Genomic DNA, 237,890 nt, shown 5'->3' on the forward strand with positions numbered 1-237,890 from the left:
GTATATACAGTACCTGCAGTGTCAGATAACGAGAGAAATTTTTTTGTTGCAAAAATGTTGATTTCCAACCTCGTGTCTTTTTTTAAACACAAGCAGACAACCATTCTAACTACGTTGATTACTCTGGCAACGGTCTTGGGGCAGCAGGCCTTTTCATTCTTCGCTTTCAAGTGTCCATGCAAGCCAAGGATAAATCTATACTACGGCCTGTCTTTTTCAATAGTTCCTGCCCTGGTGTTGCTGATTATTGGATTTGCCATTAATAATCTGACCTGGAAACTAATAATGAGTTTAAGAATTGGCTCAAAATTGATGCGTAAAAGATTCAAATTGATCTGCTATGTCCTTGTCAACATAATGTTAACATCTTTAGTTGCTCCAGTAACTTGGGTAGCAGTAACTCTGCTAAATGGCTTGTATTACAAGTGCGCCTTGAGTGAGTTTTTATCAGTTGATGGCTGGAAAGTTTTTGAGAATATAAGTCTTCATGAAAAGAGGGATATTCTCGCTCGCTTTCCCTGTCCAAATGTGAAAATTACAGACATACAAAACATCAGTGAAATAAGGAATGAAGGCAATCGTATTCTTCTGTTCCAGTCACAGGTATGTAAGGCTGAACAACTGTTTTCTTTACCGTTTCCATTGTATATGCGGATTCCTAGGGATTAAAATTTCATTATGTCATTCCATTTCCGAAATTTGTTTTAAAAACATCTATATTTATGATTCTTTATTGGAGTTGCAATTGCCAAGTTTAGCAAACTTACTAAATAAAATAAGTTGTACTGTATAACCCTACACAATGGATTAGTGATAATTTGCTTTCGAAAAGCAGTTCAGTGTTCACTAAACTTGCTAAAAAGTGATTTTCATTCTTGCCAAGAGTGTTATACAGTACTAACTGTAGTATTTCTTGAGAAAATTTAGCTAAATGATAGACATAATGATCTCTAGTAATAGCAGTAAGCTCTCTCCACTATTCCTGTAACACTCTTAATAAATATTAATTCAAATAAATTGTGAAACGAATTTCTTCAAATGTTATTTTGGTCTGATTCTATGTGTTCTATTATATCAGAATGTCAAACAAAATCTAGGTAAAAAAGTAATTTCTGTGCATTTGTACAGGGTAGAACAGTTCAATACACAGTGGGCCACTGTGTGGCTGCCAGCAGAATACTGTATATCTAAAGAAATTAATAAGGGTTTCATCTCCTTTTCCAGCTGATGGTGCTGAATAAACCTTCCTCAGGAGTTCAATAGCCAAACACAAGTACTTTCAGAGCTTTTACAATATGCCATTGGCGAAATGTGGGTAGAATAACACACTATTAAATTATAATGTAAAATAAAAAGATTAATCAGCGTGGTCTATGGGAGCATGAAAGTAAATTTAGTCAAGCCCACTAGAGTGGTACAGATATACAGCAGTAGAGTTGATGCCTTAGAGTGCCAAAGACCTGGGTTCGATCCTGACTACGGGTGCTGTCTGTACAGAGTTAGTATGTTCTCCCCGTGATCGCTTGGGTTTTCTCCGGGTACCCCAGTTTCCTCTCACACTCCAAATATGTACAGGTTTGTAGGTTAATGGCTTTGGTAAGAATTGTAAATTGTTCTTAGTGTGCAGTGTGTGTTGGTGTTACAGGGATATCTGGTGGGTGTGGACTCAGTGGGCCGAAGGAAGGGCCTGTTTCAGTCTGCAGAAGGGTCTCGACCCGAAACTTCACCCATTCCTTCTCTCCAGAGATGCTGCCTGTTCCGCTGAGTTATTCCAACTTTTTGTGTCTATCATCGGCCTGTTTCAGTGCTGTATCTCTGAAACTTTAAAAAAAAACACTATTTCTGATCTACAGGAAACATTGTCAGCCTGAAGAAGGGTCCCAACTCAAAACCTCACAGATCCATGTTCTCCAGGGATACTGTCTGGCCCATTGAGTTACTCCAGCAATTTGTGTCTTTTTTTTTGTATGTCGCGATCTGCAGTTCCTTGTTTCTATTAAGTAAAATTGTTTATCTTATTCAGTTTAAATTTACTTTCAATCTGCCTACGAGCTCCACTCAAGAACATTTTCATTATTCCTTTTGAGAAAGGCAGATCTGACTTTTCAGCGATCTTATTTATATTGTTATTGAAAACTGTTAAATTAGGTGCTTCTGTTTCAATACATATAAATATATTTTTTGTACTCAGTTTCTGGAAGTATAATAGATTCAGGAACTTCATTGCATCAGTTGGCTGAAAGACAAGCAACTTCTGAATTCCACACACATCTTAGACTTCAAATTTAACGGAAAGTTGGGGTTTGGTTTCTTGCCCAATGCAAACGAAGAATTTCACATATCTGGCAACTTCCATATGAGATTCAAATTGCTTTGCAAGAAATTAAGTGGAGCTGAAATGTAAATATTGCAGGTGGCATCAGGTTTACTTGTTCCAAAAGGAATAATAAAGATTTTCATGAGTAGACCTTGAGTTGAGTTGGTGGCGCAGCGGTAGAGTTGCTGCTGTACGGCACCAGAAACCCGGTTTCGATCCTGACTATGGGTGCTATCTCTGGGATCTCCAGTTTCCTCCCACACTCCAAAGATGTCCAGGTTCGTAGGTTAATTGTAAATTGTCTCAAGTCTGTGTAGGATAGTGTTAGTGTACGGGGATCACTGGCCAGTGCGGACCCGGTGGGCCGAAGGGCCTGCTTCTGCGCTGTATCTCTAAACTAAACTAAACCAGCATCTGCAGTTCCTCCATAAATTAAAGAGCACACAGTTGGATTGAAAGGATCAACATGAGCAGACGAAGATTAAACGCTGAAAGTTCAAGCTGGAAATAAAAAATATGTTGCACATAATTTGTACTCTAATACATCCATGAACAGAAATAAGTGAACAACCAAGTGATACGTGTTTTAGCAATGTCACTAGAGGACTAAATTTATTGATTGATTGAAATACACTGAACAGAAACAGGCCCTTCCTCACCAAGTCCATGGCGGCCAGCAATCACCCATTCACACATTCTATCTTATCCCACTTTCATGTCTACTTCTTACACACTAGAGGCAATTTACAAAGCCAACTATCCCTCAAACCTTTGGGAGGTGGGAGGAAACTGGAATACCCGGAGGAACCCACACAGTCATAGGCAGAATGTGCAAACTCCACACAAACAACAACTGAAGTAAGATTGAACCCAGGTCTCTGGCACTGTAAGGCAGCAATTCCACCAGCTGTGCCACAGTACCGCCCTAATATTGGATCAATCACCAGAGAGAATTTTAAATACTGCATGGGATCGTTAAACTCCACGCAAGAGGAATAGTGGGCATCACAATTTAAAGTCTAGTCTGAAATGTACTGCAGCAGTCCTTCAGGACTGGACTAACTATCAGCCTAAAGTTTCCACTCAATTCTGGAGAGGAACTTTAACTCAGAGACTCAAATTCTACCAATGACAATTGCTGACGAATCATAGACTTTTTGTGCACATTTGTTTCTGAAACTAAACAGCTTTGCACCCAACTGCAAAATCCTTGAGATATTGTTTCAGAAAAACTTGGATCATTTAACGATTGATCTTAAGTTGGATCACTCTACCAATCATACCAAAGTGAAATAGCTCCCATTGCAAAAATTGGAACGACTATTTCCAAATGCTTTTTATGCCAGCGTGTCGACATCTGTCTACCATCAGATGTGCACCTAATAAGACATTTTCACCCAAATTAACTCAGTTCCTTGCTTCACAAACGCTGCATGATCTGCTGCGTGTTTCTCTGTTATCCCTTTCTTTTTTAAGTCTGTGTGATTACTTCTGGTTACATAACTTCTTCATATCATATCATATATCATATATATACAGCCGGAAACAGGCCTTTTCGGCCCTCCAAGTCCGTGCCGCCCAGCGATCCCCGTACATTAACACTATCCTACACCCACTAGGGACAATTTTTACATTTACCCAGCCAATTAACCTACGTACCTGTACGTCTTTGGAGTGTGGGAGGAAACCAAAGATCTCGGAGAAAACCCACGCAGGTCATGGGGAGAACGTACAAACTCCTTACAGTACAGCACCCGTAGTCAGGATCGAACCTGAGTCTCCGGCGCTGCATTCGCTGTAAAGCAGCAACTCTACCGCTGCGCTACCGTGCCGCCCTATGTTATGTTTGCTTCTTCAATTTGGATCAATATCTCTGAATACCAACATTATCAATATCAGAGTGAATATCTTCACATTACTCCTCATCACCCATTTATTTGCTCTATTTGCAGGTATCTTATACATGCACAATTGGATTATTCTCTCCAAGGTTTAGTAACTCACTAATTGTGTTCTGAATTTTCTTTTTTGTTCATCATGTGGCAAATCATTGTAGCAATAAATACTCTGTTTAAACATTTTCTGTTCCTTTAGTTCTACATAAGTGTGAAAAAGTATTGCAGAATTATTTACTGATTGTTAATAAAAGTTAAATCTCAAGAATTATTTAAAATTAGAATTTGTAGCTGGGCAATATTTTTGAGACAGCTTATTTTTAGTCTACTAACAATGGAGCCTTTCCATATAACAGTATATCCTAAACAAAATATAAAATGATGTAAAATGGACAACTGTCCTGTTATCTCTCATTTTGCACTACTGTGCAATGTCAAATTACTCTCCAAAATGCATTCATCATATTTGGCATCTATTTTAGCATCTATAAATCACCTTCTAAAGGGATCTAATTGCATTCTAATTGATTCTAACCCTAATGAAATACAAGCAACCCCACAATTTGAATGTGACTGCCTTCATATTAATTAGATTTTCCTCGATTTTTGTTTATTTTTTTCCATAGGTTGCGGGTTGGATTTTGATAGCGTGTATCACCATCGCTGGTTTTCTAATTGTTTGTATTCCAAGATACTGCTCTCCACTCAGCTTTCTGCACCTCAACTACTGGGTTCAGTACTTAGAAAATGAAGGTGAATTCTTTCAAGAAACATCAAAAAAACATTCTCAACTGTATGCTTTGAAGCACATCAAGAAGTTCTTTGGCTTTACATCAGAAGAGAAACAAGTCAACAAAATATGCTTGCCTGCCAGGAAGGATTGGAGAATGATCTCAGGCATAGATATGTTTACTAAATTGGACCAAGACTCCTGTCAATACAGCCTCCTGCATACGTGGGCTGATGAATCAACTCCAAGTGGTCATTACATTTCAGTTGATGATGTGGTGGTTGATGCATAATGAATTTATCATGTTCATAAGTGATGGGAGCAGAATTAGGCCACTCGGCCCATAAAGTCTACCCCGCCATTCAATCATGGTTGATCCAACTCTCCCCCTCAACCCCATTCTCCTGCCTTCTCCCCATAACCCCCGACACCTGTACTAATCAAGAATCTATCTATCTCTGCCCTAAAGATATCCACTGACAGCCTCCATAGCCTTCTGTGGCAATTAATTCCACAGATTCACCACCATCTGATTAAACATATTCCTCCTCATCTCCTTCCTAAAGGAACTTTCTTTCATTCTGAGGCTATGACCTCTGGTCCTAGACTCTCCCACTAGTGGAAACATCCTCTCCACATCCACTCTATCCAAGCCTTTCACTATTCGGTAAATTTCAATTAGGTCTCCCCTCGTCTGGACCCACTCAAACGGCAGCTTATCCTTCCTCAGATATGGGGCCCAAAACTACTCACAATAGTTTAAATGCAGAACAGTTAAACGAATACTTTAGTTCTGTCTTCGCTAAGGAAGACACAATCTCCTGGAAATATTAGGGGATCGAGGATCTATTTGGAGGGAGGAACTGAAGGGAATCCACATTAGTCAGAAATGGTGTAAGGTAAACTGTTGGGATTGAAGGCAGATAAACCCCCAGGGCCAGATGGTCTGCATTCCAGAGTACTAAAGGAGGTGGCCCCAGAAATCATGGATGCATTGGTGATCATTTTCCAATGTTCTCTCGACTCTAGATCAGTTCCTGTGGACTGGAAGGTAGCCAATTTGAGTAAAGGGGCAAGGATGTCCTACTGCAGTTGTACAGGGCCCTGGTGAGACCACACCTGGAGTATTATGTGCAGTTTTGGTCTCCTAATTTGAGGAAGGACATTATTGCTATTGAGGGAGTGCAGGTAGGTTCACCCGGTTAATCCCCGGGATGGCGGGACTGAGGTATGATGAAAGAATGGGTCTACTGGGCTTGTATTTGCTGGAATTTAGAAGGATGAGAGGAGATCTTAAAGAAACATATAAAATTCTTAGAGGATTGGATGGGGTAAATGCAGGACAAATGTTCCCGATGTTGGGGTAGTCCAGAACCAGGGGTCACATTTTAAAAATAAAGGGTTAGGCATTTACGACTGAGATGAGGAAAAACTTTTTCACCCAGAGTTGTGAATCTGTGGAATTCTCTGCCACAGAAGGCTGTGGAGGCCAATTCACTGGATGTGTTCAAAAGAGAGTTAGATTGAGCTCTTTGGGCTAAGGGAATCAAGGCATATGGAGAAAAGGCCAGAACGGGATACTGATTTTGGATGATCACCCATGATCATATTGAATGGCGGTGCTAGCTCGAAGGGCCGAATGGCCTACTTCTGCACCTAGTTTCTATGTCCATGTTTCTATGGTCCAACCAGTGCCTTATAAAACCTCACCGTTATATCCTGTCTTTAAATTCTAGTCCTCTCAAAATAAAGGCTAACATTGCATTTGCCTTTTTTACTGCTGATTCAACTTGCAAATTAACTTTTTGGGAATCCTGTACCAGCACCCCCAAGTCCCTTTGCACCTCCGATTTCTGAATTATCTCGACATTTAGAAAGTAATCTATGCCTTTATTCCTACTACCAAACTGCATGACTGCATACTTTTGGCTCCTAATGACCAATTTTGAAGTTTTTACATAAGCATTTCAATGTAGAACATAAGAGATGGGAGTAGATTATACGGCCCTTATGCCCGCCACACCGTATAATCAAATCATGATCTATTACCTCACTTTCCAGCATTAACCACTTATCCTGATTCCCTTAATATCCAAAAACCTATTGATCTCTGCTATGAATGTACTTAACCATCTAAGCTTTCACACCCCTCTTGGATAAAGAGTTCCATAGTGTGGCACAGTGGTAGAGCTGCTGCCTCATAGTGCTAGAGTCCTGGGTTGAATCCTGACTACAGGTGCAATCTGGATGGCGTTTGTATGTTCTCCCTGTGACTGCGTGGGTTTTCTCCCACCTTTCCTCCCACCTTTCAAAGACGTTCAGGTTTATAGGTTAATTGGCTTTGGTACATTATCCCTGGTTTGTAGGATAGAACTAATGTGCATGCATTGGTCAGTGTGGACTCGATGGGCAGAAGGGTCTGTTTCCATGCTGTATCTCTAAATTAAAGATTCATTAACCTGTGGATGTATAATGTTCTCCTCGTCTCTGTTCCAAATGGCCAACTCCCTATCGTGAGATGGTGAACCCTGGTTCTTGGTACCTCAGCCAGTAAAAACATCCACTTACCCTGTCAAGCCCATTGAGAATATTGTACTTTTTCTTGAGATCATTTAAAAAAAATGTTTTTGCTTTCTAACCTACAGAAAGTTAAGGTCTAGACTGCTTAACCTTTATCCTACAATAAACCCATCACCTGGAAACCATTTAGTGATCTAATGTTGTATTCCTCCATCACAAGTATATCCATCCTTTGGCAGGGAGGCTATACCTATAGACACTAATCTGTAAGCAACCTCACTAGGATTCTATATAAATGGAGCAATATGCCTCTACTCTTGTACACAAATTCAATTGATATCAAGGCTAATGCATCATTTGCTTTCCCAACTATTTTCCACATCTGCTTATTAAATTTCCAATGATTTGTTTACAAGGACACCCACGTCCTTTTGAACACCAACGCCTTTCAATCTCTCACAATTTAAAAAATACTCCGCATTTCCATTTGCTTTAACGAAAGTGGACCATTTCAGAATTTTTCCACAATATATTTCATCTGCTATGTCCCCGCCCATTCACCCAGCCAGTCAAAATCCCATGGAAGTTGATCTGTGTCCTCTTTGTAGCCCACACTGTCCCCTAGCTTTGAATCTTCAACAAACTGGAATAAATGGCACCTGGTACCCTCATGCTAATCTATATACTAAAACTCTCGTTTATTTGTTCCTGAACTACAGCAAAAATGGTACATGATAGCGCGACAATTTTAGGCCCACCTTGCTCACCGTCGTCCCTTTGGTGCTAATGGAAGAAGTTTCATTGAAATTGGTGTTATATTTTTAAAGTTATTCACATTTTAATGTTTAAATCTATCTCCTAGGGAGGGAGGGGAGAGGATAAGGCGGGTTGAGGGGATAGAGTGGGGGGAAGGGGGAGGGGAGGAGGAGGGGAAGGGGGAGGGGGAGGGGGAAAGGGGAGGAGGGAGGGGGAAAGGGGAGGAGGGAGGGGGAATGGGGAGGAGGGAGGGGGGAAAGGGGAGGGAGAGGGGAGGAGGGAGGGGGGTGTTGTACTTCGTGGTCCGGTATCTGTTATGCCTTTGTTATGACTCTGGACGGACCACAAGTACACGTGTTTAAAAGGTTTTAAATGCTGGAGCTTAAATCCAGGCTGTTTATTCCATGGCCACCTGGAACCAGAGTGACCACCAAATCACCTAATTCTCTTATATACACGTTACTACACAGGCAAACAAAGTAGTCCTTGTGATACAACAAAGTAGTCCTTGCAATATCACAACATCCCCCTTGTCTTATAAAATAAAATATATTTAACAACAAACTCTAAACACAAATGTTTTTTTATAAACACCATAAAACAGTAATGAATATCAACGGTAATGTGCAGGTTTTTTACTAACGCGTCCTGAACGTGTCACATAATCTCCATCAGCATTATGTGCCGGTTGTTCCTCCTCTTCACATTTGGTCTCAGTCCTGTTGCTATCTGGAGTGATGCAGTGGGGACCAAAACCTGGCTTCTCCAGTGGAGGAATATCTCTCAACTGCACTCGATTCCGCCTTAATCTATTTCCATTCGGCGTCTCAATGATGTAAGATCTTGACTGGGGTTCGTCACAGATCGATTTCACTTCTGCTGGAATCCAGACATGATTTGCTTGATTCAGAACCCGGACCTTCTGTCCAATGTGTAATGGTGTCAAGTCTTGTCTCTTGACCGAATTGTCAAAATGCGCCTTCATACTCTGCTTGCGCTCTTCAAGTCACCCAAAGTTCCTCTAAATTTGCAATGCACTGTCTGCCTGCTGCAATGGCCTCATACTACCTCCCTAATGTTAGCACCTCTGGAATGGTGTGTCCTGCAGGCTTCTGTAGAAGCACTCGCTGTAGACCTTCATAGGGCGTTGACGCCATTATCAACTCAATGACTCTTTCATTGAGCTCAGGATCAGTGAAGTTACACTGGAGACTCTTTTCTCGACACCGGGTCACAAATTGATCGAGCAATTCTTCCGGTTTCTGGCGATACCGCATCAACTCCAACCAGTGGACTCTGAAATTTACCTTTGTCCTCAGCTGGCACTCAAAAAATGTCCATATCTCCTCTGGCTTGTTCTGATCCTCTTCACAGACCTGACGCATTCAAATGACAAAGTCAATAGACAATAGGTGCAGGAGTAGGCCATTCAGCCCTTCGAGCCAGCACCGCCATTCAATGCGATCATGGCTGATCACTCTCAATCAGTACCCCGTTCCTGCCTTCTCCCCATACCCCCTCACTCCGCTATCCTTAAGAGCTCTATCCAGCTCTCTCTTGAAAGCATCCAACGAACTGGCCTCCACTGCCTTCTGAGGCAGAGAATTCCACACCTTCACCACTCTCTGACTGAAAAAGTTCTTCCTCATCTCCGTTCTAAATGGCCTACCCCTTATTCTTAAACTGTGGCCTCTTGTTCTGGACTCCCCCAACATTGGGAACATGTTTCCTGCCTCTAATGTGTCCAATCCCCTAATTATCTTATATGTTTCAATAAGATCCCCCCTCATCCTTCTAAATTCCAGTGTATACAAGCCTAATTGCTCCAGCCTTTCAACATACGACAGTCCCGCCATTCCGGGAATTAACCTAGTGAACCTACGCTGCACGCCCTCAATAGCAAGAATATCCTTCCTCAAATTTGGAGACCAAAACTGCACACAGTACTCCAGGTGCGGTCTCACCAGGGCCCGGTACAACTGTAGAAGGACCTCCTTGCTCCTATACTCAACTCCTCTTGTTATGAAGGCCAACATTCCATTTGCTTTCTTCACTGCCTGCTGTACCTGCATGCTTCCTTTCAGTGACTGATGCACTAGGACACCCAGATCTCGTTGAACATCCCCTCTTCCTAACTTGACACCATTCAAATAATAATCTGCCTTTCTATTCTTACTTCCAAAGTGAATAACCTCACACTTATCTACATTAAACTGCATCTGCCATGTATCCGCCCACTCACACAACCTGTCCAAGTCACCCTGCAGCCTTATTGCATCTTCCTCACAATTCACACTACCCCCCAGCTTAGAATCATCTGCAAATTTGCTAATGGTACTTTTAATCCCTTCATCTAAGTCATTAATGTATATCGTAAATAGCTGGGGTCCCAGCACCGAACCTTGCGGTACCCCACTGGTCACTGCCTGCCATTCCGAAAGGGACCCATTTATCCCCACTCTTTGCTTTCTGTCTGTCAACCAATTTTCTATCCATGTCAGTACCCTACCCCCAATACCATGTGCTCTAATTTTGCCCACTAATCTCCTATGTGGGACCTTGTCGAAGGCTTTCTGAAAGTCGAGGTACACCACATCCACTGACTCTCCCCTGTCAATTTTCCTAGTTACATCCTCAAAAAATTCCAGTAGATTTGTCAAGCATGATTTCCCCATCGTAAATCCATGCTGACTCGGAATGTACCTGTTACTGCTATCTAAATGCTCAGCAATTTCGTCTTTTATAATTGACTCCAGCATCTTCCCCACCACTGATGTCAGACTAACTGGTCTATAATTACCCGTTTTCTCTCTCCCTCCTTTCTTAAAAAGTGGGATAACATTTGCTATCCTCCAATCCACAGGAACTGATCCTGAATCTATAGAACATTGAAAACTGATCTCCAATGCTTCCACTATTTCTAGAGCCACCTCCTTAAGTACCCTGGGATGCAGACCATCAGGCCCTGGGGATTTATCAGCCTTCAGTCCCATCAGTCTACCCAAAACCATTTCCTGCCTAATGTGGATTTCCTTCAGTTCCTCCATCACCCTAGGTTCTCCGGCCCCTAGAACATTTGGGAGATTGTGTGTATCTTCCTCAGTAAAGACAGATCCAAAGTAACGGTTTAACTCGTCTGCCATTTCTTTGTTCCCCATAAAACTCCTAAAGCGAGTTTTATCTTTGTTGCCTGCTTAGACTCCGATGCGATTTCTAAGTCTTGCAGGCACAGTTGCATCCCCTGCTTGAACAGGGAGAACTCATTGGCAATGTCCAGCACTTGCCAGTTCATTTCAGGTAACCGAGTCATGTTACTTGCTCTATACAGCGTATACACGGTAACTTGATAAATTAAATATAGAACCAAAACAACCGTATCACAGGATTACACACCCCTTGCTATCAGTATTACTGTATAAACTATATGCAATCTACACATATATATATATATATATGAGCTACAAATGCAATACATTAAGCTTTTAGTATTACACACAGATTATTACACAGATAATTACACAGATTATTCAATTTTAGTCCATATCTTCCCTTCAAGGAGCAGACTTGCTGTGTAGATCAGCGTAGTGTAGACTCTAGATGAGTGAAGGCTGTTGCTCCACCATGATGATTGGGCTCGCACTGCTGGGCTCGCACTGCTGGGCTCGCACTGCTGGGCTCGCACTGCTGGGCTCGCACTGCTGGGCTCGCACTGCTGGGCTCGCACTGCTGGGCTCGCACTGCTGGGCTCGCACTGCTGGGCTCGCACTGCTGGGCTCTCAGCTGCTGAAACCGCGGTGCGCGCTGGCACCGCCCACTGGTGCTCCCGGCCGCTACCGCTCACTGTCGGTACGCGCTGCTGCTGCCTCGGGCCCAGGGCCGTCCCGACTCTCCGGTCGCCGCACCTGGGTGAGTGCGCAGTCTCTCGGCCTTACCGGTCGTCGTGCCTCCCTGGGTGGTCGGTTCCTCCAGTCGCCGAACTCCTCCGTGGTGTCGGTTTCTCCGGTCGCCGAACTCCTCCATGGGTGGTCAGTCTCTCCGGTCGCCGCGCCTCCGTGGGTGGTCAGTCTCTCCGGTCGCCGCACCTCCGTGGGTGGTCAGTCTATCCGGTCGCCGGACCTCCGTGGGTGTCTGGCTCACCGAGAAGCAGTCTCTGGTTTCCGAACGTGGGCCTGCACAGGTGCTGGGGAGCGATGTGGGCCTTCACACACCTCCCTCAGCAGCTTGCAGCGTCCCGTCGGCAGCTCGGCGCTGACATCTGATCAGGTAATTATACATGCATATCGTGGCCCTGTCGAGATGCAATCCTAGCATCCCTTACCGAGCTGGAAAGCATTCAACTTCTTTTTAGGGCTCTTTAGGGCTCTATTTTTTTTTTAACTTGTTAACCTTTTTGCTTGGGTTTTTTCTTTACCTTTCTAGGCTAATCACCAAACCGCTGCCACCATGTTGTACTTCGTGGTCCGCTATCTGTTATACCTTTGTTATGACTGGACGGACCACAAGTGCACGTGTTTAAAAAGTTTAAAAAGCTGGAGCTTAAATCCAGGCCACCTGGAACCAGAGTGACCACCAAATCACTTCATTTTCTTATATACAGGCAAACAAAGTAGTCCTTGTGATACAACAAAGTAGTTCTTGCAATATCACAACGGGGGGGGGGGGGGGGGGGGGGGGGGGGGGGGGGGAGGGGAGAAAGGGGAGGGGAGAAAGGGGAGGGGAGAAAGGGGAGGGGAGAAAGAGGAGGGGGAGGGGAGAAAGGGGAGGGGGGAGGGGAGAAAGGGAAGGGGGAGGGGAGAAAGGGGAGGGGGAGGGGAGAAAGGGGAGGGGGAGAGAGAGGGGAGGGGTAGGGGAGAAAGGGGAGGGGGAGGGGAGAAAGGGGGGGAGGGGAGAAAGGGGGGAGGGGAGAAAGGAGGGAGGGGAGAAAGGAGGGAGGGGAGAAAGGGGAGGGGGGAGGGGAGAAAGGGGAAGGGGAGGGGAGAGAGAGGGGAGGGGTAGGGGAGAAAGGGGAGAAAGGGGAGGGGGAGGGGAGAAAGGGGAGGGGGAGGGGAGAAAGGGGGGGAGGGGAGAAAGGGGGGGAGGGGAGAAAGGAGGGAGGGGAGAAAGGGGAGGGAAGAAAGGGGGGAGGGGAGAAAGGGGGGGAGGGGAGAAAGGGGGGGAGGGGAGAAAGGGGGGGAGGGGAGAAAGGGGGAGAGGGGGGGAAGGGGAGGGGAGGAGGGGAGAAAGGGGAGGGGGAGGGGAGGAAGGGGAGGGGAGGAAGGGGAGGGGAGAAAGGGGAGGGGAGAAAGGGGAGGGGAGAAAGGAGAAAGGGAGGAGAGGGTGCTGCACCAATGCAGGAGAGGTTTGAGCCTAACGGGTCCACTTGATCTAGTTATTCATTAAAGATTGTTGACAGCGGGGACTCCTGCAACGATTTGGCGCTCAACTAAAATAATTTATCTATTTAGCTTAAAGCCTATTCTTCTAAGTTTACACATCCCCTCCACTCTTTCAGTCTAGATGAAAAATCTCAAGCCGAAACGTCGACTGCCTCTTCTCTCTCTACAGAGGCTGCCTGACCCACTGAGTTCGTCCGGCAAGTCTCCATTTATCTTTACTAGAGAGGTTTAAGTTGGCTACCATTACTGCCTTCAAAGGGATAGTTAGGGATGTGCAAGAAACGCGACCTTTGCCAGTGACACCTAGGTTCTGAAAAACCAATAAACAAAATTATTTGAAAGGGTAATTTTGAATTTTTAACTGCTGTTTTAAAACCTTGCCACTTTTTTCCATATCTGTTCAATCTTTTGTTAGCCTCGCCATCGAGTACTGTTGAGCCTTTAACGAAATATGCTGATCCACTGTCTTAAATTGCTGCTAGTCTTTTGAATGCGACTGCCTTGGAAGCTGCAATAGACTGTGTCAAACACTGTCTACGACACAAAGTTCTGGTGTAACTCCCGCGCGTCAGGAAGCCACTTTGGAAGATGTGGACAAGCGACATTTCGGGACCCTTCTTCCGACTGGTTGTAATAAGGGGGAGAAAGCAGCATAACTGGACACTGCAAAAATTATCTGAAGAAATATCTTGACACGAAATGTCACAACCAGAGATGCAGCGTGACCTTCTGAGTTACTCCGGCACTTCGTGTCGTTTTGAACGGACTCTTTTTTTTGGGGGGGATGGGGGGCGGAAGTCCGAAGAGGGGTCTCGATCCGAAACGTCACCTATTCTTATTTCTCTTGGGCAGCTTACAATCCAATTGCAATGAATGACTATTGATTTCTCTAACTTCAAGTAACCCTTGCATCCCCTCTCTCTCCATCCCTCCCCCACCCAAGTCGCACCAGGGTCTCATTCTCACCTCGCAAACAGCTAACCATGGCTTGTTTCCTTTACCATCGTTACCTTTTTGGATATATTTCATTTGTTTGTTCTATATATCTCTACATCACTGTTTGTATCTCTCGTTTCCCTTTCCCCTGACTCGTCTAAAAAGGTCTCGACCCGAAAAAACGTCAACCATCCTTTCCTTGTCTCCGGAGATGCTGTTGACCCGCTGAGTTCCTCCAGCCATTTTGTGTCTATCTTTGGTGTAAACGAGCATCTACGGTTCCTGCCTGTCCAGACTGTCGGGGTCTGCAGGTGACTGTATGGGTCTGCAGGTGACTGTATGGGTCTGCGGGTGACTGTATGGGTCTGCGGGTGACTGTATGGGGCTGCGGGTGACTGTATGGGACTGCGGGTGACTGTATGGGTCTGCAGGTGACTGTAGGGGTCTGTAGGTGACTGTAGGGGTCTGCAGGTGACTGTAGGGGTCTGTAGGTGACTGTAGGGGTCTGTAGGTGACTGTAGGGGTCTGTGGGTGACTGTAGGAGTCTGTGGGTGACTGTAGGGGTCTGTGGGTGACTGTAGGGGTCTGCGGGTGACTGTAGGGGTCTGCGGGTGACTGTAGGGGTCTGCGGGTGACTGTAGGGGTCTGCGGGTGACTGTATGGGTCTGTGGGTGACTGTATGGGTCTGCGGGTGACTGTATGGGTCTGTCGGTGACTAGGGGTCTGTAGGTGACTGTAGGGGTCTGTGGGTGACTGTATGGGTCTGTAGGTGACTGTCGGGGTCTGTAGGTGACTAGGGGTCTGCGGGTGACTGTAGGGGTCTGCGGGTGACTGTAGGGGTCTGCGGGTGACTGTATGGGTCTGTAGGTGACTAGGGATCTGTGGGTGACTGTCGGGGTCTGTAGATGACTGTATGGGTCTGTAGGTGACTGTATGGGTCTGTAGGTGACTGTATGGGTCTGCGGGTGACTGTAGGGGTCTGCGGGTGACTGTAGGGGTCTGCGGGTGACTGTAGGGGTCTGCGGGTGACTGTAGGGGTCTGCGGGTGACTGTAGGGGTCTGCGGGTGACTGTAGGGGTCTGCGGGTGACTGTAGGGGCCTGCGGGTGACTGTCGGGGTCTGCAGGTGACACTGTTGGGGAACCCCTCGCGCGCGCGTGCCCGCCTATCCTTTCCGGGGATTCCCTCGCCGGCGCCGCATTCTGTAAACCAGTGACGACAGAGCCTGGTGAGGCTGGTGAGTCGATGGCGAGCGGATCGTTCGGGGCGGGGAGATACGACTCGATCAATCGAGCGCCGGTGGGTAGATTGGTGTGATCGGCGGCGGGTCGGCGGTGGCGGCGGCGCGTGTCCCGTGTCCATGGCCCTCTTGCTCGAGCGCGCAGCATGACGGATCACGGCGAGGAGCAGCGCAACGAGCTGGAGGCGCTGGAGTCCATCTACCCCGACTCGTTCACAGGTGGGCGGACTCACACACACACACACACACACTCACACACGTACCCCCCCCCCCCCCCCCCCTCCTACTGCTCCGCCGCAAGGCCGCCATGCCATGGGCCCGGCTGGGTGGTGGGTTGTCTGGGGAGGGAGACACAGGGAGGGAGAGGGAGACACAGGGAGGAGGTGGAGGGAGGAGATTGGAGGAGGGAGAGGCCCCCGGTGGTGGTAGGGGAAGGGGGAGTTGTTGAAGGCCCCGGTGGCAGAGGAGGTATAGGCCCTCGGCGGAGGTGGAGAGGAGGAGGAAGAGTAGGAGGACCCCCTGATGGAGGAGGTCCCTCGGCGGAGGTGGGTAGGGAAGGAAGAGGAGTTGGAGATGCAGACCCCCGGTGGAGGTGGGCAGGAGAGGAGAGGGGGAAGAGCCACTTCCATCAGTATTGGAAAATTGCAATGGTCACTCTTATTAAAAAAATATCCGAGCCGAGCACCCGGGATCGAGGAAAACCGCCCCTCACTCGCGATCAGGAGTTGTGAAGTGACAGGTGATGCCAGTGTGGGACCCACCGACTCTCCCACAAGTGAGACGGGCGAGGCGTTGGAGAGGAGGCTTGCACTTTCTGCTGACTCCAGCCTCTATGTACACGTGGTCTCCAGCCTCTCAGTGCCTTCCTGAAAGCTGCTTCTCCTCTTTAAGTTGTCATCGGTCAGTGGGTTCCAAAGGGTCTGTGGGGGCATGGCTATTTTCTTCTGATGGGGGCTTTCAAAACATACTAGATTTTTGGTTTATGCTGACCACAATAGAAGTTGGAATAGAGTGTCTGTGTTTGTCATGTGCGTGATGTGGTCTTGCCAACAAAACTGACTGGAATTTGTCTCAATCTTCAAACACTCATTTTCTTTATTGCCCTATTTTAGAGGGTATTCGCACTGGAGGGGGTGCTGACATTAATTTTCAAAGTTTGTATTACACCAGAACGCAACAGGAGAGCCTTCTTCCCTGTGGTTATCAAACTGTACAACTCCTCCCCATTCTGTTGTGGGGTAGACTGACTCCCCACCTCCCCCCTCCCAAATCCTTTCCACTCATCACTTTGATTTCATGTTTCATGTATCTTGTGTTTTATGACTGTTGGCAGATCAATTTCCCTCCTGGGATCAGTAAAGTTCTATCATATTGTATCGTAACGTATACTTGTGCAATACAAACAGACATTCTCTTGAGACCTTCTGAGTAAAAACTCTACAAGCTCAAAGTTCAGTAGTGTTTTATACTTTTCACCACATAAACATCAATTAAAAAATAACTACAGCTATTTTGGGCTATAATTACTTATTTCAACATTTTGAATCAGATGGCTAACTTTGCAGAATTACGTATTTACAATGGGAGCACATCGCCACTGGCAGAATCCCTCCGAATATTCAAATGCCAGTTGCTGGTCCCAGAGGTTCCGAGCACAAAGCACCCGACACCCAAAATATATTAACCTTTGTTACAGTATTAAGAGATGGCTCCCTGAATATACAACGTCCAGAATATTCATTGACAGGACAAACTTGTTGTGAAATCTGTACTAAGTTTAATGTCTTCCCTGATCTCATAAGAGTTTAAGTGAGGGCAGATTAACATGAACATTCATTTATGGTCTTTCCCAGTTACAGTGGCACATAATCAGAATATTCCACACTTGATTACTGGTTTCCATGGTCATAAGTATCCGTTTAGTTTAATTTAGAAACAGGCCCTTTGGCCTGACAAGTCCACGCCGACCAGCGATCACCCCATACACTTAACAATATCGTACTACCAGGGACAATTTACAATTCTTACCAACCGAAGCCAATTAACCTATAAGCCTGTGTGTCTTTTGAGTGTGGGAGGAAACTGGAGCACCCGGAGAAAACCCACGCAGTAATTGAGAGACCGTACAAACTTCATGCAGACAACACTCTTAGTCAGGTTTGAACCCAGGTCTCTGACACTAAGGCAGCTACTCTACTGCTGTGCCACTGTGCCACCCCAGTGGAAGTTACATTGTGAACAGTTTTATTTTGAAGGCTGGTTCTTGATTGACTTAATTCATGCTATCCACATAATTTCATGATTCCTGAATATTCTTCAACAAAGGCCCTGCTAACTAAATTAGTCGTTTCTGGAATTGAAAGTAAATTATTTAGTTGGCAGATAAATTGCAGTGGAATTAGGAAAGGTAGGAATCTGCTTAACTGGTGACTGTCACGTTGACCTCATGTTTGCTAGAAAACACTATTCCATTATAAATGCTGACTTGTCGTTACAAACAATTTTGCTCTAATTTTGCACACTAATCGTTTGTATGGGAGACAAGCCAATCTCTTATCTGAAAACTAACTTTCCAGAAATGTTAAGGAGCCAAGAGTCTATTGAAGATGAGGACTTTTCTTTGAGATAGTTCATTGTTGTATTGCTGAAATGTGGGCAAGACAAAATGAGGACCTGGTGTCTTTCCATAAATGACAACGTTGAACCAGTGAGAATTATGATGAATCTTATGCTGATCTAGTGGAAACTTCCAAAACTCTGTCAGGACGAAACAGACTGGATGCAAGGAGGATGTTTTATCTAAAAGGGGTGAATAAAATGAGGGATCATTGTTTCAAAATGCAGGGTAAGACATTTAGGAACGATGTGTGGAGGAATTTGTTATTTCAGTGAGCGAATAATCTGCCAAAGAAGGTTGGGAAGGCCAAATTTCTGAAAATACTGAAAAAAAGAGACTTACATTTCTAGATACAAAAGCATCAAGTGGTGTGGGTAAATAGTGAGAATATGGTATGGAGACAGAAAAGCCATGAGTGTAGAATGTTAAAGCTTGCCCAAATGGGTGATTGGACTATTCCTTTTCTGTTTTTCTACTGCTCTGCAATGCTGAGGAAGATTGAATTGATTGATGTGTGATGCTCCAGTCATGCTAGATATTTTGCTTTTGCTTTGTTTTATGCTAAGCTCTCAGAGGGCAATAAGGATTGAATTTGTTTATACTGGATTAAGAAATAAAAGGAATGTGTTTTAAACTGTAAGTTTATAATTAATATTTTCATGAAGTATTTTAAAAACATAAGAGTAGGAGTTGATCACTCAAACCGTTTAGTAAGCTCCGGCTTAAATACTTTTGGCCTCGGCAGTATTTCCCTGCTCTCAACCAATACTCCTTGTAGCTTATTTCACCTTGAAAATATTCAATTACTGCACTTCCACAGTTCCCTGGGATAGACAATTCGAAAGAGTAGAAATCCCTCCTCATCATCATCTTAAGTAGGTGACCCATGTCCTGAAACATGCTCCTTAGCACTGGATGAAACTGCTTTGAGGGAATCATCCTCTCAAAACCCCATTTTTTTCAACTCCCCCCTCTGGATCTTTATTTATTTCAGTAAGATCACCTTTCATTTTTTCTAAACTTTAGTCTGTCCAGACTCGGCTCCACTATCTTTGCGCACACATCATCTTCTTCATGCTAGGAATTAACCTAGTGCACCTGCTTTGACCTGCTTTCAATACAATTATATTCTTTCTCGGAAAAGTGGAACTACACAGGACTACTGGCGCAGTCTCACCAGAGCCCTGTACAGTTGCATCAAAACTTCACTTGTTATATGCTTTGCTTTGTGGTAGCCCTTACAATAAAGGCCAACTTTTTATCAGCTTTCCTAACTACCTGTTATACATACATGCTGATTTTTTACCTGCTGTACCAATATGCTAATTTTCCATTAATCTAGGATATTCTCCAGAGGGTATTGACACTTATTTTTTCTTCTAGTGGTGTTGGAAAAACCTGCAAGTTTTACCATAAGGGTAACGTCTGAAACAGGTGAAAATGAAGAAAGTAAGTGTCCTAAGTTTGGTTCAATAATATCTCCAAGTAACTTATTCAGTTATTCTGTTTAATGTCATGTCATGTAAGTTTCATGTCAATGTCCACCTAGGCTACTTGCATTATATATGTAATTTGCATGTCTGTATAACCTATCCCTCAGAATATTCTCCAGTAACTTACCAACTACAGATGTTAAGCTCATCGGCCCATTGTTCCTAGCATTTCCCCTGCAGTCCTTCTTGAAAAGGGACACAACATTTGCCACCCTCCATTCTTCCGGCACCTCTCCTGTATTTAAGGACGACTCGAAAAAATTCAACCAGGGCTCCCGCAATTTCCTCTCTAGTTTCCCGCAATGTCCTCGAATATATCTGATCAGATCCTGGAGATTTGTCTACCTTCAAACACGACAGTACCTTCAGTACTTCTTCGACGGTAACCCTGACTACTCACAAAACACTACCAGTGACTGCGCCAATTTCCTCCATCCTACTGTCCTCAGTAAATACAGTGGAGGAACCAGAGCTATCTCCTGGCCCCTTTTTGCCCTTCTGATTTCCTTTTTTAGTCTACTCCTTAGTTCCCGAAACTCTTCCAGGGATGCACTTGATCCCAGCTGTCTATACCTGTTCCATGGATCCTTTTGTTTTTGACTAATGTCTCCATTTTCCTCGTCAGCTAAGCTTCCTTACGTTTGCCTGCTTTGCCCTTCACTCTAACGGGGATGTACACATCCTGAGCTTTCTTCAGTACACTTTTTAAAACATCGGAAAAAAACATTGGAAATTGCAATACTTTTGAATACAGGAGCAAAAATATCTTAATGTGGGGCTTGTAGGGATCACATTTTAAGTATTACATATGGCCTTGGTCCCCTTACCTAGAAAGTGAACAAAAAATGTCATAGGGTGCAAAAAAAGATTCACTAGACTAATTCCTGTGATAGTGAGTTTAGTCAATGAGGAGAGATTGAGTCAACTGGGACTGTGTACTCTTGATTTTGGAAGAATGAGAGTAATGAAGTTTTACAATTCTTACGAAAGACCAGATATAGGTAGGAAGATTACCCTGACTAGGGAGTTTAGAACCAGTGGTCACATTTGTGGAATAGATTGTTTGGGACTGAAGTGAAGAGAGATTTTCCACAGTAAAAGGGTGAAGAATCTGGGAAATTCCCTAGCCCGAAGGGCTGTGGAGGCCTAGTCATTGAGTTCATTCAAAACAGATTGATAGATTTCTTGATATTCATGGAATTTCTAGATATTCATGGAAATTAGGTGGATCAGTCATAATCTTGAGGAATGGCAGAGTAAATTTGAAAGGCCCTGTGGCCTAATCCTGGTTCCTAATCCTGTTCTTTTGATATATAGGAAGGAACTGCAGATGCTGGTTTAAACTGAAGATAGACACAAAAAGCAGGAGTAACTCAGCGGGCCAGGCAGCATCTCTGGAGAAAAGGAGTACGTGACGTTTCGGGTCAAGACCCAGAAAGTACCCTGACTCTCAGTCTGAAGAAGGGTCTCAGTTCGAAATGTTACTCCAGCTCTTTGTGTCTATTTCCTGAAGGGTCTCGACCCGAAACGTCACCCATTCCTTCTCTCCCGAGATGCTGCCTGACCTGCTGAGTTACTCCAGCACTTTGTGAATAAATACCTTCGATTTGTTATTTTCTGCAGTTATTTTCTTATACTTCCTGTTCCTTTGATGTTCCTTTTCAGTGCTCCTTTTGTCAAACCACGAGATGGCAATTTATTAGGATTTCTCAGAGGTTTTGTTTGCCTCTGGTAATAAGGCTAATTTGTATTTTCCATTTACAAGTCAAACCATATGATTTTTTTATTTGTTTTTGTGAACTGTGATTTTCCTGGTATGTAATGTTTTGATGGTGTATTCAAAGATGGCTCAATTTGTTTGAATTTTTGGAATGCAAGAAAAAGTGGAATGCACTCCCCTATGAAACAATACAAGGAGAATCAAATGCAATATGAAAAACGTGTTTTGAATCCTGCACCTAACTACATTTTGCTTCCTTGCACTGCTAAGTCCTTTGCAGCACTTTTAAGCATCAGTAATTTTAAAAGACATCAATAATTAACCTTCAAGAAAGGTCTCGACCCGAAACGTCACCCATTCCTGCTCTGCAGAGATGCTGCCTGGCCCGCTGAGTTACTCCAGCTCTTTTTTTTACTATCTTCGGTTTAAACCAGCATTTGCAGTTCCTTCCTACACAACAATTAACCTTGTATCTCTTCCTCTCCCTCCATAGATACCCACACCAAACTGCTGTATATTAATTTCTTCTAAATGGCCCCAATTTTCTTTTAAAGGATTAAATAAATGGTAAATCTTCAAGGACACATATATCAGGGAAAAGGCCAAGATATTTAAACTCGCAAAATAAGAATGGGATTTAATTTTTTTTTTCAGTAAGTCTGGTGCTGTGATAGTACATTGCACATTTATGACTTTCGCATTTTTGTAAAATGTTACATTCCGAGACTCTTGTGTAATATAGAGATCTACCAGTTCAAAAACCTGTTGCACTAGCAACACCATCTGCAGTATTGATCTCTGGTGCATTCTTGCCTTCTCTTTGAGTATAGAAGTTGGGAGGTCATTTTGTAGTTTTATAAGACATTGATGAGGCTGCATTTAGGATATTGTGTTCAGTTCTGGGCATCATGTTATAGGAAATATGTTGTCAAGCTGGAAAGGGTACAGAGAAGATTTGCGAAAATGTTGCCAGGACTAGAGGGTCTGGGCTACAGGGAGAGGTTGAGTAAGCTGGGACTCAAATCCTTGGAGCGCATGAGGATGAGGGGTGATTTTATAGAGGTGCATAAAATCATGAGAGGAATAGATCGGGTGGATGCACAGTCTCTTGCCCAGAGTAGAAGAATCGAGGACCAGGGGACATAGGTTTAAGGTGAAGGGGGAAAGATTTAATAGGAATCTGAGGGGTAGCTTTTTCACACAAAGGGTGGTGGCTGTATGGAACTAGCAGTCTGAGGAGGTAGTTGAGGCAGGGACTATCCCATCGTTTAAGAAACAGTTAGACAAGTACATGGATAGGACAGGTTTGGAGGGACTTGGTCCAAACGTGGGCAGGTGGGATTAGAGTAGCTGGGACATGTCTACCGGTGTGGGCAAGTTGGGCCGAAGGGCCTGTTTCCACGCTGTATCACTCTATGACTCTATGACTCTGTAAATGTTGCATCAACCATATGTATGAGATATGGCTTCCTTATGCTTACACTAATACTGTACGTTATCTAAAGTCCAAGCCTTAGACTGACTAATGTTACATGACTCGTTCAAAGTTATTTTCTATGTTGAAGATAGACACAAAAAGCTGGAGTGACTCAGCGGGACATGCAGCATCTCTGGAGAAAATGAATAAGTGAAGTTTCGGGTTGAAATCCTTCTTTCAACCCGAAACGTCACCCATTCCTTCTCTCCAGAGATGCTGTCTGTCCCGCTGAGTTACTCCAGCTTTCTGTATCTATCTTCAGTTTAAACTAGCATCTGCAGTTCCTTCCTACACATATTATTTTCTATGTTGCTTATCTTGTGGAGTAACAAGTTAACTTTGTAGGGATTGGGAACATGTGTATATTTGTTGTCAAGTCGAATTACTAAGCTTTTTCCTTGACCTCTGGGAGTTTTATTTTGATGTATCATTGTATAAATGTTGCTCTTTAAAATGAAGCCTCAATAATTACAGCAATCTCAATTTTTTTAATTGTCCATCTTAACACTAAAGCCATTGCAAGGCAGTTTTATGTTCATTTATTTTTCTGAATGATCTTGACGCTAACAAAAGTGGGGGAGGGGAACAGGGTGAAATCAACAGTTAAAAAGCTTAATTTAAAAAAATTTAAAACATAAGTCATATGAAATAACAATAGAGAACAATAGCTTTTACATGACATGCTGCTAAGTTTTATTGATTCTGTTGAGCTTTGATACAGTGAACCAAATTTTCCTAACTGACAACGGTTTTAAATCGGATAGCTTTATTGCTTTTGGTTAACTTTGAGTCTAAAGCTGCATTACCATGATGTTGTATCCTTTGAGTTATGTTTGTGTTAGTCCAATAATTTGTGCAGTAATTACAATTTGTACATACCTAATTCCCGAATTAAAATTAAATGTTTTCTGAAGATACTGTAATCTGTCAAGTATTATTATTCTCATTATCTCTTATCAGCTGTCGAATCAACCCTCCAATTTACGTACGTGGAAAAATATCCAGATGATCCTCCAAAGTTTGAAATTGCGGCACATGAGAATCTTCAGACGTCTGATATTGCAGATATAATGTCACTGTTAAATGAACAGGTAAGTAAATTAAAGACACAAAAGAAAAGTTTACGTTTCAACATTGTTAAGTGGAAGGAAATTAGACAACATGAATTACATTCCTGTAGAAGTCCACCTTCTTTTACCTTATAAATATTCTTCTTGTCCAAAGTAGGAGACTTAAAAAACACGATTCAGGAAATGCTTTATCTCAAACAAAGCCAAAAGTATTCAACTCTATTATATCTCTTGCATAAAGCATCGTAAATATTATATTGTGATCACATGAAGTCATATCTTAGGGAACTCAACTGACGGGAATAAAATGTGTAGGAAAAAAACTGCAGATGCTGGTTTAAATCAAAGGTAGACACAAAATGCTGGAGTAACTCAGCCGGTCAGGTAGCATCTCGGGAGAGAAGGAATGGGTGACGTTTCGGGTCGAGACCCTTCTTCAGACTGATGTCAGGGGAGGGGGCGGGACAAAGATAGGATGTAGTAGGAGACAGGAAGACTAGTGGGAGAACTGGGAAGGGGGAGGGGAAAGAGGAACTATCTGAAGTTAGAGAAGTCAATGTTCATACCCCTGGGGTGTAAACTGCCCAAGCGAAATATAATTTGCTGTTCCTCCAATTTGCGCTGGGCTTCACGATGACAATGGAGGAGGCCCATGACATCTCCCGAGATGCTGCCTGACCCGCTGAATTACTCCAGCATTTTGTGTCTACCTTCGACTGGAATAAAATAACGATTCTGGTACATGATATTCACTTCATAAATATAAATATTATTTTCTGTCTCCTATTTGTATCATGTACACTATTCAAAGGCTAACCAGCAGATGGCATCTGTCATTTAAATTCTATTTTGTGTTTAACTCTGTTATGGGGAGAGGAAAAATCAACTATTTTTACTAAAACATTTTTATTGTTGCATTTCACCTAGATAATTTCCTAATTTTATTTAAGAATATTGTTTAGAATTTATTACTGTGGATAATAATATTTAAAATGGATAGTTCCCTTGAGCCCTGCTGCCTTATTGTTATGACATTTAAGCATTGGGTTGGAGACTTGAGTGAAAGGAAAAATATTCTCCCGAACTGTATTTGAGTTCAAGCCTGGTGAAATTCATTTCTATAAACAGACTACAATGTCATCAGTTACATTTTTATCCCATCCTGAGATTTGCAGCTAGCTGCTATTGGAGATCACTGATCAATCTTGATTGATGAGAATTGTCATATCTTTTTTCATCTTGTGCTTTTGTTGTTGTACAACATGTCTTTCTTTCAGGCACAAGAAAACATTGGGATGGTGATGATATTTACTTTAGTGACAGCTGTTCAAGAAAAATTAAATGAAATTGTTGATCAAATGAAATCTCACAAAGAAATGGAGAAGTTAATAAAAGAAAAAGAAGCTGAAGAAATTGAAAAGGTTTGCAGACCGGTATTTTATCTGTATGCAGATTGTGGTTATATATCAGCCTGAACAAGTTTAACATATCAGATGCTACTATACAATATTCCTATCAGTAAGATATTTGACCTATGTTTGGTTTCATAAAGCTAGAGAGCAGTCCTGACCTACCATCTACCTTATTGGAGACCCCTGGACTATCTTTAATCAGAATTTACTGGACTTTATCTTCCATTTTAAAAAAATCACTTTATCCTGTATCTGTACACTAATTGTAAACATGTATAGTCCTTCCAATGACTGGATAGCATGCAGCAAAACACCTTTTCTCTGTGCCTCCGTACACGTGACACTAAACTAGACTATTTCCACATTTATTCACTCATTTCTATCGGTGCTGATTTTAACATTATAGGCACCTTGTGTTTTACACTTGTGTGATATAATTTAAAACAAATTTAAATAACGGGATTTTTCCTTTTTATACCAAAGCTTGATTTACATGCCGGTATGTTTGGAATAACACACTCAAATTTACTGTTGGCAGCGTAATCAATTACGTTTAATTTACGCATTTTTGTATTACAGGCTGTTGCTCGAACATGTAATCCCCTCTCCATTCTCAGTCATGGTGTAGGTCTTAACCCGAAACATTCACACTTCCTTTCCCCAAATAGACCTGCTGAGTTCTCCCGGCATTTTGTTAATTGCTTTGATTCTTTCGGAACAGATGTCGTGATTAGCACTTTCCAATTGAATTGTTATATGCTTTAAGTGTTATCAGATTTTGGAAAAGTGAATTTCCTACTGGTGTCTGTTGTATGTGATGTATATGTTCTTCCTGAGTTCTAGTAGACTATGCTATCAGAACCTCTCCTACCATTTTGGGCCAAATTATAATCATCTGAATTAGAACATTTTAAATGTTCTCAATTCATCATATAATTGATTTAAATCATGGCAATTTATCTGTTTGCTGACATGCTTTACTATGACTGAGGCCACACTTGGAGTATTCTGTTCAGTTTTGGTCACCCTGTGAGAGGAAAGGTGCCAGTAAACTGGAAAAAAAAATGCAGAGAAGATTTATGAGAATTTTCCCAGGACTCGAGGTCCTGAGCTTAAGGGAGAGGTTAAGACCAGACAAGAACTTTATTCCGTGGAACGCAGAAGGCTGAGGTGTGACATAGAGGTTTATAAGACCATGAGGGGAATAGATAGGGTGAATGAACATTCTTTTTCCCAATGTTGGGGAATCAAGAACTAGGGGACATAGCTTTAAGATGAGAGGGAAAGATTTAATAGGAACCTCAGGAACAACTTTTCCACACAGAGCGTGGTTGATGAAGCAATATGGACCTTGAGCAGGCAAAACTAGTTTAGATTGTCATCATGGTCGGCACAGGTCGGCGGGCTGTTCCTGTGCTACACCTCTATGTAGAAGGTACTGTATACGGAATGAGCTGCCAAAGAAAGTAGTTGAGGCAAGGACTATAACAACATTTAAAAGACATATGGATAGGTATCTGGATAGTAATGTTTTAGAGGGATAGGGGTGCAGCTTAGATGGGGCATCTTGGTCGGCATGGATGAGTTGGACCTAAGGGCCTGTTTCGTGCTGTATGACTCTGAGAGGTTGGAGAAGCTTGGATTGTTTTCGCTGGAGAGTAAAGGCTTAGGGGGGATCTGATAGAAATGTATAAAAGTTTGAGGGACATTAATGGGGTTGATTGTCAGAGTCTTCATCCCAGGAATGCATTATCTGGGGAAGTGATAGGAGCAGATCGGATAGTAGTGTTTCAGAAGCGCATGAACAGGTGGGGAATAAAGCGATATGGACTTGGAGCCGATAGATGGGACTAGTTTCGATTGTCATCATGGTCAGCACAGGTTGGTGGGCTATTCCTGTGCCATACTTCTCTATGTTCCAAAACATTTGGACAATCTACTTGAAGCTGCATTAAGAAACAGATTTTGACAAAATGTGGTTCAAAATATCAATTAAATCTAACCTAATCTTGACTGGGGACAGTAACTCATCTGCATCTTATACAATGCAATACCTATGTGGAATAATGACCCTCATAATATGACTGGTTTACTGAAATAAAGGCTGTACAATCTATTGCTAAATGCATGAGTGTATTTTGCAGGCCAATGATAAAAACCAAAATGGAAAAGCAACACTTGAAATAATTTTACAAGTTATCTGTATCCATAGGATAACAGGGAAACCTTGATTTGACCTTGCATTCAAAAACTGCAGAAAAGTTGTAATTCTAACTTGTCATTAGTAAAGATCGTTTTTTAGATATTTTAAATTGAGTCTTTGGTCTTCTGAGTTTACATGTAAGAGTCAAATGTTTTCTGCAAACTCTTTCTAGGCTGTTTTCCATGGTACGCCTCTAACAATTGAAAATTTCTTGTCATGGAAAGCAAGATTTGATGCAGATTTAACTGAAATAAGAAAAAACCAAAAGGAAGAGGAGCAGGCTGGAAAAGTTAAACTGACAGGTTTGTGAACTGAAAATGTGAAGGTACTTTGATTTTGTTTGGGATATTTTTCCGTACTAAAGTTTGCTTCTTCAAAGGTTTCAATGGTCTTTCATTGTCATGTGTACCAATTAAGGTACAGTTATATTCGTATTACCATACAGCCATACTAAAAGAAAGCATTAAGACACACAGCTACATAAAAGTTAACATAAACATCCACCACAGCGGATTCCCCACATTCCTCACGGTGTTGGAAGGCCATAAAGTCTAATCTGCTTCCCTCGTTTTTCTCCCACGGTCGGGGCATTCAAACCATCCGTCGGGGCGATCGATGCTCCCGCAGCCGGCGGTCAAAGCTCCTGCGTCGGGGCGGTTGAAGTTCCTGCGGTTTAGAGCTCCCGAAGTCGGTCTCTAACCAGAGACCGTGAGTTCCACTGTTAAAGTCCGCAAGCTCCCGCGGTTGGAGCTCAGTTGAACCCTGGCAAAGGGATCGCCAGCTCCGCGATGTTAAAGTCCCGCAGGCTCCCGCGATTGGAGCTCCTGAAGACGGTCTCCAGCAGAGGCCTCCAGCTCCTCGATGTTAGGCCGCAGTGTGGACGGAGATACGATACGGAAAAAAATCGCATCTCCATCGAGGGAAGAGATTTTTTTAAAGTTTCCTCCACTCCCCACATAACACAATCTAAGGAACACTAAAAACATACATTTAACACATACTAAAGAAACAACAGAGAAGGAAGGGACAGACAGACTGTTGGCGAGGCAGCCGTTGCTTTGATTAAGATTTTTACATCATTTACTTTCATGTATACTTTAACTGTTTACTTCAACTATAATTTTGACCATTGTCATCTGCAAACTGGGTTGCTCCAATTACCATTTGAACCTCTCCCACTAAATGATAGATTAAATTAGTTGCCTTGTGTTCCACTTACCGTAGCCAAAGTTTTCTTTAATTACAAATTACAAAAAGAAAAAAAAAAGGGGTGGGACAATGGCACCTGGCAGAGTTGCTGCCTTGCAGCACCAGAGGCCCAGGTTCAATCCTGACTATGGGTGCTGTCTGAATGGAGTTTGTACATTCGCCCTGTCACTGTGAGGATTTTCTCCAGGAATTTAGAAGGATGAGGGGGGATCTTATTGAAACATATAAGATAATTAGGGGATTGGACACATTAGAGGCAGATAACATGTTCCCAATGTTGGGGGAGTCCAGAACAAGGGGCCACAGTTTGAGAATAAGGGGTAGGCCATTTAGAACGGAGATGAGGAAGAACTTTTTCAGTCAGAGGGTGGTGAAGGTGTGGAATTCTCTGCCTCAGAAGGCAGTGGAGGCCAGTTCGTTGGATGCTTTCAAGAGAGAGCTGGATAGAGCTCTTAAGGATAGCGGAGTGAGGGGGTATGGGGAGAAGGCAGGAACGGGGTACTGATTGATAGTGATCAGCCATGATCGCATTGAATGGCGGTGCTGGCTCGAAGGGCTGAATGGCCTACTCCTGCACCTATTGTCTATTGTCTATTGTCTATTGCTCCAGTTTCCTCCCACACTCTAACAACATACAGTTTGTAGGTCAACTGTCTTCTGTAAATTGTAAATTTTCCCCCATGTGTAGTGTTGATCTAGTATATGTGGTGATTACAGGTCGGCGTGGATTCGGTGGGCTGAATGGCCTGTTTCCATGCTGCATCTCTATAGTAAAATAAAGACTAAAGTCTAATTTATCCCCACCATTTTGGAATTATCCTTTCTGCTAACCATGCTTCGTGTCTTCAATGATCTTGTCAAACTTTTTCTTTGAGATAAATTTTGCTTTAAGACATTACTTACATTGTGCCTCTACAGCAAAATCTTTGGTGATTCTTCCTCATTTTTGTCTCTTGATCTCTTTTTCCTAATGTACACTACTCTGATCCTGAGACTAAATGGATAACTTTTTTTCATGCATTTGGCAGACATATATTTTTGCCAAAATGAGCTGTAAAAATCTGACTAAATTGAATCCTGCACTTTTCAAGTTGTATTTATTTTTCAGGAAAGCAGCTGTTTGAAACTGACCATAACCTTGATACATCTGACATTCAGTTCTTGGAAGAAGGTAAAGTACAATGTTATTTCCATTTCTATATGGTCTTTACTGAGACTGATACTGTGTCTAATATTTATAATTGATTTGAGAATCCTAGATATACAGTGTGTCCAATTGTAGATAAGAATATGGCAGAGGAAGGACTGTAAACTTTCAGTTTTCTGTTTCTCTGGTATAATGTTTGCCTTTTAATCAATTTGTATAATTGCAACAATGCATTTTGACTTTTTATGATTATGGTGATGTTTTACTTTAAAATGACACTTTTTTAACTGCATCCCAAACCAATGTTAGCATCATACAGCACAGAAGCAGGTCCTTTAGTCCTGTATCTACACAGTCCATCAACACAATTACACAATTTTCACTCGTATCCTTACCATTTCGCCTGGTATCCTTACCATAATGCCCCTGCAGTTTCCAATAGCTGATTAACCTACCCCCCAGCAGGTCTTTGGCATGTTGAATTGATTGAAAGATATAGCACAGATACAGGCTCTTTGGCCCACAGAATCCATGCTGATCATCCATTCATACTGGTTCTATGTTATGCAACTTTCTCCTCCATTCCCTACACAAGAGGGGCATTTTACAAAGGACAATCAACCTACACATTCATATGGGTCTGGGATGTGGGAGGAAGCTGGACCACCCAAAGGAAACCCATACAGTCACAGGGCAAATATGCAGTCTCCACACAGATAGCACCCAAAGTCAGGATAGAACTGGTGCTGTGAAGCAGCTGCTCTACCAGCTGCACCACTGAAGAAAACCAGAGCATTTGTGGAAAGCCATATAATCGCAGGAAGAACACGTAAACTTCACTCAGACTCCACTCGAGGTTTAAGTTTATTATTGTCACATTTACCGAGGTGTAGTGAAAAGCTTTGTTTTGCATGCTATCCAATCAAATCAGATGTATACATACAATCAAGTCAAACTCAAATACAATCAAGTCAAACTCAATTACAACAGATATCGTAAAGGTGAAGGTACAGAGTTAAGAATGAAGTTCTCTACGTCATCCAGCATCAGTTTTGTAGACTTCCGTAGTTATTCTGGAGCACAGGAGGATGAAGGGTGATCTTAAGGAAGATGTGGCGGCACGGTAGCGCAGCGGTAGAGTTGCTGCTTTACAGCGAATGCAGCGCCGGAGACTCAGGTTCGATCCTGACTACGGGTGCTGCACTGTAAGGAGTTTGTACGTTCTCCCCGTGACCTGCGTGGGTTTTCTCCGAGATCTTCGGTTTCCTCCCACACTCCAAAGACGTACAGGTATGTAGGTTAATTGGCTGGGTAAATGTAAAAATTGTCCCTAGTGGGTGTAGGATAGTGTTAATGTACGGGGATCACTGGGCGGCACGGACTTGGAGGGCCGAAAAGGCCTGTTTCCGGCTGTATATATATGATATGATGATATGATATGTACAAAATCATGAGAAGAATAGATCAGGTAGAAGCACAGAGTCTCTTGCCCAGAGTAGGGGAATCGAGAACCAGAAGACAGGTTTAAGGTGTGGGGGGAGCGATTTAATAGGAACCTGAGGAACTTTTAGGAACTAATAGGAACTTTTTCACACAATGAGTTGTGGGTGTATGGAACGAGCTGCCGAAGGAGGTAGTTGAGGCAGGCACTATCGCAACGTTTAAGAAACATTTGGACAGGTATATGGATAGGATAGATTTAGAGGGATATGGGCCGAATGCAGGCAGGTGGGACTAGTGTTGATGAGACATATTGGGTTGGTGTAGGCGAGTTGGGCCGAAGGGCCTGTTTCCACACTGCATGACTCTATGCCCAAATCCTTATGGAAGGATCGTTCAGAAGCCTGATAACCGAGGGGAAAGAAGCTGTCCTGTGTCTGGTGGTGTATGTTTTCAAGCTTATCTACAAGCTTATGTTCTGCCATACAGGAGCAGGGCGAAGGAGGAATGGCCGGGGTGGGGCAAGTCTTTGATTATGTTGGCTGCTTTTTTGAGATATTGTTAAGTGTAGATGGAGTCAATGCAGGGAAGTCTGGTTTGTTTTTTGGGCATCGACAACTCTCTTTAATTTCCTGCAGTCTTGCTGAGAGCTGTTCTCATACCAAGCTGTGATGCAACCCGACAGTATGCTTTCTGTGATGCATCTGCAGAAGTTTGTAAGAGTTATTGGAGACACACCAAATCTCCTCATTCACCTCGGGAAGTAGCAGTGTTGGGTGTGCCTTTTTGCAGTTATATTAATGTGGTTGTTCCATGACAGATTATTGATAATATTAATTTCAAGGAACTTGAAGCTCTCAACCATTTCCACATTGGCATTATTGATGCTGATTGGGGCATGTATTCCACCATGCTTCCTGAAACCTTTTAACTAGCTCCTTCATCTCGCAGACATTGAGAGAGAAGATCTTTTTCTGACACAATGTTACCAAGTTATCACCATCTCCTGCATTCCGTCCCATCATTGTTCGTGATCCAGCCCACAACAGTGCCGAATTTGGCTGCACTGTCGTGAATATAGGGTGTATAGTAGGGGATTAAAATCACGTCCTTGCATGGCACTGATGGTGAGCCAGTGGCAGAGAGAGGTGCTGATTCGTAGGTCTAGGAGTTTGGAGATGACTTTCGATAGGATTAAGGTGTTGAAGGTGGAACAGTATTCTTTGGAGTCCATTGTAGGCGGATCAAGCAGACGTGTATCTGGAGCTGTGAAGCCACCCCAGAAGAAATCACAACTGTTTCAGGGACCATGACTAAAGTATTGATGTTTCCATTGTTTAAACCGTATAACTGTATTGTAATTGAATGTTCTGTGTGCATTTACAACAGGTAACAACGTGGAAGTTGATGAATCCCTTTTCCAAGATATGGATGATCTAGAATTAGATGACGATGATGACCCAGATTATAAACCTGATTTAGAAAGCGATGAAGACTGAATTTAAAGAAATTATTTTGAGAAAAGTCACCATTTACAAATGGCAGGATTTAAAGACATCAGTGAATGAGAATTAAGTCACAGTATCTGTGACTACTTGTATTGCAATTAGCAAGCAGAGAAAAAAAAACGTTTTTTTTAATGTAATGCCCATTTCTGTATGGTTTCATCACTGTATTCAATAAATTTACTCCAAAAGTAAATATTTTGAATTTGGCAAGAAATATTTATTTTCCTTTGAAATGTTAGCCTTACTCATAACTTGTTAGTCTTTTCCTCCTAAATGTACAATCAATGGTTAATTTATTAAAGTTCATTAATTTTTTTTTGTAATTCAAGGTTATTGGAATATTTTAGTAATTAACAATTTGAAGTGCCAATAATAATACAAGAAGAACATATATTCAATCTTTCATGCATGCAGATGAAGTTTCTCCTAGTTCATAAAAATTTGTATCATGGGAAAAAGCTATTTAGACTGTCATGCCCATGTTGCCCAAAAAGCATATTTCAGACTTCCTAGCTCATGTTGTTGACTTGTGGGCAATGCCTTGTCAATTTACTTTCAAATACTATACACTCAGGACTTTTGCCTTGACACCCTTTCAAACATTGATTTCCAGAAATCTATCAGTGTTATTGCATTTTTTCCCTCATCATGTGTCTGTCCCTCCATCAGTTCTTCTACTAAATTCCTTAAATGTATTGACCTCTCTGTTAAGGGAAATACGTTTTACAGTTTGTCTTATCTTGCCCCCTCATAAATGTATGTATCTTGATGAAAACTTTCTCCCACCATCTCCATTGCAAATTTAAACAAATAAATAGCTATAGGCACTCAGTAGGTTAGGCTGCATCTGTGGAGGGAAATGAACAGACGATGTTTCAGGTTGGGACCCTTCTTCAGAAGTATTCAGTCTATTAGTATTCACTAACAGAGAAAGGATTGGTTTTTTTTCAGAAAACCTAACTTATTGAAACTAATTTCAATTACTGTGCAGCGTATGTTAAGGTTAAACTTATATTTAAGTGATATTTGGAGACTGAATGTTCGGGATAATGTTTAACACAATTAGCATGTAATTTTTGTTGTTCCTGAGCATTAAATTTCATAAAGATATATGTGATTTTAAGTCCACTTGTTGAACAACATTAATAAATTAGGAGCACGGGTGGACCATTAAGCCCCTCAAGTCTGACCATCATTCTATATGATCATTGACTAATCTTCCCCGGACTGTATCTCTTCTGTGCCAGTTTGCCATGGCTCAATTTCCTGATCTTTCAAAAAATGGTCTACTTCTTGACATGCTCCTAACAGTCTCGCTTCTAGAACACATCTTGGCAGAGAATTCCAGAGATTCACTCGTCTTTATGCTAAATTATTCCTGCACTTCTGTTTTTAAACCATTGCCCCTAATGTAACTTTGTTTCCTTGTTTACGATTCTCCTCCTGGTGCAAAAACTTTAACATGCCCCCTCAGAATCTTGTACGTCTATTTGATCGTCCCTCATTGTTCTAAGAATTTAGATTTAATGCATTGGTGGATGGAATTTAATGCTGGCAAGTTCGAGGTAATTATTTTGGGAAGTCAAATTGGGGTAGGACATACACAGTTAATGGCAGGGTACTATAAATGGTTGATGAACAGATGGGCCCTGGGGTTCAAGTCCAAAGTTTTCCAACTGTGGCAACATGAGGGTAGTGAAGAAGGCATCTGACATGCTTGCCTTCATTGATCAATGCATAGTACATAAAAGTTGCGACATTATGTTGCAACTTTACATACGCTGGTTAGGCTGCACTTTTGGATCACTATACATGAAGAAAGGATGTAGTTGCAAAGTGATATAACTGAAAAAAGTGCAAAGGATGTTTACATGGATGTGGACTGGATTGAAGTAAATGACTGGAGTAAAAGGTCAGAATCTTTTCTCTCCATAGTAATTGTATTACAACAAGGATTGAGGTTTAAGGTGAAAGGAGTTTCCAAGGGGATTTGAGGGCCCTTGAAGTTTTTTTTAAACACAGAGAGAGCTTGACATCTGGAACTTGCTTTAAGAGGAGGTGGAGTCAGATACAATCACTAAGCAATATTTAGAGAGGCACTTAAATGGGAAAGGCATAATAGGATATAGACCTAATGTGGAGAAATGGGATTACTGTGGAGAGGTAAAAAGATCAGTATGCTTCTGGTGAGCCGAAAGGCCTGTTTCAGTGCTGCACATGTCTATGACTAATTTCTTTAGCTGCCAAGGAAAAGGCATTTACCCCAGGAATTGGACCTGTGAATCTCGGACTATCATCAATGCTTTCTGATTCCTCCCTTAAATAAGGGGGTGGAATCAGTACTGCAACTGTGGCTTCGCCTGTAAGCTGTCCAGTTGTAACAATACAGTAAACCCTTGTGTTAACAAACCTTATCATAACGGATTTCAGTTATAGCGTACCGAATCTGTTGTAGACAGAGTTTGGTGTATCATGGAATATCCACTAGATGGATTGAATAAATGGTGTTTTAAAATCATTTTAGCTTTGTTTAATTTGGTGATTTAGCATGGAAACACTGACTCCACGCCGACCAGCGATCACCCATACACTAGTCCAAAGACCTGGACTCGACACAGGGTGTCCCCCGCAAGCCTCCCCCCCCCCCCCACTCCTTCTCACAGGTCATTGGTATAAATAAGTAGTTGTGGGGCAAGAACAGATTCCTGAGGCACCCCTCCACTTAAATTCTTTCAGACTGAAAATGACCTGTTTATTCTGACTCTGTCTATCGTTGCTGAAACTTGCATTTGCTTGCACATTTTCTCGAATTTCATGATATGCACATATACCTCTGTATCTGGATACAAATGAGCTTTTGCTCATTGAGAGCTGAGACTATGATATTAAAGTCAGGAATTTAATTCCATTGGCAATATTTGTGGGACAGATCAATTGTAATATGAGCTTGAATAGTCTACTCATGTTATTGTGCTGTTGAGTTTAATCAGTTAAGGAACTGGAGATGTAAAAATGTTTAAAATACGCAACCAAAACTGCTATTATAAAATTTCTGAATTTAAAAAAAAAAACGTCATTCTTTTTACATTTCTTCAACATCAAACATTGCTCAAATTAATCAGGACAGAAATATACAGATCGTGTTTATTTTTAAGTTTTTGACTAAGTCAACACTATTTTTAAAGGTTTGGTAGGTAAATGAAATAATGTGTCACATTATACAATACAATACAATATATCTTTATTGTCATTGTACCCAGGGGTACAACGAGATTGGGAATGCGCCTCCCATACGATGCAAGAGCAGGAAAACTAGGCACGAGCAGGAAAGGATTACGTATGTATTGATAACATTTCTCTGGGTAAATTAAGGACGAACCTTAATGAAATAGGAATACAACTTAACAGTTAAAATGTTTGCAGAGTTGCTATGCAATTTTTTTCAGTAGCTTGGAAACATCTTGACCAACAGCCAGCATTCAGTGTTGTTAAAATAAACCATTATTCCAAATTTTCCCAGATGAACTTTAGAGGAATGTTTTTCATTTTCTCCTGCAACATGTTATGGAACATATCATTTTGGGCCACAGTGAAATAATTTTTCCAGTCCCCTATTATCCCTGAGTAATAAAAAAGGAGAGATTGAAAAGCAAAAAAATATAAATGTTAATAATCATAAATAAAAAAATAGAAAATGATCAGCAAATACTCAGCTTAAATGATAGCAGATTTAGGCCATTCGGCCCATCAAGTATACTCCACCATTCAATCATGGCTGATCTAACTCTCCCTCCTAACCCCATTCTCTAGCCTTCTCCCCACAGCTGACACCTGTATCAGGTTGCATCTGTGGTCGTGAGGGCGTGCAGCGTAGGTTCACTAGGTTAATTCCCGGAATGGCGGGACTGTCGTATGTTGAAAGGCTGGAGCAATTAGGCTTGTATACACTGGAATTTAGAAGGATGAGGGGGATCTTATTGAAACATATAAGATAATTAGGGGATTGGACACATTAGAGGCAGGAAACATGTTCCCAATGTTGGGGGAGTCCAGAACAAGGGGCCACAGTTTAAGAATAAGGGGTAGGCCATTTAGAACAGAGATGAGGAAGAACTTTTTCAGTCAGAGAGTGGTGAAGATGTGGAATTCTCTGCCTCAGAAGGCAGTGGAGGCCAGTTCGTTGGATGCTTTCAAGAGAGAGCTGGATAGAGCTCTTAAGGATAGCGGAGTGAGGGGGTATGGGGAGAAGGCAGGAACGGGGTACTGATTGAGAGTGATCAGCCATGATCGCATTGAATGGCGGTGCTGGCTCGACGGGCTGAATGGCCTACTCCTGCACCTATTGTCTATTGTCTAAACAAAAAACGATTTAACGTTTCAGGTCATTAACTTTTCATCTGAGAAAAGATGGTAATTTCTTACCCATGATAATGTGTAATGTAGTTTTTGAATTAAATATGGGTCAGACGCAAGCAGGTGAGACTAGTGGGATTTATTCTGTAGGATTGGCATTGGTAAAAGTCAAAAGTCTTACTGCCAATGAAATATGATTAATTTATTTGCAAATTTATTTTATGGCGTCAAGGTGGCGCAGCGGTAGAGTTGCTGCCTTACAGCGAATGCAGCGCCGGAGACTCAGGTTCGATCCTGACTACGGGCGCCGTCTGTATGGAGTTTGTACGTTCTCCCCGTGACCTGCGTGGGTTTTCTCCGAGATCTTCGGTTTCCTCCCACACTCCAAAGACGTGCAGGTTTGTAGGTTAATTGACTGGGTAAATGTAAAAATTGTCCCTGGTGTGTGTAGGATAGTGTTAATGTGCGGGCATCACTGGGCGGCGCGGACTTGGTGGGCCGAAAGGGCCTGTTTCCGCGCTGTAGAATCTAAATCTAAATCTAAATCTAATTTACTGTAGTCATTCAGTTACAACTTTAAAGTACCTTGCCTCATGAAACCTGGAAATGATGGGTTGAACATAGGAAATCCTGCAGTTTCATAATTTGTTTTTGGATTTAATTTCATGTTCTTAAAGGTGGCGTGTTCTACGATTGCATCAACACTTTTGTCATCCAACGATTTTCCAAGAAATGTGCAGAATTTCAGTACTGCCTTTTTCAGGTCCTAGAGTACAAGAACAGTTATAGTTACTATTCCATTGTGTACGAGGGAGAATTTAATAGAGAATTGGTGACCTTAAACCTGAAAGTATAGCTATTACATTGATCGCTATTAAACATTCTTGCGGTGCAAGTGGGCGGATACATGGCAGATGCAGTTTAATGTAGATAAGTGTGAGGTTATTCACTTTGGAAGTAAGAATAGAAAGGCAGATTATTATCTGAATGGTGTCAAGTTAGGAGGAGGGGGAGTTCAACGAGATCTGGGTGTCCTAGTGCATCAGTCAATGAAAGGAAGCATGCAGGTTCAGCAGGCAGTGAAGAAAGCCAATGGAATGTTGGCCTTCGTAACAAGAGGAGTTGAGTATAGGAGCAAAGAGGTCCTTCTACAGTTGTACCGGGCCCTGGTGAGACCGCACCTGGAGTACTGTGTGCAGTTTTGGTCTCCAAATTTGAGGAAGGATGTTCTTGCTATGGAGGGCGTGCAGCGTAGGTTCACTAGGTTAATTCCCGGAATGGCGGGACTGTCGTATGTTGAAAGGCTGGAGCGATTGGGCTTGTATACACTGGAATTTAGAAGGATGAGGGGGGATCTTATTGAAACATATAAGATAATTAGGGGATTGGACACATTAGAGGCAGATAACATGTTCCCAATGTTGGGGGAGTCCAGAACAAGGGGCCACAGTTTGAGAATAAGGGGTAGGCCATTTAGAACGGAGATGAGGAAGAACGTTTTCAGTCAGAGGGTGGTGAAGGTGTGGAATTCTCTGCCTCAGAAGGCAGTGGAGGCCAGTTCGTTGGATGCTTTCAAGAGAGAGCTGGATAGAGCTCTTAAGGATAGCGGAGTGAGGGGGTATGGGGAGAAGGCAGGAACGGGGTACTGATTGAGAGTGATCAGCCATGATCGCATTGAATGGCGGTGCTGGCTCGAAGGGCTGAATGGCCTACTCCTGCACCTATTGTCTATTGTCTATTGTCTATTGTCTAATATCAAAGCTGCTGAAGATTTCTTATGAATATGGCCAGGAATTAACGATAGGAGAAGTAAATTGCTTATCTTGTAATGTGCAATGCAGAAAATTGCTATTTCTGCTGGGTGCAAGGTAACAACATGTAGTTGGTGTACATGGGATCCAGAGAAGGAAATTAGATTGTTTTTAAATGTAACTAGACCAAGTGGACCCGTTGGGTCCAAACCTCTCCTGCATTGGTGCACCACCCCCTCCTCCCCTCTCCCCCTCCTCTCACCCCTCTCCCTCCCTTCACTCCTCCCTATCCCCTTCACCATTAGCTCCTCTCCCTCCCCGCTCCCCTCTCCCCCCCCACTACCTCCTCCCCACCTCCCTCCCCCTGCCCCCTCCACTTCACCCCTCCCCATCCCCTTCAGCCCCCCCTCCCCTGCCTCCCCACTCTCGCCCCTCCCCATCCACTGCTCCCCTCCCTTCCCTCCCCCCTTGGCCCAACCGTGGAGCCGTTGCCAGGCGGGGAGTGCACCCGTGGCCATGGGCGGGCAAAGGGGGACAGGGAAGAGGCACTGACCTCGGTCCGGTTTCTCCTGTGGGTCGGCGTGAAGCCGAAGCGTCTTCTGCAGCTCGGCTGCAATCAATGGCGGTGACGGCATGGACCCGTTGACGGACGGGGAGTGTCTCACTGGGCCGTGGGAGGGCGAGAGTAGACAGGGAGAAGGCACTGACCTCGGCCCCATTTGTCCTGCGAGCCGGGTGTGGAGCCGAAGCCTCTCCTTGCAGCTCGGTTGCGATCGGTGAGGAGCGGCAGGGATGGCCATCTTGTGGATCCTGTGCCGCAGCCTCTGCCGCGCGCTGCACCACGGGAGGAAGGTTAGGCACGGGGCACGCCAGGACGGGCGCCGGTCCTCCCGCTGGTCCTCCGGGGGGGGGGGGGGGAGCGCATTTATTAAAGTTTATTAGGTAAATTGTTTTTAAAAAGTAACAAAAGTGGGTTTATTCAGACCACGGGGGAATGGTGAGTAGGGTGGACCTAAAATTGTCACGGTGTCGTGTACCGTTTTGGCTGTGTAGAGGGCATGGTACACACATAAGCACATAAACATATAAACATATACACACACAAACAAACCGAGAGTTTTAGTAATATATACTAGACCGAGTTGGGTCCAAACTTCTTCTGCATTGGGGCAGCAACCCCTCCTCCCCTTCCCCTCCCCCATCCCTCCCCACCCCCGACCCCCGACCCCATCCCCTCCCCGCAAGGGAAAAAGCAGTGACGTCGGCCCCCTTTCTCCTGTGGCGACAGCATGGACCCGTTGCTGGGCGGGGAGCATCTCCCGGGGCCGTGGGTGGGCGAGAGTGGACAGGGAGAAGGCACTGACCTCGGCCCCATTTCTCCTGCGGCGAGCGACGGCCATCTTGTTGGACCCTCTGCCATGACCTTCACCCCTCCCCCTCTCTCTCCCTACCCTCTCCCTACCCCCTCCCCATCCGCTTCACCCTCCACTCCTCCTCCCCCTCCCCCTTCCTCCCTCCCCACTATCGTGTACCGTTTTGGCTGTGTAGAAGGCATGGTACACACATACACACAGATGGATTGACGGACGGATGGATGGCTGGCTTTTATTCCAAAAAAGCAAGTGGGATGCTTAGCAGTTTTTAGGGAAAGGTACAGTGTCAGTTTGAGTGCCTTGTGTACTGATAAAATAGCTGTTTTCATACACAATTTTAAATAGACTTTACCTTGATCATTTCTTCATATGACTGGAATATAATGTTAAATTCCTCTCTGTGATTGTACCAGTTTTTGACATGGTCAAACCAGCTGTCGTAATCCACTATAATAAAATTGATGATATTGTTGAAACAGATAAAATGATCAAGCACATAACATTTGTAATTTTAAAGCAATTGGCTAATATTGGTATTCATTTTGATTTATTGGGATTGCCTTGCTAAAGAAATACAGCAAAACTGTACTTATGGAGTCATAGCGTGATAGAGCGTGGAAAAAGGCCCTTCGGCCCAACTTGCCCACACCGACCAACGTCCTATCTACACGAGTCCCACCTGCCTGTATTTGGCCCACATCCTTCCAAATCTGTCCTAATTAAGTAAGTCCAGTTGATCAGATTTTAGACTCTGCAGTGCTACAGCTATTATATTAACCTGTTAAATGTAAGACTTATGAAATTGACACAATAAAATTAATTTCTTATAAATAAATAAATGATACTTCCATAATGAATTTAGCATTTAAAGAAATGCTCTGTAGATCTATAAGCATGCATAAATATGTACTAAAATTAACAAATATTTCAACATTTGTCATTATATAAACTCAAATGTTTCTTCTACTCAAAATTTGAATAGGATATACTAATTTCATTGCTACCTGGCTTAATATCAAGTTCCAGTCTATGTTCTAAGCAATTACATTTATTTAAACATGAGTAATTTTGTGGTTTCGTACCTTGGCCTTTGAGAAATGCCTGAAGAAATGCACCAAAGTTTTCTGGGGTTTCTAGATAATTAGCAAACTTGTGAAAATGATAATAAGAAACAGCAACATCCTTGGGATTTCTGTATACATAGATAACCTGTTAAGTAAAACAACATTGCAATGAATGGTAATGCCCATTTTGCACAACTGATCTACATAGGGTCAATTAATGAATCTGAATCTGATGTAATTAGATGAGTTTAGAACATGAGTGTTACTGCTCAGAGCAATTCTTGGCTACTTTTCTGCGATAACTTTGCATTTCTAGGCCTTCTGTCCAATTTACTTTAGATTTGGATAAATGAGAAATGATTTTAGTGAAACCAAATCCATATCAGGCAACCTGAAATATCACCTGTATGGATTGCTCTGTGACAGTTTGAAAGTATTTAAAATTACACATAATATGTGTTTTCCTAGTAATGGCACAAATTAAGCATTGACTGTATGAAAGTAACCAAGAATTGTAGAAATCACTGCCTATTCGGAAAGTTCAAAAGACTGTTTCATCTGCGGGTTTAATCTGAGAAAAGGTGACGAATAAATTCTTGGGATGAGTAACAACTTTAAATAAGCAGACAGACGTATGACAACATTTTAATGTTAAATTGCTAAGCATTTTTTTTTCACATATCTTCACAAAAGTAAAATGTAGTGGTTTTTTTCAAGGAGACCAATTTTCCAAATGCACAGATGTTAATTTTCCCCGTCAACATGTTGATTGAGCTACCATTAATGATGAGAAGTGCCAAGCATGGTACAAGTGCTAAGTTCATTAACTCCGGGTATGGATATCGATATCCATTGGCCATTGACCCAAGCAGTTGCAACATTTTGCACTTCCACAGAAGTTCTCTTGTACCTGATTTCAGGGAAAGATTAAAAGAAGGAAGCACCCACAACCAATTAATGAGACATTTGAAGACAAAAGACATTGTTTGGGGAAGGCAGGTAAAAACATGTGTAGGAAGGAACTGCAGATGCTGGTTTAAACTGAAGATAGACATAAAATGCTGGAGTAACTTAGCGGGACAGGCAGCATCTATGGAAAGAAGGAATGGGTGACGTTTTAGGTGGAGACCCTTCTTCAGACTGAAGTAGAGTCTCGACCCGAAATGTCACCCATTCCTTCTCTCCGGAGATGCTGCCTGTCCCGCTGAGTTACTCTAACATTTTGTGTCTATCTTCAGGTGAAAACATGTTTGTTTGCTTTTTGCTGCTAGGTGCTTCGGGGACCATAATACGATATATGACCATACGACCTTAATACGATAATACGACCATAATAATGCCAAAGGAGTGGCATTGAACCTCATTCTCAAATCACTTGCTTTATGAACCAGGAAGACTGACTTGAACATGTGTGGTTTGATTAATATTTTTGGTTGTAGACTACATCCCAATGCTACCTATTCCAAAGATGGCTGTTATTACTTATCAATCTTGGGTTAAAAAAATCATGGCCTTAATTCAATGTAGTAATGCAATGGGATCAAACTAGTGCAAAATTGAATTCTGAATGCAATTGGAAGCTAACGCACCAAACATGCACAGAAGCATTTGATTGCATTTTTAAGTGCATTTTGGTTTCACACACCCAAAGCATGCAGTTGCTTTCCACATTCAATCAGCACATGTACTCCCTTATACACAACTGTAGCAGTTAAAATTGTTGTCAGCCTGAATAACAGTCTGCAGTTTATTCCAGGCAGTGGCTGATATCTGCTCCTTGTTGTAATCTGCAGCAGAAGCACCCTGTGAAGGGAGTTTATCTCTGAGTTGTAGTAATAATACAGTGGAAGATAGGGAGAAGGCAGGCACGGGGTATTGATTGGGGACGATCAGCCATGATCACAATGAATGGCGGTGCTGGCTCGAAGGGCCGAATGGCCTCCTCCTGCACCTATTTTCTATGTTTCTATGTTTCGATCTTCCCAGAGTGCAGGGTTTTGGTAGGTTTGAGAAGATAAAAAAACCTAGCCAAAAATATTATCGCTTACTAAACATGAGGGCTTGAAGAAAAAGGAAGCTTGTGCCTTAATGCAACAAGGCGGTACCAATATTTGAACTTTGCATGATGCAGGATCTTCAATGTTGTAATACATAAGTTATTGGGCCCATGCAGATATATGTTTTAAACTATGCTTTCATTTATTCTTTGAGATTCAATGCTCTTGACTGGGATTTGGAAAAATAATTCTTACCTTGGCTTTTTTGTTCTTCAAAGCTTTTGGGATGAGTTGATAAGGCAAATGAGTAACAAACAAACGAGGTGATGGACGGTCATCAGTATTAATTTCTTTTATTGCTAACTCAAGCCATGGTGCTTTGAAATAAGTTGCTTTGGTTTCTCCTGTTTGTAAATCGTCATCCGTAAAAATATACATCAAAATTGACTGCATCCATATTGTTCCTTAGTGTTCAATAAACAAAAACATTGTTTAACAAACCAATTTCAATTCTTAAATTATTAAAGCAAACATTGAATGTACAATGAAATTAATCAAATATCACTTTCTGCATACATGTGTTGCTATATTAATATAAAATATATGAATTGTGTTTTCATAAACTAAGATTTGATTATCTTTTTGTGGCTCTGGGTAGAATATATGAATTCTCTATCCTTTCAGATAGGTATTAAAACAATTTTTCATTTGCGCAATTTTCATTCATTGGTTGAGCTACACTAAGGAGAACCTTAACAAGAAATATCGCACAAAATTCTTTTTAGTTTAAGTAATTCCAGTAATAATCTGATAATCCAGCATATTGGGGACATGCAACGCAGAGACAGACATTGCGGGAGGATACCAGCGAACCCAGAGGAAAACAAAGTTGTCACAGGGAGAATGAGCAAACTCAACAAAAACAGTACCCGAGGTCAGGATTGAACCACAACCGTAAGGCAGCCGCTCCATGAGCTGTGCCACTATGCCGTTATTCCAATTAATTCTCCAAAACAAATTTCATTTATTTTTTGAGATATTTCACATTATTATAATAACTTTTCCAGTGAATCCGGTAAGTTGAAATGGAGCGTGGCAAATATCACCTCATGATCCAAATCCATAAGGATTTCTGCACTCTTCATGACCTTACCCACATAAACATGTAATATATTGCTCTTGTTAATTACTGCTAGTTATTTACTGCTTCTGTTTTCTCTTTGATTAGATTGCAGGAATCTTTCCTTCAAGTCATAAGAAACAAAAGCATCACGAGCATGCCAGTGAACTTGCATATTGCACTGGAGAAGCTTATCTTTTGAGTGTTCATTTATCTTAGCTTAGCAAAGCTTAGAGATATAACATGGAAACAGGCCAAGTCGATGCCAACAAGTGATCACCGGTTCATACTAGTTCTACGTTGCCCCATTTCAGCATTCACTCCCTACACAATAGGGGCAATTTGACACAGACCAATTAATCTACAAACCACCGTGTCTTTGGGATATAGACAATAGACAATAGACAATAGGTGCAGGAGTAGGCCATTCAGCCCTTCGAGCCAGCACCGCCATTCAATGCGATCATGGCTGATCACTCTCAATCAGTACCCCGTTCCTGCCTTCTCCCCATACCCCCTCACTCCGCTATCCTTAAGAGCTCTATCCAGCTCTCTCTTGAAAGCATCCAACGAACTGGCCTCCACTGCCTTCTGAGGCAGAGAATTCCACACCTTCACCACCCTCTGACTGAAAAAGTTCTTCCTCATCTCCGTTCTAAATGGCCTACCCCTTATTCTCAAACTGTGGCCCCTCGTTCTGGACTCCCCCAACATTGGGAACATGTTATCTGCCTCTAATGTGTCCAATCCCCTAATTATCTTATATGTTTCAATAAGATCCCCCCTCATCCTTCTAAATGATAGGAGACTGGAGAATCTGAAGAAAACCTGTACAGTCACAGGGAGAATATGCAACTCCACACATACAGTACCCGAGGTCAGGATAATATATTCCTTTATTCGTCCCACACCGGGGAAATTTACAGTGTTACAGCAGCAAAGTGGACAGCAAGAGAGCAAGAGATCATTCATTACAAATAAAAGATACATAAATTGTCATCAGTTTTCTGTGTGTTCTTAGCTGTTATTGTTGACTCGTCTGCTGGGAGCAGTGCTGGTTGTGCTGTCTCACAGCAACGGGAAGGAAGGACCTCCTATATCTCTCCTTCACACATTTGGGGTGAAGGATTCTGTCACTGAAGGAGCTACTCAGTGCAGTGACAGTGTCCTGCATGGGGTGGGAGTCATTGTTCAGCAGCGATGTTAGCTTTGCCATCATCCTCCTCTCTCCCACCACCTGCACTGAGTCGAGGGGGCAACCCAGGACACATGTGATTTTTTTTCTAGTACAAATATCAAATTGTGGAGTCCAGAGACAAATAAATAAATGATGGGTCTTTGTCCTAAACATTATGAAGGGCACTGTATAGTTGAGCTCTTCGGGTATAAACCAGAAATTAGTTAATTATTAATCGTCCTTGAGATTTATAGACCTTTGGTGCTTCTAACGTATGACCAAACGACATGGTCCTTTCGGTAATGCCTGCAAATTGCAGCAAATTAGGCATTTTCAGGGCCTATAACTTTATCAGATTTTACCCGTGGAAATTTTTGTGCTGTTTTATGCTACTAAAATAAATATATGGTGCACTACCATAAAGAGGTTTTTGACTCCACGTCCACAATAAAAGCAAGTCTTCAGATTTCTGATTTCAGATTTCAGATTTCAGTAAAATGACAAATTAGCTCAGAATTATCTGCACTTGTTAAATATAATGGAATTAAGATAATAATACTTCAATTCCATCAATTCCATCTGACTTCTCCACTGACCCACCAACACTTTGAACAATTTACAACAGTTAACCTACCAACCAGCATATCTTTGGCATGTGAGAGGGAAAGAGGGAAAGAGGGAAAATCACACAGTCAAATTAAGAAAGTGCAAATTTCACACACAAATCACCAGAGGTCTGGATTGAACCTGGATTGCTGGAACTGTGAGTCAGCAGCACTACCTATTGCATTATGTTGTTTATAAAATTATATATTTGATAGTTATTCTGATGTTGACAGAACAATGTCTCTAAGTGCAAAATTACTAACATCTTCATTGCATTTTTAATTTGTTTGAAGTCATTTAACTGCAGAATCTATGAAACATTTTACATTTCAACACATGTTAAAGACTGATTCATTTGCTTAATAGGAACGTTGTTATTATGTGATAATTTTCCTTGCATTACTATTCATTATTTTCTAAACTTACGTCAACTTTCTAAAATGAAAGGGAAAAAAAATCTTTGTAATCATATCTTAAAATTAATTAAGAGGAAATGCAACAGTAAACAAGAAATAGATACGTTTATAAGAAAATAACTGCAGATGCTGGTACAAATCAATTTATTCACAAAATGCTGGAGTAACTCAGCAGGTCAGGCAGCATCTCGGGAGAGAAGGAATGGGTGACATTTCTGGTCGAGACCCTTCATCAGACTTCTGAAGGGTCTCGACCCGAAACGTCATCCATTCCTTCTCTCCCGAGATGCTGCCTGACCTGCTGAGTTACTCCAGCATTTTGTGAATAAATAGATACGTTTATCTGTGGGGTAATACACTGTTGAAAAGTCAAAAAGGACAAAACTGAACGTGTTACAGGAAATAATAATTGATTGAAGTTTGTTGAATAAAATTAAGATGAGGGAGGAAATCTGTTTTCCAGCTTTTGTGCTTTGTGAAAGGTTTAGGAAGTTGCGCACTATTAATTCCAGTCTATTGAGGACAAATAGCGAAGGCAGTACATGTAGAATGGTTGATGGGAGCTGAAAAGGGAAATTTAAAGAAGCACTGATGCATAATTGCAGCGAGAAACAAGAGTACAATAGAGTTAGAGAGGCATGTTAAAACGACAGTCAACCTCTTTTACTCACAGATTTTTCTTGCAAGCAGAGAGATTAATTTATCACAACAATGCTTTTTGAAATCCACAGTTATTTGATTGCAGGTGAAGCATGGGGTACACAGCATTCCATAGATGTGAACAACAAGGATCATCTGTTGAACTACTCACCAGATTTAGGATATGTTACCACAAATACGTCAGAATCTCGCACCTCGTAATTTTCCATCTGATCCAAACGTTCAATGGTATGAATGCCGGACATGTTGCATCCTTTGTAGTTGAATTGCCTAACTGTTTGGAAATCATTCTCACTGTCTGCCATTTTTCCACTCCAAAATGTTAGAAGCACCAAAGATCTGTAAATCTTAAGGGAAATTAATAATTAACTACTCGTTGCTGGTTAATATATGATGAGTTCAGACATACAAATATTTGTATTTGTGCTCTGTGTACGCGTCAAGGAGTTATACGAATAATATAGAGAAGCTTGGGGATGTTCTTTGCTGATCAGTGGGGACTAAGAGATTTAATGGAGCTTTTTTTATATCATGAAAGTTTAGATAGAATGACTGAACAAAGAGAAAGATAAGGAAAATATTTTTTTAATTTAACGTTGCTAGAGTTACGAATGGGCTGCTATTGGTGCCGAGGATACATTTTCAATGGAAGGAAAAGAGCAAGGGTGCGAAACTAATTTGATTTCTCTTTGAAAGAGTCAATACAGAACAGTCTGAAGAAGGGTCTCGACCCGAAACATCACCCATTCCTTCTCTCCAGAGATGCTGCCTGTCCCGCTGAGTTACTCCAATATTTTGTGTCTATCAAAGAGTCAGTTGGTCTTTTCAGATGTACTTTTCTATGATTCTTTACTTGCAAGATTAACAAGGCAATAGAAATAATAAAATGCAGAATTGATTTTTGTGAGTTGTCATATTGTGTTAAGGATGACAATTTTTTTCCCCTCATATTTCTTTCTGTTTCATAAGACACATTCAATCCATATATCTATCTTGGCTCTCAAAGCAAAATCATCAACTCTACCCCCCTATTTATTTTCTTGAAACCCATTTCCTCTCACATTAACCTCAATTCCATCTGACCTCTCCACTGACCCACCAACACTTTGAACAATTTACAACAGTTAACCTACCAACCAGCATATCTTTGACATGTGAGAGGGAAAATTACAGTCAAATTAAGAAAGTGCAAATTTCACACACAAATCACCAGAGGTCTGGATTGAACCTGGATTGCTGGAACTGTGAGTCAGCAGCACTACTTACTGCATCATGTTGTTTATAAAATTATATATTTGATAGTTATTCTGATGTTGACAGAACATTGTCTCTAAGTGCAAAATTACTAACATCTTCATTGCATTCTTAATTTGTTTGAAGTCATTTAACTGCAGAATCTATGGAACATTTTACATTTCAACACATGTTAAAGACTGATTCATTTGCCTAATGTGAACGTTGTTATTATGTGATAATTTTCCACGCGTTACTATTCATTATTTTCTAAACTTATGTCAACTTTCTAAAATGAATAAGGTAAGCCAGCAGGGGGAAAAAAATCTTTGTAATAGTATCTTAAAATTAAATAAGAGGAAATGTAACAGTAAACAAGAAATAGATAATACACTGTTGCAAAGTCAAAAAGGATAAAACTGAACATGTTACAGGAAATAATAATTGGATTGAAGTTTGTTGAATAAAATAAAGATGAGGGAGGAAATCTGTTTTCCAGCTTTTGTGCTTTGTGAAAGGTTTAGGAAGTTGTGCACTATTAATTCCAGTCTATTGAGGATAAAGAGAGAAGGCAGTACATGTAGAATGTTTGTTGGGAGTTGAAAAGGGAAATTTAAAGAAGCACTGATGCATAATTGCAGTGAGACACAAGAGTACAATAGTGTTAGAGATGCATGTTAAAACAACAGTCAACCTCTTTTACTCACAGATTTTTCTTGCAAGCAGAATCACAGAAAATGTATGTCCCCGAGGGAGATTGTTTTGGTTATCACGTCGATACCAATCGAAAAGGGTTATTGGGCTCCACCTTCCAGCATTCGAAGTGTAGCCCTGCCGTTACAGTTTAAAAAAATATAACGCAATTCCATCTTAGCCACTCCCTCAGGAAGTAAGTTCTCAACTTCTGCCTTCCTCTGGGTTCAAAATCTATTTACCATTTCTCTCTATAATATCCAGAAATGTTTAAGAATCTCTCACATATCATAGGAAAATTTGAGTTTAGGATGAACATACAGTGGTATGGCTGTTTGTCAGAAAACAGAAATCTGAATTGCCTGGAGACAGCTTTAAAGCATTCCAGCTGCTAACATTGTGAACAAACATTCAGTGATGTTAAAATGCTGGTCAGACTTCAAACTGCTCACAGTGCCTTGCTTCTTTAGTAATTCCAGCAGCCTTGGCTAACCTTCCTGGATCTAATGGCAATCTCCCAACACTGCAGACAGCGAAGAAATAACAATCAGACTACAACTATAAATTTGCCTGTATTCAGGCAATATTTTCAGGCACATCTAAACTAATAGCTTTTAAAAAGTTCTACAAAAAGGATGCTATGAAATGAACCGTAACATGCTTATGCCAATTGAAGTAATCTTAATTCTTTTTGGATTGGCTCAATATCTGTGCTGCATGAATTAAAGGTTTAAAACCAGAATAATCTACAAAATGCACACCTGCTCACCTAGGGAATTCTGACAACATCTCATAAACTTATGACCGTTTCCGCAAAAGAACATGCAACCACATTTTTCAGTCCAATTGTTGTTTAAGGATAAAGGGTCGCCTGTTTAAAACAGACATCCTCTCCCCTCAGAGGGCTATAATGCTTTGGAATTTTCTTCCTCAAAGGGTAGTCTTTGAGTATTTGTCAGGTAGAAGTAGATACTTTCTTAATAACCAAGGAACTCAAAAGCTCAAGGAGCATGGCCAGTTTGATGTACAAATGTTAGAGAAGTCAGAGGCTAGCACGGAGCTACAACCTTTTTTAGTTCCAACAGTTGAGTGGTGCTTGAGGAGCCTGTGTTGCCATGAGGCCAACAAAATAAAGCTGCATAAAAAAATATAAGTAGGTTAGTGCAAGAAGGTTCCTGGGCAGTTTGTGGGCAATTTAAGAATCTCACTGAAGCTACAGTGGCAGAAAGAGTTTCGAACAAAGAACATGAAAATGTACAGCACAGGAAAAGGCCCTTTGGCCCACAATGTCCATTGTGAACATGCTGCCAAATTAAACTACTCTCATTTGCTTGGACATGATCTATATTCCTCCTTTCCCTGCATAGCCATATGCCTATCCAAAAACATCTTAAATACCACTATCACATCTGCCCATCCATCACCGCCCCTTCAGTACGTTCTAGGCACCCACCACCCTCTGTATGAAAAAACTTGCCTTTTAAACTTAGCCCCTCTCATCTTAAAATTATGCCCTCTAGCCTTTGACATTTCCACCCTGGGAGAAAGGATCTGACAGTCAACCCTATCTCTGATTCTCATAATGTCATAAACTTCTGGCCACCCATCAGTCTTTGATTCTCCAGAGAAAAAAATCCAAGTTTGTCCAACTGCTAATACCACCTAATTCAGACATAATTCTGGTAAATCTCTTCAGCAATCTTTCCAAAGCCTTCACATCCTTCCTGTAATGAAGCCACAAGAACTGCAAGAAGTCTGATAGAGCCAAACTCCAAATGAAGTCTTCTAGAGCCACATAATGACTTCCTGACATACTCAATGCCTTAACAATGAAGACGAGTATACCATGTGCCTTCTCCACTACTCTACCCACCTGTGTTGGCAACTTCAGGGAGCCATGGATCTGGATCCCAATATCCCTCTGGACATCAGTGCTGTAAACATTTAGACTTAACAATTAGGCAATGCTCAATACAACTTGATCGCACAAACATCGTACCATAACTTGCCAGGACCTTCCTCTTATACATTCTTACACTGGCTGAATTATCATTGCAATTGACATAGACTTTGAGTATGAATCAGGCTAGGTTAATTTACCACCTGCAGTAAAGATTCTAAATAAATCGAGTCAGCAGAAAATTGTTTGGATTTTCACAACTAACATCGGTATTAACTGTATATATTTAACGGATGAAAGTGAAGGAACACAATGCCTAGATGGATAGGAGGCACCAGATTACTTCACCCACAGCCATATTTGCCCTCAACTCAAGGTAATTTTGAGGAGGTGATGATTGATGCAGGGCAGTGAATGGTGTCTACATGAACTTTAGCAAGACATTTGATAGGTCCTTCATGACCGGCTGATGCAAATCAGGATGCATGAGAATCCATAGTGACGGTAGATTGAATTGAAAATTGGCTTGGTCATAGAAGACCGGGGGTAGTTGCGGAGGGGTGCTTCTTTGACTGGACTTCCATGACCAATGGAGTTCTGCAGGGATCCGTGGTAGGACCCCTATTGTTTGTGATATACACTAAACCCTCACAAAAACAGACCTCTGTACAACGAATTTCAGTTTAGTTTAGTTTTGTTTAGTTTTGTTTATTGTGACATGTACCGAGGTACAGTGAAATGCTTTTGTTGCATGCTAACCAGTCAGCTAACAGACAATACATGATTACAATCCGGCCATCCACAGTGTACCACATGATAAAGGGAATACGGTTTTAGTGGACCGAGGCTTCCGTTACACCGACCCCTACTTCTGCCAGTTATCCAACGTGACGTGTTTCCGGTTGCAGGAGCGGAGAGCAGCATGAAGGTGGCGTGGGTACCGTACCAGTCCCTGTCACACCACATGTGTGGCCTGGCTCCCCGGCCTCTGAATTCCTGCTTGTTTAGCCCACCACCCCTCCAAATGGCGCATTTCTTCCCTCCTGGCCTTGGGTTAAACTTTAACACCCCCCCCCTCTCACTTGGTTATAGTGGACAATTGGCAATAACAGACACCATCAACTGCCCGTGGTCAATCATAGCGAATTATATAGCCATGTATATAATTGACTTGGACTTAAACATGAATGGGCTAATTAATAAGTTTGCAAAAAAAAAAACACTAAAATTGGTGGAGTTGTAGATAGTGAAGATGTCTGTTGTCAAAAGATACAACAGTATCAGTTGCAGATGTGGGCGGAGAAATGGCAGATGGTGTTTGATCTGGTCCAGTGTGAGATGCTTCACTCTGAATGTCAAAGATAAGGGCATAGAATAGTCAAAGTCAATTTTATTGTCAATCCTCAGCCAGTTCACACAGACAGAAAATCGAAATACCGTTTCCCACAATCCCGAGGAACAAAGTGCATAAAACAAAAGGCACAGCAAACAACAATCAACATAAAACATAAAATATAAAATATAGTCACTTCAAATTTTTTTTAAAAAAAGTGTCTGGTGCTGGATGTGCGTGTGTGTGGGGTGTTAAAGTCCAGGTCCCATAGGGGCAGGGGAGAGAGGAGGAAGGGAGGGGAGAGAGTTCAGCATCCTGACAGCCTGGTGGAAAAAACTGTTCTTTAGTCGGGTGGTGCTTGACCTCAGGCTGCGAAACCTTCTCCCTGAAGGCAGGAGGGTGAAGAGGCTGTTGGAGGGGTGGGAGGGGTCACCCACAATGCTCAATGCTTTGCGGGTGAGGCGGGTGGTGTAAAGGACCAGGAGTGTTGGGAGTGAGGCGCCAGTGATCCTCTCAGCAGTGTTCACTATGCGCTGCAGGGTCTTACGGCTGGAGGCTGTGCAGCTTCCGAACCACACAGTGATGCAGCTGCTGAGGATGCTCTCGATGGCACCTCGGTAAAAAGTGTACATGATGGGTGTGGGGGCTCCCGCTCTCTTCAGTTTGCGGAGGAAGTAGAGGCGCTGCTGGGCTTTCTTGGCGATGGACGTGATGTTGTTGCTCCAGGAGAGATCCTCGGTGATGTTCACCCCCAGAAATTTGGTGCTGCTCACCTGCTCCACAGCAGCACCATTGATGGTCAGTGGGTGGGGGTGTTGGGTGTGCGTTCTCCTGAAGTCGACAACAATCTCCTTTGTTTTCTCCACATTCAGGAAGAGATTGTTGTCTGTGCACCACGCGGCCAGCTGGTCCACCTCCTTCCTGTAGTGGGTCTCGTCGTTGTTGCTGATGAGACCCACCACTGTTGTGTCATCCGCAAACTTGACGAAGTGGTTGGAGCTGTAGGTGGGTGTGCAGTCGTGGGTCAGCAAGGTGAAGAGCAGGGGGCTTAGCACACATCCTTGTGGGGCACCCGTACTCAGCGTGATGGTGTCCGATGTGTTGCTGCCGACCCGTACGGACTGGGGTCTGGCAGTGAGGAAGTCCAGCAGCCAGTTGCAGAGAAGGGGGCTGAGGCCCAGATTTGTTAGTTTACAAACCAGCTGCTGGGGGATGATGGTGTTAAATGCTGAGCTAAAGTCTATGAACAGCATCCTAACATACAATAAAAGGCAGGATCCATGGTATCAATGATGCATAACGGGACCTTGGACTGCGGCATAGATGGAGGAATTGGGAGTAGGGGATAGAGTCTATACAGGAAGCAGGGTGGAAAGACATGCAAACATAGGTCATCAGAGATGTCCTCATTCTTTAGGGAATGTGGGTTCCCCTTTTCCATTATCGATGAAGCTCTCACTAGGGTCTCCTTGGTAATTCTTCCTTCTGCGCCGCATCTGCGCCCAAGATGAGGTGTTCCATACCAGGTCATCGGAGACGTCTTCATTCTTTAGGGAATAGGGGTTCCCCTCTCCCATCGTAGATGAGGCTCTCACTAGGGTCTCCTCGAAAACTCGTCCCTTCCCACACAAACCACCCTCTCCCCAGGTACTTTCCCCTCCAACCACAGGAGATGCAACACATCTCCCTATACCTCCCCCCTCGACTTCGTCCAAGGACCCCGACATTCTTTTCAGGTGAGGCAGAGGTTCACTTGCACCTCTTCCAACCTCATCTACTGTATCCGCTGTTCCAGGTGTACATTGGTGAGACCAAGCACAGGCTCGGCGATCGTTTCTGAACATCTCTGCTCAGTCTGCCTAAACCTACCTGATCTCCCAGTTGCTCAACACTTTAACTCCCCCTCCCATTCCCAATCTGACCTTTCTTTCCTGGGCCTTCTCCATTGTCAGAGTGAGGCCCAGTGCAAATTGGAAGAACAGCACCTCATATTTTGCTTGGGTAATTTACACCCCAACGGTGTGAACATTGACTTCTCTAACTTCAAGTAGCCCTTGCTTTCCCTTTCTCTCCATCCCTTCCATACCCTCTTCCAGTTCTCCGACCAATCTTATTGTCTCAGACTACATTTTATCTGTCTACCGCCCACTCCCCTGACATCAGTCTGAAGAAGGATCTTGACCCGAAACATCACCCATTCCTTATCTCCAGAGATGCTGCCTGTTCCGCTGAGTTACTCCAGCATTTTGTGTCTATTTTCATTAGAACATATTTGGAGTATTGTGTACAGTACTGGTTGCTGCATTAAAGGATGGATGTGGTGACTTTGGAGAGGGTGCTAAAGGGGTTTGCCAGGATGTTGCCTGCATTAGCGAGCATTTGCTACAAGGAGACATTGAATAAACTTGGATTGGTTTATTTGGAGCTTTGGAGACCAAGGTGAACTTCCTAACTCCTTTTCCTGCACCATTAATCCATGAACATTCGTGCTTCTGTCTCCAGTATTGTTCTTCTCTGCTGCTCATAAGGTCATAAGGTCGTAAGCGATACGAGTAGAATTAGGCTATTCGGCCCAGCAAGTCTATTCCGCCATTCACTCATGGCTGATCTATCTCTCACCCCTAACACCATTCTCCTACCTTCTCCCCATAACCTCACACCTGTACTAATTAAAAATCTATCTATCTCTGCCTTTAAAAGTATCCACTGATGGCCTCTACAGCCTTTTGTGGCAAAGATTTCCCCAGGTTCACCACCCTCTGACGAGAGAAATTTCTCCTCATCTCCTTCCTTTAATTCAAAAGCTATGACCTCTAGTTCTAGACTCTCCCACTAGTGGAAACATCCTCTGCTCATCCACTCTATCCAAGCCTTTCACTATTCTGTACTTTTCAATGAGGTTTCCCCTCATTCTTCTAAACTCCAGCGAGTACAGGCCCAATGCCGTCAAACGCTTATCATAGGTTAACCTAATCATTCTTGTAAACCTCCTCTGGGCCCTCTCCAGAACCAGCACATCCTTCCTCAAATATGGTGCCCAAAATTGCTCACAATTTTCCAATTGCGGCCATAAATGTGCCTTATAAACCCTCAGCATTACATCCCTGTTTTTGTATACAAGCCCTCTTGAAATAGATGCTAGCATTGAGTTTGCTTTCTTTACTGCTGATTGAACGGACAGATTAACCTTTTGGGAATCCTGCACCAGCACTCTTAAGTCCCTTTGCACCTCTGATTTCTGGATTCTCTCCCGACTTAGAAAATAGTCTATGCCTTTATTCCCACTACCAAAATGCATGACTCTACACTTTGCTACATTATATTCCATCTGCCACTTCTCTGCCCAATCTCCAAACCTGTCCAAGTGCTTCTGCATAGTCCCTGGTTTCTCTACACTGCCTGCCCTTCCACCTATTTTCGTATCATCCGCAAACCTGGCCACAAAGCCTTCAATCCACTCGTCCAAATGATTAATATACAAAGTGAAGAGTAGCGGCCCCTGCGGAACTCCACTCGTCACTGGCAGCCAACCAGAAAAAGCCCCTTTTATTGCCACTCTTTGTCTTCTGCCATCCAGCCAACCTGATATCCATGCTCATCCATAAAGCATACTGTTCTCAGTATCTTTCACTTCACAACTATTCTTTAATCTTTCCCTTTCTCTGATTTAAGTCTAACAAACGAAGAAATGTCATCATAATAATAATAATAGTAATAATAATAATAATAATAATAATAATAATAATAATAATAATAATAATAATAATAATAATAATAATAATAATAATAATAATAATAATAATAATAATAATAATAATAATTTCCTTTATTCATCCGACATCGGGGAAATTTACAGTGTTACAGCAGCAAAGTGGATAGCAAGACATTATAAATAAAATTAAAGACAAGGATAAATTGTCATCAGTTTTCTGTGTGTTCTTAACTGGTCATGATATCAAAAATACCTTAACACGAGCAGGATCTGAATTGTGCCCCTCAAAACCTGCATCTGGAATGTGATGCTATATTCGATTCTTCCTTGAATGGGTGCAGCTGCAAGAGCACACAAGAGGTTTGAACCATCGAGATAAGAGCAGAATGTAGGGTCACTGCCCTGTGATCACGTGGATGTAGTACATAATATCTATTGATGTTACTCTACACATTGCAAGCATTCCAGCCTTAAGCACAGATTACAGCTACAAGTACAAACTCAGCAAAATAATGGAAATATGAACTTTTTACCACGAGTTGCTAACTTGGATAGATACCAGCAACAATGTGAATTTTAGAGTACCTGTGACAGTAAAGCACCTGGGAGTTCAAATCAAACTAAAGCACCTGGGCGTTCAAATCAAACTAGAAGCAGTCTTTCCTAGTTTCTTTCTGGAACACACTTGATTTGAATCATACAGTTATATATTCCTCACAGAAGAGGGCATTTAGCCTACAATTCCTATGTTTTTAAATACTTTATCGTTTGGTTCCTTTACATTCCTTGCTCACTGCAATTCTGTACAATTTTGCCCTTGAAGTATTTATCCAATTCAATTGTGCAAATTATTTCTGTCAACCTTTCAGGCCATATAATCCACCTCATAACCCATTGTGTGCAATTCCATCTTATCTCTGGCTCTTTAAACCTGCTGCCTTAGTTCATCAGTCCCTCTGATAATGTAAGCAATTTCTTCTAAATTATTAAAAAATCTCTCTTCTAAGAAAAACTCAATCTCTCCAGACTTTCGAGGTTATTGTTGTAGTGTAGTCACATCTAATTTTTTATTTGAATTTATTTTTAAGATACAATCTACAAAACATGGCAAACTACTCCAGCTGAAGCATCACCAGTGAGCAGTTTACTTGTCCATGTCTTCCTGAAGTCTAAGTCCAAAACCTCGACATCCTTCCAGTAATGGAGCCATAAGAACTGCGTACAATACTCCAATTATGGCCTAACCAAAGTTTTATAGAGTTGCATTGTGACTTCTTGACTCTTATACTCAATGCCCCAACCAATGAAGGTGAGTATAACATGCTCCTTCTTTACCATTATGCCCACCTTCAGGGAGCCATGGATCTGAACTCCCATATCCCTCTGGACATCAGTGAGGTAAACAATTAGACATAACAATTAAGGTGCAGTGTAGAAAAAATAGGACTATACTCCAGAAGGAGCTTCACCAGTGACGAATTTATTTGTCCATGCCTTCCTGATGCCTATTCCTAATGTTCAATGTTTTCTGAAGTCATTTTGTTGTGACTAACATTTATTATTCATCCCTAAATGCCTGTTGAGCTGAATAGCTTACTTATTCCATCCTGGAGACCAGCAAAACATTGACCACAATGTCTGGATGTGTTGCATATCAACCAAAAAAAGGAAATTTTCTTCTTTGAAGGATATTAGTGAACCAGTCAAATTTTTGCAACAATCTGATGATTTTGTTTTCCCAATTACCGGCAGCACCTTCACATTCTCTGGACACCAGTCCCTTTTGTTACTGTTCCTGTAAAAACCTCAGTTAATAATGTACATCAAAAGAGTCCAGTGGTCCTGAAAGGCACAGCAATATGTTTGGAAAACAACTATTCTTTATGACATTCTGTTTCTTTTGTTTCCTACAATTTTATATCCGTGCTGTCGGAGTCCTTATAATCTCATGGACTTCAATTTTAGTTTGTAGTATTAGTCAAACCTTACTCAACACTTCTGCATATAAACACTTTCTGTGCAAGAAGGAACTGCAGATGCTGGTTTAAACTGAAGATGGACACAAAAAGCTGGAGTAACTCAGCGGAACAGGCAGCATCTCTGGAGAGAAGGAATGGGTGACGTGAAGGGTCGAGACTGATCTGTCTGAAGAAGGGTCTTGAGCCGAAACGACACCCATTCCTTCTCTCCAGAGATGCTGCCTGTCCCGCTGAGTTATTCCAGCTTTTTGTGTCTATAAACACTTTCTGTCACTGTTTCAAAGAAATCCGTTAAATTGGTCAAGGATAATTTCACAAATCCTTGCTAATTTTCCAATATTGTTCTTTTAGATGTTTGCTCTAAAAAAAATTGCTCCATCGTTGACATTTGGCTGACTGGCCTGGCATTCCAGAGCTTCTTCCTCTTGTTTTTTCACTAGGATTGTAACATCTGAAGATCACCAGTCCCACGAGTATTTACATATACAAAAAGGAATGGAATATTGTGCCAGAGCTTTCAATATCTCCACCCTTTCTTCATTGGTCCCGGAAACATCATTCACATCAGCTATCTTTTCTACTTTGAGTGCTGCCAACATTTTAATTACCTCCATTTTATCTTTTTTTAATCACAAACAATGTTCCTTCTGCATTCTCGGTTACCGCTTTTATGAAAACATTCCTTCATTGGCAAAGCAGATTGAAACTGCTCATTTAGTACCTCAGTCAAATTCTGGCATAACAAAATGATCTTTTTGGAGCTTAGTTGTCCTCATCAAATCTTTGATTTTTCTTTTACTGTTTAAGTCTTTATACTACTTTTATATGGCTAATGGGACTAGCTTGGATGGGGCACCTTGGTTGGCATGGGCAATATGGGCCAAAGGGTCTGTTTTCATGCAATAAGACTATAACTAATCTCATGAATTCCTCTCACCTCTCTTCCCTTTTCAAGTTCATTGAGTACTTTTTAGCTTAGGTTTGATTCTCTACTGAAATATGAACCACATGTTTTTCATAAACTTGCTTTTTGTGTCCATATAACATATAACATATAACAACTACAGCATGGAAACAGGCCTGTCCGGCCCTACCAGTCCACGCCGACCATTCTCCCTGACCTAGTCTCATCTACCTGCACTCAGACCATAACCCTCCAATCCCCTCCTATCCATATACCTATCCAATTTACTCTTAAATAATAAAATCGAGCCAGCCTCCACCACTTCCACCGGAAGCCCATTCCATACAGCCACAACCCTCTGAGTAAAGAAGTTCCCCCTCATGTTACCCCTAAACCTTTGTCCCTCAATTCTGAAGCTATGTCCCCTTGTTGGAATCTTCCCCACTCTCAAAGGGAAAAGCCTACCCACGTCAACTCTGTCCGTCCCTCTCAAAATTTTAAAAACCTCTATCAAGTCCCCCCTCAACCTTCTACGCTCCAAAGAATAAAGACCCAACCTGTTCAACCTCTCTCTGTAGCCTAAGTGCTGAAACCCAGGCAACATTCTAGTAAATCTCCTCTGTACCCTCTCCATTTTGTCGACATCCTTCCTATAATTTGGCGACCAGAACTGCACACCATACTCCAGATTTGGCCTCACCAATGCCCTGTACAATTTCAACATTACATCCCAACTTCTATACTCGATGCTCTGATTTATAAAGGCAAGCATACCAAACGCCTTCTTCACCACCCTATCCACATGAGATTCCACCTTCAGGGAACAATGCACAGTTATTCCCAGATCCCTCTGTTCCACTGCATTCCTCAATTCCCTACCATTTACCCTGTACGTCCTATTTTGATTTGTCCTACCAAAATGCAGCACCTCACACTTATCAGCATTAAACTCCATCTGCCATCTTTCAGCCCACCCTTCCAAAAGGCCCAAGTCTCTCTGTAGACTTTGAAAATCTACCTCACTATCAACTACTCCACCTATCTTAGTATCATCTGCATATTTACTAATCCAATTTGCCACACCATCATCCAGATCATTAATGTAAATGACAAACAACAGTGGACCCAACACAGATCCTTGGGGCACTCCACTAGACACTGGCCTCCAACCTGACATACAATTGTCAACCGTTACCCTCTGGTATCTCCCATTCAGCCATTGTTGAATCCATCTTGCAACCTCACTATTAATACCCAACGATTTAACCTTCTGAAGTCCATATAGACAACATCCACAGCCTTGCCCTTATCAATTTCCCTGGTAACCTCTTCAAAAAATTCAAGAAGATTAGTCAAACATGACCTTCCAGGCACAAATCCATGTTGACTGTTTCTAATCAGGCCTTGATTATCCAAATAATTATATATATTGTCCCTAAGTATCTTTTCCAATCAACTCTATCACTTTTCTCTTTTTAAATATTTTTGTAACTTAATGTTAGAATGGGAAAATAAGACAAATACAAGGAGATGTGTTCGGAAGAGCGTTGTATATGATTTTAAATTCATCTATTTGAGGTTCGGGAACAGGGTCAGGTTCTGTGTGTTGTACCTTCTGATCGGTTATAGACCACCTTAGAAACAATATGCAAGACATTAATATGACAAGTGGGGGTCAGGGAATAACATTTTGTAGTTGGAATGTCAAGGGAATCAATGAACCAATTAAGAGAGGTAAAGTTTTGGCACATCTAAATTTAATCAAAACTGATATAATATTTCTTCAAGAAACACATCTCAAGAAGGAATCTCAACATAGACTTAAAGCTAAGTGGATTGCTGAATCATATCACTCCTCCTTTTCCCACAAGTCTAGAGGAGTTGCAATACTAATTCGTAAAGGAATACCTTTTAAGAACTCCTCAACAATAGTGGATATTGATGGCAGATATATTATATTAGTTGGAGAATTAAATGGAGAAAAAGTGATTCTTCTTAATGTTTACGGGCCTAATTTTGATAACCCTATGTTCTTTAATAAAACATTTAATAAAATTCCTGAATTCACACAATATAAATTAATAATTGGAGGAGACTTCAATTGTACATTAGATCCATACTTAGATAGATCATCAATGCAAAAAAAAATAAAATCTCAATCAAGTGTATTTTTAAATTCATTTATTAATACCACTAATATTAAGGATGTCTGGAGAATAGAAAACCCAACTGGACGGGAATATTCATTTTACTCACCAGTACACAAAACATACTCAAGAATAGATTATTTTTTAGTTGACTCTACGTTTATTCCATTTATTTATAATTCAAAATACCATAACATTATAATTTCGGATCATGCACCTGTAACATTCATGATTAAATTAAATGGAATGTCCGAGAAACAAGCATATTGGAGATTTAACCCACAAATTTTGAACGAAAAGTCATCCCAGGAATATATTATTAAACAGATTCAAATATTTTTGGAGGTAAATGACAACCCTGACACACCTATTTCTCTTATGTGGGAAACGTTTAAAGCGTATGTTCGAGGTACATTAATTTCTGCTCAAGCATTTTATAATAAAGAGAACAGGATTAAGCAACATACATTGGAAAGTGAAATTAAACAACTAGATATAGAAAATGCGAGAATGCCATCTACTTTAAAACATAATAAAATTGCTGTATTGAAATATAAATTAAATAAAATGTATTCAGAACAAGTAATAAAACTTTATCAAAAAACAAAACAATTACATTTTGAATTTGGAGACAAACCACAAAAACTATTAGCACGTCAATTACGAAAAATGGAAGGGGAAAAAATAATTCATAAAATTAGAACAGAGACAGGAGAATTATTAAAAATGCCCAAGGACATAAATGATAGATTTCTTCAATATTATCAGAACCTTTATTCAACTAAAACCGTAGCACAATCAGAAGGAATAGCAGACTTTTAAAAAAAATGTAATTTAAAAGGTTTAGATTCAAACGATAGAGAATTATTAGAAAGGGAGATTACGATAAAGGATATTGAGGAGTCTATTGGTTCTTTAAAAAACGGTAAAGCAGTAGGACCAGATGGTTTAGGCTCCGAATTTTATAAAAAATTCTATGATTTGCTTAGCCCACGTTTACATAGACTGTATGAGTATATATATACTCAACAGAAACTTCCAGATACTTTAAATGAATCTATAATAATACTGATTCCTAAAGCTGATAAAGATCCGGAAGACCCGGGATCATACAGAGCAATTGCACTTTTAAATACAGATCAAAAAATTTTAACTAAAATACTAGCGAATAGATTAAGTACGGTGATGAATAAATTAATACACCCTGACCAAACAGGCTTCATTCAGAAACGATACTCATACTATAATCTAAGAAGATTATTTAATATTATATATTCCAAGAGAATTATTAATGAAGATCTAGCAATAATCTCACTAGATGCTGAAAAAGCATTTGATCAGGTTGAATGGTCTTATTTATTTTTGGTGATGGAAAATATGCAGCTAGGGGAGAAATTCTGTACATGGATAAAACTGTTATATACAAATCCCACGGCTAGAATATTTACAAACCAAAGGTTGTCATCGAAATTTAGACTAGCTAGAGGTTGTAGACAAGGATGCCCGTTATCCCCATTATTATTTGCGCTTGCTATTGAGCCACTGGCAGAAAGAGTTAGGGGGCATCCGGAAATACATGGATATAACACAAAGGACACAGAGAACAAAATTTCTCTATATGCAGATGACGTATTAATTTACATCACAAAACCAGAAATTAGTATTCCAAACTTATTAAAGCTAATAACCCAATTTGGATCACTTTCAGGATACAGAATAAATTGGAATAAAAGCGAAATTATGCCAATAAGGGAACATAACAAACAGATAATACAACAATTTCCATTTAAAATAGTAAATGAAAAATTTAAATATCTAGGTATCTATGTAACTAAGATATATACATCATTATTTAAAGCAAACTTCCCCCCGTTACTGAACAAACTACATAAGAATATTCAATACTGGAAAACACTCCCCATCTCAATGGTAGGCAAAATTAATGCCATAAAAATGATTTTTTTACCGCAAATATTATACCTTTTTCAGACAATTCCGATATATTTGACAAAAAACTTTTTTAAAAAATTGGACTCTATTGTTAATGATTTCATCTGGGATTATAAGAATCATAGGATAAATAAAAGACACTTGTGTAAATCAAAAATAAATGGAGGCCTGGCTTTACCCAATTTTTTGTTTTATTTCTGGGCAGTTAATATTAAAAATATGAATTTCTGGTTGGAAGAAATAGATCTTCAACCAGACTGGTTAAAAATGGAAAAGGAAGATTGTTTGCCTTTTGATATTGGTTCGATATTATTTGCCACGTCTAAATTAAACAAAAAAATTTATAGGGAAAACCCTATAATATTTAGTGCTATACGAATTTGGAAACAATTAAAAAAGACATTAAAACTAGATAATTTATCGCTTTTTCTTCCAATTGTGAATAATCCTTTGTTTAAGCCTTCATGGTTAGACCGGGGTTTTACACAGTGGAAGAATTATGGAATTAAAAATATGGGACAACTTTATAAGGAAGGCACCTTTCTGACATTTCAGGAGTTGCAACAGATTTATGGTCTTCGTGGAAATGATTATTTCAGATATCTTCAACTTAGAGATTACGTAAAGTCGAACTCCCAAAATTTTCAAATTAGAAATTCAGAAATTCTTGACGAATGTTGGAACAAACATCCTAATACAGAAAAATTAATATCTTATATATATAATATTTTATTAGACAGTGACATGCCTTCTACGGATTTATATAGACAAAAATGGGAAAAAGAATTAAATCAAGTAATAACGAAAGATACTTGGGAAGAAAGTTTGCAACATATAGATCAGTGTTCACTAAACGCCAGACATTCTCTAATACAATTTAAAGTATTACATAGGTTACATTATTCCAAAACAAAACTACATAAAATTTTCCAACATATTTCACCTAAATGTGATAAATGTCAACATTTAGAAGCTACATTATCTCATATGTTTGCAAACTGTATAAAAATTAAAAAATTTTGGGTAAATATTTTTAGTATAATATCTAAAATAACCAGCACACAATTGGACCCAGATCCAAAATTAATTATACTCGGAATATTAGAATTAGAATTAAATAAAACATTCAGAACAACACAAAAAAACTTTATTGATTATAGTTTAATAACAGGAAAAAAATTAATTCTAAAATTTTGGAAAGGCCCTACGGCCCCCACAATTAAAATGTGGATTATAGAAATGACGGAGACCTTAAACGTGGAAAGAATCAGATTTTCCCTGTTGGACAAACAGGAATTATTCATTGAAACATGGTCTCCTTTTATTGATTACTTAAAGGGTCAGAATAGTTCAGCACAGGAACCTGACTAGCACTCGGACTAAAGAATGAATGAAATGCTATACTTTGGAATGTACGAATATATCTCGAATGAAGTTTTTGTTATTTTAATAAATTTTTCCATTCTTCTTTAACTAATTTTTTCCTTATTTTTATTTTTTTTTTTGTTTTTAGTTATTTTTTCTTTTAAATTGGTTTTTGTTTTTAGTTTTCTTCTCTCTCTTTTCTTTCTTCACTTCATCTACTTCGTTAGCTTTATTTAGTTTATATAAAATAAATTAAAAAAAAGGGGTAAAAGGTATATAATAATAATTGACAATATTATCAATTCAAAAATGTATGACTGTAAAGATGTAAACAGGTTATGTACCTATCCCCAATAAAATTTTATTTAAAAAAAAAAAAATAAGTATCTTTTCCATTAATTTTCCCACCACAGACGTCAAACTAATAGGTCTATAATTGCTAGGTTTACTTTTAGAACCTTTTTTAAACAAAGGCACAACATGCGCAATGCGCCAATCTTCCGGCACCATCCCTGTTTCTAATGACGTTTGAAATATTTCCGTCATAGCCCCTGCTATTTCTGCACTAACTTCCCTCAATGTCCTAGGGAATATCCTATCAGGACCTGGAGACTTATCCACTTTTATATTCTTCAAAAGTGTCCGTACCTCCTCTTCTTTAATCCTCCTAATTTCCATCACTACTCTACTTGTTTCGCTTACCTCACATAATTCAATATCCTTCTCCTCGGTAAATACCGAAGAAAAGAAATTGTTTAATATCTCCCCCATTTCTTCCGGCTCAGCACATAGCTGTCCACTCTGACTCTCTAATGGACCAATTTTATCCCTCACTATCCTTTTGCTATTGACATATCTGTAGAACCCCTTGGGGTTTACTTTTACATTACTTGCCAAAGCAGCCTCATATCTTTTTTTCGCTTTTCTAATTTCCTTTTTAAGATTCCTTTTACATTCTTTATATTCCTCAAGAACCTCATTTACTCCCTGCCGCTTATATTTATTGTATAATCTCCCTCTTTTTCCGAACCAAGTGTCCAATTTCCCTGGAAAACCATGGCTCTTTCAAATTATTATTCTTTCCTTTCCACCGAACAGGGACATAAAGACTCTGTACTCTCAAAATTTCACCTTTAAATATCCTCCATTTCTCTATTATATCCTTTTCATAAAACAACAATTTCCATTTCACTCCTTTTAAATCCTTTCTCATCTCCTCAAAATTAGCCTTTCTCCAATCCAAAATCTCAACCCTTGGTCCAGATTTGACCTTCTCCATAATGATATTGAAACTAATGGCATTATGATCACTAGACCCAAAGTGCTCCTCAACACATACCTCCGTCACCTGACCCATCTCATTTCCTAACAGGAGGTCCAACACTGCCCCTTCTCTGGTAGGCACCTCTACGTATTGCTGCAAAAAACTATCCTGCACACATTTTACAAACTCCAAACCATCCAGCCCTTTAACAGAATGTGATTCCCAGTCTATATACGGAAAATTGAAATCACCCACAATCACCACTCTGTGCTTACTACTAATATCTGCTATCTCCTTACATATTTGCTCTTCCAATTCTCGTTCCCTATTTGGCGGTCTATAATACACCCCTATAAGTGTTGCTAAACCTTTCTCATTTCTGAGTTCCACCCAAACAGCCTCCTTAATCGAGCCTTCTAGTCTGTCCTGCCAAAGCACTGCTGTGATATCCTCCCTGACAAGCAATGCAACACCCCCACCTCTTGCCCCTCCGATTCTATCACATCTGAAACAATGAAATCCTGGAATATTTAATTGCCAATCGCAACCCTCCTGCAACCATGTTTCACTGATCGCCACAACATCATACTTCCAGATGTCAATCCAGGCTCTAAGCTCATCCACCTTTCTTACAATGCTCCTAGCATTAAAATATACACATTTAAGGGACCCATCATTTCTTATTCTCAGTTTATTTCTTTTCCCTTCTTTCTCTCCTACATATTGGGTCTGAGTGTTTCCCTTTTCTGCCTCCTGCCTCACACACTGCCTATTAGCTATCTGTGTTTGAGTCCCTCCCCCCAACCGTACTAGTTTAAAGTCTCCGCAGTTATTTTAGCAAATCTCCCCGCCAGGATATTGGTTCCCCTCGGGTTCAGATGCAACCCATCCTTTTTGTACAGGTCATACTTCCCCCAGAAGAGGTCCCAATGATCCAGAAACTTGAAACCCTGCTCCCTGCACCAGTTCCTCAGCCACGTATTTATCCTCCACCTCACTCCATTCCTATTCTCACTATCGCGTGGCACAGGCAGTAAGCCTGAGATTATTACTTTGGAAGTCCTTTTTTTTAACTCTCTTCCTAGCCCCCTGAATTCTCCTTTCAGGACCTCTTCCCTTATCCTACCTATATTGTTGGTACCTATATGTACCACGACCTCTGGCTCCTCTCCCTCCCCTTTCAGGATATCCTGGACACGCTCAGACACATCCCGGACACCGGCACCAGGGAGGCAAACCACCATCCGGGTCTCCCGACTGCGTCCACAGAAACGCCTATCTGACCCCCTCACTATAGAGTCCCCTATTACTACTGCTCTCCTCTTCCTTTCCCTACCCTTCTGAGCAACAGGGCCGGACTCCTTGCCAGAGGCCCAGGCACCGTCGTTGCCCCCAGGTAGGCTGTCCCCCCCAACAGTACTTAAACAGGAGTACTTATTTTCAAGGGGTACAGCCACCGGGGTACTCCCTAGTCCCTGCCTCTGTTCCTTGCCCCCCCTAACAGTGACCCACTTGTCTACCTCCCGTGGTCTAGGAGTGACCACCTCCCTGTAACTCCTATCTATAACCTCCTCACTCTCCCTGATCAGACGGAGGTCATCAATCTGCCGCTCCAGGTTCCTAATACGGTCCCTTAGGAGCCCCATCTCGTCACACCTGGCGCAGATGTGGATGTCTGGAAGACTATCAGACTCCCAGATTCCCCACATCTGACACCCAGAACAAAAAACTGCCCTGGCAGTCATACTCTCCAAACAAAGCCCCGCGCTCGGTTACTAAACCTACCGCCCGGCCGCTACTCCAACCGCTCCAACCGCCCACCCAAAAGAACTGAGTGATCTCCTGGGAGAGGCGAAAAACCGGATAAAAAACCCAGGCCAATTTGGGAAAAAATCCGGGAAATTCCTCTCCGACCCCAAGCTAGGCGATCGAAACTAGTCCGGGAGATCACACAGGTCTTACTCCTTACTATCCCCACACAATCCCCACACACTACTTCCCAAGCAACACAGCTAGGTGCTGCTTGCTACTGCTGCTCTAATTACTATAGGTTCAACATAAAAACATAGGAAATAGGAGTAAATCCAAGAAGCCATCTATATCTTGAAGCCGACTCTTACATTTATCTCCTAGAGTCGATTCTTGCAGCATGGAAACAGGCCCTTCAAACCAACTTGTCCATGTCGACGAGAATGCCCCTCTAAGCTTGTTCCATTAACTTGTCCATATCCTCCAAAACTTTCCAATCTATATACTTGTCCAGATGTTTTGTAAATGTTGTTATTTTACCTGCTAAAACTACCACTTCTGGTTTCTTGTACCCACCACCAACTGTGTGGAAAAAGTTGCCCCTCAGATTTCTAATAAATCTTTCTCCTCTCACCTTAAACCTTTAGTTTTTGATTCCACTCCTCTGGGGGAAAGGCTCTGCGCATTAACCTTACCTATTCCCCTCATGATTTTATACGCCTCAATAAGATTAGGTTTAGATTTAGGTTTAGGTTTATTACTGTCACGTATCCCATGTACAATGAAAACCTTTGTGTTGCATGTTATCCAAACGGATCAGATAATGCAAAACACTGGAGTAACTCAACGAGACAGGCAGCATCTCTGGACTGATCAGTCTGAAGAAGGGTCTCGGCCCGAAACGTCACCCATTCCTTCTCTCCAGAGATGCTGCCTGGCCCGGTGAGTTACTCCAGCGTTTTGTGTCTACCTTCGATTTAAACCAGCATCTGCAGTTCTTTCCTACACAGATCAGTTAATACTATGCATAAATACAATCAAGTCAAACTCAAATACAATAGATAGAGCACAGGGGAAGATACAGAGTGCAGAATATAGTTCTCAGTATTGTAGTACATCATTTCCTTAGATAAAGTCGCAAGTCGGCAATAGGATAGAGGTGCATTGAACAGTACTTAGGTTATGGAAGGACCGTTCATAAGCCTGATAACAGAGGGGTAAGTAGTTGTATCTGAGTATGGTTGTGCACACTTTCAAGCTTCTGTACCTTCTGCCGGAAGGGAGCAGGGACAAGAAGAAATTACCTGTTCCCAAACCAAGCTGTGATACAACCCAACAGCATGCTTTCTCTAGTGCATCTGTAGAAGTGTGTAAGTCATTGGACGCATGCCATATTTCCTCAGTCTCCTCAGGAAGTAGAGGCATTGTGTGTCTTCTTGGCTGTCACATCAATGTGGTTGGTCCATGAGAGATTGTTGATACCAAGGAGCTTGAAGCTCTCAACTATTTCCACTTTGGCGCCATTAATGTTGATTGGGGCATGTACTCCACCACGCTTCCTGAAGTCGAAAACGAGTTCATTCATCTTGCTGCCATTGAAGGATAGGTTGTAGTTCGGATACCATGTTATTAAGTTCCTAATCTACTCTCTAAACAGACGCTCCCCGCCTTATGATGCTTTGACTTACGATATTTCGACTTTACGATGGTGCAAATGGCAGCGACCCTTCGCGAGGTGCAGCTCGCTTCCGGCCATGTGTTCACATGTATTCAATGCATTTCGACTTAAGATATTTTCAGTTTCCGATGGGTTTCTCGGAACGTAACCCCATCGTAAGTTGAGGAGCATCTGTACTCTGTCTCTCCATTGAGGTGTCGTCTTCAAACTTGAAGATGGAGTTGGAGCTCAATTTGGTAATACAACCATGAGTGTAAAGGAAGTATCGTAGGGGGTTGAGAATGCATCCTTGTGGTGCATGGGTGTTGAGAATTATTGTGGAGGAGGTGTTGTCATCTGTCCTCACCGATTGTGATCTGTGTGTTGGAAAGTTGAGGATCCAGTGGCAGAGGCCGTTGCTGATTCCTAGGATTTTGGGGATGAGTTTGGATGAGTTTATGCAGTTGAAGGTGGAGTATTGTCGATAAATAGGAATCTAATGTAGGAGTCCTTGTTTAGGTGTTTCAGAGACGAGTCTAGGGCCAGGGAGATAGTGTCTGCTGAGGACCTTGGACTTGGACTTTGCCTGGGAGTTAACTTTCACCTGGGAGAGGTTCATCCGTGGTTACCAATTAAGAAACACATGTATCATCTTGGTACACAGTCCTCTACACACTTGCTGATTGAATCTGTGACAGCAGTAGCATTTCAGCCAGGTTACCCGCAGAGTTCTTGAATATGAGCCAGTCCACTGACTCAAAGCAGTTGCAGTTATCTGTTTCCTTGGACCAACACCGCGTGACTCTGTACCAGGAGGCTTCAGTTTCTGCTTGGAAGCAAGGAAGCTGAAGCATACCCAGGGGATCAGATTTACGAAAGCTGTTGAAGAAACAGCACCTCATATTTTGTGTGGGCAGCTTACAACCCAATGGTATGAATACTGATCTATCTAATTTCAAGTAACCTTTGCATTCCACCCTCTCCATTCCTCCCTCATGCAAGTCATCCTGCTAGTTTCACTGTTTATATCCCCTCGTTATCACCTCCTCCACAGCCAACCATGGACCATTGTGGGCTCTTTGGCCATCTGTGGCAGCTCTGATTTGTTGTGTTTCCCTCTCTCCTGACTCTCAGTCTGCAGAAGGGTCTCGACCCAAAACATCACCGATTCCTTCTCTCCAGAGATGCTGCTGTCCCGCTGAGTTACTCCGGCATTTTGTGTCTATCTTCCTCATTCCTCTGTATCGTTTCTCTCACATATTGTTTGACTTGAATCACTTGCTTCATCTGCAGTTTTGTTTTGTGACTGAGACCCTTTGATCATTATCACTGCTCCATTTCTCAGCATTTAAAAATATACTTTAAAAAAATTTAATACACCAAAGTTGATGAGTTTGCATTTCCAACCTTATATTCTACCTGTCACTTGGCTTGATCATATCTCCTTAATGCCTCTTAACGTTCTCCTTCACACTCACAATCCTAGCATGATCCTGTCTGCGTGCCGTCATCCTGCCTGTGTTCTGGTGATCCTCTCAGTTCACTGCCCTCTTTTTCTTTTTGTATACCCCTGCCTGTGCACTGTCCTCTACGCACTGTCCACTGCCTGCATGCTATTCCTTGGCTATGTGCTGCTCTCATATGTGCATACCTAACTACACGCCGCCTCCAGCTTGCATGATGTCTTCTGCCTGCAAACTGTGCACTGTGGCCCTGCCTGTTTGTTTCCACCCCAAGAGACGGCAAGTGAAGTTTGGGGTGATGGTAACCTCAACCCATTTGAGGTAATTTAGGCCAGATCAGGTATTCCTATTACAAATCCGGACAAACAGAACAAATGCCTGAAACCAATATATATATATATTGATGTGCCTGTCAAACTAGGTTGAGTGAAGCCGAACGTGCTATCTCTCTAGTGGGACCAAACGTGACCAGCCTTCGTGATCATTCACAATTGTCTGAGAACTCTCATTTCTGATGCTTACCTTTTCCCCTTTAAAGCTCTACATTCTTTGTGTACTATTTTCCCTTCAAAGCTTCAAATTCTTCATGTACCGAAGATTCTTCAGTTTTGTTTTGTTTTGTTTAATTTGTTATTGTCAAATGTAATGAGATATAGTGGAGAGCTTTTGTTTGTGTGTCATCCAGTCAAAGAAAGACAATGCATGACTATGATCAAGCCTTCCACAGTGCAAAGATAAAGGATAAAGGTGCAACATTTAGTGCAAAGATATAACTTTGAAGTCTGTTTCCATTCACAATAATCAGATACCATCTCAACTCCATGAAGTCATCCTTCCACCAAATCAATATTTGCAGAGTTTGATTTTTTTTGTCCCTTTCCATACTTTGAATCATGAATCACCCATTTCATTTTCACTCAAATATGTTCAATTGATGAGTTATCAGTCTCTTTAACCATTTCTACCTTCTTTGGACCTTGTTTGAATGTCCCTTTGGTAAAATGATCCTCTTAAATAATTAATCTGGTAGCAGTAGAGTTTGAGTTCCTCATAATCTGAAAACTACAATTATGCAGGAAATACTTTTTTAAAACTTTCCCAAACGGCTATATTAAAAACATAATGTCATAAGATCATAAGTGATTGGAGCAGAATTAGGCCAGTGGCCCATCAAGTCTACTCCACCATTCAATCATGACTGATTTATCTCTCCCTCCTAACCCCATTCTCCTGCCTTCTCCCCATAACCTCTAACACCCGTACTAAGCAAGAATCTTTTTATCTCTGCCTTAAAAATATTCTTATAATAACTGTCCTCTAGTTTTTGATGCTTACTAAATGTTTTAGAACAAGCTGTTCTTGGGAGATGTTTGTACTCTGATGATAAAAATGTCTCTGGGCACATAGATTAGGCATGATTTAGTGTTCCTGGATAAACATTAGAAAAACTCAATATGTGATCTGCATCAGTTGAGGAGAAACATTCAGAGGACAGCTAATGAGCAGCTGTTCGCAAGATGAGATGAGTGATTCATGTATCCACACAGACTGCTGCACTTAAAGACCACACACAGCACCCTGCACTTCTGAACAATTAGTGATGGATAATAAATGCTGGCCTGGCCAGTCACCAAGTTTGAAAGAATAAATAAACCCCAAGTGATAGTTTTAATATAAAACAGAACAATGTTGGATATTTCAAGGAGATCAGGCAAGAAGAGGAGAAATTTCAGGTCAACGACCTATTGTTAAAATACTAACAAACGATATACAAAATAATGAGTAAAGTTAATTTCAATTCTGCTTATTTCATTTATTCAAATGATCCTGTACATTAGTACAATTAAGTCATACACAAGTACAACTGGTCGTGCAAAGAGAAAAATACCAGTGTGCAGTGTTATGGTGTTATAATGTTATAGTTAGAGAGAAAATGCAGATAGAAAAAGTGCAAGGTCTGCAATGAGATAGATTGGGAGATTGGTAGTAGACCCTTAACTTAGGGGATATCTGTTTAGTAGTCTGGAGTGGGAAAGAATCTGTTCCTGAATTCAGTTATTTGTGCTATCGAACTTTTGTATGGCCAGCCTGAAGGAAAAGAGAAGAATGACTGGGGTGTAAATGGTCATTGATTATGTTGGCTGCTTTCCAGAGGCAGCATGAAGTCTTGTGTAGGAAAGAAAACTGCACATGCTGGTTTAAATCGAAGGTAGACACAAAATGCTGGAGTAACTCAGCGGGTCAGGCAGCATCTCTGGAGGGAAGGAATGGATGACCTTTCGGGTCGAGACAGAGAAGGAAGTCTGAAGAAGAGTCTCGAACCGAATAGGTTTCACCCATTCCTTCTCTCCAGATATGCTGCCTGACCTGCTGAGTTACTCCAACATTTTGTGTCTATCAGCATAAAGTCTTGATGGAGTTGTTGAAGTGGAGGCTTATTTGTGCGATGAAGTGGGCTATATCTGCAATTCAATGCAACTTATTGTTTCTTGAGCAATGCTTTTCCCAAACCAAGTTGTGATGCATCCCAATGGAATACTTTCTATGTTGCGACTGATTGAGAAAAACAATCCACGTCTGCTGTTAAGACTGCTGCTCCAGAAGACTTTTAAGTGCACAAATTTTCTGATTTATTGGTTTAAGGCACAAGTTCTTTCACTATTGCTCATGAGTGACGAGTGTTAGTCCTGTTTGTCACAGGAATGGTCTCTAGGTCTGAACGCTAAAATCTACCAGGGACAAGATGCATGAAATTCAGCTCCAGGAGAAGAAACATCAGATGGAGAATCCTGCTGGCTTTAGTCAAACCAAGCAGCCAAGTTGATGTGAGAAGTCAGGTGCATGATTTTGGTTGTAGTCCAGAACCAGGGGTCACAGTTTAAGAATAAGGGGTAGACCATTTAGGACTGAGATGAGGAAAAACTTCACCCAGAGAATTGTGGATCTGTGGAATTCTCTGCCACAGAATTCACTGGATGTTTTCAAGAGAGAGTTAGATTTAGCTCTTAGGGCTAAAGGAATCAAGGGATATGGGGAAATAGCAGGAACGGGGTACTGATTTTAGATGATCACCATGATCATATTGAATAGAAGTACTGGCTTGAAGGGCCGAATGGCCTACTCCTGCATCTATTTCTCTGTGTTTCTATTCTCTATACATTCTTGTTCTGTCTAAATTCTTTGCTTTGGGCCTAAATGAGTGTGTGCAGGCTGTGAATGATCACTCATTTTGTTCACCGGACAAACTCTGCCCACCAATGTTGTCAATGACTTCTCTGGTAGCTGTTAGTTTCCAGTTGATGAGCAAAATGTTTATTTGTTATATTTTTACTCCATCTGTATGTCCTCCTTTGGAGTGTTAGGCCAATAAATATTTTGGAGCTGCTGCCATTACCCTCTGGCAGTGTGAGAGAAGCTCATTGATTATATCAATGTGTCTTCTGTGGCATTGCCAATGGAATGGGGACAACTTTAAATTTCCTGGCATATTTTTTGGAAACTTTTTGGAAATAGATGGATTATTTTTCCTAAATCAAATATTAAAGGGTTGTTCTTAATATGTCTTTAAAATTCTCTCACATATCTCTAATTGAATCACCGGTGTGACTCTAAATTTAGATTTAAATTTATTATTGTCACATATACCGAGGTATAGTGCACGCTAACCAATCAGATCAGTTAATAATATACTTAAATATACATAAACGCAATCAAGTCAAACTCGTCCAATATATAGACCAAAGGGGAAGGTACTGAGTGTAGAATATAGCTCTCAGCATTGTGGCGCGACAGTTCCTTAGACAAAGTGCAAAGTTTTCTTGTCTCCTATGCACCTAACCAGGAGTAGGGTTATTTCATCAATGGGAATAACGGATAATCCTCCATTTGCTTTTAGCACAATATAAAGTGCAGGAGGAACTCAGCAGGTCAGGCAGCATCTGTGGAGGGAATGGACGTATGACATATCATAACCGCACGAGATGCAACACCTGTCCCTTTACCTCCCCCCTCAACTCCATCAAAGGACCCAAACATTCTTTCCAGGTGAGACAGAGGTTCACCTGCACCTCCTCCAACCTCATCTATTGCATCCGCTGCTCTAGATGTCAACTTATCTATATCGGCGAAACCAAGCGCAGGCTCGGCGATCGCTTCGCTGAACACCTGCGCTCGGTCCGCATTAACGCAACTGATCTCCCGGTGGCCCAGCACTTTAACTCCCCCTCCCATTCCCAGTCTGACCTCTCTGTCATGGGCCTCCTCCAGTGCCATAGTGAGGCCCGCCGGAAATTGGAGGAGCAGCACCTCATATTTCGCCTGGGCAGTTTGCGGCCCGGTGGTATGAACGTCAACTTCTCCAACTTCAGATAGCTCCTCTGTCCCTCCCTTCCCCTCCTCCTTCCCAGATCTCCCTCTATCTTCCTGTCTCCACCTATATCCTTCCTTGGTCCCACCCCCGACATCAGTCTGAAGAAGGGTCTCGACCCGAAACGTCACCCATTCCTTCTCTCCCGAGATGCTGCCTGACCTGCTGAGTTACTCCAGCATTTTGTGAATAAATGGTCGGTACCCTTCATCAGTCCAAAGAAGGGTCGCAACCTGATATGTCATCTGTCCATTCACTCTACAAATGCTGCCTGACCCACTGAGTTCCTGCAATATTGTTTTTTGCTCAAGATTCCAGCATAGAAACATAGAAACAGAAAATAGGTGCACACGGCCATTTAGCCCTTTGAGCCAGCACCGCCATTCATTGTGATCATGGCTGATCATCTACAATCAGTAACCTGTGCCTGCCTTCTCCCCATATCCCTTGATTCCACTAGCCCCTAGAGCTCTATCTAACTCTCTTTTAAATTCATCCAATGAATTGGCTTCCACTGCCTTTTGTGGCAGAGAATTCCACAAATTCACAACGCTTTGGGTGAGGTTTCTTCTCACCACAGTTTTAAATGGCCTCTCCTTTATTCTTAGACTGTGTACCCTGGTTCTGGACTCCCCCAACATTGGGAATTTCTTTCCTGCATCTAGCTTGTCTAGTCCTTTTATAATTTTATACGTCTCTATAAGATCCCCTCTCATCCTTCTAAACGCCAGTGAATACAAGCCTAGTCTTTCCAATCTTTCCTCATATGACAGTCCCTCCATCCCAGGGATTAAGCTCATGAACCTATGCTGCACTGCCTCAATAGCAAGGATGTCCTTCCTCAAATTAGGAGACCAAAATTGCACACAATACTCCAGATGTGGCCTCACCAGGGCCCTATACATCTGCAGAAGGACTTCTTTGCTCCTTTACTCAAATCCTCTCGTTATGAAGGCAATTCTCTCGTTATGGAGGGTCTAGTCTCCAGTCTCTTGTGTCTCCATCTGCTTCTATTAGGTAAAGCAAAATGTATTTCCACAGAGCCATTTAATTGATGTAATCTAGATTAAATGTATCACTTAATTATAATTTGATTAAGACCATCCATACTTCAGTGATAACCTTGTGTAAGAAAATAACTGCAGATGCTGGTACAAATCGAAGGTATTTATTCACAAAATGCTGGAGTAACTCAGCAGGTCAGGCAGCATCTCAGGAGAGAAGGAATGGCCCTTCTTCAGACTGATAACCTTGTGTTATTTTGGTCCATTTTGCTGCAGTTACATTGCCATAACAGGAATCAATGGTTTCTCAAAAACAAAGATCAAATTTCAACTACACTGCTTTAGAAACATAGAAACATAGATATCAGACATCAGAAAAATATTGCCCTTCCCTGTATGTTGTTGAGAAGATGGTTGTGAGCAATGTCTTGACCACAGTGATCCTTCCCATAAAGATACTCTCACAGAGCTGTTGGGTTGTGATTAACTGCAGCATATTTCATAAATAGTACACATTGCAGGAAAAGCTGCGGCTTACCTGCAGTCCGTCTGTCTTTGTGTTTTTATGTTGTTTTTTTGTCTTGATTGTAGTGTAAATGTGATGTAGTTTTTTGGGGTTGTGTACTATGGGGGGGGGGGGGGAAGGGGTGGTGGGAACTGTAAATGTAAAACTGTCTCCTCCGAATGGAGACGCGACCTTTTGTTCTGGGTCGTGTCTCCGTTCCCGCTGCGGCCTACCACCGGCCATGCACCTGGAGCTGGCGGCCTCCACCTGGGACTCGCCAGTGGAGGCTCCGGCCGCGGGGGCGTCGGAAGCTCGCAGCCCCCTGGGTGGGGGCCGACATCGGGAGCTCCGGCAGCGGTAGCGTCTTCGCCCGCCCCGAATCGCGAGGCTTGGGTCAGCCCGCAGCGGACCGTCCGGTGCAGCCTGAAATAGGCTGCGGGATTTTCGCTGCCCGGCAGGGGCTTCAATGTCGGGAGCCCCGACCGCCCCGACGTGCAGCGGCAGCGGCGGCATCTTCGCCCGCCCCGGATCGCGGGGCTTGGGTCGGCCCACTGCGGACCTTTCACCGTCCGGCGCGGCCTGGAACGTGGCAACTCCAACAGCCTGAGAAGATGGCAGGGAAGAGAAAAGACATTCTGGCCTTCCATCACAGTGAGGAGGTGACTGGAGGAGACTCACTGTGATGGATGTTTCTTTTTGTTTGATTGTGTGTGTTATTGCTTATTTTTATTGCACTTGTTGTTGGACTGTGGGTAATCTTTCATTTCACTGCACATTTATGTGTATGTGACAAATAAACTTGACTTGACTTAACTTGAAAATGATAGGTTGGTTTTGGATGGGATGCCAATTAAACATGTTGGTTTGTCCTGGATAGACACAAAGTGCTGGAGTAACTCAACGGGTCAGGCTGCATCTCTGAAGAAAATGGATAAGTGATTTTTGGGCCGAGACCCTTCTTCAGACCTGACCCAAAATGTAACTCATCCATTTAATCCAGAGATGCTGTCTGATCCGTTGGGTTACTCCAGCATTTTGTGGCTATCATTGATATAAACCAGCATCTGCAGTTCCTTTTTATTATATGTTTACTTTGTCATGTATTGTGTTAAACCTCTTGAAATTTGTTAGAGTTGTATTTATCCAAGCAAATAGAGAGTATTACATTATATTCATAATTCAGGCTTTGTAGGTGGTGGAAAAAACTGGGGTGTGGGGAGGTGACCTTTATAAAACAGGATACCCAGTTTGCTTGGGTAACCAAGTATTTACATGAGTGCTCCTCTTGAGCTTCTGGTCAAATGTCATCACCATGATATTGACGGTAATGCCATGAGACCCTCTCTAATTAGAAATGATCATTGCCAGGTCTTTTATGGTATACATCTTACTTGTCTGATGTTTCTCTGAGAAAAATATTGTTCTTAATCTATCGTTCTTACAAGTGGGCACAATAATGCAGCTGTGTCCTCCCTGTTAGGGATTGTGAGACAAGAATTATTGGAATGTGCGTAGCAGACAGTTAATGCGAACAAGATCCAGTCTTCAATCAAAGACAAAGAAAGCTTCATGACGCAGCGAAGAAAGCCAATGGAATGTTGGCCTTCATAACAAGGGGAGTTGAGTATAGGTGCAAAGAGGTCCTTCTGCAGTTGTACAGGGCCCTAGTGAGACCGCACCTGGAGTACTGTGTGCAGTTTTGGTCTCCAAATTTGAGGAAGGATATTCTTGCTATTGAGGGAGTGCATTGTAGGTTTACTTGGTTAATTCCCGGAATGGCGGGACTGTCATATGTTGAAAGACTGGAGCGACTAGGCTTGTATACACTGGAATTTAGAAGGATGAGAGGGGATCTTATTGAAACGTATAAGATTATTAAGGGGTTGGACACGTTAGAGGCAGGAAACATGTTCCCAATGTTGGGGGAGTCCAGAACAAGGGGCCACAGTTTAAGAATAAGGGGTAGGCCATTTAGAACGGAGATGAGGAAAAACCTTTTTCAGTCAGAGAGTTGTGAATCTGTGGAATTCTCTGCCTCAGAAGGCAGTGGAGGCCAATTCTCTGAATGCATTCAAGAGAGAGCTAGATAGAGCTCTTAAGGATAGCAGAGTCAAGGGGTATGGGGAGAATGCAGGAACGGGGTACTGATTGAGAATGATCAGCCATGATCACATTGAATGGCGGTGCTGGCTCGAAGGGCCGAATGGCCCTCCTGCACCTATTGTCTATTGTCTATTAAGTGCACCAACTTATCTCCAGAGACCTTTCTCTCAAAGCAGCAGTCCTGGGGAGAGGGTAGAGAGGTAGTTGAGGGAGGTACAACATTTGAAAAAGATATTTGGGCAGGTACATGTATAGAATAGATTTAGGACAATATGGGCCAAATGGTAGTGTAGATGGGGCATGTTGTGCAACATGGGCAAGTTGTGCCGAAGATCCTGTTTCCACATTTTATGACTATGAAAATAAAATAAAAGACAATATTGGAGATAAAGACAGTTCAAACTGCGCAAAACAGTGATGTGCAAAAAGAGAGGGCTGGGAATTAGTAATAGTAATAAAGAGCTGTAATTTACAGGATTCTTAACTCAGAGAGGGTACTCTGGAGCCAGATAACATTCTAGACTTAAAGACCCATGCAACCAAAAGAGCTATTTCTTGCTTCAGTGCTTTTTAAATCATGTATCTGCCATTTATTCTTCCCTCCAAGAATGATAAGAATAATGAAACAATTCTTCCATGAAATTTAATTAACAGGATCTTAATCAGGAATTGGGCAAGAGAAACAGAAATATAGGAATGGAATTCCCACAAGGTGATACAACTCTTACCTTAAAAAAATGTTTCCTCATAAAGTTATAGAGTTATATAGAACAGAAACAGACCCTACTGTCCAACTTGTCCATGCTGACTAAGTTGTTCAACTGAACTCATTCTACTTGCCTGTACTTGGCTTAAATCCGTTCAGACCTTTCCGATCCATGTACTTGTCCTAATGTCTTTTCAATTATATAATTGGACTCACCCCTACCATTTCCTTTGGCAGCTGCTTTTCTATATGCACCATCCTTTGTGTGAAAATGTTGCCCCTCAGTTCCCTTTTGATTCTTTCCCCTCCAGCCTTAAACCTATGCTCCCCTAACCTGCGATTACCTCTTCAAAAAATGAAATCAAATTTGTGAGTCATGATTGCTGACTATCTCTAATTAGTCAAGACACAAATTGCCGGAGAAAGTCAGTGGGTTACACAGGACCTATGGACAGGCAATGTGTTGGGTCAGAACCCTTCTTCAGACCGGAACAAAAACATAGTCTATTTATTCCTACTGCAGATGTTGCCTAGTCCACTGAGTTCCTTCAGCACTTTGTGTTTTCTTCAAGATTCCAGCATATGCAGTTCCTTGTGCATTCCTATCAGTCCTTGCCTTCCTAGATGCATGCAGATCTTGTCTGGCCGAATTCCCTCCAATCATAAGTTCACTTGATAAGAACAGAATTGGGCCATTCTGCCCATCGTGTCTGCTCTGCCATTCAATCATGGCTGATTATTTCTTTCCCTCTCAACTCCATTTCTCCTGCCTTCTCCCCATAATCCCTGACAACCATACTAATCAAGAATCTGTCAATCTCTGCCTTACAAATATCCGTTGACTTGGCCTTCACAGCCTTCTGTGGCAACAAATTCCACAGATTCACCACCCTCAGACTAAATAAATTCTTCCTTACCACCTTATTTATCTTCCAATTGATGTTAGGCTCCCCATTCCGCAGTTCCCAAGCTTTTCCTTGTGGTCTCTCTTCAATGGAAGCACAACATTTGCCAGTTTTCTGGCACCTCACCCATGGCAACAATTATACAAATTGTTAGGGGCCCTGCAATTTATTCTCTTGATTTATTCGAGGATCAGGTCTTGGGGATTTATCTACCTTTTATGCATTTTAAGGCCTCTGACACCTCCTCTTCTGTGATGTGGACTCACCTCAAGACATCATTATTTACTACCCCTGCCAATAAGGTGAGAAGCATTGATACATCTGGTTTTGGGAGACAGAATAGATCACGGTGTTTGAATTAAATGTGGGAATCAGCTTCTGGAAATAGTGAATATATGGTAAAGTTTTAAAGGTCTAAATAAAGAAGAGATAAACTAACGCCATCATTATTCAATGTTTTTCTCTTGTGACCTCCCAGGGCCAAGATAGCACAAATTACTCATTCCTGGACAAAAATTATTAGACAAAGAAAATAACAGTGATATTTTGTGAAGTCGACAGGTCAGAATGACTTAAAAATCTGTTGGAATCGCAGGTGCTCTTTCATTTCATTTAGATTTTTCAAGTTCCTGCCAAGTGATAATTGCATAACACTGAAACATTTCAGAACATTTTTGACAGTTAAAATGTTATTTATTCATGATAATTAGTGATTATAATGATTGATTGATACCAGGCTAAATAAAGCTTTGCCAATCATATCATCTGAAAAGTATAAATGGTGTTTATTGGATATATTGAAGAACATAATATGTGTTAGAGATATTCTTGTGCCTAAGAAGTGGACATTCAAAATACAAATCAAAGATACATTGGTTTCGTCTCATTCTTCCGACGATGGCCCTTTGAAGAGACTATCCAATTAGTCCCATTCCATTCTTTATCACTACATGCCTGTAAACTTATCTCCACTCATCTTACTCACTTTTAAAGTTTGATATTGAATGTTATGCGGCACGGTGGCGCAGCGGTAGAGTTGCTGCCTTACAGCGAATGCAGCGCCGGAGACTCAGGTTCGATCCTGACTACGGGCGCCGTCTGTACGGAGTTTGTATGTTCTCCCCGTGACCTGCGTGGGTTTTCTCCGAGATCTTCGGTTTCCTCCCACACTCCAAAGATGTACAGGTATGTAGGTTAATTGGCTGGGCAAATGTAAAAATTGTCCCTAGTGGGTGTAGGATAGTGTTAATGTGCGGGGATCGCTGGGCGGCGCTGACTCGGTGGGCCGAAGGGCCTGTTTCTGCGCTGTATCTCTAAATCTAAATCTAAAAAAAAGTCATTGTATCAGAACGCACAACTCCAGATTCAGGGACAGTTTCTTCCCAGCGGTTATCAGGCAACCTAACCATCAAACCACAACCAGGAAGCAGTGCTGAACTACGATCTACCTCTTTGGTGCTCCTTGGACAATCCTTGATTGGACTTTGCTGGCTTTACCTTGCACTAAACATTATTCCCTTATCATGTATCTATACACTGTAAATGGCTCGATAGTAATCACGTATTGTCTTTCTGCTGACTGGATAGCATGCAATAAAAGCTTTTCACGTGACAATAAACTAAACTAAAAAAAATGAATTATTGATTGAAAGATATAGCATGAAAGCTGGCTATGTGGCCCACTGAATCCACACTGATCATGATTACCCGTTCACACTAGTGCTGTTATCCCACTTTCCCATCCACTCACTGCACACTAGGGACAATTTACAGAGGCCAATTAACCCACAAACTCGCACGTCTTTGCGATGTGGGAGGAAACCAGAGCGCACGGAGGATATTCATGCAAAACTCACCAGGGACAACCAGTAAATTCCGCACAGACAGCACCCGAGGTCAGGATTGAACCTGGATCTCTGGCGCTGTGAGACGGCAGCTCTACATCGTCAGGTGCTCTCAATGCGGCCCCCTCTTCATTGGTGCAATCGAGTGTAGACAAGTCGGCCGGTTTGCTGAGGCCATGGAGCTCCCTGTTGCCAGCCATTTCTATTTCCCTCCCCATTCCCACATCGACTTGTCTGTCCTTGGTCTACTCCACTGCCAAGGTGAAGCCAAGTGCAAACTGGAGCAACAGCACCTTATATTTCATTTTGGCATTCTACCACTAGATGGCATGCACATTGAATTTCTAATTTCAGATAACCTGCTCCCCTCAGTCTCTCTATATCAGTCAGAGTGCTCAATGCTCTCTCACACCCTTCTTTCGCGTAACAGTACCCCCTCCCCATCAGTCCACTGTTCCTCTCTGCCCACACTATTATTTGGTCGCACACTCCATCTTCCTTTCTCATTGGATTCCATTATCATCAGGCCCCCTCCCACTACCCCACACCCAGTTGCCTCCACTAAGCATGCCCCACCCTCTATTAGTTTTGCTTAGTTGAGTTTAGAGATACAGCATGTAAACAGGCCCTTCAGCCCACCGAGTCCATGCTGACCAACGATCACCTGTACACTAGTTCTATCCTACACCTACACACTAAGGACAATTTACAGAAGCCAATTCCCCAACAAACTCTCACATCTTTGGGATGTGGGAGGAAACCAGAGCACCCTGAGAAAGCCCACGAGAAACCCATCACCAAATGGAACTCCACCCAGACAGCACCCGAGATCAGGATCGAACCCGTGTCCCTAGAGCAGCAAGGCAGTAACTCTACTGCTATGCCACTGTGCCTTTTGTTTTGGTTTATTTCATTGTTGGGAAGTGATCATCGCTAGCAAGAGCACCATTTATTACCCTTCATTAACTGCCCTTGAAAAGGTGGAGGAGGGCCACGTTGAACGACTGCAGTGCTCCTGAAGGTACACCCGTGGTGCTAATGGGGAGAGAGGTCCAGGACTTTGAACCAGCCCGATGATGAAGGAGCAACAATATATCTCCAAATGATGGTGTGTGACTTGGTGGGGAAACTGCAGGAGAGGCTGTTTCCATGTGTCTGCTGCCGATGTCCATCTTCGTGATAGAGATTATGTGTTTTGGTCGGTGCTGTCAGAGTAACATAGAGGCTTAGATAGAGTGGATGTCGAGAGGATGTTCTCAGTAGTGGGAGAAACTAGGACGAGAGGGCACAGCCTCAGAATAAAAGGGCATACCTTTAGAATGGAGATGGGAAGGAATTTTATTAGCCAGAGAGTGGTGAATCTGTGGAATTCATTGCCGTGCACATCTATGGAGGCCAACTTGCTGGGTATTTTTAAAGTGGAGATTAATAGGTTGTTGATGAATAAGGGCATCAAAAATTACGGGGGGAAGGCAGGAACATTGGATTGAGAGGGAAAAATAGATCACCCACGATCAAATGGTGGAGCAGATACAATGGGCCAAATGGGCTAATTCTGCTCCTATATCATATGATCCTATGACAATATGGGCAAGTAAATGCAATGGATTTTGTTCCTGGATGATTGGAATGGATGTTGGCATACCAGTCAGATTTGTTGCTTGGCCTTTGGTGAGGTTGAGCTTAATGAGATAATGTTTGGTGTAATAATCTATGTGGCAGCACATTCGGCCAGTTACCAAAGCTGCAGCCTCACAGCTTCAACAACCCTGGTTCAATCTTGACCTCCAGGGTTGTCTGTGTGGACTGCACTTGTTCTCGCTGTGACCATGTGTGTTTCTTCTGGGTGCTGCATTTACCTCCAACTGTTGTACAGGTAGCTTAATTGGCTCCTGCAAATTTCCCCCAGTAAAGTTTGGTGGGTAGGCAGTCGGAAGAATTGAAAGGAATATGTAGAGAAAAGGTTACAGGGAAAATTAGTCGGGGAATGGATTGCTTTATAACTAACATAGACTCGAAGGGTTGAATGCACTGCCTCTATGTAATAAGAAAAGTTGTAACATAATGTTTACTTGTTTATAAACTAACATGTGCTCATTCACACAACATTGGCCTGTATTGTAATACATCATTCCACTTATTTCTGTAACTTAGGTCTGTTGTGTGGATAATCTGTTTCATTATTTGCTATCCCAGGTGAACTTAAAAGGAAATCCTTTCATTCTTTCTTGGAATATTTTGTCAAACGTCTCTGACTGAGCCACAGTGAAAAGAGTTTTCCAATCTCCAATTATTCCTGAAAGGAAATAGAAAAAATAAATAAACGTTTGAGATTATAAAATTAAATTGCATGAGAGATAAGTAATAAAATGGATAAATCTTGGAGAAAAACTACAGGCCACAGGCTGTCTTTGCAGAGGCAAATAGAAGGGCATAGTCATCAAAATAATATACTTTCTTGAAAACAGCAATGTTTGCTGAAAAAGTATATCTCCTGTAATTTTTCTGATCAGGGCCCAACAAAATATGTGTTTGATCACACACACACTCTCTCCATAAAAATGAAGGAAGGCAAAGATATTGACCCAGAAACGGCCTAAATTGCTGAGCTGCAGAAGGTTAAAGATCTACTTTATCTGACATTGATCTTCGGTTTCTTCCCACACTCCAAAGACATATAGGTTCATAGGTTAATTGGCTTGGTACAAGTGTACATTGTCCCTAGTGGGTGTAGGATAGTGTTAATGTGCGGGGATCGCTGGTCGGTGCAGACTCGGTGGGCCGAAGGGCCTGTTTCCGCGCTGTATCTCTAAACTAAACTAAAATCTCTGTAATGGCTTTCAAAATGCTATCAAAAACTTTTAAACCATTATATATTGGTAAATGATCTACCTTCAAAAACCACTACATTTTAATCAATGTTTTGGGAAATTAAAAAAAAACAATAATTAATAAATTATTGTAGTGCTAATAATTGTGCAAAACCTCAGGAACTGCTGGTTTCATTCTAATTGCGGGGAATACATTTTGAAAAATCATATATTTGTTCTGATATTTTTTCTTAGCCAAATTTCTTTCATTTAGAGTCATAGTTTCTTGAACTTCCAAGAAACTACTGATGCTGAAATTCTGAAATAAAAGCAGAAATTGCTGGAAACACTCAGCAAGTCAGGCGGCATCTGTGGAAAGAGACGCAGATCTGCAATATTGACTTTTCCACAGAAGTTGCCTGACCCGCTGAGTGTTTTCAGCATCTTTCATTTTCCTTTGTTTTCTGATTTACTACTCTTGGTCTTTGAGTCCTGCTAATTCATTTGGTGAGGCTGTCCAAGTGAATTAGTGCAATCCAGTCCTGTCAGTTTCAGTGAATTGCATTAATATCAATGTACCCGAGCCACTCTTCTCTCCGGTCTTGCACGGTGCATGGAATGGAATGGGATCTGTAAGGATGTCCCCTAGTATAACTATGCTCTGGAGCCTAAACAGACAGATTTGGCATCCTGACCCTTCTAGTAAATTTGAGATCTCCACATGCGAATGTGATTGTAGTGAATCCTGAGCTCTCTGACTTTTACCAGTTTGATTTGTCCATGATGTCACCACTGCGCACGATCAGTTGTCACTTTTGTTGTGCTCAAAGTTTGTGACACATTGGAGGAGGCCAATGCAAACCACAAACAGATGCCTCTATCCACCTTAGGCCATAACTTCCATTAGTTTGAAGTTAGAAACAAAATGCTGGAGTAACTCAGCTGGATAGGCAGCATCTGATTGAGAATGGTCAGCCATGATCACATTGAATGGTGGTGCTGGCTCGAGGGGCCGAATGGCCTACTCCTGCACCTATTGCCTATTGTCTATTGTCTATCTCTGGATAGAAGGAATGGGTGACGTTTATTTTTTTTTCTGAAAATCACAGAGGGAGAGGAGTGTTCAGTTCTCCTGAAAATGCAACATCTTTCTCTTTTACAGACCGTGGACTACAGCCACAAATAATGGCCATTGATGTGGTTAGTTTACTGTGACCCAATAAGAATTATGTCGTGGGTGTTGAACACTACACCACCCTTCAACCTTGTGTTCAACTTTTGTCTTACTTTGATCATGGATGAAACAGCCTTAAATGGTCCTGTTTTCATCCAGTGCTCCACAGTGCGTGATAATATTGGGGAAAAAAACAGGCTGAATTTTCACAGCTCAACATCCAACACCTAAAATATTCAAATGCTGAGGACAAGGAGGAGCCCAGCTTCCCAGCCAGTTTCTTTTCTTGATTCCACAGCCTTTAATGTGGGGAGAATAGTGGTGATAGTTCTGGGCCATGGGAATATATGAGGAGTGAAAATGGGGTTGAGTAGTCCAATCAAGACCTCCTATCCCTCGAAAATAGCCCAGAACTGTTGCTGGCACATGTTTTACAGTCTTAAATCTTCAGTCCAAATGTTTCCATCATCAGAACTCTTTTGCTTCTTTTCACAGTTTCCTTATCTCTTCTTATATTATGGTTGGTCTCTCACAAGAAGCACTGTCACATTTCCTACTCTGGAGAAGCAAGCTGTCAATTTGTCATATTGACTGGCCAAGTATTATTATAAGATTCTACAAAAAAAAAAACATTCACAAGAGTCCTAAATATTAGTACAGCCTGCAACGAGTTCTTAAAAAAATAAGATTTCACTGAAAAAGTACATTAGGTTCCACAGTTCCTTTGGGATCAGGCCAGCGGAATGTATTGAAGGCCATAAAAGGGAAAAATAATGTAATATTTCCTCCTACAAGTACAGCAGTACAGCACCACATACTCTGTGTTTCATTACCCTGGTACTATGAGCCTTTGACGATCTGTTTTCCAGGCAAGATATTGAAATTTAGAAACTTTACCTTTTCGGAGAAATGACCCATTTGGGTTTTTATTTTGAATATCTTTGTAGTTCGCCATTGGATTTATGCTCATAGCTTTGAAGTCACACTCCTCCACCACTATGTCAAGCTTATCTTCACCCAACTTTCTCCCAAGGAAGTCACATATTTTTATAATTGAGGTTCTTATATCCTGTGGGATGCAAACAGGGCGATTTGTTTACCAAGCATTAATCTTTGAGATGTAAGAAAAACAAATTCCACCAGACTCCCACAGCTGTCACAGCTACATCTCCCACCCATCATGTCTCATGTCTTCTTGCAGTTTCTCCATCTCCACCAGATCTGTGTTATAGTATCTCTAAAACTAAAACTAAAAACTAAATCTGTCATCAAGGTGAGGGCTTCTGAAATGTACTCCTTCTTTTCCCCTCATCACAGTTGATGGAGTCCGCACACGTACTTCCTCCATTGTCCACATGTCTGTTCTTACCTCACTCCGCACCAGACAGAACGAAGTTCTGTCACAAAAAGACACAAAAAACTGGAGTAACTCAATGGGACAGGCAGCATCTCTGGAGAGAAGGAATAGTTGACGTTTTGGATCAAGACCCTTCTTCAGACTCTCTAGTCTACTCATCCCTTCCCACCCACTCTCCTTTGTTCCATGGCATTTGTCCTGCAACTCTAGGAGAGTCAGCACTTGTCTGCACTCCCCCTCCCTCATCACCATAGAGCCCCTCCAAGGTGAGACAGATGTACACATGCATCTCCCCCAACCATGTATATTGCAATTGACGTCTATGATGTGGCCTCCTCTACTCTGATGAGACCACGGGTATATTAGTAACCATATTGCACAGCAGCTGTTCTCTGTCTGCAGTGGCCATCCTGAGATTCTGTCACATGATATTTCAGCGCCCCCTTCCATTCTCACATTGATCGATCATTCCTCAGCCTTAATTGCCATAGTTAAGCCAAACACAAGCTAGAAAAAGCAGACCTCGTGCTTCATTTGGATAGCCCATAGCCCAATGATATAAGTGAATTTTCCAATTTCAGACAATCCACTCCCACCAGTCCACCTAGCGTCTCTCTCCATGTCCACATTTCAATTTTCCCCCTTCCCCTATTCCCTAGACTCATCACATCCCCACCTCCACCCCCGCACACCCCACCTCCCCCCCCCCCCCAACTCCTGGTTCCATCGTCCCTCCCTTATCTGGTTCCTCCTCACCTTCCAGTCTTTGTTTCACTTGCCTACATTTTACTTCTACTTGACTTTCCACCATTCACCTACCAACCTCTATCTCAACACTCCCCCTCCCCAACCTGGCTCCATCTGACCATTAATCCGCACCCGTCTGGTTCCACTAATCACTTACCAGCCTCTGACTCACCCTCCCTCTCACTTCTACGTACTGGCTCAATTTCCTCTCTGTCCTCAGCCCTGATGCAGGATTTCGACCCAAAACATAGACCATCACATAGCCTCCACAGATGTGTCACGACCCACTGATTTCCTCCAGCAGGCTTTTTTTGTGCTCTAGATTCCAACATCTGCAATCACTTGTGGGGAGCTTGTGGGGAGTGGTATCCACAATGTACAAGACAGAAAGCAAAGAATGTTTTGTACAACCAGAAAGGTAACCAATGTAATGTTGATTTTTCTTTGGTATTTTTCTTTCTGTTTAGACCTTGCGTTTGTTTTCTGTCTAGTATATTAATGTCACTTCTGCCAACAAACTCAAATAAGCTCACCACTTTTAACTTGTCCTGGATAGTGTTCAACATCATTAGTGTTGGTTGAACTGCATTAACCCAAGGCAGGTATAAATGATTCCATCATGTCCTAACTTGTGCCTTGCATAATGTCACTCTTACCTACGCTAGCAGCCAAGGTGTACTTTGGTTACCCAATTGACTTTGTGGCAGAGGTGACCCCTGAGATATTAACGTTAAGAGACTTAGTGATATCACGGGGAGGAGGTTAGGTTCTTTCTTGACAAAGATGGTCTCTGCCTAGCAATTTTTTTGGTGCTAACATTACTTGCTGCAACTTCCTCCTTTACCTGAAATTTCTACTAATTGTGGTTTTTCTAATTACCTTCTTGATTTCCTCGTAGGACAGAAATAGGAAGTCAAATTCATCTTTGTGGTTATACCAGTCACGAATATGATCAAACCAAGAGTTGTATATCACTGTTGGAAGAAATATGTGCATGATTTCAAAAGGCAAATGTAAATGTCCTTGAAAGAGTGCAACATACTCAAGGTTTACTAAAGTTCTACATACTTGGCAATTGGATGATGGCCATTGGAGTCACAGAGTCATAGAGCACAGAAACAGACACTTTGACACAACTTGCCCGCACCGACCAAGATGCTCCATCCATGCTAGTACCAGCTGACCGCTATTGGCCCATACCCCTCGAAACTTTACCTAAACATGTACCTGTCCAAATGACTTATAAATATTGCTATAGTATGCCTAAACAGCCTGCTCTCGTATGCCCTTTAGTATATTGCGCCTAAGAAGTCTGCCTTAGACAATAGACAATAGACAATAGGTGCAGGAGGAGGCCATTCGGCCCTTCGAGCCAGCACCGCCATTCAATGTGATCATGGCTGATCATTCTCAATCAGTACCCCGTTCCTGCCTTCTCCCCATACCCCCTGACTCCTCTATCCTTAAGAGCTCTATCCAGCTCTCTCTTGAATGCATTCAGACAATTGGCCTCCACTGCCTTCTGAGGCAGAGAATTCCACAGATTCACAACTCTCTGAATGAAAAAGGTTTTTCCTCATCTCAGTTCTAAATGGCCTACCCCTTATTCTTAAACTGTGGCCCCTTGTTCTGGACTCCCCCAACATTGGGAACATGTTTCCTGCCTCTAACGTGTCCAACCCCTTAATAATCTTATACGTTTCGATAAGATCTCCTCTCATCCTTCTAAATTCCAGTGTATACAAGCCTAGTCGCTCCAGTCTTTCAACATATGACAGTCCCGCCATTCCGGGAATTAACCTAGTAAACCTAAGCTGCACGCCCTCAATAGCAAGAATATCCTTCCTCAAATTTGGAGACCAAAACTGCACACAGTACTCTAGGTGCGGTCTCACTAGGGCCCTGTACAACTGCAGAAGGACCTCTTTGCTCCTATACTCAACTCCTCTTGTTATGAAGGCCAACATTCCATTGGCTTTCTTCACTGCCTGCTGTACCTGCATGCTTCCTTTCAGTGACTGATGCACTAGGACACCCAGATCTCCTTGTATGTCCCCTGTTCCTAACTTGACATCATTCAGATAATACTCTGCCTTCCTATTCTTACCACCAAAGTGGATAACCTCACACTTATCCACATTAAACTGCATCTGCCATGCATCCGCCCACTCACACAACATGTCCAAGTCACCCTGCAACCTCATAGCATCTTCCTCACAGTTCACACTACCACCCAGCTTTGTATCCCCGCTAATGTAACCCCACTTTTTAAAAAGGGAGGGAGAGAGAAAACGGGGAATTATAGACCAGTTAGCCTAACATCGGTAGTGGGGAAAATGCTAGAGTCAGTTATTAAAGATGTGATAGCATCACATTTGGAAAGTGGTGAAATCATCGGACAAAGTCAGCATGGATTTACGAAAGGCAAATCATGTCTGACGAATCTTATAGAATTTTTCGAGGATGTAACTAGTAGAGTGGATAAGGGAGAACCATTCGATGTGTTATATCTGGACTTTCAGAAGGCCTTTGACAAGGTCCCACATAGGAGATTGGTGTACAAACTTAAAGCACACGGTATTGAGGGTTCAGTGTTGAGGTGGATAGAAAATTGGTTGGCGAACAGGAAGCAAAGAGTAGGAATAAATGGGTCCTTTTTGGAATGGCAGGCAGTGACTAGTGGGGTACCGCAAGGCTCAGTGCTGGGACCCCAGTTATTTACAGTGTATATTAATGATTTGGACGAGGGAATTGAATGCAACATCTCTAAGTTTGCGGATGACACAAAGCTGGGTGGCAGCGTTAGCTGCGAGGAGGATGCTAGGAGGCTGCAGAGTGACTCGGATAGATTAGGCGAGTGGGCAAATGCATGGCAGATGCAATATAATGTGGATAAATGTGAGGTTATCCACTTTGGCGGCAAGAACAGGAAAGCAGAGTATTACCTGAATGGTGAACGATTAGGAGAAGGGGAGATGCAACGTGACCTGGGTGTCATGGTGCACCAGTCATTGAAAGCAAGCGTGCAGCAGGCAGTGAAGAAAGCGAATGGTATGTTGGCATTCATAGCAAGAGGATTTGAGTTTAGGAGCAGGGAGGTTCTACTGCAGTTGTACAGGGCCTTGATGAGACCGCACCTGGAGTATTGTGTGCAGTTTTGGTCTCCTAATCTGAGGAAAGACGTTCTTGCCTTAGAGGGAGTACAGAGAAGGTTCACTAGATTGATCCCTGGGATGGCGGGACTTTCATATGAAGAAAGACTGGATAGAGTAGGCTTGTACTCGCTGGAATTTAGAAGACTGAGGGGGGATCTTATAGAAACATATAAAATTCTTAAGGGGTTGGAGTGGCTAGATGCGGGAAGATTGTTCCCGATGTTGGGGAAGTCCAGAACCAGGGGTCGCAGCTTAAGGATAAGGGGGAAGTTTTTTAGGACCGAGATGAGAAAACATTTCTTCACACAGAGAGTGGTGAGTCTGTGGAATTCTCTGCCACAGAAGGTAGTTGAGGCCAGTTCATTGGCTATATTTAAGAGGGAGTTAGATGTGGCCCTTTTTGCTAAAGGGATCAGGGGGTATGGAGAGAAGGCAGGTACAGGTTACTGAGCTGGATGATCAGCCATGATCATATTGAATAGCGGTGCAGGCTCGAAGGGCCGAATGGCCTACTCCTGCACCTATTTTCTATGTTTCTATGTTTCTATGTATCATCTGCAAATTTGCTAATGGTACTTTTAATCCCTTCATCCAAGTCATTAATGTATATTGTAAATAGCTGTGGACCCAGCACCAAGCCTTGCGGTACCCCACTAGTTACTGCCTGCCATTCTGAAAGGGACCCATTTATCCCCACTCTTTGCTTACGGTCTGTCAACCAATTTTCTATCCATGTCAGTACCCTACCTCCAATACCATGTGCTCTAATTTTTCCCACTAATCTCCTATGTGGAACCTTGTCAAAGGCTTTCTGAAAGTCAAGGTACACCACATCCACCGGCTCTCCCCTGTCAATTTTCCTGGTTACATCCTCAAAGAATTCCAGAAGATTAGTCACGCATGATTTCCCCTTCGTAAATCCATGCTGACGCGGAACAATCCTGTTTCCACTATCCAAATGCTCCGCAATTTCGTCTTTTATAATTGACTCCAGCATCTTCCCCACCACTGATGTCAGACTAACTGGTCTATAACTTCCCGTTTTCTCTCTCCCTCGTTTCTTAAAAAGTGGGACAACATTAGCTACCCTCCAATCCACAGGAACTGATCCTGAATCTATAGAACATTGGAAAATGATCACCAATGCATCCACAATTTCTAGCGCCACTTCCTTAAGTACTCTGGGATGCAGACCATCGGGCCCTGGGGATTTATCAGCCTTCAGTCCCATCAGTCTACCTAACATCATTTCCTACCTAATGTGGATTTCCTTCAGTTCCTCCGTCACCCTAGGATCTCTGGCCACTAGAACATCTGGGAGATTGCTTGTATCTTCCTTAGTGAAGACAGATCCAAAGTACCGGTTCAACTCATCTGCCATTTCCTTGTTTCCCATAATAAATTCCCACTCTTCTGTCTTCAAGGTACCCACATTTGCCTTGACTATTTTTTTCCTCTTTACATACCTAAAAAAGCTTTTACTATCCTCCTTTATATTATTGGCTAGTTTACCCTCGTACCTCATCTTTTCTCCCCGTATTGCCATCTTAGTCATCTTCTGTTGCTCTTTAAAAGAGTCCCAATCCTTTGGCTTCCCACTCTTCTTTGCTTTGTTGTACTTCTGCTTTTTTATTTTTATGCTGTCCTTGACTTCCCTTGTCAGCCACGGGTGTCTCTTACTCCCCTTGGAATCTTTCCTCCTCTTTGGGATAAATTGACCCTGCAACTTCTGCATTATTCCCAGGAATACCTTCCATTGCTGTTCCACCGTCTTCCCTGCGAGGGCCTCCTTCCAGTCAATTCTGGCCAGCTCCTGCCTCATGCCTCTGTAATCCCCTTTGCTATACTGTAAAACTGACACTTCCGATTTTCCCTTCTCCCTCTCAATTTGTAGAGTAAAACTTATCATATTGTGATCACTGCATCCTAATGGCTCTTTTACCTCGAGTCCCGTTATCAGATCAGGTTCATTACACAACACTAAATCCAGAATTGCCTTCTCTCTAGTAGGCTCCAGTACAAGCTGTTCTAAGAATCCATCTCGGAGACACTCCACAAACTCTCTTTCCTGGGGTCCATTACCAACCTGATTTTCCCAGTCTACCTGCATGTTGAAATCTCCCATAACCACCGTAGCATTACATTTGCGACATGCTAATTTTAGCTCCTCATTCAACTTGCACCCTATGTCGAGGCTACTGTTTGGGAGCCTGTAGATAACTCCCATTAGGGTCTTTTTACCCTTACAATTCCTCATTTCTACCCATACTGATTCTACATCTCCTGATTCTATGTCACCCCTTACAAGGGAGTGAATATCATTCCTCACCAACAGAGCGCCCCCACCCCCTCTGCCCACCTGTCTGTCTTTTCTATATGTTGTGTACCCCTGAATATTCAGTTCCCAGCCCTGGTCCTCTTGTCGCCATGTGTCAGTGATTCCCACAACATCATACTTGCCAATGTCTAACTGAGCCTCAAGCTCATCCACTTTATTTCTTATACTTTGCGCATTTAAATACAACACTTTAATTTCTGTATTCACCTCCCCTCTCACACCGGTCACAATTGACCCTGACCTTACTCTCTTATCCCTTCTAGAACTTCCCTCCCCATTCATCCGAGAGTCCTTTGCAATTTCTCCTGTATTTGCTTCCCCTTTAACTCCATCTCAATATTCCCAGTTTGTCAACCCTTCCCCCCCACTACTTAGTTTAAAGCCACACTTGTAGCACTTGCAAACCTACCTGCCAGAATGTTGGTCCCCCTGCTGTTAAGGTGTAACCCGTCCCTTTTGTACAGGTCACCCCTACCTTGTAACGGACACGGAGCTGTCCGTCGAAGAATGAGGCAGCACACGAAGTTCGTTCAACACCACTTTAATTCCCTACACCACTCCTCTCTCCCCTCTCTCCCCTATCTCCCCTCTCTCCCCTCTCTCCCCTCTCTGCCGCGCGCCAGCTTCCCATACTCCCCTGGGGCATCTCGTGACCTCTCCCGAACCAAGGTTTATGTACTGTACGTGGTTCACCACCAGGGGGCGCTACAGCCTAAAACTACCTCCTCCAGCCCTCACGTAGAACTTATTGATTTCATTATCTTTGCCATTAATTTATAACCTGCCCTCAATTTCATTTGGACTATCTCTGACACCCCTCTCCTGACCTCTTTCTCTATCACAGTGGACAGACTATCCACTAATGTCTACTACACACCCATCGACTCCCAGTTATCTGGACTACATATAGGCTGATAGTACTAAAAACTGGGAAATTGTGTTTTAATTACAAACCACATTGGCCAATCAAAAAGTGAGAACTTTGCACAAATGTCATTGATCATATTTGATTAGCAAAATAAGTTGTTGTGAGTTTTCACTGTGAATTATATTTTGTATTTTCTAACAATGGACAAGGTATTTTACTACATTTTAAAAACTTTTGTGGAAATTCTGGAGCCCGAGGTCATGATTAAATTTTTTGTAGCTTCACAAGGAAACAGAGGGTGATGGCAGAAGGTGACTTCTTGGACTGGAGGACTGTGACTAGTGGTGAGCCTCAGGTTTCGGTGCTGGGCCCATTACTGTTTCTCAATGATTTGGATGGGAACATACATGGCAAGATTAGCAAGTTTGCAGATTATACAAAAGTGGGTGGTTTTGCAGATAGTGAAAAATTGCAGCAGGATCTTGATCGATTGGCCAGGTGGGCTGAGGAATGGTTGATGAAATTTAATACAGAGAAATGTGAGGTGTTGCATTTAGGGAGGTCTAACATGGGCAGCACCTACACAGCGAATGGTAGGGCTCTGGGGAGTGTTGTAGAACAGAGGGATCCAGGAGTGCAGGTACATGGTTTCTTGAAGGTGGATTCACAGGTAGATAGGGTGATCAAAAAGGCATTTGGCACATTGGCCTTCATCAGTCAGAGTATTGAATATAGAAGTTGGGAGGGCATGTTGCAGTTGTATAAGATGTTGGTGAGGCCTCATTTAGCGTGTAGTGTTCAGTTCTGGGAACCACATTATAGAAAAGATGTCAAGCTGGAAAGGTACAGAGAAGATTTCAAGGATGTTTCCAGGGCTAGAGGGTCTGAGCTAATGGGAGAGGTTGAGTAGGCTGGGACTCTATTCCTTGGAGTGCAGGAGGATGAGAGGTGATCTTATAGAGGTGTATAAAATCATGAGAGCAATAGATTGGGTAGATGCACAGAGTCTCTTGCCCAGATTTGGTAAATCGAGAACCAGAAGACATAGGTTTAAGGTGAAGGGGAAAAGATTTAATCAGAATCTGAGGGGTAACCTTTTCACACAAAGGGTGGTGGGTGTATGGAACAAGCTGCCAGAGGAGATAGTTGAGGCAGGGACCATTCCAACATTTAAGAAACCGTTAGACAGGTACATGGATAGGTTATAAGGTCATAAGTGATAGTAGTAGAATTAGGTCATTTGGCCCATCAAGCCTACTCTGCCATTCAATCATGGCTGATCAAGTTTGCAGATGACCCTAAAGCAGCTGGCCTCGTGGACAATGAAGAGGGTTATTTCAAAAATAAAAAAAGCAAGTCTTAAGGGTGATCTTATAAAGGTGTGCAATATCATGAGGGGAAGTGATAGGGTGAATGCACAGAGTCTTACACTTAGGGTAGGACAATCAAAAGCCAGAGGATATTGTTTTCTCACACAGAAAGTGATGCCAGAGGAGGTAGTTGAGGCAGGTGCTATAAAAACATTTAAAAGATACTTGCACGGGTACATTGATAGGAAAGTGATAGAGGGAAAAGAACCAAATATAGGTAAATTAGATTAGCTTAGACATGGAGTCATGTTCAACATGGACGAGTTGATCGTCAGAATTGGCAGAATTTTTACCTAAGCTGGTTAAAGAGGACCAAACTGGATTTGTCAAAAAAAGGAGATTATCTGATAATGTAGCAAGATTTATAAGTATTTTACATTTAGCACAGAAAAGAAAGGAATTGAGTGTAGCAGTTGCTTTAGATGCTGAAAAGGCATTTGACAGGTTAGAATGGGATTTTTTATTTAAAGTATTAGAGAAGTATGGATTGGGGAATGGTTTCATTAACTGGGTAAAAGCCCTTTATAAACAATCTAAAGCCAAAGTGGTGACAAATGGCCAATCTTCTCAATCATTTAATTTGGAAAGATCTAGTAGACAGGGATGTCCCTTGTCACCAGCTTTATTTGTATTGGCCATTGAACCTCTGGCAGAACTAATAAGATCAGATTTAGACATTGAAGGATTTAAAGTTAATCAGGAAAATCACAAAATTACTTTATTTGCAGATTATGTTTTAATTTGTCTTACTAGACCATTGGAATCCTTAAGAAAATTATATTTCAGGCTGGAAGAATACAGGAAAGTATCAGGATACAAAATTAATAAAGATAAAACTGAAAGGTTTTTGAAGGCAATTATGATCAATGTAAAAGAGAAAGTCAGTTTAAATGGCAAAAAGAAGGCATTAAGTACCTAGGGGTTAAAGTAGATAATAAGTTAAATAATCTGAATAAACTAAATTATAAACCACTAATTAAAAAAATAGATGAGGACCTGAAGAAATGGATGAATCTTCCAATTACATTGCTAGGGAGAGTGAACTGTATTAAGATGAATATTTTTCCGAGGATACAGTATTCACCTTTGCTAAAACAGTTAATTAATATATTGTTGAAAACAGTTAAAGCTAATGATAAAAGATTTTTTTTAACAGCTAAAACTCCATTAGTAAAAAATAGATTACTGCCGTTTGCTTGGAATAATCAAATATTACAAGTCTGGGAACAGAAGGGTATTAAACATATAGGAGATTGCTACGAAGGAAATAATTTTTTGACATTTTCTCAATTTGACACTTTCATTCCTCTAACCCTGGCACTGAATGGCAATAAGAGAGGCTCTCCTGAGACCAAGGACAGAGGCATTCAGAATGCGCAATGTAGGAACCAAAAATTGATTCGTACAACTATATTGAATGTCAAGGTGAGCTGAAACGTGATTATAAATAAATGGTAAGCGTTAAAGTATTTGATGGTAAACAATTCTTACCTTTGCCATCAATGAATTCCTCCAGAAAGTCTTCAAACTTTGATGGTGATTCCAGGAAAGAAACATAGTTTTGAAAGTGATATAAAGAAACAGCAATATCCTTTGGATTTCGAGTCACGTAAATAACCTGAATGTAAAATATTGGAAATGTTGAATATTAAATTATTAGTCTTTGTTTCTACAAGATGGTGTGGGAACGTGGCATCTCCTTGTGTGTTCTTGCCAGAGAAGTATCTACTACCATCTAATATAATCGGCCTACTCTTCTAAATACCCTTTCAGCAAGTACAGCACCATTGCTAAATCTGCTAGTGATATTTTCTTTAATATTCCTGCAGATCGATTTTTGCTATGATCTCCAGAACTGAAGGCCTCACCTGAGCTGAGTCGACCCCACCAGTGAGGCCTACCCTGACTGGCAAAGCCTGCGGCCTACAGATATTCGTCAAAGCCTCAACCTCGCGTAGCTGATGACCCAACCAGCCAACAGGGTCCGACTGGGCCCCGACGCAGAGGAACCACCAACCCAGGCAGACCACTAATTGAGTGCGGGCCCTGATGGCTTTCTTTTCTGAATTAGTGCTTTTTCTGGTCAATTTTAAAGTGTGTCGTTTTCAGTGTACATCACACCTTCTGTGACAGCTTGGAGACATGAAACTTCTTTAGGCAATCAAATTGACATATGTCACACGTTTATTTAAATTCTCAACCGAGAATGCTAATTCAAAACACATATGGGAAGATCTAGTCTTTGTGGGATGGCAAAGTGGGTGAAAGACCATTGGCAATATGGTTATAGCTCTCTCAAATTTTATTTTAATTCAAAATTAAAATTGATCAAACAGTATCACTCTTTTAGTTTAGTTTTGTTTAGAGATACGGCATGGAAACCGGCCCTTCGGCCCACCAAGTCTGCGCCGACCAACGATTACTTGTACACTAGTTCAATGTTATCCCAGCTACACGTCCTACACACTGGGGGCAATTTACAGAGCCACTTAACCTGCAAACCTGCACGTCTTTGGAATGTGGGAGGAAACCATAGCGCTCAGATAAAGCCCACGTGGTTAAAGGGAGAACGTACAAACTCCAGACAGACAGCACCGATAGATAGGATCAAACCCGGGCCTCTGGCGCTGTAAGGCAGCAACTCTACCACAGCACCACCTGCTGCAGTGGAGTTGCTTTGAACTTTGAAATCTTTGAACATTATATATTTTTACTTAAATTCCGGATGCATTTTATGTGATTATGCCGAGTTGTTTCTGCTTTAAAAAAGGCAAAACACACCCTTGCCTACTGTCCTTTGTTTTGCATTGTTCCAAAAAGTCAAGATGAATCCCTAAGTTTGGAGAAAAGGGTTGTGGTCAATTACTGAGCGTGCAACAAGGAAAGATGCCTCAGGGAATTACCTCTGATATGGGTTCTGGGACACAAATCTATTGCAAAACTGCTTTAATAACACCTGTGATTTTTGTTATTCAAACAACTTTAGGTGACTCATGACCATGCAGTCTACTGAATAAGTTATTAATTTTGGTATTTAGAGAATTACAGTTCTCTATATACAGATGATCACAACCATCTCTCATGGTTAGATACACAGAATTAATGGATTTGATGTTTACAAAATACATTTGATAAGTTGCTTCATGGAATTGTTAGACATAAATATTAGTACTATAGGTAATTCAAGATTGGTTAACAGACAAAAAATATCATATGTAATTATAGAGTCATACAGCATGGAAATGGGCCCTTCAGCCCAACTTTTCCATACTGAAAAAGATGTCCCATCGATACCAGTCCCACTCGTCCACATTTAGCCCATATCCATCTAAACCTTTCCTATGTATGTACTTGTTCATATGGCTTTTAAATGTTTTTATGGTACCTGCCTCAGCTACCTTCTCCAGCAGTGCGTTCCGTATACCACCATTCCCTGTGTGAAAATGTTGCTCTGGTTCATATTAAATCTTTCCCCTCTCTCTTTAAACGTATGTCCACTAGTATTTGATTCCCCTACTCTGGGTAAAAGACTCTACCAGGATAAAATGCATTTTCCCTATCTATTTCCCTCATGATCTATACACCTCAGGTCACCCGTCATCCTCTGCACTCCAAGGAATAATGTCCTAACCTCTCCTTGTAGCTCAGGCCCTCAAGTCCTGGCGATATCCTCGTAAATCTCTGCACTCTTTCCAACTTAAGTACATGCTTCCTATAGCAGGGTGACTTAAACTGAACACAATACTCCAAATGCGGCCTCACCAATGTCTTGTTAAATTGTAACATAACATTCCAATTTCTATACTCAGTATCCTGACTGGTGAAGGGTAATGTGTCGAAAGCCTTTGTGGCCACCTGTGATTGGATTTTAAAGTAATCCATTGACATGCATTCCAAAATACACAGATAATATAATGGGGCAAAGGAGAAAATTATCAGCCAGCCAATAAAGAGAAAAAAGTTATAAGATATTTCTTACTTTTCCATTTCCTTTCTTCAAACCTTTTGGAATTAAGCGGTAGGGTAAATGTGTGACATACAAACGAGGTGATGGCAATTCCTGACAGTTCTTCTTTGGCACCTCTATCCAAGGAACACGGTCTATTGTTCGTTTGTTTTGTACAACAGACAAGTCTCCATCAGCATAAATTAAACTCAAAATCTGTTGCATCCATGTAGTTCCTAGTGCATGACAGAAATAGGATCATAACAAGTAAAAATCAAGACCAGGAATTTCAAGAGCAGTCTCTTTGAGCCCACTTACTACTATATTCCTCAATAGTGACCCTCGGACTATCTTTGATTGGACTTTACTGGCTTTATCTTGCACTAATCGTTATTCACATTATTCTCTTTATAGCGTATCTGTATACAGTGGATGGCTCGATTGTGATCATGTTTTGTCCTTCCGCTGACTGGTTAGCACGCAACAAACGGTTTTCACTGTACCGTGGTACAAACATGACAATAAACTCAACTAAACTAAACTCAACTCAACTCAAAGTTGGAGCTGATCTTCCACCTCACTGCCATTTTCCAACACTATAACCATATTGGTTTGTTCCTGCAACGGTCCGATACGTATCAATGGCTAAGCTCCCACATCCATCTAGTGTAGAGAATTCCAAAGATTCACCACCATCTGGATCACGAAATGTTTATCATTTTTTGAATGATCTAACCATGATTGAAAACCCTTCACTCCCCAGGGCCCATACTCTGCCGATTGCTGCATTCCAAGGACTATTGTGTGCAATGATTTGTAAATTGGATTGCAGAATAGATCTCAAAATTACAATCTCCAAAATATTACGTTCACAAATTCATTATTTTCAAGTAACTTGAAGCTAAAAGACGTTTTTTAAAGTACCTATATAATGCCAAATATAAATTGACCTTTGGTCCTTCCTTGATAACCAGAACAAAACTGTGCTGCATTTCTCACATTTTTATATGCAGATTCAATTCAGTTTCTAACAATCAGTGCACAATGAAGGGTTTCAAATATCTACAAGTGTTTTTGATTTTGTTGCCTACGAACTTTTTCCTTTGGCTTCGACTTTGTTCTTTTCTCGGTTCATCCAGGTTTAGTTTAACTTGGTTTAGTTTAGAGATACAGCATGCAAATAGTGGTACAGATGCACCACACAGGAGCATTACATTTCTCCCAGACAGTACTGATCACAATTTTAGATTGGCTTCTATTGCTGTTTTAATTCTTCGCAGGTAAGTTTGAGATTACTTGCTCAAGATGCATTCTAATCTTATTAAAATTCATTTCAGGCTGTTTCTTCTTTATGTCTTTTTCAATTCTTGGTTTAAACCTTATATTTAAAGCATAGCATTTCCTAGATATTTCCTTTTATGTTATTATTTGGTTCCCATCATGAGCTCCAGTTGTAATCACCTATGAATTGATTGTTATACACCAGGTAAGATTGGAGTTTTAAATATGCTCTAACATTATATTCTTCTTTTCCTTTGAGGAGTGAATAGGAAGGTTGGAATAATGTAAAACTTACCTGATTTCGGATATGTGACTGCAATCACATCAGTCTCCTTTATTTCTAACTGATGAATTTCTTCCAAGTATTCCAGATGGTGGATGTTATTGATGAAGTTACAACCTTTGTACTGAAAAAGGTTACGTTTATTAGATGTTGTTGCCATGTTGAGAAGTCTAAATAAAAATACAAACACAAATCAATCACTGCCAAACTAAAGCAACGATTAAACACTTCATGAAGATACAAGAGATTGCAGATTCTGGAATCTTGAGCAAAATACAGCATGGTGGAGGAACTCAGCAGATCCAGCAGCATCTGGGGAAGGAATCGACAGGCATCGCTCAGGGTCGGGTCCCTTCTTCAGACCTTTCTTCAGACTTTAGGGTTCACATGGACTCTGAAGAATGAGTCAACGCTCCCAAAGCATCACCTGTCTAATACCTCCACCAATGCTGCCTGACCTGCTGAGTTCCTCCAGCACTGTGCCTCACTCAAGAAGCATTTCAAATGAGGTACAACATTTCAAGGCACTTTACAAGAGCAATTATCCAACAACTTCACCAAGCAACTTCAGGAAAATGTGTGGACTGGTTGGTCATCTGATAGGCTGCTTAGAAAAGGGAACAGTAAAAAAGTGTTAAGGTTTATGGATGGAATTTCAGAATTGGAGCTTGGGTAAATGATCACATTGAATGGCGGTGCTGACTCGAAGGGCCGAATGGCCTACTCCTGCACCTATTGTCTGTTGTCTATTGGGAGCTGTCGGGGCGGACGACGCTTCCAGTCTGAGCGGTGGACAGGTCGGTGGCTCCAATCCCAGCGATGAGACTCGACCGGCGAGACCGCCATCGGGCAGTGGTGGGTGACTCCATTATCCAAGGTGCGGACAGGAGATTAGCGGCAGGCGAGACTCGAGGATGGGGTGTGGCCTCCCTGGTGCCATGGTTCAAGATGTCTCCAACCAACTTCAGAACATCTCAATCAGTACCCCGTTCCTGCCTTCTCCCCATACCCCCTGACTCCGCTATCCTCAAGAGCTCTATCTAGCTCTCTCTTGAATGCATTCAGAGAATTGGCCTCCACTGCCTTCTGAGGCAGAGAATTCCACATATTCACAACTCTCTATTGTCTATTGTCTATTACACTTTTAGTTCAGTTTAGAGATACAGCGTGGAAACAGCCCCTTTGCCGACCAGCGATCCCTGCATACCAGCACCATTCTATACACTAGGGACAACTTAAAATGTCTCCATAGCCAATTAACCTAAAAACCTGTAGACTTTGGAATGTGGGAGGAAACCAGAGCTCCTGGAGAAAACCCAAGTGGTCACAGGGAGAACATACAAACTCCAGAGACAGCACCCGTAGTGAAGATCGAACCCAGGCTCTTGGCGCTGTAAGGCAGCAACTTTTCCACTGCACGACTGTTCCATCTCTACTATTATTTATAATGAAGGGGTTCTCACCTGAAATGTTAACTCTGTTTCTCTTACCACTGTTGTTGCATGACCTGCTGAATGGGTTCAGCAATTTCTGTTTTATTTAAAAATAAAAGCAATTTATTTAAATGTTTTTTATTTGCCCTGTGCTTTGCAGAGATACTGCCATAAACTATATAATGATTTGTGGCTTCCAGTAAATTCAGTTCAGTTCAGTTTAGTTTATTGTTACGTGTACTGAGGTGCAGTGAAAAGCTTTTTGTTGTGGGCTATCCAGTCAGCAGAAAGACAATACATGGTTACAGTCAAGCCATTTACAGTGTATAGATACATGATAAGGGCAAGGTAATGCCAGCAAAGTCTGATCAAGGATAGTCCAAAGGTCACCGATGAGGAAGATAGTAGTTCAGTGAATATGGCCAGTAGAAAGATGTATAAGCAAAAGAGCTTTTTTTCCAAAAGGTAGCATTTGCTGACCTCATTTTTTTCTCCAATTTTTTAATGAGTGGTATTTTATAAAAGTAGCTTTTTAAAAGAGAAATATTGGCCTACCTCGTTTTTATCAGGTCAATTGTTTAAGAGGAATTTGTGTAAGTAAAGTCTACCTGAAGGAGTACAAATTCTCTCTGTCTCCGCCTCTACTGAGGACCTGTTATCCTACCTGCTGCCCTCCCAAAGGGACAGTCAACTTTGCTCTGATTGTCCCCCATCCCTGATAACTCTTAAGTCATGTACTCAGAGCTAGAGAAGTCTTCTTGTGACAATCCGGGCATTACAGAGAAGTAACCCAGCAGGGAAGTCGGCACTGGAATGTCAAGAGAAGCCTGAGGGGTTGGAACGGGGATAGCCACCAGTGCAGATGGCATACTGATGATGGCATGACCAGAATAAGCCAGCAATTGAACTACCTACTTGGACTTTCACATGAATAAACAAGCAATTCCTAATCTAACTGCTAGAGCCACGACAGCAACATTGTTTTGCCAGCGACATACCCTGGTATATTGTGTAGGAAAATAACTGCAGATGCTGGTACAAATCAAAGGTATCACAAAATGCTGGAGTAACACAGCAGGTCAGGCAGCATCTCAGGAGAGAAGGAATGGGTGACGTTTCGGGTCGGGTCTGAAGAAGGGTCTCGACCCGAAACGTCACCCATTCCTTCTCTCCTGAGATGCTGCCTGACCTGCTGAGTTACTCCAGCATTTTGTGATATCCTGGTAGATTGATGCGGAATTTTGTCTCTCCAGTCTGAGCCTAAAATATAACCTGAATTTAGTGTAAATGTAGGCGGGTGGAATGAATGCGAAGAGTTTGCTGAGTGGAGCATACTGAGTATCACCAAAGATTGTTGAGGTAGCAGATGAACAAAGCTGCAGCTCAGGACCATGTGTATAATCATTTAAGGGCGGCACAGTGGTGCAGCAATAGAGTTGCTGCCTTACAGGGACAAAGACTCGGGTTCGATCCTGACTATGGGTGCTGTCTGTCCTGAGTTTGTATGTTCTCCCAAACTCCCGGCTGATCATTCAAAACAGTACCCCATTCTTGCATTCTCCCCATATCCCTTGATTCCATTAGCCCTAAGAACTGTATCTAACTCTCTCTTGAATACATCTAGTGAATTGGCCTCCACTGCCTTCTGTGGCAGAGAATTCCACAGATTCACAACTTTCTGGGTGAAAATAGTTTTCCTCATCTCAGTCCTAAATGGCTACCCTTTATTCTTAAACTGTGACCCCTGGCTCTGGACTCCCCCAACATCAGGAATATTTTTCCTGCATCTAGCCTGTCCAATCCCTTAAGACCCCCTCTCATCCTTCTAAATTCCAGTGAATACAAGCCCAGTCGATCTATTCTTTCATGGCTGAAACCACAGGCCACAACAGTCCTCAGGGCCAGGTACACCCCAGATGTAGTACTGAAGAACCAGATTCCAGAACAAGCTGTGCCATTTGACAAGCTATCAAAGTTTAAGTTTTGCCAAACGATATTCATTTTTCAACTTGAGACGCTTGTTCAATATAATTTATTCAAATAGACTATTAAATGAAGATTTAGCAATCATCTCGCTAGATGCTGAAAAAGCATTTGATCAAGTAGAATGGCCCTATCTTTTCTCAGTGATGGAAAAATTTCAACTAGGTGAAAATTTTTGTTCATGGGTGAAACTTTTATATACATCCCCAACAGCTAGAATATTAACTAATCAAATGCTGTCATCTAAATTTCATTTATCTAGGGGTTGTAGACAAGGATGTCCACTATCACCGCTTCTATTTGCCCTTATTATAGAACCACTTGCTGAGAGTATTAGATCAAATTCAGATATTCATGGCTATAACACTAAACATACAACCAATAAAATTTCTTTATATGCGGATGATGTATTAATATATATTACAAAGCCAGAAATTAGCATTCCGAATTTATTAAATCTCATAACTCAATTTGGTTCATTTTCAGGTTATAGAATTAACTGGTACAAAAGTGAAATTATGCCAATAATGGAGCATAATCCGGCCATACTTCAACAATTTCCTTTTAAAATTGCCTATGAAAAGTTTAAATATCTTGGAATTTACGTGACTAGGAAATATACTTCTTTATTTAAATTAAATTTTCCTCCTTTACTCACTAAATTACACAGAAATATCCAATTTTAGAAAACACTTCCTATATCATTAGTTGGTCGTAGTAATGCTATAAAGATGATCTTTCTTCCACAGCTACTATACTTATTTCAAGCAATTCCGATCTATCTTCCAAAAAAGTTTTTTTTTTAAATTGATTCAATTGTTACTAATTTTATTTGGGACTACAAGACTCATAGAATAAATAAAAGACATCTATGTAAGTCTAAAATTAATGGAGGAATTGCTTTACCTAACTTTTTATTTTATTATTGGGCGGTTAATATTAAAAATATAACTTGCTGGTTGGATGATTCTGATCAACAACCGGATTGGTTAAAGATGGAGAAAGAGGATTGTTTACCATTCGATATTGGTGCGATCCTCTTAGCTCCAATAAATTTAAATAAAAAAACATATGGAGGTAATCTCATTATACACAGTGTTATCCGTACCTGGAAACAATTAAAGCTTACGTTAAAATTGAGTAAATTATCTGTTTTCCTTCCTATTGCGAATAATCCTTCTTTTAAACCGTCTGTCTTAGATAGAGGCTTTGCTCAATGGAAAAGTTATGGAATTAAAAGGGTGGGAGATCTTTATCATAAGGGAACTTTTCTTTCTTTTCAGGATTTACAGCAGAAGTACGGATTACATGTTAATAATTATTGTAGATATTTACAACTTAGAGATTATGTAAAATCACACATGCAAGAATATAAGTTTAGAGGTCCAGAAACACTTGATGTATGCCTGAATCGACATTATAATTCAAATAAATTAATATCCTTTATTTACAATACTCTCCTTGACACTGACATTCCGTCATCAGAATCTTATAGACGAGCATGGGAGGACAAATTGAATCAATTTATAATGCAAGATATATGGGATGAAAGTTTACAACATATACATCAATGTTCATTGAATACTAGACATTCCTTAATACAATTTAAAATAATACATAGATTACATTATTCGAAGACGAAATTAAATAGGATTTTTCCTAGTATCTCTCCTATTTGTGATAAATGTCAATTTCAAGAAGCTAATTTAACTCATATTTTCGTAACTTGTATAAAAATGCAAAACTTCTGGTTGGAGATTTTTAAAATAGTTTCTAAAGTTATTAATAAAAAATTAGATATGGATCCAAAATTAATTATATTAGGATTATCAGAACATACTACAAATTTTACAGCAAGTCAGGTACATTTTCTTGATTACAGTCTAATAACTGCGAAAAAATTAATACTTAAATTTTGGAAAAAAACAATAACCCCCCACAATTAAAATGTGGACTACGGAAATGACAGAGACCCTGCATTTGGAAAAAATAAGGTTTGCCTTAATCGACAAACCTGAGTTATTTTTAAAAATATGGTCTCCATTTATTGAATTTTTAGAAAAGTAAATGGGTTTGGCACAGGACTAAAATAAAAAATTTAAATTAAAAGTTGAAACTTGAGTTAGGGGTTGGATGTACAACTGTGGTTATTGTCTCCCGGATCTACTCCCTTTAATTTTTATTGTTAGATCCTTTTTTTTTTTTTTTTTTTAACCCTCTTATTCTCTCTTCCCAAGTTTATAGTTTTATTTTTTATTTTTACTTTCTCTCTTCAAAAATTTAAAAATTGAAGCTATGTAAGAACTTTGTAACAAATGTGTTTTTTAATTTCTATTTGTACATATGCTTTTCAAAAATAAAAAATAAAATAAAAAAAAAGAAAATGGTTTTCCTCATCTCAGTCCTAAATGGCTACCCTTTATTCTTAAACTGTGACCCCTGGCTCTGGACTCCCCCAACATCAGGAATATTTTTCCTGCATCTAGCCTGTCCAATCCCTTAAGACCCCCTCTCATCCTTCTAAATTCCAGTGAATACAAGCCCAGTCGATCTATTCTTTCATGGCTGAAACCACAGGCCACAACAGTCCACAGGGCCAGGTACACCCCAGATGTAGTACTGAAGAACCAGATTCCAGAACAAGCTGTGCCATTTGACAAGCTATCAAAGTTTAAGTTTTGCAAAGAGCACTCGGCTTCAGACCACATTGCAACCTTCACTCAGAACTTCCCCAGGGTGGTGTCCTTGGCCCAAATGAAGCAGGCTATTTCTGAATGCAGCAAAACCAAGGCCACATTCAGGCAGGAGCTGATAAGTACTTTGTGACAATCAGTTATGTATGAGTAACATTCAAGCCATAAAGTGCTAAGATTCCGCAATGGTAATGCCATTGAATGTCAAGGGTAAGGTGACCAGAAATTTATCTTAAACAGCGACTTAAAGCGATAGAAAAAGTTTTTCCTCATCTCCGTTCTAAATGGCCTACCCCTTATTCTTAAACTGTGGCCCCTTATTCTGTACTCCCCCAACATTGGGAACATGTTCCCTGCCTCTAACGTGTCCAACCCCTTAATAATCTTATACGTTTCAATAAGATCCCCTCTCATCCTTCTAAATTCCAGTGTATACAAGTGATGCAAGGAGGATTGCTTTTACCTTGCATATGGAATTCAGCTCCCCAATCCAGGTTTAGGGCAAAACTCAGGTCAGGACTGTGGCACTGGAGAAGCCCAAACTAGGTGTTGGTGAGCAGCCAGTTAGTAAGTGCTGCCCAACTTGAATCACAGAAGCATAAAAAGTTATGGGTAAATATGCATAGGGTTAAGGTGAGGGGGAAAAGATTGAATAGGAATCTATTAAATCCTATTTAAAATCCTACCGCCAAAGGGTGGTAGGTGTATGGATCGAGCTGCCAGAAGAGGTAGTTGAGGCACACACTATCGCAACATAAAAACATAGAAACATAGAAAATAGGTGCAGGAGTAGGCTATTCGGCCTTTCGAGCCAGCACCGCCATTCAATATGATCATGGCTGATCATCCTAAGTCAGTACCCCATTCCTGCTTTCTCACCACATCCCCTGATTCAGTTAGCCACTTGACGTCTGTTAGGAAGTACAAGGTTTTGCTGGGGTTCGTTGTTGTTCTCCCACCACACATTTAAGAAACATTTAGACAGGTACATGGATAGAACAAGTTTAGAGGGATATGAACAAAATGCAGGTAGGTGGGACATGTTGTGGCAAATTGGGCCGAAGAGCCTGTTTCCACGCTGTAAGACTCTATGACTCTATGGGCTTAATGTAGATAAATGGGATTTAGAGTCTCAACCCAAAACGTCACCCATTCTTTCTCTCCAAGATGCTGCCTGACCTGCTGAGTTACTCCAGCATTTTGTGATACCTTCTAAATGAGATTAATGCCGATAGCTATCATGTACAGTGTGGGATGGTATCTAAAGGACCTGCGACTGTGTGTTGAGACTCTGTGACTGTATGTGCATCACTTGCTCTTGAGTAGTTGCAAATCCGACTGGCTTTGCGAGTCAATTGTCCTCGTTCATTAGCTGCACAAGTGATTACTGTGTCTATCATTGTTTTTGTCCACACCCATGTTCCCTTCTTATTTTCCTGGAGCCTATTGAGCAGCCATCCTCTGGTTACCAAGGGGAGTGTTTCTTTAATCTCTGGTGCTGCACAGTGATCGAAGTGACAACCATGAAATCTATTCACCGCAGCTCAGGTGTAGCTGCAAATGGCCCGGTACATGGACGGGTCTCCGAGTGAGCTGCATGTCTTAAAGAGATGGAGAACTGCTTGCTCATTACACAGATAGAGTCTTAGCCCCCTCTGATGAAATAAACAGGTACATTTCTGAGCATTGTGGCATCCGGTTTTTATTTATTTATCTATCTGGCCAGTAGCCGCATATATAGGTCTAACAATGGCAGGATCTATACAGTGAATGGTAGGGCTCTGGGGAGAATTGTGGAGCAGAAGGATAAAGGAGTGTAGGTACAAAGTGCTTTGAAAGTGGTGTCACAGGTGGATAGAGTGATCAAGAAGGCTCTCGGCACATTGACCTTCATAAGTCAGAGTATTGAGTATAGAAGTTGGGAGGTCATATTACAGTTATATAAGACGTTGGCAAGGCCACATTTAGAGTCCAACTTTAGATAGTTCCTCTGTCCCTCTTTTCCCCTCCTCCTTCCCAGATCTCCCTCTATCTTCCTGTCTCCACCTATATCCTTCCTTTGTCCCACCCTCTCCTGACATCAGTCTGAAGAAGGGTCTCGACCCGAAACGTCACCCATTCCTTCTCTCCCGAGATGCTGCCCGACCTGCTGAGTTACTCCAGCACTTTGTGAATAAATACCTTTGATTTGTACCAGCATCTGCAGTTATTTTCTTATACCACATTTAGAGTATTGTGTTCAGTTTTGGTCACCATGTTATAGGAAAGATTTGTCAAGCTTGAAAAGGATTCGGAGAAGGTTTACCAGGATGTTGCCAGGACTCGAGGGACTGGACTATAGGGACTGGTTGTGCAGGCAAGGGCTTTATTCCTTGGAGTGCAGGAGGATGAGCGGTGATCTTATCGAGGTGTATAAAATCATGAGAAGAATAGATCGGGTCTTTTGCCCAGGGTACGGGAATTGAGAACCATAGGTTGAAGCTGAGGGGGGGGGGGGGGGGGGGGGGAAGATTTAATGGGATATGGGGGGGGGGGGGGGGTCAGGAGAGAGTGGGACAAAGGAAGGATACCCTTTTTTCCTCAAAGGGTGATGCATGTATGGAGCAAGCTGCCAGAGGAGGTAGTTGAGGCTGGAACTATTGCAATGCTTAAGAGACATCTATACAGGTACATGGACAGTGTAGGTTTGGAGGGATATGGGCCAAACGCTGATAGGTGGGACTAGTTTAGAAGGTTCATGTTAGTCACCGTGGGCAAGTTGTGCCGAAGGGTCTGTTTCCATGCTGTTAACTCTATGACTAAGGAGAATAAGGTGAATAAGGAGAGCTTTTTAAAAAAAGTGGTATTTGCTAGCTTCATTTTTTAATGTAGCATTTGTTCAAGGTAATTTTTGTAAAGAGAAATGTTTGCCTAATTTATTTTTTAGATCAATTGCTTAAGAGGAATTTGTATAAACAAAGTCTTCTTATGCTAATCTGGTCATTATGGGAACACAGCAGGCAAATCGTCTCTGGAATCTTAAGAGGAGCCTGAAGTGTTGGCATAGGGTTAACCAGCTGTACATATGGCACGTATAAATTAGCTTAATGCTGATAGATAATGCAGAAAGAGAGCATGTACAGTATGGAATGATGGGCTGAAGGACCAGTGGCTGTGCTGTATAACTCTGTGACTTCATATGCAATTACTTCCTCCTGAATAGTAGCAACTTGTACAGGGTTTGGGAGTCAATTGGGCTAGTTTATCAGATGCACCAGTGGTCACCTCTCGGTGATCAACCACCTTACCAGTTCACCAACGTTACCTTCTTAACAGCGTATCAAGCAGCCATCCTTGGGCTACCAAGGGAAGGGTTTCTTTAACATCTGATGTGCTGCCTAGTGACCAAAGTAACCTTTTTTTTTTTAAAGAGTAATATTTGCCTACTTCATTTTTTTTCAGGTGTAAATTACTTAAGGGGAATTTGTTTAGCCAAAGTCCAGCTGAGAGAATACAGATTATATGTAAAATAATGCAACACCTAATGCAAATTTGACTTTTCTGCTTAGTGTGGAACAGCTCTGGGCATTATCAAAGATTGTTGCAGATGCCCCTTAAGCACATGACAATGCAAAAAATGAACTCGGCAAATACAACTCTTTAAAAAAAAAAGTTGAACATATAAAATTCTTAAGGGGTTGGAGAGGCTAGATGCGGGAAGATTGTTCCCGGTGTTGGGGGAGTCCAGAACCAGGGGTCACAGCTTAAGGATAAGGGGGAAGTCTTTTAGGACCGAGATGAGAAAACATTTCTTCACACAGAGAGTGGTGAGTCTGTGGAATTCTCTGCCACAGAAGGTAGTTGAGGCCAGTTCATTGGCTATATTTAAGAGGGAGTTAGATGTGGCCCTTTTTGCTAAAGGGATCAGGGGGTATGGAGAGAAGGCAGGTACAGGCTACTGAGCTGAATGATCAGCCATGATCATATTGAATGGCGGTGCAGGCTCGAAGGGCCGAATGGCCTACTCCTGCACCTATTTTCTATGTTTCTATGTTTCTATGAATGAAGCTGCAACTCAGACCATGTGTGCAGCCAAAGAGGAAAAACATGTAATAGACCAGGGGTGGCCAAACCGCGGCTCGCGAGCTACATGCGGCTCTTTGACCTTTAATATGCGGCTCGTGGAAATATGTTGGCTGAGCTTTTTTCATCACAGTTAATATAAAAGGTAAATAAGAAAAAATTTCAAGCTTTATAATTATTTATTGGGCATGAATTGAGACCTCATTGGAATAAAACGTAAGTTTAATGTTCATGGTTAGTAAAAATATTTAAGTTCATGTCCTGCGGCTCTTTTGTTCATGTCTTGCGGCTCTCAAACATCTGAACTTTATCGTATGTGGCTCTTACATTAATCTTACATTAAGCAAGTTTGGCCACCCCTGTAATAGACAGCGCTGTATCATCTCGCAGCAAGGGGATTATAACAAACCCATGAGGTTTCCAAGTACAATCTCATCCTCCGCAATAACATGGCCCAGCTGTCAGTGCTAGAGACAAGGTCGAAACATTCAGAGCTACATTCAGACAGAAGTGCCGAACAACTAATTCTCCTCAGTTGCCCACCAACGCCGAAGCCAGTCTTCATCCAATTTGATTAATTCCAGATGTCATCAGGAAATGGCTGACAGCACAGGACACAATAAAGTCCACAGGACCAGATAACATCCCAGCTGTATTACTCAAGAATTGGATTTCAGAACCAGCTGTGCCATTTCCCATGCTATTCAAGTCCATTTACAACACAGACCTCTACCCAACAAATGAGAAAACTGAGCAGGTATGTCCTCTTCAGGAAAAGCAGGATAAATCCAGTCTGGCTTTTTACTGTCCAAACCATCCACACTCAGTCATCAGCAATGAGATGGAAAATATCATCACTAGTGCTCACATCTTTCACTAATAAGCTACTCCCTGATGCCCAGTTTGTGTTTAGTTTAGGGATACAGTGCGGAAACAGGCCCTTCGGCCCACCGAGTGAACGTCGACCAGTGATTGCCACATCCTAACACTATCCTACACACACTAGAGACAATTTACAATTAAACCAAGCCAAATAACCTACAAACCTATATGTCTTTGGAGTGTGGGAGGAAACTGGAGATCCTGGAGAAAACCCATGTAGGACACGGAGAGAACGTACAAATGTACAAACTCCGTACAGACAGCACCCGTAGTCAGAATCGAACCTGGTCTCTGGCGCTGTAAGGTAACAATTCTCCCGCTGTGCCACCATGCCGCCCGTTGCAAGGACCACTTATTTCCAGACATGGCCACAAGAACTGATTTGCAAAGTGGAGATACGAGTATCCATCCTTTTATTCATGGCAGCATTTAACCAAATGTGGCATCAGGTGCCCAGATGGTTAAACTGGTCAATGAGCATACCTCACACAAAGTCTGTGGTTGTCAGTGGTCTCTCTTCCCAGCCCCAGAACATATCTCCAGGGGGTTCATCAGGGTGGTATCCGAGGGCTAAATCCAACAGTCCCTGCTTGTATGCTGCAAGACTGAGGCAATATTCCGGCACGAGCTGATAACTGGCTTGCAACATTCATGCCTCAAAATACTAGAATTCCGCGTTAGTAAAGTCAGTAAATGTCGAGGGTAGACGTCCAGAAAGGTATCTCAAATAACAACATAAATACCATGGGCATAAGTGCAGGTCAGAGACTATTTTGTGAGTAAATCATCTCCGACTATAGATCTTTCCATCATCTAAAAGACACAAGTTAGTAGTGAAATGGAAAACTCTCCATTTGTGTTGATGAGAGCAACTACAAAAATTCTTAAGCTCAAGGATGAAACTTGGGGCATCTGAGACCAAGGAACTACATTTTGTTTTCCATGGCCTATGTACACACCAGGAGATTGATTGTTGTGTAGTAATTTTCATTTATAGAGTGTGGAGGCCTCAGGTTATCTTTCAATTTATGGCATTTTGGGGGATGTCAGTTTCGCTGGCAAGGCCAGTTTTCATTGTCATTCCTCAACTATCCTTGCAAATGTAATGGTGTGCTGCCTTCTTCAATAAATGCAGTCATTCTGGTGAAGCTGCACCCACAATGTTGATGGAAAAGGATTGAAACCCAACGCCAATAAAGGGACAACTGTATATGGTATGCAACTTGGAGAATAATCTCAGGTGATGGAATTTGCATGCATCTACTGTTTTTGCGCTCGCCGATGGAGGTTTTCGGCTTTCAAAGTGCTATTGGAGTAGTGTGCAGATAATTGCCGTACAGTTTGCAAATGGTTTTGCAACAGTTCTCAAGACCACGAGAAATTGCAGGGAGTTGCGTGCATAACTCAATGCATCATACAAACTTCCCATCGACTCCACTTTATACAGTTTTCGGAAAGCAGTCTACATAATCGCCTGGGCAGCTTGCAGCCCAGCGGTATGAACATTGACTTCTCCAACTTTAGATAGTTCCTCTGTCCCTCTCTTCCTTTGATTTGTACCAGCATCTGCAGTTATTTTCTTATACCACATTTAGAGTATTGTGTTCAGTTTTGGTCACCATGTTATAGGAAAGATTTGTCAAGCTTGAAAAGGATTCGGAGAAGGTTTACCAGGATGTTGCCAGGACTCGAGGGACTGGACTATAGGGACTGGTTGTGCAGGCAAGGGCTTTATTCCTTGGAGTGCAGGAGGATGAGGGGTGATCTTATCGAGGTGTATAAAATCATGAGAAGAATAGATCGGGTCTTTTGCCCAGGGTACGGGAATTGAGAACCATAGGTTGAAGCTGAGGGGGGGGGGGGGGGGGGTGGGGGGGAAGATTTAATGGGAACCTGAGGGATAACTTTTTTCCTCAAAGGGTGATGCATGTATGGAGCAAGCTGCCAGAGGAGGTAGTTGAGGCTGGAACTATCGCAATGCTTAAGAGACATCTATACAGGTACATGGACAGTGTAGGTTTGGAGGGATATGGGCCAAACGCTGATAGGTGGGACTAGTTTAGAAGGTTCATGTTAGTCACCGTGGACAAGTTGTGCCGAAGGGTCTGTTTCCATGCTGTTGACTCTATGACTAAGGAGAATAAGGTGAATAAGGAGAGCTTTTTAAAAAAAGTGGTATTTGCTAGCTTCATTTTTTAATGTAGCATTTTTTCAAGGTAATTTTTGTAAAGAGAAATGTTTGCCTAATTTATTTTTTAGATCAATTGCTTAAGAGGAATTTGTATAAACAAAGTCTTCTTATGCTAATCTGGTCATTATGGGAACACAGCAGGCAAATCGTCTCTGGAATCTTAAGAGGAGCCTGAAGTGTTGGCATAGGGTTAACCAGCTGTACATATGGCACGTATAAATTAGCTTAATGCTGATAGATAATGCAGAAAGAGAGCATGTACAGTATGGAATGATGGGCTGAAGGACCAGTGGCTGTGCTGTATAACTCTGTGACTTCATATGCAATTACTTCCTCCTGAATAGTAGCAACTTGTACAGGGTTTGGGAGTCAATTGGGCTAGTTTATCAGATGCACCAGTGGTCACCTCTCGGTGATCAACCACCTTACCAGTTCACCAACGTTACCTTCTTACCAGCGTATCAAGCAGCCATCCTTGGGCTACCAAGGGAAGGGTTTCTTTAACATCTGATGTGCTGCCTAGTGACCAAAGTAACCTTTTTTTTTAAAAGAGTAATATTTGCCTACTTCATTTTTTTTCAGGTGTAAATTACTTAAGGGGAATTTGTTTAGCCAAAGTCCAGCTGAGAGAATACAGATTATATGTAAAATAATGCAACACCTAATGCAAATTTGACTTTTCTGCTTAGTGTGGAACAGCTCTGGGCATTATCAAAGATTGTTGCAGATGCCCCTTAAGCACATGGCAATGCAAAAAATGAACTCGGCAAATACAACTCTTTAAAAAAAAAAGTTAAACATATAAAATTCTTAAGGGGTTGGAGAGGCTAGATGCGGGAAGATTGTTCCCGGTGTTGGGGGAGTCCAGAACCAGGGGTCACAGCTTAAGGATAAGGGGGAAGTCTTTTAGGACCGAGATGAGAAAACATTTCTTCACACAGAGAGTGGTGAGTCTGTGGAATTCTCTGCCACAGAAGGTAGTTGAGGCCAGTTCATTGGCTATATTTAAGAGGGAGTTAGATGTGGCCCTTTTTGCTAAAGGGATCAGGGGGTATGGAGAGAAGGCAGGTACAGGCTACTGAGCTGAATGATCAGCCATGATCATATTGAATGGCGGTGCAGGCTCGAAGGGCCGAATGGCCTACTCCTGCAACTATTTTCTATGTTTCTATGTTTCTATGAATGAAGCTGCAACTCAGACCATGTGTGCAGCCAAAGAGGAAAAACATGTAATAGACCAGGGGTGGCCAAACCGCGGCTCGCGAGCTACATGCGGCTCTTTGACCTTTAATATGCGGCTCGTGGAAATATGTTGGCTGAGCTTTTTTCATCACAGTTAATATAAAAGGTAAATAAGAAAAAATTTCAAGCTTTATAATTATTTACTGGGCATGAATTGAGACCTCATTGGAATAAAACGTAAGTTTAATGTTCATGGTTAGTAAAAATATTTAAGTTCATGTCCTGCGGCTCTTTTGTTCATGTCTTGCGGCTCTCAAACATCTGAACTTTATCGTATGTGGCTCTTACATTAATCTTACATTAAGCAAGTTTGGCCACCCCTGTAATAGACAGCGCTGTATCATCTCGCAGCAAGGGGATTATAACAAACCCATGAGGTTTCCAAGTACAATCTCATCCTCCGCAATAACATGGCCCAGCTGTCAGTGCTAGAGACAAGGTCGAAACATTCAGAGCTACATTCAGACAGAAGTGCCGAACAACTAATTCTCCTCAGTTGCCCACCAACGCCGAAGCCAGTCTTCAGCCAATTTGATTAATTCCAGATGTCATCAGGAAATGGCTGACAGCACAGGACACAATAAAGTCCACAGGACCAGATAACATCCCAGCTGTATTACTCAAGAATTGGATTTCAGAACCAGCTGTGCCATTTCCCATGCTATTCAAGTCCATTTACAACACAGACCTCTACCCAACAAATGAGAAAACTGAGCAGGTATGTCCTCTTCAGGAAAAGCAGGATAAATCCAGTCTGGCTTTTTACTGTCCAAACCATCCACACTCAGTCATCAGCAATGAGATGGAAAATATCATCACTAGTGCTCACATCTTTCACTAATAAGCTACTCCCTGATGCCCAGTTTGTGTTTAGTTTAGGGATACAGTGCGGAAACAGGCCCTTCGGCCCACCGAGTGAACGTCGACCAGTGATTGCCACATCCTAACACTATCCTACACACACTAGAGACAATTTACAATTAAACCAAGCCAAATAACCTACAAACCTATATGTCTTTGGAGTGTGGGAGGAAACTGGAGATCCTGGAGAAAACCCATGTAGGACACGGAGAGAACGTACAAATGTACAAACTCCGTACAGACAGCACCCGTAGTCAGAATCGAACCTGGTCTCTGGCGCTGTAAGGTAACAATTCTCCCGCTGTGCCACCATGCCGCCCGTTGCAAGGACCACTTATTTCCAGACATGGCCACAAGAACTGATTTGCAAAGTGGAGATACGAGTATCCATCCTTTTATTCATGGCAGCATTTAACCAAATGTGGCATCAGGTGCCCAGATGGTTAAACTGGTCAATGAGCATACCTCACACAAAGTCTGTGGTTGTCAGTGGTCTCTCTTCCCAGCCCCAGAACATATCTCCAGGGGGTTCATCAGGGTGGTATCCGAGGGCTAAATCCAACAGTCCCTGCTTGTATGCTGCAAGACTGAGGCAATATTCCGGCACGAGCTGATAACTGGCTTGCAACATTCATGCCTCAAAATACTAGAATTCCGCGTTAGTAAAGTCAGTAAATGTCGAGGGTAGACGACCAGAAAGGTATCTCAAATAACAACATAAATACCATGGGCATAAGTGCAGGTCAGAGACTATTTTGTGAGTAAATCATCTCCGACTATAGATCTTTCCATCATCTAAAAGACACAAGTTAGTAGTGAAATGGAAAACTCTCCATTTGTGTTGATGAGAGCAACTACAAAAATTCTTAAGCTCAAGGATGAAACTTGGGGCATCTGAGACCAAGGAACTACATTTTGTTTTCCATGGCCTATGTACACACCAGGAGATTGATTGTTGTGTAGTAATTTTCATTTATAGAGTGTGGAGGCCTCAGGTTATCTTTCAATTTATGGCATTTTGGGGGATGTCAGTTTCGCTGGCAAGGCCAGTTTTCATTGTCATTCCTCAACTATCCTTGCAAATGTAATGGTGTGCTGCCTTCTTCAATAAATGCAGTCATTCTGGTGAAGCTGCACCCACAATGTTGATGGAAAAGGATTGAAACCCAACGCCAATAAAGGGACAACTGTATATGGTATGCAACTTGGAGAATAATCTCAGGTGATGGAATTTGCATGCATCTACTGTTTTTGCGCTCGCCGATGGAGGTTTTCGGCTTTCAAAGTGCTATTGGAGTAGTGTGCAGATAATTGCTGTACAGTTTGCAAATGGTTTTGCAACAGTTCTCAAGACCACGAGAAATTGCAGGGAGTTGCGTGCATAACCCAATGCATCATACAAACTTCCCATCGACTCCACTTTATACAGTTTTTGGAAAGCAGTCTACATAATCGCCTGGGCAGCTTGCAGCCCAGCGGTATGAACATTGACTTCTCCAACTTTAGATAGTTCCTCTGTCCCTCTCTTCCCCTCCTCCTTCCCAGATCTCCCACTGTCTTCCTGTCCCCACCTATATCCTTCCTTTGTTCCACCCCCCTGACATCAGTCTGAAGAAGGGTCTCGACCCGAAACGTCACCCATTCCTTCTCTCCTGAGATGCTGCCTGACCTGCTGAGTTACTCCAGCATTTTGTGAATAAAGACCATTTAACCTCAGTCGTTCCCTTTCCTTTCCGCTCCCATTTGGTAAAAAGGTACAGAAGTGAGAAAGAACGCACCATCACATTCAGAAAAACTACTTCCCCATTGTTATAAGACTACTGAATGGTCCTCCCATAAACTAGGGTGTAGTCTCAATGTCCCCACCTACCAACCTCCCCTGCAAATCTTCCACTTACTTTATTTGCACTTTTCCAGTAACTGTAAAGCTATAATAGAGTCCTACAGCACAGAAAGAGGCCCTTCGGCCCATCGTGTCCGTGCCGCCCGTTATCAAACACAGTCTAATTTTAATCCCATTTTCCCGCATTTGGACCGTAGCCCTGAATGTTGTAGCATTTCAAGTGCCCATCCAAATGCCTGTTAAACGTTGTGAGTGTTCCCGCCTCCACCACCACCCCAGGCAGTGAGTTCCAGACTCCAACCACCCTCTGGGTGAAAAAGTTCTTTCTCACATCCCCCCGAAACCTCCCTCCCCTTACCCTGTATCTATGTCCCCTCGTTGTTGAACCTTCCACCAGTGGAAGAAGTTCCCCGCCATCTACCTTATCTATGCCCCTCATGATCTTGTACACCTCGATCATGTCCCCTCTCAGCCTTCTCTGCTCCAGGGAAAACAACCTCAGTCTGCTCAGTCTCTCCTCATAGCCGAGGCCCTTCATCCCTGGCAGCATCCTGGTGAATCTCCTCTGCACCCTCTCCAAAGCTATCACATCCTTTCTATAATGTGGTGACCAGAACTGTACACAATACTCCAGCTGTGGCCTCACCAGTGTTCTGTACAATTCCATCATTACCCCCCTACTTTTATATTCGATGCCCCGGCTAATGAAGGCCAGTAACCCATATGCCTTTTTGACCACCCTGTCCACCTGTCCTGCTGCCTTCAAGGACTTGTGTACCTGTACTCCAAGGTCCCTCTGTACCCCTGTCTTCCCTAGGGTCCTTCCATTCATGGTGTACTCCCTCTCCAAGTTATTTCTGCCAAAGTGCATCACCTCGCACTTTTCAGGATTAAATTCCATCTGCCACTGCTCCGCCCATCTGACCATCTCATCTATATCTTCCTGCAGCTTGCAGATCCCTTAACAAAGCCATGTTGACTATCCTTAATTAACCCTCGATCCTCCAAGTGAAGACTGATTCTGTCCCTCAGAATCTTTTCTAGCAGCTTCCCCACCACCGATGTCAGACTCACCGGCCTGTAGTTCCCAGATTTATCCCTACTGCCCTTTTTAAATAATGGCACCACATTAGCTATCCTCCAGTCCTCCGGTACATCCCCTGTTGCAAGAGAGGCTCTGAAAATTTGTGCCAGAGCCCCCGCAATCTCCTCCCTTGCCTCTCTCAGCATCCTGGGATACATCTCGTCAGGGCCTGGAGACTTATCCACTTTTAAGCCTGCCAGAGCCTCCAGCACCGCCTCCCTGTCAATAGCAATATGCTCAAGAACATCACAACCCTCCTGCTCCATTTCTAAGTCCGCATCGCCCTCCTCCCTCGTAAAAACAGATGCAAAAAATTCATTTAAAACAACTTCTACATCCTCTGGCTCCACACACAGCTTTCCACTATGGTCCCTGATGGGCCCCACTCTTTCCCTCGTTATCCTCTTACCCTTGATATACTTATAGAACACTGGGATTTTCTTTTATTTTGCCCGCTAGTGCTATCTCATGGCCCCTTTTTGCTCTCCTAATTTCTTTTTTAAGAACCGCCCTACACCTTCTGTATTCCTCTAATGATGTCTGTGCCTTAAGTTCTTTATGCCTTCCAAAAGCCCCCCTTTTTTTTCGAATCAATCATACTATATCGTTCGACATCCAAGGTTCTTTGGACTTGTTTGTCCCACCCTTGAACTTTAGGGGAAAATGCTTCCTCTGTACTTTTTCAATTATTCCTTTGAATGACTCCCACTGTTCTGATGCGGTCCTCCCCACGAGAAGCTGATCCCAGTCCACCAGGGCCAACTTCTGCCTTATCAGATTTAAATCGGCCTTGCCCCAATTTAGAAATTTTCCTCTTTCCTCTGGTCCCTCTTTATCCTTTTCCATTACCACCTTAAATATCACTGAATTGTGATCACTGTCACCAAAATGCTCTGCCACTGACACTTCAGCCACCTGTCCGGCCTCATTTCCCAAGATTAAGTCCAATACCGCCCCCTCCCTTGTTGGACTTTCAACATATTGGTTCAAAAAGCCCTCCTGGATGACCCTTAGGAACTCTGCACCCTCAGGGCCCTTGACACTTTGGCTATCCCAATCAATATTCGGGAAGTTGAAATCCCCTAGTATTACTACCCTGTTGTTTTCACACACCCCCGAGATTTGCCTACAAATATGTTCTTCTATTTCCCTCTGACTGTTTGGGGGTCTGTAGTATACACCCAGTAAGGTGCATGCCCCTTTTCTATTTCTCAATTCCACCCAAATAGCCTCATTTGAGGAACCCGCTAATATGTCATCCCTTCTTACAGCAGAAATAGATTATTTGATTAATACTGCAACACCCCCTCCCCTTTTTCCCTGCTCTCTGTCTCTCCTGAAAATTCTATACCCTGGAATATTGAGCTGCCAGTCCTGCCCTTCCTTCAACCATGTTTCCGTAATGGCAACAATGTCGTACTCCCATGTGTTCAGTAACACCTTCAATTCATCCCCCTTGCTTCCAATACTCCTTGCATTAAAATAAATGCCGTTCAGACTTGCCCTACCCCATTGTGCTGGGGCATTCTTGTTCTGCCTCCCAATCTGACCAGTTTTTTCCTCTATATTTTCCTTCTCTTCACCCCCTATACTAGCTCCATGCCGTATCCCAACCCCCTGCCAAATTAGTTTAAACCCTCCCCAACAGTGCTAGCAAACCTCCCCGCCAGGATATTGGTCCCCCTCTGGTTAAGGTGGAGACCGTCCGGCCTCTACAGTTCCCACCTTTCCCAGAAACAGGCCCAATTATCCAGAAAAATGAATCCCTCCCCACTGCTCCAACTCCTGAGCCACACATTAAACTGCTCTATCCTCCTATTTCTATACTCACTAGCTCGTGGCACTGGGAGTAATCCAGAGATTACAACCTTAGATGTCCTACACTTCAATCCTCTACCTAGTCCTTTTTTTAACTCTCTTCCTAGCCCCCTAAATTCTCCTTTCAGGACCTCTTCCCTTATCCTACCTATATTGTTGGTACCTATATGTACCACGACCTCTGGCTCCTCTCCCTCCCCTTTCAGGATATCCTGGACACGCTCAGACACATCCCGGACACCGGCACCAGGGAGGCAAACCACCATCCGGGTCTCCCGACTGCGTCCACAGAATCGCCTATCTGACCCCCTCACTATAGAGTCCCCTATTACTATCGCTCTCCTCTTCCTTTCCCTACCCTTCTGAGCAACAGGGCCGGACTCCGTGCCAGAGGCCCGGGCGCCGTCGCTGCCCCCAGGTAGGCTATACTCCCCAACAACACCTAAACAGGAGTATTTATTACCAAGGGGTACATCCACTGGGGTACTCTCTCGTCCCTGCCTCTGCTCCTTGCCCCCCCTAACCGTGACCCACTTGTCTACCTCCCGTGGTCTTGGAGTGAGCACCTCTTTATAACTCCTCTCTATAACCTCCTCACTCTCCCTAACCAGACGGAGGTTATCAATCTGCCGCTCCAGGTTCCTAATACGGTCCATTAGGAGCCCCATCTCGTCGCACCTGGTGCAGATGTGGATGTCTGGAAGACTATCAGACTCCCAGATTCCCCACATCCGACACCCAGAACAATAAACTGCCCTGGCACTCATACTCTCCAAACAAAGCCCCGTGCTCGGTTACTAAACCTACCGCCCGGCCGCTGCTCCACCCGCTCCAACCGCCCACCCAAAAGAACTGAGTGATCTCCTGGGAGAGGCGAAAAAACGGATTAAAAACCCGGGCCAATTTGGGGAAAAAAATCCGGGAAATTCCTCTCCGACCCCAAGCTAGGCGATCGAAACTTGTCCGGGAGATCACACAGTTCTTACTCCTTACTATCTCCACACAATACTTCCCAAGCTGCTGCTGCTGCTGCTGATTGCTGCTCCTGCTGCTGATTGCTGTAATATACAATACAATACAATACAATACAATATATCTTTATTGTCATTGTACCCAGGGGTACAACGAGATTGGGAATGCTCCTCCCATACGATGCAATAATTTAGGTAATTTAGACAGCAGCAACCCAACGAAACGAACAGTTGTAACAGTTTTGGACAGGGTAAAGTGCAAGTTGATCTATGCGTTGTGGCCATCCGGCTCAGCAGGACCGGTTCATAGCAGCTATGGCCCTGGGGATGAAGCTGTTCCTGAGTCTGGAGATGCTGTAATATAATGCTGTAATACATCCTGGGGTTTTTTTTCTCTTTGCACTACTTATTGTACTTGTGTTTGGCTTGATTGTACTTGATTGTGTATTATGATTTGACTTCATAGCAGGCAAACAAATATTTTCAACTTAGAGCTGAATGTATGTACCTGCTGCTTTTGTCTTTCTTGGTGCTGGTGGTTGTGGATTTTGGAAGAGCTTTTGGAGTAGTCAGTGAATCTAATCAGGATAAATTGTTAGTGACAGACACAAAAATTGGAAGAACAGCATCTCATATTTCCCTTGGGCAGCTGACAGCCCAGTGGTATGAATATTGATTTCTCTCACTACAGGTAGCCCCGGCATCCCCTCTCTCTCTATCCCTCCCCCACCCAAGTCACACTACAAACAGCTAATAATGGCCTGTTTCCTTTATCAACATTACTTTTTTGCATATCTTTCATTCATTGTTCTTTATCTCTCCACATCACTGTCTATATCTCTCATATCCCTTATCCCTAACCAGTCTGAAGAAGGGTCTCGACCCGAAACATCACCCATTCCTTCTCTCCATAGATGCTGCCTGCCCCGCTGAGTTACTCCAGCTTTTTGAGTCTATCTTTGGTGTAAACCAACATCTGCAATTCCTTCTTTTCCATAAATTGTTAGTGATATATACTAGGGACTTGAAGCTCCCAACCATCTACACTTCAACACCACTGATGCTATCTAAGGCATGTACTCCGTCAGCATCAGTCCTTGGCCTGAGGCATGTACTCCGTCTGCTTCCTCCTTGAGTGTATGTGAGTGGTTGAATTTGGCAGAAATTGATGAGAGCACAAGAACAATAAAAATGGGATTAGTTTAAATCGGTGTTTGATGGTTGCAGTGAACATGATTGGTGAAGTGCCTGTTCATATGTTTTTTGTGATACTATAAACTCTATGACCTCCTCCAACAAGACATTTAATGCTGTACCATTGCTGAAGCCCCCACTGCCAGCATGCTTTAGGCCATCATTGACCTGAAATTCAACTGGAACAATGTTAATATTGTGACTATAGAAAGCAAGTTTGGGTCTGTGTATCTTGCAGCAAGGAATTATCTCCCGACAACCCAAAGCAGTCTCATTATCAACAAGGCATAGGCGTAATGGAATACTATTACCTGTAATCAAGCATTGTCTTTCCACTGACTGGTTAACACGCAACAAAAGCTTTTCACTGTACCTCGGTACACGTGACAATAAACTAAACCAAACTGGGCCTGGATAAATGAAGCATTAATAACTGTAGAAAGGTCTGACACTCTCCAGGATAAATCAGTCCACTTTGGGGACACAGGGACTACAGGTGTAGTCCAGACCTAAAAGCAAAGTGCTAGAAGAACCCAGCAGGTCAAGCATTATCTGAGGAGGCAAGGAGTTAGTTAACAATTTAGGTCAAGTTCTTTCATCAGGATTGATGTGGGGTCTTGATTCAAAACATCAACTATCCCTTTGCAGCCACAGATGTTGGTTGACTCACTGAGTTCCTCCAGCACATTGATTTTAATCCAGTTCACATTGCGGATGGACATTACATGCTGGTCTTGCCAGTAACACCAGGTCCCAAGAAAATAATTAATTACATAAATTCTGCTAATTCTTTTTAAATTTATTTTACTTGAACCTATTTGCTTAGTTCTTCATCTGACTGCTGTAAATAAAACACCAATAAATAAACTCGGTAATTGTCGTTCCTTTAGATAACTTTACAGAAGCACTGATCAAATACCATTTACATTCTTGGACATGCATAAATACGTGGATCGTAGGGATAAAGGATGGGGCTGCTCACACAGGCATGGTGTAACGGCCAGCTTCTCATCTATCAAATAATAGCAGAGATCCTCCTCGACATTTGATAGTTAGTCTTCTTTATTTGAAGGTGCAATAAACATATTGGCATATCTCTTGTCATCGACTGGTTATTAATTTGCTAAGTAAAATTTCATATCTTACCACAGTCTATGCGATCGATACTGGTTGCCAGATTTGACTTCGTGGTTTGTATTAATCTTGGCTAATAAATCTTTTGGCGGAGCCTCTGGTTGACCCTCTGTCCGCAACTCCTTGGCTCACACACACTCTCTCCGTCTGTACATACTCAACTGCCCCACACTCTAGCTCCGCCCAGCCCCAATGTAGGCATTGCATTAACTCTATAGTGTCCAGACTACAGCAGGATACAAGCTAATAATATTAATAAGCAAAAATAACTAATAAATGCAAAATAGCTCCTACACACCGGCCCCTAATTGTTCTAAGTGTATAGCGCAACAATTACTAATACAAAGCAGCATGCACTATACATTGGCATGTAATCTATTACAGTGGTTAATCAACAAAATCATCAGTCCATGTATCAGCTTCCAGTAGCAGACATATCTTGGTTATCGGTCCCTCCAAGATATTGTTCTTGGTCTGCAGCCGAACGGTGCGCATGTGCCCAAGTGCGTCCGGTATGGTCTCCAATATTTTGCTTATCAGCCAGGAGTTTTCAGTCTCCTCCTTTTCCAGTTTAAGAAGCGGTCTGTCGTTAGTCCTCTGGCTTCATCTGCGGGATTTTCCAGTCTCAGATATGAAACAGTGCCGTAACCACTTTCACGTGTCTGAGAAGTGGTGTAGCTGTACATTTCTGATTTGACCAAAATTGGTAGGTTTCATGCATCTCAAAATCCGCAATCTTATCAAGATCCGTCAGCCATCCTGTCCACTTCTGATGGAAAGTTTGGGGGATATCGTCATCCCAACCAAGCTTCTCCTTGCAGAGTTCCTGCATAATCAACTTAGCAGGCAGAGTAAATGGTGCCAGAAATCCTAGAGGATCGTAAACAGAGCCAACTACTGACAGGATGCAACGTTGGTTGCATGGTCATTCCTTAACAGCAATTTTGAACTTGAACCCATCGGTTTCCATGCACAAGTACAATCCTAGTGCTCTCTACATCGGCAGATTGTTCTGATCCAAGTCCAACTCCTTGATCTCTTTAGCCCTACTTGCTTGAGGAATGGATGCTAGTACAGCACGGCTATTACGGATCCACTTCGATAGCGTAAATCTTCCCATTTGGCAGATGTCAGTCAGGTCTTTTACCATCCGGACTGTTTCTAGTTCCGAAGGCAAGGACTTCAAACAGTCATCCACATAAAAGTTGTTCTTCACCGTGTCTATCATCTCTTCCGAAAAGTGTGCTCCGTTGTCCTCAGCAGTTTTTCTCAATGCAAAGTTTGCACAACTTGGTGACGACACAGCTCTGAAAAGATGTACCTTCATCCGGTATTCCACAAGATCTTGCTGCACATCACCATCAGGCCACCACAGAAATCACAGATAGTCAACATGCTTTTCTGATACCTTGACCTGATGAAACATTGCTTTAATATCCGCCATCAAAGCAACCGGCTCTTGCCTGAATCTGATGAGAACTCCAATGAGTGAGTTAGTTAGGTCTGGACCTTGTAGCAGCTGGCACTTGTGATGTCCCCTTAAAGACTGCCGCACAGTCAAAGACCACTCTTAAGGTTCTCTTCTTCAAGTGATACACCCAGTGATGAGCGATGTACCAGAGTTTCCCATCATTACAGTTCAGCTGGTCTATTGGTACCCTTTCAGCATAATCACTATTGATCATTTCCGTGAGGAAAGATGTGTATTCACTGCAAAACTTTTCATCCTTATTAAACTTGCGTTTCAAGCTCTGGATACGCTGCTCTGCAATGCACTGATTGTTAGGCATGCTGGTATTTTCCTGCTTGAAAGGTAAGTCCAGACAATAATGTCCATCTGTCATTCTTGCCGAACGATTCATAATATCCATGAACTTTACCTCTTCTCTCGACATTTCTACCTTGTCCTTATTGGATTCTTCATTGAAGTCATGGTTGTATTGTTTGACCAGAAGTTCTTCCAGATTAACAACGGATATTCGATTAACAACCGCTTTAGAAAAGCCTTTTCCAATGCTGTTGTCATGGTCCTCTCTATTTAGACCACAAATAACCCATCCTAACAAGGTTTTCATGGCGAATGGTCCATCCTCTTTGCTGTGGACCACTTCCTAAGGTTCCAATACCTTGGAAGCATTAGCTCCGATGGGTCTCGACCCAAAATGTCATCCATTCCTTCTCTCCTGAGATGCTGCCTGACCTGCTGAGTTACTCCAGCATTTTGTGAATAAATAGCTCCGATGAGTAAGTCAATACCAGAGTCTATTTCAGTTATCTTGATATTCTTCAAATAAGGCCATCCATTGCTCCAGGTCTTCCTGTCTAGGAATGCTTAACCGTGAAACAGGAATGGTCTTACTGGTAAGCATGTCTGGTAGTTGAACAAAATCATTGCTGTCCAGACCAGATATTTCCAAACCAGAAATAGCACAACTGGTTATAGACTTCTCTTGATTCATGGTATGCAGGGTAAATTTCTTCCTTTGTCCTGAGATCTTCAGCCTTCTTACCAGGCTTTCGGTGCAGAAAGTAACTGAACTTCCACCATCCAAGAAAGCGTACGTTTGCAACACCGTGCTCCCATCGTAGCTCTTCACTTGCACTGGTACGATCAAGAAGATGCAAGTTTCTTCACCGACCCCGATATGTCCACACATCGGAGAAAGAGGAGTGGCGTCGCTCTGGCTCGCTTGGTCCTTGGCTGGCTGCTCAGCCTTCCCTTCTTTGTCCTTCTGTTCAAAATGAAGTATCTCAGGATGCTCTCCGTTGCATACAACACAAGTCAAATGATTCTTGCAATTTCTGCTCATATGACCTACTTTCAAACATCCAAAACAAATTCTACTCTCTTTTATAAATTCTCTTCTTTCCTTTAGTTCCTTCTTTTTGATCTGCCGACACTTCTCCAGTGTGTGACCCCTCATATTGCAGAACAGACAAGGATCTTGCTGCTCACCGATAGGTGAGTCAGCTTTCTCTCCTTTAGTTGTCTCCTTGGGCCTGTTCTTCCATGGGTTCAGCAGCCATAGCAAAACTGCTTTTGGTCGTCCTCGGCTTCTCTCTTGACTACCGACGGTAGGGTCTTTAGCAGCTGCTGGTGTTTTAGCCTCATCAATATTCCCATAAAGTGGATCCGTCAGTATCTCCACTTGTACCTTTATGAATTTTTCCAAGTCCGGAAATGTAGGCGAATGTTTCTCGGTTCTTTGGATTTCATATGACTAATCTCTCCACCTTTCTCTGAGCTTGTAAGGCAGCTTTCAAAGAATGGTCATCATATTGGAGTGAACGTTCATTTCATCCATGTATTTAAACTGCTGCATTGCATTACAACAACTTTGAAGAATAATGAGAACGCTTGTAAAGCCTTTATCTCACCTGGCTTGATGATTGGCCAGGCCAATGCTTTGGATATAAACATAGCACAAAAAGTAAGGAAATTTGTGTTTGGTAGATAATTTCTTTGTTGTAACAATGCTTCTTGGCAATAAATCTTATACCGTTGGAAAGCCTGTTTATTTCCCTTTTAAATGGTGCCACATTTGTAAGGAACATGCATTTGTGGGATGAGCAGCAGAGCTGACTATATGGGTTGCGCCCATAAAAAAATTGCCAAATCATCTCTGCCAATGCCAAACAGCTTATTCTGCTGTTGCTATTGACTCTTGTTTTGAGCTTCTGGTACCCCCAGGTGCTGACAATCAGGTGCCTGATTGGCACCTGATTGGCAGCATCTGTGAGCATGGGCCCTGCTACAGTGGTCAGTAGGTGTCTGCTCCAAGAATCGTCATGCCACGTTTGACTGATCTGGATAGGGCCCATGCGATAGGGCAACTTCAAGCTGGTGTTCCACAAAACCAAGTTGCGGCATTATTTGGAGTGAGCCCTAGTACCATCTCCAAAGTGAAGGCCAAGTTCCATATAACGGGGGATGTCAGAGACAGGCCGCGAAGTGGGCGTCCCAAGAAGACGACACCCGAAGAAGACCGTTTCCTCACCCTGTCAGCACTTAGGAACCGTAGGCCGTCTTCTACAGATTTGCAGTCAAGGTTTGCAGGACGATATGGCCGACGGCTCTCTGCCCAGACAATTCGAAACAGACTGCACGCAGCCGATCTCCGGTCTCATAGGGCTGCCAGGAGGCCTGCCATGACTGCCCTTCACCATCAGGCCCATTTGCGCTGGTGTCGGCAACACGTGCACTGGAACCTGAACATGTGGAGGAACGTTATGTTCAGCGATGAGTCCAGATTCTGCCTACGGCAGTTGGATCATAAGTGTGGAGAAGACGTGGAGAACGCTATGCTGATTGCTGCACCGATAGAGTAACATCTTTTGGTGGAGGCAGTGTGATGGTGTGGGGCGGCATCTCCCTCACTGGAAAAACGAGGCTTGTCATCATTGGAGGCAATCTCAATGCAGAGAGATATCGAGATGAGATTCTGCAACCAGTGGCAATCCCATATCTCCACAGTCTGGGACCGAACTCTATCCTCCAAGATGACAATGCTCGCCCCCACAGAGCAGGGTTTCTCAGAGACTACCTCCAGAATTTGGGAGTGGAGAGGATGGAATGGCCTGCCAGCAGTCCTGACCTCAACCCCATTGAACACTTGTGGGATCAGCTTGGGCGTGCTGTTCGTGCCAGAGTGACCAACACAACCACGTTGGCTGACTTGCGACAAATGCTGGTTGAAGAATGGGATGCCATCCCACAACAGTGTGTGAACAGGCTGGTGACCAGCATGAGGAGGAGGTGCCAGGCTGTTGTGGCTGTGTTTGGTTCTTCCACACGCTACTGAGGCTCCTGCTTATTAAATGAATAAATTGTTAAATTGCCAATATGTCTTGTTTCTTCTGACTTCAATCATCCAATCCACCAAACAACACTGAACAAGAATCAATGGCAGAATAAGCTGTTTGGCATTGGCAGAGAAGATTTGGAAGATTTTTCATGGGCGCAACCCACATACTCAGCTCTGCTGCTCATCCCACAAATGCATGTTCCTTACAAATGTGGCACCATTTAAAAGGGAAATAAACAGGCTTTCCAACGGTATAAGATTTATTGCCAACAAGGTTCAGGTTCGATCCTGACTACGGGTGCTGCACTGTAAGGAGTTTGTACGTTCTCCCCGTGACCTGCGTGGGTTTTCTCCGAGATCTTCGGTTTCCTCCCACACTCCAAAGACGTACAGGTATGTAGGTTAATTGGCTGGGTAAATGTAAAAATTGTCCCTAGTGGGTGTAGGATAGTGTTAATGTACGGTGATCGCTGGGCGGCACGGACTTGGTGGGCCGAAAAGGCCTGTTTCCGGTTGTATATATATGATATGATATGATATGAAGCATTGTTACAACAAAGAAATAATCTACCAAACACAAATTTCCTTACTTTTTGTGCTATGTTTTTATAAGTAGCGGTAATCTTCTGCTCATGGCCAAAATGTTCTTTAAGCAATCTTCTTGCCTCCTTATAGCTCTGGTCGGGATGCAAATGTTGACAGCTACGAACTAATTCTCTGGCTAGTCCTCTCGTATATTGTTCCAGAAAATGATAACGATCACTTTCATCGTCAGTCTTCATTTCTACTCCTCTCTCAAATGCCTTGATAAAAGGTTGATATTGCAAGGGATCACCATCATACACGGGAATGTCTCTTACCGGTAGGGTAGAAGAAAGATTTTGTTTAGCCAGAAGTTCGGTCGCTAAACTTTGCTTCCGTAATAGCTCACATAAATAACGTTGGTCTCCATCATGACGTTCTGGGGATTTAGTGTGCACACGTCCCTGCTCATCCCTCGGTTCATGAAACCCTGTCTTGCTTCCTTGATGAGGATGTGGGGTAAAGTGTGCCGTACCACTAGCTTTTACCAATGGTCTCCAGGTTGTTTGCTTTGGTCTAACAACCTGTGGCTCCCATTCAGGCCAGAGTTCAGTCGCGGATGGTTCCCGTCCAACTTGGCACCTAGGTTTGGACGACTCCGTGTCCCGAATAAGAACTCATCCTATCGGATACTATCGAGCTGCTTCTTGATCTTGGAGCGCTAAGTACACTGAGTTTTGTCTTGGCTGCTGCCATTTTGGTCTCCAGCTCCAATCGCTCTTTCTCTCTTTTCAATTGATCACTCCTCTTCCAGTAATCTAATCGTCTTCTCTTCTGTTCTTCTTCTCTCAATCGTCTTCTCTTCTGTTCTTCTTCTTCTTTCAGTTGTCTTCTCTTCCGTTCTTTAAGCGTAATGACTCGAACAAATAATAACGAGATCCTCCTCGACATTTGATAGTTAGTCTTCTTTATTTCAAGAGATTCAAGATTCAAGAGATTCAAGATTCAAGATAGCTTTATTTGTCATCCAAATTGGACGAAATTCAGTCACCCACAGTCCAACAACAAAAGCATTAAAATAGGCATTAAAATTACACAACCCCAAAAACACACAAAAAAAGAAACATCCATCAAAGAAACATCCATCACAGTGAGTCTCCTCCAGTCCTCCCCTCACTGTGATGGAAGGCCACAATGTCTTTCCCTTCTCCTGCCGCCTTCTCCCGCAGTCAGGCTGTTGTGGTTGCAGGCCGCGCCGGATGGTCCGCAGCGGGCCGAGCCTAAGGCGAGTCGCAGCCGCTCCCGCAGCCTCCGAAGACGGCCAGCTCCGCCGATGATAAGTCCGATCCGGGGCGGGCGAACATGCTGCTGCTGTTGCTGCATGTCGGGGCGGTCGTGGCTCCCGACATTGAAGCCCCCGCCCAGCAGAGAAAAATCCCGCGGCCTATCTTAGGCCGCGCCGGACGGTGAAATGTCCGCGACCCAAGCCCCGCAATCTGGGGCGGGCGAACACGCTGACGCTGCCGGAGCTCCCGATGTCGGCATCCACGCGGCCCGAGCCTAAGGCGAGTCGCAGCCGCTCCCGCAGCCTCCGAGGACGGCCGGCTCCGCTGATGGTTAGTCCGGTCTGCGGACTCTGCGAACCGGAGCCCTGGAGGCTGCCAGCTCCAGGAGTTGGGCCGATGGTTGGGCCACAACAGGAACGGAGACACGGCCCAGAAAACAAAGATCGGGTCTCCGTTCGGAAGGGACACCTTTTTACAATTTTACAGTTCCCCCCCTCACACCCACACCCACACATAGTACACAAACACAAAAACACCACATCACAACTACAATTAAGACAAAAAAACAACAAAAACACAAAGACAAATGGACCGCAGGTAAGCCGCAGTTGCTATGGCAGCGCCGCCATTTGAAGGTGCAGTAAACATATTGGCATATCTCTTGTCATTGACTGGTTATTAATTTGCTAGGTAAAATACCATATCTTACCACAGTCTATGCGATCGATACTGGTTGCCAAATATAACTTTGTGGTTTGTATTAATCTTGGCTAATAAATCTTTTGGCAGAGCCTCTGGCTGATCCTCTATCAGCACCTCCTTGGTTCACACACACTCTCTGTGCCCGCATGTGCCCAACTGCCCTGCACTCTAGCTCCGCCCAGCCCCTACATAAGCATTGCATTAACTCTATAATGTCCAGACTACAGCAGGATACAAGGTAATAATATTAATAAGCAAAAATAACTAATAAATGCTAAATGGCTCCTACACATAGTAAATTACATATATCCTCATACATCAACCAGTCAATAAAAAAAGTCATTATTAATAAACAAATATTCAGCCTTCTTCAGGATTGGGACCTTTTTTTAAAAAGCTTTTGGTGCAAGTATTTACAAACTCAATAATTGCTGGTTTTAGCCTGCATTTCTGCTGCATGACTACTTATCAAAGGTTTTCCATACCTTTCTGGGATTTGCAACATTTAAGTATATTCACAGAGGAAAAACTGAAAGTTACTTTTAAACTATAGGTTCAAAGTAACTTGATTTTCCAAAATATCTTCTGATGATCCTGTTAATATTAATCAGCCAAAATATCAAGAAATTCAACAATTACAAACTCCATAATCTATATACTGAAACTCTCGTTTGTTTGTTCCTGAACTACAGCCAAATTGGTACACGATAGCACGATAATTTTAGGCCCACCTTATTCACTGTCATCCCTTTGGTGCTAATGGAAGAAGTTTCATTGAAATCAGTGTTATATTTTTTAATTTATTCACATTTCAAAGTTTAAATCTATCCCCTAGGGAGGGAAGAGGAGGGACCGAGGGAGAGAGGGGGATGGAGGGAGGATAAGGAGGTTGAGGGGGATGGAGTGGGGGGAGGGGAGGGGTAGGGGGGCGGGGAAGGGGGGAAGGGGAGGGGGAGGGAGGCTGGAGGGAGGGGAGGAGGGGAGGAAGGGGGAGGAGAGGGGAAGGGGAAGGGGAGGGGGGAGGCATGGGGGAGGGGAGGGGGAGGAGGGGGTATGGGGGGGCAGAGAAGGGGGGAGGGAGGAAGGGATGGAGGGAGTGAGGGAGGGGAGAGGAAGGAGGGGGAGGGGGAGGGGGAAGGTGTGGGGGAGAGGCTGCTGCACAAATGCACGAGAGGTTTGGGCCCAAAGTGGAGGAGGGGGGGTGGGGGGAGAGAAGGTGGGAGGGAGGGGAGTGGGTGAAGGTGGGGAGGGCAAGGGGGAAGGAGAGGGGGGAAGGGGGGGAGGGGCTGGAGGGAGGGGGAGGAGATGATGGAGGGGAGGAAGGGGGTGAAGGGGGAGGGTGGTTGGGGGAGGGGAGTGGGGAGGGGAGGGGAAAGGGGAGGGGTGGAGGCAAGGGGGGGAGAGGAGGGAGGGGAGGATGGGGGAGAGAAGGGGGAGGAGGGGAGGGGGTGATGGAGGGGAGGGGGAAGTGGGGAGGGGTGGGAGGGGGAGGGGAGAGAGGGAAGGGATGGAAGAGGGTGCTGCACCAATGCACGAGAGGTTTGGGCCCAACGGGTCCACTTGGTCTAGTCTACCATAAAAATACAAACATGAAATAAATAGATATGCACTTAATACACGCAAATGATTAAAAATAACATACCATGCAAAGGTGTCACCTGCTTCTAAGCTTATGCACACAGAAACTCATAATTTAATAGATCTATTTATATACTCAAATAAACCCATTCATAACCACCAATCTGCATCAGTCGTGCATGAATATCCGTCAAGGCCAAAACAACTTTTTATTTGTCAGGGAATGTCATCACATTACATGCCTACCTTTAGTGTTGTGGCTGTCGAAAACAAGCTCGGGTCTGAGTATCTTGCAAAAAGGTATTATCTCCTGACACCCCAAAGCCTTCTCACCATTCACAAGGCACAAGCATGATGGAATACTCTACATACCTGTATGAATGAGGCTCCAATAAGCTCCGAGGTTTGACACTCTCCAGGATAAAGCAGTCCACTTTGGGGACACCAGAGATAACTGGTGTTGTAGTCTGGATCAAAAAATATGGATTCTAATAAACTTATTCATAGCCACCAATCAGCAGCAGCCATGCATAAATATCCAACGAGGCCAAAAACAAAATTATTTGCCAGGAAATTTAATTACATCGCATGCCTTCTTTTAGTGTTGTGCAATTCAAAGATGTCTTTAACTCGTTATCTGAGTAATATTATACATATCAGAAAATCAACCCATCATATAAAAATCCATGCCAATATCTCTGTTATTTTTGATAAGGCACAAGATGCTGGAGTAACTCAGTAGGACAGGCAGTATTTCTGGAGAGAAGAAATGGGTGACATTTCGGGTCGAGACTCTTCTTCAGAACCATGCAGCATTAAATGCAGAATCAAAAGTTTTGATAGCATGTTTTTCTCAGTTTTCAGCCTTCCCAAGATAAACTGGATTTCAAACGTGCAGATAGCAACTGTTGGAAAGCAGCCACAAAAAATACGTGTATATTTGTGAAGACCAGCAGTTCCTTGTTTCTATTTAATGTCCATTCTTTTAATGTACATGTAGAAAATAACTGCAGATGCTGGTTCAAATCAAAGGTAGACACAAAATGCTGAAGTATCTCAGTGGGTCAGGCAGCATTCGGGTCAAGACCCTTCTTCAGACTGATGTTAGGGGAGGGGGAGGGACAAAGATAGGATGTAGTTGGAGACAGGAAGACAGTGGGAGAACTGGGAAGGGGAGGGGAAAGAGAGGGGCAGAGGAACTGTCTGAAGTAACTTCAGATCAAACCCGAAATGTCACCCATTCCTTCTCTCCTGTGATGCTGCCTGACCCGCTGAGTTACTCCAGCATTTTGTGTCTACCTCTTAATGTACATAGTCTGCTAAATTCAGCAGTTTGGCAATGTCAACAGCGCTCCTGGGGTTCAGCACTGAGATGGCGTCGCGATGTATCAGCCTCTTGAATCATTCATCCTTGATTTGACTTGGCTCCGTCCCAGGATTCACCATGTCCCCGCAGAGTAATACAAACCAAACGCCTGGGTCAAGATGGAGCGAGATGATAATACACGACGAGGGGAAACGTTTAAATTATTACGAATTGTTCCTATGATAATATCATTGGTTGCAGTCGTGAGCCAGGCATTCCGTCTCTGGAGAGATGTTTTAGGACCAGGTTAACCAGTGCAGCCCATGGAAGAGAACTCGAATGGCAACCAGAAGAGTCACAGAAAAAATAAGAAATAATAAGATGAGGTGATTAAGAATGACTCCAGGACACCCATACTGCAACATAAGTGGTGGAACATTGGATACAGTGAGAGAGTGAATATTTTTACTCAAACACAGCGCGGAGGTGTGTAGGAAATGTGTAAGCAAATGTGTAGGAAAATAACTGCAGATGCTGGTACAGATCGAAGGTATCACAAAATGCTGGAGTAACTCAGCGGGTCAGCCAGCATCTCAGGAGAGAAGGAATGGTTGACGTTTCAATAGATAATAGACAATGGGCAATAGGTGCATGAGGAGGCCATTCGGCACTTAGAGCCAGCACCGACATTCAATGTGATCATGGCTGATCATTTCAATCAGTACCCCGTCCCTGCCTTCTCCCCATACCCCCTTACTCCGCTATCCTTAAGAGCTCTATCTAGCTCTCTCTTGGATGCATTCAGAGAATTGGCCTCCACTGCCTTCTGAGGCAGAGAATTCCACAGATTCACAACTCTCTGACTGGAAAAGTTTTTCCTCATCTCCGTTCTAAATGGCCTACCCCTTATTCTTAAACTGTGGCCCCTTGTTCTGGACTCCCCCAACAATAGAAACATGTTTCCTGCCTCTAACGTGTCCAACCCCTTAATAATCTTATACGTTTCGATAAGATCCCCTCTCATCCTTCTAAATTCCAGTGTATACAAGCCTAGTCGCTCCAATCTTTCAACATACGATAGTCCCAGTTATGGATAACATGATTACTTGTCTGCTTCACCTAACCATCAGTGATATTGGGTCAGTTTTTAAAATTTAAATATAATTTTCTTTTTCTGTCTGGAATTGAAGAAGATGCCTGCTCAACATGTCTTCCTGCCATTGATTTTGTAACACTACATTCTTTTGACTATATCCTCACTTTCTAACTGTTCTCATAGAGTCATACAGTGTGGAAATAGGCTCTTCGGCCCAAATTGCTCACACCGAACAACATGTCCCATCTACACTAGTTCTACCTGCATTTGGCTCATATCACTCTTAACCTGTCTAATTGTTGCTTAAGCGTTGTGATAGTCCTGGTCTCAATGACCTCCTCTGGCAGATCATTCCATACATCCACCAGCCTTTGCAAGAAAACGTTACCCCTCAGATTCCTATAAAATCTTTTCCCCTTCACCTTAAGCCTATGTCCTCTGGTTCTTGATTCCCCTACTCTGAGTAAGAGACTCTGTGCGTCTACCTGATCTATTCCTCTCATGATTTTATACACCTCTATATGATCGCCCCTCTTCCTCCTGCACTCCAAAGGGTCCCAGCCTGCTCAACCTCTCCCTATAGCTCAGGCCCTCGAATCTTAGCAAAACCCTCGTAAATCTCTGTACCCTTTCCAACTTTATAACATCTTTCCTATAACATGGTGCACAGAACTGAACACAATATTATAAAATGTAGCCTCACCAACGTCCTATATACTGCCACTGCCCAACTTTTATATTCAATACTCTGACTGATGAAGGCCAATTTGCCAAAAGCCTTTTTGGCCACCCTATCTACCTGTGATGCCGCCTTCAAACAATTATGTACCTGCACTCCCAGTTCCCTCTGTTCTACAACATTCCCCAGAGCCCTACCATTCACTGTATGTCATGCCCCCGTTAGACATCCCAAATTGCAACACCTCACATTTCTCTGCATTAAATTCCATCATTCCTCCGCCCACCTGACCAACCGATCAAGATTTTGCTGCATTTTTTGACAACCACCTTCACTATCTGTGATACCGCCCTCTTTTGTATCATTTGCAAACTTGCTAATCTTGTACATTCTCATCCAAATTATTGATATAGATGACAAACAGCAATGGGCCCAGTACCGAATCATGAGGCACACTACTAGTCACAGGCCTCCAGTCCGAGAAGCAACCTTCCACCATCACCCTCTGCTTTCTTCCTTGAAGCCAATGTTCCATTCATTCAGCTATCTCTCCTTGGATCCCATGCGATCTAACCTTCCAGAGTAGCCTACCGTGCGGAACCTTGTCTAATTAACTTATTGAGCAGATAACCCTGTTTGCAGCTTATCCTCATCATATTCCAGGTGTCACACTTTCTGAGACATCCCTCCTCCCATGCTCCAAGCTTTTTCTGACTCCTTCCCAGTTCTGATGAAGAACGCTTGACCTTAACTTTGTTTCTCTTCCCATAGATGCGGTCAAACATGCTACGTACTTGCTGCATGTTCTGCTTCTATAATACATTGCAATGATCAGCTATATACACCAGCCTGCTAAAGTTCAGATCAATTGAGTTGCGTCACAAAATTCCTGAATTTGAGGAACAGAAAGAAACCACTGTGCCCTATGTACATTTTGAATAATGATTTGCAAAAAGTAGTGAGGCAATACCACGTTCACAAGTTCACAAGTTATAGGAGTAGAATTAGGCCATTCGACCCATCGAGTCCACTCCGTCATTCAATCATGGCTGATTTCTGCCTCCTAATCCCATTTTCCTGCCTTCTCCCCATAACCCTTGACACCCCTTCTAATCAAGAATTTGTCTATCTCTGCCTTAAAAATGTCCCCTGACTTGGCCTCCACAGCCTTCTGTGGCAATGAGTTCCACAGATTAACTACCCTCTGACTAAAGAAGTTCCTCCTCATCTTCTTTCTAAATCTGTGGCTATGACCTCTGGTCCTAGACACTCCCACCAGTGGAAACATCCTTTCCAATCCACTCTATCTGCAGTATGCCTTTCATTATTCTATCTGTATGTTGTTCAGGCCAAATTGGAAAAACTGCTAAATATGTTGAAATATGATGGGTGGGACATTGAAATTGGGCTGTAGCAGTTGATATCCACCCCTAGGTTAAAATAATATCCCTCCTTTTAATAGTTATTCACCTGCTTTTAGCCGTAACTTGGGATAGAGTTTTTTCACAGGACAAATATTGAGTGGCAAACAACAAGGCAAAATTGATTTCCAGAGAGCAACATCATCTTCTATTAATGATGTACAAACTGACTCCGATGAGAATCACTAAAAAAGAACCACTAAAACAGATAAGAGACCCATTCATCTAAACAGAGAGTGAAGGCATTAACAGAGCATAGAAGCACTGAATGTTCCGGACAGCATTGGAAGGACACATTTTTCATTTAAACTTTAACCCGTGTCAGGAGATCGAATAAACATTTACAAAACTGTGTACATTTGAGGAAATAGTGACCATTTGAGCAATCTGTTGTGGATGTCACTAATAAATATATTAAAGGTCAGTTTTCTGCCCAAATGGAATATTTCCAAATGGAAATTGTTATATTTTCAGTAAAACAAATAGGCCCACTTGTAACTTAGTGGAAAGGCCATTGAGCCGTTTCCTTACATACGTGTGAATAATTTGCTTGCATCTTGTGACAAGCTTACCAAGTGTCAACTCGTTTATTTGTAGGGTCCTGACCTGAAACGTCACCCATCCTTTTTCTCCAAAGATGCTGCGTGGCCGGTTATGTTACTCCAGAACTTTGCATCTATCTTTTAATCAATACTGTCTGCTTACTTAACCAGGAGTTTGCTCAGACGCTGCAGTACCCTAATCCACAGAGAGGATTTTTCCCCCCACGCTATGTTCCAGTAATTGCTGGCCATGACAAAAAATGTTTGCTGAGGGATGGACATTGAGAGACAAGGCATGGTCACTATTTACATGGCTTCTGACACTTCTGTGCACTCTGACCATTCCAGCTAAGCTAACAGCCTTCTCAAGGTGAAATTACACCATCTACACCAGTCTGCATGTTGTTAGAGAATCCGAATTAACTAAATGTTCCACTGAAGAAGAAACATTGGCTTCTTGTAAGTTCGCATCCTCTTCATACCCCACATCCATTCACCAACAGCTTGCTGGTCAAAACATCTGGATAGAAACATAGAAACATAGAAATTAAGTGCAGGAGGAGGCCATTTGGCCCTTCGAGCCAGCACCGCCATTCATTGTGATCATGGCTGATCATCCACAATCAGTAACCCGTGCCTGCCTTCTCCCCGTCCCTTGATTCCGCTAGCCCCTAGAGCTCTATCTAACTCTCTCAAATTCATCCAGTGAATTGGCTTCTACTGCCTTCTGTGGCAGAGAATTCCATAAATTCACAACTCTCTGGGTGGATTTATTTTTGTCATCTCAGTTTTAAATGGCCTCCGCTTTATTCTTAGACTGTGGCCCCACTGTGGCCCCTGCTTCTGGACTCCCCCAACATTGGGAACATTTTTCCTGCATCTAGCTTCTCCAGTCCTTTTATAATTTTATATATTTCCATAAAATCCCCTCTCATCCTTCTAAATTCCAGTGAATATAAGCGCAGTCTTTCCAATCTTTCCCCATAGGACAGTCTCACTATCCTGGGGATTAACCTCGTGAACCTACACTGTACTGCCTCAATAGCAAGGATGTCCTTCCTCAAATTAGAAGACCAAAACTGCACACAATACTCCAGATGTGGTTTCACCAGGGCCTTGTGCAGAAGGACTCTTTACTCCTATATCAAATCCTCTTGTTATGAAGGCTAACATGCCATTAGCTTTCTTCACTGCCTGCTGTACGTGCATGTTTACTTTCAGTGACTGGTGTACAAGGACACCCAGGTCTCGTTGCACTTCCCTTTTTCCTAATCTGACAGCATCGAGATAATAATCTGCCTCCTTGTTCTTGCCGCCAAAGTGGATAACCTCACATTTATCTACATTATACCGCATCTGGCATGTGTCTGCCCACTCACTCAACCTGTCCAAGTCACCCTGCAACCTCCGAGCATCTTCTTTGCAGTTCAAACTGCCACCCAGCTTTGTGTCATCTGCAAATTCACTGGTGTTACTTTTAATTCCATCATCCAAATCATTAATATATATTGTAAATAGTTACGGCCCCAGCACCGAGTCTTGCGGCACTCCACTCGCCACTGCCTGCCATTCTGACAGTGACCAGTGGATGATCTGGTTTGGAGCATCACTTTCCCTCAAATACACTGTGCACATCAACCTGTTCTGATGAAACAAGGTCCTGTCCTATTAATTGAAATGCGTTGCACCAATATTTCATTTATTCCCACAAAAAACACAAATTAATTTTTTTTGCACAAATTTTAGATTCCTCACAATTTACCATACTGCCTTAATACAGTAACGGTAATCAATTATCACTTGAGGCAATGCAACTGAGAGTAATGAGTATTATAATGTAATATTCAGAGTTGCATGCAGAGGGAAAAGGCATGGACAAGCTTTAGCTTCCCTCATGCACCAGATCTCACTGATGCCTTGCTTGCAGTCTCTCGAGTTTCCTTCAGACAGCAGAATATTGAGGCTCTATGGAGCACCCAGTGCAGGGAAGAGAAGAATCATCTGTGCATGGAAGATAATTTTCCAGCAAAAGCAGAATTATATGGCAGAGAGGGGAAGGCATCAGTTATTGGCACGCATATGTAGTAAAACACTTGTTGAGGCCTCAATCCTAACAATTCAAATGCATACAAAATTTCCAGCAATGACCCACTTTAATTGCACACATTCAGAAAATCTATGGCTGCATTTGATTTCCAATAATAATGCAAGTCCTCGATGAAAATCCTGAGATTGTTGTATGGATGCAGCAAGCACTTCATCAACACGATTTCCTGCCATGTAACATTTGAGGAAGACCTTTGTGTTGGAAAACAGTTCTGGATAATAGTGATTACTGTGCCAGAATTGTAGCAGGGTTCTTTAGTTCCATGTATAGTAGGAACATTAAACTGACATCTGTGCATTAAAAATGTTCTTGATCTTCTCGAGGTTATTGTTTGAGGTGGCAAGCCCAATGTGGTGACTTAGTGCCATGCCTTGGGAGTTAGCTGAGAAAAGGAACCCATAATGTTAAATACTTCATGCCCTTCATTTATAAACAAAGTGAAAAAAACATGTACAAATGCTTAATGGAAGCTTACTTCATATTTTCTTTGTTTTAAAATTGGTAATGTTTTTTCCCTGGTGACCACCTTGTGTGAGCTTCATTGCTGTCATATTGCATCACAGTTCCCTGCCCCTTGCAGGTGCAGCCAGACTGTTGAAAGGGTGCTCCCTCTCCCGATGAGTCTGATAATAGTGATTATGGACAATAATAGCAGCTTGCAGTCTTCGTTGAACTGAGAGATGCTGAATGGGAACATATAGTTACTTTGCACCAATAGTGGGATGGTTAGGCTGCCAAGCACAAAACACAAAATTAGACAAAGACAGACACAAAGTGCTGGAGTAACTCAGTGGGTCAGGCAGCCTCTCTGGAGAACATGGATAAGTGATGATTTGGGTCAGGACTCAAGTCTGAAGAAGCCTCCCAACCCAAAACTTTTCCTATCCATGTTCTCCAGAGATGCAGCCTAACATGCTGAATTACTCCAGTATTTTGTCTCTTTTTTTGTGTAAACCAGCATCTGCAGTTCCTTATATCTCCAAACACGATAAAAAATATGTTTGGAAACTCAGCATACTAAGTACAGCAAGGTACATCCATGGTAATCCACAGAACTGAAGCATTGCTTTACGATATCGGTTATATATTTAATCGCATGTTATTTGCCAAAAACCTTTGTGAATGGGTGCTCCTCTTTCTAACCCACTGCCTTTCTCTATGGACCTTGCCCTCATTCTCCCCACCATGCTGATGACTGAGGATGGCAGTTACCAATTCCAATGTTTAGGAACTTCAGGGTTTAGAAACATAGAAACATAGAAAATAGGTGCAGGAATAGGCCATTCGGCCCTTCAAGCCAGCACCGCCATTCAATATGATCATGCCTGATCATCCAAGATCAGTACCCCGTTCCTGCTTTCTCCCCATATCCCTTGATTCCGTTAGCCCTTAGAGCCATATCTAACTCTCTCTTGAAAACATCCAGTGAATTGGCCTCCACTGACTTCTGTGACAGAGATTTCCACAGATTCACAACTCGTTTGCCCGCAAACCTGACAAAAGAGCATCCATCTTGGATACTTCCATTTATACCTCACGCTGCAACAGAAAGCCAACCAGCATAATCAAGGACGAGTCGCACACTGGCCATTCTCTATTCTCCCCTGTCCCATCGGGCAAAAGGTATAGAAGTGGACAAATGTACACCATCAGATTCAGGGACAGTTTCTTCCAGCTGTTATCAGGCAAATGAACAATCCTATCAACAACTAGAGAGCAGTCCTGAACTACTATCTACCTCGTTGGGGACCCTCGGAGTATCTTCGATTGGACTTTACTGGCTTTTTTTTAGTAAGTACAGGTCCTATATAATCCAGTCATTAGTGGCAGCATTGCTCATTTCTCATCACATAGATATCCAAAATCTATCTGTCGCATTTGCTGAAAATTAAGGTATCAACTATATACATTTTTCCAAAATCCCAGTTTCAGGTTAACCCTATCTCCATGGAGAAACTCGGCATTTCTTTGCCGTCTGTTCCATATTCTACTGTCCCATCCGCCGGTTAGCACAGAATGTACAGAACAGCACATTGAGTCTGTAGGGCAAGAGTTGCCATTTTGATGCCATTTTACAGCTGCAGCTGGCCACAAATGCCCATTGCAGCCATCGCCTCCATTCTGGTTGTCCCGCGGACCATCATCCCTCTCCTTTCATGGCCCGCTTCAGCCCTTATTCCCTGGGGAAGAGGGGGGGGGGCTCCCTCTACAGACCTTGAGGGCAAAGGAGGTTTGCCAGGAGACCTTGTTACCACTTGTGACTCGATGGTTGACCTTCGCCCTCATTTTGTTCCAGTATCCACCGCCAACTCTCTGTACCCTCCAACTCCCGGTCTTTGGGGTAAACAGGAGACGGGCCTCGGACTCATTCCAGGCAGGCCCCTCTGGTTCTGCGGCAGCCATGCCAGGCCTGCTGCCTATCGGGGTTTGGCAACTGCCCAAGGCCCTCAGCGAGCTTCTGCTGCACAGCCCTTGGGAGGCAGAAGATTGGTATGCCTTGGCTCAAAGCACTGATTGAGATTCAAGCTTCGAATTTTCCAATTAATACACCGTGAACCAATAATTTAATTTCTCAGATTATCCATGCAATCTCTGTGTCCAATCCAGTTTTTAATACCACCCTTACACAACCCAAACTCATGCACATGCCTGCCTCTATACAGGAAGATAGGGTATCATCTAATGGGAAAGCAGGGGTAGGGGGTCAAAATATTGAACCTGATTGAACCAGAAAGAAGATTCAAAAAAGGCTGGCATTACTCAAAGGTAATAAATCATCTTCACCAGGTGGTTTATTTCCAAAGTTGGTATGGAAAGCTGGAACAAAGTTTGAAAAATCAGTCTGAAGAAGGGTCCCACCCGAAACATCACATATCCATGTTCTCTAAGGATGCTGCCTGGCCCAACGACTTATTCCAGCATTTTGTGTCTTTCCTTGAAAATTCTCTGTCGATGATCTCTTAACCTTCCGTGGAAACTGGGTAGTTCCTGAGAAGAAAAAGATTACAATGTTAAACCCCACTTCAAAATAGGAGAGTGAAATAAATCTGATAATTGTAGGACCTGTCACTTCCCTTGGAGTAGCATGGAACAATGACGGGGAGCACGGTGAACAACACATTTTTGCTAAATAATCTGCTTATGCCCCTTGATATAAGAGTAGGTGGGACTGATGAAGATAAAAACCTCAAAATGTTTCTGCCTCCCATTTAATGCAGTCATCACAGCTTTGTGAGTCAGCATGATGATGTTTGTGAAGTCCTTTAAAGATTAGACTGTTTGTTGGGCTTTCCCAGGCTCTAATAATTACTGGCATATGACATCTAACCTTACAGGTGGGATCTCTAAAACCAGCTCTAAAAGTAAAGGACAGCTGTACAAGCAGAACTCTTCTGACTACAGGGATATTAAAATGATTTCTATTGTTGCCCATGTGTCCCACAGAAAGTATATTTTTTATAGTGATTTTTACAATTTCTCACAATATAGTTTTCAAATTGAATGATTTTTAGTGATACAGAAACATTTAATGATCTTACAGTATAGATGACATTAGTATGCCTTTATAAGCTTCAGATTGTAATGTTTAAAAAAAAAATTAAGGCCTTATAAGTATCCTAACATAAAAAGCCTAGGTTTTATTTTAATATGAAATCTTTACAGATCTGCACTTTACAAATAAGTCCCTTTTCAGATTACTAAAGTGACACCTTCTCTAACATACAAAATAAACTGATGTTTAATTGATTTATATCCCAGATGTACTTGTAAGGGAAGTCTTTCATTCTTTCTTGGAATAAATATAGAAGTATAGCACAGGAATTGGCCCTTCAGCCCACAATTGCTGTGCTGAACATGATACAAGATAATCTAATCTCATCGGCCTGCACATGATCCATATCCCTCCTCTCCCCATATATTTATGTGCCTATTTAAAAGCTTCTTAAATGCCACTGTTGTAACTGTCTCCATCTTCATCCCTGGCAGCGCATTCCAAGTACTCAACACCCTCTAAACAAACTTGCCCTGCACATCTCCTTTAAATTTGCCCTTCTCACCTTGAAGCTGAGCCCTCTAGTCTTTGACATTTCCACCCTGGGGAAAAAGACACTGATTATCGACTATGCTCATAATTTTATATACTTCTATCATATTCTGTCAATATTCTGTCAATCAGCTTTGATTCAGTCAGTGTGATATTATTTTCCAATCTCTGACCATCAAGTTAGGAAATGGGGAAGTACAAAGAGATCTGGGTGTCCTTGTTCATCAGTCACTTAAAGTTAGACAGCAGGAAGTGAAGAAAGCTAATGGCATGTTGGCAAGAGGAGTTGAGCATAGGAGCAAAGAGGTCCTTCTGCAGTTGTACAAGGCCCTGGTGAGGCCACACCTGGAGTACTGTGTGCAGTTTTGGTCTCCAAATTTGAGGAAGGACATTCTTGCTATTGAGGGCGTGCAGCGTAGGTTCACTAGGTTAATCCCCGGAATGGCGGGACTGTCGTATGTTGAAAGACTGGAGCGACTAGGCTTGTATTCGCTGAAATTTAGAAGGATGGGAGGGGATCTTATTGAAACATATAAGATTATTAAGGGATTGGACACGTTAGAGGCAGGAAACATGTTCTCAATGTTCGAGGAGTCCAGAACCAGGGGCCACAGTTTAAGAATAAGGGGTAGGCCATTTAGAACAGAGATGAAGAAAAACCTTTTTAGTCAGAGAGTTGTAAATCTGTGGAATTCTCTGCCTCAGAAGGCAGTGCAGGCCAATTCTCAGGATGCTTTCAAGAGAGAGCTAGATTGAGCTCTTAAAGATAGCGGAGTCAGGGGGTATGGGGGGGAAGGCAGGAATGGGGTACTGATTGTGAATGATCAGCCATGATCACATTGAATGGCGGTGCTGGCTCGAAGGGCTGAATGGCCTACTCCTGCACCTATTGTCTACTGTCTATCCATGAAATGTAAATAAAACAAATTAGAGAAATAAATCTTAGTAATCATGAAATGGAATAAAATGAGTACAAAATAATTAAAAAGATCTTAACTACAATGAAAATGTTTGGGCAATGTAATTTATTGCTGAAATTATTTGTGATTGATCAAATTCAGTTTGATCAAAGCTGCTGCAGCAAAAATATATTTCACTCTGCTTCTGAAAATGATCCTGCAGTGAATTAATAACTCGCATTGACTTGAATCAAACAGACATAAGAAGGATGGATTGAAATGTATATTTATGTTTAGGCCTATTTAGGTTTAGGTATGTTTAGTACAGTGTGTAAACACTTCAGTGTTGCTGCATGCAAAGGCATATAACAGAGGTAGAGCTGTCATCGGAATATCCTTAATTGAAGACATTGAGCCAAGCATCAGTGGTCAGTGGTCACCCTACAACAAGGTCAGATTAGTTCATTCACTCAGTTCTCAAAGGTCCCCTTTATTATTGCTTAGTATTCTCCCTTAGGGGTTGAGAGGGAAAGATAGATCAGCTATGATAGAATGGCAGAGTTGACTTGATGGGCTGAATGGCCTAATTCTGCTCCTAGAACCTATGAACGTACGACCCAATTTTCTTTCTTGGTTATGTGATGACGCATCATCCCCAAGGACCGTCCCGATCCCTATCACCAGCAGGCAGGCAGGCAGGCAGGAGAAGTCAACCATCAGCACCGCAAACAGCGCCTGGCTGCCGGAAAACACCGGAAAACGCTGGACAGTGCTCTGGACTGACCTGAGGCCAGAGCCAAAGTAGAAGTAGCTCCGTGGCTACATCCGCGCCCGGGTGGTACAAGAAAGGGACCACGGGCTGTCCATGGGCACCCTGGGGGATTTCTGGGATCATGGGGTGAGGGGTGGATGGAATGTATTCTCAATAAAGATTGTATTATAGTTATTTGAAAATTTGGTCATTTTGCACTATGGTAATGGATGTGTTTTGTAAGTGTTATTTGTGTTGTAATTGAATAAATTATTTTTGACACTCAAACGTAGCTGTATCCAATTAATATTATTGGTTCAACTCACCTTCACCTTATGGAAGACTGGGAGAGAAAGTGGAAGATTTTCTACTAACTGTGCCACTTTTGCAGGCTCACTGAGGGACTGGCTCCCAAGTGGACCCGGACCTTCTTGTCACTATCGCCCTTCACTGTATCAAGTGGCTTCACCCTACCACGAGTGTAGTTCTTGTCAACCCAGCATCATCCCTGATACCGCAGTTAGTAAACATGATACATAGAAGTTTGATTTACCAGCAATGATAGATTTGTGTTGCTGCATTTCCATTTATTTAATTATTATTTTCATTTGATGGAAAAAAACTGATTTGGGATTTTTTTTTCTGTTAAGCACGGCATACATTTTTGTGCCAGATTTTACTGATGTCACTGAAAATATCTCACTTCAAAATCTTGTATTTGTTTAAGATTTTCCAATTTGATAAAACATGTATATAAAATTGCAACCCATGTAATGAAAATATTTGGATCTTGGGATTTCTGACATCCTCGTAAATATGGCTTATGCATCCAATGAAAGAATAATCTCCACATCGTTAGTCAGATCCAAGATTGGAAAAATATAATAAAGTGATCAAACTACATGAAATGGCTCCAAGAATCGTTAGTTGGCTGTAGCATAGTTGATGTGACAGCCAAAAGGAATGCAAACACTGTAGATCAAGTCATTAGTAAGTTTGGTGAAAGCTGAGGCCCGGTACACTATATTGAATTTCCGAGCTCTTGCCATTTGTTTTGCTCTAATCACACCACACTATACTTTGATTCCTACCTTTCAACAAATTGTCACCTCTCACCATTACGTTATCCCCAGCTGTATATGCTTCCATCTTTTGGTCATCTTTTACGTTGTAGGCTTTTTCTTTTACACATTCCACTTATGGCCTCATAGAATCATGGTGTGGAAACTCACAGCCTTACTTCTGAAGTGCCCCCAGACCCTTCCCCTCCACCCCTCCAAAATAAAGGAGAGTGTCTAGAAAGAACAACTTTACTTCCAGTTTTAGCCCAGAAGGTACTTACTAAAAGCTTGATCACTGTCTGAAACTTCAAGGTTTCATTGAAAACCTAGATAAATCTTTGGAGCTCTTAATGGCTCTTGAGATGAAGCAAATTTGATCCATTGGAAAGTTAAATCATTTCGACACTAACTAGATGCAGCACTCCCATATCCAGTCCACTCCCTGACTTAAGCTTGTGCAGCTGATCCCATGTTAAGCAACAGAAAGGATCTATTCATAGTCAAAATATGTTTTTCCATGGCAGGGTATCAAAAAGAATGCAGATAGAGATGACAGAAAAAGTTGTAAAGGGGATCTGAAATAGTAATTTCTATAGATCTAGAAAAAACAACACCTTTTACAGGACTGGTATATTAGTGGGAAGTGTAGGTGGTGGGATCACTATTACCTTTAGACTCTTAGATCACATGGGTAACAAATGCTACATTTTTCCATCCTATCTTCAGATGGTTGTGTCAACACCCCCAATAAACATTTTTCTCCGTATGCTCCTGGTCTAAGAGTGTTATTTGATACTTCCCAATCCAAGTAGAAGATCCCAATATGGCACATAATTAAAGCTGTGTTATATAGTATTTTACTTCTTCAAGAAAGGGTTAGCAGAATAATATGATTCCCTGAAAATGTAGAGTTAGAGAGTTGGAGTCAGATGCTTCATCACCCAAAACAGCTACAAGCAGCACTTCTGCAGAACATGACAACATTTCAGGTCGGGACTGATCAGTCTGAGGAATGTTAGGACAAACAAAATACTTCTTGAAAATCTCATTTGAAAACTTCTGATCGGGCAGGTCGCACTAGTGTAGATGGGGCACATTGGTTAGCATGGGCAGGTTGGGCCGAAAGGCCTGTTTCCATGATGTATGTTTCCATCTATGACTCTAAAAATTAGTACTTCTCAAGGATTTTTCTTGTATCCAGAATAAATATTCAGATTAAATACTGCTTGTCGATACAAGGAACTGCAGGTGCTGATTTACAAAAAGATTCAAGAAATATTTTATTTGTCCCAACATAGAAATAAAAATGACGCAAAAGAGAAAAAATAAAATATTTTGCTACGTATGGAATTTATGCTGAACAACAAAGGTGTTTGCAGAACCCTTATGACAAAGTTCCCTGTGAGGAAAATAGAAATACTGTAGCGCTTCCAAAATGAATAACTGAACTGTATTATTAACTTGACCAATAGAGGGCACCTTTTCTTCCCTGCATAAAATATCTCCAGATAAAATCAAAACAACCACAGCATATTGAAATATAGTGTTTTTCATTTTCAATCTTTACAACATGCCTCAAGAATTTCTCCTGACTGGCAATCTGGAAGGTTTTGGCAATGTCAAGACATAAGGAAGAGCTTCCGCTGGCTTTTGAAATGGCATCGGACAATAGGAATAGGAATAGGAATATGAATAGGAATACTTTATTGTCACATGTGACTAGGCACAGTGAAACTCTTTGCTTGCACACCCAGTGTATACAAATAGCAGCCACCTACAGCACTGACAGTTACAAAGCACGCCGGCTCCTCCCTTTGTAGAGCAATGTCAACTGGAAGTTAATCCTTTGAAACGTGAGGTGATGTTTTTGAAAGGTCTAATAATGCAGGGACATACACAATCGGTGGTCGGGCTCCGAGTAGTATCGCGGAAGGGTCTCGACACAAAACATCACCTATCCATGTTATTCTGAGATGCTGACTGACCTGCTGAGTTACTCCAGTACTTTGTGTCCTTTTGTGTATTAATCAGCATCAGCAGTTCTGTTTGGCAACAGGTAGATAAGGTGGTTAAGGAAGCACATGGGATTCTTGCTTTCATTGGATGTAGCGTAAAATATAAGAGTAGGAACGTTATGGTACAGCTTCATCAAATATTAGTTATGCCGCAGCTGGAGTTCCGTCCACCTTCAGGAAGGTTAAGATTGGACTGAAAGTGGAGAAATACTATTCACTGGGACATTGCCTAGACTGGAATGTTCCGGGTATGAAGGGAGACTGATTATTCTGGACTTGTTTTCCTGAGAATGGAGAAGGCTGAAGGATGATCTGACAGAGTATGTAGGTTAATTGGCTGGGTAAATGTAAAAAAAAAATTGTCCCTAGTGGGTGTAGGATAGTGTTAATGTGCGGGGATCACTGGGCGGCACGGACTTGGAGGGCCGAAAAGGCCTGTTTCCGGCTGTATATATATGATATGATATGATATGATAGAGGTACATATTATGAAATAGACATGGTAGAATTTGAGAAACCTTTTCCCTGGAGGCAGAGGTAATGATGACCAAAGGGCATTGGTTTAAGATAATGAGTGGAGCATTTAGAAATTAGTTGAGGAAGAATTTATTGGTGCTGCCTGATTTATGTTGGAGGCAGATATGCTTGTGGAAGTAATCAGATGAGCATAAAGTGTCGAGGGGATTAGTATAGATACAGTAGCAGTCTGAAGAAGGGTCTCGACCCGAAACGTCACCCATTCCTTCTCTCCTGAGATGCTGCCTGACCTGCTGAATTACTCCAGCATTTTGTGAGTAGGGATACAGTAGATTAATATTCATCTTTAGCTGTAGATATAGTTCCAGAAGACTGGAAGGTGGCTAATGTTAAACTGTTATTAAAGAAGGGCAGTAAGTACAAGCTAGGGAACAGCAGGCCGGTGAGCCTATAGTCAGTGGTGGGTGATATGTGTGTGGGATTTTTAGCGACAGGATCTACCAGCATTTGGATATGCAGGTTTATTCACAAAATGCTGGAGTAACTCAGCAGGTCAGGCAGCATCTCGGGAGAGAAGGAATGGGTGACGTTTCGGGTCGAGACCCTTCTTCAGACTGATGTCGGGGGTGGGACAAAGGAAGGATATAGGTGGAGACAGGAAGATAGAGGGAGCTCTGGGAAGGAGGAGGGGAAGGGAGGGACAGAGGAGCTATCTGAAGTTGGATATGCAGGGACTGATTGGGGATAGTCAGCATGGCTTTTTGCATAGGAATCATGCCTCAGTAAAAGCATTGATAAGGGCGAAGCCGTGGACATAGATACATAGACAATAGGTGCAGGAATAGGCCATTCAGCCCTTCGAGCCAGCACCGCCATTCAATGTGATCATGGCTGATCATCCATAAACAATACCCCGTTCCTGCCTTCTCCCCACATCCCTTGACTCTGCTAACCTTAAGAGCTCTATCTAGCTCTCTCTTGAATGCATTCAGAGAATTTGTCTCCAGTGCCTTCTGAGGCAGAGAATTCCAATGATTCACAACTCTCTGACTGAAAAAGTTTTTGCTCATCCCCGTTCTAAATGGCCTACCCCTTATTCTTAAACTGTGGCCCCTTGTTCTGGACTCCCCCAACTTCGGGAACATGTTTCCTGCATCGAGCATGTCCAATTCCTTAATAATTTTATATGTTTCTGCAAGATCTCTTCTCATCCTTCTAAATTCCAGTGAATATAAGCCCAGTCGCTCCATTCTTTCGACATATGACAGTCCCACCATCCCGGGAATTAACCTTGTGAATCTACGCTGCATTCCCTCAATAGCAAGAATGTCCTTTCTCAAATTAGGAGACCAAAACTGCACACAATACTCCAGGTGTGGTCTCACCAGGGCCTTGTACAACTGCAGAAGAACCTCTTTGCTTCTATAGTCAACTCCTCTCGTTATGAAGGCCAACATGCCATTAGCTTTTTTCACTGTGTAGCACTAGCAAACCTGCCTGCCAGAATGTTGGACCCCTCCAGTTAAGGTGTAACCCGTCCCTTTTGTACAGGTCACCCCAGTGGTCCAAGAGATCCCAGTGATCTATAAATCTTTATCCCTGCTCCCTGCACCAGCTACTCATCCCTGCTATCTCCCTGTTCCTGCCCTCACCAGCACGAGATACTGGAAGTAATCCAGAGGTAACCACCCTGAAGTCCTGCTTTTCAGCCTTCTTCCTAACTTTCTAAACTCACGTTGCAGAACCTCCATCCTCTTCTTCCCGAAGCCGATATGCACAACTACTCCCAACTGCTCACCTTCCCTCTCGAAGATGTTCTGAAGTTGGTCCGAGACATCTTGAACCATGGCACCAGGGAGGCCACACCCCATCCTCGAGTCTCGCCTGCCGCTAATCTCCTGTCCGCACCTCGGATAATGGAGTCACCCACCACTGCCCGATGGCGGTCTCGCCGGTCGAGTCTCATCGCTGGGATTGGAGCCACCGACCTGTCCACCGCTCAGACTGGAAGAGCCGTCCGCCCCGACAGCTCCCAATAGACAATAGACAAAGGTGCAGGAGTAGGCCATTCGGCCCATCGAGCCAGCACCGCCATTCAATGTGATCATGGCTGATCATTCTCAATCAGTACCCCGTTCCAGCCTTTTCCCCATACCCCCTGACTCTGCTAACCTTAAGAGCTCTATCTAGCTCTCTCTTGAATGCATTCAGAGAATTGGTCTCCACTGCCTTCTGAGGCAGAGAATTCCACAGATTCACAACTCTCTGACTGAAAAAGTTTTTCCTCATCTGCGTTCTAAATGGCCTGCCCCTTATTCTTAAACTGTGGCCCCTTGTTCTGGACTCCCCCAATATTGGGAACATGTTTCCTGCCTCTAACGTGTCCAACCCCTTAATAATCTTATATGTTTCGAAAAGATCCCCTCTCATCCTTCTAGATTCCAGTGTATACGAGCCTAGTCACTCCAGTCTTTCAACATATGACAGTCCCGCCATTCCGGGAATTAACCTAGTAAACCTCAGCTGCACGCCCTCAATAGCAAGAATATACCTCCTCAAATTTGGAGACCAAAACTGCACACAGTACTCAAGGTGCGGTCTCACTAGGGCCCTGTACAACTGCAGAAGGACCTCTTTGCTCCTATACTCAACTCCTCTTGTTATGAAGGCCAACATTCCATTGGCTTTCTTCACTGCCTGCTGTACCTGCATGCTTCCTTTCAGTGACTGATGCACCAGGACACCCAGATCTCGTTGTACGTCCCCTTTTCCTAACGTAACACCATTCAGATAATACTCTGCCTTCCTATTCTTACCACCAAAGTGGATAATCTCACACTTATCCACATTAAACTGCATCTGCCATGCATCCGACAACTCACACAACCTGTCCAAGTCACCCTGCAACCTCATAGCATCTTCCTCACAGTTCACACTACCACCCAGCTTTGTATCATCTGCAAATTTGCTAATGGTACTTTTAATCCCTTCATCCAAGTCATTAATGTATATTGTAAATAGCTGCGGTCCCAGCACCGAGCCTTGCGGTACCCCACTAGTTACTGCCTGCCATTCTGAAAGGGACCCATTTATCCCCACTCTTTGCTTTCTGTCTGTCAACCAATTTTCTATCCATGCCAGTACCCTACCTCCAATACCAAGTGCTCTAATTTTGCGCACTAATCTCCTATGTGGAACCTTGTCGAAGGCTTTCTGAAAGTCGAGGTACACCACATCCACCGGCTCTCCCCTGTCAATTTTCCTAGTTACATCCTCAAGGAATTCCAGAAGATTAGTCAAGCATGATTTCCCCTTCGTAAATCCATGCTGACTCGGAACGATCCTGTTACTACTATCCAAATGCTCCGCAATTTCGTCTTTTATAATTGACTCCAGCATCTTCCCCACCACTGATGTCTATAATTTCCGGGCCTATAATTTTCCGTTTTCTCTCTCCCTTCTTTCTTAAAAAGTGGGACAACATTAGCTACCCTCCAATCCACAGGAACTGATCCTGAATCTATAGAACATTGGAAAATGATCACCAAAGCATCCACAATTTCTAGGATCACCTCCTTAAGTACCCTGGGATGCAGACCATCAGGCCCTGGGGATTTATCAGCCTTCAGCCCCATCAGTCTACCCAACACCATTTCCTGCCAAATGTGGATTTCCTTCAGTTCCTCCGTCACCCTAGGATCTCTGGCCACTAGAGCATCTGGGAGATTGCTTGTATCTTCCTTAGTGAAGACAGATCCAAAGTACCAGTTCAACTCGTCTGCCATTTCCTTGTTCCCCATAATAAATTCCCCAGCTTCTGTCTTCAAGGGGCCCACATTTGCCTTGACTATTTTTTTCCTCTTTACATACCTAACAAAGCTTTTACTATCCTCCTTTATATTATTGGCTAGTTTACCCTCGTACCTCATCTTTTCTCCCCGTATTGCCTTTTTAGTCATCTTCTGTTGCCCTTTAAAAGAGTCCCAATCCTCTGTCTTCCCACTCTTCTTTGCTTTGTTGTACTTCTTCTCTTTTAATTTTATGCTGTCCTTAACTTCCCTTGTCAGCCACTCCCCTTAGAATCTTTCCTTCTCTTTGGGATAAATTGATCCTGCAACTTCTGCATTATTCCCAGGAATACCTGCCATTGCTGTTCCACCGTCTTCCCTGCTTGGGCCTCCTTCCAGTCAATTCTGGCCAGCTCCTGCCTCATGCCTCTGTAATCCCCTTTGCTATACTGTAATACTGACACTTCTGATTTTCCCTTCTCCCTCTCAATTTGTAGAATAAAGCTTTTCATATTGTGATCACTGCCTCCTAAAGGCTCTTTTACCTCGAGTCCCCTTATTAGATCATCCTCCCAAGAGGGTGTACCTGTTTTCATTAGGTACAGCCTCCGGGGTCTCCTGCACTCCATGTTTATTCCTCTTTCTCACTGTCACCCACTTTTGCTCTTCCGGTATCCTTGGCGTGACAACTTCAATGTAGGTCCTATCCAGGTAACTCTCGTTTTCCCAAATGGCCCTGAGGTCATCCAGCTGCTGCTCCAGTTCCCCAACATGTTCATTCAGAGGCTGCATGTGGACACAATTTCTGCAGGTGTAGTTGGCAGAAGCACCAGCGATGTCCCTGACTTCCCACATCCTGCAGGAAACACCGTACCAACTTGCCTGCCATTTCTTCAGAGGACAAAAAAAAATCACAAATTTCAAATCAATTGTAGCCTCCCTGCCTCAGCCTCCTCGCTGAAGGCTCTTGAGCCAAAGACTCGCACTTTACTCACCAAGGCAATTCACCTCAACAAGGCCGCTCCCTCTTGAGTAAGCCCTACTTTTATTTGCTGTTCAATTAAGTAATTGGCTAATTTATAAATTTGGCTACCGGTTTTTAAATGACCCGCTCTGGAAAATCTCACCAAGGATTTAACTTTTGCAGCCAATCCCCGCACTCGCTCCTTCACCTGCCGCTCCTCTGCTGACTTTGTACGTACGTTGTCTACATGGACTTTACTACATGTACATTGTCTACATGGACTTTAGCAAAACCTTTGACAAGATCCCACTTGGTAGACCAGTCTGGAAAGTGATATAACACGGAATACAAGGCAAAATTGGCTTGGCAGAAGGAGGCAAAGGATAGTTGTGGTGGGCTGTTTTTTTTTGGTTGGAGGCCTGTAACTAGTAGTGTGCCACAAGGGTCAGTGCAGGGTCCATGGTTGTTTGCTACTTACATTAACCATTTGGATGAAAATTTAGTTAACAGTTAGTAAATTTGCAGATGACAAAATTGATGGTATAGTGAACAGTTAGGAAGAATATCTAAGTTTACCTCATGATCTAGATCAGTTGAGAAAGTGGGCCAAAGAATGGCAAATGAAATTTAGATCTGATAAGTGTGAAGTGTATGTCAAACTAGGAAAGGACTTACACGGCAAATAGTAGATCCATGCAGAGTGATGTGGAACAAAGACATCTGACAATATTGGTGCATGGCTCTCTGAAAGTGGTCAGTCAGGTGGACAAAGTGGTGACCAAGATGTTTGGCACACTTGCCTTCATTGGGAAGTGTGCTAAGTACAATGGTTGGGACATTATCATACAGCTGTACAAGTTATCACTCCACACTTGGAGTACTGTGTGCACTTCTGGCACACCAGATATAGAAAGGATGTTGTTAGGTTGGAAAAGGCACAAAAATGATTCTCCAAGATGTTGCCTTTACTTGTTTAGCTTGTGTCGCAGGCAGAGGTTGGATAGGCTAGGACGTTTTCTTTAAAGTGTAAGAGGTTAAAGGGGTGATGGAAATATTCAACCAGTTGCTCCTACAACTTTCTAATTCATCCCCAAGGAGAGTGCTATCCTAAGATGTCTAGCGATGAATGGTGCAGTACAATTAAGTAGCCATTGCCAAACAAATCCCATCCCTTAACTGATACTGAGAACCCCACTACCATTCTTCAACCAATTCAAGTCACACAACATGATATCAAGAAATTACTGAGAACACCGGTTACAGCAAAGGCCGTGAGAGTGGACAATATCCCACTGTGGACCTGCACTCCATAACTAGCTGTGCCTTTTGCCAAACTGGTCCAATAGAGACACAACATTGACGACTACCTGAGAGTGTGGGAATTTGCCCAGAACTATCCTATTCACAGAAACAGGAACAATCCAATCCAGCCAAATCTCAGTTTCCACTCAACCAAAGTGATCAAAAGTGTCATCAACCATGCCAACAAATGGCTTTGCTCACCAATAATCTACATGCCGAACCACAAATCTCATGACAGCTTTGGTCCAGACATGGGTCCAAAAGCTAAATTCCGGAGGTGATGTGACTGTAGCTGCACCTGGCATTAAGATAGCGTTTGATGAAGTTTAGGTTAAATCTATTCAGTAAAGTGAACAAGAGGGTAAGAGACTCCGAGGCAAGAAGTACAGTACTTTAGGTTGCAGGAAGGGACTGCACAATCCGGTTTAAACCGAAGACAGACACAAAATGCTGGGGTAACTAAGCAGGACAGGCAGCATGTCTGGTGAAAAGGAATGAGTGACATTTTGGGTTGAGACCCTTTAAGAAGAGTCTCGACCCGAAACATCATCCACAGTACTATAGGACCATTTACAGCAGAAGCAAATTAGCAATGTGAATAATCTATGTTGAGATTAAACCTACGAAGAAAAGTAGCAGTTTTATCTGAAGTTCCCATGACAAGGTCTGTAAAATATTACAAATGTAGTCATACTGAATACAATGCAGAAAACACTTATTAACAATCTTACAATAAGACAAAACAATGAACAAACGTTTTGATCAAAAACCTTGGGAAACCGTGGGTTAGTTGACCTGATAAATCACCTCTAATGAAATCACATTTGAATTCTTAGTATCAGCAGGATTTATCATATCAAATGGATTGTCGTCATGTGTTCTGTTTTCTACAATTCCCAAGGTACGCGGTCTAAATTCAGTTCCCAAGGTACGCGGTAAAAGCTAATTAATAGTATATTGAAGGTACTTCTACCTTTAAATCACATGGTTGGATTCAGTTGCCACTCAACCCCTAAAGATTTGTATTCATTCCAACAGAGTTCAGAACAGTCACGTACTATGTCACCATTTTGATATATTGACAAGGAGAACAATTTGTCTTCCTCTAATGCTTTTCTTACATTCAAGTAATCAAATACCAAAGAAAATACTGCCTGATTATCATGCAAATGTTAGGGTGTCCGCTCAGCCTCCAACATTCCAGAGAAAACAATCCAAGTTTGTCTAATCCAGGTAATGCCTGGCTAATGCCCTCTAATCCAGGCAGTATTCTGGTAAACCCTCTTTTGCACACTCTCCAGAGCCTCCACATTGTTCCTGTATGAAGGGATCAAAACTGCACCCAACACTCCACATGTGGCCTAACCAAACTCTTACAAAGCTGCAAAATGACTTCTTGACTCTTGTACTCAATGCCCCAATCGATGAAGGCAAGCATACTCAATGTCTTCTAACCATGCAATTTACTTGTATTGTTACTTTCAGGGAGATATGGACCTGAAATTCACATCCCCCCTTCTCTTTAGCACACCATGGATGCAGTCTGTATCCATTCATAGTAGGCAAAACATCAATTTATAATCATAGAATGATACAGTGTGGAAGCAGGCCCTTCGGCCTAACTTATCAACACCGGCCGACACGTCCCAGCTACACTAGTCCCACCTGCCTGCGTTTGGTCCATATTCCTCCAAACCTGTCCTATCCATGTACCCGTCTAACTGTTTCTTAAACGTTGTGATAGTCCCAGCCCCAACTACCTCCACCTCCCTTTGTGTGAAAAAGTTACCTCACAGATTCCTATTAAATCTTTTCCCCTTCACCTTGAACCTTTGCCTTCTGGTCCTCGATTCCCCAACTCTGGATAAGAGATTCTGTGCATATACCCAATCTATTCCTCTCATGATTTTGTGCACCTCTTAAGATCACCCCTCATCCTCCTGTGCTCCAAGGAATAGGGACCCAGCCTACTCAACCTCTCCCTATAGCTCAGACCCTCTAGTCCTGGCAACATCCTTGTAAATCTTCTCTGAACCCTTTCAAGCTTGACAATATCTTTCCTATAACATGGTGCCCAGCACTGAACACAATGCTCTAAATGCGGTCTCACCAACATCTTATACAACTGCAACATGACCTCCCAATTTGCCAAAGGCTTCCTTGCCACTTTCAAACCCATGAATGATATGGCCCAAAGGACAAAGTGACTATTATAAGACTATATGGTAGATGTTTATGTGAAAATGTATTTTGTGTGTCTTGGTGCTTTTTATTGGTATGACTGTATACGGCAAATCAAATTCTTCGTATGTTGCAAAACATACTTGGCTAATAAAGTATGATTATGATTATGATTATGTTTATGATAATAGTAGTCATCTAACATGTATTTGTATCGGATAAGCTAATGTTGAAACCTTCACTGGTTCAAGAATCAGCTTCAGCATTAGCGACGTTTCCTGTAGGATATTTATTAAATTTCTCAACTTTCATCAGCTCGTTAAAAAAAAAAAATCAAGTTCATGTGACATGCTTAATCTATACAAATACATGTAAGATCTCAAATCAGCCAAATTAGCACAGATTGAAAGTCATTTGAAGAAAAGGTAGAGAATTGGTATGATCTTGATTAGACTGCCTAAAGGTATTGGTGAAGCATATTCAACAGATATTTTCAAAATGGAGTTGGATATATTGAGTCACAGAGTGATACAGTATGGAAACAGGCCCTTCAGCCCAACTTGCCCACACCGGCCAACATGTCCCAGCTACACTAGTCCTACCTGTCTGTGTTTGGCCCATATCCCTGTGAACCTGTCCTATCCATGTACCTGTCCAAATGTTTCTTAAATGTTGCGATACTACCTGCCTCAACTACATCTTCCGGCAGCTCGTTCCTCACATCCACCACCCTCTGTGTGAAAAATTTACCCCTCAGGTTCCCATTAAATCTTTTCCCCCCTCATCTTAAACCTATGTCTTCTGGTTCTTGATTCCCGTAGTCTGGGCAAGAGACTATGTTTGTCTACCTGATCTATTCCTCTCATGATTTTATACACCTCTGTAAGATCACCCTTCATCCTCCTGCGCTCCAAGGAATAGAGTCCTAGCCTGCTCTACCACTCCCTCTAGGTCAGGCCCTTGAGTCCTAGCAACATCCTTGTAAATCTTCTCTGTACCCTTTCCAGCTTGACAACATCTTTCTTATAACATGGTGCACAAAACGGAACACAATACTCTAAATGCGGCCTCACAAATGTCATACAACTGCAAAATGACCTCCCAACTTCTATACTCAATGCTCTGACTAATGAACGTCGATGTTCCAAAAGTCTTTTTGACCTGGTGTATAAACCATGTTATAAGAAAGATGGTGGGTCGTGGGTGTGAGGAACGAGCTGCCGGAAGATGTAGTTGAGGCAGGTAGTATCGCAACATTTAAGGAACATTTCAACAAATTATGTACCTGTATTCCTAGGTCCCTCTGCTCTAAAACACTCACCAGAGCCCTATCATTCACTGCCCGTGTTAGACTTCCCAAAATGCACACCTCACATTTCTCTGTATTAAATTCCATCGACCATTCCTTACCCCAACAGTCCAACAGATCAAGATCCTTCAGCAATTTTTGATAACCAAATACTTGAAAATTTTTAAAAAACAGATTGGAGAGAAAGAATGGGATAGGGAATGGATACAGCCGTGACATGTGTATCTGTGATCTTTTAAAATGTCCTTATGCAATCTTCAACAAAGTGATTTGACCATAATTAAAGAAAAATGAACTTGTCTGGAATGTGCTCAAGTAGAGAATGAGCAAAATTGTTGCAATTCCTAGGACATTTTGCAAACATTTGTGATAGTGCATGAGAAATGCAATTTAAACTGAAACTTTGCAACATTTTATAAAATACTAGGCAGACTGCTTCTGAATTTGCAATAGTTTTTCACTGCACCCTTCCTTCATAAGGACTAGTTCTACCAATATTTTTCATTGCCAGGTAATTTCCTGGACATTATTAAAGTCAACCTATGGGGAGAAATTGAATTAAATGTAATTGAGCTGTAGACAAGACGGGTAGAATTGTGGGAAAGTAAAATTAACACGATGTAAAACAGTCCTTTTGGCTCAACTCGCCTGTGCCAGACAAGCTAGTTGTTTGCACCCAAACATATCCTTCCAAATCTTTTATTTTCTGTACCTGTCCAATTGTCTTTTAAATGTTATTAATTGTGATGATTTGTAAAAGACAGTCTGCTTATTTATTTAGGTGGGGGAGCTGGAAGCAGTTTCAATTCACAATCACTTAGTCATAGAGTGATAGAGTGTGGAAACAGGCCCTTTGGCCCAACTTGCCCACACCAGCCAACATGTCCCAGCTACACTATTCCCACCTGCCAGCAATTAGTCTATATCCCTCAAACCTGTCCTATCCATGTATCTGTCTGTTTCCTAAACTTCGGGATAGTTCCTGACTCAACTATCTCCTTTGGCAGCTTGTTCCATACATCCACCACCTTTTGTGTGAAAAAGTTACCCCTCAGATTCCTGTTAAATCTTTTCCCCTTCACCTTAAACCTATGTCCTCTGGTCCTCAATTCACCTACTCTGGGCAAGAGACTCTGTTAATCTACCCAATCTATTCCTCTCATGATCTTATACACCTCAAAACGATCACCCCTCTTCTTCCTGCACTCCAAGGAATAGAGTCCCAGCCTACTCAACCTCTCCCAAAAGCTCAGGCCCTCTAGTCCTGGCAACATCCTCTGTACCCTTTCCAACATCTTTCCTATAACACGGTGCCCAGAACTGAAGACAATACTCTAACTGTGGCCTCACCAACGTCTTATACAACTGCAACATGACCTCCCAACAGCCATACTTAATACTCAGGCTGATGAAAGCCAATCTGCCAAAAGCCTTTTTGACCACCTGATCTACCTGCGACTCCAGCTTCAGGGAACTATGCACCTGCACTCCTAAATGGAATTTATGAACTTTCTGATATTGTTTGCCTTTTATTTTGATATTGTTTGCCTTTTGGTATTCTTTTCTATGCAATTTAAATGCTTCCTATAATCTTATCCCACAGGTGCCCTTTCAAAGTTGACTTGCATTAGAATCCAGGAGTTCTACCGAACACACTGAAACACCTATTTACCATTTTATCCTCTAGATTCAGGTGGTCTGATAGTGGGTAGATTGCAATAATCAGCACCTGGAATGCAAGGGAAATTCCAATGATTGTTCCAGCAAAAAGTTGTGAATTTATGTTTAGTTGGGAATTAAATGTTGGGAATTTATAATTTCACATTCAAATACAAGATCAATTCTAAGGAATGAATATCACACTGTAGTCCATCAGTGGACCTCAGGGGCTAGATCTTAGTTCAGAGAAGAGGAAGGAGAATAGGAGTCACTGAGGGTGTGGGTACATGATGATTTTGGATTGAGAGGCGGTGATGCCCACGACAGTGGTTGCCAATCTTTGCTTCTGCTCGATCACATTGTAAAATCCTGACAATTATCTGTCCGTGAAACCCTCCTGTGGCTGTGGTGGAACTAAAACCATCAGCATGTAAATATTGTCAAATGCACCGGATAGTAACTGATTGATTCTTATCTTTCTACCCGTACTATTAAAACTATGTATGCCAGGGCATATGTGAGAGACATGTTTACTTGTTATCTATTGTTGAAGTTGTAAAAATAAGTTGGAATGGCTTTTCTATCATGCAAGTCTGGGTGGAATTGTTTCTTGGCATTTCCATTTCATTTTACCCTGGGGTCATGTCTAGGTTAGCTTGCTGACTCATTTTCTTCCTGCTCTAATTCGTGTGGGAACTCATTTGGCGATATGCACTGCAATCGGGCCAAATTGCGTGGGCTGTTATTGAGAACAGTAATGAGATGAGAGGTATTTTGTTACCAGCACGATTAAAGTGCTTCATTCCATACAATCTTTACACTGCAAAAGCTCTTTAGGGTTACATCCGATTATGAAAGCAATTTTTTGCACTTTGTGGATCTCACTTTGTACCTCGAGATTGCAGCTGCTGAAATTAATAATATCTCATCTACAGATATGCATTTCCCCATTACAATTGAAAAACATTGGAGGAGGATAAGAACGTAACAAAGAAAAGCAGGAAAAGGCATCCATCACTTGGAACCTGCTCTGTTATTCATTATGGCAAATCTACCATCTCAATATTTGCTTTTCTGTGCAAAACCCAGATCCCTTAATTTCCTAATTATCCAGAAATCTATCCTTCTCTATTTTAAACTAAGCCCAAGCCTGAGACCCATCTGTACTCCATGCCAGAGATTTCAACATATTCACCGCCATCTGCATCGAGACATTTCTCCTCAAAAACATAGTCCTTATTCTGTTAACTTTCATTTCAGGTCTCCTCAGCTCTGTGAAACCACCTTCCTGCATCCAATATGTCAAAGCCTGCAATAAATTTGTATGTTTCAGTATCTCCTCCCATTCCTCTAAATTTTAGAGAATGTAGGCCTGATGTGCCCAATCTCTCCTCGTATATCAACAACCTACTAATGACCTACCAATCCTGGAAGCACCTACTGAATAGGTCTCTACATAATAATCACATCCTTCCTCAGGTGAAAAACCCTCAGGGGCAGATTGAACGCTGGTTTAATAGAATGTGGCATTCATGGTCCTCTGTTCTGCCCACCAAAAAATGACGCACACACAACTTACGACCAATTCCAAATAATTCAATTAATCGATGCAAAATGAGTAGGGATTTTTCATAACATCTCTTCAGGAACTCTGGCCTCCCTAATCAGTTCAAGAGAGATCAAAGAGTAAAGGTTTGCCTGTGATAAAATGTATTCTCGGATTCAGTGGATTATAATCCTTGTGTAAACTATTAGAACCGATGAAGTGAGATTGCTATTGCATGGGCCGTTAATCAACTCAAATCATTAGGTGACAAATTATATAGCTGGTTAAGGTTAGAATTCCCTACCTGACAACTTTCGGAGCATTAATATCCACATGAAGAGCCTCACAACGTCACCTCCTACAAAACAGCAACTTTATGCTTTAAAATTACACAATGGCTTAAAGATGGAGAGAAGCCATACAAACATTCAGCTACTTCCTCATCTCTGGTAGAAGATGGATTCATACATCATTCATTTTTAATGGATTCGTAACTGCTTAAATGGTTCCTCTAGGCACTGGCACTATTGTTACAGCCCCCACATTCTGGCTAAACCTAATCCACATGTCTGTACAGCTTCCAGGTCATCCCTTTGCTCATGAGGAAAATGCATCATCAATATCAGCACACTTTACGCACGGTGAGAATAGAGGTGGGAATAAGACCTCTTATTACATTAACCTGTCGACACACGGGCCCATTCTTTTTTATCTGCAATGGCCAAACAACTTTGTTCACTGGAATAGCAAGAGTCTGTCACCATCTATTTTCCAAAAGCATGAATGAGCCATTTCATGGAAGAATGTTAGCTGAACAACAGTATGTGATGGACGCCTGAATGTCAGGTCTATCGGTTTAAGACTAACTTGGTGGGTCAAAAAAAAAGTCTCTATTGCTGTCAATTTCAAATCATTCATGGTTTCATCAACTTAGGCCCTTTAAAAAAAACCACATGTCCTGCATTTAAGCTGCCACCAACTGTACCCTTACAAACCTGCCAGCTCAGTAGATTAGAAGACTCCCATTGCTTGTGGATGTTTATTTCTAGCCTTGGTGTAAATTAATTGAAGGGGTACTAAAACAATGGGAGGTTGAGGATAATGGCAGTAGGTGGGAAAAGAGTGGGAAAATAAAAATACACATTCTGTAGTTTAAAATATGTTAATAATGCAAGACAATTATATATGATTAATCGGATTTATTTCCTAGCATCAGCATATCCAAGGCATTATCTCATTTTAATTAATTACAATGAAAAAACTAGACATTAGAATATAATTTAGCTTAAACATGCTTGAAAGAGTGCATTTCTGTTGAATCAAAGTACAACAAATTTTAAAATAACCATCAACCACACACAAAAAACACCAAATAGGCTTTTTTTCCTCTATAAAATATCTGTCTCATTTACTTTCTCTCTAGCATAAAACAAAATATACTCTTCCCAAATGTAAAAATGCAACCCTATAAACAGTGTTTTAGGAAACCATTTGCTTGGGGAAAATGATGAGATTTTCAGGAAGTGCACTCAGAAAAGGTACTCGGCTGTTTCATCAATATAATTGATTCCATCGCAAGGTTTGGATTAACTTTCTAATAATGATTTTACGTCTATTCATTAATTTCTTGGATGAAACAGCCTAGCCCCGCCTACAACAGAACCAAGATGACAGACAAGCTCCAATTGATCTGTGTAAGGTAACAATTGTGCCAATAACATGTCAGTTAAATGTTTGCATCCAATCTGCAGGTGCATAACCATTTCTTCACTGCGCAGTCAGGATCCCCATATTTCAGGATTTTTGGATTTCATTGTCAGAAAAATCGATATATTAATTACACCAATACCGTGCCTGTACAGGAAGACCAGACAATAAAAGCTCTGACTAAAGGCTCCCTAGGTCGGGGCATTCCAAGACTTCCAACACATGGGCTGGACTTTGGACTGGTTGTGTTTTCTGTGGGTTTTTTAAAAATTGCACTAAAATTGTGGTGACTGTGCATTTATGGTTGTGTAAAAGAATTTCACTGTGCTGTGCATACGTGACAATAAAGAGCCATTGAACTTTAATCCTCTCTCTTCCCCCAAAATGACCACAATTAAGCTCAGGGAATAAAGTGCGACAGAATACTTAACTGAACTTAACCTCATACTTAACTCTACAATCGATACTTAATTGAATGGAAATAGCCACAGCCATACTTTAGAAGCTTAAGAATATACGTTGAAATACTTGAGATCAATGCCCGTTCATTAATAATGATTGCAGCAGGATCTTGATCGATTGGCCAGGTGGCTGAAGAATGGTTATTGGAATTTAATACAGCAAAATGTGAGGTGGTGCATTTTGGGAAGTCTAACGTGGGCAGGACCTACACAGTGAATGGTAGGGCTCTGGAGAGTGTTGTAGAGCAGAGGGGTCTAGGAGTGCAGGTACATGGTTCCTTGAAGGTTGAGTTGCAGGTAGATAAGGGGGTCAAAAAGGCTTTTTTGGCACATTTGGCCTCATCAGTTAGAGTATTGAGTATAGAAGTTGGGAGGTTATGGTGCAGTTGTATCAGACATTGGTGAGACCGCATTTAGAGTATTGTGTTCAATTCTGGGCACCATGTTATAGAAAAGATGTTGTCAAGCTCGAAGGGATACAGAGAAGATTTACGAGGATGTTGCCAGGACCGGTTTAATGGGATATAGACCAAACGCAAGCAGGTGGGACTCGCATAGCTGGGACATGTTGGCTGGCGTGGGCAAGTTGGGCCTAATGGCCTGTTTCTACGCTGTACAACTCTATGACTCTATTGGGGAATTATATCTATTTCCATTCTACAGCTGCAAGACATAGGGCAGCACTGTGGCGCAGTAGTAGAGTTGCTGCCTTACACTGCTTGTGTTGTATTTTGTATATTAGTTTGTTACATTGTAACTGCTGTAATCATTATTAGCCATTTAAATTTAACAGCGTAGGCATTCTTTATACTTTAGTACATTGCAACTGTCTGTAACCTTGTTACATTTGGATGAAAGATAATGGTGGCGAGATAAGGAAAGACAGAGGCCTTGGGGTGATGGATGGATGTGAGGGATGGACTAGCAGGGAAATAAGGGAGGCGAAGTATGAAGGGATGTGAGCATTGAGATAAGGATAAATTACTGAATGGGATTTAATGGTGGCGGGACAGACGGGTGGCTGCAAAGAAATGAATGACTGAAGAAAGGAGTGTGGGTATGAGGTAATGTAAAGAAGATAAGGTTTGGAATAATCCTATAAACATAGACTGCCCGATGTACTAAGTGGGCAGTCTGGTGGTTGGCTTCCTGATTGTTCCAGCCGTTGTTTGCAAATAAAGGCTTTTAACTTCTCGAAGAATTCTCCGTGTCGCCTGTCTTAATTTCGAGGATCAGGGAACCACAACACTTGCAGCGCCAGAGACCCGGGTTCGATCCCGACTACGGGTGCTGTCTGTACTTTCTCCCCGTGACCGCATGGGTATTCTCCGAGATCTTCGGTTTCCTCCCACACTCCAAAGACATACAGGTTTGTAGGTTAATTGGCTTGGTTAAAGTGTAAATTGTCCCTAGTGTGTGTCAGATCATGTTAATGTGCGGAGAACGCCGGTCAGCACGGATTCGGTGGCTTGAAGGTTTTTTTTCCGTGCTGTATCTCTAAACTAAACTAAAAATGCAATGCAAGTTTAGTAAAATTATATTTACAGACATTACCAAAATAATAGTTGCTATTCTGCAGAACTCTGGTGAGGAAACTGATGATCGATCAACACTAAATGTGGAGCCAACTATGGCATGAAGTATTTGAGGCAAATATCAATGATATTTAAAGAGTAGCAAACACAAGGAATAAAAATGAATAAAATAATATGTTGAATATGATGTAGGAATGAAGAAAAGGTAAAGGACTCTGGAACAAAACATTATACCAGCACCATCAATAGTTAAGTTGTTTCCAGGTTGGGAATGGAATGTGATTACACAAGGTGTCTTTTGTGAATCTTATTTGAATCTCACACCTAAACAGTTATAAAATAAAACTACCTGAAACTAAACGCAGCCAGATTATGACGTTAAACCAAAAAATCAGTAACATTATGTAAGTTTCATTCCTCTCCGAACATGAAATCGGACAATATATAAGGGTTTAGCACAATTACAGTAGATATTTAATTTTAAGTCAGGTTTGAATATGGTCAGTTTCTGCCTCATTGTTTTCAAGTGCAGGACACAAATATTGGGAAAAACGATATCCCAATTGTCAATTTTTCCCTAATCCACAGGATCAGATATTTTTAATGGTTAATAGTACAACAGCCGATGCACACGTACATGTACATGAACTTTCATCCAGGGAATGATATTCACTGGTCTAACATGAATAAAAATTCTCCATAACCCTTTTAAAGGTACATAATCTGTTTAAAAGATACTCATAAGTATGGCTGAAAATAATTTCTCTTATTGCATTATCTTATCACAGTCTACAACTTATTGCCTTTTACTTATTCTTTATCCCAGATGAACACCAATGGCAGGTCCTTCATTCTTTCTTGATAAATTTTGTCAAACCTCTCAGATTGAGCTACTGTGAAATTATTTTTCCAGTCGCCAACTGTCCCTGAAAGGAAAAATGTGAAGAATCATGTCAAAAGTGAACTCAAAACTGAGAAATTGAGGGAAGAAAATAATTCAGCAAAATACCAAGCAATGAAAACAGCAAATACTGAAACATTTGAACAACAGGTCAGAGAGCATTATGGAAACAGTTTATGTTTTCAATTCCAGGTATCTTCGTCAGAACTGGGAAAGAATAAAGGCTGTTTTTCAACAAAAGTCCCCCGTTCTGAAATGTTAATTCTGTTTCTTTTTGCACACATGCTATCCGACCTGTTGAATATTTGTAGCAATTTCTTTATTTCAAACTTCCTGCATCTGCTGATCAGAGAGTCATAGAGTCACAGAGCGATACAGTGTGGAAACAGGCCCTTCGGCCCAACTTGCCCTGATCGGACATGTCCCAGCTACACTAGTCCCACCTGCCTGCATTTGATCCATATCCCTCCAAACCTGTCCCATTCATGTAGTCATAGAGCTTGACATCATGGAACCAGGCCCTTTGGCCCACTTTGTCGATGCCAACCAAGGTGGCATTCTGGGCCAGTCCCAATTGCCAGCATTTGACCTGTTTCCTTCTAAACCCTTTCTATCCATATATCTGTCCACATGTTCTGAAAGTCATAATTGCATCCACGTTTATAGCTTCCTCTTGCAGCTCGTTCCAGATATGGACTACCTTCTGAGAGAAAAAGTTGCCCGAGGTCGCTCTTAAATATTTCCTCTCTCACCTTAAGCTAACGTCCTTTACTTTCTACACTGGGAGAAAAAGAATGCAAGCATTCACTTTATCCACATCCCTCATGATTTTAGAATATAGCACATAGACCTGTATAGCAAGCACAAGAACAGGCCCTTCTGCCTACAATGTCTGCAATGAACATGATGTCAAGACTATCAATTGTCGACCCTCACATAACCCATATCCCTTCATTCCCTGCGTATCCATTATCCTCTGCGTGAAAAAACCTGCCCTTTAATCTTTGCCCCTCTCACCTCAAAGCTATGCCCTTTGATTTTTCCATCCGGAGAAAATGATTCTGACCATCTCCCTATCTATGCCTCTCATACTGTTATATACTTCTATCAGGTCTCCCCACACATCCACGGCATTCCAGAGAATACAATCCAAGTTTGTCCAGCCTCCCCCTGTAGCTAATACCCCCTTATCCAGGTATCATTCTCGTCAACCTGCTCTGCACTCTTTCCAAAACCTCCACATCCTTCCTGTAATGGAGTGACCAGAACTGCACACAATACTCCAACTGTGGCCTAACCAAAATCCTATAAAGCTGCATTATTCTACCTGACTCTTATACTCAATTCCCGATCCAGAGGTAACATCCAATTTCTACACATCTTACTCCCACGGGCTCCTACTTCTGCAATAAGTCCTCATTTATATCCTAAATGTGTTCAAAGCCTGAAGTAAATGATTTCTCAAGACACTTTTGGAACCAAAATGGACCAAACCAATATTATCTCAGACATTTTCCAGGTACTCTTTGGCATGGGGCTTCACCAAAGTTGTTTCTCATTTTGCCATTTGGCAATGCAAAACAGAAGCAGTTTGAATGGACTGTTACTTTTTGGAAATCTGACAAAGTTTACGTTGCATCGGTGGGATTTAGGCAAATCTTGTAAATGTAGAAACAAAAACTGTAAGGTTGAAAAATCTTATAGTTGTACGAGGAGTTACCTTGGAATGGAAATGCCACATGGTGGATACCAGGTCTTGGTGTTAGTCCCCCCCATGATACGAATTTTCATTATCGACTTGGATTCATTAACTCTAAAGCAAATTGTTCAGATTTACAGATGATTCCCTTTTAGGATAGGTACTAGAATCAAAACTGGCATTAAGAGATGATAAATGGGGCAGAATTCAATGGGAGCAAAGGTAAGGTACCAGATGAGATGGAGAAATAGGCAGTTTGTGTTTTCCATGATGCTTCCATTGAAGCTGGAAGACACCTTGGAGTTCTCAAAATCTAAATAGTTAATTTCTTCATGAAAGCAAATTCATGATGCAGTACTTTGCTCTCCAGACCACAAGGCTTATAAGCCAACCCTAGTTACAGAGAGAAAGGAGATATTCAAGCACAGAAAGCAGCAAGTGTCAAGAGAATCAAGAGGGTTTAATCGCCATATGTACCAACAACAGAATAATGAAATTCTTACTTGTTGCAGCTTAACAGGCCTGTAAATACAACATATATCATCAATATAATACATTGATAACCATAAGACAGGTAACATTAATAGTATAAAACCAAAGTTCATAGTGCAACCAAAGAAACAGTTCATAGATGATCATAGTTACAGAGATTAGTGCTGTGTGGTGTTCACAAAATCAATGGTTGCTGGGAAGAAGCTATTTTTGAACCTGATGGTCACAGATTTAGGCTCCAGTATCTTCCCGATTGTAGTAAAGAAATGCGAGTGAGGCAAGGGTGATGGGAACTTTGGTGATATTGGCTGCTTTTTTAGCAATGCCTCCTACAGATAGATCCCTTCAATAGAGGGGAGATCAGTACCTGTGATGGACCAGGCAATGCCTACCAGTCTCAGTAGTCATTCCCGGGTATTTGAGTTGCCAAACCAGGCTATGATGCAACCTGTTAGTAGTGTCTCTCCCGTGCACCTGCAGAGGTTCAATGGAATATTGGCTGACATACCAAATTTTCTCAATCTTCAATGGAAGTAGAGATATTGATGAGCTTTGTGATTGCATCAATGTGCTGGGCCCAGTGGGGATCTTCAGATATATACATGCACAGGATCTTAAAGTTGTTGACTCTCTCCATTGCCATCCCCTCAATGAAGATAGTTTTGTGGCTCCCCATCCTTCTCCTTCTCCAGTCAACAATCGGTTCCATGATCTTGCTCATTTTGAGAGCAAAATTGTTGTTCTGGAACTATTCAATCAGATTACCAATCTCTCTCCTGTACTTTGGACATCATTACTCATTATTTGTCCAACAACGATGGTGTCATCCCCAAATTTAAAGTTGACATTGGCGCTGTGCTTTGGTTTATGTTCATGGATATAGAGAGTTTAGTTTTTTGCTATTAATTATTAGCTAATACAGCTATTAACATTATTAGACTCACCCCCGAAGCAAGCCCTTCAGCCCAACTAGTCCAAGATGCCCCCATATAAGCCGGTCCCAATTGCCCGTATTTGGTCCATATTCCTCTAAACCTTTCCTATCCATGTATCTGCCCGTGTGTCTTTTAAATGTTATTGTTGTACCTGCCTCAACCACCTCCTTTGACAGCTCATTCCATATACCCACCGCCTTCGTATTCTGCATCGTTGGGGTCTGAGTCTCAGAGAAAGACTGGAGGAAGGTAGGATTTACAGGCTTGGAATGAGATGGTGAAGAACAATTGTAATTGTGGGGGCCATTCACCCAATCTATGCGCTGCCTGATTTGTCTTTCCATTCACCAAGATTTTTTTTTAAAAGGCCTTAATGCAGAAATAGTGGCAGATCCATTTCTTCTCAGTTCCCACTAGGCAGGGATGATTGTAAAATTAACTTAAGTCATCTCCTTGAGGTGTATAACACAGTAAACAATCAGGAAAATGTATTGAACAAATACACAAAAACATATGAGCAACACCCAAAATTAACGTGCAAAGTGGTGTGGTAAATATAGTCTGAAGAAGGGTCTTGGCCCAAAACATCACCCATTCCTTCTCTCCTAAATGCTGCCTGACCTGCTGAGTTACTCTATTTGTGATACCTTAAACTGCTAGTATAAGAAAATAACTGCAGATGCTGGTACAAATCGAAGGTATTTATTCACAAAATGCTGGAGTAACTCAGCAGGTCAGGCAGCATCTCAGGAGAGAAGGAATGGGTGACGTTTCGGGTCGAGACACTTCTTCAGACTGATGTCAGGGGGGCGGGACAAAGGTATCCTTCCTTTGTCCCGCCCCCCTGACATCAGTCTGAAGAAGGGTCTCGACCCGAAACGTCACCAATTCCTTCTCTCCTGACATAACAAATACTAAGCACTCATAATTGCTGAAATCTAAGAGCAGGGGTCCCTGGATTATGGAAGACCTGATTTATGGAAATCCAACTTCACACAAATTCTTCCAGAGATTTTTAAAGAATTTTTCAAGATAGGAAAGTTAGTTACAGAAATGCAAACTAGTTATTTAATGCATTTATTAAGAATATAGTTCTAGTGCATCAGTCAATGAAAGGAAGCATGCAGGTACAGCAGGCAGTGAAGAAAGCCAATGGAATGTTGGCCTTCGTAACAAGAGGAGTTGAGTATAGGAGCAAAGAGGTCCTTCTACAGTTGTACCGGGCCCTGGTGAGACCGCACCTGGAGTACTGTGTGCAGTTTTGGTCTCCAAATTTGAGGAAGGATATTCTTGCTATGGAGGGCGTGCAGCGTAGGTTCACTAGGTTAATTCCCGGAATGGCGGGACTGTCGTATGTTGAAAGGCTGGAGCGATTGGGCTTGTATACACTGGAATTTAGAAGGATGAGGGGGGATCTTATTGAAACATATAAGATAATTAGGGGATTGGACACATTAGAGGCAGATAACATGTTCCCAATGTTAGGGGAGTCCAGAACAAGGGGCCACAGTTTGAGAATAAGGGGTAGGCCATTTAGAACGGAGATGAGGAAGAACTTTTTCAGTCAGAGGGTGGTGAAGGTGTGGAATTCTCTGCCTCAGAAGGCAGTGGAGGCCAGTTCGTTGGATGCTTTCAAGAGAGAGCTGGATAGAGCTCTTGAGGATAGCGGAGTGAGGGGGTATGGGGAGAAGGCAGGAACGGGGTACTGATTGAGTGATCAGCCATGATCGCATTGAATGGCGGTGCTGGCTCGAAGGGCTGAATGGCCTACTCCTGCACCTATTGTCTATTGTCTATTGTCTATCTAATGAAGTGAAAGAATTATGCCAAGTGTATGCAGAATGATGTGAAACCAGAGAAAACGGATGACAACATGATGAGGTACTTGACGGAAATGATGAGGTACTTGATGAGGAAAACAATGTAACACATCAGAAGCTTTGGGCAGTGGGATTTTAATCTTGGCATTGAACGATATTGTTTTTAAATCAGCTTATGGACAATTCTCAGGAATGGAAACCCAGTGTAACCTGTGGACTGTCTGCAAAGTAGGTGCAGGGGGAGAATTAAACATGTAATTAAGAATAAAGTAGAAGGGCAAAGAGGGCAAATTAAATATACCTATTTGCAGGTAAAATCAAGGTGAAATACAATGTGTTTATTAAATGTGCACAGGGAATGTGTACCACACAAAAGGGAAAGGGGAAAGATTATTAGAATTCAAAAAAATGGATTACCCATTAAATAATGAAATATTTAAACGGCACGGTGGCGCAGCGATAAAGTTGCTGCCTTACAGCGAATGCAGCGCCGGAGACTCAGGTTCGAACCTGTCTGGTGCTGTCTGTACGGAGTTTGTACGTTCTCCCCGAGACCTGCGTGGGTTTTCTCCAAGAGCTTTGGTTTCCTCCCAACATACAGGTTTGTAGGTTAATTGGCTGGGCAAATGTAAAAAATTGTCCCTAGTGGGTGTAGGATAGTGTTAATGTGCGAGGATCGCTGGGCGGCGCGGACCCGGTGGGACGAAGGGCCTGTTTTTGCGCTGTATCTCTAAATCTAAATCTAAATCTATTTTGAATTCATTCATAATACATTTATTTCATAATTTATTCCCAATTTGTTGGATCGGGAGCCTTCTTCGATCACATGCTGGAGATGTGGAATACATTATTTAGCTTTGTAGGAATTCCCTATCATTCACGAATTTCTGCAACCTCTGAACTAAAGTTCAGTGTCACCGGACCATAGGAAGATGTGAAACAACAATGGAGGGTGTGGAAAATAGTTTGTTGAATAATGCTTTGCAACGGCTGAATAGGCAGGGTTCTCGGAACAAATGAAACTGAATTGAAATTCCATTCATGAAAGTATACAAAAGTCAAAGGTCCATAGGGAGGATCTATTTTACTTGGCAGAAAATCAGTAATTAATGGACAGAGATTTAATATGATTGCTAAATGAACTAGGTGAAAAGAAATATCACCCAAGAGTAATGTGGGTTTGGAACTCCCTGTTTCACAGGGTGGTGGAAAGGTTACCACGTGTAAAAAGTAGCTTGATGAACAATTAAATCACCAATACCTACAAAACCACAGATTGGGAGCAGGGGATTGGGAATGACACAAAGAGCTCCATTTGTTGCTGGCACGACCATTGAGTAGAATGGCCCTTTCGATGTCAGAAACTCCAGAGATCCATTCATTTAACATTCTTCCTACTTTTAGACATGTTCCAACAGAGAAAAATGCAATATGTGGAATCATCAATTGTGAATTATAAAAGTTGTGCAAAGTACCTTTACGAAGAAATGACCCCCCTGGGGATTTTTTAGGAATTCCTTCATAGTTAGCCATTGGATCCTTTTTCATAGTATCAAACGAGCTGTGTTTCATCACGCTGTCAAGTTTTTCGTCATCCAACTGTCTTCCAACAAAGTTGCAAATTTTTTGTATTGTTGCTCTGAGATCCTGCCAATATAGATGTAGCTTGAGTAGCAACAGCTTCTGTGATACTCCCTAAAGTAATACCTTCTATGCTATTCACCAATTAACATGTAAGTAATGAATCATTCTAGAATATTACTATGGGTATGTTATGTCAGTATTAATATATTCTGTTATTTCTAGGTTCTGAGGGCGTGCAGCGTAGGTTTACTAGGTTAATTCCCGGAATGGCGGGACTGTCATATGTTGAAAGACTAGAGCGACTAGGTTTGTATACATTGGAATTTAGAAGGATGAGAGGGGATCTTATCGAAACGTATAAGAGTATTAAGGGGTTGGACATGTTAGAGGCAGGAAACATGTTCCCAACGTTGGGGGAGTCCAGAACCAGGGGCCACAGTTTAAGAATAAGGGGTAGGCCATTTAGAACAGAGATGAGGAAAAACTTTTTTAGTCAGAGAGTTGTGAATCTGTGGAATTCTCTGCCTCAGAAGGCAGTGGAGGCCAATTCTCTGAATACATTCAAGAGAGAGCTAGATAGAGCTCTTAAGGATAGTGGAGTCAGGGGGTATGGGGAGAAAGCAGGAACGGGGTACTGATTGAGAATGATCAGCCATGATCACATTGAATGGCGGTGCTGGCTCGAAGGGCCGAATGGCCTACTCCTGCACCTATTGTCTATTGTCTATTGATTTGATGCTTCTTATTTCATCCCTCTCCTCTATCACTCTTCCATCTGCCATAAACAGATGAGGGTGACACAAAGGCTTGATTGGTTGGGCAGGTGGGTTGGGAAATGGTTAATGAACTTTTATACAGATAAGTGCGAGGTTCATAAGTTCATAAGTTGTAGGAGCAGAATTAGGCCATTCAGCCCATCAAGTCCACTCCACCATTCAATAATGGCTGATCCATCGTTCCCTCTCATCCCCAATTTCCTGCCTTCACCCCATAACCCCTGACACCCGAATTCATCAAGAATCTGTCATTCTCCATTGACGACCTCCACAGCTGTCTGTAGCAATGAATTCCACAGATTCACCACCCTCTGACTAAAGAAATTCCTTTGAGAAGTCAGGGCAAGTCAGGGCAAGACCCACACAGTACATGGCAGGGCTCTGGGAAGTGTTATAGAGCTGAGGGATCTAGGAGTGCAGGTACATAGTGAATCGAGAACCAGAGGACATAGGTTTAAGATGAGGGGGAAAGGATTTAATAGGAACCTGAGGGGCATTTTTTTCATATAAAGGGTGGTGGGTATATGGAATTAACTGCTGGAGGAAGTAGTTAAGGCAGGTAATATCAAAATATTTAAAAGACATTTGGACAGGTACATGGACAGGATAAGTTTGGAAGTATATGGTCCAAATGCAAGCAGTTTGGACTAGTGTAGATGGGGCATGTTGGGCAATATTGTACCGGATTAGAAGAAATGCAAGTGAATTGCTGCTTGACCTGGAAAGACTGTTAAAGCCCTGAATGGTGGTAAAGAAAGAAAAGAATAGGACGTGTTACATCACCTGTGTATGCAAGGTAAATGCCATAAGAAAAGGGGGGTTGGTCGAAACAAAACAATCAAGATATTCAATTACTTGAATTATATGCAAGACACAAAATCCTGGAATAACTCAGCAGGTCAGGCAACTGTGGAGGGAATGGAGGCAAAATTTCAGGTTGGGACCCTTGTTCAGACTGACTGTAGTCGAGGGGAGAAAGCCTGAAAAATGGGGGGGCAGGACAAAACCTGGCAGGTGATAGGTGGATACAGGTGAGGGGGCTTTGATTGTTAGGTGGGTGGAGTAAGTGACAAAGGCTAGAGATGAGAAGGTGGCAAAAGAGTGTTTGATAATGAGAGGAGGAGTGAATTATAAAGCCAGAGGGAAGTGGGGAGAGGGCTATGATTGTGTGAGAAATGGGTATGTATTGGATAAGGGAACGCGGGGAAAGAGAGTGGAGGAAGGATGGAGGAATTACTTAGAATTCAGTGTTCCTACCATTAGGTTGTAAACTACCCAAGAGAAATATAAGGTACTGTTCCTCCAGTTTATGTGTGGCCTAAGGCTGTCAATGGAGGCGGCCCAAGACAGAAAGGTCAGTATATGTTACTGCCTACTGTGTAGTTAGTGCAAATAAACACACAATAATATAATACTTCCATAATTGCTATACCTTTTGCATCTCCTCATAGGTTAGGAACAAGAAGTTGAATTCATCCTTATGAGTGCACCAGTCCCTGATATGGTCAAACCAGCAGCTGAATTCCACTATCGGAGAAAGCAAAATTCAGGTTATATTAAATTTGGGCTGCATTAAAATAATATGAGAATGTTACAGTGCTACATTTTCCTAATGGGTTTGCATTTCAAAAAATGGAAGCAAGTACATTTTCTGTGTAAAAAAAGGATATAAAACTGCAGGATATTTTCAATAAACCAACTAAAGTTTTGATCATGATGAATCTGTGCTACTTCACCTTATTGCCCCACGTTATTTATAAGAAATTTAAGAAAAGGGACAAATTTCCATTTGTACTTGTGTAGCCTTACCTAGAACGGGCAGATTATTGGAAAAAGCAAATAGTTTCCTATGAAATAAAACACTCACCACCAACCTTCCAACCGGGTAATGCTTACGAAATGAGTTATTAATTAAATATTTGCACCATCAAAAGTGATAATGCAACCAAAGGTGGCTAATTTCTAAGACCCTGTCATTTTCCTTTCGCAACAATCCTACTACAACTCAACAGGACTAAACAATATTGGCACCAATAAAGGCAGATAACCAGGAACTTTTAAGGACTGCCAGAAAGGAGCGGGGAAAGGTGGACCGAGAGATTTGCAAAACACCTGAAGAATTCTGCTGACGTGTATGTTCCTATTATCTAGATGTAGATTGAGTGGTCAGTATACCCAGCAACTGGCAGTTACATAGAGCTCTAGGGGCTAGTGGAATCAAAGGGATATGGGGAGAAGGTAGGCACAGGTTACTGATTGTGGATGATCAGTCATGATCACAATGAATGGCGGTGCTGGCTCGAAGGACCAAATGGCCTCCTCCTGCACCTATTTTCTATGTTTCTATGAATTCAGGAAGTTTCATGAAGTTCATGCTCCACTATTAGATATGGTATAGAGTCCCATACTCTAGCCTGGTTTCTGCCAACAGAAACTAATGAACAAAGTCACTGCTTCTGCATTTGTGACAAAATCTTGGGGAGAATGTGCACACACCGCCCAGATAGGATTGAATCTGGATCCATGGAACTGTGAGACAGCTATGCTCACAGCTGCACCACCGTTCTGATCAAATATATTCCACAGAAGGAAAATTCAGCCTAGTTAAACTGCCTAACAACATTAGATCTCTAACTCGGAAGCAGTACAAATGTGGTGTCTGATGTTGTCAAGGAGCATCATGGAGGTTAACATTTTTTAATGATATTAAAAATTGTAATGGATAACAGAGAAGATTTTTAGTCATTTTCATTCTTCAGAAATGTTAGGGTTTATATTATTCAGTTCACCTGACGTTTATCTGTCCAATTTATCAACCACTTATTGACAGTTGCACAAACTTCTCTTTTTAGTGAGCTACGTGCTATTTTGCTGCTCAATTATAATTATTGTAAAGTTCTTCCTGTACCATCTTCAGAACTTTAGACTTTTGAGATACAGCGTTGAAACAGGCCCATCGGCCCACCGAGTCCGCGCCAATCAGCGATCACCCCGTACACTAGCACTATCTTACACGTAAGGGATAATTTACAATTTAGAGAAGCCAATTAACCTACAAACCGATACATCTTTAGAGTGTGCGAGGAAACAGGAGCACCCGGGGAAAACCCATGCGGTCACAGGGAGAACATACGAACTCTGTACAGACAGCACCCGTAGTCAGGATTGAACCTGGAGCTCTGGAGCTGTAGGGCAGCAACTCTACCGCTGCGCCACTGTGCCGCCATAGTTTTGAATATGAAAATTGAGTGATCTCAGCAAGAATCACTGCAAAACATTTTTTTTCTTTTTCTCTATTTTTTAAAACTGTCCTAGCAATGTTTCATGCACAACCTTTAATATCTGTGAGCATTAACTTTAAATCATCAACGTTAGGAAGCATTATGAAATTTCATGTAGACGGTCGAGAAATTCTCTTCTTTACCCCCATATTCTGGAGAGAATACACATTTTGTTGGATTCTGTTTTATAAATCAATGCTATCTGATATTCATTACCTTACATGCCACAATATCTGTTAACTTACAGGTGAGCAATAATATACCAGTAGATTATATTATATTAGGTCTCTTCCCCAGGGCGCAGCTCGGCCGCTGGGCCTTCCATCGCCCGGCACGGCTCGGCTGCTGGACTTAACATCGCCGGCGCGGCTCGGCCGCGGGACGTTTCAGTGCCCGGTGCGGCTCGGCCGCGGGGCCGTCCATCGCCCGGTGCGGCTCGGACACGGAACGTTTCAGCGCTCGGTGCGGCGTGGCCACGGGGCCTTCCATCGCCCGGTGCGGCTCGGCCGCTGGACTTAACCGCCGGCGCGGCTCGGCCGCGGGACTTAGCAGCGCCCGGTGCGGCTCGGCCGCGGGGCCTTCCATCGCCCGGCGCGGCTCGGCCGCTGGACTTAACATCGCCGGCGCGGCTCGGCCGCGGGACGTTTCAGTGCCCGGTGCGGCTCGGCCGCGGGGCCTTCCATCCCCTTGCGGGGGCTGTGCGTGTCGGTCGCCTCGGTAGGGGTTGAGCTGCCTGTCCGTGGGCACGGGGGGAAGAGAGTGGAAGTTTTGTTGCCTTCCATCACAGTGAGGGGGTGTTTGGAGTCACTGTGATGGATTTTTGTGTTGGGGTCGTGTGTCTTGTGTTCTTTTCTTTTTTGTTGTGTTTTGCGACTGCTGTAATTTCGTTCGGTACCTGTACCGAATGACAATAAAGTTCTGTATTGTATTGTATTGTATTGTATTGTAATCGGAATGTGTGCAGAATTTGTACAAATCACTCGGTTTTGATTTTGCACCACTTTTCGCTGTTTTGGATCTCATTGCAGATATTTTTCTTTACACAGTCCCTTCCATGCACGCTGGTTTGTCATACCCATTTTTGCAACTTTGCACAATTGCTTTGTCCTCTCACTATCTTTCTAAATGTCACTCACCACTCTCATTATCCCTGTTTAAATATATTAAAACTAAGTTATAATTACGATACGATGCGAAATAACTTTATTTATCCCAGAAGGGAAATTAATTACACAGAAGGATGACGACTGATGAACAAACTAACAATTACAGAAAGCTTACAAAATAATCAGATTTACCTCTGCCATCGATGAATTTTTCAAAGAAGTCAGGAAAACTCTTTGGTGTTTCATACAGGGCAAAATGGTTATGGAAATAATAAGAAGAGACAAGTACATCCTTAGGATTCCGTGCAACATAAATAACCTGCAAGAACCAGAGCATGAAATGCAGAACAACTAAAATTGTACAAAAACATAAAAAATGACAGACTGCATAAATTATATGGTGTAGCAAATTGATTTTGGATAGATCTTAATTAATATTGGCTCATGTGCTAATCAAATAATGGATACTGACTGTCTGGTTATTATTTATGAGCAAATCATCTTTAGTTGCAAATTGCAACAATGACAAAACTGACACTTTGTTCTAACCAATCCAACGTGCTTCATAGAGCTACAGAGTTTTACAGTATGGAAACAGGTCATTCGGCCCATCAGGTCCATGCCGACCAGAGGGCACCCATCTGTACTATTGCCAACTTTCACCACTCGGGCTGTAGCCTTCAATCAGCGATTCTAGTGCTCACTTAGACGCAGCATAAATGTTTAAAATGTTAAAACTAATGTTTCTTAATTTATCACTTGTATTATATCTCATTCATTTTATAGAAACATGTGTCACAGCAAAACTACCTGGACTCCCAAAATGCATCACCTCCCTGATTATCAGAATTTAACTCCATCTGCCATTTCTCAGCCCAATTCACCATAATATTGATATCATCCACACTGTCAAGGACATCATCAATCTTAGTGTCATCTGCGAACTTACTGATCATGCACTTAAATTCACATTCAAATTATTCATATATATTGTAAACAGCCAAGATGCTAGAATTGAATAATGTGAAACGCTATTCATCGCTGGCATCCAATCACAAAAATAATCTTCTTCCATCACTATCATGGTTGCTTCATTTCTGAGAATAAACAAATATTTTCTCCTTCCTTTATCATTTTCACCAATTTCCTCAAGAATCCAAACATGATTCTCTCTCCATATCAGATTTTGACACCAAGGTGAATCCACATTCATTCCCCGCTCTGGTCAGCTTTCAATTCTTTAATCTCTTTGATATCCAAATGGCATGGTAAAAGAGATGAAAATCACCACCCAAGATCGTAAACACAGGGTCTGTATTTCAAAAGCATTTTTGCTCTCAAACTAAAATCATGAACAAATCTAAATCAGCAGGCATCCTTTAAATTGTGCACTCCACCACAATCTGAGGCAAAATATCATCTCTTTACTCAGCAACTACACCACAACAAAAGAAATTCATAGAGCCATCAAATTAAAACCTGCGATTTTCCTTTGTGGAGGGATGATTCAATTAATAAAAAGCAGCTTATATCCAACAGTTGTACACCATGCATATTTTGACAAATATTCACTTCTTATACATTATGCATATTTTGATAAATGTTAAGCCTTAAATGATATAGATTTAAAGTCATTCTTCAAAGTGTTATTTAGAGTCATAGAGTCGTAAAGTGACACAGGATGGAAACAGACCCTTTGGCCCAACTTGCCCACACCGGCCAACATGTCCCAGCTACACTGTCAAACTATTTCTTAAAAGTTGGGATTGTCCCTGCCTCAACTACCCCCTTTGTGTGAAAAAGTTACACATCAAATTCCTATTAAATCTTTTCCCCTTCACCTTAAACCTTGGTCTTCTGGTCCTTGATTGCCCTACTCTGGGCAAGAGACTCTGTTACTCTACCCGATCTATTCCTCTCATGATTTTATACACTTCTTTAATATCAACCCTCACTCTCCTGCTCTCCAAGGAATAGATTCCCGGCCTACTCAACCTCTCCCTATAGCTCAGACACTCTAGTCCTGGCAACATCCTTGTAAATCTTCTCTGTACCCTTTCCAGCTTGACAACATCTTTCCTATAACATGGTGCCCAGAACTGAACACAATTCTCTAAATGTGGTTTCACCTACATCCTATACAACTGCAACATAACCTCCCAACTTCTATACTCAGTACTCTGACTGATGAAGGCCAATGAGCCAAAAGCCTTTTTGACCACCATATCTATCTGTGACTCAACCTTCAAGGAACCATGCACCTGCACTCCAAGATCCCTCTGCTCTACAACACTCCCCAGAGCCATTCACTGTGTAGGTCCTGCCCATGTCAGACTTCCCAAAATGCAACACCTCATATTTCTCTGTATTAAATTCCATCAACCATTCCTCAGCCCAACTGGCCGATCGATCAAGATCCTGCTGCAATTTTTCAGAACCATTCTCACAATCTGCAAAACCACCCACTTTTGCATCATCTGAAAAATTGCTAATCTTGCCGTGTATGTTCTCATCCAAATCATTGATATAGATGACAAACAGTAACGGGCCCAGCACCGAACCCTGAGGCACACCACTAGTCACAGGCCTCCAGTCCGAGAAGCAACCCTCCACCATGACCCTCTGCTTCCTTCCATGGAGCCAATTTTCAATCCATTCAGCTATCGCTCCTTGGATCCCATGCGATTTAACTTTCCAGAGCAGCCTACCATGAAAAATCTTGTCGAGGTTTGTGGGTTTTTTTGCAAGTATTCATAATTGCCAATGCTGTGATGGTTCCATAATAGTATTACTATCAAGGTATAACATGCCTCCTGATACTTTACATTATATATTGAAACAGGATTGGTTAGTTTTCTGATTGGATGACATACATTTGTCATTTGCATGTATTAAATATCTATTATGTATAGAAAAATCAGAAATAGGGTTTCTAAAAGGAATTTCTTTAAAGGGAGTTATTGGCATGAATTCCAGAGCTCAGAGATATGATAGGGAATGCCTTTAGTTGGCGGCGTGATTAAAAATTAGGCATGTTTGTCCAATAAAATTTAGTTTGATTTAAAAAAAAATCTTACTTTTCCCTTCTTTCTCTTCAAAGCTTTAGGAACGAGATGGTAGGGCAAATGTGTGACATTCAGTCGAGGTGATGGGCGTGCCGTGAAATTTGAGTTTGGCACCTCAATCCAAGGAGCACGTTGTATTGTTGGTTTACTCTGAACATCATCCAGATCACCATCAGCGTAAATTAAACTCAATATTTGTTGCATCCATATGGTACCTGGTGTGAAGAAAAGAGTAGTGAAGGAAAAAGACACACAATGTTGCTCATATTACAACTTACACCGAATGATGGCAACACTAGCTTCCATAAAGAGAATCAAAAAAGCTGTAGAAGCTGGAAATCTGAAATAAGCACTAATAAATGCTGATAAAGCTAAACAGATCAGGCAGCATCCCTGGAAAAGTGCTACAACTAACATCTTGTCAGGTATACAAGCGGAGCCAAATTCTTCCCCCAGAAACAGCAGAAAGACTAAAGCACCCCTTGCTCTACCCCAAGCTCCATTCCCTTTGCACAGATTTCATCCAACAACTTGCCAACTACTTGAGGCCAAACCAGTTTGTGTGTAACCTTGAGTAATTTATGACAGAAGTGCCAATGGACTACTTTCTCATTCCATATCAATGCTATATCTATAACATCAAATTCCAGCCCTGCCTCAGCTTATCAGCTGAAGAAACACATACTGTTCTAACGCATTCTTGGCCCCCCTCATTCTAATCTCTAAACGCGCGTGTGAGCAAACTCACTTCTAAAGCACTTCTGTGCTTGCCAACTTACATGGGCTGCTGGTAATACAAATTCTCAATTTTAAAATCTTTGTTCTAGTTTTCAAAATCTCTTGTTCCTACATTTCCGCACACAAATTCTGGTTTCTGGTCACTCAGATTTCATTTGACCATCTCATTTCAGGAACTCCCTCCTTAAACTTTTCTATTTTTCTCTTTTTAAGTCTTAACTATTTGACCAAGTTTTTGACCATCTATCTCAATTTCTGAAATGATATGATGATTTTTGTTTTGATAATGTTCTTGTAAAATTATCAACTCTTGTTGCCTCAAAACCTTTGATCCAAAAGCAATAGAGTTGCTGCCTTACAGCGCCAGAGACCCTGGTTCTATCCTGACAATGGGTGCTTGTCTGCACGGTGTTTGTACGTTCTCCCCGTGTCCTGCGTGGGTTTTCTCCGGGAGCTCCGGTTTCCTCCCACACGCCAAAGACGTACAGGTTTGTAAGTTAATTGGCTTGGTATAATTGTAAGTTGTCCCTAATGTGTAGGATCGTGTAAGCATGCAGGGATCGCTGGTCGGAGCGGACTCAGTGAGCCGAAGGGCCTGTTTCTGCACTGTATTAGGGGCGTGGCTGTGTTCTGCAGCTGCGGCTCACCGGCAGTCTCTCCGTTTTTTTTGTTGTGTTTTTTTGTCATTGTCGATGTTAAATGTACGTTTTGTTTTATTTTTAATTCTGTGTATGTAGGGGGGTGGTGGGGGGGTTGGGGGAAACCTTTTTTAAATCTCCTCCTCAACGGAGATGCGACCTTTACCGTGTCGTATCTCCGTTCGCGCAACGGCCTAACATCGTGGAGTCGGCGGCCTCCAGCTGGGATCGACCTCGAAGACTCCGGTCGCAGGGCCTGGACTTACCATCTCGGAGGCTTTGGCCATGGGCCCTGCAGACCGCAACATCGGGAGTTCGCAGGTCCCTGGCTGGCGACCGGCTTCCGGGAGCTCCAGCCGTAGCAGCTTCGACCGCCCCGAAGCGCGAGGCACGATCAACCCGCCCGCAGGCCCTTCATCACCCTGCGTGGCTCGGCCGCAGCACTTTACATCGCCCGGTGGGGGCTCAGGACTCTCATCGCCCTGCTCGGCTCGGCCGCGGCATTTTCCATCGCCCGGTGGGGGCCCAGGACTTTCATCGGCCTGCTCGGCTCGGCCCTGGGACTTTCCATCGCCCGGTGGGGGCTTCAAGGGGTTGGGAGCCTCGATCGCCTCGTGGCGCCACGGGAGAAGAATGAGGAGGAGATAAGACTTTGCCTTCCATCACAGTGAGAGTATGCCTAGAGCAATCACTGTGATGGCTGTTTTGTGTAAAAAATTGTATCTGTGTGTCTTGTGCTCTTTAATGTCTACTGCCGGACCCTGACGTGAGAGGACGCTGGCGTTGATTATTCGCCGCTTTTCCGTCAGGATAGTTTGTCTGTTTGTCTGTTTGTTTCTATGTTAATTGTATTTGTAAAGCGCTTTGAGCATGTGATAAGGCGCTATATAAAATAAATATATTATTATTATTATTATTATCTCTAAACTAAACTAAACACCAGAATAACAAGGTTGGTGTACAGCTTTTAAACCAGTGCCCTCAAAGCCTAGGGAAAGAGATAGCTTAAAACAAAATCTGTTGTTATAAATGGATGGAACGGGTAGAGCAGAGAGCAGTGCCAACAAAACTCTGGAGCTTTTGAGTACTTTCAGAAATTACCCACAAGTTTCTTACCAGATTTGGGATATGTCACAATGAAGACATCCGAATCCTTTATTTCAAAATGTTCCAGTTGTTCTAAATGTTCTTTTTTGTAGATAGCTGAAACAAAGTTACAGCCTTTGTACTGAAAATAATGATGATCAGCCGTGGACATTTTTTGTGCACAAATGAGAAACCTACAAAAGATGAACATCAAAATATATTCATCCAAATGACATATTTTTGATCAGAGGGGAAAATTATAACAATATGCATTATATTGAACTTATTCCCTCATACGATGTCGCTAGAGTCCCGCATTCTTGCATTTTTACTTTACCATAGTCATTGTCTTATGTGGATTCGCAGTCATTATTTTATATGGATCCAGGCTGCTCAAAACATCTGCTTCTTTTGTGACCCAAGAGTAAGCTTCTGCAGCCACATCATTAATAAAGTAATCTTGACCAACATAAAAAACATGGAAACACTATGTCCATCCAACCTACCACATAAAACAATGCTAGTGTTACTTTCAGAAACTCTAAATAAAAACCACAGAGCTAAATTCACTCTGAATTCCACTTTTGAAATGTAGCTTAAGTCAATGTTACTTTATTTCACATGGTAAACACGTTTTAACTTTCAATAACACTCTCCAGGCCAAGGTTCCTTAAACCACAGTCATCCAAACCTCTAGCATGCTTATCCAATTCCACACCAATACCCCATTCAGAAGGATTAAAACAAAATAACCCAATTATTTAAGTGGGAGAAAAAAAAGATCAACAATTTGGTTAACTAATTATCAGTGGGAGGGAAAATGCCTGAACCTGTTATGAAAAAAAGTAGAACTGAACAGAGTCATTAATGCTTCATGATTTATGCCAGAATTGGCTTAATGGAAGGAGGGTGGTGGTGGAAGGTTGTTTTCGGACTGAAGTCCTTTGACTAGTGCCTCAGGGATCGGTGCTGGGCCCATTGCTGTCTGTGGTTTATATCAACGATTTAGTTGAAAATGTATAAAGCATGATTAGAAAGTTTGCAGCTAGTTTAGATTAGTTTAGAGATACAGCCCTTTGGCCCACTGAGTCAGTGCTGACCAACAATCACCAGTACACCAGCTCTAGACACTAGGGACAATTTACAGAAGTTAATTTGCCTACCAACCTGCATATCATATCATATCATATATATACAGCCGGAAACAGGCCTTTTCGGCCCTCCAAGTCCGTGCCGCCCAGTGATCCCCGTACATTAACACTATCCTACACCGACTAGGGACGTGGGAGGAAACCGGAGTACCCAGAAGAAACCCATGAGGTCGTAGGCAGAATGTACAAACTCCGTACAGACAGCACCCTTAGTCAGGATCGAACCCGGGACTCTAGTTGCTGTAAGGCAGCAACTTTGCCTCTGCACCACTGTGCCCTCCACACAAAAGTAGGTGTTATTGTAGGCACTGACGATGGTTATCAGATATTACAGCAGGATCTTGATCAGTTGAGAGACTGCTTTACCAAAGGAACACGAGGAAATGCCGTTTATTCAATTTCACAGACATGGCTCACTCTCAGCTCGCCAGACTCAGCCCAAAGGTTTCTCGATTAAGCACATGAACCGAATGGCCGCATCGGAAAATCAAAGCGACGGTGGTGCCTCCCTCATCGTAAACTCTCCTTGGTGCTCAGACATAGTGATCCTGTCCAAACCCCGCTCCCTGCACCTGAACATCTAGCAAAGATGCATCATCTCTTCTACCTCCCAGGGCATTTCACTTCCATCATCATGCCTGTGGTCCACATCCCACCCCAGGCAGCTGTTTGGCTCGCTCTGGAGGAGTTGCACGCAGTGGTCGACAAACACCAGACATATACCCTGATGCCTTCCCAATCTTACCTCGAGACTCACATTGGGCTAGTTTGAAGAAGTCACTTCCACACCACCATCTGCACTTCTGCACACCTCAAAAAGAGCATCAATAAAAAAAGGCAGAGAATGAGAGAGTAAGCACGAGACACCTCCGATTATCCTTTAACCAATGCCACATTTATCAATGTATTCAAGAGATTGCTCATTGTATTCAGGCACCAAGTGCAGAAAAACTCACTTAGGATTCAGCTGGATGTCAAGGGTAGACATCCAGGCCAGGGCAGCATCAGTTGCTGGGTGGATGGCCTGGATGCCACCAGGGAAAAGCCTCAGTCAGCAGTCATTCAAGATGTGTAGGATGGTCTAGTCTGGATATCCGCAGTCGCAAGCAGGGCTGTCTGTCATCCCCCACTTGTGCAGGTGATGGGCTGTTCTCACATGGAGGGTGCGGATCCTATTCAGGGTTAGCCACTGCTTGCGATGGAGGTCAAATCCCGGTGGTTTCACTGTGGGGTCTGTGATGACCTCTCCGTTGCTGGTATTGGCATCTTTCCAGGCTCTGCACCACTCAGACTTGGGGTCAAAGTCTTCCAGGGATTTGGCTGAAGACCAGAAGGGTTTGCTGGACTCCGGGCGCATGTTGGGCAGATTGTTCAAGTCAGCATGGATGGGAAGGTCAGGGTTAAAATGTGGAAGTTTCATGTGCAAAGCCATTTTTATTTTGCATGCTCTTCCACTGATAACGATACGATTGAAACCACACGTTGTTTCTATTGTTTAAAAAATTCTTAAATCACATTTAATCCCCTCTGAATTTGAATGAAAATGGTTACAAAAAATACTGATAAATCTAGACCTTGACTACAATATCCCTTTTCTAAATTCATTTGTTGGGAACAATGCACTTCAGTTTGTTGTGAGACAGAAGCATTAGATGGCAATGCTTTTTTTGGAGGGGTATTCCTTTTCATTACATCACTTAGAGTAGAAAATGGGGGAAATTCTGTTTCGGCAAATGTTTATCCATAAAGCTGATAACTACAGCAAACACCCTTGTACTTCAGGATGTTATTGCTAATGCCCATTTTTGCACACTGGCTGAATCCATCTGAAGTATAGCTGTCTTCAGTAATGCTGCCAGAGTCTGTCCTGTAGTTTTATGTTGTATTTTCCAACATAAGTACAATCCGGCTCAATTTCATTTCCTTTCATTTCCTTTCATCTTTTTCAATCTTGCTCAGTCTGAACTGATTTTTCACTCAACTATTTGAGGTTCGGCAGCCTGGTGCTGTGTGTGCAATTGACTCCATTCCTGCTGAGGAATTGGGCAAATTCAGTACCAATGATGTTCTTCCAGGGTTTCTTGTGACGGAAAACATGTAGGAATGATAATTCTCAACGTTGATTGTGATGGACATGTGCCTTTAGCAGCTGTCTCTATCCGCTTTGAAAATCCATCCAAGATCATAAACATTTTTCCTCACAAATAGACCTGCCAAATTTGTTCAGATCAATCAAAGTTCTTGCCATAGCTTACATTCCTCCAATGATCTCCAGCTCCAAATCTAAACCACCAAACGTGACCTCTGACAATGTGTTGAACCAGGATGTCCTTCAAGCAACTGCTTCAAAATGGCTACTTCTCCTGAAAGTGGAACATTTCGGTATCTTCCAAAGAGCCACATCTCCCTTTTTTTTGCCTTTGTTCTTTAATTTGGTGTAAAAAATGCTTATGATATCGATATGGCCGTGAAAGGTTGTGATCGCATCTTATCACGCTTGCAACCTTTGGCATTGGAACTAAAGTCCTTTCAGTCTATTCCAACAATCACCCCCATTAATGGCCACTCACATGATATCTGACTCAGTGCATCTGCATTCAAATTATACTATCCACCCTTCTTTGAGAAACATTAATGGGCCAGACTTGGAGCAGCCAACACTGCTCCAACCTTGTCCATAGCTGGGTAGAGTCATCCAGCACCAATCTCATAGCCAAGCCCATCTACTGAGCCAGCAAAAAGGTGCATTGTTCCTCAAACATATTCATACTTCATGGAGCAAAGTACAGCTTCTTAATTCTTGTATTCCTGTTCCATCTTGCTCGATATCAATGTATCAACAATGTGACTATGACTCTTTGTAGACTTTGATCAAACTATCCATTGTCTGTTGCGTATTGCCCAGAGATTGCGCTAATGACCAATGGAAGAGCAATTTTTGGTGAGTACTCACTTGAACATTTCCTCAACTCAATCTATTTGTTAGCATACAATATGTTGTTCTTCAAAGTTACGACACTTACGGCATCGTTCGACATTGCTTCTCTGTTAATTGTTCATTTATAATCCTCACAAATTCCAAATGGTGTCATCTTCAGCAAAAGGCATTTAAGAGGCTTTTAGATAGGCACATGGAAGCGCAGGGAATGGAGGAAAATGGATCATGTGCAGGCAGGCAGATGAGATTTTATTTGTCATCTACTACAAGCAGATGAAAACAGAACATGTTATAGAATAGTATACACCATAATATTAAAACCTATGTTCCCATATTTCAATTGTTAGTCCTTTTTTCTAATTTTGCTTAAAGTGGTTGTATTGTTCTCCGATTTCAAGTACGCCAGATTAACTGATTTTGTTTCATTGTGGAAGTACTTTACACCTAAATAAAGAAAAAAAATAGTGGGTGGCGCAGTAGAGTTGCTGTCTCACAGCTCCAGAGATCCAGGTTCGATCCTGACTACAGGTGCTATCTGTACGGAGTTTGTACGTTCTCCCTGTGACCGCATGGGTTTTCTCTGGGTGCTCCTGTTTCCTCACGCACTCTAAAGACGTACATGTTTGTAGGTTAATTGGCTTCTGTAAATTGTAAATTGTCACTTATGTGTAGGACAGTGCTAGTGTACGTGGTGATCGCTGGTTGGCGCGGACTTGGTGGGCCAAAAGACATGTTTCCACACTGTATCTCTAAGGTCTAAAGTTCTGAGGATGGTATAGGAAGAAATTTGCACTTATTATAGTTGAGAAGAAAAATAGCGACTCCGGTAAATCCCTTTGATGGTGGGGAGGTCAGTACCCGTGATGGTCTGGGCAGTGTTCACAACATTTTGCAGTCTTCTTAGCTCCTGGGCATTCAAGTTGCCGAACCAAGCCGTGATGCAACCAGTCAATGTGCTCTCTGCTGTACACCTGTAGAAGTTCAAGAGAATCCTCTCTGACATACCAAATCTCTGTAATCATCTCAGGAAGTAGAGGTATTGATGGGCTTTCTATATAATTGCATCAATGTGCTGGGTCCAGGAAAGAGCTTCAGAAATATGCACGCCCAGGAATTTGGAGCTTTTGACTCTCTCCACCATCGTTCCTGGGTGTCCTAGTGCATCAGTCACTGAAAGGAAGCATGCATGTACAGCAGGCAGTGAAGAAAGCAAATGGAATGTTGGCCTTCATAACAAGAGGAGTTGAGTATAGGAGCAAAGAGGTCCTTCTACATTTCTACAGGGCCCTCGTGAGACCGCACCTGGAGTACTGTGTGCAGTTTTGGTCTCCAAATTTGAGGAAGGATATTCTTGCCATTGAGGGTGTGCAGCGTAGGCTTACTAGGTTAATTCCCGGAATGGTGGGACTGTCATATGTTGAAAGACTGGAGCGACTAGGCTTGTATACACTGGAATTTAGAAGGATGAGAGGGGATCTTATCGAAACATATAAGATTATTAAAGGGTTGGACATGTTGGAGCAGGAAACATGTTCCCAATGTTGGGGGAGTCCAGAACCAGGGGCCACAGTTTAAGAATAAGGGGTAGGCCATTTAGAACGGAGATGAGGAAAAACCTTTTCAGTCAGAGAGTTGTAAATCTCAGTGGAGGCCAGTTCTCTGAATGCATTCAAGAGAGAGCTAGATAGAGCTCTTAAGGATAGCGGAGTCAGGGGGTATGGGGAGAAGGCAGGAATGGGGTACTGATTGAGAATGATCAGTCATGATCACATTGAATGGTGGTGCTGGGTCGAAGGGCCGAATGGCCTACTCCTGCACCTATTGTCTATTGTTCCATCCATAATCAGTTCCTTGATCTTACTCATATTGAGAGCCAGGATGGTGTGCTGGCACCATTTGGACAATCGATCTATCTCACATTTATGTGTATGTGACAAATAAATGACTATTGATTGACTTTGACTCATCACCATCTGTAATTCGTCCAACAATGGTGGTGTCGTCGGTGAACTTAAAGATGGAGTTCGCACTGTGTCCGGGGAAGAACCCCCCACCACCACCGCACAACTCATGAGAGATAAACAATATTGATTACTGAAAACATTCTGGGAACTTGGCATTTCGAGACACAGTACCAGGCTATAAATAATAGTAATCACATCACACACTGATAAGTTTATCTTATTAAAATATGCCAGCTTGATTTGATCAGGAAATGTTTTCCCATTATAAGATTTGTATGTTAAATGCCATATTCAAATTCCTGGGCATTAACATCTCATAAGACCTGTCCTGGGCCCAGTACATCCAAGGACGTACACGCCACTGGAGATAAATGGGTCTATTGTGGATAGGGTGAGCAGTTTCAAATACTTGGGAGTCTGCATCGCAGAGGATCTGACGTGGGCAACGCACATTGCCGCACTGGTGGGTAAGGCTAAGCAGCGCCTTTACCACCTTAGACAACTGAGGAAATTCAGAGTGTCGCTGAGGATCCTTCATTGCTTCTACTCTGGGGCTGTAGAGAGCATCCTGTCCGGCAACATTACAGTCTGGTTTGGGAACAGCTCTGCCCAGGACAGGATGGCCCTGCAGAGAGTAGTGCGTTCGGCAGAACGCACCATGGGAACTACACTCGTCCCCCTGCAGGACCTATACATCAGGAGGTACAGATCCAGAGCAAGCAAGATCATGAGGGACCCCTGCCACCCCAGTAACGGACTGTTCCAGATGCTACGATCAGGCAAACGCCTCCGCTGTCACGCTGTGAAAACGGAGAGGATGAGACGGAGCTTCTTCCCACAGGCCATCAGGACTGTCAACTTTGATAACCCCAGAGACTAAATTTTTGTCGACACTTTTTGTGCTATGTTTAGTAACTTATTAACTTTATTTATATGCTGTAACTGTAATTCTTTTTGTGCACAACCCGCAGGCATTGCCACTTTCATTTCACTGCACATCGAGTATGTGTATGTGACAAATAAATTTGACTTGACTTGACTTGACTATTCTTGAAAAAAGAAGTACCAGTATTTCTACATTCTTACATGTTTAAAGAGACTTGGCACATTGCTGAATAATCTAACAAACCTCTACAGACTTATCACCACCCGGGAGTCTCATTTGTTACATTCCTGTCTGCCTCCCCTAACTAATGGGTTTCCTACCACTATGACTCTGCCTGACATTACTCTTCCCTGCTGTCCTCTGAGTCAGCTTCTGTGTCACTGTCCTGACTGCTACTGCTGCTCACTTTTAACGGGTCATGCCCAACAGTGTACACCTGTTTTGAAGTGGAATGGCCACAGGGGTCACTTGCACTCTGTTTACTCATGGCATCATAGATCCATACAGCACAGAAACAGGGCCTTTGGCGACCAAAGTGCCCATCTACACTAGTCCCACCTGCCCGTGATTGGCTCATATCCCTCTTAATAGTTCCTATCCATATACTTGTCCAAAAGTATTTTAAATGTTGTTATGGTTTCTGCCTCAATTATCTCCTCTGGCAACTCATTCCATATACCCACCACCCTCTATGTGAAAAAGATGTCCCTTAGATTCCGATTAAATCTTTCCCTTCGCATCTTAAACTTACATTCTCTGGTTCTTGATTCCCCCTACTCTGGGTAAAAGAATCTGTGCATCTACCCTATCTATTCCCCTCGAGAACTTGTTCAGCTCTGTAAAATCACTTACCATCCTCCTACACTCCAAGGAATAGACTCCTAGCCTGTCCAACCTCTCCCTGTAGCTCAGGCCCTCAAATACTGGCAATATCCTCATAAATCTCTGCAGTCTTCCCAGCTTCACATCAGCTTTATTCCCTTTCCTCGTGGTCAGCCACCTTTCTTCTTGTATTCTCCCAGAGAGCTCTCTCCCAGAGAGCTGCACCTGGACACAATTCCCACAAGTGTAGTCATCAGGGACACCAACAGTTTCCCTGACTTCCCACGCCCTGCAGGAAGAATATTGAACCATTCTATCTGCCATCACTACCACAATGGACAAAAGGAAAATAAAAGTACAACAATCGCACAGAAGAAACAGCAGACTGTACCTTTACCTCCTGTACCCTCCTTGCCTCAGCCTCCTCACCAAAGGCTCTTGAGCCAAAGCCTCACACTTACACTCAACACAGCACTTCATCTCTACACAGCCTCTCTCCCAACACAGCCGTTCTCAATAGGCCGCTCCACTGCACCTTGCCTTTTATTTTATTTTTTAAAATCTGTTTATTAGTTTTTACAATTATTTCAACAATGAACAAACAATACGTGTAAAGATACACCCCCACCCCCCGCCCCATCCCAGACGCAGAGATAAACATTACCATTAGTAAAACATATACAACGTAGGCAGACATATAAGCAGTCAACACTTTGGTTTATCCCCATTCTCTAAAACAATCATTAAAGTTTTTGCATAATTTAGAAACGGTAACCATGTTTCTTTAAAGCTTTCCTGTGAACCTTTGAGAGAGAATCTAATCTTCTCTAGCTTTAAGTGATATAACACATCCTTGATCCATCTATTATGAGTGGGTGGCAATACATGCTTCCAATTAAGAAGTATAAGACGTCTAGCCAAAAGAGAAGTAAAAGACATAATTACTTTTAGATATCGGGGGTATTAGTTCCGGAAGGGACACCAAAAAGAGCTGTAAGAGGATTGGGTAGAATATCTATACCGGATATATCCCTAAAGGATTTAAAAATCCCCGTCCAAAATTTAGACAGGCGGGGGCACGTCCAAAACACGTGAATCAAGTCGGCAGGTGTTTGTCGACAACGGTTACATGCGCCTCTCGTGCCGGGAAATATTCTTGCTAGTCTAGTGTTAGTGTAATGCGTGCGATGCAAAATTTTACATTGTATAAGACTATGTCTAGCACAAATTGAGGAAGTGTGAACAAGTCCCAGCACAGTTTCCCATGTCCGATCCGTCATGCCAAACCCCAAATCCTGTTCCCAAGCTACCTTAAGATTATGGAGAGATTCAGGCTTAATGGAGTCTATTTCAGTGTGTATAATTGAAATCAGCCTCTGCGCATTGGGATTCAAAAGAAGAATAGAATCAATTTCAGAGTAAGTGGGCTGACTTGGAAATTCTGGAAATTGCCTTTGTAAGAAGTGCCTGACCTGAAGATAGCAAAATAGATGTGATCGGGGCAAGTTGAACCGTTCAGACAGGTCTGGAAATGATAAGAAGGTCCCATCACCATACAGATCATTAACAGTTCTGATACCCTTATCAAACCAGGTTTGAAAAGTAAAATCAGTACATGATGGTTTAAACAAATAATTGCGATGTATTGGAGAATACAGGGATGGCCTTGTAAGACCAAAGTGTCTCCTGAATTGCATCCAGATCTTTAAAGTGTGCGTAACGGTGGGCATAGAACAGGCAATAGAGGTAAGCGGTAAACCTGAACAAACTAAAGAGCAAAGAGAGTACTGGCACGAGGACAGCTCCATTTGTGCCCAAAGAAGAGTGTTTTCCAGATTAGACCAGTAGAGAAGCTTCTGAATATTACATGCCCAATAATACTTAAGGAAATTTGGAAGGCCCATCCCCCCCATTGACTTGGACCGCTGGAGATACTCTTTCCTGATGCGCCGTGGTTTGTTTCCCCATAAAAAGGAAGATATGGTCTGGTCCAATTTTACAAAAAAGCTTCCCCTAATAAATATTGGTATATGTTGAAAAAGGTATAAAAAAATTTGGTAAAGTAACCATTTTAATTAGGTTAATGCGACCGGCCAGTGATAAGGGCAGAGTAGACCAACGGTTAAAATCTTGTTTACAACATTCTAGTAAGGGGAGAAAATTTGCATTAAAAATATGGGAGAAGGATTTAGTGATGACAATGCCACGGTATTTAAACCCACTATCCATGCGCTTAAAAGGGAAAAGTGAATGAGGCATTCTTGTGGCTGCGGGGTTTATCGGAAAAAGCTCACTTTTCTGAATGTTCAGTTTGTACCCGGAGAATCTACCAAACTGCTCAAGGATAGATATAATAACTGAAACGGAAGAGTTGGGGTTAGATATAAATAAAAGTAGATCATCCGCGTACAAAGACACTTTGTGGGTGACCCCCCCTCTGACAATGCCTTCTAACCTAACCTCGCTACGGAGCCAGATAGCCAGAGGTTCTATGGCGATTGCGAATAACAACGGTGATAGAGGACAACCTTGTTTAGTACCTCGTTTGAGGGGAAAGGAAGGTGAATGTAAGTCATTAGTGATAACGGAAGCTACAGGAGCTGAATATAAAAGTTTAATCCATGAAATAAAATCTTCATTAATCCCCATTTTCTGAAGAACAAAAAAAAGATAGGTCCACTCTACCCTGTCGAAGGCCTTCTCAGCGACCAACGAGAGGACAATTTCAGGGAGTTCAGAAATTGGAGCATGAACTATGTCCAACAGGCGCCTCGTATTAAAAAAGGAGTGCCTCCCCTGGATAAAGCCTGTTTGGTCCGTTGATATTAAATCTGGGACCACGTGTCGAAGACGGTTATAAAGGACTTTGGCCAAGATCTTTTGGTCCACATTGAGAAGAGAAGTTGGTCTTCTGCTACTACACAGAAGCGGGTCCTTATCTTTCTTAAGCAACAAGAAAATAGAGGCTTGAGACAATGTTTCTGGCAACTGGCCTTTCTGGAACGACTCATTGTACATAATTTGTAGTTCGGGGCCTAGAAGATGAAAAAATGTCTTGTAAAACTCCACTGTATATCCGTCAGGCCCTGGGGATTTACCATTTTGCATGGCTTTAATGGCTTCTTGGATTTCAAGAAGTGAAATCGGTCTTCCGAGGTTGCTGGAAACCATTTCATCAAGTACAGGATAGCGTATACTGTTAAGAGGGTGATCCTGGTCCCAGATATCTGGGGGGCTTTCAGACGAGTAAAGATCGGAATAATAGTTTGCAAAGGCTTTGTTTATATCTCTTGTATCAGACAGAATAGCACCAGTGGGTGATTTAATTTTAGTAATCAGCCTGGAGGCAGCAACTGAACGAGCTTGATAGGCTAGAAGTTTACTTGCTTTGTCCCCCATCTCAAAAACACGTTGCCTAGACTTAAGCAAAAGTGTTTCAGCCTTGGTTGTTGATAACATGTCAAACTCAGTCTGGAGGTGCAGGCGCCTATTGTACAGAGCAAGAGATGGGGATATCGCATACTGATTGTCTAATTTTAAAATTTCCTCAGAGATTTGAGACAGTTTCTTTGCCTCTGACTTTTTGGCATATGAAACAAAAGATATTATCTGACCCCTTAAATAAGCCTTAAAAGCTTCCCATAGAATTGATTGGGAGACATCAGGAGTTTTGTTAATTTCAAAATAAAATCCAATTTGAGAGGTAAGATAGTCCTTGAATATCTTATCAGACAGCATTGGGGAATTAAAGCGCCACTGCCGTTCTCAATAGGCCGCTCCACTGCACCTTGCCTTTTAAAAGAAATCGGCTACACAATTGGCCAATTTTCATCACTCAACCAATCCAACAGCCTTTTGAAATCTTCCGCTGTAGCTCCGATTCCACCTATTACTTGCAAGCCTTTGTCCTGCCTCAACGTTTTTTCCACCTCCACTCTCTCCCCGCACTGCAGTCAGTCTGAAGAAGGGTCTCAAACAGAAGCATCACATATCCATGTTCTCCAAGATGCTGCCTGACCTACTGAGTTACTCTAACACTTTGTGTTGCCCACAGTGCAGAGGTTGCTGTGTGTACATTCTATATAATGCATGTCAGCAATTCATCTGAACTTTGAATGTACCACCCAAAAAACTACCTTGAAGGATAGATGCAACAGGGTGATGGGTATGTCATCAACATCTAATTAATCTGCTTGTCACATACCATCCCAACTTGGAAATTTATTGCCATTTCTTCGTTATTGTGTTTAAACTTTGATTCACTCCGCCCAGTAACATTACTTAAGCATCTTCACCACACAGTGGGTCAAGATGTGACTCTTAACACCTCCAGGCAAATACGGAAGGGCATTAAAATGCCCACAGTCAATGGATTCATTAAACAATGCAAAGTTGATCAAAGTCCCTTACTAGAATTACAACTATTTTTTTTTAAAGAGTAGTTCAGCAGGTCAGGCATGGATTAGTGATGGATTAGTGATGGATTAGTGATGGATTAGTGATGTTTTTAGGTTGGGATCCTTGCCTAACCTTCAGAAAAAGTGTTTCCCAGTTTTGGATTACAACCAAATTCATGGGCTATGTACACCCAAGAAAGCACTGCTAACTCCAACTTGTTGCTGCATGCAAAAGATTTTAATCATATGGCATTCGGTGCAAGATCACTTAAAACTTGATCTAACATGCTAATAATACAATACAATACAATACAATACAATATATCTTTATTGTCATTGTACCCAGGGGTACAACGAGATTGGGAATGCGCCTCCCATACGATGCAATAATTTAAGTAATTTAGACAGCAGCAACCCAACGAAACGAAACAGTTGTAATAGTTTTGGACAGGGTAAAGTGCAAGTTGATCTATGCGTTGTGGCCATCCGGCTCAGCAGGACTGGTTCATAGCAGCTATGGCCCTGGGGATGAAGCTGTTCCTGAGTATGGAGGTGCGGGCGTAGAAGGCCTTGTATCGTCTGCCCGATGGAAGGAGTTCGAACAGACTGTTGCAGGGGTGTGAAGAGTCTTTGTGGATGCTGGTGGCTTTTCTGAGGCATCGTGTGTTGTAGATGCCCTCTAAGTCTGGTAGCTGTGTTCCGATGGCCCTCTGAGCTCTATGGACTACCCGCTGTAGAGCTTTCCTTTCTGCCTCCGTGCAGCTGAGGTACCACACAGGGATGCCATGCGTTAGGATGCTCTCGATGGTACAGCGGTAGAAGGTCGTCAGCAGCTGTTGGGGTAGACCAGACTTTTTCAGTGTTCTTAAGTAGAACAGTCTTTGTTGTGCCTTCTTGACCAGCGCAGCAGTGTTATTGGACCATGTTAGGTCCTCCGAAATGTGAGTACCCAGAAACTTGAAGCTGGACACTCTCTCCACACTGTCCCCGTTGATAGAGATCGGGGCATATTCCCCGTTATGTGACCTACGGAAGTTGATGATCAGCTCCTTGGTCTTGGTGGTATTTAGGGACAGGTTGTTATCCGAGCACCAGTCCGCCAGGTTCTGCACCTCCGCTCTATAGTTTGTTTCATCCCCGTTGGTGATCAGCCTGATCACCGTTGTGTCATCTGCAAACTTGACAATGGTGTTGGTGTCGAATGCAGGAACACAGTCGTGTGTGAAGAGGGAGTAGAGCATGGGGCTCAGAACACAGCCCTGTGGTGTGCCGGTACTCAGGGTGATAGTGGAGGACAGGTGCGGGCCCATTCTTACTGCCTGCGGTCGTTCCAGCAGGAAGTCCAGGATTCAGTCACATAATGACGAGCTGAGGCCTAGCTGGTGGAGTTTGGTGATGAGCTTTTTTTTTATTTTTATTTTTTAAATTTTTTTTAATCAAAAATATTTATTCAAATATTAAAATAATATATACAATACAATAAAACCAAAACAGAACCCACCACCAGAATATTATACAAACAAATATACGTATTGAAACTATCATACAATTATATTACAATCCCCATCCAGGATACATCCAATCCCCCGCGGTGCCCAGCGGTCCCGGAAATCCCCCAGGGTGCCCGTGGACAGCGCGTAGTCCCTCTCCAACACCACCCGGGCACGGACGTAACCCCGGAAAAGGGGCAGGCAGCTGGCTCGGGCAGAGCCCTCTTCCGCCTGGCGCCGTGAGTCGCGGATGGCCAGCTTGGCCTGGCCCAGGAGCAACCCAACAAGGACATCTTCGGCCCTACCCTCTCCCCTACGCACAGGGCAGCCAAAAAGCAAGGAGCAGCCCCTTTAGATATTGGAACAGGGGCTGCAACCTCACACACTGCATGTACATGTGGTACACAGACTCTTCCAACCCGCAAAAGTGGCAGGCGGCTGGCGAGTCTGTGAACCGCGCGAGGAACAGGTTGCAGGGGACTCCTCGGTGCAATATCTTCCACCCCAGGTCCCCGATGGAGAGGGGCAGAATTCCTGCGTAGAGGGACCCCCACCGCGGGGTCACCTCGCGACCGGAAGGCAACACCGACCGCCACTTAGTGTCCGGACGGTGGACCAGGGCGAGGAAGTGCAGGGTGTGGAGGAGGAGCCCGTACAGGACACGCCTCCCTGCGTCTCGGAGGGAGATGAAGGGTGTCGAGGAAATGCGGCTCATGTTGTGTGGGACCGGCTCCCGGGAAGGATTACGGCGCCTCGGTCCGACGAGTACTTCCGGCTGAGCGGGGGTTTGCTCAGCCGCAGGTGCTCCACACATTTGAGCCTCTCCGACACCCAGCGGGGCAGGACAAGGGCCGGCTGCTCTCACGCCTGGGCCGCCGCCCTCCGTCAGCGGAGGGGGGGCCCGGTCGACAGCAACCAGGTTCCAGACTCTCAGCAAGTCCCGGTAGAAGCCGGGCATTCCCAGCAGGATAGCACGGCTGACGCCCACCATCGGGATCCGCGTACCTGCTTGAAGGCAGCGGCCCCGTTGGAAAAAGTGCGTCGCCAGCACGTGCCACCCGGGAGGACGCTCCGAGTACAGGTATCTCTGCAGAGTCCTGAGGCGGAGAGCCGCCAACTGGGTGCGGATGCACACCAGCGACTGCCCGCCCTCCTCAATCGGGAGACTCAGGACCGCTGCAGAGACCCAGTGCTTTCCGTTGCCCCAGAAGAAGTCCACCAACTTCTTCTGGATGATCCCAGCAAAAGTGGCTGATGGGACCAATGTGGTCAATCTGTACCAGAGCAGGGAAGCCACGAGTTGGTTAATGACCAACACCCTGCCCCGGTAGGAAAGCACGCTGAGGAGACCTGACCAGCGCCCAAGCCGGGCGACGACTTTCAACTCCAGCTCCTGCCAGTTCGCCAGCCAGGTCTCCGCGACGGGACTCAGGTAGACTCCCAAGTAAAGGAGGTGCGTGGTGCTCCACGTGAAAAACCGCATCTCCTCAGGGAGGGAGTCCACCTGCCAGGGACCCACCAAGAGTCCAGAACATTTCCCCCAATTGATCCTTGCAGAGGAGGCGGCCGAGAAGACTCGTTGGCACTCGCGCATCCTCTGCAGATCAGCGGGGTCAGTGACCATGAGGAGCACGTCATCGGCATAGACCGAGAGGACCACCTCCATATCTGGCTCGCGTAGAACCATGCCCGTCAACCTCCTCCGAAGCAGACTAAGGAATGGCTCCACGCAGATGGCGTACAGTTGGCCTGACATGGGGCAGCCCTGACGTACTCCTCTGCGGAAGGGAATGGGGGCCGTCAAGGATCCGTTGACCTTGACGAGCCACTCCGCAGTGGTGTATAGAAGTCGGATCCGGGCCACAAAGTGCGGTCCGAACCCAAACGCCCGCAGAGTCCTCACCAGATACTCGTGATCCACCCTGTCGAAAGCCTTCTCCTGGTCAAGGGAGAGAAAGGCAGTGGGTACACCGGTCTCCTGAGCCAGGTAGACCAGGTCCCGGACCAGATGGATATTGTCCTGGATGGACCGGCCCGGGACTGTGTAAGACTGGTCAGGGTGGATCACTTGGGCCAGCACTGGGCCCAGACGGTTGGCCATTGCCTTAGCAAAGACCTTGTAATCGGTACAGAGGAGGGAGACCGGGCGCCAGTTCTTTAGTAGGCGGAGATCACCCTTCTTGGGCAGAAGGACCACTACAGCCCTCCGCCAAGACAGGGGCATCTCCCCGGTCGCCAGGCTCTCCCTCAGGACCATGGTGTAGTCCTCCCCCAGGGTCCCCCAGAAAGTGCGGAGGAACTCTGCTGTCAGGCCAGGGGATTTGCCCCATTGAATCTGATGGAGGGCCACGGTCAGTTCGTCTAGTGTCAGGGGGGCGTCCAGACGCTTGGCACCCTCCGGGCCGACCGTGGTTAGACCTTCCCACAGATCACTGCACTCGTCCACGCCGGAGCTATCCGGTGAAAACAAGGTCCCATAAAAGGAACGAACCGCCGCGTTGATGTCTTCTGGTTCGGTGACGGGGGAGTCATCATCAGCGAGCAGCTCCACTAACTGCTGACGGACTCCCCGCCACTTCTCCAGCGAGTAGAAGAAGGGTGAACCGCGGTCCAAATCGTGGAGCATTTGGATCCGCGACCTCACATACGCGCCTCGGGATTGCTGTAACTGCAGCTCCTTCAGCGCGTCCTTCTTCTCCTGGTATTCCCTCCAGAGGGTCGGGTCCCCACCGGTCTGACTTAGACGCGAATCCAAATCGAGCAGCTCACTCCCGAGCTGTCTGACCTTGGAATCGCGTCTCTTGGTAGACCCCCTAGTGTACTCCTGACAGAAACGCCGGATGTGGGCCTGGCCCACGTCCCACCATAGCCGCAGGGAGTGAAATCCTCCCCTCTTCCCCTTCCAAGCGGTCCAGAACCTCACAAACGAGTCCCGGAAGCGGCGATCCTCCAGCAGCCGGTTGTTAAAGTGCCAGTACGCGGACCCTCCCCTCGTGCGCAGCGGGGTAAACTCCGCCCACACCAGGTTGTGGTCCGAGCAAGGCATCGGCCGCATGGAGGCCGCCGAGACGCGGGAGACGTACGCCCGAGAAATGTACAAGCGGTCAATGCGAGAACCACCCCCCTCTGACCTCCTGGAGAAGGCACTGGAGTCGGGGTGGAGGTTCCTCCAGGTGTCTACCAAGTCAAAGGAGCCCACGAGCTCCTTCAACTTCTTCACCGACTCCTGGCCGCGCTGGATACCGGAACGGTCTCCTTCCTCGAGGGTACAGTTGAAATCTCCCCCGAGGATCACGCAGTCGCCAGGGTCGAGCTCAAAAGGGTAGACACCTCCCGGAACAGGCACGTCTGCAACACGGCGGGCTTGGGGGCGTACACGTTGACAAAATGCAACGGCACGCCATCCAGGCGCAAGGCCAGGTGAAGCAAGCGGCCTGGCACTAATTCCTGGACCTTTAAGATTTCTGGCCGGAAATTCGGGGCCAGCAAAATGGCCACCCCACTGGAAATGGAGCTGAGGTGGCTCATGAAGACCTCACCACTCCACTCCAGGAGCCAGGTGGACTCGTCTCCTGGGATGGTGTGGGTTTCCTGCGGGAAGCTCACCACATATTTCCCATCCCTCAGGGTTGAGAGATGGTTAAACCTGCGGAGAGGCCCCCTGCTGCCATTGATGTTATAACTGGCTATGGTGATCGCCATGTCAGGAGTACACTAGATCCCCTCACCAGTCCCCTGGTCACTGACAGCAGAGTCGCCTTTGCCGCTACGGACCCTAGATGGATTGGCAGTGCGTTTCACCTTCCGGATCTTGGCAACAAGGGACGCTCTACTGGTCCCTCTACCCTCAGCAGGAACGACGCTGCTCTGGGCCTCGGCGTCCTTTTCCAGGTCGTCCAAGAAAGACCTGAGCTGACGCCGGTCGTTCCCCTTCACCCCCATCCCTCCCTTCACCCCCGTCCCTCCCTTTCCCCTCCCCTTCCTTCTGAGGATGAGGTTCAGGGAGCTGGTGACCCCTTGTAAGTTCGGCCACCGGAGGGAGGCCAGTTTGGGCCGATGTTGGGCTCCTTCGGTGGCCGCGATGAACTCGCGGATCTCCTCCACTGGAATGAGAGGAGTGGCGTCGGGGGCAGCGAGAACATCCATTGACTCATTGCCCGAGGAGTCCCCTTCCACCCCCCCCACTGCAGATGGAGTCACCATTCCCATCCTTGGACACACCTTCTGTGCTTGAGACTCCCGCCCCACTCTGCGCAGCGGTTGCCTCTTCCCCACCCTCTGGTCTCACCTCCACCTCAGTCCCCACCGTGGGGTCAGTGGCAGAGGGGCCTTCCTCGGGTGTACCTGGGCAGTCAAGACCATTGACAGTGGGGTCTATCCCTCCACCAGTTGGGCCCAGAGTGGACTCTGGTGCCCCAGACTCAGGGAGTCCCTCTGGAGCCAGGTCCTGCGGGAGAGAAGGGCTGGTTTCCCCTTCCCCTTCCCCGCCTACTATCCCTAACTCCACAGGCGTGTTCTCAACCTCGTCCTGGGTGGGTTGCTCCTGGGCTTCCTCGGGTGCATGAATCGGGATTCCCTCCCCAACAGGAATCTCTCCCTGCTCCATTACACCCGAGTGGTCCCCATCACCACCCTCCCCAGAAACCCCTTCAGAGCATGGAACCGGGGCCTGAACCAGAGGGCAGGAGTCATCCTCCACCACAGCACTCCCCGCCCCACTGGAAGATTCCCCTATGTCCCCCTTCTGCTCCTCCCTGGAGAGATTCCTCCTTCTTTTTTTCGAAGGGGAGGAGCTCACAGACTCTGGGGTCACCTGAGCAACCCTAGTCTGCGGCTCCCCCTCCTCCCGCCCAATCCCCTCCGCCCCTGGCTGGATAATGGGGCTTGCGGACTCCCTAACGGGAGGTGACGGGATGGGTGGCGAGATCTTATCCCGGGGGGTTTGTTCCCCAGGTGCCTTATCTTCTTCGTCACTTTGCCCCCCTTTTTTTGACCCTCCTCATCCCCAGGGTTCCCTGACTCAACTACAGGGGGAGTGGGAGAGGGGGGGCGAGGGGGGTTAGTGGCACCGGAGGCGGAGGCCTCCGCCCGGGATTTGGGGCAATTCCTCCGAATATGCCCCACTTCCTTGCAGGCGTGGCACCTCGGGCGGTCCGATGTCCAGAAGATGGTGAAGTCTCGCCCATCCTGCTGGACACAGAAGCGCCCGTCGACCACCTCCTCCCGGTCCAGCAGCATTGTCAACTGGCGCCGGAGGGAGAGAACGTGCTGCAAGTCCTTCCTGCGGAACCCCATGGGTATTGGGGTGATGTCGGTGAGGATCTTCCCCAGGGTATGAAGGTGGGGAAGGAGGGCCTCGTTCTTGATGCAGGGCGGGACGTTGGATAGGACCACCCGCTGCACGGTGGACCCCAGGGGCTCGACCTGTAAGAAAAGTCCACCCACTGTGACCCCTTTACATACAGTCGCGTTCACCCCCTCAACGGACTCCAGAAAGAACACGCCCTTCCCAAACATTTTTCCCACATACACAATGCCTACAGGCTTGGCTGCCGCTGCCACAGCAGCCGCGCAGTCCTCCAGGTTCATTTGGGGGGGCATGTAGCACCTGACCCCATGTTCAAAGGGTAGGTTCCTCATGGGGAACCGGGCCCCCAGAGGAGCAGCCGCCTTAGCATAACTCCCCGAAGGCCCCGATCCCCCAGAACGCTGACCCTGCATGATATCAGGCACTACAGTGAAACAAAACACTGATACACAAAGACAAAGACAATCCAAAAGGCACGGGGCCAAGTCCAAACACACAAACAAGTGTAGAACAGTTCAAGGGAGGGAGGCGAGTGGTGTTGCCTCGAACGTCAATAATGGCGGCTCCCACTAAAAACTGCTGCGTCACGGCCTCTTGGCCTGGGTATCTCGGCTCTCCTGCGTTCCCTGGTGAGCTGCAGACTTTCTCAAGCAATCCCCGCTGGTCTTCGCTGCTCCTGCAGCAACGAAAGGGATTCACCTGCAGTCTGTTATTGTTGGAAGCCTATCTCTGATAGAGAGGAGGCTCCTTCAGCTCCAGGTCTCAAGGCCGCAGAAGAAGGTCGAGGGTGTAGAAAAACTCCCACACCGCACGAAAACCAGACCGGTCCGGTCAGTAGCGACGAGGCAGTGTGGGGGGGGGTTGTTCTGGACACAGGTGTATCAGTCCAGACAGGTTTTTCTCCCCCTTTTTGTGCGCCACAGTTTCCTGGCAGGTTGCCAGCCTCAGTAGTGGGAGCTGAGCAGTCAATTGATAACACCGCTCGCAGCCCCAAAACACACAGAAACCTTTTAAAAAGATTTCTGTAGCGTCGCAGCGATACCCAAAGATGTTTAGAGTACCGCTGTACCTCCTCCGAATTCCAAAAAATGTTTAGAAACTCACTTGTTCGAGTGATTGAACCAGAGCTCCGCAGCACCACACCCCACACCTGAGCTTGGTGGGGATGACCGTGTTGAAGGCGGAGCTATAGTCTATGAATAACATCCTCACGTACGTGCCCTGTCTCTCTAGGTGAGTCAGGACAGTGTGAAGAGCCAGAGAGATGGCGTCCTCTGTGGATCTATTTGCCCTGTATGCAAATTGATGTGGGTCCAGTGAGTCAGTGATGCTGGATTTGATGTGTGAGAGGACCAGCCTCTCAAAGCACTTCATGACTATCGGCGTTAGGGCAACCGGGCGGTAGTCGTTCAGGTTGGAGATCTTTGCTTTTTTCGGCACCGGAACTATGATAGCCGACTTCAGGCACTTGGGGACCGTAGCCAGAGATAATGACAGGTTAAAGATCCTGGTGAATACCTCAGCCAGCTGTTCAGCACAGTCCTTCAGTACCCTTCCTTGAACTCCATCCGGTCCTGCAGCCTTGCGTGGGTTGACCCTTTGCAGAGCGCGTTGTACCTCTTGTGTGCTCAGTTGCAAGACCTGTCCCACCGCCTCGGCTGGGGTTCTTTCACTCATGGCATTGGAAGTCAAAATTGGGAGGATCTTTCCTCATTGGTGCACTGCTTGATTTTGTTAATGTCCAAGTCAGTAGATTTTTTCCACTTCCCACAGTGACTTGACATCTATCAATATTTGTTTCTTGCTCTCCCTTCCACCCTCTTCGCACCATCCCATCCTCTAAATTGCCAACTTTTGCACTTTCCAACGATTTCCTGTTGACCCAAAGCCAGCAGCCTCATGGCCAACAAAGGATTGTGTTTTGAATAGAGCTGGGAAACTGAGGTTAGTTGAAAGCTTACGTCAACCAGGAACTTGCATTAGTATGAACTGAACAAAGGCCTGCCCAGGTGCATAACAGCACATACAGTGCCAACTATCCACTGGGCTAAAAAATTGCAAATCCTGGCCTGCACCCAGATTCACTACCCACACCACCCGCATGCCTGCACTTGAGTTTTCCAGACGCAGAGTACAAACAACCGTGGTAAAGTGGTGCAGCGGGAGAGTTGCTACCTTACTGTGCCAGAGGCCCGGGTTCAATCCTGACTGCAGGTGCAGTCTGTTACTACGTGTGTGTCCTACGGACAACCCAGTGTGGATTTTCTCCGGGTGCTCCAGTTTCCTCCCACATTCCAAGTTTAGTTTAGTTTAGTTTATTTATTTTTCACTGTACTTTGGTACAGGTGAGAATAACTAAACTAAACTAAACTAAAGATGTGCAGGCTTGTTGATTAATAGGCTTCTGCATGAAAAAAAATGTCCCCAGTGTGTAGGATAGAGCTAGTGTACGGGTGATCACTGGTCAGCGTGCACTTGGTGCACTAAAGGACCCGTTTCCTTATCTCTAACCTGACCTTCCACACACAAAGTGCATTGTCAATGGAGCAGGAAAGCCTCAGGTTTTGTACCACAGAAGTATCGCCTCCTGTACGGGCTTTGACAGTTCTCCAATGACCTTTAAGAGAAAGTTAAAATGCTAATGCCTATTTGAAATTGTCTTATAATAAATTGAAAAGTAAAATCGAATTCTAAACAATTAGGAAGTAAATAATTCAAACATCTCAATTCTGTAGGAATGGCCCTTTTTCACAACTCCAATATGAGTGGGGACAAAAGACAGCAAATATCTCAAATGGGCATCAGTAACTTCTCATTCAAGCATGAAGGTTCACAGGCAGTTCAATACCACTGACAGACAGAAGAAGAATAAAGGACAGAAATGAGGAAAAAGCCACAGCCAGAACCAGCAAGAGAAGAAACAGCCCTGTGTTCTGAAGATCAGGAACAGCATGGTACTGAGCATAGCCCTGCACTGGGACATTGGAGCATCAACTCAATAGACCAGAAGCCGTTGGAAAAAATGACAGTGATCATTAACCTGATCAGTCTGAAGATCAGTCTGAAGAAGGGTCTCGACCCGAAACGTCACCCATTCCTTCTCTCCTGAGATGCTGCCTGACCTGCTGAGTTACTCCAGCATTTTGTGAATAAATACCTTCGATTTGTACCAGCATCTGCAGTTATTTTCTTATACTATATGAACCTGACTAGTCTAACAGTGCCAGCTTCACTACGGTAGAACACACTCCTTGGGGTGATCAGGTCTGTACCTTGGTCCAGCACGAGTGGAACAGCTTATGTAGGCTTTGAGCACATAGTGCTGTGCTTCCAACTAGTAGCATGTCCAATTCCAAGAGGGATAGCATCACCCTCAACTACAAGCAGAAGAGGGTCAGGGCGGAAAGGGCGAAATAATGAGCCATGTCACTTCAGGTTTAGGTTTAGGTTTATTATTATCACATGTGCCAAGTACATTGAAAGACCTTGTTTGCACATTATGCAAACAGATCAGATATATTATGCAAAAATATAACTATTGAACTCAACAGATCGAGCTAAGAGGAAGATATAGAGTGCAGGATATAGATCTCAGTATTGTAGCGCATCAGTTCCATCGACAAAGTCCAATGCCCAAAAAGGGGTAGAGTGAATCAAACTGAACACTAGCGTATGGACAGACCATTCAGAAGCCTGATAGCAGGGGAAGAGCTGTACCTGAGTCTGGCAGTGCATACTTTTAAGTTACTGTGCCTTCTGCCAGATGGGAGCAGGGAGAATAAAGAATGACTGGGGTGGGACATGTCTTCAACTATGTTGGCTGCTTTTCCCAGGACATGGAATACAAGAACATGCCTAAAAGGTAGATCTTTGATAACTTTGCGTTCCTCAAGGATACGACTATCCATGTTTGAGAAAGTTCAAGTTCAAGTTCAAAAACACTTTATTTGTCCCCATGGGGCAATTTACAAAGGAATTTAGAGTCGTACAAAAACTATTGGGGGGGGGGGGGGGTGGGATTAGCAGGGTGAGCAGTGGGGCAGGGGTGGTTGGGAGTTGAGGAGCTGAACAGCCTTGGGGACAAATGTTGCCCTTCTCCTCTGTGTCCTACAGCCTGGGCAGCGAAGCCGGCGTCCTGATGGGAGCCACTCAAAGGCAGAGCACAGGACGTGTGAGGGGTCCTGTAAAATCCTGCCAGCTGACCTTAGCATCGCGTAGGGTGGAGAGGGCTCTGACAGGGAGTCCAATAATTTTGGAACAGACTTTGGCTGTGCTCTGCAGGCGGTTTCACATCACACTCCTTCACTCCAGAAATTTGCCTGTCCCAGTAAGATTACGCCAGCATTTTGTGTCTAACTTCGGTCTAAACCAGCATCCGCAGTTTCTTCCCACACTAGAGAAGAAGGTTGATGGTGTTGGATAATTCCCTGAGCTGGCTGTCAAATCCATTTGTCGAAGGCTTCATTGCCAGTTCCTCAAAAAAACATAAAACTTTCCTTCGCTAGTGAAAAGTCAGTTCTTTCAGGCACAGACAAAGTCTTAATCTTACCGTCTGCATCCCTTGAGGTGGCTGTCATACAGCTGAGACGGGCATCCAACTCCTTGTAGTCTGTGTGTTTGCCAAGAAAGTCTAGAAAAGACTTTATTTGAGGATTGTCCCAAGCAGCCATGTAACACAGGGCTGTGTGCTCTGTGGGCTATCACACACTGAAGCAAACATTGACTAATGCTGGAAGATCATTAACTCAATGGAAAATTTTAGATCTGCCTGAAACTTATCAGTCCACCATTGCAAGGAGAAGTCCACAAGTGAATACGGCAGATTGGCACAATAGGTGATGCTAGCAGTTTATAAATGAATGTATTGAATTGGTTGGCACAATCAACAAAGATAATTATATTTGCTTAATATATTCTTTGAATCAAAGCTGATTTTTGATTCAAATATATTTCTGAAATAAAAAATCAATATTGACAATATCAAATGTCAAGGTCATTTCGGACAAACCGTCTATGGTCAAACCGTGTGTAAGAAGGAACTGCAGATGCTGGTTTAAACTGGTCAAACGGTGTAGGCCTGAAAAGAGCTAAGCTGTTAAAGGTGAACAGCTGAAGTTCACTTTTGAAACCCCTGGCTGCCAGTTGGTCTGAATTGGCCTGTAATGGTTGAATCAAGGAGCAGCAGGATTGTAAAGCATAGCTCAAAGCAGCAGTATTAAATGTACACTCATTTGTACACACATTGAGAACCAGAAGACATTGGTTTAAGGTGAGAGGGGAAATGATTTAATATGAATCTGTGGGGTAACTTTTTCACGCAAAGGGTGGTAGATGTATGGAACATGCTGCCAGAGGAAGTAGTTGAGGCAGGTATTATTGCAGCATTTAAGAAACATTGAGACAGGTACATGGGTAGAACAGGTTTAGAGGGATATGGGCCAAACGCAGGTAGTTGGGACTAGTGTAGATGCAGAATTTTGTTTTGTGTTGCCAAGTTGGGCCGAAGGGCTTATTTCCATGCTGTAAGACTCTCTGACTATGACTAAAAATGTGCTAATACATTAAAAAGTCTAGAACGTACACTTTATGTTCAGCATACCCCCGGTCTACTAGGTGCAATTACAAAATTCCACAAAATAATAATGAGAAGAAAGGGCATTGCTTTCAGAATAAATAATGGCATGGGCAAGGTCTTAGGCTTGTTTGACGTTCTGACAATGAAGCCATCTTCAAATGGATTTGACAGGCAGCCGGCCAAACTTGGATTGTTTTCTCTGGAACACAAGAGGGTGAGGAGAGACCTAATACAAGTACATAAAATTGTGCAAGATAGAGATAGGATAGATATTCAAAACATTTTTGCATGGGTAGATGCAGGGGCATCTAGACCTTAGTCCTTGATCAAGGGTCAGGACTTTATGGTAAGGAGCCAAGTTTAAAGGAGAAATGCGTGGCATGTTTTTTTTTACGCAGAGGATGGTGGGTGTGTGAAACGCACAGCTCAATGTGGTGGTGGAGGCAGATGTGATAGTGGTGATTAGAGTCATAGAGTGATACAGTGTGGAAACAGGCACTTCAGCCCAATACTGGGCAACATATCCCAGCTACACTTGTCCCATCTGCCTGCGTTTGGTCCTTAACACTCCAAACTTGTCCTATCCATGTACCTGTCTAACTGCTTCTCAAACATTGGGATGGTCCTTCCTCTGGCAGCTTGTTCCATACACCCACCACCCTTGGTGTGAAAAAGTTACCCCTCAGATTCCTATTAAATCTTTTCCCCTTCACCTTAAACCTATGTCCTCTGGTCCTCAATTCCCCTACTCTGGGCAACAGACTCTGCATCTATGCGATCTATTCCTCTCATTATTTTATACATAAGGTCACCCCTCGTCCTCCTGCTCTCCAGGGAATAGAGTCCCAGCCTACTCAACCTTTCCCTATAGCTCAGACACTCTAGTCCCGGCAACATCCTCGTAAATCTTCTCTGTACCGTTTTTAGCTTGACAACATCTTTCCTATAACATGATGTCCAACTGAACACAATATTCTAAATGAGGTCTCACCAACGTCTAATACAACTACAACATGACCTCCCAACTTCTCTACTCAATACTCTGACTGATGAAGGCTAATGTACCAAAAGCCTTTTTGACCACCTTACCTATCTGCGACTCAACCTTCAAGGAACCATGCACCTGCACTCCTAGATCCCTCTGCTCTACAACACTCCCCAGAGCCCTGCCATTCACTGTGTAGATCCTGCTCATGTTGGACTTCCCAAAATGCAACACCTCACATTTCTCGGTAGGGTAGTAAATAGACTAAGCCCTCTAAAAAGCGTAGTAAATAAAATCCAGATATTATAGGCCAGTGAACCCAACTTCAGGGTTAGGGATGTTTTGGAGAGGATCTTGGGGATAGTTTTTTGTTCCCATTTGGAAGAAAATTGGCCACTTTGGATATCTTTGTACACATCAGGTCATCACAACATCTTGGTTGAGTTATTTGCAGAGTAACGAACGTGATCGATGAGGGGAGAGTGGTGGGCTCCATGGATTTTAGAAAGACATTTGATAAAGTCCCCCATGGTAAGTGTGCTGTTGTTGCATATGATATTTGTTGATAGATTTACTAATGCTGATCATTAGTGTGCGTCCAATAAATCTCGTCCTGCACTGTGATCAGATTGTAGGGTACTTCACCGTGCCATCTCTTCAGCCATCTCCTTTTTTTTTGGATCTGTAAGTCTTCCTGAATCAAATACGCTGCAGGTTCTCTCTCTTAGACTCCACCTCCTATTATTTTCAAGTCATCATTGGAGAACTAAGTCGCCGGTTAACATATCAGGTCTGCTAATTTGGTGAATGTACAATATTTTCATATTTCTACTGCTATTTGCACTATCATAAGCCATGATGAGTGAGCAGAGGGAGGGAGTGTAACAGGCGTAAGAGGACAGGTTACAGGTTTGTGCCTGTGTTTTTATCTGAATGGTGTGAGTGTACTAGCTGGTTATGTTGGGTGCCAGTAAAAGTAAGGTGCAGTTCACAGCGATAGAACACTTACCATAACATATCTTGTCAGGTTATGGCATTGCTCCTTGGTGAAGGGTGAATTATTCCTGAAGAATACCTTGGCTCCATTTTCATGTCAACTCACCCCCCCCCACCTCCCCCACCCCCCCCCCCCCCCCCCACCTCCCCCTTAAGGACATGCCTCCTGCATTCAGCATTCATAAGACGTACAGGTATGTAGGTTAATTGGCTGGGTAAAATGTAAAAATTGTCCCTAGTGGGTGTAGGATAGTGTTAATGTACGGGGATCGCTGGGCGGCACGGACTTGGTGGGCCGAAAAGGCCTGTTTCCGGCTGTATATATATGATAAGGATATTGCAATCCTTATCAAGAAATTCGCATCAGCAAAGTAGTGAATCATATCAAACTACCATAATCTCTGCTATACAGAACTTATCCTTTTTAAATGATCTCTTTGTGTAAAATTAATTTCAGTTTTTATTTACTGCTGCACCAATAGTTCACAGCATACGACTGAGACAATTAATACAGTTTCTGTATCAGTACATTGAAGGTGGTTTAAGCCGCACTTAATGTTGCCGAATATTCCAGCACAAACAAATCAAATTGTATTAGAAATAGAAAGGCAATAATGACAATATTCAGTGTTGTCATTGTAGAAAAAATGATATGAGGATGAAATTTACCATGGAATTTATTGGGTTAACACAACAAAATGAGTGCTTGAGGGTCAGGTTCTCAAATCTGGTACTAAACTCAAATTATATCAAGCAGCTGTGATTCCTGTCCCCTTGTTAGCCCTGAGACGTATTCCTCACTAGAATGGTGTCTCCATAAAATCACATGCAGGCTAAACCAATAACCTCAGGACCGAGGCCACAATGATGATGGGCAGGCCATGTTGTACGCATTCCCAATATCGAACTTCCAAAACAAACACTCTATTTTGAGCTCTGTTCTTTATTCTAGATTAATCTATTCTATTCCAGAGATTAATAGATAGATATAAGAAAGTATTTAAGATTGTTCTTAAGACCACCTTGAAAGAGTGTGAAATTTCTCCCAACCCCAAGAAATCTCTGGCACATGACTTCCCAATTTGGGAGTATTTAGGATGGCCTCTAGACCATCAAGAACCCACAGAAGCCCAACATAGATAGTGGGAAGCAGCATGTCACAAACCCTCTACTCACCTACTCCATCAAGCATGCATAGTCTTTCCCCTGACTGGTTAGCAAGCAACAAAAATGCTTTTCACTGTACCTCAGTACACATGACAATAATAAACCAAACTAAACTAAAACTAAAATCATTTGTGACAGAGTCTTCAGTTCCTTCGATGGCCTCAACAGCTATCTCAGAACTCACAGTACTTGAATAGAACAAGTCATCCTCAATCCTGACGAACCAAGGATGACATGTAAAAATAAAATTATTTCAAAGATTATAGTGATACACTGAGATAAAACAACAGGATCCACTGGGTCTTATATTTTCACAGGATCCACTGGATCTTAAGTTTTCACAGGTTGGATCAATGTTTTATTGATTTTCATGGAAGCATCTCAATAAGTCAAAGGATTAAATATCAAGATTCCACAACATTTGCACTGAAATACTCTGCAGGATTTTTAAAATGCTCACAGAAGTCATTAAGGTTTGACTTTTGGTGCTGACCTTTATTCAAGCACATCTTTGACACTATGCAGTTGACACCAATTATTTAATTCAGCTTCTGAACACAGGCCCTTCGGCCCACATTGTCTGGGCCGAACTTGATGCCAAGATAACTAATCTCATCTGTCTGCAAATGATTCATATCCATATCCCTCCATTTCCTACATATCCAATATAAAAGCCTCAAACAAAATTCTTTGAAAAAGGAATGGCATCAGCTACTTCCCAGTCTTCTCTTGACAATTTATCGGCCATTGCATGCAAACTCGGTCTCACGGTATTGACGGGGAATACAATAGTGAAAGATGCTGAGCGCATTAAAGAACATGTGAAAAGATCTTCACCTTTAATGTCCACAATAATAACAAAACAGCATGTTGGTACTTTTTATGAAATGGAAAAATTGCTTATCTTGTGGATGTAAGACCAGGTACAAAGGTGCATGCCATTAAGCCTATTGACGATACAGGAAAAAGCTCTATCTTTATGAAGACATCAAGGAAAAGCAAGCAAATGCTCCAAAAGGTTATATGGTTAGCAATGGTTGGCTTAACTGTGCTAGTTTCCACAATGTTAATGTGAGTGGTGAGGCTGCATGCTGTGAAGCTAAAGCAGCCGAAATGTTTCCTGAAAGAAATGATCAATAAAGGTGGTTGTACGATGCAACAATGTAGATGAGACTGGGTTGGAAAAGAATGCCTGGCTGCATGTACATTTCAGTGGAAGAGAAAACAATGGCAGGATTCATTGCAGCGAAAGAAAGACTCACGCTTTTACTTGGAGATAATGCAGCGGGTGACTTCAGGCTTAAACCATTGCCTGTTTATCACGGTGAGAACCCAAGTGCATTCAAAGGGATCAGTAAGGGAACTTTACTGCATAGGTTACTATTCCACTATTTCAAGACTGGTCTGTTAACGTTTTATCCCCAAAGCTGAAAAATATTGTTGTGAAAATGATATCTCATTTTGCTTGTTATACACAATGCTGCTGTTCATCCTGTTTATCTGGACGATTTTCATCTGAAAGTAAAAATCATCTTTCTGCCACCAAATACAACATTGCTTATCCAGCCAATGGATCAGGGGGTGAGAGTAAATTTCAAAGCATGCAATTTACGCGCTACTTTTCAGCAGGCATTGGCAACCACCAAGAAGGACACTCTGAGACTTTGGTATGTTGTATAATGTCTACGAAGGAATTATCAACATTACAAAGTCATTGGGAAATGGTAAGCCAGAATTGTTTGCATTCAATGTGGTAAAACAAAATGTCTGCGGTTTGTTCATGGCTTCAACAATTTTGAGAAGGATGAGACCCACGAGGATGTGGCAGATAAAATTGTGAGGCTTATTGTGCAGCTGGATTTGGAAGTTGATGAAGACAACATAGAAGAGCTGGTTGAATCACATGGGAGAGAATTATCTAATGAAGATCTATGGAATTAGAAGGGTCAAGAAGCCGCTCAAGTTGAAGCCTCTGATGAACCTTGAGAGCCATGCTGCTTCATAACAAAGAAAACCCTGGGCTTTCTGCAACATCTACATGGCTATGTCCCGATTCCAGAAAATGGATCCTAATACCTCTTTGGTATTAGTACTTGGTCAGTAAGGGTGTCAAAGAGAAGATAGGAGAATGGGGTTGAGGGAGAAAGATAGATCAGCCATGATTGAATTGTGGAGCAGATTCGATGGGCGGAATGGCCTAATTCTGCTCCTGTGACTTATGAACCTCTTGCTTCTTGACAGTAAAAAAAGGACGGATGGAAGATATGTTAGACTGTTTTTACGAGGAGAAAAACAGGCCACTATATCTCTTGATCGCTACATCGCGGTCATCTCCCTCCTAAACAGATATATCATTTTGGATACTGTTGGGGGAGATGGCTCATCAGGGGAAAGCAGCAGCAGCCAAGTTCATGGCACCGTGGGTGGCTCTGCAGCAAAGGAGGGGAGGAAAAAGAGAGGAAGGGCTATAGTAATAGGGGATTCAATTGTAAGGGGAATAGATAGGCGTTTCTGCGGCCGCAAACGAGACTCCACGATGGTATGTTGCCTCCCTGGTGCAAGGGTCAGGGATGTCTCTGAGCGGCTGCAGAACATTCTGAAGGGGGAGGGTGAGCAGCCAGTTGTTATGGTGCACATTGGCACCAACGATATAGGTAAAAAGCGGGATGAGATCCTACAAGGTGTATTTAGGAAGCTAGGAGATAAACTTAAAAGTAGGGCCTCAAAGGTAATAATCTCTGGATTACTGCCAGTGCCACGGGCTAGTCAGAGTAGAAATAGGAGGATATTTCAGATGAATACGTGGCTTGAAAAATGGTGCAAGGGGGAGGGATTCAAATTTCTAGGAACCAGTTCTGGGGAGATGGGACCAGTACAAACAGGATGATCTGCACCTGAGCTGGAATGGAACCAATGTCCTTGGGGGAGTGTTTACTAGTGCTGTCGGGGAGGATTTAAACTAATGTGGCAGGGGGATGGGAGCATGAGCAGAGAGACGGAGTAAAATGAGGGTCGAAGCAATAGGTAGCTAGGTGAAAAGTAAAAGTGGCAGGCAGACAAATCCAGGGCAAAAATCAAAAAGGGCCACTTTTCAACATAATTGTATAAGGGGTAAGAGTGTTGTAAAAACAAGCCTGAAGTCTTTGTGTCTCAATGCAAGGAGCATTCGTAATAAGGTGGATTAGTTGAATGTGCAGATAGTTATTAATGAATATGATATAGTTGGGATTACGGAGACAAGGCTGGGAGCTCAACATCCAGGGATATTCAATATTCAGGAGGGATAGACAGAAAGGAAAAGGAGGTGGGGTAGCGTTGCTGGATAGAGAGGAGATTAACGCAATAGAAAGGAAGGACATTAGCTTGGAGGATGTGGAATCGATATGGGTAGAACTGCGAAACACTAAGGGGCAGAAAACGCTAGTGGGAGTTGTGTACAGGCCACCTAACAGTAGTAGTGGAGTTGGGGATGGCATCAAACAGGAAATTAGAAATGCGTGCAACAAAGGTAAAACAGTTATAATGGGTGACTTCAATCTACATATAGATTGGGTGAATCAAATTGGCAGAGGTGCTGAGGAAGAGGATTTCTTGGAATGTATGCAGGATAGTTTTCTAAACCAACATGTAGAGGAACCAACGAGAGAGCAGGCTATTCTAGACTGGGTATGTTAGCAGTCTTGATGTGCGTGGCCCCTTGGGCAAGAGTGACCATAATAAGGTTGAGTTCTTCATTAGGATGGAGAGTGACATAGTTAATTCAGAAACAACGGTTCTGAACTTAAAGAAAGGTAACTTTGAGGGCATGAGACGTGAATTGGTCAAGATAGACTGGCAATTGATTCTTAAAGGGTTGACGGTGGATATGCAATGGAAGGCATTTAAAGACCGCATGGATGAACTACAACAATTGTTCATCCCAGTTTGGCAAAAGAATAAATCAGGGAGGGTAGTGCATCCATGGCTAACAAGGGAGATTAGGGATAGTATCAAAACAAAAGATGAAGCATACAAATTAGCAAGAAAAAGCAGCCTACCAGAGGACTGGGAGAAATTCAGAGTCCAGCAGAGGAGGACAAAGGGCTTAATTAGGAAAGGGAAAATAGATTATGAAAGAAAACTGGCAGGGAACATAAAAACTGACTGCAAAAGCTTTTATAGATATGTGAAGAGAAAAAGATTAGTTAAAACAAATGTAGGTCCCTTGCAGTCAGAAACAGGAGAATTTATCATGGGGAACAAGGACATGGCAGACCAATTGAATAACTACTTTGGTTCTGTCTTCACTAAGGAAGACATAAATAATCTGCCGGAAATAGCAGGGGGCCGGGGGTCAAATGAGATGGAGGAACTGAGGGAAATCCAGGTTAGACGGGAAGTGGTGTTAGGTAAATTAAATGGATTAAAGGCCGATAAATCCCCAGGGCCAGATAGGCTGCATCCCAGAGTGCTTAAGGAGGTAGCCCCAGAAATAGTGGATGCATTAGTGATAATTTTTCAAAACTCTTTAGATTCTGGAGTAGTTCCTGAGGATTGGAGGGTAGCTAATGTAACCCCACTTTTCAAAAAGGGAGGGAGAGAGAAAACGGGGAATTACAGACCAGTTAGTCTAACATCGGTAGTGGGGAAAATGCTAGTCAGTTATTAAAGATGGGATAGTAGCACATTTGGAAAGTGGTTAAATCATTGGACAAAGTCAGCATGGATTTATGAAATGTAAATCATGTCTGACGAATCTTATAGAATCTTTCGAGGATGTATCTAGTAAAGTGGATAAGGGAGAACCAGTGGATGTGTTATATCTGGACTTCCAGAAGGCTTTCGACAAGGTCCCACATAAGAGATTAGTATGCAAACCTAAAGCACATGGTATTGTGGGTTCAGTATTGATGTGGATAGAGAACTGGCTGGCAGACAGTAAGCAAAGAGTAGGAATAAACGGGTCCTTTTCAGAATGGCAGGCAGTGACTACTGGGGCACCGCAAGGCTCAGTGCTGGGACCCCAGCTATTTACAATATATATTAATGATTTGGACGAGGGAATTGAATGCAACATCTCCAAGTTTGCGGATGACACGAAGCTGGGGGGCAGTGTTAGCTGTGAGGAGGATGCTAGGAGGCTGCAACGAGACTTGGATAGGTTAGGTGAGTGGGCAAATGCATGGCAGCTGCAGTATAATGTGGATAAATGTGAGGTTATCCACTTTGGTGGCAAGAACAGGAAAGCAGACTATTATCTGAATGGTGGCCGATTAGGAGAAGGGGAGATGCAACGAGACCTGGGTGTCTTGGTACACCAATCATTGAAAGTAGGCATGCAGGTGCAGCAGGCAGTGAAGAAAGCGAATGGTATGTTGGCATTCATAGCGAGGGGATTTGAGTATAGGAGCAGGGAGGTTCTGCAGTTGTACAGGGCATTGGTGAGACCACATCTGGAGTATTGCGTACAGTTTTGGTCTCCTAATCTGAGGAAAGACATTCTTGCCATAGAGGGAGTACAGAGAAGGTTCACCAGATTGATTCCTGGGATGGTAGGACTTTCATATGAAGAAAGACTGGATAGACTCGGCTTGTACTCACTTGAATTTAGAAGATTGAGGAGGGATCTTATAGAAACTTACAAAATTCTTAAGGGGTTGGACAGACTAGATGCAGGAAGATTGTTCCCGTTATTGGGGAAGTCCAGAACAAGGGGTCACAGTTTAAGGATAAGGGGGAAGTCTTTTAGGACCGAGATGAGAACGTTTTTTTTCACACAGAGAGTGGTGAGTCTGTGGAATTCTCTGCCACAGAAGGTAGTTGAGGCCAGTTCATTGGCTATATTTAAGAGGGAGTTAGATGTGGCCCTTGTGGCTAAAGGGATCAGGGGGTATGGAGAGAAGGCAGGTACGGGATACTGAGTTGGATGATCAGCCATGATCATATTGAATGGCGGTGCAGGCTCGAAGGGCCGAATGGCCTACTCCTGCACCTATTTTCTATGTTTCTATGTTTCTAAATATCTAAAATTGTAATAAATAACAGTGTGCTAACTGTAGATAAAGAATTGACCAATTAAATGGAAGGAGTGTTCGGGGCTTGTATGTGTACTGAGCCTCATGGTAGAGGTGGGTAGAAATGGTAGAGGTGGGTACAATTATATTTGAAAGTTATTGAGACAAATATCTGAATAGGAAAGATTTAGGGGGATATGGGCAATCTCAAGTAAATGAGCCTAGTTCAAGTAGGTAAATTGGTTGACATGGATGAGTTGAACTGATGGGCCTTTTTCTGTGCTTTTTAATTCTATGACTATAAAATGCAATCAGAGCCCTAGATTATTGTTTGTCTAGGTTTAAATCTTACAATGGCAACCGGGGATTTTTAATTCAATTAATTAAATAAATCAAACATTTTAAAGCAAAATGTTGATGGTGAAACTGCTGGAACGTTGTTAAAAATTCATCTTGTCCACTAGTACCCTTCATTTTGTACTTGAGACCCAACCCATTTATCTATTTGACTCTCAAATACCACCTCACATCAGGAGTGATTAGGACTCTTCTCTTCACATATCTATAAAAGCTTTTGCAGTCAGTTTTTATGTTCCCTGCCAGTTTTCTTTCATAATCTATTTTCCCTTTCCTAATTAAGCCCTTTGTCCTCCTCTGCTGGACTCTGAATTTCTCCCAGTCCTCTGGTAGGCTGCTTTTTCTTGCTAATTTGTATGCTTCATCTTTTGTTTTGATACTATCCCTAATCTCCCTTGTTAGCCATGGATGCACTACCCTCCCTGATTTATTCTTTTGCCAAACTGGGATGAACAATTGTTGTAGTTCATCCATGCGGTCTTTAAATGCCTTCCATTGCATATCCACCGTCAACCCTTTAAGAATCAATTGCCAGTCTATCTTGACCAATTCACGTCTCATGCCCTCAAAGTTACCTTTCTTTAAGTTCAGAACCGTTGTTTCTGAATTAACTATGTCACTCTCCATCCTAATGAAGAACTCAACCTTATTATGGTCACTCTTGCCCAAGGGGCCACGCACATCAAGACTGCTAACTAACCCTTCCTCATTACTCAATACCCAGTCTAGAATAGCCTGCTCTCTCGTTGGTTCCTTTATATGTTGTTTTAGAAAACTATCCCATATACATTCCAAGAAATCCTCTTCCTCAGCACCTCTGCCAATTTGATTCACCCAATCTATAATTAGATTGAAGTCACCCATTATAACTGTTTTACCTTTGTTGCACGCATTTCTAATTTCCTGTTTGATGCCATCCCCAACTCTACTACTACTGTTAGGTGGCCTGCACACAACTCCCACTAGCGTTTTCTGCCCCTTAGTGTTTCGCAGCTCTACCCATATCGATTCCACATCCTCCAAGCTAATGTCCTTCCTTTCTATTGCGTTAATCTCCTCTCTAACCAGCAACGCTACCCCACCTCCTTTTCCTTTCTGTCTATCCCTCCTGAATATTGGTTCTTCCTGGTTCCAATGTCCTAGAAATTTGAATCCCTCCCCTTTGCACCATTTTTCAAGCCACATATTCATCTGAAATATCCTCCTATTTCTACTCTGACTAGCACGTGGCACTGGTAGTAATCCAGAGATTATTACCTTTGAGGTCCTACTTTTAAGTTTATCTCCTAGCTCCCTAAATTCACCTTGTAGGACCTCATCCCGCTTTTTACCTATATCGTTGGTGCCAATGTGCACAACGACAACTGGCTGTTCACCCTCCCCCTCCAGAATGTTCTGCAGCCGCTCAGAGACATCCCTGACCCTTGCACCAGGGAGGCAACATACCATCCTGGAGTCTCGTTTGCAGCCGCAGAAACGCCTATCTATTCCCCTTACAATTGAATCCCCTATTACTATAGCCCTTCCACTCTTTTTCCTCCCCTCCTTTGCCGCAGAGCCACCCACGGTGCCATGAACTTGGCTGCTGCTGCCTTCCCCTGATGAGCCATCTCCCCCAACAGTATCCAAAATGATATATCTGTTTAGGAGGGAGATGACCGCAGGGGACTCCTGCACTACCTGCCTACTGCTACACTGGCTAGTAACCACCCGTTTCCTTTTTGTCCGCTTATCGTTTACCTGCGGTGTGGCCAACTCACTGTACGTGCTATTCATGACCTTCTCAGCATCGTGGATGCTCCAGTATGTATCCAACCGCAGCTCCAACCGTTCAATGCGGTCTGCCAGGAGCTGCAGCTGGACACTTCCTGCACACGTAGTCATCAGGGACACCGACAATATCCCTGATCTCCCACATGTTGCAGGATGAGCAATCCAAGGGGCCGATCTCAACTGACATGTCTTACCCCCAAATTAAATCAACTCACTCCCACTTTAAAAATCTTAATCCTTTAAACTGTACCATTACTAAAAAGCACTAAACCCTTAACTCACTGAACCCTTAACTCACCGAACCCTTAACTCACCGAACCCTTAGTTATGCAGACTGCTACAGAAGTAAATCCATGACAGCAGATGCAACAGAAATATTTTCTTATCATGGTTTGATCCACATACTCACTACCCTCTGTATGAAAATGTTTTCCTCAGATCCTTTTAGACTTTCGACTTTACTTTAGAGACACAGTGTGGAAACAGGCCCTTTGGCCCACTGAGACTGCACTGACCAGCGATCACCCCATACACCAGCACTATCCTACACATTAGGGACATTCTCAGAAGCAAATTAACCTACAAACTTGCCGTCTTTGGAATGTGGGAGGAAACCAGTGCACCTGGAGAAACCCCACAGTCACAGGAAGAATGCACAAACTCAACACAAACAGTACCCGTAGTCAGGCTCTGGCGCTGGAAGGCAACAACACTACTGCTACAACACTATGCTGCCCTTTAAATCTTTTCCCTTTCAATGCCCTCTAGTGTGAGACTCTACAACCATTTGGAAAAAACCGTGACCATTCACAGAATGTATGTCCCTCATGATTTTTATATAGCTCGAGAAGGTCACTGCTCAGCCTCTTTCATTCCAGGGAAAAGAGCCCAGCTTATCCAGCCTGTCCTGTTAACTCAAACCCTCCCGTCCTGGTGGGGTTTTTCTGCACCCTTTCCAGTTTAATGACGTTTTGAATATAGCTTAGCAACTGGAAATGCAAACAATTACAAAAAAGTGTGGTCTCATCAATGTCTTGTACAGTTGTAATATGATGTCCCAACTCTTGTACTCAATACCATCACTCTTGAAGGCAAGCTGCCAAACCTTTTCTCGCCACTCTGTGTCTACTGGTGACACTACTCAGGAAAAGGTGGCACACTTTTCATCGTACATTCCTGACAATCTTCCAGTGTAGTTTGCAGACAATTATATTTAATAAAACTATTAAAATTCTTTAAAGGATGCAAACTAAATTGATTGGGATCAACAAGTAGATAAGATCAGTATACATACAAGCAAGCCTCAGATGCTCATTCAGTTAAATTGTCAATACCTGAGCAAATAGATATTTAGTTATGCAGACTGCTACAGAAGTAAAAAGCATGACAACAGGAGCAACAAAAAATGTTATAATAGACAATACCAATATTTCTGCCCATTGCGTCAGGTGAATGATCAGTTCCTGACACAGAAAAAAAAAAATCGGAGACAAAGTGCCGGAGTAACTCAGCGGTTCAGGCAAGGCATCTCTTGAGGACAACTGTCCACATTCTCGAAAGACGCAACCTGACCCGCTGAGCTATTCCATCCAGCGCGTTTAGGTACTGCCTCGTTTGAGACTGGTTTTCCAATATTGAAGTGTCAGAGATGCAATATTACCCTTTCTGGAGCTAACTTCCGTCAAGAATATGCAACCAAGCTCCCGCTAATGATCACATTGCAATGGAAACAAACAAACAAATAAGAAACATGCCCGAAACGCGGAAACGCTCAGTAGATCAGGGCACTTCTGTGGGCGGAGGGACAGAGCTAATATTTCAGGGACAGAGCTAACATTCCCCAACACGTTGGTGTTGCTGTTTCTCTCCCCGTAGATGCGGCTTGACCTGCTGAGTATTCCCTGCAATGCACTTTTTTTTGTTGTTGAAGATTTCCAGCACCTGCTGATTAGTTTTTGTGCTTTGATTCTAGGGGAGAGGACTTGCAAACCCGATTGCGCCGAGCCGAGCCGAGCCAAGCCCCCCCTGGCCGGACAAACCGGGTAGAATGGGGGTCTAGTCTCGATCCAAACACGCCGGGGAAAATGAAACATATTTTAAAATATGTCAATCTTGTAGAGAGGCAGGGATTGGATGGAAACCGATTCAGCTTTCGGGTCCGGCTGGTGAGTGGGTTTTGGGGAGCGCCCTTTCGCAGGTCCACGACACTTGCTTGTAGAAAGATGATATGGTCTTACAAAGTGGAAAGTCCCAAGCACATTTGGTACACAGTCATATTTAAAACAGAACTTCCTGCCACATACTTCTCGAGTGGTGGGCTTGAAATGCAATGGGCTTTTGCCTCTGCGGTGAGCAGTGTCACAAACTAGACTTACTTAAAGCAGCCTTATGGTAGGAGCAATGGGGTCTCTTTATGTTAACTTATTCCCCACAGTAAACGGGTTACACCTTACTAGTGCAAACATGCAATGTACTCACTGGCCTGCGAATAATACCCGCAGTGAAAATCCGCCTCGGCTCCAAAGTCAATTGCCCTTCCCAGTGCTCACAACTGACCCCAAGTCCAATAGACGAACGATGTCTTTGAAGTATTTGCGACGTGACACCAGTCTCCACTTCCACTGTAGAAATGTATTGGTCAGGCTTATCTCCGCCTTCCCTCCCCCACTGCGCGATCAGAAACTCTGCTCTGTTACCACTCCCGGGCCAGTTCACATTGATATGTTAGCTTGATTACCTTGCTTGATTACCTTGTTGGAGACATAAGAGATTTAGATGAAACTAGATCAAGTGGGGCCAAACCTCTCCTGCATTGGTGCAGCACCCTCTCCTCCACCCCCCTCCCCCTCCCCTCTCTCCCCCCCCCTCCCTTCTCTTCCCCCCCTCCCCTCTCTCCCCCCCCTCCCCTCTCTCCCCCCCTCCCCTCTCTCCCCCCTCCCCTCTCCTCTCTTCCCCTCCCATCCCCCTACGACCCCTCCCCCTCCACCCCCCCCTCCCTTCCTCACCCCACTCCACCCCCCTCAACCCTTATCCTCTCCCTCCCTAGGAGATAGATTTAAACTTTAAAATGTGAATAACTTAAAAAGTATAACACTGATTTCAATGAAACTTCTTCCATCAGCACAAAAGGGACGACGGTGAGTAAGGTGGGACGAAAATTGTTGCGCTATCGTGAACCGCTTTGGCTGTTGTTCAGGAACAAACAAACAAACAAACAAGAGTTTAGTCTATAAATATTGAACAAGTCCGACCTTATAGTTAAAGTATATTGCTGGCGAACTTTAGCTAATAGATGGTTCATCTTTTGACCGTTGTCTCTTGAAGGTCAACTGCTAAGACGTTTCTTCTTCCTTAAACACTTCTTCATTCGGTTTGGCTTTGCTCCTCGAGAGGTTCCACAAGTCCTTTCATAAACAAGAGCCCTGACCGATTCACTTCTACCCAATTGTGGACACTGGGCTTTGTCTACAGAACCGATGCATTACAATGCTGAGATCAATATTCTGCATTCTGTACCTTCCATTTTGCTCTATCTATTGACCAGATTTATTTATGTTTAATATTTCTTATCTGTTTGGATTGCCTTGCTAAAGTCCATGTTGGCACCATCTACCACTCTGCCCTCGTCAATTTTCTTGGTCACCTCTTCAAAAAAACCTCAATCAAATTCATGAGATGTGATTTCCCATGCATAAAGAGACAACCCACGCAGGTCACGGGGAGAACGTACAAACTCCGTACAGACGGCGCCCGTAGTCAGGATCGAACCTGAGTCTCCAGCGCTGCATTCGCTGTAAGGCAGCAACTCTACCGCTGAGCCACCGTGCCGCCCAGTCTTGCTGCACCTCACCTATGTCTGAAAAGGTAACAATTGTTTTTTACCATCCTAGGAATAACACCCTAAGATAACAACTCTCAATGTCAGCAAGACAAAGGAGATACTGATCGACTTCAGGAAGCGAAGTGGTACACCTACCCCAGTTTGCATTGAAGGAGCTGAAGTGGAGATGGTTAAAAAGTTAATATCACCAACAACTTCTCCTGGACCAGCCATATTGAAGCAATGACCAAGAAAGCACACCAACACCTCTTTTAGGAAGGAGGTGAGGAGGAATTACTTTAGTCAGAGGGTGGTGAATCTATGGAATTCTTTGCCACAGAAGGTTGTGGAGGCCGTCAGTGGATATTTTAAAGGCAGAGATAGATAGATTCTTGATTAGTACAGGTGTCAGAAGTTATGGGGAGAAGGCAGTAGAATGGGGTTAGGAGGGAGAGATAGATCAGCATGATTGAATGGCGGAGTAGACTTGATGGGCTGAATGGCCTAATTCTACTCCTATCACTTATGACATGACCTTAGGACCTCAACTTTCTAGAAGGCTTAGGAATTTTGGCATGTCCCCTACAACTCTCACCAATTTCTACAGATGCACCATAGAAAACATTTTATCAGGATGCATTTTATCGGGAACAGCTCCATCCAAGACCGCAAGAAATTGCAGCGCATTGCGGATGCTGCCCAGACCATCACACAAAAACAAACTTCCCTTCTATTGATTGCATTGATACCTCACTCTGCCTTGGCAAGGCCAGCAGCATAATCAAGGATGAGCCGCACCCTGGCTACTCCCTCTTCTCCCCTCTCCCATCAGGCAAAAGGTATAGAAGTATGAAAATGCACACCTCCAGATTCAGGGACAGTTTCTTCCCAGCTCTTATCAGGCAACTGAATCATCCTACCACAACCAGAGAGCAGTGCTGAATTACTATCGACCACTTTGGTGACCTTCGGACCAACCTTGATTGGACTTTGCTGGCTTTTCCTTGCACTAAATGTTATTCCCTTATCATGTACCTTTCTAGTGTAAATGGCTCGATAGTAATCAGGTGTCTACCAGCACGGCGGAGGAGGAAAGCAAAGATGGAAGCAAAGAGAGGGAAGCGTGCTGGTGCTCTGTGCAGAAGACACCGAAGAAGTAACAAACCCCCTCTGCCCAGCATTCTGTTAGCTAATGTGCAATCCCTGGACAATAAATTAGACGAGTTGAGCGCACGGATCGAACACCATCGAGACATTAAGAACTGCTGTGTTCTGGCATTCAGGGAGACGTGCCAGGAGACCAGCGTACCCGACTGTGCCGTCACTCCGGAGAGGTTTTCCGTCTACCGACAAGACAGAACGAAGGACTCAGGCAAGTCGAGAGGAGGGGGAGTGTGCTTTATGGTTAACTCTTCATGAGCCATGGATGTCTGCGTTTTAACTATACACTGCTCCCCAATTCTGGAGCTGTTGACCATTAAAGCTAGACCTTTCTACCTCCTCAGAGAGTTCAGTTCAGTCCTCCTTACTGCTGCTTACATCCCCCCACAGGCTGATAAATCTCTAGCCCTGAACGAACTGTATGGGATTGTAAATGAGCTGGAGAACTCCCATCCTGAGGCTGCGTTCATTGTTCTGGGAGACTCCAACAGAACCAATATGAAGAAGGATCTCCCAAAATACTTCCATCACATCACTTTTCCCACTAGGGCAGAGCAGACCCTAGACTATTGTTACACCCCATTCAGAGACTGTTATAAGCCCCTCCCTCGCCCTGCTTTTGGTAAGGCAGATCACTCATGCATCTGTAGAAGCATCACGAAACGACCCGAAACGTCACCCATTCCTTCTCTCCCGAGATGCTGCCTGACCTGCTGAGTTACTCCAGCATTTTGTGAATAAATCACTGTTCCATTCTACTGCTAGGAACTGAAACAGGAAAAACCAGTTTCCAGGGTCATATATAAATGGAACAATGAGTGTAAGAAAATAACTGCAGATGCTGGTACAAATCGAAAGTATTTATTCACAGAGTGCTGCAGTAACTCAGCAGGTCAGGCAGCATCTCAGGAGAGAAGGAATGGGTGACGTTTCGGGTCGAGACCCTTCTTGGAACAATGAGGTTGATGAGGCCTTACAGGACTGCTTTGGCGCAACTGACTGGCAGATGTTTGAAGAGCAGCAGAAGGCAATATCAACGAATACACAGACTCTGTCTTAGGCTACATAAGTAAGTGCTTCGATGATGTGGTTTCAAATGCCACCATCTGCACTTACCCAAATCAGAAACCCTAGGCCGGACGGGAAATCCATGCTAAACTTAAAGCACGGACTACTGCCTTCAACTCAGGCGACCTCAACACCTACAAGGTAGCCAGATATGACCTCCGGAAGTCCATCAGGAAAGCCAAGAGAGACTAGAAACAAAGTGGAATCTAACAACTACAGCTCGGACTCCAGATGCATGTAGAGTGGATTACGCTGCGTCACAGACTACAAAGGGAAAAACAGGAGCACTGTTCAGCCTACCACATGGCTCTCAGACGAGCTTAACACCTTTTACGCCCGGTTTGATGCAGACAACACAGCGCCTACCATGAGTCCACAGGTGTGCAGGGGGACTGCCACACTGTCCTTAGAAACGGCAGACGTGAGGCGGTCCTTCAAAAAGGTCAACGACCGCAAAGCTCCAGGGCCGGATGGTATTCCAGGGCGGGCCCTCAGAGCGTGTGCTGATCAACTGGCAAATGTGTTCACCAACATCTTCAACCTCTCTCTGAGTCAGTCTGTGGTTCCCACCTCCTTCAAAGCATCCATCATCGTTCCTGTTCCAAAGAAACCAGTAACCTCCTGTTTAAATGACTACCGTCCTGTCGCACTGACATCAGTCATCATGAAGTGCTTCGAGCGACTAGTCAAAACTTACATCTGCTCCTCTCTCCCTGACACCTTGGACCCTCTTCAGTTTGCATTCAACACTATTATTCCCTCAAAACTCATCCCCAAGCTCCTTGATCTTGGACTGGAGACCTCCATCTGCGGATGGATATTCGATTTCCTGACGGGCAGGCCCCAGGTGGTGAGAATTGGCAGCCATACCTCTTCCTCGGTGATCCTCAACACAGGCACACCACAGGGCTGTGTGCTCAGTCCTGTCCTGTACTCCCTGTTCATGCACGACTGTACTGCTAAGCACAGCTCAAACAGCATCCTAAAGTTTGCTGACGACACGACCATCTTGGGCCTCATCACAGACAACAATGAGACGGCCTACAGAGAGGAGGTAAAGGCACTAAACAGCTGGTGCCAGGAAAATAACCTCTCTCAATGTCAGCAAAACTAAAGAGATGATCGTGGACTACAGGAGACAGCAGGGGAGTGGACACCTCCCCATCCGCATCAGTGATGCTGAGGTTGAAATGGTCAGCAGCTTTAAGTTCCTCGGTGTGCACATCACCGAGGACTTTTCCTGGACACTGCACACGGACACAATAACAAAGAAGACCCACCAGCGGCTCTTTTTCCTGAGAAGACTGAGGATGTTTGGCATGAAAGCCAGCATCCTCACAAACTTCTACAGATGCACCATCGCGAGCCTGCTGACGGGCTGCATTACAGTCTGGTACGGGAACTGTTCGGCCCACAGTCACAAATCACTACAGGGAGTGGTGAAGACGGCACAGCACATCACTGGCAACTATCTCCCAGCCATTCAGGACATTTTCTACCGGCGGTGCCTGCGGAAGGCACGTAGCATCATCAAGGGCCACAGCCACCCAGCACACAGGCTGTTCTCCTTGTTATCGTCAGGCAGACGGTATAGGAGTATGGCTGTGCATACCACCAGACTTAAGAACAGTTTCTACCATCAGGCCATCAGGCTTCTGAACTCATAAACACATTTCAAATCATATATGTTGATTATTTTTAATATTGTCTTTTTAACTATTTTTAATATTGTCTTTTTACCTTACTAATGTCAATTTTATCTTATTTATCCTTGGAATATTACTGCTGAGGTTACCCGTTGTCTTGTCAAATACATTTCATTGTACCACTGACCCTGTGCCAACCTACATATGACAAATTAAAAAAAATTATTATATGGGCGTAAAGTAAATGAAAAGTTTGGGCAGCATGGTGGTGCAGTGGTAGATTTGCTACCTTACAACGCTTGCAGCGCCGGAGACCCGGGTTCGATCCCGACTACGGGTGCTGTCTGTACGGAGTTTACGTTCTCCCCATGACCTGTGCAGGTTTTCCTCGAGATCTTCGGTTTCCTCCCACACTCCAAAGACGTACAGGTTTGTAGGTTAATTGGCTTGGTAAATGTAAAAATTGTCCCCAGTGTGTGCAGGGTCGTGTTAATGTGCGGGGATCGCTGGTCGACGCGGACCCGGTGGGCCAAAAGAGCCTGTTTCCACGCTGTATCTCTAAGCTAAACTAAATGCCTCCAGACTCCCCATCCTGCTGCTGCCTGGTCTTTCTACACAACTTGCTTGCTTACTTCTAGTTGCTTCATCTTTCTCATCTGATACACTGCACTTAGACTCGAGTACAACCTCTACCTCAAACCAGGCCTTCTCAAAATGGCTGCTCCAAGATGGCCACGCCACGAGAGCTTGCCTCCCTTTTATAGCCAGACTTTGCTCACTAAGTCTGTCTGTAGGATAAAACAGTTAAGCTTATCAGCCATTTATCTCCGTGATCCATTCACAATGCCTGTCGATAGGAGAAACCCTAGTAAATTTGAAGTTTGAAAATAGTTTAAATATTTTCAGAATTTAAATATCAATTAATCTCAACTAAATATATTCAATGACTGTATCCACATCTGTGTGAGGCAGAGAGATTTTGAAATATTCCATCTAAGAACTATCGCATCTTCATCTGAGAGAGGTAATCCCTAATTCTGAACTATAGCCCTAGTTATGGACACCCCCCCCTCTCACCCCCCCTTCCACATCATGATTTACCTTGTTAATCCCCTTGAAATCTTTAATGGTTCTATCAAATTACCTCTCATTCTATTAAACTTCAATGGCCATAGTCCAACCTTGTTAACATCCCTCATGGGTCAACCCCTTCATCATAATTAATCTTTTTTGCACTGTCTCCAACTTTATTGAAAGATGGATATCAAAACTGTACCCAGCATTCCAAATGTGGTCTACATACACCAATCAGCCAAAACATTATGACCACTGACAGGTGAAGTGAATAACATTGGTTATCTTGTTACAATGGCACCTGTCAAGGGGTGGGATATATTAGGCAGCAAGTGAACAGTCAGTTCTTGAAGTTGATGTGCTGGATGCAGGAGAAATGGGCAGGAGTAAAGACCTGAGTGATTTTGACAAGGGCCAAATTGTTATGGCTAGACGACTGGGTCAGAGCATCTTTGAAACAGTGCTCCCGGTCAGCAGTGGTGAGTACCTACCAACAGTGGTCCGAGGAGGAACAAACCACAAAACCAGGGTGTTGGACGCCCAAGGCTCATCGATGCTCGAGGCCAATGAAGGTTATCCCGTCAAGCCCGAACCAACTGTGGGAATACGACAAGCCGGTGGAGGGAGTGTGATGCTCTGGGCAACGTTCTGCTGGGAAACACTGGGTCCGGCCATTCATGTGGATGTCAATTTGACACCTATCACCTACCTAAACATCATTGCAGACCAGGTACACCCCTTCATGGCAATGGTATTCCCTGATGGCAGTGGCCTCTTTCAGCAGGAGAATGCGCCCTGCCACACTGCACACAATGTTCGGGAATGGTTTAAGGAACATAATGAAGTGTTCATGGTGTTGCCCTGGCCTCCAAGTTCTCCAGATCTCAATCCGATTGAGCATCTGTGGGATGTGCTGGATCGATAAGTCCGATCCACGGCGGCTCCACATTGCAACTTACAGGACTTGAAGGATCTGCTGCTAATGTTTTGGTGCCAGATACCACAGGACACCTTCAGGGGTCTTGTAGAGTCCATGCCTCGGTGGGTCTGTGCTGTTTTGGCAGCACACGGAGGACCAACAGCATATGAGGCAGGTGGTCATAATGTTTTGGCTGATCAGTGTATGTGTAAAAACATCCTTACTTTTCATATTGGCTCTGCTGGATAGTCTTATAATTTTCTAAATGTCCAGCTAGGACCTAATTACTAATGGATTCTCAATAACAGATGTCAGATTTATTGGGCTATACTTTCAAAGAAAGTATCTGATATTTTATAGTCACATGCACCTTGGTACAGTGAAATTCTTTGTTTTGCATGCCAGAAAAACCATACGCCAGGTAAGCACAATCAAAAGTGCTAATGACTACCAATAGGTTTGGCACTATTGATTTACCATCTTATTCATTAATATATTTTCCCAATCCACTTTAGCCAGCTCTGTCTTCACATTATTGGAATTCTCTTTATTTAAATTTAGGACATTAGTTCCGGGCCAGGTTTCTAAATGAAATGGGAATTCTACCATGCTCTGTGGTAAATTATTTTCTACAGATGAGTAATTAACAAATCTTGCCTCATAACAGTATGCCGGATGTAGAATGGCCAACTCCCTGGTTAGTTCCCCAATTTACTACTTTAAGAAAACAAACTGAATAGACTTCATCAATGTGTCCTCAAGGCTACTCGTGTCAATTTGATTTGTAAAAAATGTATGCTAAGTAAAAATGCCAATAATTATTGCAATACCTGACAAGTCTCCATTAATTTATACCCTGTCCTACTATTAATGGCTCCATACTTCTCATATATTTCTCTCACTCATGATGCCTTCCCTTATTACTTCTTATCTTTCCCCACCCACCTCTCCTCACCCTCCGCCGTGATTCTACATCATGGGCCAAAATCATTCCTCAATCATAATTCTCAATGATTCTCCACTTCTGTGTTCTTTATGGTTATCCTTTTCAAATATTTAAATCTGATCCTTGAATATTCATTCCCAGCTTTGGCCACATTGTACCTATATGATCATACCCAATTATTTCTATTTGTGTCATCGACTTGTCTTGTTAAGAATGCTGCACGCATTCAAATAACGATTTAATTATACTTCATAATTTTTCCTCAATCCATTTGCTAATAAACTCTTGATTGCTCATTGGTCCTACTTGATACATTCTCATCATTGTTAACCCTGCTGTGTCCTATGTAGAACAGTACAACACAAGAACAGGTGGCCCACAAGGTTTGTGCCAAAAATGAAGCCAAGTTAATCTCTTCTGCCTGCAGTTTGACAATAGACAATAGGTGCAGGAGTAGGCCATTTGGCCCTTCGAGCCAGCACCAACATTCAATGTGATCATGGCTGATCATTCTCAATCAGCACCCTGTTCCTGCCTTCTCCCCATACCCCCAGACTCCGCTATCCTTAAGAGGTCTATTTAGCTCTCTCTTGAATGCATTCAGAAAATTGGCCTCCACTGCCTTCTGAGGCAGAGAATTCCACAAATTTACAACACTCTGACTGAAAAAGTTTTTCCTCATCTCCGTTCTAAATGGCCTACCCCTTATTCTTAAACTGTGGCTCCGGGTTCTGGACTCCCCCAACATTGGGAACATGTTTCCTGCCTCTAACGTGTCCAACACCTTAATAATCTTCAGTCTGAAGAAGGGTCTCGACCCGAAACGTCACCCATTCCTTCTCTCCCGAGATGCTGCCTGACCTGCTGAGTTACTCCAGCATTTTGTGAATAAATCGATTTGTACCAGCATCTGCAGTTATTTTCTTATACTACCTTAATAATCTTACATGTTTCAATAAGATCCCCTCTCATCCTTATAAATTCCAGTGTATACAAGCCTAGTCGCTCCAGTTTTTCAACATATGACAGTCCTGCCATTCCAGGAATTAACCTAGTAAACCTTCGCTGCACGCTCTCAATAGCAAGAATATCCTTCCTCAAATTTGGAGACCAAAACTGCATACAGTACTCCAGGTGCGGTCTCACAAGGGCCCTGTACAACTGCAGAAGGGCCTCTTTGCTCCTATACTCAACTCCTCTTGTTATGAAGGCCATTAGCTTTCTTCACTGCCTGCTGTACCTGCATGCTTCTTTTCAGTGACTGATGCACGAGGACACCCAGATCTCGTTGTACGTCCCCTTTTCCTAACTTGACACCATTCAGATAATAATCTGCCTTCCTATTCTCCTGTGGTGTTCTGCACAACATCTTGGTGGAACGAATCTGTTGCTGAAGGTATTCCTCAGGTTGACTAATGAGCTGTATTGACCAAGATACTCCACAGTTTGAGAAGCATCCTCTCCTCCAAGACCACCTCCCATGAATCCAACTCCACCCCCAAGGAGGGAGCCAGCCTTCCTGATGAGCTTGTTAATCCTGTTGGCGTCCGCGGCCTTCACCCTGCTACTACAGCGCACATCAGCGAAGAAGATGGCACTGGCCATCACCAATTGGTAAAACATCTGCAGCATCTCACTGCAGACATTGAAGGAGCAGCGCCTTCACAAAAAGCACAGCCGGCTCTGTCTTCCTATTCTCTTGTGGTGTTCTGCACAGGGCCTCAGCATTCCTGGACCAATCCAGTTTGCTGGCCAGGTAAACCTCAAGGTATTTGTACTCCCTGGTAAACTGCACATCCACACCATTGATGAAGACGGGGCATTCCTCTCCTCCTAAAGTCCACCACAAACTCCTTAGTCTTGTCGGTGTTGAGTTGCAGGTGATTCTCCCACACCACTCAACAAAACTGTATTCAGTTTCCCTCCCCTCACTGATGCAACCCACAATTGCAGAGACATCCAAAAACTTCTGCAGGTGGCAGGAGTCTGAGTTGCATCTGAAGTCTCAGGTATAGATGGTGAACAGGAAGGGGGAGAGGACCATCCCCTGTGTTGCTCACCACCATGTCCGAGACACAGTTCTGTAGCCTGACATACTGTGGTCGCCCAGTCAGGTAGTTGGTGATCCAGGACACCAATGGAGCATCCACCCACATCTTTGTCCGTTTGCTCTCTTGCAGTGCAGGCCGGATGGTGTTAAAAGCACTGGAGAAGTGAAAAAATATGACTCTCACAGTGTTCCTGGCTTATGCAGGTGAGTATAGGAACGATGGAGCAGGTGGATCATGGCGTCCTCAACCCACATCTTTCTTGGTAAGCGAACTGCAGGGGGTCCAGGTAGGGTTTAACCAGGGGTTGCAGGTGAGTGAGCAGCAGCCTCTCCAGGGACTTCATGATGTGTGAAGTCAGTGCCACCAGACTGTAGTTATTGAAGGAGCTGGGACACATCCTCTTTGGTACAGGAACCAGGCAGGATGTCTTCCACATCACAGGGACCCTCTCCAGGCTCGGGCTCAGGTTGAAGATATGCTGGAGTACATCCTCACTGAAATTGCAGGAACTGAAGTTATTATTTTGTAGCACAAACGTTTAAAGTATGGAAGTAATTATGAAAGTGTTTTTCACGACATCTATTTTAGATTACTTTTGTTTATTATTGTCACATGTACAGTGAAAAGCTTTTGTTTGCATGCCATCCAGTCAAAGACTTTACACAATTACAATCAAGCCATCCACATGGCACAGATAAATGAAAAAGGCACAACATTTAGTGCTAGATAAAATTTGATACGGTCCGATTCAAGGTTGTTCAAAGGTCTCCAATATGGTAGATGGGAGTCACTGCAAATTTCCTTGCTGATTGCTCACTGTTTTCCATCCAGCAGCATCCAGCAGCATTGTTATCTGTGTTGTGTAGCCAATGTTTAGTTTATACAGGTTGGCAATGATACCAGAAACAGCAGTGGCTGGGTAGTTTCTAGAATTTCCGATAAGCCATCCTGATCAGATTTCAAAGAATGTTCGAACTATGTTTAAAAAAAATTCTGTTAGAGTCTAGTAATTAACAGCTTAATTAAACCAACCAGGAAAAAAAGGTTCACATTTTCACAGGACTACAGTGGCAAAGCTGGGCGCCAGGGGTTATGGGGTGGAGGGAAATGGGGTTAGGAGGGAGTGACAGATCAGCCATGATTGAGTGACAGAGTAGACGATGGGCCAAACGGCCTAATTCTGCTCCTATCACTTATGAACGTATAAAAAACTGGCAGAGCTGCTGCCTCAGCTCCAGTGACCCAGATTCATTCCTAGCCTCTGGTGGTGTCTGTGTGGTAACTGCACGTTTTCCCTGTGATGAGGTGATTTTTTTCTCACATTGCAAAGACAGCAGGTTGGTAGGTTAATTACTCACTATAAATTGTCCCTGGCATGCAGAAAAGTGGTAAAATCTGGTGGGAAATATCTTCTTCTTCTTAAGCCCTTTGCTCCTCTAGGGAGCATCGGCCATTGACAAATGTCCTCCACCTCACTTGGCTGTTGGCGGTTCTTTTGAGAATTCCCCAGTTGAGCCCACTTCCAGACATTTCTGCCTGGACACCTCTTCTCCAGCTGTTCCTGGGGTGACCTCTTTTCCTTTTTCCTTGGGGGTTCCATTTCGGGGCTTGTCGGGTGATGTTTGTGGCAGGTTTTCTGAGGGTGTGTCCAATCCAACTTTATTTTCTCCTTTGAATTTGTAAGTCAATGGGATCCAGGCTTGTTGTTTTCCACAGGTCCACATTGCTTCCTTTGTCTCTCCACCAGATGTTTAGTATTCTCTTGAGGCAGGTGTTAACGAATGTTTGCAGCCTGTTTGTTGGGTGTTTTGTTGTTTTCCATGTCTCTGATCCATACAGCATCACCTGCTTCACATTTGAGTTAAAGATGCGTATTTTGGCATTGATTGAGTTGTGTTTTGAACTCCAGATCTTCCTGAGCATGTAAAACACCACCCTAGCCTTATTGATTCTACTTTTTATGTCTGCATCTGCCCCTCCGTTGGTATCCACAACACTGCCTAGGTATGTGAATGTTTCTACCTCCTCCAGGGCAGTGCTGTGCATGAGGATAGGGTTGCCAGTTTTGGAGTGGATCTTCAGCACCTGTGTCTTTGCTGTATTGGGTGTACGACCAAGTTTGGTCTTACACCCAATGACCAAAACTTGGTCAAAACTTGGTGGGAAATATAGGGAGAATAAAATGGGATCCGTGTCAATGGGTATTTGATGTTTGGTGCCTGCTTTTGTGCTGTAGGCGCTATGATTTGCATTGATTCACATCTCAATGTATTGGAAATCTTAGACAGTTGGCCTGATTTTTCACTGGTTATATTTCTGAAGACAAGTTGAGTTTAGTGTAATATGCACAAGTGATGTACAGATACAATGAAAATCTTGCTCGCATCTGCATTAAAGGCGCATAGACTCAAACAACATGCAAAAACCTAGATCATGAATTGCACATAAACTTGATTTAAAAAAATGAAAGGCAAAGCCTGTAAATAAAAACAAGGTTGCTAAAAAGGGGCTAACTGCAGGCTGGAAATACTGTACAGGGTCCATTGGAAAATCTCAATACACTGCGAACTCTTGCTGCAAATTTACTCTCTGGCCTCTACCAATAATTTTTCCAGTCCATGAATTTGAAAGAGGGCACATTGGGCTTTCGAAGGGAATGGCCTTGTTTTCAAGTTAGGAGGATGGGCTGGTCAATCAATGCAAGGGAAAAAACTGTTTCTTACTTGCAACAATGTTGCATCAGAATTTACAATTCAAGGTCGCTGGAAAAGCAAATTTTATTAAATATACATCAACCTGGCTATCGTCCATTTCAGTGTGGACACAACCCTCCTATTGGCTGCAAAGATCACAACGACTCTGAACTTGTGTACCATGTAGTTATAGAGTCAGAGACATAGAGTCATACAGCATGGAAAAACATGCCCCTTCCCAGAGAATGAGAGAAATTACCAACCACCATTGTGCTCTCAATGGTGGCCGGTGCTTATAAATAACAGTGGGTTCTTGAACATAAATGATCCTACTTTAACAAAGTAACAGTCCGCCTTAACCAACCTGATCTCCCGGTGGCTGAGTACTTCAACTCCTCCTCCCACTCCCAGTCTGACCTTTCTGTCATGGACCCCCTCCAGTGCCATAGTGAGGCCCACCGGAAATTGGAGGAACAGCACCTCATATTTCGCTTGGGCAGCTTGCAGCCCAGCTGTATGAACATTGACTTCTCCAACTTTAGATAGTTCCTCTGTCCCTCTCTTCCCCTCCCCCTTTCCCAGTTCTCCCTCTATCTTCCTGTCTCCACCTATATCCTTCCTTTGTCCCGCCCCCCTGACATCAGTCTGAAGAAGGGTCTCGACCCGAAACATCACCCATTCCTTCTCTCCTGAGATACTGCCTGACCTGCTGAGTTACTCCAGCATTTTGTGAAAGAAATACCGATTTGTACCAGCATCTGCAGTTATCTTCTTACACTACTTTAACAAATACTATGCAGTGTATCGATACAACAGCTCTGACAAACTAGTGCTTTCTCAATCAGCCTTTTAACTTCATTCCAAACAATTGGTGGCTGGTACTGACTACAGCCAATGCTATCTGTACAATAGGCACTTCAGGAGCCCACAAATTGGTCTATAGATATAATTCTCCTCTAAGATATTTATGGGTGGCATGATGGCGTAGCGGTAGAGCTACTTACTGCCTTACAGCGCCAAAGACCTGGGTTCGATCCTGACTACGGGGGCTGTCTGCACGGAGTTTGTACGTCCTCCCCGTGACCTGCGTGGGTTTTCTCCGAGATCTTTGGTTTCCTCCCACAGTCCAAAGACGTACAGGTTTGTAGGTTAATTGGCTTGGTATAAAAATATTAAATTGTTCCTAGTGTGGGTAGGGCAGTGTTAATGGGCAAAGATTGCTGGTCGGTGTGGACATGGTGGGTCGAAGGGCCTGCTTCCGTGCTGTATCTCTAAAACTAAAAAATATCAATCAATTCAGTCAACCTTTTAACAAATCCGCTTGGGGCTTGGGACTGGAGGAGAAGAATGGTGGATGAATAGGAGTGGTGTGAATTATAGACAATAGGTGCAGGCGTAGGCTATTCGGCCCTTCGAGCCAGCACCGCCATTCACCGTGATCGTGGCTGATCATCCCCCATCACCCGTTTCTGCCTTCTCCCCATATCCCTTGACTCTGCTATCTTTAAGAGCTCTATCTAACTCTCTCCTGAAAGCATCCAGAGAATTGGCCTCCACTGCCTTCTGAGGCAGAGAATCCCACAGGTTCACAACACTCTGAGGTGAAAAAGTTTTTTCCGTATCTCCTCGTTCTAAATGGGCCTACCCCTTGTTCGGATTTCACATGTGCATGGCGGGAAACAATGTTTCCTGCGTCTAGCATGTCCAATCCCTTAATAATATATGCTTGAATTAAGATCCCCTCTCATTCTTCTAAATTCCA

General features: G+C 43.1%; 4 protein-coding genes across 9 annotated transcripts; 1 reads left to right on the top strand and 3 right to left on the bottom strand.

Moving 5' to 3' along the window:
* The first annotated feature begins 15,785 nt into the window (after positions 1 to 15,785).
* rwdd1 (RWD domain containing 1) lies at positions 15,786 to 36,114 on the top strand. Its single transcript, XM_078399653.1, has 7 exons — positions 15,786 to 15,987; positions 19,769 to 19,834; positions 24,036 to 24,166; positions 25,423 to 25,566; positions 27,933 to 28,062; positions 30,078 to 30,140; positions 32,946 to 36,114. Exons 1-7 carry the CDS (start codon positions 15,915 to 15,917, stop codon positions 33,053 to 33,055), a joined length of 717 nt encoding a protein of 238 aa, XP_078255779.1. The 5' UTR covers positions 15,786 to 15,914; the 3' UTR covers positions 33,056 to 36,114.
* An 80-nt stretch (positions 36,115 to 36,194) lies between these two features.
* LOC144593693 (amine sulfotransferase-like) lies at positions 36,195 to 49,894 on the bottom strand. Of its 2 annotated transcripts, none has more exons than XM_078399645.1 (7): positions 49,522 to 49,894; positions 47,733 to 47,928; positions 43,858 to 44,066; positions 41,624 to 41,750; positions 40,894 to 40,988; positions 38,008 to 38,183; positions 36,195 to 36,684 (listed from the first exon to the last, which is right to left on the bottom strand). In XM_078399645.1, exons 2-7 carry the CDS (start codon positions 47,884 to 47,886, stop codon positions 36,639 to 36,641), a joined length of 807 nt encoding a protein of 268 aa, XP_078255771.1. In that variant the 5' UTR covers positions 47,887 to 47,928; positions 49,522 to 49,894; the 3' UTR covers positions 36,195 to 36,638. The 2 variants fall into 2 exon arrangements, with proteins under 2 accessions (XP_078255771.1, XP_078255770.1); XM_078399644.1 differs by having other exon boundaries at positions 38,003 to 38,183; positions 49,522 to 49,889.
* A 33,050-nt stretch (positions 49,895 to 82,944) lies between these two features.
* Positions 82,945 to 134,410, bottom strand: LOC144593694 (amine sulfotransferase-like). Of its 2 annotated transcripts, none has more exons than XM_078399648.1 (7): positions 134,349 to 134,410; positions 101,705 to 101,862; positions 100,162 to 100,364; positions 97,674 to 97,800; positions 89,331 to 89,425; positions 87,245 to 87,416; positions 82,945 to 84,659 (listed from the first exon to the last, which is right to left on the bottom strand). In XM_078399648.1, the coding sequence occupies exons 2-7, from the start codon at positions 101,850 to 101,852 to the stop codon at positions 84,544 to 84,546; spliced, it is 861 nt and encodes a 286-aa protein (XP_078255774.1). In that variant the 5' UTR covers positions 101,853 to 101,862; positions 134,349 to 134,410; the 3' UTR covers positions 82,945 to 84,543. The 2 variants fall into 2 exon arrangements, with proteins under 2 accessions (XP_078255774.1, XP_078255773.1); XM_078399647.1 differs by lacking the exon at positions 134,349 to 134,410 and adding an exon at positions 132,406 to 132,462.
* Positions 134,411 to 143,985: 9,575 nt separating this feature from the next.
* Positions 143,986 to 223,342, bottom strand: LOC144593695 (amine sulfotransferase-like). 4 transcript variants are annotated; one of them, XM_078399651.1, is made up of 8 exons: positions 208,454 to 208,596; positions 184,979 to 185,142; positions 182,499 to 182,701; positions 179,614 to 179,740; positions 176,467 to 176,561; positions 174,150 to 174,321; positions 167,631 to 167,753; positions 143,986 to 144,115 (listed from the first exon to the last, which is right to left on the bottom strand). In XM_078399651.1, the coding sequence occupies exons 2-7, from the start codon at positions 185,118 to 185,120 to the stop codon at positions 167,638 to 167,640; spliced, it is 855 nt and encodes a 284-aa protein (XP_078255777.1). In that variant the 5' UTR covers positions 185,121 to 185,142; positions 208,454 to 208,596; the 3' UTR covers positions 143,986 to 144,115; positions 167,631 to 167,637. The 4 variants fall into 4 exon arrangements, with proteins under 4 accessions (XP_078255777.1, XP_078255776.1, XP_078255778.1 ...); XM_078399650.1 differs by lacking the exons at positions 143,986 to 144,115; positions 208,454 to 208,596 and adding an exon at positions 223,229 to 223,342 and having other exon boundaries at positions 164,335 to 167,753; XM_078399652.1 differs by lacking the exon at positions 143,986 to 144,115 and having other exon boundaries at positions 164,335 to 167,753; positions 179,614 to 179,653.
* Positions 223,343 to 237,890: the final 14,548 nt, after the last annotated feature.

This window comes from Rhinoraja longicauda, chromosome 5 (assembly GCF_053455715.1).
Source record: "Rhinoraja longicauda isolate Sanriku21f chromosome 5, sRhiLon1.1, whole genome shotgun sequence".
NCBI lineage: Eukaryota > Metazoa > Chordata > Chondrichthyes > Rajiformes > Arhynchobatidae > Rhinoraja > Rhinoraja longicauda.

Bases quoted from the DNA above. Each gene is read 5' to 3' on its own strand.
- rwdd1 (XM_078399653.1), top strand. From the start codon at position 15,915: ATGACGGATCACGGCGAGGAGCAGCGCAACGAGCTGGAGGCGCTGGAG. The intron at 19,835-24,035 runs GTAAGTGTCCTA...ATCTCTTATCAG, and splicing joins AACAGGTGAAAATGAAGAAA to CTGTCGAATCAACCCTCCAA. The intron at 28,063-30,077 runs GTTTGTGAACTG...TTTATTTTTCAG, and splicing joins TGGAAAAGTTAAACTGACAG to GAAAGCAGCTGTTTGAAACT.
- LOC144593693 (XM_078399644.1), bottom strand. From the start codon at position 47,886: ATGGCAGACAGTGAGAATGATTTCCAAACAGTTAGGCAATTCAACTAC. The intron at 40,989-41,623 runs GTACGAAACCAC...ATTTTATTATAG, and splicing joins GGCATTTCTCAAAGGCCAAG to TGGATTACGACAGCTGGTTT. The intron at 36,685-38,002 runs GTACTTTAAAGT...TTTATTACTCAG, and splicing joins TCCAGGTTTCATGAGGCAAG to GGATAATAGGGGACTGGAAA.
- LOC144593694 (XM_078399648.1), bottom strand. From the start codon at position 101,852: ATGGCAACAACATCTAATAAACGTAACCTTTTTCAGTACAAAGGTTGT. The intron at 100,365-101,704 runs GTAAGTTTTACA...GTCATGCACTAG, and splicing joins AGTCACATATCCGAAATCAG to GAACTACATGGATGCAACAG. The intron at 97,801-100,161 runs GTAAGAAATATC...TTTTACATTCAG, and splicing joins TGAAGAAAGGAAATGGAAAA to GTTATTTACGTGACTCGAAA.
- LOC144593695 (XM_078399651.1), bottom strand. From the start codon at position 185,120: ATGTCCACGGCTGATCATCATTATTTTCAGTACAAAGGCTGTAACTTT. The intron at 179,741-182,498 runs GTAAGATTTTTT...TGGTTCTTGCAG, and splicing joins TGAAGAGAAAGAAGGGAAAA to GTTATTTATGTTGCACGGAA. The intron at 167,754-174,149 runs GTACTTTGCACA...TTTTCCTTTCAG, and splicing joins GGGGTCATTTCTTCGTAAAG to GGACAGTTGGCGACTGGAAA.